The following is a 237818-nucleotide window of genomic DNA, read 5'->3' on the forward strand; positions in this document are numbered from 1 at the left end:
TTGTTTTTATGTTTAATTGCTGGATGAAAGATTCAATGGGCCATAGTACAAATATTCCATAATTGGCTAATTTTACTTTAATTTTGCAAGATCCCTATCAAGCATAACATTCTTGGCGAAATCAGGACCTCATTTATCAAGAGTCAGTTGTGCTGCACTTTTCCACACAAAGTATAAAGCTTCCCTTTGCCACCATATTCTGTGCTGACTCACCCAGGAGCAGAATGTGAACTTGTGCCTTAACAGAATGGAGGAGCAGGCACAATCAGTCAGAGTTGCAACTAATTATAGTGCTTTGAACTTATAGCTTCATCCCTTTGGCATCCATTAACATGACAGTCAATCGGTAAAAGCAGGTTCAATTCTTTCCTGTCCTCCTTCCTTCCAATATCCTTTCTCCTCCCTTCCTAACCATTTTTTCCCATTTTTTACCCCTACCTCTTTGATTCTATTTATGTACAATCCACTTTGAAGACTGATACTTAAGAATTCTTTGCCAAGCTCAAAGAAATGGGAGCAAATCTTAGCAAAAGTGCTATTAAGTACTGTCTGGTGCACCACTCAGTCTGCATTCTGGAAGCACTTCTTCAAACTTTTTAATCATGTACCTGTAAGAATAATCTCTTTTTTAAGCTTATCATTAAGCCACTTTGGCATTTTGTGATATTATGCAGTCGACTCTGTAAGGCTACATATTCTCTTAGCACATTACTTAGGAGTAAATCTATATAATTAAAAGCCTTGTTATTAGCTCATCCGTACAATCGTACCTTTCAGAAATGTCACGTATCAGAAACATCACACCTTAAACATGTAAGATCTCAGGACAATCCCCTTCTCTGAAATCATTGTTGAGGCGAGGGCACTCATGTGGCACTTTACAAGCTCGTGGCAAATCTAAGAAGATGACCCACTAATGTCCTTTAGGACCGGAACTGCCATCCTTACCTGGTCTGGCCTACATGTGACTCCAGACTCACAGCAATGTGGTTGACTCTAATTGACCTCAGAGTAATTAGGGATGGGCAATAAATGTTGGCCTAGCTAGTGACACCCTCATCCTATGAATGAATAAAAAAAATTACGAACCCTGTAAATTATCTATTGTTCTGGTCATTTCTTCAGAAAACTAGCTTTCTAAACTTTACCTTTGGTTCACCTTGAGTTCCTAATATACTATGTGCCAGGAAATTTCCCAGGACCTTCTCCCTATCTGCTGACATAACTGAAGCAGAATATCAGGAGGATCGCTGAAGGAAGATTGGAAGGGGCTGCAAATGGAAAGAGCACTCTTGGAATCTCCTGTTGACCATTTGAGTGGTAATTGACTGACCCAAGCCCCATGAAACTATTGCAGCATTTTTCTCCTCATGGGAATATGTTAGGCTTTATAATTTTGCCGACATTTTGGGAACTGTCCTGTTTTCTCTCCTAACTAACAGGATCTCTCCGCACTTCCCTCAGCTCAACCTCTTGGAAATTCATTAACCTCTTGAACTTCCCACAGCCCCAAATTTCAAATCTAACATGAGGGCTATTCAAATCAGTGAGGTTCCCGGGTCCACACCCCCATTTAAGACTTTAGTCAAAAGGTTCTTGTCAGTTTTTTTTTAAATTAAGAAGATTATGAATGGTAGCCAGTACTGATCTTTCACAAGTTCCCAACTCAATTGCCAACTGTTGTGAAATGTTTGTGGAGATGCACACATTAACCATTTTTCCTGCCAGTTTAATTACTCATTAAGAAGAGAGTACGCCAAATTATTGGCTTCCTGATTTATAATAATGATTCATTCCTACAATCCACAGGGATTGTGATTAGCAATTGAATCATTGGCTTGTACTCAGCGATCTGCACTAAGTCCCCAGTGCTTTGATTTTAAAAATCTCACCTTGCATTTAAAGTTCACCAGGCACCTCTCTCTGTAACCCTCTGAAGCCCTACATCCCTGTGTGATATCTGCCTTCTTATAACTTTGTCCTCTTAATCCAATTTGCCCCTCTTTTGGTGGCCATACATTCAAAATATTGGCCCTTATTTCTGGGACCCCTCCCAAAATCCTTCTGTCTTTTCGGATGTCTCCCCAACTAATATGCTCCTTTAAAACCCAGCTCTTTATACAAGCTTTTGGCCAACATTTCCCTCGTTAGCTCAGTGTCAGCTTTTGGCCCATGATGCATTTGTAAATCCTCTCAAGACTTTATTGGATTTAAGGATATACATAAATGCACATTACCGTTGTAGATGCAAGACAGCCAAAGAGTATAGAACTGTACTGTCTCCTTCAGAAAGAGCTGGAGACAGACTCTTATAAGAACAGCACTGTTACTCAGCAAGAGTGGTTAACTATCAACTATTAAGATTTCAACTTCTAGGCTAAGCCCAGCAGACACCTGCAAAACCAGACAAAATGCCGGAAATAGTTGCATCACCAATGTTTCCTAATCAGCTGGACAGCAGCCCAACATGAAGTGCCCAATTTCAAGCTGCAACAGATAGCACACAGGTAGTGAGCTGAGCCCATCCCATCCGTAGGCTGTAATGAAGCAGCGCCAAGGATAAAGGTTTGGTTAGAGATCTTTTAGGTAACTTGGGCATAGAAAGGTGTGCATTTATGTAGCACCTGTTGCCACGTCTCAAAGCAATACACAGCCAATGAAACACTTTTGAAGAATAGTCTCTGTCATAAAGCTGGAAACATAGCAGCTAATTTTGAGCTCGAAAAAGACTTGCAAACAGCAACAGATGTGGAGAGACAGACGGGTCTAGGAAAAGGATCCTGAGATTAAGGCTGATATTTTAACTGAATGGCCATCAAAAGTGGGCAAAGGAAATGGGATTGGGACCAGATAACCTGCATTTTGGATGTTGTTTGAGGGACACATTGGCTTTGATACCAGAGATAACACCCCTGTGAATCCTCAAAATGGTGCCCCAGGATGTTTTGTGGACAGACAGAGACTCTGTAGAGCATCCTGTCTGAAAGATGGAAACCAACTTGTTCATCACCAGTAATGTCCACCTCGATCATTTTACTGCAGTAGAATTGAACCCACTGTAAACCAGAAGTGAACGTGCTGCCAGCCAAGCCACCACTGAGACAAGACAGCAACATAATCTGCAGGTTAACAAAAATGAGGCAGACAAATTGTGAACTAGAAGTGACAATTAATGGCTCAACCGCCCAGGAATTGATTTTTTTTTAAAGATTGACTGACTCCTCATAAGAAGGATATTTCTACAGTCGTGGAAAAATGGGAGACCAGCATCTTCTAACAGAATACAAGGGCTTTTATGCTTGACTAGTTGAAAATATAAACTTCCCTCAAGCAAAAATAGTTCTTTGGACGCAGTCTAACTATTCTTGTCTATTCTCGTGAGCAGTTTAGCAAATTTCCATGGTTATGCAACAGAAGCAAGAAGGCATTCATAGGTATTAAGCCTATTTGATGAAGTAATATTGAAAAAGCATTTGTTTTAAAAAAAAATGAATTTCATTCAGTCAGTTGGCATGTTGTCAATAAATGTATAAAACATTAGTCATCCGGTATGTGTGATCATTTCTACCAGGTCCTGAGCCCAGATCTGTTATGTTTTCCTGGGTGTTCCAGCAGATTTTTATATTAATAGTGGGTGAGTCATCTTCATTTTACTTAACAGAAAAGTTCCAACCTGCACAGTAGGAATATTGATATTCCTGTCAAAGTCGCTGCAGAGAACGGGAGCAGTATAAACTTGATTTGCATCCAAATTGAAGATTTTCCCTCTGAAGAAAGATGGTGTACATTTGATGTTTGAATGTTCTAATTTAATCCACTTTATCGAATTCTTGAAATGTTCCCAGTTCATCTGCCTCATTGTCCCAACAGTGAAACTACTAAGGAATTAATATGCTGAGAATAAAAGGGAAACTTCCAGGAATGTGGATAGGGATACATCACAATTAAGGATATGCATGAAGGCAAGGACGTGGAAAGCAATGAGGAAATAATGCATTTTCTCTGTACCCTAAACTGGAATTTGCTCCTATAAAGCAGAAGGTGTCTATCACAGTTTCTCCTCACCAACTCCTCATATGCCTCATAATAACACATGAAGACACCAGACCCACAACATTGTAGTTGACTCTTAACTGCCCTCTGGGAAATTAGGAATGGGCAATAAGTGCTACCTGGTCAGTGATTCCCTCATCCTGCCAATAAATAAAAAATAATTTGAGAGGAAAATTGATAAGACTTACAAGATTACGGCAGGTTTAGATAAGATAGGACTATAGGGATAGAGCAGGGCAATGGAATTAATCGAATTGAGAGGCACCGTAGAATTCATGGGCCAAACGGCCTCCTTCTGTGTCATACTCTCTTGGACTTTTTCTTTAAACAGCATTAATGACAATGCATTGCTCTGTGACAATCTGGACCAGCAACAGATATCAGTAAGGTATCACAGTTTGTCCTCACCAACCTTAATGTGCCTCATAACAACAGAAATAAGAAGGAAAACAAAATCTTAAAATGAAACAAGCAATTTGCTTTTAGCACAAGACAATAATGATAAGGAGTAATAACTTGCTTTGATGCAGCATCTTACCACATTCTCAGGATATCTGAAACATTTCACAACCGATAAACTGCCTTCCTCAGCTGTTCTAATGAAAACCAATTTGGATGAATGAAGTCCTTCAGACATCAAATAAGAGAAATGAAAACCTCATCTAGCTTATGGCAATAATTAAGTTGGAAATGTTGGATGAGACCCTAATAGATCTTCTCACCTTTTTTTCAAATAATGCTGTACAGTATAGTTCTTATTGTTATATTGCAATAAAGGGACAGCCACCAATTGATATCTTAAGTAGTGTCCCTTCAGTTCCAAAGGAAAGCCAGATTGGAATTGAAATGTCAACTCTGTTTCTATCCCTACAGACAGCGTGTCTGCTGAATTTCTCCAGCAATTTCTCTAAAGCATCTGAGGTAGAGGCAAATTGACAAACTAGAGAGGGTATGGGTCTGGGTAAGAGTGACAAAATTCACCATTCTTAATGAACTGACTGAATTGAACCCTTAAAACATTTTGAGATCATCTCGAATAAAGATAATGCATAATCTGAAGCTAAGACGAATGAAGTTTTCAGCTAGTATTGGGTCGGTTGTTTTCCATATGGGCTGCTGAAGCTTTGCGTAAGGTTGTTTAGCAAGGAAATGAAGCAGACAGTACAAATAGAAATTGAAGAGAATTGCAGGATAGACAGATAATTCGTAAGAATGACTACATGAAATGTTAACTCATAGTCATAGAGTAATGGAACATTGAAACAGACCCTACAGTCCAACTTGTCCATGCTGGCCACACGTCCCAATCTGATCTTGCCCCATTTGCCAGCATTTGGCCCATATCCCTCTAACCTCTTCCAATTCACATATCCATCCAGATGCCTTTTAAGTGTTGTTATTGTACCAGTCTTCACCATTCCCTGTGGCAGTTCATTCCATACGCACACCACTGTCAAGGTATAAAAGTTGCCCCTTAGGTCCCTTTTAAATCTTTCCCCTCTCACCTTAAATGTATGCCCTCTAGTTTTGGACTCCCCCATCCTAGGAAAAAGATCTTGGCGATTCACCCTATCCATGCCCCTTACGATTTTATAAACCTCTACAAAGTCAGCCCTCAGCCTCTGGCGCTCTCGGGAAAATTGCCCCATCCTATTCAACCTCTCCCGAAAGTTCAAGACATCCAATCCTGGCAATATCTTTATAAATCTGTTCTGCACTCTCAAGTTTAACAACATCCTTCCTATAGAAGGGCAACTAGAATTGAATACAGTATTCCCAAAGTGGCCTCACCAATGTCCTGCACAACCATACATGACATCCCAACTCCAAACTCAATGTTCTAACCAACGAAGGCAAAGATGCTAAACATTTTCTTCACTACCCTGTCATCTTACTCGATTCCAGTCTTTTACTTTTCAATGTTCAATATATGTACAATACTTGTTTCTTTTTCCTAATCTTTGGTCTTGTTTGGCAATTTTATAATTAGTTTTCTCATTTCTGTGATCACTTTAGTAATGGTGAGGTGATTATATACCGGGAGAATCTGAGCCTAATCTTTGTTGTTTCAGTCCCATGTATGATAGTTTCTGTGGAACTCTGTCAATTGTTCCCCACACAAATACAATGAATCCAACATCACCGAAAACATCCGCAGCCGATCTGACAAACTATACCTGAGGATAGAACTGAAACTTCCAGTCTAAATCATAAAAAGGGACCTGAGTTGATTGAAAATCGCTGTGTGTTTATAGTATAACTGCTGTCAATGTCTGGCAGCTGCCTCAATCTAAAACAGCAGTGACAGCAGATTCAATAGCAACTTTCAAAAGGCAATTGGCTCCTTTTTACAAAGAATACATTTGCAGGGCTATGGAGAAAGAGCAGGAGAGTGAGACTCATGGGAAGGCCTTGCAAAGCACAGTGGTGCAATGGGGCAAATGACCCCCTTCTGTGCTGTGAGAGTCCATGTCGAGTGGAACACAGGGCCAAGGTCCCATGTGTCTTAAGTTTAGAACTTGAGCCAGTGATTGGGACTTATTTAGATTTTCAGAAGAATTTTAATAAGGTTGATAGGTAAAATTAAAGTTCATGGGATCAATGGTAATCTGCTGACATGGATTGAGAATTGGCTATCAGTTGGAAAACAGGGAGAAGATTGAATGGGGTAGTAAGAACTGCCGATGCTGGAGTCAGATATCACACAGTGTGGAGCTGGAGGAACACAGCAGGCCAGGCAGCATCAGAGGAGCAGGAAAGTTGATGTTTCGGGTCAGGACCCTTCTTCAGAAAAACCCACTAATCTCATTCTCCTGCTCTTTCTCCATCGCCTGCAAATGTATTCTTTGTAATAGAGGGGCCAATTTCCATTTCTGAAGAAGGGTCCCGACCTGAAACATCAACTTCCCTGCTCCTCTGATGCTAGCTGGCCTGCTGTGCTCCTCCAGCTCCACACCGTGTTATCAGAAGAATGAATGAATCATTCTTAGGTCAGCAGTTTGTAACTGGTGGAGCATCACAAGGATCAGTGCTTGGGGCCCATAATTTACATCAATGATTTGGACGTGGGGACTAAATATGGTATTTCCAAGTTTGCTGATGACACTAAACTAGCTGGGAAGATGGATTGTGAGGAGGATGCAAACAGCAGTCAAGGGGATTTCAACTGGCTGAGAGAGTGGGCAAGAACGTGACATTGAAAGATGTGAGGTTGCCTATGTTGGTTTGAAAACAAAGAAACAGAAATGCAGAGATTTGCTTAAATGTTGAGAGGTTGGCAAATGTTGAAGCCCAAAGGGACCTGTGTGTCCTTGTTCTGCAGTCACTGAAAGGTGGCAGGCACGCACAGCAAGGACTAGAAAAGCAGATGGAATGTTGGTTTTTATCACAAGACAATTTGAGTGTAGGAGTGAAAGAATCTTGCTGCAATTGTAAAACAAACCAAGTTGTAAACTGTGAAAGCAAACACTGACTTTTTTCAAAATGTATCACCATGTAGCGGCAATATAATTGATATGGTTTGTGATTTTCTATGTGTTAGCCCATGTATCACAAACCACAAAATTTAGGATATGGTGGAATCAAGCATTTTGAAGTTTCCTTATACCACCAGCTATTTACAACGCTATGACTTCTCACACTGGCACGCATTGCCTGCATTCTGAGTTTACTGCTGTTACTGTTGGCACATAATTGATGTCTGAACACACTACATGGACTCCGTGGCACAGACAGGGTGATCGAAGGTGAGGCGGGTGCCTTTATACTCGAACATCACATATTGTGTTGTCATTTAACACTGAAAGGTAAACGGCCTGTTTGGTCTGGAACCTGTGCCATAATACAACAATCATGTTTGAGTGTCAACTAACTGACATTGTTGTCAGTCAGCCATTCACATCTCTTGCTGATGCCAACTGGCCTGCTATCCCATCCTTCTCTAGGAAGGCAGTTCTCCAGCTGTGTGCCTCTGAGAACTATGTCTATAAACGCCAGTGTACGGGTACCAGCCAATTGAGCACAGGGCATTTTTCAAGTGGCCTGACCTGTCAGAAATCACACTGCCTTAGGTTCTCCTCTTTATCCACACCTGGCTCATTTGGGAAGCTATTGCTGCCAGCTACTGTGCCAGGTGGCCAAGAAACTGGCTAGCAACTAGCACAAAAGCTCAAGAGAACCTAAAGGGGAAATGAAGAGACAACTGTGGAGCGAAAAGGCTAAAATACATCTAACTTTTATTTGCTGTGACCTTTTCATGACCTCTTAGTTGTTTCCCATTGCCATAGCAACCATCTAGACAGGCATTCCGAACACAGTGTTGGAGCACATCAGAACTGAAATGTAGGCCTGACGTACAAAGTTAGAAGCTGCTAGTGAATGGGATTTTCCTGTTTTCCTCTTCCCATTACTTAAATCTGAGGGAGGGAGGGTGAGTTTGGGGGGGTGGTGCAGTGCGGTTGTTGGTGTTTTAGAGTTCTTCCCTGTATTGGATTCCTGACATGTACAGAAAAACCCAATTCTATGGAGAGCTGATTGCCCTGGCAGGAGGCCAGCCTGTCAGTCAGTATCAGACAGATCCTCTGTCATCCTTCTCCTTTGTCTTCGCAGGATTGTCACTGTTGGCGCCTCGGCAACAGCTCTAAGATTTTTCAGAGCCCCGCTCTGTCTGGTTGTTAGTCTGGGAGCAGAGCATCAAGTGCAAAGTCAGCGAGAGACTGCGAGTGGAATTTGATAAATTGTAGTCAGAGACAAGCAGTGCCATCCATACCTGCTGCTCCAGTTCCAGTACACACCTCAATTCACATCAAAGCGGAGCTGAGAAAAGCAAGGTGACAGCAAAATAAAAGCAGCTGATATTTAATTCATTTGGCATTTTACACAGGCTGTGGGTTCACCAGGAGGAGGAATCTCACACTCACATCTGCCATGATAGAATTGCAACCTGTGTGAAATAAAATCCTTTCAAACTTTAACTTATTAAAAAAAACAAGAGTATAGGCAACCTGCCAAGCCAACAATCTGAGTTCAGAAACTCAGGCTAGGATCCATTTCACCAGATCTCCATTCGAGTCTCACTGCTCAGGATGTTTCCAGACAGAGCCTTATAGATTGGTCTCACTTGCTGAAGCTCAATTTAAACGGCAACTTTAACGCTAATGTGATCCGATTTATTCCTTCTGGGATTTCTGGCTTTGTATGCTGGAAAATGTAGTGCATTCCGGTCTTCGCTGAACAGTGACTGGTAAAGTCTGGTGTTCTGCCAGTCTTCTAGGAGTTCACTCTCAAAGCTGCGTCTCCCATTGCTACCTACTAAATTCTGAATGTGTACATTCTGCGCCTGTTTGTTTAGGGTTGAGCTCATCCAAGGTGAAAGGCGGGTGCCGGGAAGGATGTGAAGCAGATCTGCCAGTACCAATAGCTGATGATGGTCTGTCTCTGCTAGCAATACCAACCACAGGGGGCTCCACCTCCGGTCATATTGAAGGTCGTCATTGGAACTCGGCTTTTTTGCCTCTATTACTGAAGTGGTAGTGTGCAGAAGGAGGCCATTCAGCCCGTTGCTCCTCTACCAGCTGCTCAAAGGAGCATCATTAGCCAATCACCGTGGGGAACTGCCTTCACTGAGTATGTACGGCAGTGCCATGCCACCTTGCCCAATAGCGCCTGTGACTCAAGATGGCAGCGGTGGAGTAGGCAGCGTTCAGACTCCTGTGCCCGGGCTTGTCCTCCTCACCTGCATTTTTCTTTTTCTCTTTTTCCTTCTACCCTTTCTTTTTTTTCCCTCAAATTTACCTGATAAACGGATCTCTTCGACAAGAGGCAGCTTCAATGGGCTCTGGAGCGGTGGTGGCATTTTCAGAGGCAGCATGGCTGCAGACACAGTCGGTCAGCCTGTGAAACCTGGAGCAGGTCCCTCACTTCCGTGTGGAGTAGGCCCCTGGCAGCGGATGGCATGGGATGGTGTAGCTCGGAGCGGGATATTGTCTGCAGTATGACATGGGCTGGTGTAGCCCAGAGTGGGACACTCTTTCTGTGGCATAGCGTGGGCTGGAAAGCTCGGAGCAGGACACTGGCAGTGGTATGCTGTAGCAATGGAGAGAGAAAAGTTGGACTCTCTTTAATATCTATTTTATTCTGCAAATGACACTTACGTACAAGCAACCGTACACTCTCTTCACTGTATATTGTATTGAGTGCATGTGACAATAAGCGATATCCACATTTTTCCATGGTTACCATATACAATAGGACAGTGCAGTGATGGTCACCTATAGCCTGAAACTTTACTGCAACAATTTACAGATATGTTATCAGATTAATGTAAGGAGAGAACCGCATGGAAATGCTCAGTCAACACGGTTCTTGTGGTAAATTACAACATCTCAATGGCAGCACCAAAGAGGGGATTAGGTTCTAGCCTAATACAACATTTCTTTGTAGATTCATTGAGAGTCGGTTTTAAAATTCTGTCAATGTCTGTCTTCCCCTGAATAGATGGGCATTGTAAAGGCCCAGTGACATCATTGGCAGTGCCACACTGTTTTAACCACTGCCCATGCCCAAACTGCCATACATTTGGATATTCCCTCCAGAAAGCACTGAGCTGATAATGGGGACCATTTCTTTGTATCCAAGGCAGAGATGGACTCTCAAACCCTTTCCCACTCCCCCGATTCAATGCCTTCTTGTCATTCTTATTGTGTTCAGGCACAAGACTTTCTTGGCCTCTTATCCTTTCTGACCCAAAAGTTCCTTTGTTTTGGGATGGGATAGTGGCTGGGAGATGTGTTGGCACCAAAACTCCAAAACACTTCCAGAATAATATGATTCTTAAGTGGGAAAACTGTAGGTTCCCCAGACGGCCAAATTCGGAAGGAGACAAATGGTCTTCTTCACTGAGGATTGTGCTGTGGCTTTGCAATGAGTGTTATCACTTCAAGATGGCCAAATCTTGAGGAAGGTTATTGTCATGGTACTACTCTTAGTGAGCTGCTGACCCTTTTGTCTGTTAACAACAAACAGCAAAGTGTAGGGCCAATTTTCCTGACCCCGTCCCCTAAGGAAATTCATCCCCCTTTACAATGCCCTGGGCCTTTTAGTAGTCCTGCTGAGGGGGAGACTACATCTTCTGCCCAAGTTACTTGTTGAAATTGTGGGAGCACAACTCCAAGCCCAGTTGTCTCACATTCCTTTGGATTAACCACCAAGCTCTTCAGATTTGGGAATCTTGATAAATATGGCTCTAGGTTTTCCTTCAATGAACCTCCCCTGGAGAAGGGGTGTGGGCACAAGCCATTTTTCAAGGCCAGGTGGTAGGTGGGTGAGTGTGGTGAAGGGCTAGATGGATTCAAAAGACGTCTCTACCAGCAGTGCCAATATCAGAGGGTGAGCCATGGTGAGCTGGTTTCCTCCTAATTCCCTGGCATAAGTCCTTACCATAAAAAATATGCCCCCTAGACTTGAAATCCCCCACCCTAGGGAACGTCACCTGCCATTCACCTTCCACCTAACCCTAACCCTATCTATATCCCTCATGATTTTATAAACCTTGACAAGGTCACTCCTCAACGTTCTGCACTCCAGGAAAAAAAGGGTCCCAGTCAATCCAGGCTCTCCTTATAACACAAACCCTCCATACCTGGCAACATCCTGGTAAATCTCTTCTGAACCCTCTCTAGTTTATTAATATAATTCCTGTAAGGGATTTCAAGACTAGGGGGCAGATTTTTAAGGTAAGAGTAAAAAGATTTAGAAAAGACACAAGGGGCAATTTTTGTAACACAGATCTCATGTGTGGCTTGAACATCCAGAGGAATTAGAACATAGAACATTACAGCACAGTACAGGCCCTTCGGCCCACGATGTTGTGCCAACCTGTCATACCGATCTCAAGCCCATCTAACCTACACTATTCCATGTACGTCCATATGCTTGGTGGATGTGGGTACAGTTACAACATTTAAAGAGCATTTCGATAAGTACATGGATAAGAAATGTTTGGAGGAATATGGGCCAAGCTTGGAATTATGGTTGGGGTGGACTGGTTGGACTGAAGGGTCTGTTTCCGTGCTATATGACTCTCTGACTGTGCCTCTAAGTTACAGGATGGCCAGTGAGTTCCAAAACAACAATCCCTTCCAGGGCCAACACACATTAGTCAAACAGCAAATAGCCAGAGGAGAGTGAAGAGAATCAACCATGAAATCTTCCTTGTGTTAAATATTGTGTTCCTTAACCATTTTTTTGTTCCACTTCAGCCACAGTGTCTGTTAATGCCTTTCTGTAGCCAGGCACCTCACGCTCATACAATTTGACGAGACAAAAATGTCCATCTTTCTGTGCTAATGTTTAAGAATGTAATGAATGCTGGCATCAGTTTGTTCGGTTAGATGGAGAGAGATTAACTGTAATCACGACAGAAAGCGGAAGACAGATGTGTTTTGTTAAAAGGGTACAATTGCTGGTTTTTTTAAAGAGCTTCTGCAAGAACTGAAAAACAAATCCTGTGACTTTCTCAAGAGGCACCAGCCTGTCTATCAACAAGAGGATTAGGAGGCAAATCCATTAAACTCACAAACATTTACTGGGATTAGCCTTCTGCACCATTTTTCACTTTCTGCCGCTTGGTTTCCTCACTGGCTTGTTGAATCTAAGCTTCTCCTCAATCAAAAGGTGCTAAAGTTAGTCAGGCCAGGCGCTGAGAAAAACTGAGTAAATATTTGACAATTAAGAAGATACAGGAGAATTGATGGTGGAGTGGGGAAATTGTGCTCCAGATTGCTCTGGGCTGATCCCATGCTAACTGATCTTGTTCAGTGAGAGTCTGCTTTTACAAAATCAACCCTGATTTTAACTCTTGGTCAGATTGTGGTGAGATTTGGTTACAGTCTAAAATTTACTCCTTGCAGCCTAACACTCCCAAAGTATTTAAACACAAGGATAGGTGGGCTTTTCATCACATTGGCTGCCTAGAGGAAACCATCCCCTTATGAGGTACAGTTTCATGACCCAGCTACAGTACAGAAAATGACCTGACTAGAGTAGTCAGTGTAAGCTCTGCTCTCTACTTATCCCTCAATCTCTCCACCAGGCTAACCCCATCGTTTCCCAGGGTGCTCAAAAATTTCTTTTCCTTCTTCATTCACTGCACCACCTGCTGGAAGGATCCACGGGACCAGCTGTCACTTTTACTTCCAATGCCTTTTCCTTGGGGCCTACACATTATTATCCACCCAGAGGAAAGAAGCAAAGACAGCATCCAAAATGAGTTGAAAATGCCTAGTCAGGATGAATAAGGCAAACACTTCAAAGCACAATCTCTAAGCTTGGAAATGCCTTGTCAAACCACTAATCACAAATGTACAGAGATCTTCATAAACCGAGACTCCACTGGGTGAGTGAACCTTTAAAGAATTCTTCCATTTGTGTCAATAAGGCCATTCCTGGGAAATTTCCCTTCCATTTAGCACAGTTAACATCATGGTCTCAAGAACATTGTGTTTTGAATGTATTCATTAAGCGCCTGGACTGATGGATGTATTTTCCTGACCTCAGTCAGTGACGGAGTTAATGTTCCATTTGGAATAGTTGCAGCAAGAATGGCTTGATTCTAACACTCTGCAAATGAATGGTTTTGTGTGCCTTGTGCTTAAATATTGCCGTTTGAGTCAATAAGTTAATTCCTGCAATTTTAACTCTATCCAACTACCTGTGGAGCAATAGAGGTTGGTGGGTGTGGGGGATTGCGATATTAAAAGAAAATGCCATTAAATTCAGGGTTATGATGTTGAAACTAAGAACATAGGTGCAGCAGAGCAGGTTAGCCAGCAATTCAAATGTTTTATTATTGGCAAAGCTTTCTTTTTAGCAGCGTGGTGGTGACATTAAACTTGACACCTATGTGTTGTTACTTTGAGAACTTACTTCTCATTAGTCATTCATACAATATTGGTGTCATTGGCTTGCCTAGCATTTGTTAGCCATCCCTGATGGCCCTTGAAAAGGTGTGAGCCACCTTCTTGAACTGCTGCAGTCCATGGACAGGGGTGAATGCTCACAGTGCTGTTAGGGACGGAGTTTGAAGACTTGACCCAGCAGCGCTGGAAGAACAGTGATCACATGCTGAGTTAGGATGTCGCGTGACTTGGAGAGTATTTGCAGGTTGTGGAGGTCGGTGTACTGCCATGGATTAGCTACCCTCACCCTCTAAGTGAAAGATGTCAATGGTTTGGAAGGTGTTACTGAGTGACCCTCTTTGTCCTGATACTCTCTTAATATCCACATGAAATACAATCATATAGAGTGAGCCATGTCAGTAACATGTAGTTTTGACATCAAGATCATAACCGATAAACCAGTTGCAGGTATGCATTTCCAAAAGGATTTAATTTGATAAATTTGCAGGTTATCACCGAGCCCCTACAGCTGAGTAATGCAAGTGACTGCAAGTTAGCCCATGAATCTTTGATCTTATAATTCGAGATGTAGGTATTGCTAGGTTTTCTTGCTGACTGGTACTAACTTGAACAATCCATAACAGGCTGAATGAATCAGGTTGTGTCTCCACCCAGATCCTCAGACAACGTGAAACTGGGCTGCCTGAACAAATCAAGTGGGTCTTACCCTCCAGCCTTGAAAGATTTCTTTGCATTAGTTGTATCCCGCACACCGTTAAAGAGGGTTAGTTAGCTCAGTCGGTTTGTTGATGCTGTGATGCCAACACCAGGGATTCAATTCCTGCACCTCATCCTTCTCAACCTCTCCCCTCACCTGATGCATGATGACTCTCAGGTTAAACCAGTTGTCTCTCTCTGATGTGAGAGTGGACCTATGGTCCAGTAGGGCAATGTTGAATTTCAGTTTACTTTTAGACCATTGGCATTAAAGAAGAAAGAGTTTATGCAGCCAGCAGATTCCAAAGAGGTGCCCATGTCCTTACATAGAGAAGAAGATAAAGATGTGATACCAGCTAATGGCAGATCATTCTGAATACGTGATCCCATTCCCATTACTTCTGTCTCCATGTCTATTTGGGAAACAAATTATCAGCAAATGTCCCAAAGATGTTGCAAAGTATATTTTTCTTAATTGCACCATTGTGTCCCTGTAACATTGTTTCAACATGTTGACCTTGATGATAGTGGAACGGGGAGATAGCCAGTTCCTAATCTCAAGTGTTTGCTGAGTGGAAGGAGCTTGAGCAGTGTAATTCCCAGTGGGGGTTCTAGGTTCAGCTATGGTGGACACCCTGTTTTTTGCCATAATGACAGCAATTTCAACTCTGCACAGAGTGGCTGCTGTGAATTAAATCATCATAGATTCATACAGCATGGAAACAGACCCATTGGTCCAAATCATCTGTGCCAACCAGTAATCCCAATCTGACTAGTCCTATTTGCCAGCATTTGACCCAAATCCCTTTATTCATATTCATATATTGATGAATTGGACACTATACAACAATCACCAGACAGGGATGTTCCCTCCCAATGGATGATCAACGCAGCGGTCAAGGACATTCAGCCTCAGATCTTTGGGTAAGCATCCCCCAAGGCGGACTTTGGGATACACAGCAACAGAGTCGCCCAGCAGAGGCTGATAGCCAAGTTTGCTACTCTCTCTCTCTCTCTCTCTCTCACACACACACACACACACACACACACACACACACACACACACAAACACACAAACACACACTCATTCTTACACACACACTCACTCACATAAACACAGTCTCTCTCTCTCACACACACACTCATTCACACAACACACTGACATAAACACTTTCTCTCTCTCACACACACACACTCATTCAAACACACACACACACTCACATAAACACTCACACGCACTCACTCACACACACACTCTCTCACACACACACACTCACACACACTCATTCATACACACACACTCACTCACACACATACACTCACCCACATAAATACATTCTCTCTCTCTCTCTCATACACACACTCACTTACATAAACATTCTCTCACCCACACACTCACTCACATAAACACTCTCTCACCCACACACTCACTCACATAAACATACTCTCCCTCACATAAACAGTCTCCCTCTCTCACACACACACACACACACATACACACACACATACACACACACATACACACACACACTCACATAAACATACTCTCTCTCACACATATACTCACTCACACACACTCATTCACATAAGCACACACTCTCTCTCACACGCATACTCTCTCACATACGCTCACACATAAGCACACACACACACACACACACACACACACACACACACACTCACATAAACACACTCTCTCACACACACACACTCACTCACTCACATAAACACTCTCTCACACACACACATTCACACACACAGTCTTTCTCCCCTCCACACATACACTCTGCCCCCTCGCACTTACAATCTCTCTCCCCCCCCCCACACACACACACGTGAATCTATGTGGTGAATTTATATTTGTAGATACATTTTACCTTGTTCAAAAAGCACACAATTTATAGACAGTCAGTTAATATGACATTTTATAACCAGTCTGACTCTAAACTAAAACACAAACAGATTCTAAATAAGGTCTCACGCCCAACACTGCATTGCCTGACCTAAAATGTCACCTCTTCTTGATAAAACCTTTAGTTCTCTCAGGGCCATGACTTGAAAGGAATTTGGAGATACACATGTACATATTAACCAATTAAAAACCTTCCAACTGATTGAAGATTGAACAGCATCTTAGGTTTGTTTAGTTTGTAAAGAGCTGAATTTTGCTATCACCCATAAAAGGCATGGATTTAATTTTAAGGTTATCTCTGTTCTGGCCTCTGCAAGAGAGAATAATTTTTTTCCATATGAGGCCATCCAATTTGTCACTTCAGTATGCCAAACCCAAAGGACAACGTTTACAGCAGTCAAAAATAAATGAGTTTAATTGCTGTGAGCACTGCCTGTAGAACATGAGACCAGGGAGACAAAAGCAGCAAACTAAAGAATCTAAAGACGAAACTGTATCCAAATATATAATTCATTTCATAGATGCCCCAAAGGTTGCTCATATTCATGTTCTCCCTTTTCAGTATCACACCCACCAAACAACCTTACAGCCCACACTTTGAATTTCAGCCAGACCCCATATACTGAGGTGGGACACCAAGCAAGGAGGAGTGCGGAATGTGATTCACATCTGACACATTGACATCCTTCAGTGTCATTCTACACTTTAAAAGTAGCCTCAATCAGGAGGTTGCTTACCCCTGCCGGGAGCATGCATATCGGTCCAGTTGCTGTTAGAATCCCTCAAGGACTTTCTTGCCATCTAAGCAGACTGCACAATTACAACTTGGAGAATGGCCGCCCTTCTCCAGAGTGGGATAATTTGCTGAAAGGGGTCGAGGCTGCTCCTGGGGTCACAGTGGATTTTATACCCCTCCCACCACATCAAGCCTAGGCAGGAGTACTCACACTAAAACCTCCTGAGGACCAGGAAAATAATTGCTGGGCACTGCAATGGATCCATGTGCTGGGTGCTGCTTACAAGGGGTTAATAAAAAACTTTCAAATTTAGCTCACCTTCTCTCAATCTCCCTGAGAGATTTCCCTCCCTGAAAGGCCAGTTGGAAAGACCAGTGAGATCCAGGTGCTGGGATACTGAAGCCTCACCTCTGAATTAAATTCTTTAGTATTTCCTTTAAACCCTTCCTTAACCAGATGCAGCCATTTCTTTCTGTATATCAAGATTTGAGCTAAAAACCAACAATTACAATACAATTTGTAGTTCCACACAACTTTTCCTAACTTTCCTTCTTTCAATCAATATTTTCTTTGTTTCTAAAGATGTGAGTCAAAGGCTTTCTATAATTTTTTTAAACCTTCTGACCCTTCCATGACCCTTTCGGGTTGTTGACACTGGTCCTTAAATACGTTCCATCTTATGCAGCAAATCTCACTGAATGGGACATGACTGTTACTGGCAAAATACAATGAAATTTTTAATCACAAGTTCCCTTTTCCAAGGTGTCATTCAACTGAACTTCCAGAGGTCAGCATTTGGATTTGCCAGATTGCAATCAATTTGACAAGATACAGATCTCCAAATCCATTCTGCGCTCCTTTTTTTTTCACTTTGTTAATGTCTAAATCATAATAAGAAAGACAGATCTCTAAGCTCAATGCATGTGCTGGGTTGGCCTTATGTTATTAAGCTTATCTACCCAAGGACTGTGCTGCATTAATCAATCTAATACTAAAAAAGTATGGGGCAAATCTCATTCAAGCTGGTAACAGTTATAAATGGAAATCTCAGGCAAGACTGAACTGTGAGACTTTTTTTTCTATGTCTGGTACTTACCAACCTGCAAACGTGAAGTTTTCTTTAGTTTCTTCGTAGGATAGGAAATCTTAGTGAGAAAGGTAACTGACCACTATTCAAACCTCTTCTGCAATGCAATTAAATTGTTACAAACACACCAAGCTATCTATAACAATGTGATTGACTAATAAGTAACAGCTAATGTTACATGATTGATGAAGCTCAGAAAAAGAGCAGTGTGTGTCATTGTATGGATAATCACTTTTCACAATGAAGGGGACGCTCACTCATGAGAAGATCCAGTGACTAGAATCTTCTTCTCTCAGAAAGCCATTAGACCACAAGATATAAAAACAGAATCAAGTCATTTTCTGTTCATTTGTGGCTGATATGTGTCTCAGCTCCATTCTTCTGCCTTTACCCTATAACCCTTGATTACCCTACCAATGAAGAACCTGTCTATGTTTGTCTTAAATACATTCAATTACTTGGCCTCCGTAGCCTTTTGCAGCAATGAGTTTCTCAAATCAACGACCCTCTGGTTGAAGAAATTCTTCAACTCCATTCTAAATGGTCATCCCCTCACTCTGAGGCTGTGCCCTCAAGTCCTAGTCTCTTCTACCAGTGGAAACGTCTTCTTCATATCTACTGTATCCAGGCGCCTCAGTTATACAGTCATAGAGCTATATAGCATGGAAACAGATGCATCAGTCCAACTTGTCCATGCCGACCAGCTATTCTAAATTAATCTAGTCCCGTTTGCCAGCATTTGGCCCATATCCCTCTAAACTCTTCCTATTCATGTACCCATCCAGATGCATTTTAAATGTTCTTATTGTACCAGTCTTCACCACTTCCTCTGGCAGCTCATTCCATACATGCACCAGTCTCTAAGTGAAAACTTTGCCCCTTATGTCCCTTTTAAATCTTTCTCCTCTCACCTTAAAACTATAGAACATAGTACAGGCCCTTCAGCCCACGACGTTGTGCCAACCTATTATCCTACCTTTAGATCAAACAATCCTGCATAACCTACGTATGCCGTCTTGTTTTGGACTCACCCACCCAAGGAAAAGACCTTGGCTATTCACCCCCATCCATGCCCCTTATGATTTTATAAACGTCCATAAGGACATCCCTCAGCCTTCAACGTTCCAGGGAAAATGTCTCCAGTCTATTCAGCCTCTCCTTATAACCTCAAACCCTTCAACCCTGGTAACGTTCTTCTAAATCTTTGCTGAGCCCTTTCAAGTTTCACAACATCCTTCCTATAGCAGGGAGACCAGAATTGCATGCAGTATTCCAAAAGTGGCCTAACCAATGTTCTGTATAGCCGTAATATGACCTCCCAATTCCTATACTCAATGCACTGACCAATAAGGTAAGCATACCAAACACCTTCTTCACTATCCTATCTACCTACAACTCCACTATCAAGGAAATATGAACTTGTATTCCGAGATTTCTTTGTTCAGCAACACTCCCCAGGACTTACCATTAAGTGTATTAGTCCTGCCCTGATTTGACTTTCCAAAATACAGCACCTCTCATTTATCCAAATTAAATTTCACTGCCTTGGCCCATTGGCCCATCTGATCAAGATCCTGTACTGTGAGGTAACCTTCTTCATTGTCCACTACACTTCCAATTTTGGTGTCATCTGCAAACTTACTACATTCACATCCAAATAATTTATATTAATGACGAAACAAAGTTTCAATCAGATACCTCCTTATCCTTCTAAACTCCATTGCAGTTCAGACCCAGAGTCCTCAACCCGTCCCCATATGACAAGCCCTTCACTGCCAGAATATTTCTTGTAAACTTCCTCTGGACCCCCCTCTAAAGCTGTCACTTTGTATCCACCACAAGGTTCTGGCTAATTAGGCGACTTCTCTGCTCTTGCTGCCTGCCTTTGGTGAATCTGAAGGGGGATTCAGATTGAGTACCAACTGTTTGGCCACATTATGAGGTACCATCAAAGGTCTGAGGTAGGACTTCAACTCAAACTTCTGGTCCAGAGGTAGGGACATATCCCACAGCTTTACAGAAGGTGGTTCACATGTGGAATGAAGTTCCTGAGGACATGGTAGGCGTGGGCACAATTACAATGTTTAAAAGACATGAGAAATGAGTGAGCTTTCATGAATGTAGACAGCCATAAGCCTAGACAGCCTAGAATAATGCAGTTATGAATGATTAAAGACTGATTTTAATACTGCATTTAACCACAATCTGTTCTCAAGGCTCAAGAGTGCCCCAAACATGCTAAGACTGAAGACAACAGCAAACCCCTCGCCAGTCAGAAGAGAAAGCAATTAACTGGTGAATGAGACAAACTGATCCAATTCATTATCTCTGATTGGGAAAGATGGCATTAATTTGTTTTGCACCTGGAAATTGGAAAGTTAATACCAAAATGATAATCACAAAAACCTCCCAAAAAGGGCAAATTAAAGTAAGTGCTCCAGTCAGTGACATTCAACCTATCAATGGCATGCTTGGCCTGGCCTAATCTGCATGGACACTATTCTGATGAGATCTAGTATTATGTTCTGTTCCTATCTGACCAGATCTGGTGCTACTCAACAGGGTCCAGTCCTGCCTACGGAGCTCTGATATTTCCAACCTGATCACAAATTATCTAACAAGGCATTTCAGTGCTACCCAACCAGGTCTAGTGGCATCCAGTGAGGCTGGGTATTACATACTCAGCTGTGGTACTGTTTAACCCATTAGTATAAAAAAAATCCTTTGCCTCAGTTGAATACATAATGCAATGCTTCAAATTAAGTAACAATGCCATGACAAATCCAACGTTTGGATTTAATTTCATGTTTTAACTTGATTCTGGGAAATTGAGCCTCTTATGCTTCATTAACATTCAGCCAGCAATAAAAGGTTGATGTCTTTGCATAGCTTTACACCTCCTAAAACAGGCTTAGTCCTGTCTAGTATCAACTGAGTGTAGAAAACCTTGACTGTATCATATTACAAAATGTTTTTATGTGACAGTGTGAGTTCCATTCTGTCTCATATCTGCTTATTATAAAAATATTATTTAGAGTCTAGAAATTGATGTTTATGGGTTCACAATGGGTTATTCAGATGATTTGGAGGACTGTTATTCATAGAGTCATAGATTTATACAACATGGAAACAAGACCTTCAGTCCAACCAGTCCATGCAGACCATATTTCCAAACCAAACTAGTCCCACCTGCCTGCACTTGGCCCATGTCCCTCCAAACCTTTCCTATTCATGAACTTATTCAAATATCTTTTAAATGTTGTAACTGTCCCCACATCCATCACTTCTTCTGGAAGTTCATCCCACAGACTAACCACTCTCTGGGTAAAAATGTTGCCCCTCATTATCCTTTTTAAATCTTTCTCCTCTTCTCTTAAAAATGTACCATTTAGTTTTGAACTCTCCCACCCAGGGAGAAGACCTTTGTCATTCATCCTATCTGTGCCCCTCTAAATTTTATAAACCTCAGTAAGGTAACCCCTCAACATCCCATGCTGCAGTGAGAAAAGCTCCCAGCCTTTCCAGTCTATTTTTATATCTCAAATTTCCATTCCTGGCAACACCCTGGTAAATCTTTTCTGAACTCTGTCTAGTTGAATAATATCCTCCTTATAACAGGGTGACAAGAACTGCACACAGTATTCTAGAAAAGGCATCACCAATCTCCTGGACAACCTCAACATGACGTCCCAACTCCTATACCCAAAGGTCTAAGCAATGAAGAAAAGCATGTTAAATGTCTTCTTAACCACTCTGTCTACCTGTGACACAAATTTCAAAGCATACTGTATCTGAACCTCTAGGTCTCTCTGTTTGACAACACTACCCAGGCCCTGACCATTAGGGCTCCGTCCTTGGGCCTCTACTGTTTGTAATTTTTATTAATGACTTGGACGAGGGAATTGAAGGATGGGTCAGCAAGTTTGCAGACGACACAAAGGTCGGAGGTGTCGTTGACAGTGTAGAGGGCTGTTGTAGGCTGCAGCGGGACATTGACAGGATGCAGAGATGGGCTGAGAGGTGGCAGATGGAGTTCAACCTGGATAAATGCGAGGTGATGCATTTTGGAAGGTCGAATTTGAAAGCTGAGTACAGGATTAAGGATAGGATTCTTGGCAGCGTGGAGGAACAGAGGGATCTTGGTGTGCACATACACAGATCCCTTAAAATGGCCACCCAAGTGGACAGGGTTGTTAAGAAAGCATATGGTGTTTTGGCTTTCATTAACAGGGGGATTGAGTTTAAGAGTCGTGAGATCTTGTTGCAGCTCTATAAAACTTTGGTTAGACCGCACTTGGAATACTGCGACCAGTTCTGGGCGCCCTATTATAGGAAAGATGTGGATGCTTTGGACAGGGTTCAGAGGAGGTTTACCAGGATGCTGCCTGCACTGGAGGGCTTATCTTACGAAGAGAGGTTGACTGAGCTCGGTCTCTTTTCATTGGAGAAAAGGAGGAGGAGAGGGGACCTAATTGAGGTATACAAGATAATGAGAGGCATAGATAGAGTTGATAGCCAGAGACTATTTCCCAGGGCAGAAATGGCTAGCACGAGGGGTCATAGTTTTAAGCTGGTTGGTGGAAAGTATAGAGGGGATGTCAGAGGCAGGTTCTTTACGCAGAGAGTTGTGAGAGCATGGAATGCGTTGCCAGCAGCAGTTGTGGAAGCAAGGTCATTGGGGTCATTTAAGAGACTGCTGGACATGTATATGGTCACAGAAATTTGAGGGTGCATACATGAGGATCAATGGTCGGCACAACATTGTGGGCTGAAGGGCCTGTTCTGTGCTGTACTGTTCTATGTTCTATGTTCTATGTTCTATTAATTGTACAAATCCTGTCCTTGTTTGTATTACCAAAGTGCAATTCCTCACATTTATCCAAATTAAACTCCATCCGCCAGTCCTCAACTCATTAGCCTTTTTGTATTCTCTTTGTAATCTTAGACAATCTTCTTCAATACATTACCACTTTTGGTGTTATTTGCAAAATTACTTATCATACTTTCTGCACTCTAATCCAAATCATTTGTGTAAATGATAAACAAAGGTGGACCCAGCACCGATCCCTGTGGAACCCCGTAGCCGCAGGCGTCCATTCCAAAAAAACAACCCTTCGCCATCACCCTCTGTCTCCTCCCTTAAAACCAATTTTGTATCCATTTGGAAAACTCACCCTGAATCCCATGAGATCTAACTTTACTAGTCTACTATGCAGAATCTTACCAAAGGCTTTACGAAAGTTCAAGTAAACAACATCTACTGCTCTGTCCTCATCAATCGTTTTTTCTTACTTCACTAAAATAAACTCACACAATGTTGTGAGGCTCAAAGCCATGCTGACTATTCCTAATCAATCTTTGCCTCTCTAAATGCATATAAATCCTATCTTTCAGAATCACTTCCAACAACTTACCCACCTCCAATATCAGACTCGCAGTTCTATTGTTCCCAGGCTTCCCCGTATAGCCTTTCTTAAACAATAGCACAACATTAGCCACCGTCCAGTCTTCCAGTATTTCACCTGCCTTCATAGATGCTTATTTCTTTATGTTTAGTATTTATTTTATTCCTTCTGGTTCTGCCAATATATTGCTGCTTTAGTTCTGCAGTTCGAACCGCTGCAGAGTTTCTCAACAGAATGGGCCAGACAATCACAATGAGGTCTTGATCTAACCTGCAGATTGGAGCCAGAGAAACAACGGCAGCAGCACTAGGGATGCAAAACTCTCTGATCCCTCAACTTACAAGCTGTAAAGAGCCAATGGTGAAGAATTTCCATGTGGATACTCTCCATTCACCCATTATAACTGCAAATACAAACTGGCCTGAAGAAACCTCTGGGAAACTGATACAGGCTTCTTGGGCTGAATGGCCTCTTTCTATGAATAATTTTACGATTCCAATTGTTGGTTTTAGCTATTCCTGCCAGTTCTGTAGGGGGTTCCACTAATGATCTGCTGGAATGTTGGCAGAACGTCAGAAACCTCCAGCCCATCCCACAGCGAAATTCTGACAGCAATCTTTTGTTCTCGGGACCTCTTTGCCAAGACTGCCATTTTAGTCCATCCCAGGACCCCTGTAGATCTGTTAGCTCTAGGTGATGTAGGATTGTGCTCTATTACAGATGTTGTGCTCATAGTAGGAGACTGACTGTGTGAAAACACAGAATGTGGAAATACTCACCAGACTGGGCTCCAATTGTTCGACCCTGCTCAGGCAGGCACTTGGGTTTAAATGACAACTGTGCCATGGATGCCCATATTTAAAGGAATCTCATTGGCTTCTGGTGGGTGCCCATGTCAGCTCCTCTGAAGAACAGATCAAAATAAATACCAATAGAAATTGGGAATTGATGAGAGAGATCCCAGGTTAGTTTAACTGCCTTACATCAGGTTTCCAGTCAGAAGGCTAAAATCCTTCCACTAATTTGAAAACAGTACTAATCTGTGGAAAAGCTGCCTTGCTTCTACAGGAGTGCTAGGTGCAGTAAATGCTGTTGGTGTCACTGTAATAAGTTGCTAACAGTCTGTTGTGGCCCTCTAAGTGCCCAGGTCAGTTGAAAGCAAGTGCCATCTGATGCTTTCTGATCAAATCTCAGATATTAGAAGCTACCTTCCCCTCAAGACCATAGACAAGGCGAAAGCTAAAGTATTTAAAGCTTCAGGAGCTGAACCAAGTGTGGAAATAGAGATTCTAAACCCTTCTTCTCCTCAAAGATCCATTTGCACGCGCTCAGCTTCTTATTGCATCTGATCAAAAACAAGGTAACTCCCTCGTGTTTTAACAGGATCTGTCCACTCACTGGGGCAGAGAAAGCATCCCACATGATTCAGTAATAGTTAGGGGACCCCACTCTAAACCACTACAACAAAAACACCGATGTGCATTTATCTGGAAACCTGTAAACAAAGAAAAATGTTTGCACTGTACTTCACAGAAGTGTAAGAAAAGAAAAGAGATGCCAAGTCAAAGAAGGGGATGGGGAAGCCCAATGTGTGGGCATTGAAAGAGGGTTGCGAAGACTAAGAATGGAACAGAGAGTCACAGGGGTGAGGGAAGGGAATAGATAGTTGGAGGCATGGCTACAAATGTTTCGATAAGACATAGATATGCAAATAGACCAGAGTTAAAGGATAAGGTTGCAGCATGGAACATAGATAGGGAGGGAGGTCATGAAGGCATTTAAATATGGAGGAGATCTTGAATTACATCACATGCTGTTTGCGCCTCACTGCAACCAAACTTCAGCCAGAACATTTCCATTCATTGGCTGGTGCCATGCCAGCAATTATTACCGCTGATTAATTCCCCTTGAGAATGTGGTGCTCAGGCTGGCGTTTCTAGCAATTAAGATATTCTACAAAGGTGAAAGGTGAAATATTAAAACTATTGAGGAGTTTATACAAAATATGTCTGTATAAAAGTTGTTTTTTTCTTAGCTTTTAAGTACATGTTATATATAGCAAGATATGAGAAGATACTGACAGTACAAGATAATTTGACCTGTATTAAACACCTCAATTGTTTAAATGTTAACTACTTTTTTGTTGTCCAATAAAATTTGTTAATTTGTTACCTGCTCTCTTTACAAATATGATCATTCCCTGACAAAAAAATTTAGACTTTGGGATTCAATTTTAAATGCTAAAAATGAATAAGTCCTATTGTTGCCCATTGCTGACTGCTCTGAGAAATTAGAGATAATGGGAACTGCAGATGCTGGAGAATCCAAGATAATAAAATGTGAGGCTGGATAAACACAGCAGGCCAAGCAGCATCTCAGGAGCACAAAAGCTGACGTTTCGGGCCTAGACCCTTCATCAGAGAGCTCTCTGATGAAGGGTCTAGGCCCAAAACATCAGCTTTTGTGCTCCTGAGATGCTGCTTGGCCTGCTGTGTTCATCCAGCTTCACACTTTGCTCTGAGAAATTACTTTTCTTTCCCATTTACTCTTTCCTGGGATGGAGGTGTCGCTGTCTGAGGCAGCATTCCTTGCCCAATCCTAATTGCCCCGGAGAAGGTGGTGGTGAGTTGCCTTTTTGAACCACTGCGGTGTTGATTCCCATTAACGCCAGGTTTGCAAAAGTTCCTTGAAGCCTCAGTCAGTCAAGTGCTGCCCTTGATGTCATGTGCCATCTCCTCACTTCTTCAGTTGAGCTGTTCTGTCCACGTTTAATCTGAGACTGTAATGAGCTCAGCATCAGCACTGGGCCTGCCAGAACTCAGTCTGAGCACCAGTGAGCAGATTATTGCTGAATTGGTAAGCTAACGTTCCAAATCCCTAGTGGTCTGATACAACTAAACAGCTTGCTTGGCCACTTCAGAAGGCAACGGAGGGTCAACTATTCTGGTTGGAGACTTGAACCAGATAGAGTATGGACAATGGGTGGCAAATAAGTATACAATATGGACAGCAAGGAAGACAGTGGTCCATCAAAGCTGCCTCTCAATTCATGATGGTAGTTGGAACATCATGATTAAATATGGTTCACCCTCCAATTCCAGCTCCAACTTTACTTGTTCTTGAAGTTTTTGTTTTTAAAGTGGATAGCATTTAATCTGAGAGAAACAGACATCTCCAAACCATACACAGTGCCAATATTTAGCAGGGGAATGGGAAATGTCTTGTCTAACACCTTGATCTCTGCTCCTGACTATCTGGAGAGGTGATAGCCTATTGGTATTATTGCTAGGCTCTTAATCCAGAGACCCAGGGAATGTTCTGGGGACCAAGGTTTGAATCCTCCCACAGCAGATAGTGGAATTTGAATTCAATACAAATCTGAAATTAATAGTCTAACGATGACCACAAAACCATTGCTGAATGTTAAAAAGAGAAGAAGCTGCCATCCTTACCTGGTCTGGCTTACATATGACTCCAGACACACAGTAATGTGGTTGACAATTAACTGCCCTCTGGGCACCTAGGGATGGGCAATAAATGCTAGCCTAGCCAGCGATGACTAAATCCTATGAATGAATAAATTAAACAAAAATTCATGGTAAACATTTGCTGATTCAAAATATTTCCTGGCGATCTTAATTTTTCAAAAAAGATTACCTGCTTAAGGAGGTGAAAATCTGTTTGAAATATAACCATTTCAGACAAATGATTTGTTGTAGGGTTTGGTACTTCAGTAAATAATTTTTTGACCCTTAGTACATTTTTTGTTAGTTTGAAACTTACAATTTGCAGAGATATTTCATTGCTTTCAATTAAATTGGAAGAAATATTCAGTTGCTCATTTCAATTTATCATTAAATTCATCATTTTCTTTATATTTTAAATATGCTTTGTCTTGATTACAGCAGATAATCAATTACTGCTGGAGTTTCAGGAGATGGATTGGTTTTAAAATTGCTGAATAACGAATCAAGGATTTAATTCTAAAATCGGAGACCATTCCAGTCAGGGAATTGGAAAGCCAATTTTGAATTGCTCACATTCCGTACAAATGTTATCATCTCCCCATCCTTCCTCATGTGGTGGTAGATGTGATCATACAATCATACAGTGCAGAGGAGTCCCTTCGGTCCATCAAGCCAAAAATATACGACTATGCACACAGGTCCCAATTTCCAGCACTAGGCTCTAGCTTTGAATGCTCTGACAAATGTTATGATCCTGCAAACAAGTTCCCTAGGAATCTGATATTCAAAATAATCCATTCTGTTCCATTTAAAATACTTTATGCTTTTCTGTTGTCTTCTTTTTAGTAAAACGATAAGTGAAATCACTGACATTTAATTTTTCAACAGGCCAACCATCCTTAGATTTAGACTTTATTGTCAAATGCACTCAAGTATAAAACTACAGGAGTTGAGTGAAAAGTTCTCAATGTTGCTACACATGGTGCCATCTTAGAAACAAGTACTTAGGTACAAAAACTTAAGAACAATGTAGAAAGAAATAAGGATCAAAGTTAAAAGTTAAACGTTACAGTATTAAGTTGAAAAATAAAAAATAAAGCCACAAGTTCAAACATTGCAGCCTTTCTTAAGTGCGCAGTCGTGCTGGGACCACACTGCCTACAAGGGCTCGATCTCTTCTGCTTTGGCATGCTTTCCTTGCATTATCTCCCCTGCTCTCATCTTCACTGCAGATATTAGGGGAGCCTCCAGCACTGTGTTGGGCTGGCTCATGTGCCGTCAGACCACCAAAGCACCGATCCAGGCATTGGTCTGTGCTGGGCTTGGGCCTTGCCTTTGGTCCGTGTGCTGGGTCAAGCCCCCAGCCGCTACCTCGCACTGGGCACCTGGCCGACTGCCAAATTCAACAAGCCTGAGAGCACCACTGCTGTTGCCTCTTTCCAGAAGGGTAAGTTAGTAGAAAACAAAACTAAAGAAGACTTGTACCCGAAAGTCACAAGTTCTCCGTCCAACTCCTTCAATCACCCACTTCATTTGAACTTTACAGTATGCTGCCCAAAACACTGACAGTGTGTGCAGCAGTGGTGTTTTGATGGAGCCCATTCTATCATTATGCCTGGAATTTGGCTTTCAAATCAATTTATACCCTTGGCTTAACCTGGGTTCCTAGGAATGCTGTGCGTACCAAGAAGAGTTTGTCTACAGAATCCTGGTGATACAAGATTACAGATGGAAATAGTGATCTGCCTCACCCTGGACCCAGTTGTCAGGTACTCTTTGACCCTTCAATACCTATAATTTTTCTTCTTTCAATTTAATTCAGCACTCTGCTCCCTCTCAACATAAATGATACCTTTCCTTCAATTTGGAGGCATCCCAAGTAACAACTGCGAGAAGCCAAAGAAGCCAATTCACTACTGAATGGTAATGATAGCTCATGGAAAATTTGTAACTTCAAATTACTCCATTTAAAAATCAGCTAACAAGCTCTGAGCCAGGCTTTAGATAGAAATTAAGGGCTCTGCTTTAATGAGACATAAAACAACACAGAGTTCAATTTAATAAAATGTGAGGCTGGATGAACACAGCAGGCCAAGCAGCATCTCAGGAGCACAAAAGCTGACGTTTCGGGCCTAGACCCTTCATCAGAGAGGGGGATGGGGAGAGGGAACTGGAATAAATAGGGAGAGAGGGGGAGGCGGACCGAAGATGGAGAGTAAAGAAGATAGGTGGAGAGAGTATAGGTGGGGAGGTAGGGAGGGGATAGGTCAGTCCAGGGAAGACGGACAGGTCAAGGAGGTGGGATGAGGTTAGTAGGTGGATGGGGGTGCGGCTTGGGGTGGGAGGAAGGGATGGGTGAGAGGAAGAACAGGTTAGGGAGGCAGAGACAGGTTGGACTGGTTTTGGGATGCAGTGGGTGGGGGGGAACCATCTAACAGAGTTCAATTTGTATGCTTGATCACATTATTGAGAAATAGATATTTTGTATAATCAAACCCTTTTATTATTTGTAGCTTTATTTTGGACATTGGAAATTTCATTTACAGAAAGGGATTTTGCAGTTGACAATAATTTCAGAACAAATTTGATGGATTTGTTGAAAGAAAAAGATTTTAAGAAGCTGCCACATTTTGTCTCGAACTTGCAATGATGTACTAAAAAAGTCTGATTGATTAAGATGGAGCAAAAGGATTGAAATTAATGCATACCAGTGAAGCTAAATGGGTTCAATGTGAATCAACCCCCATTTTACATGACCCTTAGTTTTCTATTCTACTGGAATCGAGCCTGTTTTGTATAAATGGACAAATTTCAACCCCCTTCCCACATCCACAGCCTACCAGTGATCATTGCAATTCCAGCTATAGTGCCATCTACTGGAATCGAAAGGTAGGGGGTACCAGGTCATTTTATCATGACATTTGTGTGGCAATGTTTACATAGGATTTTTCATTGCAACACGTGACAATTTTAATGCTGTAATGGCAAATACTTTATTATGGTGGTGGATTTAGGCTGTTGGGGATAATTGAAAAAGTTAAAAACTGTAATGAAAAGTTATATAGAGTCAGAAGTATGTCAATAAAAAAGGACAAAACTGTATAATTAAAACATTTTGTACAATTATAGAAGTTCGGGAATAAAGCAACTTTAAAATATATAACAGCATATTTAAACAACTTTATATATGTTGGTATAGTGCATATATATGTATGCAGAATAAATATATCTATCTATAATACATTAATAATATTGTACCTGCATGCACATCCATTATAAACTTTTATGTCAACAATTATAATGGAAAATGCTCATGTAAATTATCATGCAGTTATTATACATGTTTACTGCAATGGGTTTCAATTTTGCTTAGAACAGCTCATTAGTGTGTAACATAGAGAAATCCTTGCTCCCTGCTCTCAAATCAATTTGATTCCTCTCCATCCTAAATTGCCTTAGATTTGTAAATTAACTACACACAATTACTTTAAATTTCCCCTACTAGGCTTGGTCAGACTTCCACTGCAAATCTGATAGGGACCTTTCGGCAAACCAGGCTCCCTGAGTATTGCAGAATTGGGTATCAGGGTCTTTTGTTGCCAGGAGTTCCTAATTCAGTGACACAGAATAGATCTGACTTAATATTGGACACCTCAAAGACGTGAGCTATACTGGCCATCAGAACAGCCTGGATAAGGCTCACCAGCTCTGAAGTCTAGGTGAATAAAAATCAATAACTTGCATTTGTATTAAAACGTGCATTCACAGAACCTTTTATGACCTTAGAAAGTTCCAAAGAACTTTACGGTTAGTTAAGTACTTTTAAAATGGAGTCACGGTTGTAATGTAGGAAACCAAGCACCCAGTTTACACAGCAAGCTCCCACAAATAGCAACTTGATAGGAACAAAATAATCTGTTTGAATTATGCAGGTTGAAAAATCAACATTGTCCTCATCAGGAGGTGTCATGGGGCCCTTTACAGCCTGGGAACTTGGCTTAATATCTTGGGGAAAACGTTCAGAACTGTCAAAGATAGGTACACTTTTATAAGTCCCTAACACAGGGGGTGAAGGGGAATGGCATGGGCTAGTGGCACTAGTAGCGGGGAGGAAGCTGGCATGATGTTTGTCCCTCAGGGGTTAAGGGTGGTAATTCCAGCAGCACCAAGCAGTGGCCACAGGTCCGTCTTTAACAAAACCTGGGCTGCTTGTTGCATGCATTAAAAAAAGTCCCACTGTTGCTGCACAAATCCAACTTGGCCAGTGGTAGATGCCTCCCCAAACACTAGGAACTGAACTGATCGGGCCAATGATATAACATCGCAATATTAGGTAAAAGGATGGGATGCATATCTTTAGAAAAGGGCCTGAGTTATATTTGCACATCCTGTATTCCACTTTCAGCACATAGACAAGATATCCACTTTCTATTCAATACGTAAACATGGATAATTGAATTCTACTGTGCAAATAGCTACCTGCAGCTTTCTTAGTGAACTAATTGAGTCACCCAAAAGGCTTTTTCACCATTAAACAGTAGCTGAGATTTATATTGTCCAAATTAAAAGATTTAAAGCAAGTTTTAAAAGCTTGAGCTTTCTGATTAAAATTAGCCCTGACATTGCATTTTGTTCCCCACGATCTCTTTAATTAAAGTTTTGAGGTCTCAGACTGTTTCAAAAGCCTGCGCTACAACAATCTATTTTTATCTCCAGAAATTTAAGAGCTTTCTGGGTTGGTTGCAGAATTTCACAGTGTGCAATTAGTGGATCAACAGACACTGTGGCCTCATCCTGTAAGAATCTTGACTGTGCCTTTTTTTCCAAAAACACTTTGAAAGAAACAGGATGTGGGGGCATTGTGAGATTGTGTGGTGGTTGTGGGAGGCTGATGCTGGATTTGGAAGATGTGGAGCATGGCTACGGAATCTTCGAGCATTGGATGCCGTTTTTGAATGAGTTGAGTTTTGGGAGATGGTGCAAGAAGACCAGGAGCTGGGGTCTATATGAAATGAGGGCATTAGCAGACAGGAGTGGAATTTGAAAGATGAGATGATTTATCAAGCACCAGGACAGAACACAAACGACAGAGTTGACTTAAACACAAAGCAGCAGAGACTTAGAAACAGACAGTGAAGGGAACTTAGAAGCAAATGGAGATTTTGGGAACAAACAGAGAAAAGAAAAACTCAGAACTGGACCTATTAATGCAAATTACAGACAGGGCCTCTGAACTGAGGAGAACAGCCAGGATAGCAAGGTTTCTCTTTCCACTCCTTGTCTCAAAAACACATCAGATAATAATTGCTTGTAATTACCAGTTACCAATCCAGAAAAACAAGAAAGAAAAATTGTTCAATGACCTCCACACTCTGTACAAATGGAAACTTGGGGCAAGGTTAGCTCATAGTTGGAAGAACAAATGCTAAATGCTGTTCCCAGTTTGGCCCATTCGGAACTGGGACCCTGGGCCCAAAGCCAGCTCATGTCCAGAGGGGAAAATAAAGAACCAAAATGGTACCTGTTTTTCTAACTGGGAATTTGCAGGCATACTATTTGATGACTGAAGATAAGACTGAAGCCACTGTGCTTCGGGATGAGGCCAGTGCAAAGCTGACAATGAAATTTGAGGTGCATTTATAAACTGCAGTGTCAGCTCAAAGTTGTTCTACTGACAATGTCATTGCAGTGTTCAGGCAAAGCTGTCTCCTTTCACATTGAGATAGCAAGGTGTCGAGCTGGATGAACACAGCAGGCCAAGCAGCATCAGAGGAACAGGAAGGTTGATGTTTCAGGCATGGATCCTTGTTCAGAAATGAGCCTTTCAGAACCCCCTTCCCCTCCCTCACTTCTGAAGAAGGGTCTAGGCCGAGAACGTCAGCTTTCCTGCTCCTCTGATGATGCTTGGCCTGCTGCGTTCATCCAGCTCTACACCTTGCTATTTCAGATTCTCCAGCATCTGCAGTTCCCACTATCTCATTTCACATTGATATTGGAGCTACCATCTCAATACTACTTGAAACTGGCATCAGAGTTTAACATTGAGCATGACAGAGTGAGTATCAATATACCTCACTTTTAAGTCATGTCACACCTGACGTATACTCTGTAAGCTCCCATTACAGGGCCAACACTAAACCTGTTCATGTTATTGGGCTACGTGGCTCATTGCAGATTATCTCAAAGCAAAAGGATTTTTGCTGGAGCGGCAACACCAATTTGCTTACAAGAAATAAGTAAATCATTTTTCTCCTAGCAGGTCACTAGGAATCCTTTTTGGCACAAGATGTTTCAAATATTGCGTCAGAACCATATCCTGCAAACAGGCTTTCGCATGGCTCAAGGAAGAATTGAAAAATGGACTTTACATTACAATCAAGAGTGAGCTGCGAGGAGCGGCCAATCAAAATTAAAGTCCTGATTTTAAATAAACAATGAACAGAACTGCTTTAGATCATATGTCTACTGTACATCCCACAAGACCATCAGACAAAGGATCAGAAGTAGGCCATTCAGCCCATCAAGTCTGCTCTGCCACTCAATTAGGGAACAGCTGATCTGACAATTTTCAACACCACTCTCATGCCTTTCCCTCAAAAACCTTGATTCTCTTACTGATTGAAAATCTATCATGACCTTGAATATACTTAATGACGCAGCCTCAACAGCCCTCTGTGGTAAAGAATTTCACCAGTTCACTCCTCTCTGAGGAAAGAAGTTGCTCCTCATGTCTGTTTTGAAAGAGCAACCCTTTATTGTGAGATTACGACCCTGGTCTTTGACTCTCCTTCAAGGGGAAACAACCTTTTTGCATCTGGCCTTTCAAGAGCCCTATGTATATCTCAACAAGGCCATCCCTAATTCTTCTAAAGTCCAATGAGTGTGGACCCAACGTGCTCAAACTCTCTTATTAAGACAGTCCCTCCATTCCCAGGATCAGCCCAGTGAACATTCTCTGGACTGCCTCCAACACCAGTTTATCTTTCTTAGACAAGAAGCCCAAAGCTGTTCATGGTATTTGAGCTGTGGCCTGACTTGTGCCTTGGATAGTTTTAGCAAGCCTTCCCTACATTTATACTTCATTTGTTTTGAAATAAAGGCCAACATTTCATTTGCCTTTCCTATTACCTGCTGAACTTGGACCCTAGCTTTTTGAGACGTTTGCATGAGGATTCCCAAATCTTGCCATGCTATCGCTTTCTCCATTTAAGTAATATCCAGCACATATATTTTTCCTGACAAAGTGCATAGCCTCACATTTTCCCATTTTTTTTCTATCTGCCAAGTTTGTGCTTACATACTTAATCTGTCTATATCTCTCTTCAGACTGTCTGTGTCATCCTCAATACATGCCTTCCATCTATTTGTACTTCAGTCACAGACCTTGCTAAAGTACATTTACTTTCCTCAACAAGTCGCGGCCCCAGGACTGACCCCTGTAACAATGCACCAGTTACACCTGCCTGATTTTACACTCTAGTTGGCATTCACACTGAACTCTGTTTGGAAGCAGAAGAATGGCAAGACTGGGGCTTAGTAAGTGTGACAATATTTTGTGCCCGACACTCATTATTTAGTAGTGTCCTATGAGATTTCTCCCACTGAGTCAGAGGACATACTACTTTATAGTTATTAAATTTGTGTATGAGGTTGGTTCAATGCAGTAATCCCACCACCCTTTCCTTATTGGCTTGCTAGCTAGCAATCATTTTAAAAGCAAAATAAAAGTTGCAGAGCATCAAGTGGCAAAGAAATTTCACAGTAAGGAATGGCAGTTATTTCTGAAACAATGCTATTTATATCAATCACTAATCTACATTAAAAAAATACTGAAATAAAACCTTTGAGAATTCAATTGTAGCTTTCCAAGTATTTTTAAATCCAGGACGCTCTCCAAAATTCCAATAGTGAGGGGACTGCACCTCTTTTTTCAACTCCTGCTTATGTACAAGATTATATGTTAAGAAACTGCAAGTTTTACATGTTCAGAAATGCATTGAATTTAAAGCATAGAAATGATTTAACTGGTCTATATCAGTGTTAATGTGCAACATAAATCTAATAACAGCTCAAACAGCTGGGTGGTAACGTGATCCAAAAGTTTACAAAAAAAGTTAATGAAGGTTTTAGAAAGACCATTCAGTGGAGAACTGTTTATGCCATTTTTAATGTTTTATAAAATTTGATTGTAACCTTTAGAATGGACATTAGTAATTTCTGTTATTAAGAAAAAACTGTGGAATTTGTTTTCAACAAAAAATTTTCAGTAAATGTGATTTTTCAGCGATGATAATATGTCATTTAATTGTGTTTCCATTCAAGAGAGATGTCTTTTAATACTGGAATTCCTATTTGAGTACTGTGTCTTCCTATAGCATCACAGGTAACAGCTCCAGGTTGCTAAGTGTTCCATTGCAATTATTTATACAGCAAAGTTTCAATGGGATACACACATAACACAAGACCTTATATATATGCATAAGTACATGTAATATATCAAAATCTTGCTTCAACAAGCTTGAAATTACACCAGAGGGTCACAAGTCTAAATGTTGTGAGTAAAACTTGCTTAGAACTCCACTTCGAAAACTAGAAATTTGCCCCTGACAGCCTCTCAACTCTGTACAGTTACCCATCTTAAAGCTCATTTCAAATACCAACGTTTGTCATTAATCAAGTCCTCTTTAATCTGGACACTCGCAGTGTAAACCACAATGTTTTTGTTCAAGTCGCAGTGTGTAATGCAGGGTTCCTTGCTTCCTTTCCCAAGTGCAGTATAGAGTTCCCACACAACTGGTAAGCATTCTAGTGAATCCAGAGGTTATACCAGTGACCTAGTGTCCACTGAAACAGCTCAAAATTCCTAGGCAGCAACGAGCTAATAATAAAGCTGCAAAGTACTTTATCACTGAGCATACAATAACGCAGAACCAACATTCCAATATTACAATGATATTTAATCAATAAAATTAATATTATTTTGTTGCTAAAAGGAGCTTTTAAATACCATTAACAAGACAATAACAGCTTGAATGTGTATCTCCTGTTTAGCCCTTCTATGGTTGCGTCTGTAGGAAATTTAGGTACAATCACTTTAGCATTTTGCAATCCAATGTTGCAGAAGAAAATCTGCCACTGAGAGTGGCACTGCGTACTATTTTGGAAGTTCTAACCAAATATGGATTTCTCAAAGACTGATGAAAGAATTATGAGCCAGGATACAAAGGTAGCAATTGCTGAAGGTAAATCCCACCAGTCTTTCTTCATGTCAACAGTTACTTGAATTATTCCATCTCTGACTTTTTTTTATGACGAGCAGAATTCTAATGTTAAAGTTGGCATTAAAGTTAGTTTCTTCTAAAGAGAACATGACTTGCTATACACCAACGAATATCCCCATAAAATCCGATCCACTCTGGATAGAAATGGGTGCTCCTGCACTGTTGTCCACAAATATGGAGGTATACTGGCCAGCCTGAAAAACACAGAAGAAAAAAAATTATATAATCCAGCGTAAAGCACAACTTCCGTCATTTGCAAGTGGAAGCAATTTTTCTGACTAAAACGAAATTTCCTGTTTTCTTTAACTATTCATATTTTAACCACAGGTTAAATGATGCAAGCTTCAGTTAAGTAACATTTCTAATTAAAATGAAGGTAACTGAAAGTGAATGGTATCAAAAACACTAATGGAAGTACAGTTAGAGCACATCGTAATGTTATGCCTGCCTCAGAGACAATCTATGTTCTGAATTAATGAATTAGAACCTCAACCATATCTTCATTAATGATCTTGCAAGTTGCATAACCTGTATTGAACGTTTGCTGGTTATTGACACAAAGGGACAATGAGCTATGGTTTGAAATTAGCACAGATTGTTCTTTTTATGATATGTGTGAGCGTCAAGGCTATTTGGGATTCTGATCCCACACTTGCTGTCGGAGAACCTGCTTCACAGATCTTCATAAAGGCTGCTAATTCTGTCCCTGGATCATGGAAACAAAACACAAGCTCCCGAAAGTGGGCATTCATCTTCTAATAGTGCATCAATATTCTCTAAGCTACTCCGCAATAACGTACCACAAGCCCTTCATGTTTCACATCGGGCATCGGAGCTTGGCTGCAGTGAGTGAATTCCTCAGCTCTTGTAAAACCGGTAGAATTTTCCTAGTGGGAGTTGGTGCATTGAAAAATAAATCACTTTACAGAATAAGACATCAGTCACCAGCCTGCGTGGAAAATTGGCTCACATTGCAAACATCTCCAGTCCCTGCCAGAAATAACTTGAAGGCACAAAAAATACAGGGTCATGGTGACTTGCACTGCCACTGGCACTCCAATAGTAAATTCGTTCTGGAGTCCTTGATCTCCCACATGTCATATCACTGGCAAGGCCTTACAACTTTACCTTAGGATTTTAAGTAATGCTCCAGTAATTTGCAATTATACTCGATGGTGTCACGCTAACAAGCTCCCGATGGGACTCAAGCCTTTAACAATGACCAGCCTCTTGATGCAGATTTTATAGTTGGGTAGAACATTCCATGTAAAAATGCCTGGGACTTGCTAAATGCCTGATCATCTTTACCGAAATGGGCACAGCATGTACACTAACAGCAGCACCACTTATTTCCAGGTTTATAGTCAAGTATTCTTCAGTTCTCCTCCCGGAGATAAGTCCGGAGGAGATAGGTCCGATCCGCAATTCCATTATCTTCATCCGGATAGGGCAACGAGGTTCATCCCAAATTCACCCCAGTCACAACAGAGATTGAATCCCATGCTGTTGGCATAATCTGATCCATACCAGATGTCCAGCCAGTTGGAAGCCTAGACAAGTCTGTGTTGCTGGGCAACTTATGCTTTTCCAGTCATATTGTAGTTTGTAGCTATGGACAGAGGTTCCAATTTCTTTCCATCATGGCTGATCAGATACCCTCCTATCCTTACTAACTGCCACTGATGTAGGTTGGAAGAACTTACAAGTTGATCCTGAAGCTGGATGGCCACAGTGGGAATTTGATTTCCATGGTCATCAAGTCCTGGGGTGGGATATGAAGCCGAAGGCAGGAACTGCACCCACTTCACCACCAGAGTTTCAGAGTTCAGTCTTTTTCTCCATTTTCCAGTGACTGAGGTGAAGTCTTGAAACCTCAAATATGTACAGCAGCAAACTCTACAGTGAGGAAATTTATGGGGACAAGTCAAATCAAGGATTTCAACATTATAAACATTTAATTGAGACTGGATGATGGGAGCACCCAAAGCGGGAAGATTAACAAAGTTTGCCCCCCAGTGCAGTTTTCAGGGAAGCAATTGGAAGAATGCCCATGGTGTCAATGGGGGGCCTGGCCCAGTTGGCACAGTTGACCCCATCACCACAAGGGTGCGAGTGGGCTCGGAACAGAGGCAAGTGTGCCTGGGCAACCTATCAGCACCAACTTATTGCTATGTCAAGCCGTCTGACAAAACCCCAGGCTTGGATAAAAAATAGAATGTGAAGAAACAGTTTGGTATGATGAGGAGACTCCAGATAAGCAATGATCCAGGTTATTTTGTTCAGAGGACAGGAACAATCTCAGTATACTATCACACTAGAAGGAAGATGTGCCTCAAGTTGCACACTGAAACACAATGATACAGGAGATTTGTGGTAATTATGTGTACTGTGCTGTAATTGCACAGAAATCAGAAAGGCACAGATTTTTTAGACAGCTACAAAACACCACAATGTGTGATGGTCTAGTGTAAGAGGTCTTCATCTTAGTTTCTGTACATTCAGTCAGTCAGTTAATTAGCCAGTTAACCCTGTAGGTAATGTAGTTATAGTCCAAGTAAACATATGACCTGAACTGTATATGTAAGTCTAAGAATGTTACACTGTGTAGCTACTGAGAAAAGGGCTCATTACGTGATTTTTCTGATGGGGGCAGCAAACAATCATTCAGTTGGTGACAGCAACCATTTGCACAGAAGCTTTTCAGAAAGATTTGCGAGACAAACCAACCAGAGGTACTGAAGGTTGGGTGACCCTCACAGGTTAACAAAACTTACAGACCCTAAGTACAAACTTGAGAATTGGCACAATCAATAGTGCACCCAAACATAGCAAGGCCCTTGAATGGGCTGTCTGTCTACATGCTTGAAGGAAATGACTGGCCTTCAATAGTTTTGCAAGGCGTTTGGCTGAAAATCCCATTGGCAGAACAGTGCACTGCAACAAAAGCTCCTACAGCTACAGAGAGCCATGTATTTGCCTAAACAGAATGTCTTCAAGCTACAATACAGACTGTCTGCTACCCCACGTGTATCTGAAGGGATTGAGAAACCAAGATTTGATGATGTACCGAAGGCTGGTGAGCACATGTCTCACACTTCCAATCTCATGAAAAACATTAATGCCATCATACTTTCCAAAGTGTTTGCAAAATCTCAAATTATCCGTCCTCAGAAAACTGCTGACGCCTTTCATAACTGGCAAAAATTGAACTGTCAATGTACTTCCCCTCTGAATTCTGAAATGTACTCACAGACATGTGTAGCCGGGATAAAACTTACAAAAAACAAAACTTTCAGCACAAAACAATTCTCCAGTTCCATGTGCAAGACTAATAGCTCTGCAACAGACGTACAGTTAATCTGCCTGGATGTCACAGATGTTCTACACTGCAGATCCTGCTGAAGCACCAATTATGGATCTACCAACTTATCACAGTCAGACATCAGAGACACCCAACAGAAACAGTTCAAAAAACATCTGCAAAACTGAATATGAAAGCAGAACAGAAATTGTGCATAGCACGGTGGCTCAGTGGTCAACACTACTGCCTCACAATGCCAGGGACCCAGGTTTGATTCCTGCCTCGGGTGACTGTTTGTGTGAAGTTTAACACTATGTGTGTGTTTCCTCCCACAGTCTAAAGATGTACAGGTTTAGGTGACTGGTCATGCTATAGTGTCCAGGGATGTGCAGGCTGGGTGGGTTAACCAGGGGAAATGCAGGGTTATAAGAATGGGCTGGGTGTCTGGGTGGGATGCTCTTTGGACAGACAGTGCGGACTTGATGGGCCAAATGGCTTGCTTCGGCACTGAAGGGATTCAATGACTCACTTCACTTACTTTTGATTTAGAGGAGTTAAATCTCAGCTCTCTGCTGTGGACAGAAAAATGTGAGTTCAAGGGGAAACGGCTCATAAACTAAATCCAATCCTGAGAGTACCAGTTTTGAGATGAAGTCCCCTCAGCTCATGAAGAGGAAGAAAAGTGGGAAGGATTATAAGCCTTTACAAGTCTTATTTACAAGAGGACCTGGAGGAACTTGTATATGAAGTCAACCACGCTCAGCAAGAACAGCTATGGAAACATCACCTTGAGCTCAAAGCAGTGCTGGAGAAAATGAGACTGAAGCAAAAACAGCTGGAGTTACACAGCACACACACACACACACACACACACACACACACACACACACACACACACACACACACACACACACACACACACACACACACACACAGCAAACCATTAATGAGAACAGTCTTTCAGAAATAAAGACTGGCGATTATGCTCAAGCAGGACATACAGGTATAGGAAGTTAAACAATCACCGAAGCAACAAGTGGAAGAGGCCAAGGGTTCAAAGAAACCAAAAAGGAGTGACTGTATAGTTATTGGAGTAGGTTATGAAAGAGGAAATATACTGGGTCAAACAGAAGGCTAAAATATTTTGATAAAATTAGAAAAATCCAGGATGTTAGCTTCAAAATGAGCTTTAGGAACAAGACCAACCAGTAACTAATTTGGATGAAAACTTGGCTGTAATGTGTCAGAATGAGCAAGTTTTGGAACACCAAGACAGTCCATGAAAGAAACACTTAATAACACAAACAGGAATGACAGGCAACATCCTTGAGGGCTTTGGGCAATCAATGACATAGAATCGTAGTAACATACAAAATGGAAGCGGCCATTTTGCCCATCAAATCTGTGCCAACATATCCACGCTCATCCTACTCATCTCCAGATTGGATCAAATCAGCACTTACGTTACTGAGACTCGAAGGATCAATTACTATTGTAAATAGTTTCCTTTGGAGAGGATAACTAAATTTCTTTTTGCCCGTAAGACAGTTTGCCTTTGAGAACTCTATGTACTCTGCGAATACAATGTTGCAACTTTATAACTCAGTTTCGTAACTTGTACTGTTTTCCTGGATGTGCAACTGATTATTAGATCTCTAAGGTTTTAGAGTATTATCATTAAAATGACATAGGGCATCCAACTCCAGATAACTGTACTGCTTTCTGTGACAGGAAATTGGGGGCTGATTGCAATGTTCTATGTAGGCACTATTACTTGCCATTAACAAGGCTCATAATGGGCTTACTAGGCTGCTCACCTTATGTGGGTTGATGGCCTTGGTAAGCCCCAAACCTCCTTTTCTTCCAAAAAGGTCAACAACAGCAATGATCATTAGGAAACTGGCACGCTGCCTGGCACTGGTACAGTATTTCCGGGCCCTGTCCTACTCTGTTCAGGACCCTGGCACTGCCTAAGAATCCTGCCCCTTATTTTGAACATGAATTGGTGGGTGTTGCAGGCTGGGATAAGGGGTGTGATTTGGAAGGGAGATGCAGACAAAGCATTCATGAATAGCATTTTGAGTGATTTGATTATGTGTTGTATGACTCTATAAGTACCTTTTGCACAAATTCTATTTTATTTTGAGTACTTACTATTTCCATTTGTAACTTATTTTGGTAACAGGGCAATCTAAAAGTCAAAATGCAAGATGTAAACTGTTACCTAATGGACATGAAGTGTGCAAGACTGTATCGCTCATTACAACACTGACCAACGTTAAATTATGCAAGTTATTTTAGGGGAAGGCAGTGGTGTGGTGGTAATGTGGCCGGATAGTAATCCAGGCTGTTATTTTGAGGCTAAACAGAGAGTGCTGGAGAAACTCAACAAGTCTGGCAGCATCTAGAGAGAGAGAGAAACAGAGTCAACATTTTAAATCCAGTGACCCTCCGTCTCTCTCTGTAAATGCTGACAGACCTGCTGAGTTTCGACAATATGTTTTTGCTTGTCTTTCAGATTTCTGGCATTTGCAATTCTTTGCTTCTATTTGAAGGTTCTGAGGACATGGGTTCAAATCCCACTATGGATCATGAGGGGCATGGACAGGGTGAATAGCCAAGGTCTTTTCTCAGTGTGGGGGAGTCCAAAACTACGTTTAAGAGGGGAAAGATTTAAAAGGGAACTAGGGCACAACTTTTTCACACAGAGGGAGCTGCCGGAGGAAGTAGGGGAGGCTGGTACAATTACATTTAAAAGACGTCTAGATGGGTACATGAATAGGAAGAGTTTAGAGGGATATGGGCCAAATGCTGGTAAATGGGACTAGATTAATTTAGGATACCTGGTCAGCATGGACAAGTTGGACTGAAGGGTATGTTTCCATGCTGCACAGCTCTATGACTCTACGGCAGATTGAAATTTAAATTTAATAGAAATGTGAATTTGTTTTTTTGTAAAGTTAATGTAATGGTGAACATGTAACCACTGGGAAGTTTTTGTTTTTTGAAAATATCTTACCTGGTCTGGCTTTCATACAACTCCATATCTAAAACAACTGGTTGATTCTAAACTTCCCCCTGGGTAATTAGGGATGGGGAGATACACTTCATTGTGAGGGAGGCAGAAATATCCATTCTCTGTGGGTTGGAATGAAATGTGGGCATTCAGTCGCTGGCACAATGACACTGAATCCTGCTTCCTAACAGCAAGCAGCAGAAACCAAGTTGAAATTCCTTCACACGTCATGCACACTCATTAAAATGCCTCTCTCCCAAAATGAAGTGTTCCTCTGGAATTAAGTATGCAGCAAATGAGAGAGACGTGTCTTCAGGTTCATGGCTCAAACATGGCTTGCTGCAACTGAGGTGCCCCCCCCCCAACCCCACCCCCGGTAGTTGCAGCTTCCTCTTACATGGAGAGTTTTGTTAAGCTGTGAGCGAGAAGGCGTTGGTAGTTGAGTTCGGGAAATGGTTGGGAAAGGGGCTTAGCTGACTGAGGGAGCAACGATGTGCACATAGGGATCAGAGGGAGGAAGATGGATTGTAAAGGGAGGTCGGCAGTCCTGAAAGTTCAGGGTAACAGCAAAGCTTGAGGATATAAAGGGAGCATCAAGAATTTTCTTTTCCCTCATTCATTCACAGAGAATTTTGCTGGCCAGGACAGCATTTATTGCCCATCCCTAATTGCCCAGAGGCCAGTTATGAGTCAACCACATTGCTTTGGTCAGGTGAGGATGGCAGTTTCCTTCCCTTAAGGACATTAGTGAACCAAGAGAGGTTTTCCAACAATCAGCAACGGATTCATGGTCATCAATCAGCTCTTAATTCCAGGTATTTAATGAATTCAATTCCACCATCTGCCATGGCAGGATTTGAACCCAGGCCCTAGAACATTACCTGGTCTTTGGATTAACAGCCCAGCAATAATACCACTAGACCATCGCCTCCCCATTGAGAGAAAGGCTGGGTGAGGATAAGGATAGGGGTAGATTTAGTATGACTCATAACTCTCCTCCCACACTCTGAGTTCACACTCTGGTGCCAGAGTGTGATTAACTTCTAAGTATCAAAAGGGCGTCATGGTCGGATAGAGTTTGAGAAGCACTATTCTAATGACATAATTTAGAAATTGGGCTGGGGTGGGGAAGGCGGGGCACAGGAGGCAGGGCTTGGAGGTCCCAACAGTTTCATGTACAAAATCTCTTTAAAAGTCTAACATTGCTGAATACAGGAAGTGGATGTCTGTCTGGGTGCTCCTTTTCATGCCCCAACCTTTGACCCTGGAGCTGGCCATTTCCTGCTTGCCCCTGGTGCATGGTTGGCCAGGCTCCTTGGCTGAGACTAGCTGACTGGCATGACTTCAAGCAGAGGTGACATGCCATTTCCATTGCTGCCCTCAGGACCCTGCAAAGCAAGAGGAAGATTCTGCCCAACATATTTTTTAAGAATGTACTTAAATGGTCCAAAGACCCCATGAGGGCAGAATACTGGCGTGATGAGGTTCTTACTGCAAACCCAATTGCGAAGTTTTATATGTGGGACTGGGGTGGAAGAAGAGATCAGGTAGATCAGATTGCCTCTATTGGTTGATTCTCACAATGACATGTAAAAGCTCATCAACCCGTTACTGACCTGCATGGAACTGGTTGGACACTGAGTCACTTGTCAGAATGTTACAAAGTGTCTGCTACAAAGACGTGCAAAGAAACCTGCATCATGATACTGGGATGTGAGTGCCTGTTATAGTCTGCTTTCGTCTGACATCTCTGCTCCCTCCAGTTTTTGCAAAGGTCAAAATGCATATTGAAAATTATAGCAGCCTTTGTAGTCTCTCCTAGCACTTTCATCCCCACCTTCTTTTCATGCCTGAGAGGTGAAAAAATATTAATAAAATGTGTGTTAAAGTCAAAGGATACCTTAACCACGTTAGCAAATGCTCAGGATTTTGCAAAATTGCCAGAAAGCCTGACTTGACTGCAATGTTATCCCCTCAGAATACTCAGTGGACCTATTACAGGTGATGTGAAACAGGACTGGCTGAATGGTAAATCACAACCCTTTATGGATTCTCTAAACTGAGTGCCAGACTAATGCTCGTTCTATAAACTGTGTGGAAGCAATCCTTAGAAAGTGACGAGGAATACTAAGTTCTCTTCATTTCGCTGAGGATAACTGTCAAATTCCATTCAGTACTAAAGCTCATTTGCATTCCTTCAAGGTTACCGATGTTTCAGGATAAAAAATGCAGTCATTTCACAGCAGCTAACAGCTTCCAGCTCAATGTGAGCTGATTTACAGAGATTACTTGTCAAGGTCGAAACCACATATGATTTTACCATGATCATCATATGGGTTACAAGATCTGGAAATCTGATCAAGACAATGTACGTGTACTTTCCCCATCAGTGTTTTATGGGCCCTCAGTTAACACCATCATGTTTCAAAATTGTATTATGTCATTGTTTGATTTGTTGGTACTTGATTGGAAAATTTCTCAAGCAATCCAAAGCGAAGTAGGAGGTGGTGGTCTGGTGGTATTATCGCTGGACTGTTAATTCAGAGACCCAGCTGTTCTGGGAACCTGGATTTGAATCCTGCCATGGCAGATGGTGGAACTTGAATTCAGTTAAAAATTTGGAACTAAGAGTCAAATGATAACTGTGCTGGTTGTCAGAAAAGGCTATTTGGTTCCATAATATCTCTTAGGGAAGGGAACTGCCATCCTTACTGGGTCTGACCTACATAGGACTCCGGACACACAATGTGATCTGGGAAATTAGGGATGGACACTAAATCTAGAGGTACATAGGGTACTACTAGCCTAGCTAGAGATGCCATCATCCCATGAATGAATAATTTTTACAAACTTAAAGGATCCATGGCAAAGTGGATAAAAGGTGAATTTTCCACTGCAGTCATAAACTGTTCCCAGCTTTTCAAACAATTTTGAAAATTCAGACGCACAAATGTAACTACAATTACCTGGAGCAATTTTTTCATTTTCCAGCCTCTGTTGGCTAACTTTGCAGTCTTCAAATGCAAAATTCATAATTGTTGCAAACTTTCTTCTACCTTATTGTTTGACGCATTTGTCATTTCCAAATATGGATCTTGTGAGACTGCTGTCTCTCTCGGCCAGCAATTTAAATGGAAAATTTATTAACACAAATGAAATAAATTTGAACACTAGAGATAAGCAAAATCCAATTTCTGAAAATGCTTTTTGGGCTTAACTTTGAACCAGTGTAGTTAAAATAGTCATTATGAATTCGAAAAATTATGAGAAATTAACAACTGTGAAGGAGCAAAGAATCCTAAAATCATTAGAGAATTTGTGCAGAGGTACGTAAGGTAATCAGAATCTAACCAAATATTTGCTGTTTCCTGGCATGAAGGGATTGATTTATCTCGAACAGCTAAATAGGTTTAGAAGAACGAATCTTATTGAAACATACAAACTCCTGAGAAGGCTTGACAAAGTAGATATTGAAATGAGATTTCCATAATGGGGAGTCTCGAACTAGGGGATAGTTCAACAAATAAGGGGACACTCATTTAAAACTGAGATGTGAAGGAATGTCTTTTCTCAGTAAATGTCTGCAACTCTCTACTCCAGGAAGTTGCAGAGGCTAGATCAATGAAAGTATTTTAGAAGGACGTGAGGCTTTGAAATATCAGGAAGTTAAGGGATATGAACTAGCTGGTACAAAAGAAGAGTTGAAGTTTGAACAGATCACTTTGTTGAATGGAGATCAGACTTTGCGGCCTAATCCTATTTCTTATGTTTATGTCAGAGGACCTGAAATGCAAAGAGGAGAAATTTATGCCTCAGTTTCTGAAGGTCTTGGTCGGACACTGATTGGAATCAGTGTTCCATTTTGGCCATCACACTTCAGGAAGGGTTATACTGGCCTTGCACAGGGGCGGTGAGGCTGCTCAGAATTACTATAGGAATTAAAGGGTTTAAAAATGAGGTTGGATTCCATAAACCTGGCTCCTACTACCTGGACCTTCAAAAATTGAGAGGTTGCTCCAATTGACATGTCTAACATGATGGAAGAACACAGTTTGGGAACAGGAGAGTCTATGTCCCACAGTGGCAGAACAAGAGAGCACAATCTTAACATTGCAGCTAGGACTTTAAGGAAGTAAATTAGGAAATACTTTTTTCACACAAGTGTACAAGAAATCTGGAATTCTCTCCATGAAAGGTAGAACAATTAAAAATTTCAAAACCAAGATACCAAATTTTGGTTAGGGAGAAGTATTACAGGAATTGGCAGGCAAATTTAATTGAAGTACAGATCAGCCACAACCTAATTGACGCATGATTGAAGTTCATTCGGTTGACTGGCCTCTCCTGTTTTGTTGATCCATTTAAAAATATTCACACAACAAAGTATTTCTAATACTTAATTTCTGTTAATTATTCCACATATTGTACAGCTTCCCCAGTACCTCTTTCTACTATTGCCAATTTAAATGTGCTGCTGTGCAACATTTTCAAAAACCTTACTTTGTATAGTTTTTGTAAAATTTCTTGCCTTTATTCCTTAGGCTTCCTTGGACTGGTAGTCATACACATTTAACTAAACCAACAAAGAGATCTACATTGGTTCCCACTCACGACACCCCACAACACGGTACAACATTTGCATGGGAAGGTGGTTTAAACATTTCAGGGCATGCAGTGCTTAAACTTTCACATCAATTCAACCTTACTGTCCAGTGATTCATTACTGAAATAGCCTACCTCTTACGCTGAAATGGTCAAGAGGCCACGTTTTTTCACCTCGAAACAATCAGAAATATTTTTGCTGTGAATTTGAACCAGGCTTGAGGGAATGGAACCACTAAATTGTAGCATGTATAATCACTTCTGTGAAGCTCAGGGTGTTGCTGATGTCTACTAACCTGTAGCTGAAGGAGCCCGTGCACATAGACTGTGAATATTTTGCTGTTGCTCTCCAGCCCAACTATAACTTCAAGGGAACTGAAGGGAAACAGTGGGTAAAAAATGAAGTCAATATACAATTAAAAGTAGACAAAAACAGAAAGAAGTAGATCAGTACACACTTCCACTGACCTTAAAACATAAACAGATATACTGTTATTCGAGTTTTTAAAATATTTCATACATGTGGGGAGATCTAAAGAATAGAGAGAAAAGTGGCAAGGAAGTAATAGACAGTCTTTAAGAAATAACGGCAAGCATCTGTGCACAATATTATCTCCATTGCGTACTCACAAGGTCTATGCCCACAGGCCCTGGTATATGGACAATATTCAGATTTGGCCTGGCAAATAAGTTTCATGCTGTACAAGTGCCCGGCAATAACCTAAAGAGAGTTTAACCTGAAACAAAAACAGAAATTGTTGGAGAAATTCAGCAAGTCTGGCAGCATCTTTGGGGAGAAAACATTTTGACATTTTGAGTCCAATGACCCGTCTTCAGAACTCTGCTTTCTGATGAAGAGTCACTGGTCTTGAAATATGAACTCTGCTTTCTTCCTACAGATGCTGCCAGACCTGCCGAGTTTCTATGATAAGAGATAATGGGAACTGCAGATGCTGGAGAATCCAAGATAACAAAGTGTGGAGCTGGATGAACACAGCAGGCCAAGCAGCATCTCAGGAGCACAAAAGCTGACGTTTCGGGCCTAGACCCTTCATCAGAGAGGGGGATGGGGTGAGGGTTCTGGAATAATTAGGGAGAGAGGGGGAGGCGGACCGAAGATGGAGAGAAAAGAAGATAGGTGGAGAGGAGAGTATAGGTGGGGAGGTAGGGAGGGGATAGGCCAGTCCGGGGAGGACGGACAGGTCAAGGAGGTGGGATGAGGTTTGTAGGTAGGAGATGGAGGTGCGGCTTGGGGTGGGAGGAAGGGATGGGTGAGAGGAAGAACAGGTTAGGGAGGCAGAGTCAGGCTGGGCTAGTTTTGGGATGCAGTGGGGGGAGGGGATGAGCTGGGCTGGTTTTGGGATGCGGTGGGGGGAGGGGAGATTTTGAAGCTGGTGAAGTCCACATTGATACCATTGGGCTGCAGGGTTCCCAAGCGGAATATGAGTTGCTGTTCCTGCAGCCTTCGGGTAGCATCATTGTGGCCATGATGGACATGTCATCTAAAGAATGGGAGGGGGAGTGGAAATGGTTTGCGACTGAGAGGTGCAGTTGTTTATTGCGAACCAAGCGGAGGTGTTCTGCAAAGCGGTCCCCAAGACTCCGCTTGGTTTCCCCAATGTAGAGGTAGCCACACCGGGTACAATGGATACAATATACCACATTGACAGATGTGCAGGTGAACCTCTGCTTAATATGGAAAGTCATCTTGGGGCCTGGGTCTGGGGGGAGGGAGGAGGTGTGGGGGCAAGTGTAGCACTTCCTGCGGTTGCAGGGGAAGGTGCCGGGTGTGGTGGGGTTGGAGGGCAGTGTGGAGCGAACAAAGCAGTCATGGAGAGAGTAGTCTCTCCGGAAAGCAGACAGGGGTGGGATGGAAAAATGTCTTGGGTGGTGGAGTCGGATTGTAGATGGCGGAAGTGTCAGAAGATGATACGTTGTATCCGGAGGGTGGTGGGGTGGTGTGTGAGAACGAGGGGGATCCTCTTTCGGCGGTTGTGGCGGGGGCACGGTGTGAGTGATGTGTTGCGGGAAATGTAGGAGACGCGGTCAAGGGCGTTCTCGACCACTGTGGCAGGAAAGTTGCGGTCCTTGAAGAACTTGGACATCTGGGATGTGCAGGAGTGGAATGCCTCATCCTGGGAGCAGATGCGGTGGAGGTGGAGGAATTGGGAATGGAATTTTTGCAGGAGGGTGGGTGGGAGGAGGAGAATGCACCTCCTCCCACCCACCAGCTTCAAAATCTCCCCTTCCCCCACCGCATCCCAAAACCAGCCCAGTTCGTCCCCTCCCCCCACTGCATCACACAACCAGCCCAGCTCATCCCTTCCCCCCACTGCATCCCAAAACCAGCCCAGCCTGTCTCTGCCTCCCTAACCTGTTCTTCCTCTCACCCATCCCTTCCTCCCACCCCAAGCCGCACCTCCATTTTCTACCTACTAACCTCATCCCACTTCCTTGACCTGTCCATCTTCCCTGGACTGACATATCCCCTCTCTACCTCCCTACCTATACTCTCCTCTCCACCTATCTTCTTTTCTCTCCATCTTGGTCCGCCTCCCCCTCTCTCCCTATTTATTCCAGAACCCTCACCCCATCCCCCTCTCTGATGAAGGGTCTAGGCCCGAAACGACAGCTTTTGTGGACCTGAGATGCTGCTTGGCCTGCTGTGTTCGTCCAGCTCCACACTTTGTTATCTGCTGAGTTTCTATTTTGGTTTCAGATCTCTGGTGTCTACAGTTCTTTGTTTCACTTGAGAGAGTTTAACCCGCTCCTCTTGATATCCCAGTGGCATCACCATCACTGAATACCCCCACTATTAACACCTGGGGAGTGACCATTGAGCAGAAACTGAACTGCACCAACCATATAGATCCTGTGGCCACAGCAGTAGATCGGAGACTGGGAATTACGAAGCAAGTAATGCACCTCCTGACTCACCAATGCCTGTCCATCATCTACAAGGCATAAGTGTAATAGATCATGCTCCATTTGGCTGCATGAGTAAAATGGCACTGAAAAGGCTTGACACAGTTAAGGACAAATTGTTGGCACCGTATCCAACCCCTCCCGTACTGACACACAGTGCGTAGCAGAGACATGATACACTGCACTAAGGTATCTTTGCCAACACCTTCCAAGCCTTGACCTCTACCACCCAGAAGGTCAAAGGCAGCAGATACATGGGAATACCACCCCTCACAGGTTCCTGTTCAAGTCACACATGGAATATACTGCCATTCCTTCATTGTAATGGATGAAAATCTGGAATACACTTCCCAGCAGCACTCTGGGTGTCTCTGCTTGCCAACAGCAGTTCAAGGCTGTAGCTCAATGCCACCTTCTCTAAAACAATTAGGGATGGGCAACAAATGTTGCCTTAGCCAGCAAAGCCCACCACCTGGAATACAACATGTCAGTGTCTACAGATACAGTAAAGGTCAGATTCCTGTCTAGTTATATGTTAAACTTTTGATGTTTGAAACAAAAAAAAAGATTAATTCACGTTTTTAAGTGACCTGCTTCAGAGTTGTTCCCTACAAAATGCGAAAACTGAAGACAGACTTTTTTTCTGTGACCCGATTACCCAATAGGTAAGTGTGGTATTTTTGAAGAATTTTTGAGATTTTTTCTTGTGGGTCAAAGCAACCATTGGACTAAAGTTTTACCATTAGCTATTTATGAAGACAGAATAAAACAGGCATCTCATATTGGCTAGCATGCGTAGGTTGACTGCTGCTATTGTAGCATTTGGATAGAGACCCATCGAACAGGTCATGCATAGTGTTTGGTACAGGCTCATGAATTGAAACTATTCAATTTGAATAAAAGCATCTTGTGAGGCTGCCCACAGTTTCTCCCAGTTTAACAGATATATTTTCAGGGCAAATGTCATTTTGAATCCTGTGAATGGTTGGTCAGCAAACATTACTCAGAGAAGTACAGTTTTTTAAAAAAAATTCCTTTGTACTGGGATATCTTCAAAGAAAGTGGGAACTATAGACTGTACTGCGACTAAACAGCAAGAAGTCTCAAGTCATCAAGGGGACATCAACAATTCAGAAAACTCTGTGGTGAACACCCACATGTTGAAAGTTAGATTAATGATGAGGGTTCATTTCAAAGAAATGGCTTTGTTATTCGACATTTTGAGAGCAGTGAACTTGGGAATTGTTCTAAATATATGTCGCATATATCTTGCACCCTTCATTTCCTGTTAATTCTTCAGTGGATCTAAGCATAGTGTGCACACTCTACTGAGGCAATGTGTAATCTTCAACTTACTGCAGAGAATGAGGAGATTGCTTGACAGCACATGATATATTGTAGTTAGCCAGAGCGGAGTGTTGAGCATACAAAGTAAAGAATGTGGTAAGGAACAGCAATTAACACATTCAGAGAAAGTTAAACTGCTGATGCTGGAGTCAGTGTGGAGCTGCAGGCGCGCAGCAGGCCAGGCAGCATCAGAGGAGCAGGAAAGCTGACGTTTCGGGTCAGGATAATTCTTCCGAAATGGGGGAGAGGGAAGGGAGCTCCGAAATAAATAGAGAGGAGGGATGGGGCTGGGGAAGGTAGGTGGGATGGTGATAGGTGAGTGCAGGTAGGGGAGTGATGGGGATTGGTCAGTGGGGAGGAAGGGATGGATAGGTGGGAGAGTACACGGACAGGTCAAGGAGGCAGGGATGAGGAGGGATGGTCATGGGATGAGGCCGGAGGTGGGGAGATTTTGAAACTGCTAAAATCCACATTGAGTCCATTGGGCTGCAGGCTCCCAAGGTGAAACATGAGGTGCTGCTCCTCCAGTTTCCGGGTGGCGTAGTTGTGACACTGGAGGAGGCCCAGGATGGACATGTCGTCCGGGGAGTGGGAGGGGGAGTTGAACTGGTTCGCGACCGGAAGGTGTTGTCATTTGTCGTGAACCGAGCGCAGGTACTCTACAAAGCAGTCTCCGAGACTCTGCTTGGTCTCAGCGATGTAAAGGAGGTCACATCGGCAGCAGCGGAAGCAGTGGGCCACATTGACGGATGTGCAGGTGAACCTCTGTCTGATGTGGAAGGTTTGTTTGGTGGCTTGGATGGAGGGGAGGGGTGGTGTAGGGACAGGTGTAGCACTTCCTACAGTTGCAGGGAATGGTGCCGGGGGGTGGTGCGGTTAGTGGGGAGTATGCAGCGGACGAGGGAGTCACGGAGAAAGCGGTCTCTATGAAAGGCAGATAGGGGTGGGGAGGGAAATATCTCTTTGGCTTTGGGGTTGGATTGTAGGTGGTGGAAGTGGCGGATGATGATACATTGGATACGGAGCTTAGCGGTTGTTGTTTTTGGGCATTTGTGAGAGAATTGGCTGTAATATTTCCTCAACAGAGATTACACTTCAAGAGTAGCTCATTGGCTCCAAAGTCCTCTGGGATATCTGAAGGTCACTAAAAGGTATTGTATAAAAACACAACCTCACCTTTTCACTCTCTTAAAGCATGAGACAGAGCTGACAGAATGTGACTGATGAGTTAGATAGCTCGGACAAACTATTAGCCTCTTCTAACTGCTTAAAGACAATAGCTTGGGTATGGTATTGTGCCTGGTTTCCTCAGACTCTTCAGAAAAAGAGGAGGATTGAACAGAAAGAGACAAGACTTTCCATTACGTTTACAACATAATCTGAAAATGATTACGTACGAATTACTTTGGAGTACATGTGATGAAGGTGAACTAGGCAGCCATGTTACAAAAATGAGATGCCACAAGCAGCAAATAACCCCTTTTGGTGACAATCAAGGGAGAAATGTTCACAAGAATGCTCCCTGTGGGGTCACCTATTGCTACAGGAGTTTTATCATGTTCGACAAAACAGCAATGTTTAACATCAAGGCAGTGTTTAATGCAACTCTCCCTCACCACTCCAGGGACTTTGGCCTTGCTTATTGGGAGGGTTGATGGGAAATCACAGTACATTTGTTGTTCCTGTAACAAAATGGCAGGTCTTTTAGGTCTCAGTTTGACATGGTGGCTGTAGCTTTAACTCCAGTCACAATGCCAAGGGATGTTGAAGAACTAGCAGCAGTCAGATAGTTGCACCAGCCTGAGCCCAATACAAAGGTTTCAACTTTTTAACAATAGGGGGGGCTGATCTCCTCACTTACTTACACAAGGATTCAAGAGTGCTAAGAAATGGCCAGGAAATGTCCTTGGCAACCAGGATTAGGGAGAAACCCAAGGCCTTTTGTATGTATATTAGGAATAAGAGGGAAGCTAGGGAAAGGGTAAGTTCCCTTAAGGACGTAGGAGGGAATTTATGCAGGAAGCCGGGGAAGTGGGTAAGGTTCCTAGTGAGTCCTTCGCATCGGCATTCATCAAAGAGAAGAGCACAGAATACAATAAGTTCAGGGAGGGTATGTTAATATTCCAGGGCTTGTCGATATTGAGAAGGAGATGGTGTTGGGTGTCCTGAAAACATTAAGGTAGATAAGACCCCAGAGCCTGATGGAATCTATCCCAGGATACTGAGGGAGGCAAGGGAGGAGTTTGCTGGGGCCTTGACAGGCCATCTCTTTAGCCGCAGGCGAGGTCCCAGAAGTTTGGGGAATAGCCAACACTGTTCCTTTCTTTAAGATGGGCACTGGGATAAAGCAGGCTGGTGAGTCTTACATCAGTGGCAAGGAAAATACTGGAGAGAATTCTTAGCGACAGGATTTACTCACATTTGTAAAAGAACAGATTTATTAGGGACGGTCAGCATGGCTTTGTGTGGGAGAGGTCCTGTCTCACAAATTTGGTTGACTTTTATGAGGAAATGACAGATGATCGATGATGTTGGTGCAGTGGATATTGTCTACATGGGCTTTACCAAAGCATTTGACAAGGTCGCTCATGATAGAATAAAGTGCATGGGACCTACAGTAAATTGGTAAATTTAATACAAAATTGGCTTGGTCATAGAAGACTGAGGTAGTTGTGGAGGGGTGCTTTTCTGACTGGAGGTCTGCAACCAGTGTTTATCTACAAGGATCATTACTGGGACCTCTGTTGCTGGTAATATAAATAAATGATTTGGATGAAGATATAGGTGATCTGATTAGTAAGTATGCAGATGAGACAAGAACTCGTGAAGTTGTGTAGTGAGGAAGGATATCAAAGCATGCAGCAGGAAATAACACCATGGGTATGGTGTTGTTATAAATCAAATGGAAAGCTGGGCACAGCAGTGACAGATGGAGTTTACAAGTACGAGATGATGCATTTTGGGAGGTCAAACACAAGATGAAAATATTTAGTACATGGCAGGACCTTAGGAGGACTGAAGTACAGAGGGATCCTGGGGTGAACATCCGTTGTTCCCTGCATTTGGTAACACAAGTGGATAAGGAGGATAAGGTGGTAAAGAAGGCGTATGACATGTTTGCCTTCATCAGAATAAAAGTCAACAAGTCATGTTGTAGCTGTATAAAGCATTAGCTAGGCTGCATTTGGAGCACTGTGTTCAATTCTGGTTGCCACACTACAGGAAGGGTGTGGAGGCTTTGCAGATGGTGCAGAAGAGGTTTACCAGAATGTTGACTGGATTAGAGTGTATTCCCTATAAGGAGAGGTTGGACAAACTTGGATTGTTTTCACTGGACTGTCAGAGGCTGAGGAAGTATATGGAAGTATACATAGAAGTACATAAAATTATGAAGGGTCCAGACAGTTGGAGTCTTTTTTCCCAGGATGGAAATGTCACATACTAGGGGGTGTAGGTTTAACCTAAGAAGGGAAAAGTTTAACTGAGATGTGTGAGGAAAGATTTTACCCAGAGGGTTGTCAGTGCTTGGAATGTGCTGCCAGGGGAGATAGTAGAAGTAGATACAATAGCAACATTTAAGAGGCATTTAGACAGACACATGAATGGGCTGGGAATAGGTATGGACCATGTGCAGGCAAATAATATTCCTGTGCTATACTGTTCTCTGTACTGTGTCAGAACAAAAGCAAACTGCATTATTTGCTCAATTAGATGTACAACAGCCAGTCAATTTGGAATGTGTCAGCTATTCAAGTCTAGGAATTCCCATCAATTGCTTTGGGAAATATTTAAAGAGCTGGAGCTGTTGAATCTTGGAAGTTGGGTTCAGGGAAAGATTTCCCATTTGGGCCTGACAGTAATCTCATAGAAATATTTATCTATCAGAATCCCATGCCCTTTCAGTGGATCCTGTTCAGCCCTGGTTAACGGCTTGGAATTTCTGAGGGAAAAGTTGAAGCCAGAATGTGTTCCTGTAATGGTAGGAAATATTAGGGGAGAAGTGATGGAATAGTGGTTCAACGTTGTGTTGAAACAGTCAGATGACAGGATTCCACCACACAACTTATTTATGCCCTTATTTGTCTTATAAATTAGCGTAAAAATTTAAACTTAAAACAAGATCCAAGATTATGGTTGTTCTGAGGAAGGGTCACCGGACCCAAAACATTAACTCTGTTTTCTCCTTCACAGATGCTGCCAGACATGTTGAGCTTTTCCAGCAACTTCGTTTTTGTTCCAAAATTTTGGCATTTAGTGAAAGTGGGAAGGTTTAGGAATTGATGGAGTGGATTCTTGGGCACGTTAGTAATCAGTTAACTTAGATATCAAAACGACAAAGATACTTTCAAAATAAAAATTTGGGACTGTGTGATCTAACACCTGAAAGCTAATAAACCTAGAATAATGAGGCCAGGAAAGACCAAAATCAGGAGTTGTTACAAAGGAAGGAAATCTAATTTAAAGCGAAATACTGCGAATGCTGGAAGTCTGAAATAAAGTCAGAAAATGTTGGAAAAATTGGGCAGGTCTGACAATTATCTTGGGAGATGGTGGTGTGCTGAAGTGGCAGGCATCTGGAAGCTCAGGGTTTCTTTCACAGACAGAAAGTTTTTTACATGGTAAAAAGCAGTCGCCCAGTCTGTGCTTCGTCTCTCCGATGTACAGCAGACCACACTGTGAGCAGCAAATACAGGAGACTACATTGTGTGCACTTCACTCACTTCGACACCTCACCGTGTTCCCTGGCCAACATCGCTTGTCTCAGGCTTGCTACAGAGCTACAGCAAAGCTCAGCACAAGCTGAAAGAGCAGCACCTCATTTACTGCTTGGGAACCTTGCAGCCTTCGGGACTCACTTTTGCGTTTAATAATTTTCAGGCCTAAGCGCCTTCTCCCTTGTCCTTATCCCAACCTCAACCCATCAGGCCTTGTCATTACATGGGCTGCTACCACAACTGTCCCATTGTCAGTTACTTATGGTCTTCATTAGCAGCTAATGATTCTCCCACGCTGACCTTTACCCAATCCTTTGTCATTCCAACTGTTTCTCTTTCTCTCTGGGCACCATCGCCACCTATTGTTTACTCCTCCGCCACCTCCCCCCACCCCACCTTCAGCATATATATGAGCCTTTTCCTAGCTATGACCAATTCTGACGAAAGGTCACTGGACCTGAAATGTTAACTCTGCTTTCTCTCCACAGATGATGCCAGATCTGCTGAACTTCTCCAGCAATTTCTGATTTTGTTTCTGATATCCAGCATCCACATTCTTTTGTGCTTTTTTTGTTTAAGGACATTGTAAGGCCTGCTAGGATAAACAGAACTTTTCAATTTTACATTTTATATCCCTTCTGCCCCTGTGTATTGTGTTTAAATGTATACAAGTTCTGGCCATTAACTGAGCCTCAAGGGTTTATGCTTATAATCCAAGCTCCTAGAAATGAATATAAACAGTTGTAAAGAATCACTGACAAAAGAAGTAGGAGCAGGAGTAGATTGCTTGGCACCTCAAGCCTGCTCTATCAATCACTCCCAGCACTGGTCTTAACTCTACCTAGCACCCACTCCCTGTGTCCCTGACTTTCTTGAAAGAACAAAACTATCTCAGCTTCAATATATTCAGCAATGGGACATCCAGAAACTCCTGGAGTACAGAGTTCCAAAGATCATTGCCCTCTGAGGGAGGAAATTTCTCCTCCACTCAGTAATATACTCACCCACTCACTTCCAGATTCTCAAAGCCTGTTCACCATGGATAAGGCACAAGTCAGGAATGTGATGGAATACTCTTTTATTTGGGGGTGGCACGGTGGCTCAGTGGTTAATGCTGCTGTCTCACAGTGCCAGGTTTTCTGGTTCAATTCCACCCTCAGGTGACTCTCTGTGTGGTGTTCGCACATTCTCCCTGTGTCTGTGCAGGTTGGGTGGATTGCCCATAGTGTTCAGGAATGTGTGGGTTAGGTGAATTAGCCATGGTAAAGACCCCAAATGGGGTTATGGGTGGGAGGCTCTTTGAAGGGTCACTGCAGACTCAATGGGCTGAATGGTTTCCTTCTGCCTGATAGGGATTCTAATAAAACAGCATCCTCTTGTCCTGAGACTGTGTCCCTAGGTTACAACCATTCTATCAACAACAACCCCTCAGAACCTGCCATGTTAGGCTCCTTCAAAATCTTCAATAAGATCACTTCTCGTTCTTCTAAATTCCAGACAACACAGACCCAATTTAATCAGCTTCCCATCACAGGACGATCTGCCAGTTCTATACTTCCCCAACTGACCTTCTGGAAAACAGTGCCTTCAAAACCTGTCTCCTAATGTTCCTGTTACATTAAATACCTTCAGGAGAATGAATTTCATTCTGTTAGTCAATCTGTAAATATTGCAAAAGAAACCTTGCCAAGAACTAAGACAGTGCAGAAGCTAATAGCTGGCAGACTGTAATCGTACTGAGCTTGAGTCCTTACGTATTCCGTTGGCAGAGGGACTCGATGCAAATGAGCACTCGGACATTATCCCTTGGACGAAGCGGTCCTTTGCTCTTCATTTCACTGTGATCTAGGGTGGTGAGAAGGAACAATCCATGAACGATGAAGATCACTTCAAATTAGCTACAATATAAATAAGAAGATCCTTTGAATTTTTTTTAATGACAATGGAACAGCTCAGTAGCTCAATTTGAAGAACATGTTTTCTGCTCTTTTTCCATTTGCAAAGGAAGAAATCACAATATAAATAACATCCCTTGCTTGATCTAAACTAGTGGTGGGAGACTATGAGTCTCCTGCAATTATCTTTCATTAACATTGTCAACCAGATTCCATTAGATGCTGTCTCTATCCTGTAGACTAGCAGACTGCTCCAAGATCTCTATCAGTGTTCTTCAATGGTAGGGAATAAAAAAAGCAATGCAGGGGAGGGACTCACCCTCTGATCTTCTCTTTCCTTGAAGGAATTTGCCTTGTCTTTGCCTGATACCTGCTCGTGAGAGCCGAACAAGCCCTGAGGACCTGACTCACGCAGCATCTTAACTCAAGCACTTGTTCCCATTCACAGAAACAAATATCATTCAACCACTTGCTCTCTCAAAAGTCGATTTATTTCACCCCTTTATACTTTCCTACACTGTCTGCCTCTCTGGCTATCCATTCTAGATGTTCACTACTGTATGTCAGTCAAATCTTCACTGGAATTTGCAGCTTTCCTCTTCAGTCATTGTCCCCTGCTCTGGATCTTGAAGCAACCCAGGGGCTTTAAGTTCTTTGGTCTCTTAAGAACCTGGAATTCTAGAATGAAAGGGAATCAGTTACTTTCAACATTTATTGAGGGTTCTGACTTTGACTGCTCACATTGAATAAGCAGGTAACTGGGGCAAATGTGCAACAAAGCCCTACAGATAGTGGATAACAAGGTGTGGAACTGGATGAACACAGCAGGCCAAGCAGCATCAGAGGAGCAGGAAGGCTGACGTTTCGGGTCTGGACTCTTCTTCAGAAAATACAGAATTTTTCTGACAAAGGGTCCAGACCCGAAACGTCAGCCTTCCTGCTCCTCTGATGCTGCTTGGCCTGCTGTGTTCATCCAGCTCCACACCTTGTTATCTCAGATTCTCCAGCATCTGCAGTTCCTACTATCTCTACTGATAGTGGCACCAGTTCTAGTCGCCTTCATGAAACAACAGGCAGGCAACTGCACCATGAGCTCTGGCCCCTCAAAGATAAAGCATTAAGCAGTTTGAGAGTCAAGTTTCCAGACAGCATTCAATGATGCTGCCTCTCTGGGTAGCCTATTACATGTGTTTACGAATCATTGCATATCTCCCTTCATACGTTATAACTCTTAACACTTATCTGCCGTTCCCAGTTGGACAATTAAGCATGCAGAGAATGAAAAGCATCGCATTATTCTCAAAGCTACAGGCAGAGCAAATTCATCCCTGCATACCACTGGTGAGTCTTTTCTTTCGGAGTCTGAAATTTCTTCATATCATGCAGATATGTGACATGAAGGTTCAGGTTTGTTGCCGTATTCTGCTCTGCATCCAATCCTGAATCTCTTTGATTTTTCACAAAACTCCAAATGTGCTTCTATCCTCACATATACAGGATATCTATTCTAGGATATGTATTCTATCCCACTGACTATAAATATCAAGGTATGGTTGGTTTTCCATGCTGCCTCATGCGAAGCCACGCAATGAGCTATCCCTTAATCGGGGGTTACCCTTGGGCAGCTGTCAAGCTGGTTAGGGGTGATTGCTCCTGCTTATTCTCTCTCCCTTGCAATTCTCAATATTTTACCATGATCAGCGTAAGGGCTTAAGATTCTTTAGCAATTGGTTTGCTTGTTCCCCATTATTTGAATCTACTCAAACCCATTTCATGTCAACTACAAACTTGTTAAAAAGATATGTATTTTTCTCTCCAAGCAGTTTCCACTCAGGTTATGACATTCTCAGACAACTGTCCTAGTGCCCCCTGCTCATCATTGCAGCTCCTTTCACAACCATCCTTCTGGTTATGTTAATCAATCTGATTACATGCACCAAGAGCAGCTGGGACTTGAACATGGGTCTCCTGGTTCAGAGGTAGAGACACCAGCACTGTACCATGAGGTGCCCTATAAACAAGTTCCATCATCTGTCATGGTGGGATTCAAGCCCATGTCCCCAGAACACTGGTTACAGGCTCTGGATTATTGGCATTACCACTATGCTGCCACTCGCCCTTAAAGTATTTTGAAATTGTTACAGTTAGACATGTTGTGACATATTTCGAGCATATTTGGGACTTGAACTGGAACTTTTGTGCTGAGAGGTAGGGACCCCACCACTGTGCCACAAGAATTCTACAGCCAACCTTATGTCCTGTAGTCACTTCTCAATCCACTTTAGTCTCTGGACACACCTTTATTCTCACACACCAATCATCCCCGTCACAACGTGAAATGTTTGTAACATTGAAATAGTTGACAGCAAGGCCCACCATCCTCAGAGAATTCCAGTAAATTGCCAGACAACGCCTGAGTTTGTTTTGATGCTTCCTGGCCGATTGTTTCAACTCTTCATGCCATAGATCTCTCTGACAGCTCAATTCTAGTCTGATCGTTTGAAAGATTACAACTCTCGTAGTATCATAATCTAACTGAGTGTTCAACAACACGGCCAGACAAGTTAACAGTAAGTATTATTTTCTGGGAATGAACTATCTTATCCTACATCAGGTTTTGCAAGCGACAGTGAAGCACATCAGTGGATAAAAAGAATGACTTTATGATTTTGGGAATTTCAAACTGCCACTGAGCCTACTGCTTAACACTGTTGTGGGGAGATACAGCCCAAAGAACTTTAAATGATTTTTCTCTGTCAGCTGGCAGTCAGAAGAGATCCAGGGATTTGTAAGAAGTCTATGGGAGCCTTTTGCCTTGTAGGAAATGAACATTAGTGTTCAATGCTTCAGTTTATGTTAGGTGTAAGTGTAGAAGTGTCTTTGACAGGACAGGTAAAGGTTCCCATTGTGCAGGATGTGAGGCCTACTGAAGAGGATGTGACAATGATGCTGACTGGAGAAGACCAGTTATCAGTAAATCTGGGAAATACAATATGTCTAATATTTGGGAGGCTCTTCTTTAAGGAGTCACTCAGAAAATTCACACATTACATAATGTTACATTGTTCTGTTGGTTTAGCACCCAAGCACTCTTTCAGGTGAGGAGAAACAAGAATAAATCCCACCCCACACCCGGCAGCTTGATGGAGTTAGTAACCTGGTTTGCTCATCGATCATTTGTACTTCTTCTTCATTGCAGTACCAGACCTGCCCCTGACTCTGATCCATCCCAACTAAAAAAGTGAACAAGCACCCTCCTTCTATTGCCCACCATCTAGCTTCGTACCGACACTTGCTTGCACTACAACTCTACTCAGTACCATGATGTTGAGCTTTAACCAGTTCCTCCAGGGATGCTTGTAAGCCTCCTGCCTCATTGCAGTAGGATTCATTCTTTCCCAAGGGATGGCACCTTTAACAAAGCCAATATCAATCCGTATCAATCATCAATTTCCAGCACGCATCGTCAGATTTTGGGAATTGCCATTGTTTCCTTGGAAGCTGTCCACAGGAAAACCTTCCTGCTGTTTGGGTATTACGGTGGCTCAGTGGTTAGTGTTGCAGCCTCACAGCACCAGGGACCTAGGGTTCAACTGCACCTCGGGTAACTATCTGCATGGAGTTTTTACATTCTCCCTGTGTCTGCGCAGGTTTCCTCTGGGTGCTCTGGTTTCCTCTCACAGTCCAAAGATGTGTAGGTTAAGTAGATTAGTCGTGGGAAATGCAGGGATAGGGGTATGGGTCTGGGTGGGCTACTCTTTGGAGGGTTGGTGTGACTCAATGGCTGAATGGCGTGCTTCCATACTGGTAGGGATTCTGTTTCCTTTGTAGTTCACAGATCTCCTTTCTCTCTCATGGGGCTTTAACAGCCCTCTTTAATACTACTGCTGCACTCAGAGAACAATCCATCTTCCTCCTAACTACCTGGCTGAGATCAATAGAGAGTGCCCAATGTAACTTAACCCCTAAGTGAAGCTCTGGGGAGAGGATTCTTCTTGACCTTTTGTCATTTCCTGCCCAAAAGCAGATCTGAGCCACAACACCGTGACCTCCACCATGGGTAGGGGAAGGAGACAGGTCCCAAACTCATCCTGGCCAAGCAGGGTCCGTACCCAAGGGTCTGCAGTGTTGTGACAATGTTGACTTTTCCAGGCTGGCTGTTCGCTGGACCTCTGCTTAGTGCTGGTAGACTTTTCATTCCATCACATGGCTGACCTGGAATCTCACTTGCTCTTCCCATCTTCCTGTGGAGTGTGTTCCAAGGTTTGACAGATTGATACACATTGGCTGTGGTTATGGACTCACATTCCTTGGCCAACAAGTCTTGGAATGGGATTTGGACCCAAAGCTTCTGGCTCAGAGGCAGGGACATTACCCGCTCCATCACATGGCCTCCTCTCTGAAAGCATCAACAGCCCTGAAAATTCTGATGGTATCATACATTTCCTGGCAAACTGTTTATCTCTTTATCAGAGTTAAATTAGATGGTGCTTTGAACTGTATTCTATACAGCACATTGGCAGAATTTTATCAGTTAGCAGTAATATCTGGCTTTAATTCTTTACTCTGGTCCAATTGGTTGAATCAAGCTTTTCAAAAGCTTCACTTGATAATGGTTCAGACATAATCAACAAAGAACCAAGTACTAATAAGCGGCATCTTCAGAATTTCCTGAATCATGTCACATTCAGATGGATTACTCTTAAAGCAGAGTTACTGCTGTCACTACTTAAGGCAACTATATTTCTGTTTCCCTATTGAATATGCATCCAATGTGAAAATATCGAGCTCTGAGTGGCCACTTACCGATGTGTACATTGGCAGAAAACTGGTAGATGCCGGTTATTGGTGCTGTAAATCTCCCAGTCGACACATTCATTCCAGATCCTCTCAGGAATGCACCTTTTGCAAGTGGCTATAGTAAAACAAACATGTTTTTGTAAGGATGTTAAATGAAACCAATGCAAAAAATCATTGGCTCTAAATCACTGTACGTACACTGAAATAGCAGCAAATGCTTGGCACCTTCTGATGTCTGGTATTTTAATGAGATTTATTTGAAAATAGGTTAGTGGCTCTATTGTGGCTGGTAAAAGAATGTCATAAGAAATTATTAAGTAGCTTCTAATTTTGCCAACAGTAATTTCTAAGCTTTGCTCTACTTTGCTTGATATTTGCAGTTAAGCACAAATACATTTTTTATCCATCTGTAACTGCATCAAGATATAACAATATTTTCCATTTAATATCTTCTTGTTTTACACAAGCACTGCACCGCCCATTTAAATGGTGCAGCTACAAGGCCAAGTTGCAGGCTGGGAGTTGTGTCATGAGTAACTTATCTCGTAACCCCCAAAAGCCAGCCCACCATTTGCAAGGAGCAAGACAGGAGTGTGATAAACATCTCTCTACTTTCCCAGATGAGGAACTCTCGAAAAGTTCAACATCAAAGACAAAATAGTCTATGTGACAGGCATCCCATTCAGGCAACAGTGTGTACCACTTACAATATACACCGCAATAACTCACCAAGGCTCCTGTGACAGTACCTTCCAAACCAGCGATTGTTTTTGTCTCACGGTCAGTATATTTTACAAGTCTGCCTCATGATATCATCAATGTATCATGGGATGTGAGCTGAGGAATATAAAGCTCTCATATTCCACCTGGGGTGACGTGAACATGCTACTGGAAGCATGATGTTCCATTGCAATCTAACAGTTTATAGCCCAGACACTTGTGTGCCTGTGAATGTGATGTTTAATAGCTCCAATAAATGTCTGTTTGATTTGTCAATACCACAATATGCACACCAAGCTTATGTAATAGGAGATAACATAAGTATCACTGCATTGGGTAAAGTATCTTGTTGGAGACAAAATCGCATCATGGTTAGCAGCAGTGGCCATTTGTAAAGTAGACTCTTTGTGGTAGATATTGAAAAAACTAATTGAAGGCCAATGGGACAAGTGAAATCAAAGAACTTGGATAATCAACAGCATTAGTTTCTGTCAGTACAAATATCTGTATATCTCTGTAGATAGGTCTCTGACTTAGAGGACAGAGCTAATTTCTTTTTTGATTATAATATAAGTTCTTTCAAGATACAATACATTTCTAAGGGTGCTACGTGAAAATAAGCCTTAAGTTACAAGGCTGCAGATGTATTTGATGCTCTAGCTTTCTCTCTCTCATGGTACTGCTGGTCTGATTTAACAAAAAGCAGCAGTTAAATGGTCCTGGAACATAGCTCCAAAGCTCCATGATACAGATTTAAAACATTTAAAATGTGGTTTTCTATGAATCTTACTTCTGTCCAGACCTTGATCAATTCTGCCATTTTCGCTCTCCAAGTTGGCACAAAGATAGTAAAAGTCCATGTGATGTCATTACTCCTTATTTGGAGCAATTGCCACCTACAGGCAGAAGCCTGTAACTACAAGCATTCCAATCTCCAACAGCCTACAGATCTTGAAGCAAAACTTATAAAAGGACCAAGTCTAGAAGAACCATGGCTTTTATTTACACTGATAATAAAGTCAGGGACATATAGCTCAAGGAGGGCAGCACAATGCTTATAAGGCGGAATCATGGATAACAGAAACTTCCAAAGGAATTGAACAGTATCCTGCACTATTTTGACTAAATTACAATTTTTCAAACAATATACGCATTTCTAATTTAGAGATTAAGCAAAGGCTGATCAAGAAAAGAGCTCTGAAGTTCTTGCTTGGCATGGAGGGTTTTCACTTAATCAGCATATCTGGTCTTTCCATGGATATTCAGAAAGATCCATAAATGATCTATAAAGAGAAGCTTGAAGTAATCAATAACTTTAAGATTAACTGACTCCAACTCACATCATACAAACAGCACCCCCAAGAGCCTATTGATCAATTTATCAGAAGATGCCGCAGCAAATGGCATGATTCTGCCTTATCCTGTCACCTTATGCTTCCATCTACCCACGATCCCTCATACCTTCATGCCAATCTACTGCTCTCTATTTATCTTGCACAGCCTCTCTGGCTTCCATGCCAACTTATTTCACTGTAGCCACCCCACTTGCCTCTTGACAGCTGATATGCCAACTTAGTTCCAACTCATGCCAACTCATGCCTTCCAACTACCACCTTTTATACCATCTCCATGAAAACTCAGCCAATCTCCAGAATGGGCAGATCTCAGGGGCCATAAAAGACATAATAAATAAAGTTTAAATGTCTACTACAGTAGTCAATATTTTAACACAAAAACATTCACTATATTAAAACTCCTTCAACTACTTGACCTTTTATAAAAGCCAACACCTCATTGAGGTACTTAATAGTATTATTTAAAAAAAAACATTTGTATTAATAGCCCCACATCAAAGATATAATAATGATTTGGAGCTACAAGTCAAATGGTGAACTGACAGAGGCCACACTATGATAATGTTGGTTTGTGAAATCAGTCATACAGCATTAATGATCAGGCTTACCCTCAGGTTTATATCATAAAATAATGTAAATCAATAAGTACTTTTTTCTAATTTAAAGGGCAGGAAATCCGGACACCTTGACGGTTCCAATGGTATTTTAATGTCCAGAAACTGTCAATACATCTCTCATCAGGTCATTTTCACCTCTAATATAAGCTACCATATTTGTTTACATTGTTGTTAACAAGTAAACTGTATACAGATAGCATAATTAACATACCCACAGTACTCCATTATCAGGTATTGATAAGATTGGAGTGACTGGGCTTGTATACACTTGAGTTTAGAAGGATGAGAGGGGATCTGATTGAGATGTATAAGATTATTAAGGAATTGGACACTCTGGAAGCAGGAAGTATGTTTCCGCTGATGGGTGAGTCCAGAACCAGAGGACACAGTTTAAAAATAAGGGGTAGGCCATTTAGAACAGAGTTGAGGAAAAACGTCTTCACCCAGAGAGTGGTGGATATATGGAATGCTCTGCCCCAGAAGGCAGTGGAGGCCAACTCTCTGGACACTTTCAAGAAAGAGATGGATAGTAGAATCAAGGGTTATGGGGATAAGGCAGGAACAGGATACTGATTGTGGATGATCAGCCATGATCATAATGAATGGTGGTGCTGACTCGAAGGGCTGAATGGCCTACTCCTGCACCTATTGTCTATTGTATAATGAAAATGTATGATTTATATATAAATAGCATATTTTAGCATGCATGTTTCAAACTAGTGGCATATGGGTGCTGGTTCCTTTAAAAATAACAAGGCCAGATCGTCCTTCTGAAACTGTCGCATGTTAAAGAGCAGGTGACTGCAAGACTCTAGGAGTTTTTTTTGGAAGATACTTTATTTATACTGTGTGTTTACGACAGGGAGAAAACATTAGCTTGCTTTGGGTTTGCAATAATCAAGGATTGATTTTAGTTCAGAAAACTCAGAGATGATCAGAAATGGAAGCTTTTAGGGCAGTTTTGGAGGTGACCTAAGGGGATCAAAAGCAAATAATTTTCCCTCCTGGAAAGAAGGACAATTCTCAGAAAGCGTAATCACCTTAGAGCAAACGTTTAGCTTGTAAAACTCCCAGACCAGATGCATTTGGTTACAAATTGGCAGACCATAAAACACTGACGAAGTTTAATCTTTAAGTTTTATGAGTATTCCATTTAAGAGAATTACACAGCTCACAGGATAGAACTGGGAAGAGACAGTGAAGTCGAACCTAAAGATTAGATATAGAAGAGTAAGTAGAAGAATACCTCAATTTGGAACACTGTGGCTCTTGGTGAATAGATGAGACTTTGTTTTGCTCTGTGTTTTAAGATTGTTCCAATTGTGTTCTATATTTAGAAAGCAGTGTTTGTTTTTTTTCTTTTATGTGATTAAGATTTTCTTTACTGTTAAAGGAAATCTGCAGCCTTAATGGACTGTTTTAGTGAATGACTGCTATATTAAATAATTAAAGGTGCAGGACTTATCAAACCAGCTTTCATTCTGAGTTCTGACTTCATAGTATCCCTGCAGTGCAGATAGAGTGCATTCGGCCCATCAAGTTTTCACCAACCCTCCAAACAGCATCTCACCCTATCCCTGTAATCCCACATTTAATTTAGTTAATCCACTCAGCCTGCACATTCCTGAGCGCTATGGGCAATTTAACATGGCCATTCCATCTAACCTGCACATCTTTGGACTGTGGGAGGAAACCAGAGCACGGAAAATGTGTAAAACACACACACACACACACACACACACACACACACACACACACACACACACACACAGTCACCCAAAGCCAGAGTCGAACTTGGGTCCCTGGCACAGTGAGGCAGCAGTGGCCAGCACTGCCCAGGATTTGCCCAGTAGTACCATCTTCTGTCAAATAACATGGGTCTTTTGAAGCCACTCACCATTATATAAGCTGTGAATGTAGGAAGTCACCCTTCATCACTGTTACCTTCTCAGGTTAGCATTAGCTCGTGCTTCTATTCAAAGCAGAATGCAGTCTAACCACAATGTTGTGTGACCATTCTCTTCCCTCTTGCAGTCTCTTTGCAAAGTGCTTTAATGTCTTTGATTTGCTTACGGTTCAGCTTTCAACTCAATGCAGTTACAAATTACTGGCTTTTCCCTGAAGTTTACAGGATAGTTTAATTTTCTCTGTCAGCCTTGGTTCCAACGTGAATGATTCACAGAATGAATTGTTGTTTACATCTCCAAACTGTGGTCTTCCTTTTTCAATTAACAATTGAACCAGTTTCACAAACATCTGACAGCCAGATGAGCTGCAGCTAATGCAGCCATTTTACGATTAACTCTACCCTAACCCTGCATAGGCCAGAAAACATAGAAGGTCATTTCCCAGCAGAGGACCTCAACACCTGAAACTGCAAATGCTGCACAATATTTTCCAACTTCTGAAATAGCTGGTTCAAAAAGTGAGCACACTAATTTTCAACGTGCTTTAGTGAGGGAGATAATGCACCAGGAGAAAAGCTTAGATCAGGCCAAACAAAGACAATTATATTGACTGACTGGACAATGTTGTAAAGCTCCAGCAACCCATTGCTCAACTTTATGACAACCTAGAAAACTTCAAGAGGTCGGTTTGCTGTGTGCCTGCTGTGATTCAGCTGGTAGTGTTCTTGCTTCTGAGTCACAAAGTCCTGGATTCACCTCCCGTTCCAGGGCCTGAGCATAAAGATCAAGGCTGTTACCCCAATGCAGTACTGAGGGAATGCTACAGCTCTGGAGGAGTTGGCTTTTCAAAGAAGTATTGAACTAAGGCCCCTGACAAGTAGTTGAAAAATCTCCCATGGCATTGTATAGAACAGTACAGCACAGGAATTGGCCTTTCGGCCTATAATGTTGTGCCAAACGTGACACCAAATTAAACTAATCCCTTCTGCCCACCCTTAATCCATATCCCTCCATTCCTTGCACATTTTCTAAAAGTCCCTACTGTATTTGTCTCCACCACCCCCACCCCTGGCAGCGCTTTCCATGTTCCTAACATTCTTTGGATTAAAGATTTGCCCCTCATATCCTTTAAGCTTTCCGTGCTCACCTTAAATGCATGCACAGAGGAAGCAGATGGGAATTCTCCCTGGTGGCCTGTCTGATGTTTAATTCTCCATCAGAGGCAATGGGTGGTCATTATCACAATGGCGTGCGTGGAATCTTGTTGCGCAGGAACTAGCTACTGTATTTCCAAGAGCCCTTCACCAGTCTAACATTTCAATGGCTGATAAAGGTCCTTTGTAAATGGAAGCTTTTACTTTATTTTAGGAGTACGACTAAATAAGGATTGTGACATAAAAGTTAGAGACGGCAGTAACTTGATATGAGTCCCTTTAAAATTCTGTTACCAGCAAAATGGGCAATTGTTGATAACCACTTGTGCCTGTGCTATTATCTGTTCAACTTTGTGGATTTCAATTTTTCATCATTTCCTTCATGACTGAGACTCCACAGTGAGATGACACAGAAGGTCTGTTCCTAAAAAAATGCAACATATCTGCTGCATAACAATTTGCGATGTTTGTATGTTCCAGTTCCGCTTGGTTTCTGCCACTGCAATTCGATTCCAGTGAGGTTTCACTCCGTCACAACACAAGTCTGGCTAACAACACAATATCAACATCACCAAAGGGGAAAAAACACAGTAAAACTAGAGAAAACAATAAAATATAGCACAGAAAGAGGCCCTTTGGCCAACCAAGCCTGTGCCAATTCCTGATCCTTATTTCAACCTGCTACTTTACTGCCCATGCATGTTTTTTATCCCAAGAATGAGACAAATTGAAATGTCTCATGATATATACTTCAAGATGGATGCCCAGTATGACCAATACATTCCAAGTATTAAATAAAAACTGAAAGTAATGTGGATGCTGTAAATTGGAAACATAAACAGAAATTGCTGGAAAAATTCAGCAGGTCTGGCAGCATCTGTGGAGGGAAATCAGAGTTAACATTTCAGATCGAGTTCTGAGGAAGGGTCATTCGATCTGAAATGTTAACTCTGACTTCTCTTCATCGATGCTGACAGACCTGCTGAGCTTTTCCAGCAATTTGTTTTTATTGAATTCCAAATATTAATGGTTCATTTTTATTGCTTATTCCTTCTGAGCAATGACGTTAGAAGTCTCAGACATTGGCCCTGAATAAAACTTATTGAAAACATTTGTTCATTGGTTGGCATCTGTCTCTCTCCAGTCTCTGGTAGTGCATTCGCCTTAATCAGCTCATTTCCTTCATGACTGAGACTCCACAGTGAGATGACACAAAAGGTCTGTTCCTAAAAAAATGCAGCATATCTGCTGCATAACAATTTGCGATGTTTGTATGTTCCAGTTCCGCTTGGTTTCTGCCACTGCAATTCGATTCCAGTGAGGTTTCACTCCGTCACAACTGCTGGGCATCGTCAAAAAGTTAACATATTCTAACGCACTTTGCTTCACAAAGTGCCTACTGCTGAAAGCTGAAGAATGAAGCGGCTGTGTAGATGCAGCCTGAGGCAAAAATGTATTACTTCCCATCGTGGGCCTACCGCAGATTCACAGACAAAATTTCCTTCCTGTTAAGAAAGGTGTGGAAGGCCCCTGCATCTACAGAAAATCCAGCTACAAAGAATTCCCTACAGTGTGAAAGCAGGCTATTCAGCCCATATCAACCTGCTGAAGAGCATCGCATCCCAGACCCACTTCCCTACCCTATAACTCTGCATTTCCCATGGCTATTCCAGCTAACCTACACATCCCTGGACATTATAGGCAATTTAGCATGACTAATCCACCTAACCTGTCCATTCCTGTGGGCTGTGGGAGGAAACCAGAGTACCCAGAGGAAACCCACGCAGGCACAGGGAGAACGTGCAAACTCCACACAGACAGCCACCAGCAGTTGGAATTGAATCCAGGTGCCTGGTACTGTGAGGCAGCAGTGCTAACCACTGAGCCATGGTATTGCTCTCTATAAACATTGGGTGTAAACATTAGGTGTCATCTATAAATGTTGGGTGTAACAATCTATTAACAGTACTCAGACAAATGTTCAAATTAGTTTTCCCTTCATTAGCCTATTTCTTGTATGAAACAATATTATTTACCCCCAAGCTCTCCCAATTCTTTTGCTCCTCCACAAGCATCTCTTCTGATCACAATGTGATAACGTAATCATTCGCTCTGCCTACAATCGCACATTCACCAGGCCCTTCCGTGCTCTGTGTTCTGCTGTGACCTGATTGCGACTAGAGTGTACAGCTTTGCTAAGTGCTTTTGCACTGAAAGGTTTTACTTCTGCGCAGCTCCCTGCTAAGCCCCTTCTCGTGAGCACATCATCAAAAGCTGCCTCACAGCTCTGCACTACCCTATAGACAGCTACACACTAACTTACACCTACTTTTTCTGTTGTGTTCAGCTTTTCCTACAGAAATGGAGGTGACATCCAAGTCCTACCACTGCTGGACGAATTGCCGGGGATGAAAAATGCAGATGGAAGACTCAGCGATTTGCTGGTAGTAGATCTACAAGTGTTTGATTACTCCTGTTACCTTTTCTCCCTTCTCAAGCTACCAAACAGACTATGTGACAGCCTGTTGCTACACTGACCTGCCACTCATCTGCTATTGCTTCCCTTTAGCTTCATGTGCTAACAACTGTACATCTGCCCTGTGCAAAGGAAAGAAATCTCCAAAAATAATGGACCAACACCCACTCTGGCACTTGCAGAACATTAAACCTCAGCCCACATGCTATCATTACTGGGTGATGCACTCATCATAAGTGAACAGGACACAGATATACAGGGCAGCCCAGGGCACAGTTCGCTAGAAGGCAATCTCACATTCTATTTGTACTGAAGGATTTCACAAATGTGTGTTTGGGATGTCCAGCCTTTCTGTGGGCTAACCATTGGTAAATGCACAGCTGTCCGACCAAGGAGCTTCCGCAACTTGCAGGGGGTCCCTTAACAACTTGCATTCACTTCTACACGTGATATCGCCTTAAAGTCGAACAATAAGTGGAAACTTCCTCAGTGGGAAAACTGCAGTTTGGGAGTCCCTTGTAGCAGTCTCTGGAAGCAGTAGTGGCATCTTGAACGGATACTCATACTGGCACCACTCTGGGCATGTCTTTCGTCTTGGACAGGATGTGTAATCCATATGACTAGAGACGTGAGTACATCACAGATCTTCTCGAGTCTGCTTTCACTGCAGATCAGTGAAGTACTGAGTAGCAATCCCATGGCAGTGGATATCACATGATGGGAGTGCCACATACTGCACTGGCTCAAGACGACATGCTCAGCCCTTCAACCTAGCCTGTCCTGCTGCCATCACGCCAACTGTGCCAGACTGCACCGCCAATGGACTTAGTGGAATAATTAAATATAAAAGAAGAAAAATCTGCCTTGTTGTCCTAATTCTAACAATGTACAGTACAAGTAAGGTTTATCAAAATCATTAATTGCTGGAAAAGCTCAGCAGATCTGGCAACATCTGTGCCGAGAAATCAGAGTGAACACTTTGGATCGAGTCATTAACTCTGATTTCTCTCCACAGATGCTGCCAGACTTACTGAGCTTTTTCAGCAATCTGTTTTTGTTCCTGATTTACAGCATCCGCAGTTCTTTCGGAATATATTAATCAATATCATGACTGGTACTGAAAGCATACTGCTTAAAAATGTGTTTATTCTTGTTTGGTCAAGCTTGCAGTGTCTTTCTAAGCATCCAATTGGAGACTGGGTAGAAAATTATACATTACTTTACAAAAATCATATCACATTACATGTGCCTAGCATCAGAATGGTATAATTTTCTCGGCATCGTAATTGCTTTGACACATTTCTGTACTATTTACTAACGGCTGGAGATCAGCATGTCAATCCCTGGGGACAATAGAAGGCAGGTTCATACCAGACTTCCAGCAGATCCCATTACCTTGACCAACACAGTGTAATTGAGTTGCCTTTCACAGTGAAGTGCAATATGATCGAGTGAAACCCAGTTATTATCATACCATTTTATTTCATAATCTGCTCATTAACAACTTCAAAACGTGAAACCATTTAATCTTCCACTGCATACTTAGAATTCACTTTGATTTAGATTACAAAAGTTCCTCTTTAATGTGAAGACTTCTCTAAGTGATAACAAGTTAGCCAAGCAACAAACCTGATTACATGAAATCCTTTTCCATGTAACCATATGAATGCCCTGACATTAACTTCATTCATTGCCATGGGGATAGCTCAGATTATTGCTTTAATCCCTTAATTTGACAATACCTATATCTCTTCGGCAAAGACTTTCTCAATTCCCTATGTAGTTGTTCAAATTCCATTTCAACTCTTTCCCAAAACGCCACACATAGCCCAGGCTCGTAGACTGCCTTCCCTGAAGGACATTTGTAAAGCAGACGGGCTTGAAGAGCGACAAATGATAGCTGTTCACAGAGACTAGCTTTCAATTCCAGATTGTGAAATTCAATTCAAATCCCTTCACCTGCAGTGAAACCCCTCCCTCACCACATTGGATAGTCTGGAGATTGCATCACTACATCATCATCCTTCTGTCAACTCACCAATGTAGCATATCGCTGGTTTGTTTAAGGGTAAGATTGTGTTTTCTTACCCAATTAATATATCTGAATAGTTTCTTGGTCCATGGGATTTTATTTGAACTTTCTTGCATCTAGAACATTTAGTTCTTTGATTCCATGATATAAATGTATTGAAATATAAAATTCTAAAAGGGCAGTGCAGACTAGATACAGGCTGGATCTTTTCTTTGATTGGGAAGTCTAGGACCAGGGGACAGGGTCTCAGCATTCAGGGTTGGCCATTTAAGACTGAGGCAAGGAAAGCAATTCTTCACTCAAAGGGTACTGAAACTGCAGAATTCTCTACCACAGAAAGTCAAAGAGGCCTAGTCACTGAATATATTCATTAGAGAGATAGATACATTTTTAGATTAGAAAGGCATCAAGGACTATGGGGAGAAAGTGGGAATATGGCATTGAGATGAAGGGTTATCCTGAATGGTGCAGCCAGCTCGAAGGGCTGAATGGCCTATGTCTGCTCCAAGTTTCAATTCTTCTAAGCAATATCTAAATAATTGGCTTTAAGCTTTCTTACCGCCTGGAAGTTCTGAAGCTCTAAGAGGGTCCTCTTGTCCACAATAACTATCCCCTTCAGTTTGCAGTGAAAAGCTTCCTCTACTCTTTTGTATGGACGGATGTCTTCAAACGGGAGAGGAGGTGGTGGACTGAAACTAGGATGGATCTCTGTCAGAACAGCTGCCCGTCTCTCTGCTGCCTCTGAGAAGATAAGCAAAAATACTGAACTATGAATGTCGACAAAATTACCTGAACAGACCAAGAAGGAGTGTTGACTAAAGCACTGCATGATTTGTTTGATCCCCTGCCTGATCCTGGAGAGGTATGGCATTCACCACATCAACGTCCATGTTATAAAGTGGTTTCCAATGTTATTATTTTGATGCCACAAACAACAGAAAGGGATAATTAACAATTTCAAAACACAGATAACTATAATGGTGCAATGGTAGGATTGGATCTTGTCCTTTACTTGTCTCTGGGAGTGTGATAGGTTGGCATTTTGCTCTAGAGTTACATTATCACCAGTCACAACAAACTCAGTAAACACTCTGTTCATGGTAAAACCTCCTTTAACTCAAATGCCCTAGAGAAATACTATTATTGATTCGAAGTAAAACCCTTCCTCACCAAAAGCAAATGATCCAAAAGGTATGACTGTTGACGTTTGTTGACTGCGTTTGGTTTTAGACGGTTTGTAGGTTTGGTTTTGTTGCACTTAGTTCATTCAAGTGTTTTTTTCTTTAATCCTTGCAGAAGCAGGCCATTCAGCCCCTCAAGTCCATACGGTCCCTCTGAACAGCAGCTCACCCAGACTCACCACCACCACCCCCCGTCTTATCTCTGAGGCCTTGTTTTGTTCCCTCTTCATTTGTTGGCTGGAAAGGACCTGTGACCTGCAGTAAATCGAGTGGCCGAGGAAATCAGTGACCATGGGGTCCAGAGTTCCAGAGCTGGGGGAAGGTCCCAGAGAAGGAAAAGGCATACCAGGGAAAAAGGAAGCCAGGTTTTACGTCTCATCTCCAAAGGAGCATACAACAGCATAAGAAGTAGGAGCTGCAGTGGCCCACATAGCCCTGATTCCATTCAGCGATCACTGTGATTTGCTGAGAGACCAAGACTACCTGGTGCAGCCTTAAATTCAACTCTAGAACGCCTGGTAGAGGGTTCCACAGATGCAAAACTCGCCAAGCAAAGAACTTTCTCTTCATTTCAGTCCTGAACAACCAGTCTCTTAGTGTGGGACCATGCCCATGCGTTCTGCAGCTGGGGTCAATAATCCCTCAGTATCCAAGCTGTGGAATCCTTTCAGAATCTTGTGTGTTTCAATGAAATCACATCTCATTCTTCTAAACTCCAGCAGGTATAGGCCCAATTTACTCAGTATCTCAACATTGCAGGAGGCAGATAGATTTTTTAAAAATATCTGAGAGTCAAGGGATATGAGCAGCTGGCATAAAACAGGAGTTGAAGCCTGGGCCAGGTCAGCCATAATCTTTATAGAATAGTAGGCAGAATTAAGGGGCTGAATGGCCTACTCCTGTTTCTTATCTTCCTATATTCTTACGTAATCCTTTCATCCCTGGAACCAATTTAGTGAACATTCAATATCTTTTCTGAAATATAAACCAAAGCCTGGTTCAATATCCTGGGTAACATCTGGATAAAACTCTGTACAATTGTCGGAAGACTTCATTATTCCGGTCTTCACTTCACCTTGCAATAAAAGCAACCATACCATATGCCTTCCTATTGCCTGCTGTGTTAACTTTCCACACCCCTTGTGTGGTCTCTCTGAGCATTAATGTTCAGAAGTGTCTCTCAAATACCTACGTATTTGCATAACTTATGAAAATATAAATCTACAACTGTGAGTAGAAAAATGTTAAAAATACCTCAATACAGAGTTTATGAATTTAATTCTGTGTTATATATGCTGGTCTATTGATTGATTTCCCTTCAGAAAATGGCTGGAACATAAATAGAAGGTTCAATGGAGGAGTAAGCTAGTTCCCCTCATTTTCTGATCTTCCACTGAGATTTACCCACCCAGATACTCTCAGGCCCCAATCACGTTTTGGGGCTAAATGATTGTTTTATATACACAAATCAAATATATTATGAAAACACATACACACAAACACATCCATTGCATTACCGCTTCAATTCTTCCTTTTACAAAACTGCCTTTTACAAATCCATCCTGACTCGCCCCAATTAGCCTACATTGTTAAAGCTTTCGCTCTCTTCACCCTATATTTAGCTCCAAGTGAGACTAGACCAACTCTCTTAAAATTGCCTGGCTTACATCCTCTACCTTGGATGAAATCAGGTTAATATTAAACAAAAAAGATTTGCACCCTCCTGAGCTTTGGCACAAATCCTGCTTCCAAATTTTTATGAAAATTCAGTGCCTCAGGCATCTCCTCCTAAACCTACTTCCAAATCCTGGACTGTCATTCCAGTCCAGAGACTTCCACCTATAGGAAGGTGATAGTGTAATGGTAATGTCACTGGGCCAGCAACCCAGAACAGCAGGCTAATGTTCAGCGGGACTCTGTGGCAGATGGCAAGGGTTTAAGTTAATTTTTAAAAAAGTATCTAACCTTTAAACAAAAATCTGATGTAATGGCAACCATTGTCGATTGTAAAAACCAACCTGGTTGACTAATGTCCTTTAGGGGAGGAAACTGCCAACCTTACCTGGTCTGGCCTACATGTGACTCTGGGCCCACAGTAATGTGTGGTTGCCTTTTAACTGCCCTCTGAATTAACCTTCACAGCCAATCAGTGCCTCAGGCATCTCCTCCCAAACCTACTTCCAAATTCTGGATGGGCAACAAATGCTGACTTTGCAATGAGGCCCAAGTCGCACAAGAAGGACTGAAGAAGTTCTGAGCTGCCATCACTTGGTTCAACTTCATGAATTGTCTGACAGCTCCATTAGATTATTGCTTCCTTCCCTTCCTCGGCATCGAATGCTTTGGCAATGTGAGGCTCTCGGGCCAGCACAGCCAAGTGTCTAAATGCTGGTTGCGGTAGCAGCTTGAATTTGAATGCTACCCTTGACTATTAGTTCCACCCAGACACTTTAAAAGCCTTGCCACAAGATAGAGAGCAGCGGGACATGGGTGCAAACCTATAATTCTTTGTGGCCAGGTTTTGATTCCAGTTGCGGAGGTGCCAAATATGAAACTTGTGGTTTCCTTTCAGATGGGAAGAGTGAGTCACAGCAGCTGGGCAAACATTGTGCACATAGTAGAAAACAAGACAATATGCTGTAACTTGTTATTAAGAATAGAATTCCTTCTTAACCTGAATGGAAACCATAAAAAAGACTGTTCACCTCATCTACTGATGATACCGCAACTGTCACAAAACACCAGCTCAGTTTTCTGAAGTGTCATATTTGAAACAGTAACTTTATTTCTCCCTCCACAGATGCTGCTGGCCACTGCTGAGTACTTGCACCTCTCTCTGTTGTTATTCCAGCTTATCTCATGTAGGTTAATGGAACAATATACTTATTAAGGTGAGAGATTCCCTGACAGGTTAATGGAGCTGGGTTTTCAGTATTATGTACCATAGGACAACGAGAGGTCCAAGGAGACCAGGACTGATTCCTGACCCATGTTGCTTGAGAGTTATTTAGTTGCTATGAGGCTGAAGGGGGTGGTCATTACAATTGACCTGATAGATTTGATACATATATTCAAAGTCAGATATGATGGAGATATCCCATATCTGAACAGAGTGGGTTTGGTTGGACAGAGTTGGAAGCGTCAAGGATTTAAGATAATTGGCAAAAGAAACAATGGCAACATCTAGAAAGAAAAACTTTTGTCGCAGCAAGTGCTGTGAAAATGGAGTGCACTGCCTGAGTGTGTGGTGGAGGCAAATCCAATCATGGTCTTCAAAGAGAATTAAGACCATTATCACAAATGGAAAAAAACTGCAGGGCAATGGGGAAACAGCAGGGAGTGGCACCTGCTGGGTTACTCCTGCAGACGGCTGGTACAGACACGAAAGGCTGAATGTCCTCCTCTGCATTGTAACCACTTCATTGCCTTATGTGCCACTGGGCTAGAGAGGAGGAGAAACAAGCTGGAGGTTGCACTCTGGATTACGTCCAATCCGGGTGAGGGGACGGACAAAAGCTTTCTATTCATCCAAGAGCTTTTACCAGAATGGCACATCACCAAGTGTCCCAAATATTGTTGTTGCAGATATTGGGCAACTAGTTATGTGCCCACCGTTAATGCTGGACAATGCTGTTATTGATGCCACATCATGTGTAACCATTTAAATCTGAGACATGAACCTGTTGGGACGATGGCAATTAAACACAAAGTTAGTTACCTGTTCTGATCTCGATTCTTTTCCTGCCACCTGAACCTGCTGCTGCGTTTGACAAGCTGGTGAGGCAGTCACCTAAACTGGAGGGGAAGCCTCCTGATTTCCTGCTTACTGAGGTCCCATCATTCCAAATGGGAGCTGGGCAGGGAAGCCGCCATGATACCTACTTGGCTATGGTAGGTTGGTAGCTGGTGAAAGGATGAAGAGGCAATCCAGCAAACACAAGACTTTCCTCTGTGGGACCTGGAGAGAGCTGTGGCTCTCACTCACCCTGGGCTCCAGCACTTTTTGTCCAGCTGGACTCGAACATGAAAAAAACCCTCCTCACCAGGTACCAGGAGGCTGGCAGGCAGCCAAGGCACACAGAATCTTCTGTTGTTGACAGCTACCCTACATTGTGGTGGCACGGTGGCTCAGTGGTTAGCAGTGCTGCCTCACAGCGCCAGGGACCTGGGTTCGATTCCACCCTCGGAAGACTGTCTGTGCGGAGTTTGCACATTCCCCCCGTGTCTGAGTGGGTTTCCTCCGAGGGTCGTTCTGGACTTGTTGGGCCGAAGGGCCTGTTTCCACACTGTAGGAATTCTATGATTAGCTTCTCACCCAGGGAAGTGCTGTTGTTACATATAGCCCTGCGGTTAAAACCAGAGTAGGAGGGAAGTTTGGGGTGATATTTAGGAGAAGCTGACAGTCCCAGGCTCTGCCCATCATCAACAATGACGGAGATCAACTCAGGTAGGGCATCTGTCCTGTTTTTTCCTCATGGGGGCACAGAAATTTTGAATTCCTCTGACATTTAAACAAACAGGGAGTTCTTAGCACTCTGTTCCTATACAATATTGCAACTGAATAATCAGTAATGTGTACATCTTCATGTGTCATACCAGAGGCTGGGGGGGTAAGACAGACTATTGCTTATATGTCCAATAGTCAGTTTCACTGGCTTCACAGAAATCGACTAAGGGAAGGAGATTATCGAATGAATTTCCATCTCTGCAGTTTTATTGGTTTCCTTCTGTTGGCAATCCCTGTTCTAAGTGCCTGTAATGGACACTCCATAGCTTACCTCTTATCATATCTTTAAACTCGCGCAGCAGGAACTCTTGTGTCACTTCAGCTCCAGCTGGTCCAGGGGGTCCTGGGGGTCCTGGAGGTCCTGGTGGCCCAAAGAGGCTTGGCTTTGGAACAAAATGTAGAGAATCATCATTGGACAGTACTCCTGGCTCAGTGTGTGCAAACACCTCCTTACTCAAGTCCAAAGCAAACCAAGTGAGTATTCGCAAAAACAATGTAAGTGTCACACTGGTTTTGGGGTGAGTTTTTGGGGTAGGAAAGCCACAGGATCAGGCAGGGTGCTGATTTTATAACATTACCCTCCAGGAAGAGCAATGGAAACTAAAATTCAACATGGTGTAAAATTCAGCATTACATTTAAGCCCATCAGTCTGCCCCTGGGCATGTTAGGTTAAAAACTTTCCTGAGCCAATTTACAACGATAATCACTTTACATTCATCTTCACATAATGCCAGTTTGTTTTTGACGTCTTAATATGAGGAAACAGCATGATTATGCATCTCAAAAAGGATAGACTGGTTGTTTCTGCTCAGAGAAGAGTAAGTTTGATAGATGTGTTCAAATCATGAGCAGACTGGGCAGAATCAACGAGGAAGAGCTGGTACCCTTAATGCGAGTGACAAACACCAGCAGACCTGGCTTTAAGGTGAGTGACAGAAGCAACAATAGAAAGTACAAAGCATTTGTCTTTGTGCAGCAAATAATTACAATCTGTGATGGACTGTAGCTGACCAGAGTCAGCCTTAGCTTTCTAAAGGCAATGACATAATTATCTGAAGAGGAAAAAGTTGAAGGGCTACCAAGCAAGGGAAGAAGAGTGGGACTAGCCAAGTTGCTCTTGAGGAGAGCTGGTATGAACATGATGGGTCAAACAGCCACCTCTGTGTTGTATCTTCTATGGTCCTAACAACATAAGTATGAGATGTCTTATTTGCTCATTTTATGGAGGCAACATTTTACAAAATATAATCTTTCATGAGGTGCGGGCATTGTTGCTCGGCCAACGTTTACTGCCCGCGAAGAAGTGACCTGGAGAAAGGGGGTGAGCTGCCTTCTCGAACAGGTGCAGTCCTTGGGATGTAGGGACAGCTCCAGTACTGTCAGGAAGGAAGTTCCAGCATTTAACTCATTGGCAGAAAAGGAACAATGACATATTTCCCAGTCAGGGTGGTGGGTGGCTTGGAGGGGAGCTATCAGGTGGTGGTAGAACATACAGTACAGCACTACAGGGCCTTCGGTCCACGATGTTGTGCTGAACTTTTACCATAATCCTAAGGTCTTTCTAACCTCCACACCTACCTTAGGTGGTGGTGTTTCCTTGTGTCTGTTGCCCTTGTCCTTGTTGGTGGTGGAGGTAACAGGGCTTGGAAGACACTGTCAAAGGAGGCTTGCTGCATGCAGGGAACTAAAACAAATCCCAAATTTAATATGCGTTGAATTATCTCATCTCCCTAAAAGCTAAAGGACTGACAACTGAATCAGAGAATTTCTATGATGCAGGAGGCCATTCAGCCTATTGTGCTAATCAAGAAGAGCTACCCAGTCTCATCCCACCCTCTGGATTGTAGGTCATAACTCAGCAACCAGACATCCAAGTACTTTTTAAATGTGGCCAGAACCTCTGGCTACATGCTCCTCTCAGGCAATTCTCCTTGCATCCAATTCTCCAGTGCATCGTTCCTGGAAACGTGGTGAACGGAATCCCAAGCAGGTCTAACTAATGCTGGACGCAGTCCAACAAAACCGCAAATGAAAGCAAAGTGCCGTGGATGCTTCAGAATTCTGGAGAACAGTCATATCAGACATGAAATGTTAACTCTGTTTCTCCCCTGACAGATGCAGCCAGGCCTGCTGAGTTTCTGTGTGTTTCTAACAGAATCTCACTGCTGTTATATTTCTATGCCTTGATTAATTAAGGAAATCATGCTATATGCCTCCTTAACCAAGCTTATCAACATATTCCGATACCTTTTAGGAGCTTTGGACATACACTCAATGGTCTTTCTGACTCTGCGCTACTCAGTATGCTCAAACATTGTCAGTATTCCTACATCTTACTGGATCCTAAAATGCAATACCTCACAGTTCTCTGGCCTGATTCCCATTTCCCTCTTTTCCTATCGAATTCACCAGACCATTTGTATCTTCCTTCTCACTCCAAATGACTAATTGCTGCATCATCTGCAAACATTCCTTTCTCTCTAAGGGTTGTGAGTCTTTGGAATTCCCTTCCTCAAAAGTAGTGTGTGCAAGATCTTTAAACATTTTAAAGTCAGAGGTTAATCACTCAGGGGATGAAAACCTATCGGGGACATGCAGATGAGGTTAAAAATCAGATCAGCCATGATTTTATTGAATGGCACTGCAGACCCAAAGGCCAAGTAGCTTATTCTTGGCTCTTGTTCATATGTCCTTTACCATGCATGCTATGTGTGTCTAAATCATTACAATAAACTTGAAAAAGCAAGGGACCAAACACTGAGCCCAATCCAACTGACCAATTCCCTTGGATTGCACTGTTTGTCCAGGCTGCCAGGTGAGGCCTGCTCAAGTCAAAAGCCTTGCTAAAGTCCAAGTAAACTACGTCCACAGCACATGGATGTAAAAAGTTAAGTCGGCCAGGGTTCCCATGCACAACTGCTGTTAAACAATCCCTGCTAAATGTTGGGACATGTGGATATGGATTAAGCAGTGATATCATGCCAACACTCACTGTTACAGCCCATACACTGTGGGCAAGATACCTGATGTCCATGGCACCATGTCACCGTAGAGTCATTGCTTTGGGAGGCGTGAGGGATGCAAAAAGGCAAGTTTAAAGACAAAAGCAAATCATGAAAAATACCAATACTTTCTTCCGGTTGGCTTTGCATTTCTTGCTTTTCCTGACTCCATCTCGTTGCACAAATTTGATCCATGATGAATGTGGGTCCAGTGGACGATGCTCTTGATTTTCTGGGAGCTAGAAATAAACAAACAAATTATCTCTCCAGGCAGTGGGGTAGCCTGGATATGACAGTGGCCTACCAGCCATTTCCTCAGCTCGTGTTGTATTCCTCTCTGCTAAAAATAGTGTCAAGTAATCAAAACAGGAAACTGGGGGCCATCGCTTCGTATGTATTCACAGTGTCACTTCAGCTCAAAAGGTACTGTTCATAAATACTGTGCATCTATACAGTTTTCTGTTTACATGGCCATGTCATATATTATTCCTCTCTTCTCATGAAAGTTACCCCTGAGGTAAAGTTCCACAGACATTTGCTTCCTTTACCAACCACTCACTTTTTATGAATGAGCCAAAACAGCAACAGCCAACTTGCCTTTCTTAATTCATCACAAGTGTCACCAGAATTTATAGCCCGTCCCTGATTATTGTCGAGGAGGTGGTGGTGAGCTGCCTTCTTGAACCAGTGCAGACCCTGCGAGTAGTATGTGTGCTGTTAGGCAGAGTACCTGGGTCTGCAGTGGTCTGCAACATTTCCTCTAAGCTGCGTGGCCTTTCTAAGGATCCACATGTGCCCACACCTTCATTTCCACCTTCTCCAGCCACTGCTGCACACAGATCTCTGAGGACCACCCATCAGCTGCAGAAATTAGTGGTGACTGGATACGACTGGGGATCTGATGGGCTTTTGCAGAAGGCAGTTAATAACCAACCAACCTGAGGGAAAGACAGCAGGTTTCCTTCCCTCAAGCGCATCAGTGAACCGGGTGGATTTTTAGGAGAATTCAGTAGCTTTATGATCATCTGGCTTTTCCAGATTTGTTAATTGAAATTAAATTCCACAAGCTGCCATGGGTGGGATTTGAACGCAAAGCCCTCAAGCATTAACCCTGGCATCAGGACTGCTTGTCTAATACTATTACCATTATGCTATCATTATTGCTGTAAGCTATGTTCACACTCGTACATTTCACACATTGGGTTTCAGTATGGCAGTTAGGATCTGAGAGCTCCCATTTACAGGGGCTGTAGCTAACTGGACAGACCTTAGCTGACACCTCAGAGCAAATCTTTACCCTCTTAGTGCCAGTCCTCATCAATTTACTTCATCCTACTTCATCTAGATCCAGTGCCCAAAAGCTTTCAATGACCAGTTTCCTTTATCTACTTCCTTTAGAATGATTCCTCCGAACAAACAACAAAGAGTGGAAACTCTTCTAAAGTCTGTCTTGTTTTTGAATGACAATCTCCAATACGTCAGTAGTGAACAGCAAGTCAGGGTCTTTAAGCTGATGGTATATCAGTATTTTAAGCGTGCGTCAAAATCTTGTGTCCTCAGTGCAGTTGATCATGTTCTTTGCTGGCTGAAGGTTGAACCCTATATTAGCAAAACCTGAGTATACCTGAACAGCAGTGAACCCTCATAAATGTGGAGCCAGGAATTAATGACTGAAAAATGGTAAGTGGGAGGGAGAAAAGGGACATCAAGAAATAAGATCATAGGAATAGGAACTGGAGAAGGCCATTCAGCCCATCAAGGCTGCTCTGCCATTCAACAGGATAAAGACTCCTCACGTCCGTTTCCCTGCCCTTTCGCTGCAACCCTCAATTCCCTAACTGATCAAAGATCTATCTGTCTCAGCCTTAAATATCTTCAAGGACTCTGCCTTCTGCCACCCCTGCCACCCACCCCCCCACCCCGACACCCAGCTCTCTGTGGTAAGGAGTTCAAAAGGCTCACAACCCTCAAAGAGGAAATTCCCACTCATTGCAGTCTTGAATTAGCACCCTTTATTCTGAGATTACACCCTCTGGTCCTAGACTCGCCCATGAGGGGAAACATCCTCTCAGCGTTTGCCCTGTCAAGCCCCTTAAGAATCCTGCATGTTTCAATGAGATCACCTCTCCTTCTTCTAAACTCCAGTGAGTAGAGTCCCAACCTGTTTAATCTTTGCTCATAAGATAATCCCTCAATACAGGGGATCATCCTAATTAATCTTCTCTGAACCGCCTCCAACAAAATGATATCTTTCCTTAAATAAGGGGACTAAACCAGGCTTTTATCGGCAGAAGTGCATGCAGCTGAAAGATTTTAAGGGAAACACTGGCAAACTGGTGGCACATTGGCATTGGTGGGTTTGGTGCAGGTGGCATGGGGGATACCGACTCATGGTGGCAGCAGTGGCAACGGTGATATCTGGACATTTTCTTTCACTTCTGTTTCTGTTCCTTTAATTTCAGCTCTGGTTTTTAATTCTGACTACTGCATTCTAAGATGGTGCCGGGGAGTGGCGCCTGTGTGCACTTTTTGCTGTACTCTTGTACGCGTGAAAATAAATAAAAATCTAAAATCTAACTCATGTCGAGGAACTGTCATCTTCTAGAGATTATCAAGTGAGCGATCTTGTTTCCATTTGCAATAATTAGTTTTGCAAACAATATCAGAAGATTGAAATGAAAAATGATTTTATAAATTCACAGATCGCTGTAGAATGTAGCTCAATGAGGTAAAAGACATTGCCCAGAGCACTGAAGACAGGAGAAAGGGCAAAAGAAAGTCAAGTTCCAATGTATGGATAAAACCCCAAGCTTGTGCACTCCAGAAGCATGATGCTCCAAGTGCCCCAGCTAATGTCATTGCCAGACACCCATGCACTGGGGCTGAACGTTGGCACCTCAGGCACCTGGTGAAGAGGAACAACTCACATGGGTCGTCTCACCCTGCAACGAGGGTGCCACCTGTTGGCTGACCATGGACTGGCACTGGCGTCGGACGTCATGAAGAAGTCTATGTCCCATTCCTCCACCTTCCGGGCTGGAGGACAGGGTCTGGAGGGAAGAACCCTTGAGATGGAAAAATGGAGAAAATACAAAGGAATATAAATATAAAATAAAACAAAAGTTGTAAAACGAGAGAAAAAGAAGTGTCAGTTGCCAAGGTATAGGGGCGACTTACTTTTCAGAACCACCAATTCATAGACATGTAAAACCCCTCACGAGGATCCCAACTGCAGTCCAATAAAAGACTTGTTTTACAGCAGAACAGGCAGAGTTCTGACAGGCTGCACGCTGGTCAATGTTATTCCACTTTATTAAAAATGGTGTGAAGGTTCAATAACAATGTACAGAGGAGTCCAGGATCCTGTGTCTCTCTACAGTATAATGGGCCATGTGTCTTAATAACAAATACAGTAACATCACCAGGGTGCCTCAAAACTAACCAAGGATGGGACCTGGATATATTGTTCAGATGTTCCATGGCATTGTGCCAGCTAACCACACATTTTCCATCAACATTGAAGTCATTCAAAGAGCACGAAGGGTAAATGCCGTTGAGCTACATTGCTTGCTTCAAACAGCTGCAACAGCTCTTGGTGCATACAAACTGGGGGTCCCCCTCAATCCCAGTCTCCTGCTTCTCCTCAGCCACAAGAGCTTCTGAGGTGGTGAGCAGGAACATTCCCAGTCGCAGGGAGCACCCCGTCTTCTTTGCCTGTGGACAGCTGTCCTGGGGAAAAACAAGATTGACCACCTTGCGTGTGAGCTGTAGGAACGGGGCTGATCACGGGTGTGAAGGGAACAAGATTTTACACGGCATTGAAACTTTGCTTTGCTTGGTAGTTCTGGAGCTGAAAGTCTCAGTCCCTAACAGCGCACTGTTCAGCTGTTAAGCTGCTCTGGTCCCCAATTACCAGCTTTCAAACGGCTAACTGTCTGCTAACTGTCCATAGACTGCTCATGGCCTATTGACTTCTCACTGATAGTGGCAGGTAAGTTGAATGTGACAAACTCTGAAATATTTTGCAACATTTGACAGAAACAAAGGCAATAATAAGATAGTTTAAGCTTAAACAGAGCTGTAGGCCCTCAGGATGCTTGTAATAATAAAGACCCCTCTCTCAAATCCCTCACAAAACTGCTAGACTTTCTTTTCTGACCTAAAATAAGTTTTCTGAGTTCTTTGGAAGTATCTGTCTTGCCAACATTCTCCCTTTTGGCAAATAAATCAGCTCATTCATTTGTTTTAAGGCGAGCTTGTTTTCCTTTATTGCTGAAATGTGAGCATTTATTGCGTATCTCTAATGGTTATTGGGAAAGTGGAGGCTAGCTGTCCTGCTTGAACTGCTCCCATCTGCTCAGAGGGGTAGACTCACAGGGCTGTTTTGACTGAGCGTCTTGCCAGGCCATTCCAGAAGACAGTTCAGAGTCAGCCACATTGCTGCAGCTCGGGAAACACGTGGGACAGGATTTTTCAGATGGCACAATTTCCTATGCCCCTCCCCAAGAGCACGCCCATGGCCAATTGATCAGAACATCCCAACAGTTTCTAAAATGCTTCGAGGATTGCTAATTGGCCGGTGATGGGGCTTCACCCATCTTCACAATTGAGAGTAAGTCCTGATGGACAATCAACCTGGTCTCCACACCTTCTGTAATCCTAGCAGTGCCGGTGCTCAGAGCCGTGATTACAAACAGTCCCCAGAGCCCAGCCTCTCATGATGGACTGGGGAGGTGAGGCCCTGTCCAAGATTTAGCTGGGGAAAGGGAGCAAGTTTGATAGCGACATCAAGGGAGAAGAACAGTGAGGGTCATTTCCTTTGTACAGGCTGTGGCATCTGAACAAGATGCCACCAATACTGCCCCCCCACCCCCACCATCCCCCAAACCCTGAACAGATTTGTCAGCCGCAAACTTTAGGGCTGGCAGGAAATGACCCTTGAGGGCTTCAAGTGACTCAAGAGTGGCAGGCTGCCCTCAGCTTGACCTGCCCCATGGCGAATTGTGGGAAGGTCAGGTGCAGAAAGAAGGGCAGTAGAAAGGACACCCAGGGAATGTTACAGCGCCCCCTCATGTTCAAACTGCCATTGAGAAACAATAAGAACATGGATGTAAGTTTGCTCGCTGAGCTGGAAGATTCGTTTTCAGACGGGGTTGATCATGGGTGAGAAGGGAACAAGATATTATATATATGGCATACAAATTTTCCTTTTGCGCAGTCCACAAATGGAGGAGCAGTGCAGAGGACAAGACGTATTGTGTCCACTACCCAATGAAAACAATGGACAAACTGCAGATGGTCTACATTGCTGTGAGCACAAGGTGGCTTGAAATAGGGAAAAAAAAGCTTCTCACAATACCTGGCTACAAAGTATGGCTGCTTTTTTTTAAAAGAAAGTTTGACCTGCTCTGGAGCAGGTGGGACTTGAACTCAGGCCTTCTGGGCCAGAGGCAAGGACATTACCATGGCACAAGGGCTCCTGCCAGCTATGTGTAACTCGGCTGATGCTGATAGGACATCAATCTCGCTCTAGCATTGTGGAATCATGCTGTTCCGCTGGAATGGGAATGCAGTGCTACGACTATGTCTTCTCACTGGTTCTCGGTCTCCTTTACAGACCTGCTTTCTCTCAGACTAAGAAATTGTGTACTTCAAACAATAATTTCTCAGCTGAAGGGTGACCATTTGCAGTTTGTAATTCTGCTGCCCTTACCCAATCTGGTCTACTTGTGGACTCCAGACCCACAGCAATATGGTTGACTCTTAAGGCCAATAAATGCTGGCCTAAACAGTGCCACCCACATCTCATCAATGAGTTTTTAAAAAAAAACACAACACATTCTAGACTAAAAAAAGCTTCACTTTTTTTTCCCACACTAACTACACCGAGTCTGCGGACGGCATCCATATTTTTATGAACATTCTCTACTTCAGTTACAGGTTCTGAATTGTGCATTTAAAACTGAATATCACTGTGGGAAAGAAAACCTGTCTAGATTTAGTCAAAAATTTGAATCCTAAATAGCATTACTTTGAACTAACATTGAGGCATCAGATGTTGACCAATCCTGGTATATGTCTTTAATTTTTTTTTAAATTGCATAAATTTACAGTTTATACAATATTAAATGTCTCATCAATGTCCTTTACAAATTTGTACAAAATGAACACAAGACTATAGCAGTAAAATAAACTGGAATCATAGAAACCCCACACTGTGGATGCAAACCATCTGGCCCATCAAGTCCACGTGACCCTCCAAAGAGCATCCCACCCAGATCCACTCCACTATGCTAAAACCCTGCATTTCCCATGGCTAATCAATCTAGCCTGCACACCCCTGCACACTATGGGCAATTCAGCACAGCCAATCCACCTAACCTGCACATTACAGGCAATTCAGCACAGCCAATCCACCTAACCTGCACATTACAGGCAATTTAGCATGGCCAATCCACCTAACCTGCACATCTTTGGACTGTGGGAGGAAACCAGAGCACCTGGAGGGATGCCGCACAGACAAGAGGAGAATGTGCAAACTCTGCACAGTCACCCAAGGGTGGAATCAAAGCTGGGTCCTCAGCGCTGTGAGGCAGATGTGCTAACCACTGAGCTACTGTGCTGCACCTCAAAGGACAGTGATGTTTCCTCCTGAGTATCATTAGTGAATCAGATGTTGTTTCTTAAATCAACAATCTGGTAGTTTCATGAAGATTATTAATAAGACTTCATTTTAACTAACTGATTTAAAATCCCCTCATGCCAGTGTGGGATTTCAATGCAAATCTCCATAGTATAACCAGCTTTGCCTTTCAATTTCATAGAAACATGTGAATTAGTAGGAGTAGGCCATTCAGCCCTTCGAGCCTGCTCTGCCATACAATTAGATCATGGCTGATCATCCAACCTAATGCCCTGTTCCTGCTTCCACCCTGTACTCTTTAATTCCTTTAGCCCAAAGAAACTACGTCAACATTCAAACCAAGCTAAGTTCTTTCTCAGTGATAATGGGAACTGCAGATGCTGGAGAATCCAAGATAACAAAGTGTGGAGCTGGATGAACACAGCAGGCCAAGCAGCATCTCAGGAGCACAAAAGCTATGTGCTCCTGAGTTGCTGCTTGGCCTGCTGTGTTCATCCAGCACCACACTTTGTTATCTAAGTCCTTTCTCGCCTATTTTCCCAATTTTTTTTCCCCCATATGATGGCCTTCTCCAATGATGCTGTCTTAAGGATGAAACTAAATGATCACAGTCGAGAAGCCAAGATTAACCTCCAAAAGCACACACGCTCTCTCATGTGTGAGCTCAGACAGTATGCGGGCCATTCTCTCTCGAATGAGTCTCGTCTCCCAGCTATATGGAAAACACATGTCGTGTGAACAATTTTACATAATCCTCTTGATTACAGTGTCTTAATGTAAGCAATCCATCTCACATGGTGAGCAAGGAAACGACATAGCTCGAACCTCACAGCACATGTTCCCTCCTGTACAGAGAAGGTACAACATGCATTCCAATCGTGCTGCTGTTGTGGTTTTGACTCTTGTCGCCACGGAAACAGAATTCTCGTGCTTCAGGCAGTCTGCATGCTGCTGAAAGACTTACTACAATATTATTTCGTGTAAACCATTTGAAGGTTTTGCCTTATGAGATCAGAATGAGCTGCTAATAATAAATCACATCACTAGCACAGCGCTCGACTGCGAAAGGCTGTCAGCAAGTTCAGCACAAGATCTGTCAACGAGGCACCGTTCGAAATGCAACTGAACAAAAGCCCCTGCATCAGAATAAGTGAAATTGACAAAACACGCCATTTACATTCCGAACTCTGTCCCTTCCATAAGTAATAAATGCTATACAAAAGAATAATTTGATCATGCTCATCTTGTAAAATGGGTGGTAGCTGAGTTGTTTTTTGACTTATCCTTTGAGTCATAGAGTCATGGAGTTGTACAGCACGGAAACAGACCTTTCGCTCCAACTCACCCATGCCGACCAGGTATCCTAAATTAATCAAGTCTCCATTTGCCAACATTTGTCCCATTTCCCTCTAAAACCTTCCTATTCATGTACCCATCCAAATGCCTTTAAAATGTTGTAACTGTACCAGCCTCCACCACCACCTCTGGCAGCTCATTCCCTACAAGCACCGCCCTCTGCATGAACAAGTTGCCCCTTAGATCCCTTTTACATCTTTCCCCTCTCACCACAAACCTTTGCCCTCCAGTTTTGGACTCCCCTACCCTGGGGAAAAGACCTTGGCTATTCAGTCTAGCCATGCCCCTCATGACTTTATAAAGATCTGTAACTTCACCGCTCAGCCTCTGACACTTTAAGTAAGCAGTTAAGAACTGGGACCCAGGGAAGATAATTACACGGAGCTTGAACCTCTAAAAAAATTGATACAATGGCCTCTCTACCAAAGTCAATGGTCTACCACAATCCTGTCAGATCACACAGTGATGGCCCTGCCCTGTATAACGCACAAGCATTGGGAAGGTGTTGAAAGCGGTATGACCTGTTTGGATATGCAGGCAATAGGCACCAAGCATCTTTTTACAAGACACTAATCTTCTGCATGTTTTAACCCAGATGCCATCAGACACTTCTCAGAGGGGAATAAAATGCTCCACTGCCCTATAAACTGAGATTAAAGGATCTTTTCCCAAATGTCACATTGCTGATGAATTGATCTGACCCCCAACATCATCCACATTTTGAACAGGCTTTTGGGCTGAAGGATTTTGTATGGCAATGTATTGAGTTGCCACACTGTTACCACACCATACAGCAGCTATCTCATGAGAGACAGTCAACTGGTGGTGGCTTAACCTGAGGGTTAACAGGCCTCAGGTGAAGGGAGAGATGAAGAAGGACAGTCCTTCATGGTAACCTCAGCTGATGTGGGAATTGAACCCACACTTCACAAACCATCCAGCCAACTGAGCGAAACCAGCCCCCAGGATAATGCACAATGGGTGAGTGTTGGGACTGCTGTTGTTTATAAGACACATTCAAAATTCAGACTTACGGACAGCGATCACAAGGACAAAAACTGTGGACGATATCAAACCTAGTTGGAGAGGCATGGTATAGCCAACACTGAGGAAGATGCAACATAATCCAAGCAGGTATTAGAAAGTTTGTAGACTGAAAGTTTGTAGAAGTGGGAAACAGACTCTAACCATGTGGCGCACTCTGATAGGAATTGTTAAAACATCATCTACACCTTCAAAAAATTAGAAATCAAAAATTGCAGAATAGCAGGGGATTCTCGGGGACAAATCATTATAAGCAGCATTGAAATCAGCGAAGCAATTCATAAGCCAAAAAAAAAACCAACTTGGATTTATTTACGGATGCACAGAATTCAAGTTATATCAAACTTGTATAGGACTCTGGTCAGGCCACACATAGAAAATTCGTGCAGTTTGAGCCTCCGCTCTATAAAAACCATATTGAGGCACTGGAGGAAGTACAAATATCCGCTCTATTACGCCCATTCATACTGCCACATATTCAGCATGCTTCTCTCCCAAAAGACTCCTGATAAACTTTAACAACCTTTTCTTAGTTTGATTTTGGAAGTTAGCCAGATTGGTTTCTGTGCTTTGGCCACTTTCCCCCGCATTCACCAATAGATTGGCCCTTCCTCGATTAGAACTGTAATGTTCCCCTTACTTTTTATCTTGTGTGTAGAACTTGTGTTCAAAGTGGTCCATTTGAATGTAGACAGCAGAGAGATTATAGTTTCAAGCATCTTCCTTAATGATTTTTATTATCATTAAAATCTGTACATTGCTTTGCCCTCTTAGTGGTTTACATATTGTGCAGTTATCCTCTCTGGGAATGGTTTGCTCAGTTGGCAGGATGGCTGGTTTGCAATGTACAGTGATGCCAATTGTGTGGTTCTATTCCTGAACTGGTTGAGGTTACCATGAAGCTCCCACCTTCTTGACATACTTCCTTGCCTCAGGAATGATAACGCCCAGGTTCAGCACCATCAATTGTGTTGTCTCCCAAATAGGTGTGTGGTGGCTTTACTTGTCCTCTCAATTTTGCTCCACGTATCTGTCAGCTAACCTTTGTGGGCAGTAGGTTTTATCGCGTATTTATATCACCAAGGTTCTGCTGTCGTTCATCTCTGTCTTCCCAGAGTCAGTGAGTATGATCCTCTTTGTGTACTTTTGTATTATCAGCAAACTCTGGCATTTTATCCCATTGTCCACACACATGCACACACACTCTCTTACACACACGCACACACTCTCATACACACACACACACACACACACACACACACACACACACACACACACACACACACACACACACACACACACACACACAGGAGGTATTTAGCAAATTATGATGATGACTGTAAAAGCACTATCTGCCTTCTTCACAGCCTCCTGAGGTTCCCAGCATGCTAGTCATCAGTCAATTCATTTCACGCCACATAAAATCACATAAAATCAAATAGAAAAGAACAAAAGCGGTAGGAACAGGAGTGCACTATATAGACTTTTGAGCCCACCTGCCATTCAATAAGCTGCTACATTATCATGTTTCTGCCTTATCCCCATATCCTTTGACTCTGTTCATCTAAAAGCATCACCTGATCTCAGTCTCGAATGCACATGACAGAGCACCCAAGGTGGTCTAGGATACAGTATTCCAAAAGATTCGCACCTTTCTGGGTGAAGAAATATCCTAACTTGTCAACCCCTTATTCTGAGGCTGACCCCTAGTTCTAGACTAGCCCTCTAGCAGTTTTAGAATGAGATCAATCACCTCTCTTTCTTTAAAAGTCTTGACAATCCCGGTCCATTGTAGTCTGAAGTCAAGTGCATTGGAACACAGCACAGGCTGTGCTTCCCAGCTGTTATGCTCCATAACCAGTCATGCACCTAGTCAAGTTGTTCAAGTCTACTTCCAAAATGGGCATCTACGTGAAAATGTGAACAATACGGCAGACCTGGCTGAGACATCAAAAGAACAGTCAATGAAGAAAAAATTGAAGGGCCATCGAACTGTAACCGAGCAGCACGTATTCAATAGCAGGCTCATTGATCCTTAATTTGGGATCCGCCGGCATCACATGGCGATCTCATTACATCTAGCCACTGGTTGCAAGAGATGAAAAAAATCTTAACTATAGGCCCCAAATGTCTTGAGCTGCACTCTCTCTAATCTGACCATTCTTTATTTGGAGTGCTGGATGCCAGGATCAGATTTGAAAATTTTCTGATGAAGGGTCTAGGCCCAAAACATCAGCTTTCCTGCTCCTAAGATGCTGCTTGGCCTGCTGTGTTCATCCAGCTCCACAGTTTGCTATCTTGAAAATTTTCCTTCTGACTGGATTACTTTCCATCGCTTGTATGTCTTACTTTTATCCGAGGTTTACTCGTCATTGACATTTCTAATCAATGGACTCAGCAATGTTATGTCACCCTTCTGGAGTAGGTGGGACTTGAACCTGGAGGCTCAGAGGTCTGAGCCACAAGACTCCTTCCTTTTAAAACAAAGGACAATTTATAGATATTTCATTCGACCTGGTCAGGCAAGTAATGATCTAATTTGGAAACTGGTGGGATTTGAATCCAGGTCTTCCAGCCCAGAAGAATCCTACCATTGCTCCACAAAACACTTTGTACATCACAACACGCTTGGCAAAATGGTAAGCTACCAGCTTTGTTCTATTCAAGTTATTTTTTGTTATCCTCGATCATCTGTTGACATTTGTGCTTCCTAATTGGTTAGTGTCAGATTAGGAATTCTCCTGGATTGGTCCAGCTCTTCTTCAGCAGGTCAGTGCCCCATGATCAGTCCAAATGCACATGATAGCTGGTATTCCTGATGCCAGACCATGCAGCCTGTGCCGTCTTCCTTGGGCAGGTACAACTCTTATGACTTTCAGACAAGACCTTAGACACACAGCCACAGGATTAGTGGCCTAAAACATTCTAACCAAATTCAAAACACAGGATGGCATCCAAGCCAACTTGGTCACCAATGGGTGTTGACAATGCCATCACCTGACCCTCAGATGACTCACTCAATCTAAACTGATAGATTCATACCTTCACCAGAACCTGTGCCAATGGTAGTAACATTTTATGCATCCTCCTGCAATTATCAGGAACATTTCAGACTCTGTGCACATTTAGGAACATGTATTAACATAACTCTTCCCCGTTACCGAAAAATGTAACCAATGATAAAATCCACTTGGCTGCATCCTTGTGCATTCAGATGTTGGCAGCTGAGGAGAGGCAGTTAGCTGGAGAATTGCAACATTCAGGGATGATATTGTTCCAAAGCTTGCTACACTTGGGAGTGCTTCGGAATAAGGGTGGTGCTTGTTGTGACATTATCAATAGGTCACTCAAAACAGTTCAAGGATTACTGAAGAGTCCATTTTAGCCTGTTGGTCTGAAATGGTCAAAGCAGGCTGCTGACCAGTAGGGTACTCAGGCAGCTAGGGAAGAGACTTGAGGCAGCAGAGGTGCCATCGCTAGTAGTCACAAACAGGCAGGGCTAGGGAGAAGGCCTGAAGAACCTTGACAGCTGCAGAAGGCCAGTGGCTTTGCATTGGACAGCACTCTAAGAATGTGTCTCTTGTTAAAGTGTTATAGTCGGATTTGAGGAGTTGATGTCTTCCTGAAATCCCAGAAACCATTTCTGTAGCTAAGAGAGGAGATGGAAGAGCCGACTGTTGTACTGGCTCAGTGTAACTGAAAACTATTGTAACTCAGAGAAACCTTGGGGTAAGCTCAGCTGTCTGTGAAGGAAGTAGAACTGTGCCCATGAATGGAAATCCACTGGAACACAGTCCCCACAGCCAAAGTATGACCTCAGCTGATCGTACTAGTGGACAACAAAGATCTCAGAAGCCTGGCTTGATAGATCACATTTTCTTTAATTTTAGTTAACGTAACGGTCATTCATTGAAACTAAGCCACAAACAGATGCAGTGTTTCTTTAACAACAATACAGAAATTTAATATACAAAACTCAAAAAAAATCACCTAGGTACAGCACACAGTTAGAAAAGCCTTAAAATATTTATTAAAGACAACTTTTTAACCATTTTGCTAACACTACCACTTTACAGAGCTTCAAATCTAGAGAAATTAATCCCCTACATCAAATATATCAGTTCAACTTAGCTGATTCTCCCCAGGTTCTGCTATTTGAACGTGAAATCTTCAAACATGAATACTAACAAACACAGCACTTAGACTTTCTTAGCTTCTAACAACTAGGCCATAAATATTGTTTTAAAAAGTACCCCTTCAAACTATAAAAGTTATAAAAGCTAACCATGTGTACAATTTTTTAAAAAATTATCTACAGGATGAGGCTGTCACTGGCTCAGCAGCATTTACTGACTAGCGGGCAGTTAAGAGTGGGTCTGGAGTCACATGTAGGCCAGACCAGGTAAGGATGGCAGCTTCCTTCCCTCAAGGACACCAGTGAACCAGATGGGTTTTCCCCTAATAACGGACAATGGATTTACATTCATCATTAGATTTTTAATTCCAAATATTTATTGAATTCAAATTCCACCATCTGCCAATGGTAGAATTCGAACCCGGGCCCCCAAAACCTTTGCCAGGTCTCCGGATTAACAGACCAGCAATAATACCACCAGGCCATCACCTCCCTTGGTGAAAGCCCTGATAAATTTCTTCCAGCTCTGTAGTTTAAATTACGTTCAGAGAAACAGTTGCAATATGTTATACAACATCCTCAAACATTGCCAATGCCTTCAAAGAAATGAGTCACTTTTCTGCTGGGGGGTTAACCCGAAACATCAAGCTTTCCTGTTCCTCACATGCTGCTTGGCCTGCTGCGTTCATCCAGCTTCACACCGTGTTATCTCACTTTTCTGCAGCAATTGTTTTCTAGTCTTTTTTGTATATTAGCTGTGATATATTATTGAGAAGACTAAAATTTATCTCTTAAACATATACTATTTTACATTCTCCAAACTGTCTTAAAACCTTTCAATCCCGTTTTTCTCAGTTAATGTCAATCTATGATTATTCAGAACTAAAAACAGGTTACTGGCCTTCAATATAACAAAGTGTGGAGCTGGATGAACACAGCAGGCCAAGCAGCATCTCAGGAGCATAAAAGCTGACGTTTCATCAGAGAGGGGGCCTAGACCCTTCATCAGAGAGGGGGGATGGGGTGAGGGTTCTGGAATAAATAGGGAGAGAGGGGGAGGCGGACCGAAGATGGAGAGAAAAGAAAATAGGTGGAGAGGAGAGTATAGGTGGGGAGGTAGGGAGGGGATAGGTCAGTCCAGGGAAGACGGACAGGTCAAGGAGGTGGGATCAGGTTAGTAGGTAGGAAATGGAGGTGCAGCTTGAGGTGGGAGGAAGGGATGGGTGAGAGGAAGAACAGGTTAGGGAGGCAGAGACAGGCTGGGCTGGTTTTGGGATGCAGTGGGGGAAGGGGATGAGCTGGGCTGGTTGTGTGATACCACATTGGCAGATGTGCAGGTGAACCTCTGCTTAATGTGGAAAGTCATCTTGGGGCCTGGGATGGGGGTGAGGGAGGAGGTGTGGGAGCAAGTGCATCAGATATGATTATTCAGGTATCAGATCTTGTGGTGGGGGAGCATTTTGGTGATAGTGACCATAACTGCCTCACATTCTACATAGCTATGGAGAAGGAGAGGATTAGGCAAAATGGGGGGATATTTAATTGGGGAAGAGGAAACTATGATGCGATTAGACATGAGTTAGGAAGCATGGACTGGGAGCAATTGTTCCATGGTAAAGACACTATAGACATGTGGAGACTGTTTAAGGAACAGTTGTTGCGAGTGATGAATAAATATGTCCCTCTGAGACAGGCAAGAAGGGGTAAGATAAAGGAACCTTGGATGACGAGAGCGGTGGAGCTTCTCGTCAAAAGGAAGAAGGTAGCTTACATAAGGTGGAGGAAGCTAGGGTCAAGCTCAGCTCTAGAGGATTACAGGCAGGCGAGCAAAGAGCTCAAAAATGGTCTGAGAGCCAGGAGGGGGCACGAGAAAGGCTTGGCAGAACGAATTAGGGAAAACACCAAGACATTTTACACTTACGTGAGGAATAAGAGAATGGTCAAAGAAAGAGTAGGGCCAATCAGGGATAGTATAGGGAACTTGTGTGTGGAGTCTGAGGAGGTAGGGGAAGCCCTAAATGAGTTTTTTGCTTCTGTCTTTACGAAAGAAAAGAACTTTGTAGTGAATGAAACCTTTGAAGAGCAGGTGTGCATGCTGGAATGGATAGAGATAGAGGAAGCTGATGTGCTGAAAATTTTGTCAAACATTAAGATTGACAAGTCGCCAGGCTCGGACCAGATTTGTCCTCGGCTGCTTTGGGAAATGAGAAATGCAATTGCTTCGCCACTCATGAAGATCTTTGCATCCTCGCTCTCCACTGGAGTCGTACCTGAGGACTGGAGAGAGGCAAATGTAATTCCTCTCTTCAAGAAAGGAAATAGGGAAATCCCCGGCAATTACAGACCAGTAAGTCTCACGTCTGTTGTCTGCAAGGTGTTAGAAAGGATTCTGAGGGATAGGATTTATGACCATCTGGAAGAGCATGGCTTGATTAAATGCAGTCAACACGGCTTTGTGAGGGGCAGGTCATGCCTCACAAACCTTATCGAGTTCTTTGAGGATGTGACTAGAAAAGTTGATGAGAGTCAAGCTGTGGATGTGGTGTATATGGACTTCAGTAAGGCATTTGATAAGGTTCCCCATGGTAGGCTCATTCAGAAGGTCAGCCGGAATGGGATACAGGGGAACTTAGCTGTCTAGATACAGAATTGGCTGGCCAACAGAAGACAGCGAGTGGTAGTAGAAGGAAAATATTCTGCCTGGAAGTCAGTGGTGAGTAGTGTTCCACAGGGACCTGTCCTTGGGCCTCTACTATTTGTAATTTTTATTAATGACTTGGATGAGGGGATTGAAGGATGGGTCAGCAAGTTTGCAGACGACACAAAGGTTGGAGGTGTCGTTGACAGTATAGAGGGCTGTTGTAGGCTGCAGCGGGACATTGACAGGATGCAGAGATGGGCTGAGAGGTGGCAGATGGAGTTCAACCTGGATAAATGCGAGGTGATGCATTTTGGAAGGTCGAATTTGAAAGCTAAGTACAGGATTAAGGATAGGATTCTTGGCAGTGTGGAGGAACAGAGGGATCTTGGTGTGCAGATACATAGATCCCTTAAAATGGCCACCCAAGTGGACAGGGTTGTTAAGAAAGCATATGGTGTTTTGGCTTTCATTAACAGGGGGATTGAGTTTAAGAGTCGTGAGATCTTGTTGCAGCTCTATAAAACTTTGGTTAGACCACACTTGGAATACTGCGTCCAGTTCTGGTCGCCCTATTATAGGAAAGATGTGTATGCTTTGGAGAGGGTTCAGAGGAGGTTTACCAGGATGCTGCCTGGACTGGAGGGCTTACCTTATGAAGAGAGGTTGACTGAGCTCGGACTTTTTTCATTGGAGAAAAGGAGGAGGAGAGGGGACCTAATTGAGGTATACAAGATAATGAGAGGCATAGATAGAGTTGATAGCCAGAGACTATTTCCCAGGGCAGAAAAGGCTAACACGAGGGGTCATAGTTTTAAGCTGGTTGGAGGAAAGTATAGAGGGGATGTCAGAGGCGGGTTCTTTACACAGAGAGTTGTGAGAGCATGGAATGCGTTGCCAGCAGCAGTTGTGGAAGCAAGGTCATTGGGGTCATTTAAGAGACTGCTGGACATGCATATGGTCACAGAAATTTGAGGGTGCATACATGAGGATCAATGGTCGGCACAACATCGTGGGCTGAAGGGCCTGTTCTGTGCTGTACTGTTCTATGTTCTATGTTCTATCTAAGTGTAGCATTTCCTGCGGTTGCAGGGGAAGGTGCCAGGTGTGGTGGGGTTGGAGGGCAGTGTGGAGCAAACAAGGGATTCACGGAGAGAGTGGTCTCTCCGGAAGGCAGACAAGGGTGGGGATGGAAAAATGTCTTGGGTGGTGGGGTCAGATTGTAGATGGCGGAAGTGTCGGAGGATGATGCGTTGTATCCGGAGTTTGGTGGGGTGGCGTGTGAGAACGAGGGGGATCCTCTTGGGGCGATTGTGGCGGGGGCAGGGTGTGAGGGATGTGTTGCGGGAGGTGTGGGAGATGCAGTCAAGGGCGTTCTCGAACACTGTGGGGGGCAAGTTGCGGTCCTTGAAGAACTTGGACATCTGGGATGTGCGGGAGTGGAATGCCACATCCTGGGAGCAGATGCGGCGGAGGCAGAGGAATTGGGAATAGGGGATGGAATTTTTGCAGGAGGGTGGGTGGGAGGAGGTGTATTCTAGGTAGCTGTGGGAGTCGGTGGGCTTGAAATGGACATCAGTTTCTAGCTGGTTACCTGAGATGGAGACTGAGAGGTCTAGGAAGGTGAGGGATGTGTTGGAGATGGCCCAGGTGAACTTGAGGTTGGGGTGGAAGGTGTTGGTGAAGTGGATGAACTGTTCGAGCTCCTCTGGGGAGCAAGAGGCGGCGCCGATACAGTCATCAATGTACCGGAAGAAGAGGTGGGGTTTGGGGCCTGTGTAGGTGCGGAAGAGGGACTGTTCCACGTAACCTACAAAGAGGCAGGCAGAGCTGGGGCCCATGCGGGTGCCCATGGCCACCCCCTTAGTCTGTAGGAAGTGGGAGGAACTGAAAGAGAAGTTGTTGAGGGTGAGGACGAGTACTGACCTTCAATATTTACTCCACCCATTGTATACCACCCAGTATAAAAAATTTTCCATTTCCACTCCATCTTCTCTGACACACAGTGGATTTGGTCAGTATTCTGGAAAGGCTGTCAGACCTGATTACTTCATACAGGTTGATTGAGTTTTTTGAAGGAGTAATGAAGGGGAGTAATGAAGGGAGAGCAGCAAACATGATTGATATGGACTTCAGTAGGGCGTTTGACAAGTTTCCACGAACTAGCCCAGTTAGCAAGGTTTGATCACATGGAATACACAGAGAATTAGCTTTTTGTCATTTATATAAATGATTTGGATATGAACACAGGAGGTATGGTTAGTAAGTTTGTAGATGACACCAAAATTGGAGGTGTTAGAGGACAGCGAAGAAGGTTACCTCAGAGTACAAGAGAATCCTGATCAGATGAGCCAATGGGCTGAGGAGTGGCAGATGGAGTTTAATTCAGATAAATGTGAGGTGCTGCATTTTGGGAAGGCAAATCAGGTCATGACTCACACACTTAATGGTAAGGTCCTGGGGAGAGTTGCTGAACAAAGAGACCTTGGAGTGCAGGTTCATAGTCCCTTGAAAGTGAGGCACCAGGTAGAAGGGTAATGTTGAAGGCATTTGGTATGCTTGCCTTTATTTGTCATTGCATTGAGTACTGGAGTTGGGAGTCATGCTGTTGCTGTATGGGACATTGGTTAGGCCACTTTTGGAATACTGCGTGCAATTCTGGTGTCCCTGCTATAGGAAGGATGTTATGAAACTTGAAAAGGTTCAGAAAAGATTTATAAGGATGTTACCAGGGTTGGAGGATTTGGCTATAGAGAGAGGTTGAATAGGCGGGGGCTATTCTCCTTGGAGCGTCGGAAGCTAAGGGGTGACCTTATAGAGGTTCACAAAATCATGAGGGGCATGGATACGGTGAATCTCCAAGGTCTCATTCCTAGGGTAGTAGAATCCAAAACTAGAGGGCATAAATTTAAGATGAGAGGGGAAAGCTTTAACAAGGACCTGAGGGGTAACTTTCCACAGAGAGTGTGGTGCATGTGTGGAATGAGATGCCAGAGGAAGTGGTGGAGGCAGGTACAATTACAGCATTTAAAAGGCATGTGGATGCATACATGAATAGGAAGGCTTTAGAGAGATATGGCCTAAATGCTGGCAAATGGGACTAGATTAATTTAGACTATCTGGTTGGTAGAGACAAATTGGACTGAATTCCATGCTGTTTCCATGCTTTACAACTCTATGATTCTAAGTGAGGAATACACACCTGCCACTACTTTGAAATCTAAACTCTTAAACTATTTCTATTACTACACGTTACATATCTTACATCATAACAGCAACAGCACCTTTGCTGCTCAAAGTGCCCCCATCTCTGATTGGCCAGCAGTTCAAAAGTAATCATCTTCTACGTCAACTACCTCTGACAAAACAGACTAAACACTGATCGTTCAGAGACTTTTCAACTTTGAGTGACCCATTGAAAACATCACAAAATACCATGCCCTTCCTACTAGGGAGGAATGAATGTATCACTATGCTCCCTGAAGATTACAATTCATCAGCTAACATCATCTCCACAACTACCAAGTTCCAAATGCATCCAGATGCACAATGGCACTAAAATAATGGATTCTATCATAGGATTTATTGTTCTACAACAGGGGAAGATTTATATTAAGGGACAGTTTAAGAGCTGCCAATGCTGGAGTCAGAGATAACACAGTGTGGAGCTGGAGGAGCACAGCAGGTCAGGCAGCATCAGAGGAGCAGGAAAGTTGATGTTTTGGGTCAGGACTCTTCTTCAGAAAAATAAAGAGTCATATTAAGTTTCTGAATATTTTTATCAACATTTTATGAGACAAGTTTAAAATATTAATGGCATTAGTGCAAGGACGCATGGCATTTTAATCTCAGTGACAGTTTTTGTGATGGGATGAATGAATATTTGATAATTAGATTAGTTCAACTCCCAAGGGAGGAAATTACATACTCATGAACGTATACATGACCAGCACATGAGGACTCATTGATACAGGGTGTAATGGAGGGGATTTTCAACTGAGGTTAGATCTTTGAACATGAAGAATGGGATTCCTTATAAGGAAGACAATTTTTAAATGATTTTTTTATGATTCATGGTGCCTAATGTATTGGGGGGATGGCTTTGCTGTGCAGTCCATGTATGTGGAATCGTAGGAGATGGGGGAGATACTAAACAAGTATTTTGCATCAATGTTTACTGTGAAGAAGGATGTGGAAGTTATAGAATGTGGGGAAATAAACAGCGGCAATTTGAAAAATGTCCATATTACAGAGAAGGTGGTGCTGGACATCTTAAAATGTATAAAGGTGGATAAATCCCTGGGACCTGATCAGATGTACCCTAGAACGCCGCGGGAAGCGAGGGAAGCGATTGGTAGGCCCCTTGCTGAGATATCCGCATCTTCGATAACCACGTCAATGACTTCTTGAGGTGCCAGAAGACTGGAGGTTGGCTAACTTAGTGCTACTATTTAAGAAGGGTGGTAGGGAAAAGCCAGGGAACTATAGACCAGTGACCCTGACATCAGTGGTGGGCAAGTTGTTGGAGGGAATCCTGAGGGACAGCATTTACATGTATTTGGAAAGGCAAGGTCTGATTAAGGATAGTCAACATTGCTTTGTGTGTGCAAAATCAAGTCTCACTAACTTGATTTGAGTTTTTTGCAGAAGCACTGAAGAGGATTGGTGACGGCAGAGGGGTGGACGTGATCTGTATGGACTTCAGTAAGGCATTTGACAAGGTTCTTCATGGTAGACTGGTCAGCAAGGTTAGATCTCATGGTATTCAGGGAGAGCTAGCCGTTTGGATACAGAACTGGCTTGAAGGTAAAAGACAGAGGGCGGTGGTGGATGGTTGCTTTTCAGGCTGGAGGCCTGTGACCTGGGGTGTGCCACAAGTATCGGTGCTGGGTCTACTGCTTTCTGTCATTTCTATAAATGATTTGGATGTGAACAAAGTGGGTATAGTTAGTAAGTTTGCAGATGGCAACAAAATTTGGGGTGTAGTGGACAGCAAAAAAGTTTACCTCAGAGCATGCGATCTTGATCAGATGGGCCAACTGACTGAACAGTGGCAGATGGAGTTTAATTTAGATAAATATGAGGTAGTACATCTTGGAAAAGCAAATCAGGGCAGTCACTTAATGGTAAAGTCCTGGGGAGTGTTGTTGAACAGAAACCTTGGAGTGCAGGTTCATAGTTTCCTGAAAGTGGAGTCCAGGCAGATCGGAGAATGAAGAAGGTGTTTGGTATGCATGCCTTTAGAGGTCAAGGCATTGAGTATAGGAGTTGGGAGGTCATGTTGCAGCTATACAGGACATTGGTTAGGCCACTTTTGGAACACTGCATGTAATTCTGGCCTCCCTGCTATAGGAAGGTTGTTGTGAAACTTGAAAAGGATCAGAAAAGATTTACAAGGATGTTGTATCAGTGATAATGGGAACTGCAGATGCTGGAGAATCCAAGATAACAAGGTGTGGAGCTGGATGAACACAGAAGGCCAAGCAGCATCTCAGGAGCACAAAAGCTGACGTTTCAGGCCGAGACCCTTCATCAGAGAGGGGGATGGGGTGAGGGAACTGGAATAAATAGGGAGAGACGGGGAGGTGAACCTAAGATGGAGAGAAAACAAGATAGGTGGAGAGGAGAGTATAGGTGGGGACGTAGGGAGGGGATAGGTCAGTCCAGGGAAGATGGACAGGTCAAGGAGGTGGGATGAGGTTAGTAGGTAGGAAATGGAGGTGCAGCTTGAGGTGGGAGGAAGGGATGGGTGAGAGGAAGAACAGGTTAGGGAAGCAGAGACAGGCTGGGCTGGTTTTGGGATGCAGTGGGGGGGAGGGGACGAGCTGGGCTGGTTTTGGGATGCAGTGAGGGAAGGGGAGATTTTGAAGCTTGTGAAGTCCACATTGATACCATTGGGTGGAGGGTTCGCAAGCGGAATATGAGTTGCTGTTCTTGCAACCTCCGGGTGGCATCATTGTGGCACTGCAGGAGGCCCGTGATAGACATGTCATCTGAGGAATGGGAGGGGGAGTTGAAATAGTTCGCGACTGGGAGGTGCAGTTGTTTGTTGCAAACCGAGCATAGGTATTCTGCAAAGCGGTCCCCAAGCCTTCACTTGGTTTCCCCAATGTAGAGGAAGCCACATCGGGTACAATGGATACAATATACCACATTGGCAGATGTGCAGGTGAACATCTGCTTGATATGGAAGGTCATCTTGGGGCCTGGGATGGGGGTGAGGGAGGAGAAGTGGGGGCAAGTGTAGCACTTCCTGCGGTTGCAGGGGAAGGTGCCGGGTGTGGTGGGGTTAGAGGGGAGTGTGGAGCAGACAAGGGAGTCGCGCAGAGAGTGGTCTCTCCGGAAGGCAGACAAGGGTGGGGATGGAAAAATAGCTTGGGTGTTGGGGTCGGATTGTAGATGGCGGAAGTGTCGGAAGATGATACGTTGTATCCGGAGGTTGGTGGGGTGGTATGTGAGAACGAGGGGGATCCTCTTTGGGCGGTTGTGGTGGGAGCGGGGTGTGAGGGATGTGTTGCAGAAAATGCGGAAGACGCGGTCAAGGGCATTCTCGACCACTGCGGGGGGAAAGTTGTGGTCCTTGAAGAACGTGGACATCTGGGATGTGCGTGAGTCCAGCCCAGCTCGTCCCCTCCCGCTACTGCATCCCAAAACCAGCCCAGCCTGCCTCTGCTTCCCTAACCTGTTCTTCCTCTCACCCATCCCTTCCTCCCACCTCAAGCCACACCTCCATTTCCCACGTACCACCTCATTCTGCCTCCTTGACCTGTCCATCTTCCCTGGACTGACCTATCCCCTCCCTACCTCCTCACCTATACTCTCCTCTCCACCTATCTTGTTTTCTCTCCATCTTCGGTCCGCCTCCCCCTCTCTCCCTATTTATTCCAGTTCCTTCTCCCCATCCCCCTCTCTGATGAAGAGTCTAGGCCCGAAATGTCAGCTTTTGTGCTCCTGAGATGCTGCTTGGCCTGCTGTGTTCATCCAGCTCCACATTTTGTTATCTTTACAAGGATGTTGTTGGGGTTAGAGGGTTTAGGCTGGGGCTATTTTCCCTGGACCGTTGGAGGCTGAAGGGTGGCCTTGTAGAGGTTCATAAAATCATGAGGGGTATGGATAGGATAAATAATGTCTTTTCCCCAGGGTGGGGGAGTCCAAAACTAGCGGACATAGGTTTAAGGTGAGAGGGGAAAGATTTTAAAAGGACCTAAGGGGCACCTTTTTCTCACAGAGTGCATGAATGGAATGAGCTGCCAGAGGAGTGGTGGAGGCTGGTACAATTACACCATTTAAAAGGCACCTGGATGGGTATATGAATAGGAAGGGTTTAGAGGGATATGGGCCAAATGCTGGCAAATGGGTCTAGATTAATTTCGGATATCTGGTCGGCATGGATGAATTGGACCGAAGCATCTGTTTCCATGCTGTCCAGCTCGATGACTCTGCCTTGACTACATTTGCCCATCCTTAAATTACCCTGGAGAAGGTGGTGATGAGCTGCCTTTTTAAATGGCTGCAACTCTTATGGTGTTGAAAAAAATGCTGTTAGGAGGGAGTTCCAGCAGTCTGACTCAGGGATAGTGAAGGAACAGTGATATAATTATTCGTTAGGATCATATGCGCTGTGAAAGGGAAATGCAGGTTGTGATGTCCTTGTATAATAAAGTTTGTTTTGTTTGGTCAAAACCATGAAGTCCATAGGAAAGGACAGAAGATGTAGGTGGCTTTAATCTCTTTGTAAATACCTGAGTTCACAAACTTCATCGACTTTAAACAAAAATGTTACTGGTCTCTTGCCAAACTAACACACATTTGCGGTCTCATCAAGGCTCATAACAAACCGACATCGTTTTAATTAAGAAAAATGTTTACTTTGAGCAAAATATTGAGGCTAGGACTTATTGCAATTCTCGGTTTTTACTCCCTGAATCAACTACTTCTTTTGTACCAAGAAAAATGTTTATTTTGATTTCTGAACTAGTTAGGGAGGTAGAGCAAATAATAAGGGACACCTTGTACTGGCACACACAAATCAAACTGTCATTATTAATTCAGACTGAAAAACTGCTCCTGTCCTCACACACTCACTCCATACTGACATGCCACCATATACTTGCACAATTCTCCTGCACTACATACCTATCTCACACTGGCACATCCATCTAATACCGACACCACTACCTCACACCGACACCATTACTCCACACTCACACAACTACCTCGCACATGATATATTCATATAACATTACTCATATAATAGATGCAGAGAAGCAACAGGAAATAGAGATTTCACTAGATTATAATAATGATTTCCCATTAGTTCTTCAAAATAAGTTTAAAAGCAATAAGTATCACAAATGCTGATAACAGCCTTAATTTAAAACATCCATTAATCAGAAAAAGCTAGTTAAAGCTCAAACACTGCCTGGTGAAGACACCAGTTACTGAAGTAATCTAGATAAAGCACCCTCCATTTTTCCTGCTCCTGCAAAAGATTTTGTTCTATGTCAATCCCATTTTGATGTTCAGTGTTAGAGGTTGAATGGTTGTCTATTCAAATGTCAAGTTCTGGGAACAACAGCACACTTAGGGGGCAATGTAAGTTCAACAAAGAACAATGTCATTCACAGAACAATGTTCGAAACAAATTTGTACTTAATGGATAAGTAATTAAAAACAGGAATCTGTATCTTGTTCTCAAACCTGCCTCATTAACTCCTTTGTCATCTATGTGGACTTGACAGTGAACACAAATTAGGCGATCCACCTCAACCGATCTCCTTTCAAGTGGTCTTACCACATGAAACAAAACTTGAGTCATAGGGAACTTAGGGGTTATTACGAAGGAAGAAAGTATCCAATGATTGGCAAGTTACCAACATTTTACTGATGATCACTTTAAATGGTCCAGTTAATGACTCATCAAGTGGTGGAAACAATTTTTCCTAATTTACCATATCAATGTCATGTGAATTCCTAATTTCCAATCAGTACATGTTTATTAGAAAATAGTTCAATGTGCCATGGTTATTCCAGTCAGAAGAAAGAGTAGGAAGCTAACACAGAGGAGACAGATTGTTGCACTCTTGAGTCTTGGCTCATGACATCTCTGCACAGCAGCCTACAACAGCAATGAGCATCTACAATGAGATGCACAAAGCCAGCAGAATAATCCCTGGATTCACAATGGACATTATGAAGCAACATTGCCAATTCCTAGCTAGATACGAGAGCATACTTCAAGACATACTTACACCAAGGTCTCCAAGATCATCACTGCGTACCTCACAGATGTGACTTACAAAGTGGTAAAAGCATGGAGTAGATGGAGAACAAAGAATCTGTGCACAAGTGATAAACCAGACAACGGAAATACAGCAGATCAGCAAAATAATCTCATTGGGCTCATCTGTAAACAGCTGGAAACACATGAGAGTTTCTTCCAGAAGAAATGCTTGCTAAAATGCCTCATCCACCCAATAAGTGACCTGGGTCAAGCCACAAATTGTCTTAAATGCCAAACCGAAAGATGGTCAACCATTTGGCACCAGGCCAGGCATAGAACCACATGAGCAAGTTACTGAGCCAGCAGAGCAGCATTATTCACTAAAGCAGAAGAGACAGAGAGGTCCACTGGCTATAGGGGATTTCAGAAAGATGTGATGAGTAATAGTCGGCTATCTTAGACTTGAAACCAAAACAAAAGATAGAGCGATACTATGCTCATTTCTTGGAAACAAGTCAGTCTAAAGTCTTAGATATAAATACCAGGTTCTTAAATGTTCAGGTGTTATGGTTATCATAAAAACATAATCTGCAGTTGTTTATATGAATTATCATCCTGCAGCCACATGGTTTAGCTGTGGCAGCATGTTGAGAATGGTTAGCGTGCATAAATGCTGCTCTGGATGGTTCTAAAGTTACAAGCTTTATCTAATTCTGTTTGGCAATACATCTGTAAATGTCAGCTTCGCTTTGTCAAAAAAGTAGATAAAAACAGGATTTATTTCCAGATTCTTCTTTTCTTACAAGGTCATTGAAACAAAGGAGCTCCATGAACATGTGATTCACATTACGTGCAAACTCCTCACTTAATGATATGGTTTGAAACAACATGCTGTTGCTGAAGGACATGTGATGACTGGACTATTAATATTTACAGTACCATTTGACAGTACTTTGTCATCCCAACCCATTACCCCCTGCCAAGAAATTCTTTACATTCCAAGAGACCAGTGGAACTGTGAGAAGGGTGGAGAGTGGTCAAGTGAATTGTATGTTATAAAGCTTGGTTTACCTCTGTGCCACTGTTAGTTTAAATCACCATTTTCTGATTTCCTTCACAGCTCTTTGCCCTAATGCTGGACAAAACGGTGCAGCTAAATCTCTCCATCTCCAAAACAGCATTCAAATTTTGGTGTAGAACGTCTTCCACGTAGGCCCAGGGTCAGAAAGAGCCTTGCCTTGAGAACTGAAGTCAGAGATTAGGCCTGACCAAAGGCCTGAACACCTACAGGTGGCTGTTGGAGAATGGAGAAAATTCCCAGACCCAGGAGCTGGCTAACATTTTTTTTAAAAGGCTAAATTAGTCTTTTGTGGTTTGCTACCAAGGCACAATAGACTGTCTGATCTGAAGAGAGGTAGGCAACACAAGCTTCCACTCAAGTTGGAGGACACTCAATCACACAAACAGGAACCCATTGTCTTGCCTTGTTTCCTCCAGGATTGCTCCACATCCCAACTCCTCTAAGGCTCCAGGGTAAGAAACCAGTCAAACTGATCTGTGCCTTGGTTTTATCTGAATTCAGGGAAGTGAATGTTCCTCAGAGACATGCTTGGAAATACTGCCCCCGTAATTTAATCTGATTTTAAACAGAATTCTTTTTCATTCACACAGCAAGTAGTTAGGGCCTGGAATAAGCAGCTTAGAAGGTATTGAAGGCAGGTTCGATGAGCTATTTAAAAAGACATTGGATGATTATTTAAATGGAAAGGGTTACATGGAAAAAGCAGTAATTTGCATGATGTCAAAATGTTCAGAAAGACTGTCCAGAAATGATAGGCCAAATTGCCTCCGTATTTACCAGAACAATTCTGTAATTCTGAAATAGATACAAAGTAAAAATGCTAAAAACTCCTGATCTAAAATTATTGTGAGCTCTGTATCTGTGTTGCTTTGCTTCGTTGTGAAATTCCAAATAGCCCCAGAAGCTAGTGTGATCCAGTAACTGATCAAATGCTTTGTCCTGGAGTTACTTTTCTATGGAAGGATGTCTTCTCAGAAGCATGATATTGCGTGGCCTGTCTATTTATTTGCTCCTCAATAGATAAGTCACTATGTGAGAGAAGATTTGTGTTGTTCTGCTTTTCACTGGATTTGGGGTTTTGTCTTCCCACTGTCATCTCTGAACTGGTCTTCAAGGTGACAAATCGAGAGGTTCTTCAAATGTCATCCTTCAATCAATGCCAATCAAAACCCCTTATTTGGTATTCCCCATAGCTTTAGGAAATTATTACCAATTGCAATCTTTGGAATAGAGTTTCTGCTTTGTGTCAATGGGTAATTGCCCCAGCGGGTGAGAACTAATGCCTTTTACGTTGCGAATTTGGTGCAGTGGACTCTGCCGCCTTCCCCCTTGCTGTCTCTGTCCCAATTAAGTCCAGTGCAGAAAAGCAGTGGGAACAACCTTCCAGTGCCATTATCACCCAATCATCTCATCATTGCTGGTATTCACCCAGTGGCAGGCAGATGACTTACTACATGGGAAGCCTGAAAAGAGAACACAACTGGGGGCTGCAACTAGGCCTCTGGGGCTTCGTTGGGGGTTGGACGTGGGGGTGGGGTTCCATCAGTGCCTGACAAAGGACCAAGAATTTGAAACAGTAGCTAGCCTTAGAGTAGCTTACCCTCAGTCTTCAACTCCACTGCCCACTCAACTCCCCGCCCCTCAGTATGCTTCACATCTTGCTGGTTGGGGTGTACGTCAAGGTATTATTATTTTCTATTGCGACAAATGTAAAATCTTTCTTCATGGATAGAATCCCTTCCGTGTAGAAGCAGGCCATTCAGCCCATCGAGTCCACATCTACCCTCTGAAGAGCATCTCACCCCCCTATCCTTACACTTCCCATGGCTAACCCACCTAGCCTACATATCCCTGGCCACCATAGAAAATTCAGCATGCCAGTCTGCCTATCTTTGGACTGTGGGATGAAATCCACATAGACATGGGGAGAACATGCAAACTCCACACAGACAGTGACCTGAGGTTGGAATCAAGCCCAGGCTCCTAGCGCTGTGAGACAGCATTGCTAACCACTGAGCCACTACACTGACCATCTGCCAGTGTAAGCACAATGGTGCTTGTGGCTGTACCTGTTCCTTTCACTTTCCATTAAAAATATTCCTTGATGCATTCAAGAATGATAACCTGCCACAAAACCCCCTTCGCTGCTTCTGATTCCAGGCCCCTACCTGGCAGCACCATGAGGCAGCATCATGGTTCGCAACCTTCATTTGATTCAGAGATATATTTCTGACTTCATATCTCCACCAATACTGACACTGCCTATTCCGACCTGTGCAACATCACCCGACCCCACATCTGTCTCAGCTCATCTGGTGAGCACTCTCATCCATGACTTTGTCACTTCTGGGTTTGATTATCTCAATGATCTCCTGACTGGCCTCCCATCATCCACCATTCTTAAAATACGTTTCCCACTTCCTAAACCACACCAAGTTGGGGTGGCTCAGTGGTTAGCATTGCTGCCTCAGAGCGCTAAGGTCCCAGGTTCAAATCCACCCTTGGGTGGCTGTCTGCGTGGAGACTGCACATTCTCCCTGTGTCTGTATGGGTTCCCTCTGGTTTCCTCCCACAGTCCAGAGATGTGCAGGCTAGGTGGGTTAGCTGCAGGAAATGTAGGGTTACAGGGATAGGGTAGGGGGTGTGTCTGGATGGGATGCTCTTCAGAGACACTGTGTGGACTCAACAGGCTGAATGACTTGCTTCCACACTGTGGGGATTCTAAGCTCCATTCATCCATTGTCCCATTTTCACTGAGTTATATTGGCTTGCTATTATTCACAGCCTCATTTTTAGAATTCTCATTCTTTTCAAATTCTTTAATGGCTGTGCTCCTGGTTGCTCAGAGCCTAAGCTCTGGAATTCCTTCCCAACACCTCTCCAAAACTTTTCTTTCTGAGAAAACATGCCGTAAAATTTATCTCTTCAACCTCTGAAAAATATCTCCTTATGTAACTGAGAGTCAGATTTTGTTTGATAACAATCCTGCAGAAAGACTTGGGAGGGTTTACTGCCTTAAAATATAAATGCATGTTATAGTTTCATTAATCCAAATGAAAATGGTTTTATCACAGAAGACTAACATTTTAAATTAATCCACCCCCCACCCGTGAGAAACCTGACTTTAAATCACTGAGAATGACTTAAAAAGTGCTGTAATTAACCATTTAATACTTTTGCTGGTATGAACTAGTCAGTTCCTCAGTAAATTAATAATTTCTGGATGAGAAATCTATTTCAAACATGCCTGCCCTGACAAATACACTCACTGAAATCCTGCAATTATGATTTAGGAGTGAGTCAGTTTTGCGGATGGGACCTGGTTCAGATGGAAGTGAATTCTGAACCAGCGTAAATGTTTGAAGACAATATAAGTGTAGGTGGTTTGTGATAAAACTCACTTAGGTTTGAAATTCCTGATTTTTTTTTCTGTTCGAACGGCTGCTTCTGCCTGTGTGGAAATATATGATTCGGAACCACATGCTGACTGGAAACATTTTGGGCAGAGCCATACAACTTGCTTGTATCAGGTTAGTACAAGTTGGGAAAGGAAACGTACAGCAGAAGCTGTATCTGGATGAATAAAACAGCTTTTACTGGCTCTTTATAATGTTTTATCACCAATTTATGTTTTATATAAATATTTAGACATATGACCAGTTCAAATGTTTGTGGTCAGGCATTCTAATATGATTCTATAATGCAGAAAAGCCTCAAATCCAGAAATGATGTGGTCCGAGGCAATCTGGACTAGACAGCTTACAGTTCATCACTCAGGGAAACAAGGAGAAAATCAATCCCTTTATTCCCAATGAGTAAAAATGCCATGGCCCTCTCTCATGTAAAACTGTCACTTAACAGAATGTAGGTGCGTCCAGATTACATGCCTCAAGCAGTTTAACATCTTCAAAATCATGCTATTATTAAAAGAAGCTACACAGTATTGATGTATCTCAAAGATTTGTAATTTTGCATATTGAAGATTGTATTTTAGAAAGGAAACCTATGTTCCTGCTTTCATACCCTGCAAAAAAGTTACCATCCAGTACCTTTTGAAACACGACAAAGCATCCACATCCCTGAAAGTGGCACAAGAACATTGCAAAGGGAATTCTGACCCAGGCAGCACTGGCTGAGCCAGCTGTCATAAGCAACTTTTGATGTTCAGATCCACTGCAGTCAATGTCTACTCCTTACCTTTCTAGCCCTTACAATAATTGAAGAAATAAGAAAGAACATACAGTTTGTTGAGCTTCTTCCACCATTCAGTCCAACTAAGGCTTATCTTGAGCTTCAACTCCACCTTACCACCAGCTCCCCATATCCCTCGTTCTCCGACACAGCAAGAATCTGTCTATTTCGGCCATAAATGTATTCAACTATAGAGGATCCAGAACCCTCAGGGATTGGGAATGCAGCAGAGGCACAACTCCAGAAGTGAATTTTCTCTTCATTTCAATCTGAAATGATTGACCCCTTACCACGAGACGATGTTCTCAGTTTTAGATTATCTACTGAGGGGAAATAAAGTCTTAGCATCCACCCTTTCAAGCTTGTTTATAGTCTGGTTTTGCTGAGATCACCTCCTGTTCTTATAAACTCCAGAGAATATGGACCCAGTTCTTTTTCCCAAATTTTAATCAGCTTCTCATCACGGGGTAAAGCTGTCATCCCAGAGACCAATCTAACTGATCTTTGCTGAACTTCCTCTAGTGCAAGTATATCTTTCCTTAAAAAGAGACAAAAACTGCACACAATTCTCCAGGTGTGGTCTCACCAAAGCCATATACAAATGCAGCAAAGCTCCCTTATTCCTGTACTCCAATCCCTTTGCAATAAAGACTAACATGTCACTTACTTCCCCAATTGCTTGCTGCATCTGCACTAACTTTTCGTATTCTTTCTACAAGTACACAGATGCTCATAGAACATAGAACTGTACAGCACAGTACAGGCCCTTCAGCCCATGATGTTGTGCTGAACTTTTACCCTAAACTTAAGGTCTATCTAACCTCCACCTCCAACCTTATAGCATCATTCAAATGCCTATCTAATAGCAGCTGAAATGACCCTAACGAGGCCGACTCCACTACCCTCTCCGGCATGACTTCTTAAATAAAATTCTGCTGTGCTATTTTCATGACAAAAATGAATCATTGCGCACTTCTCCATGTTGTATTTTATCTGCCACCTTGGAGCTTACTCATGTAACCCATCTATATTGCTTTGCAGCCTCTTTTGAGTCCTCTTCCCAGCTTGCATCACCACCTGGCTTCATATCCCCAGCAAACGGGAATATATTTTTCTGTATCTCTTCATTAATAAAGATTTTAAATAGCTTCAATACTGATCCCTGCAGCACTCCATAGTCTGTATGCTTGAAAATGCTTCACATCTCTATTCTCCGCTCCCTGTATGCTCATAAAGACACTATTCATGCTGATGTATCAGCCCCAAATTCAGGAGAGCCTGTTTTGACTATTAATCTTTTCTGCAGGCACCTTATCATTTTGAAATCCAAGCACAGAACATCCACCAGTTCCACTTTGTTTCTCGCTGCATCCTTGGGAAACAAACCAATATATTTGTCCAACCAGATTTCACTTTTGTTAAACTTGTGCTAACCGTACTGTGCTTGACTACGTGCATGGGTCAGGCTTCTCTAAAGGTAGATTTCAGCACTTCCCTGACGAATGGGGCAAAGCATTTTTCTCTGTTCCCCCGTTCTCTCTAAGACAAAAATAACCTACATTCGCCTTGCTGATTAATCATTGGGCAGCTCCATCAAGTCAGATAGACACTCAGTTGTCCTTTATAACCGAGACCCTCTCCGGCCAGGGGACCGCACACCGTACTTTCTCTCAGTCGAGCACTTGCTGAGAGAAAGGGTCGGGGGCGGGGGGAGTTGTTTATGTTTGACACCTAAACCCAGTTGGTATTTGCATTTGCTTAATTTCTTCCTCTGTGAAGCTGGAATTATGCCTGTCTTTGATCGAGAAACTGGGGAGCCAGCACCGAGGATAGGGACATCGATGGGATCAGCGGTTCCCCCCACCCCCGCAACTCCCGGGAGAGGAAAAGGAAAGTAAGCGCCAAGCAGCCGGAGGAGGGAGCGGCGCCTGGGACTTACTCACCTCGTCGCTGTTGGTCTGCAGGGTGCTGTTGTAGGGCTCGGTGCGTTGGTTTATCCGCAGCGCTCTCTTGGCCACCGCCTGCCTGCAGAGGGCCAGCTGATGCCAAAGGAGGACAGTCACGATGACCAGCCTGCTGCCTCTCATCCTCCAAGCAAATCTGCCTCGGAAACAAGCTGAGCGTTTTTGTTTTTTTTGATGCGGGGGGGGGGGGAGGGGGATGGATAAAGAGACACAGTTCAGCAGCGAGCCCTCCTTACACGTGGGTGAAGAGGCGACATCAGATGAATCCTTTTCAGGTCCAAAAAGAAAAGAACACCCCCAGAGATGAGGAAGGGGTGGGGGGGTGGGAGATGATGGTCTCAGAGTGGAGGTGAAGTCTCTGGAGGGTCTGGATCACAGCTAGTCCCTTGTGTTCAGTGTCCAGTTGATTTCACATGGTGAGCGGCCGCTGCTGCTCTGGTCAGTCAGTCTCCCGCCAGTAAAAACACTGTCGCTTGCAATGTGTCCTCGCTTTCTGCTGGCTGCCGGCATCCAGTTAACCCATTGGGAGCACTGCCGTCCACTCACACAGCCGCTTTAGTGGCTCTCCCTCACTGCAGCACAACACAGGCAGGGAGGCTCGTCACCAACTACCCCGCTTCCCCTCACTTCATACACCTTCCAGCTCTGACCCAGAAGAAAAAATGAAGCCTGGCTGATGTGTAAAATGATAATCCGCCCAAAATGAAACTGACCACTGAGTGTCACGTTCTGGGGAATGACAAGCGCTCTCAAGACGTCTACACCTCAGAGAGGCTGCTGAGCTGTTCCCTCAGATGCCTTTCCTTCCCTTTAAGGAGGCGGCCGGGGAGCAGAGGTCAAATGAACGCGCTCACCACCCCCAAGCCTGCAGCCCAGTTGCATCCATTAATCCATTGTCAGTTCTCCAGGCTAACCGTTAGGGGGACGTGGTGGGGGGAAAAGGGTGAGCGTTTCCCTCCGGAGACGCAGCAGTTTCACAGTTTTTCTCACCACCTTCCCTGGGAGGGGGCTGTTTGGAACGGCGTGTGATTTTTCCATCTCTTTTGAATACCAGCGAATTAGCAAATCATCGCCGCGCTCGGGTCCTGCGGCGGATAAATATAATAATATTTCCCTCAATGTATTTGCATACAAAGGCGGCTGGCGGAGTATTCCCTCCAAACATCTTGCAAAGTTTTACAATTTTGCGAAGGTTGATCACGACACCGACTTTATTTTAACCATCAAATAGAGATTCTCCGTGACAAATTATTTTATAAGTAAAATTCCGGTTGTATCAAACATGCACTGATTAGCATATCCAAATATTGTGATATATGCTTTGAATTGGGACAGGCGATGCTTCAATTCTTAACATTTGTGGGAAATGAATTTATTTTAAATCTGACGGATTTTTAGTTATGTTACTAGCTTTCAATTTGTTGAGGCAGATTCCAAGTTTAATCCGAGACTCCTGTGGCTGTGTGTAAAGATATAGTGAAACTAATTAAAATATTTTTTCAAATTCATTATTACATCAAAAAACAAAAATACATAATTGACGTGAGTTATTTGCTGTCCATTGTGCCAACTGCATTTGTGTTGTAACCGATTGAGCACAATTCTTCAAATGCATTAATATTACATCCAAATTCGAAAATGCAGAATGGAAGAGTGTTAATTGTTGCCCATTGTGCCAATTACATTTGACAAACACAAAGACTTTAAGTGCGCTGGAACTCCCTGTACCTCGCAATGTGACTGCACTACCATAATGACATCTTGCAAGGTCGTTTTGCAGGTACCAGGATTCAGTGTCCATGGATTGAGGGGACATAGCCATGAGTTGTGTTGGAAGTGGAGTGTGCGGAGGGAATGAAACCACGTGCACAATGTGTTTTCACCACAATGTGTAACCTTACAATCCAGTCTCTTGTCGAAACCAATTATGTAGAGGAGACAGCTCAGTGTCTATGGTACTTAGAACCCCAGTCTCAACATCGAGAATGAGCAACTGAGTCAGGATAAGACAACTGGTCTCCTTCCCAGGTTTCAGCTACCTCCTTTCTCAGCATCCACAACCCACAACTGCTCCTTCCGACTGTTTAGCTGCGTTTTTAAATCAATTTATTTTTTAAATCAACCTATTCATGGAGGACTACACCAGCGACAATACCACTACACCACAATCTCCACATTACAGTCCTTTTGATCGATGCATCTTGTTTGCCCACTAACCCATTGACCTTCAATCCTGCTCTTGGCCGATTTCTTGTAAAATACTTCCCTTAAACCCATCGTTCCCTGTTCCCGCCACCAACCCCCGCAAACACCTACCCTAGTACTGATCAAAACCACAAAAGCTAAGCCGTGATTGTTCCAGTCCATCACCCGCCTCCCCACAACTCCTCCAAAGAGCTGTCTGACCAACAGTGTTGTGACATTTTTAGTTTTGATTTCATATTTCCAACATTTGCAGCGCATAGGTTTTGGATCGATAACCTGCACTGTAATGACATTGGTCAAACAATCCTGACGTAATGTAATTAAATGCGAAGGAGGATGTTTCTGTACCTTTGATCTTGGAGGATGTTCGGGAAAAGTGCCCCCAGCCTCTGAATAAAGACCTCTTGAAAGCGCCAACGACTAGTTTTATCACCTGTGTAGACTACACCAAAAGGCGCTATGTAAATGTACTGGCCATCTTGTGATCTAAGAGTCTAGGCCCGAAACGTCAGCTTTTGTGCTCCTGAGATGCTGCTTGGCCCGTTGTGTTCACCCAGCCCCACACTTTGCTGTTTCGGATTCTCCAGCATCCGCAGTTCCCATTAGCTCTATGTAAATATATTGTTATGTTCTCAAGTTCCAGAAGAACAAAAACGCCTTCAGACCGCAACCCCCCCCCCCCCTCCCCTCCACACACATAGGATTGGCCTCTGGACGGTGGGAATATTAAATTAATGGTATCAATGAGAATATTAGCGACGAACAAGTTTTACAATATTTCAACAACGACATGCAAATTATGAACTGTAGAATGGGACATGAGGCGTATTTCCCCGACGTCACCCCGAAAGTTTTAAAGCAGAAACTATCCCTGTCAAAGGCAGCGACAACATTGCAAGAGAGACAACCTGGGAATGTATATTTATTTCTCCTAACCCCTCGAAGATTTTTTACAAGACATTTTGGTGAATCTCAGTAGAATTCAGGCCTCCGTTTTACAGGCAGTAATTTGTATATATGTGTGTTGTATGGACGGCAATTCTCCAGAGACTGGCTCCCTGCAGCTCATTCATAAAGACAGGTGATACAAAGCACTCGAACGATAAACCCTTTACATTGATTGCTACCGCCCCATCGATATACCGCACATTATTGGCTGTCGACAATTTATTTAGATACTCTCTGCAATGGATGATTAAAAGATTAGGAAAGTAACTTGGGTCTGAAGGATCGTAGCGTCTGTTTATCGATTTAAAACTTTTTTTATTGCGAACGAAGATGACTGCGCTGCTTGTTTGTTGAAGAGACATCCTTTTGGAAACAAATAGGGGACCACGCGGTGGGAAGGGAGAAAGTTTAGCAAGCACTGCCATCTATAGGCTGAAACATAAATGCATTAGCAGTGTAGACGGCACATTGTGTGCAGATAACGCTGTAGCCAGAGCAATTATTACACTGCAAATAAAAAAATGTCAACAACTTGTACTGGATATATGTTAATCGAGTATGAAATGCACCAAGGTGAGAAAAAAAGTGATTGAAACAAAATATGCCATATCCACTGCTTTCCTTTTGCCTTCACATCTGGTGATTCCTTCAAAGGATTCAATTAAAACACTCAAACATGACCGTCACTTTGCAAGTCGATGTTAACCCATTGACGTATGGCTTTAATTTATTCATTAATGTTTTCTTTATTCGGTTTCCAGCAGGTTTTCTATTAAGTTGAGACTAACCTCTCTTTTTCTGAATAACTGTTTAGTGTTCAGTATGCTCCAGTATTTTGGTACAATTGTTACTTCTAAGAATTTATATTGTTAAAAGAAGTTAGTAGCTCTACAATTTCATTATGACCCTTTCTCAATATGTGGCATATGGTCAGCCCTGGAATAATAACTGATTGACACTTGGAGTCTCAATAATTAGTCCAGCACTGGAGAAGCCGATTACAGAGATATCGTAAGGAAAAATCTCTGCTGCCTCAGTACAAAGTATTCCCAAAGCAGGTTGGGTTAAAAACAAGGATTTTGTATGCTGGGAGTTTCTGTATTCCTGGCTACCAAATCTGCCCAGTACTTGCAGTCATACAGGGTAAGTTGAATGACATTTTGGGCCTCATATACCTATCTGGAGGGATTCTATCTGGAGGTCCAGACAGAGGTCTATGGCCAAGAAGCTCAGATAAGTGGTTGGCATCTCCTTCCCTCTCAGTCCCTTGCCAACACACATTTTTAAAAATCTAAATTGATTTGATTTATTTTTGTCACATATCTAAGTACAGTGAAAAGTTTTGTTTTGTGAGCAGTACAGGTAGATCATACTATGCAAAGTGCATAAGGGTAATAGAACAGCAAGGAATGCAATGTTACAGCTGCAGAGACGGTGCACAAAGAATGAGCTAACATTAAATTTGAAATTTGAGAGGTCCGTTCAGAAGAGCGGGGAAGAAGCTTTTCTTGAATCTGTTGGTATGTGTGTTTGAACTTTTGTATCTTCTGCCCCTCGGAAGAGGTTGGAAGTGATTAAAACCAAGATGGGAGGGATCTTTGATGATGTTTGATTATGTGTCACAGTTTCCAGCCTCAGTGTCGGTGCAGATGCCCACTGTTAGTTTGAAGGCCAGCAGGGAGCATTTAACAGAGGCCACTTCATCGTCACAGTCTCAACTGGTCAAATTACAAGGTCACGTGATTTTTCAGACAAGATCTTTAAAAGGTATTGGTTCTTTTGACAGTGCAGTCTACTATAATTGATGCATTTGAGTAATTACATCCAACAATTTGATCCATTTTACTGACTGATGTAGATCAGTACTATTCTACAAGCACTAAAGATGGCATAAATGCATTTGACAATGAAACAGTTGAGTGTTAAATGTCCAAAACATTGAAAATGGCCTTCTGTGTCCTGTTTTGTAGCACTTTTTGAGGAAAAGAAAAACTGAAATAACTCCACAAAAGGCCAGTATCCCATCACCAAGTCACCCTTTATTTACATGTGGAGAATCCTTGACACAGAACCAGCTCCATTAGAGCTAGCTGTCAGACAGAACAGCATCTCTGACACTCCAGTTTTTATCTGTCAGCCAGAGCTCCTTGATTGGATCTGTTAATCTGGTCCAATCAGGAAATTTGTTTTATAATGTCCACTTGGCTGATCATACATCCATCCCCCTATCAGTCCGAGGACATAGCCTGGTTCTTTTTTTTTGTAGCTCCTCCTGGGGCATTTTGGCACTGGTCAGGTTCCTCCAACTGCACTTTTAATAGATGCTCAGTAATTCACTCTTGCACCCAGAGCTTCTCAGAAGAAATTCTTTCTCTCCTTCAGGTGGCAAAGCCATCAAGTTGGCAACATCCACTGTGTCCATCTGAGGTACAGAGGCATCTTCAATGCTTGACGAAGAGGGAGAACCAATGGGTTCAGGAAGAGACAGAAAGGCTGTTGAGGGGCCAGACATGCCTCTTACACATGCAGGGCCATTCCCATGGTTCCTACACCAAACATCATCCCCTGAAGTAAACTGTCCCTTTGCTTAGCAGATTGTAGTATCTGGCATTGGCGTTCCTGATGCTATTTCAACCTCCCCACGAGATCCGGGGAGACCTACAATCAAATCTGTGCCAGGTCAGTCTGGTATCTGGTGAAGCTGTATGCTGCTTCTTTAAGCCGGCCATCAAAGTTTAGACCGCTGTTCCTGCCAGAGTATTGGATGATGGATGTTATGGGCCTGTCCTCACATGTTGAATACCATTCGACTTTGGGAAGTACTCAAATTCCCTTCTGGTAAATGATGGCCCATTATCTGTGACCAACACATCTGGGAGCCCATGTATTACAAAAGATGTGCGCAGCTTTTCTATCATCACCCCCATGTTTGACAAATGAACTCTTATGTATATCCAGCCACTTTGAGTGGGCATCCACAATGATTAAGAGCATTGAGCCCATGAAAGACCTGCATAGTCAATGTGTGACCAAGTCTGTTGTCTACTCAGCCATTCCCATGAATGTGGGGAGCTACTGGTGGTAATTTTTGTCCTTGTTGGCACTCTGGGCACTGCCCCACCAACGCGGCTATGTCTGCATCCAATCCTGGCCACCAGACTTAACTTCTCACCAGCATCTTCATTTTGGAGTCCCCTGGATGACCCTGGTAGAGTTCAGACAGTATCTGGCAGTGACCTTTGCTTGGAATTATCACTCTTGCCAACGTGCACCCCCCCTCCACCGCCCCAACAATAATATGCCGTCGTTTACTATGATTTGGTCTCTGTGGATCCAGAAAGGTTTCAGTTCTGGTTGTGATGGCCTTTTGGTTTCCCCTGAAGCCAGCTTTTTTGGTTTTGCCAGGACCAGATCTTTCTGCATCCAGAGTCTGATATGGCCAGCTATGATCGGAAGTGGGTCTGGAAAATTTATGGACTCTTCTAGTGCAGCACTACCAGTGGTGTATCTGCTCAATGCATCCACATTTGCCACTTGGCCTCCCGGATGGTGTTCCAATTATTAATCATATGCACTTAGTACTAGAGCCCACTGCTGAAATCCAACTGAAGCAATAGGCTGCATTGCCTTGTCTTCTTTAAGTAGGCCTAGCAGGAGTTTGTTGTCTATTATTATTACAATTTTACTTCCATGAATGTATTTGAGGAGCTTCCTGACTCCAGGTAGGATCACCAAACCTTCTTTTTCTATCTGGGTGTATTTACACGCTGCAATAGGCGAAGCCCTAGACACTATGGAGCGTTCCTCTCCATAGGCCACCAAGGAGCTGTTACTATCCCAATGCCACACAGGGAGGCATCACACGTCAACACCAGATCTTGCTTGGGATCAAAGTGGGCCAGTATCTTAGAGGATGATGGCAGTTTCTTCACTTCCCTGAAAGCTATGACTTGGCACTTGCAAGGCTGACCCTTTTTTAAGAGTTGATGCAAAGATGCCAGGATGGAAGCCAGGTTATGTATGAACTTTTCCACAATAATTCACTGGCCCAAGGAAAGACGTAAGCTCCACTACAGACATAGTAGATAGGGTACCTTTGATTGCCCTCACTTTATCTTCCAACCCAGTCTTGTTGACTCTGTAACCCAAGTAGGTCACTTGGTGTGCCTGGAACACAGATTTTTCCCTTCTATAGTGTACACCTGCCTGGGAGAAATGTTTAAGGACTATACTTCAAGCTCTCTAAGTGTCCCTCATTCATCTGCCCTGTTACTAGCTCACCATCTAGATAAGTGACAATCTGGAATAGACCTTGTAAAATGTTCTCCATCGTCCGCTGGAAAATTGCTCAAGCTGACAATACCTCTAATGGCAGTTTTGTGTATTGGTACAAACTCCTTGGGCTATTAATTGCAGCATATTTCTGGGAATCCTTATCTAACTGCAATTGTGAATATGCATGGCTCATATGCAGCTTCATGAAGGGCTGCCTCTCATATAAATCCTCTGCTGGGTATTTATCCTGCTGCGAACCTGCTGTTTACCATTTGTTTAACATCCCCACAAAGGCAATCAAACTGGATGAGCTTCCCAAGTGATTCATAGAATCATAGAGGTCTAGAGCATGGAAACAGGCCCTTTGGCCCAATATGCCTGTGCCACACAATTAGACAAGTCCCTTTTGTCTGCATTTCATTCATATCCCTCCATCCCCATCCTGTCCATGTACAAGTCTAAAAGTTTCTTTAAAATGAAGAAATTGTACTTGTTTCCATCACTACCGCTCGAATCACGTTCCAGACACTCACCACCCTTTGTGTGAAAAAATGCCACTCTGGACCCTTGTGTATCTCTCCCTTCTCACCTTAAACCTATGCCCTCTAGTTTTAGACTCCCCTACCCTGGGGAAAAGCTGTTGGCTATCTACCTTACCTATGCCTCTCATGATTTTATAGACCTCTATAAGGCTACCTCTCAGTCTCCTACGCTCCAGGGAAAAAAGTCCCAGCCTATCCAACCTCTCCTTATAACTCAAGCCTTCCAGTCCAAGTAGTATCCTTGTAAATCTTTTCTGCACTCTTTCTAGTTTAATCATTTCCTTTCTGTGTAACCAGACTGCAAGGAGTGCTTCAAATGGGGCCTCACCAACATCTTGTACAGCTGCAACAAGCAGTCCCAACTCCGATATTCAATGCACTGCTATTTTTTCAATTGTACAATAAGCCTGTGTTTCTTATTATTTATTATTATTCCCTGTGTCAATATATAAAGCTATGTTCAATTTTGTCATAAACATATTGTTGTTTGTGTCGTAACCTTATGCTCAAATGTGTAAGTATTCTGCTAATTTTTTCTTAAAGAAAAGAACCATAGAATTCGAGATAATGGGAACTGCAGATGCTGGAGAATTCCAAGATAATAAAATGTGAGGCTGGATGAACACAGCAGGCCAAGCAGCATCTCAGAAGCACAAAAGCTGACGTTTCGGGCCTAGACCCACCATAGAATTACTGACATTAATTGGTATGATGGGTGCTGCCCATTCTGCAAACTGGACTGGCTAGGTGACTCCTTCGCTTTCCAGCTTACTGACTTCTGCTTCTACTTCTGCCCAGAAGGCAAATGGCCCTTGTAGAATTGTGGAATTGCTTCCTGGTCAATCTGCAAGGTTGTCTTCACTCCTTTGGTAGTCCCTAGACCTTCTTGAAAAGTATCTGGCCATTTAATTAGGACTTCACTCAGGTAGCCATTTTCTGACCAAAAAGTGTTGAACCTATTTAGATGAATCTTTCTCAACCATTTTCATCCCATGAAAGTTCAGGCCCAAGTCTTTCACTACATTGAGTGGGAAGTAAACTAGCTGCTTCTCAATAGAGACTGGAACCAAAGTTGTACACTTACTCTGTAGGGGCTCCCTTCAATAGGTTCTCAGCCTGGCCGAGGTCTTGCACAAACATACAGGCTGGAGTCCAGAGCAAATTTTGTTAAAGACTGATTCTGCGATCACTGAAAAAAATCATGCCTTTAGGTTGAGGCTTGGCTCAATTTTGGCGTTTTGGTGTGGGTTGACCTAAAGTCCCTCTGTTCAGGATATTTCCTAAGTGAGACTCTGCGATTGCTTTCATTCAAATTGTGTTCCCCAAGCTTAGTTGGCCTAGTGAGGATGTCCAATTCCATTGGCATACCCTGTAACTCATATACTCCACTTGCCTCATTTTCTAGTGACAAAGCCAGTTGTAGTGCCCGATTGAAGTCTAGTTGGGCTTCAGATAGTGGATGCTTTTGCATGGTTACATCATTAATCCCACATACCAAACGGTGTCTCAGCATTTCATTAATGGTTAATCCAAAGTGACATGCCTCTGCCAGGCGTCTTTACCTTGTCAAAAATCCTAACAAAGCTTCCCCGGTTCCCGAATTGCCAAGTAAAACCAATAACATCTCAGAATTAGAGGAGCCTAGGGATCATAATAATAAATCTGTCAACTCCTTAAAGTTTTTAGTATCTGTTGCTTCAGGAACTTTAGGCTCCTAATAACTGAGAAAACTGCGGCTCCACCAGCTGTCAGGTGAATTGCTCGTTGTTTTTCATCTGCTCCAATGTCATTTGCTTAGAGAAAATAACACATTCTTTCCAATTACTGGGCTCAGTCTTTGACAGTAGGGTTGAACAAGTCAAGCTTCCCAAGTAATAGCATGATGCCAGAAATGCTTACCCTAACTCATAGATGACTATTGCAAGTGATTTTCTTCAGGAGCATGCTTTTCTCTCATTGTCACTGAAATAACTCCACAGAGGCCAGTATCCTGTCACCAAGTCACCCTTTATTTACAAGTGGAGAGCCCTTGACACTGATCCATCTCCCACAGAGCCAGCTCTCGGAGTGAACAGGATGCCTGACATTTCTGTTCTTATCTGTCAACCACGGCTCCCTGATTGGACCAGATTAACATCCCATATTCTATGGGGTTCACTTGGCTGACATCATGACAACCACTACAGAAACAGAAGGAACGCTGACCGGGAATTTCCTCAGAGTGCTATCTGCGCTCCCTTTCCATGATCCTAATGAAGATTTGGCACTGGAGCAGCAGCAATTCCCAGAAAATTCCCAGCCCGTGTGTTCTGTAAAGTAGTGGATCAATAGATGGTGGTAGCTCATGATAGTGTCATCATAAACGATGTCTGCTTTGAGAAAGGTTGCTTTACCAATGGCCCATTCCCTTGTTCCAGAATTTCCCATGTTCTTCAATCTGTAAAAAGTGGTTTATCAAATGTTCCTAAAATAGCTGCAGTCGGTTGCCTATTCTCAAAATCTTGGTTTCTGACTGATGCGGAGGATATTGTAGGTATTAAGGCCTGGTGCATCAAAACCAGGAGATAGGCCTTTCCTGTTAAACGGAAAAAAATTAAACAGTTGTCCATCTTGAGCTTCAAGTGACACTGAAGCTGTGCTAAATTTCAAGACACAAGGGTATTCTTTTTCAAATACAATTTGAAATACCCTTTCTTCTAAATAACAGAGTTTGATCGTTCGATACCTCTCAGGAATCAAGCTTTCAATATGAGGGCCAAACTGTTGCATTACTAACACTCCATTCTTCTCCTTCTTAATCTCATAAAAGGTCAAGTTTGCAAATGTGTAGTGACCAACATAAGGCTTAGGGTGAGGAGGCGGAGAAAGAACTCTTTTGCTTTGTCGAAATGCAGACTCCATTGCAGGTATTAAATAATCATAAACTCTCATAGTCAAGTCCTTCTCTTGAGGCCGAGAGCCTGACATCAAAATAACAAATCCTAATTTGAGTTTCGGAATCAGGGAGAATGTGGCTGAGTAACCATCCAAATCGCCCTCTTTTTTAATGATGTCATATCCAAACAGTTCGTCGATTTCCCACGGCGTTCCTGTTCTGCTGGCAAAGTAATCCTTAGAACACCTGAAGACTGGAGTGAGCATCATTTTTATGGTGTCAGGCTCAAGAAGATTTCGGTGAACAGCTCCCAAAAGCACCATGGCTAGTTTGGCCAGGTCCGCAGTCGTGGAATACATTTGGCCAGAGGGTCTGTACCAACCAAGGTCATAGAGCTGTGCTGGCTGACCATTGCTGTAAACACCAACTGCTAGCTTAGAACGGACTGAGTGTGTAAACTCAAATCCAGTGTGCTCCATTCCTAGTTTAGTTAAAATATTCTCAGTAATCCAGCGTTGATACTCTGATCCAGCGACTTGATTGGCTAGAATGTGAGCCAGGAGGGAAAATGCCAAATTACTGTAATGGCATCTGAGAAAGATAGAATAGTAAGTGTCAATCACTTTTTACAACACTTGTTATGATTGCTTTTGTGCATTTCCTTCCTTAAATAAACACATTAAATAACACCAATATTTTCATTCTTTTTATCTCAAGGCTGAGATAGATTTATAACCTGGAAAGGAAGCAAGGGCTATGGGACAAAGTCAGGAAAATGAAATTGAGGATTATCAGGTCAACCTTGACCTCATTGAATGGCACTGCAGATTCAGTGGGTCGAATCACCTACTTCTGGTCCCAAGTCTTATGGCTTTATGCAGCAGCTTTTTACCCTCAATGTAGCCTATGTTTTAGATTAGATTAGATTGCCTACAGTATGGAAACAGGCCGTTCAGCCCAACAAGTCCGCAATGCCCCTTGAAGCATCCCACCCAGACCCATCCCCCTATAACCCGCACACCCCTGAACACTACAGACAATTTAGCATGGCCGATCCACCTAGCCTGCACATCTTTGGACTGTGGGGGGAAACCGGAGCACCCGGAGGAAACCCACGCAGACACTGGGAGAATGTGCAAACTCCACACAGGCAGTCGCCCGAGGCTGGAATCGAACCTGGGTCCCTGGCACTGTGAGGCTGCAGTGCTAACCACTGCCGCATACATGTCTGCATACACTTCCTGCCATAAGTTCCAAGTGCCTTTTTTGTCATCCTAGAATTCTAAATTCACATTTAGGATGTAAGTTGCTCATGTAAATTGGCGGTGGATAATTTGGCTACTAGATCTCCCTAATTTTCTTAAGTTGTTTCCAACGATATTTATTCATCAGTAATAAATGAATGGGTCTCCAAACCTCTGCTGCAAATAGGGCAGAATGGGGCACTTAGCCACTGACTAACTCATGGCTGGAACCATCAAAATGCCAAAGTCAAATAATTTAAATATTTTGAGGTACACAAAGGCACAACAATGGCCCCAAAGAGAGGGGAGTGGGGACAGAAAGTCCAAATGGGATCAAAACAGAGAGAAGCAGAGGAGGGTCAGTGTGGATTTGGTGGGCCAAATGGCCTGTTTTCACACTGTAAGGATTCTGTGATTCTATGTCACTCCTTGTGCTGAAGACACTGATGAAAAATGGTCCTGGCAAGCATGGGGGAGACAACAGAGCTCATTGTGAACTGCTTCCCTGACACAGAAAATACCTATGGTCTCATTATTATCCTACAGAAGACAGAAATGTTGTATCCACCAAGGCCCTGAGGAAATTAAATCCATCATCGATCAGTGTTAACAGCAGCGACCTCAATGCAGCAGAACAATTGAGGGTTAATTGGCTAGCTTTATCATAAGCAACACCATTGTCAATGAAGACAATCAAATTTCCAAGGCCAACATCACCTTTGCTGCTTCACAGAACATGTCTGGTGAGTCATTCACTGTGCTTCTCACCCAGAATTCAAATACACAGAGCAATTGTCATTCTGACTCTTTTTGTACAGAAAACAAATGACACTGCTGGGGAACCTCCATCAACACTCTCTCCTTGTGAATGCCAGATGGCAGGACTACAAACAAACAATGAAGTGCTCAACAAAGCCAATCTGCCTGACATTGAACACTTCTCCTTTAGCACTGCATTGTCCACATACTGTTCACTCATCACCTTAAAGGGCTGACTAACACACCAGCCATTTCTCATCAGTGATCTGAGTAGCACCTTCACTGAGACATCTCTCTCAATCTACTTTGTTCTTTTCACTTTGTATTTTCCCCTTGAATTTTGATGTTGATTGCATGTATTGAATTAGGTTTTGGCTCAGTCACGTGTATTCCACACTGCTTACATTCTTGTTTCAGGAGTCACCTGACAAAGGAGCAGCGCTTCGGTAAGCTTGAGTTTTCAAATAAACCTGTTGGACTATAACCTGGTGTCATGTGACTTCTGACCTTGTCCACCCCAGTGCAACACTGGCACGTCCACATTATTTCAGGAGATAATTGCCCGTTTTTCTAGAGTAAAGCTTGGCAAGGCACAGAGAGAAGAGGCTAGGGGTTATAGATCCCTCCTGAGGAGGAGAACTCTTTGCTTCCAGGGAGATGCTGGAGGACTGACAAGCTCTGGGTCCTGTACTTGCTGCCTCTTTTACTTGCTCATTGATAAGAGCAGAGCCAGAGTTCTTAACAAGCTGATTCTTGGTTATTCATTTTGCTGTGAGAAACATTTTTCTACTTTATCTGGCAATGTTTTTAACCTAAAATCTTGAACATGCATTGAAGATGCAAGGCAGCGAAAATCAGTGAAGCAAAAAGAGATGAACTCGAATGGAAAGCACAGGCACTTCACTCAACTTCTGGATACATCACTAAACTGTCATCCAGTTCATCATTTGTTCTCTCACTGGAAATCATTGACTCTAAGAAAAACGCCCAGAGGTAAGGAAACATTTTAAGTGGAGGTTTTGCACTTACAATACATTGGGAATACATGCAATGGTGGAATGTCCTTTCAACATAAATACAATGACAGCTGGATATTTGGTCTTGAGAAATTGTTTGGAGACCATGACAGTGAGTGGCTTTCAAGATATTCCAGGTATGGTCACTCAGAGTTTGTAGGATCTCACTGCAGCTGTAAGGCTAAAGAGTCTTTACAACAGTGGGTAATGACTGCTGATGAAGTGATCTTCCTTGTTCAATTTTCAGAACAGAATGAATTGATACAGTCACTTCAGTGCTCTTAACTGCCCAAGGCTGCAGTTGTAATGCTGCAGGAGTGCGGCACAAATGTGAATGTAGTCCAGCTTGAACAGAAAGACAGAGCTATGTGCAGAAATACCAATGTTCACAGCCCAAAAAGCTAAGTTAGCTAAGCTAAATCCAAACCCTGAACCTAACTTTGAGAAGTTGGTTTTCGACTTTCTTACTGATTCAGCAGTGAGATAACACTAGTTAGGAACCCTGCACATCATGGTAGCATAGCCTAGCACTCATACCCCTACAATTACATTGTAAAATTTGACCTGCTAAGTAAACAAATGCATTAAATTCTGCAACCAGTTCCCGATCTGTTTCTGCTAATATTAAGACCTTTACTACAGGAGTGATCTCACATCATTGCTCAGGTGCTGCTCTATTACAGTAAGTTGAGTCTTTGCACATTATGTTAAATGGTGGAGTAACTCCCAGTCAAATTTAGAAAGTTTCTTCAGACAAATGTACATCTGCTTTCACTCAATTTGTCTCAGATGTCAGTTAGTTGCAACATTTATCCATTAGTGCAGCATAACTCCTGCCTGAAATACAACCCCCACTATAAAACCATAACACACCTTCCATCTCACACTCATGGGATATTTGTCTGTCAAGCATAATCACACTGGAGTCTTGCAGATTAGTTATAGCGACAGTGAAATCCCAATCAAGTATACTTTCAGGCAGTTTTCCTACAGTTGCTTTTGATGGAAACCAGATTAAAACTGCACTTGTTATTCCGTGGAGATGAGTGATGTATCTTACGGTATGAATTAAGGCAGGTTGACATACTGTGCTACTTTCATGAAAAGATTAATCAACTGTTGGCATTGGTTAAAGAAAAATTGGAATATTTAACTAGAGAAGGGTGGTTCATGAGATTTATTTCTTAAAAGTAATCAAGGAACAGCCATAAGTTTTAATTGGTCATCAATTTTTTAAAATATTCATTCACGGAATGAGGGTGTTGCTCGCTGTGCCAACATTTATTTCCCAACCATAATTGCCCAGAGAGTCAACCACATTGCTGTGGGTCTGAAGTCACATGCAGGCCAGACCGGGTAAGGATGGCAGATTCCTTCTCCAAATGACATTGGTGAACTAAATCAGTTTTTCCCAACAATGGATTCATGGTCATCATTCGACTTTTAAGCCTAGAATTTTTAAAATTTCATTCAAATTCACCATCCGCCATGGCAGGTTCAAACCCAGGTCTCCACAATACTATCTCGGCCTGTGGATTAACAAATCAGTGATAATACCACCAGGCTGATGCTTCCCCTGTACTTGTTTGCAAAATTTAAAATTTTGCATGATGTTTTTGTTAAAAGATGCTACAAAAGCTGAATTCAAACCTTGTACCAGGGTCCGCGATGAGTAAATCATCCCGTAGAAGATTCAGTGCCATCTCAGTGTTTCCATTCCAGAGCAGGCTTGTTGATCTGAGCCGCCTAGGTAACCCTGTAAATTATTCCATATAGGAGTTAAAGATTTTTTGAAACCAAATCCAACAACCTCTTTGGAGCGACCTCAAATGAAATGCCATCGAAACCTCTAGCTCCACTAAAGCACGATCAAGACTTCAAAGGATTTGAAAAAATGACCTGTTCAGAAACTAATTACATGAGAAAACAAACTTGACCTTTGTAATTTTTTTTTGGTCAGGGAATGTGGGCATCGCTGGCTGGCTGGCATTTATTGCCCCTCACTAGTTGCCCTTGAGAAGGTGGTGGTGACCTGCCTTCTTGAACTGCTGCAGTCCAATGTTGTTAGGGAGGATATTCCAGGATTTTATCCCAATGATACTGAAGGAATAGTGATATATTTCCAAGTCAGGATGGTGTGTGGCCTTATAATATTTTGTTGTGCAATACTATTCAAATCCTTTGAGATACTTAGTTCACTGAGCAAGCATATAGCAAATTTGAATGCGTAGGGTAGCACATTTCTCAGGGAGAGAGTCCCTGAACATGACAGAGAATGTGCAGGTGGTGGTGCTCCTATGTTCTTGGGATGTGATCGTTGCCGGCAATGTGAGCATTTATTGCCCATTACTAATTGCCCATGGGACGGTAGGAGGAGCCAGCTTCTTGAGCTGCTGCAGTTGGTATGACATAGGCACATCCACAGTCATTGATTTTGTAATAATATGGTATAGATAAGTGACCATTTCAGAGGGTACTGTGATGGAAGGTGTGTGATTTACATGTATATAAATATCGTTTCTTCAGCTTGTATTTGAAAGTGAGGTGCTGATTATTTTCATGAAAGGATTCTTTTCAAAGACTACGTCACACAGTCCTTCTGATACAGGAGCCTAATCCAGTATTTGTCAGAGAGATGGTGACTGAGAACCCCTGCAGTGTTCATGGACTTTTTTTAATATACTGTAACGATTTACAACAGGTTGAACAGACATTGAAAGCAGTTAGCTTGTTTCCAGTACAAAATAATCACGGATTGATTTTTGATAAACCAGAGATTAAAAGGTTTTGGACAGTCATAAGGAGACCCAAAAATGGTCAGAAGCAAATGCAATTTCTCTCCTAGACGGGAGATTTTCAGAGCAGTTAAGCCAATAAAGTTTAGTGTGTGCAACTTCCAGATTAGGAATGTTTGGTTCGAAATCTTTGTGTCATTAAAAACTGATAAATTTTAACTTCTCCGAGTTTTAAGTACTCATGTAAGAGACTTCACAGTTCACAGGTCAAAAACCGAACAGAATCGAAACTGAAAGAACTGCGGACGCTGTATAAATCAGAAACAAAACAAATTGCAGGAAAAGTTCATCAGGTCTGGCAGCATCTGTGAAGAGAAATCAGAATGAGGAAAGGTCACCGGACCTGAAACATTTACACCAATTTCTCTTCACAGATGCTGCCAGACCCGCTGAGCTTTTCCAGCAATTTCTGTTTTTGTTACTGAACAGAATCAATTAAGTAGAATTTAAATACTCGAATAGGGGGTCAATATCTTTAGCATGGTAATGGATAGTTTTGGCAAACAGCCTGAAACTTGGTTTTGGTGTGTGTTTTATAAACTTTCTAACTATATTTTATATTTAGATAGCTTGGGTTTTACATATCTGATAGAGTCATGCAGCTCGGAAACAGGCCCTATGGTCCAACTCATCCATGCTGACCAGGTTTCTTAAACTAGCCCCAGTTGCCTGCATTTGGCCCATATCCCTCTAAACTTTTCCTACCTATGTATCTGTCCAAATGTATTTTGAATATTGTAATTGAACTTGCCTCTACCTCTTCCTCTGGCAGCATGTCACATATGCGCACCATCCTCTGCATGAAAAAGTTGCCCCACAGGTCCCTTTTAATTCTTCCCCCTCTCACTTTAAAATAAACTTCAATTCTTAAAAGAAATTCAATAGTCTCATGTGATCATGTTGAGTGATTGACCACTGCATTAAGTAAAGTTAAAAAAAACTATCAGCTGGATTTCATTCTGAGAGCTAACTCGTCTAGTAATACTAGCAGCTGGGATCACAACAGTACTTCAGTGTCAAGCACATTTCCTTACGTCATTAAATATTAAACCAAATTTACTTGACAAATTCATTGTCTTGCACTGACTATGTCAGAGTTAGAGATGGCCATACACCTTTACTGAAGCCTGTTTTTAATTTGTCATCTTTTTGACATTATGTCAGCCTTGTGAGCTTAGCTGAGATTTATCTTGGCAGAGGATAATTCTTTATTTTCATGTTTGGCAATACTAATTATTTCAGATACTTAGTTCACTGAGCAAGAATGGTCCATTGGTAGCACACTTCAGAGGATGAGAATCCCTCAACATTACGGAGAATTTCCAATAAATGTCCCTGGCATGTAAAACTAGATACAAATATGTGTATAAGCTTATAATTGGCTTAGGTGTGCTTGTTCTTTGGCATATTCTATGCTAATTTTATTATTTGATGTAAAATTGCTTCTATTAAAATTTAACAAGACGATATTTACTATGTCAGCAAAATTTTGTTCAGCTGACTTTGTAAAATACTTCCCTCACCTGACAGCTGGCTGGCCATTCTTCTCAATGTCACAGATGATAGTTTTGCAGCAGTTTCCCCTCGCTCGAGAAATACCAGGCCATCTGCTTCATATTTACTTTCCAAGTGTTTTGAATTTCCCAGTGGGTTTTTAACTGTGAAGTTTCGGACATATTTTGTTAATGGATCATCCAGAGATGCAATTTTTCCTTCCTGCCAGAGTTTGTACAGCATGATAGCAGGGAAGATCTTGGAAATACTTGCAATCCTGAAACGAAAGGAATTTCTTTTGAGATTTCCAGTCGTTTTGTGAGCACAAAGTTTTACAAGTTAAGTCAAAACTGAAACAAAAAACTGCGGACGCTGTAAATCAGAAACAAAAACAGCAATTGCTGGAAAAGTTCAGCAGGTCTGGCAGCATCTGTGGGGAGAAATCACTCGACTTGAAATGTTGACTCTGATTTCTCTCCACTGATCCTGCGAGACGTGCTGAGCTCCTCCTCTGCTTTTTTTTCAAGTTTTACATATTGACTGGTATTATATAGGAATCCCATCATATTTTACAATAGTTTGCATAAGAAGTACAAAATTTATTTTATCTTTTGACAAGTAGGTAAGAAATTTGCTTCTAATTTTGGCTGCCTCCTATCTAGTTGCTGGGGCCTGAACACTTGTGTTATGATATAGGGCTCATTCACATAACTGCTTCAGACTGCAAAGTTCCTGGTCAAATAAATCTTCCAGAATCACTTAGAGAGTTAGATTCTTGAAAATACTTGACTGAAACTATTAGCTCCATTATAGATCTTCATTCTAGTCATATCACCAAATACCTTCCAGCTCAGAAATTCCGTGACAAGTTGCCATTGGTTTCATTTTAAAATAGTTCTACAATGGTGAAATGATTGGAGACAGACTGATAACACACCACCTTCCGCAAACATTTCACAGAAAACAATGTAAAAACTTGTCATCAAGTGACAGTTCACTCTTACCATGGACTTGTTCCATTAGACAATCTGCCGAACACTTGGAGCATCACATTTAAAAGAAGGCAAGAAAATAACTTGCGTTTAAACAGTCACTTCTATTACCCATGATGTCCCAAAGCATCTGGTAGTCGATTAGATACTTTTTTAAAGTTCTGGGAAGCGCAGCAGCCAAACAACACCCAGCAAATTGTGACAAACAACAATGAAAAGACGATCTGTTGCATTTGGTTGTTGAATAATGTTGGCCAGGAGAGTTCCGCTGCTCTCCTTCAAATTTGTACATGCCCACTCACTTGAGAAGGCAGACAAAGCCTTGACTTCATGTTTGATCCAAAGATTAACTCTTCAGCATTGAAATCTCAGTGTGGATTATGTGCTCAAATGGATCTTAATTTCCCAGCTTCTCTCTCAGATGGACGTAAAAAAACGTTGATTCAAAGGTGACCACGGAGCTCCCCTGGAGTCCTGGGCAGCACTAAAATGCTTAATTGACTTTATTGAGTTGTACCAGAAAGCTGTGATTGAATATAAACACAAGTTGTTTCCTTTTGTAATAGTCACAATGTTTTAAAATCATTGACTGCATGTGGAATGTTTTGAGACAATTTTGATAAATATAAGTGTTTTACAGATGTGGTCCTTTATTCCTTTCAAATGAACGCAAAGTACACCAGCCACTCCAAGGTTTTAGTGAGCTGCTTTGATTGTCGCTGCAAAATCTAACTAGTACCATACTATAACTTTTTGGAATGATGATGTAATTGAAGCCAACGTTTTCAGACTGTTCAACTTCATTTACCAGTAGCAGGAGACAGAATGACACTGCCTTCTGTGGAATAAGGGTTGTGAGTGGCAATTGGAGCACCTTAAAGAATAATATTGCACATTGCTGTGTGAGTTGGGATACATAACAGCCTGAAAATGCACCAGGTGGGGAAAGCAGGTCCTGTCAATGGAAGCCATGGAAAAGAAAAGAGGAAAATGAAAAGAAAGCACGAAAAGCTCTACCATATTCACATTAAGGAACACTGGCATTAGGCCACTCAGGCCATCGAATCTATGTTTATTCTCAATAGAATAATCCAGTCAATCCCATTCCCCCATGTCTGGAAATTGTATTTCTTTCAAGTGCCCATCCAATTTCCTTTTGAAATCATCTCCACTTCCACCACACTCATAGGTAAAAGGATGCAGCTTGTCATAATGATCAGCATAAAAAAGTTCTTCCTCACATCACCCTTCCCCTGCATCTCTTGCCCATAAATCTTAAAACTGTGCCCCTTCATCTTCGCACCAGCAACTAATGGGAACATCCTTTCTTGACCTCATCTAAACCTGTGATAATCTTGTACACTTCTTTCAGATTGCTCCTCAACCTCTTTTCTTTCAATGAGAACATTTCTTAACAAATTCTGCACAGGGGGAATCAAATACTAAAAATTGAAATGGAAGGAGATGTTGAGTGAGGTTGCTCAGGGATATTTGTTAGGATTTTCTTTCTGGTGTACTGAAATAACCTGGGTGTAATAGATCACTTCACATCAGTAAAATTCAAATATGACCCCAATCCAGGGTTTATTGTCATCTCAAGAGCTCTTCCAAGTATGAACCTCGCTGATCAATTGCAAAGCAAATTCAATACATTTAGATACAGCAAGTGTATGGACTACTTAGGTAAAAATGATCCGCTCGGTGCAAAGTTGCAACAGAAGTAAAGGGAGGACACATATGGTTTAGAGGCGATGACCAAGTATTGTATCCAAGCAAAGTGAGGAAGGACAGACAACGCAGAATACGGTGATTGTTGGGATGATGGTTCTTCAATTTCAAGAAGAGACGGCATAAAGAGGCCATTAGGAGTCACACTTTAGTCCTAGCCAAATACACAAATCATATACTTAACAAAATAGAGAAAATAAATCTATACAATAAGATACAATAGGGCCATGGGATAAGAGGGCACAGTGTCAGAATTCTAAAGGCCAGGTTTTGCATTGGCATCTGGGATTGCACATATAATGCATTGATATGAGGGATTGTCAGGAAGGATCAAACATAGCAATTAGTTCATGTAAGATGCAGCTTGTGCTGAAACAGGAAGAATGCTATGTTATTATATTGGAAACCAATGGACTGAAGGGCCTCCAGAATATAAACTGATCTGGTGATTTGTGAAATAAAATCCCTGGTAAATAAATGTCAGCTACAGGTAACAGCAACTTAGACAAACAACATGGAATTATTGACAAAATCATTTCCTGTGGGAACTAAGATTGATCTCACATGCAAGATAGGATTTAGAAAGTTACCTGTAAGCAGTGTATTCATTTGGTGGAGGTGAAAACTCATCAGATGCATTTTTTTTCCCAAAATTTCCAGTCCACAGCACAGTATCGTTAAATATTACAATGGCTGAAATGGATGGTAAGTTCCTTGCATGTATTTGATGACGTAGCAGAAAGTCAACCTATAAAAGACAGTCATTGCCTATCTGAGTTTCATTTCTAATCTTCAAAGACAAAGAGAAATATAACTATCATAAGGATATATAATGAGAAGTGTGATAATTCCTGAGTGAATAGGGTAGACAGAAACTTTGTGCTTGTTTGAGTGAATTTGCAGCTACTTTGCACACCTCATCTAGTATCATTACCATCGAAATCAAAATTTATTATAAGCAAGATGTTCGCGAAATTTATCTTTTACTATTTCAAAGACTTATGTCATATCTTCCCTCAGTCTTCTGGCCTCCTGGACACTTTTCTCTGAATGCTTGGTTTCAAGAGATGATTTATGAATTTTCCCCAAACCTTTTTATTTATCAGCCTTTGCCAATAGAGACATTTTGATGTTAATTCAATTGCAAAGTTCCATTAAACTAACTGAAATCAAGATCCTTTCATACTACACTTATATTTGCTCTTATCTGCATTATCCAGATTAACATTCACTTGCTATATCTAAGCCTGGTTACATGATAAATCTTGTGTCTTACTTGTAATCCATTTGCATAACTTCATGTCTTTGGCAATATAACAGCGATATTACAGTTCCATATCATTCACAAACAGCCCCACTGTGTGCTCCCTTAAACATATGAGCCAAGCAAAAGCACATTTGGCAGACTTTGTGTAATTTTGTGAGCTTGAATAATATGAAGAATTGGTCTAGATTCTTTGCACCAACAACTAACCTTTTCTGGAATCTGGAGTCAATCTGGATTATGCCTGTGTGGAGGTTAAATAAGCAGCCAAATATCATTTCAGTCTTTGTAGAGCTTCAAATTAAAGCTAAAATCATTTTCAGCCTTTACCAAAGGTTATACAGCAAAGGTTGGGGGTTGAGGAGAACAACCACCAGCCAAAAATGAAGGGAAAACAAACTTTACATGTAGACGTGTTAATAAGTCAATGGTCATGTGTGTAGTGAGTAGTGCATAACATGCCCTCTTGTTTTGTGGCTAGTAAGATGGTGCTGCTGTGATATATGATCAATGGAGGGAGAATCACTCTTTTTGGGAATACAGGTCGGCCATCTCAAAGGACAGTGGTGAAAATTTACTCTGGCTGTAGGTAATGGCCAGATCTAACCACCTGTACAATACACAACTGAACTTGGATGCTAACGTTATGTCATTCATGCGCTAAAGCAGTAAATCAGTCTGCACTGTAGTTTTCTGCAATCTTTCCCCACTTAAGTAATATTCAGCTCTTCTTTTCTTCCTGCCAAAGTTAACTTCACAATTCTCACATTATATTTCATCTGCCAAGTTTTTGCCCAGTCATTTAATCTGTTACCCCACTGTAGACTCCTTGTGTCATCCTCTCCACTTGCATTCCTGCCTGTTTTTGTGTCATCTGCAAACCTGATGATAGTACGTTCACTTCATTAATCCTTGTCAGTAATGTATATTGTCAATAATTGTGGCCTCAGCACTGATCCTAATGGCACTTCAGTAGTTACAGGTTATCATTGTCAAAATACCCCCTTGTAGCAACTCCCTGTCTTCTATCAGTTACCCAATGCTCTGTTCAAGCCAATGGATACTCTTAAAGGCCACACTGCCAAATCACTGACCCAAGACCATCCAAAGTGGAGAAGGAGTTTCCAGAAAGGCATTGAACACCTCGAGACTTGCTGTTGTGAAAAAGTGAAAGCCAGGCGAAACAGCATAAGGATCGTGCTGCCACTCCAACACCCCACCCATCCCATCCCATGACCACCTTCTACCCCAAGTGTGGCAGGGTCTGTGGAAACCGCATTGATCTGTACAGCCACCTGCTGACTCAGCCTGAGAGTGGAAGAGTCATTCTCGTCTACAAGGAACTGCCAATGATGTTGATCTCTAACACACCATGAGCTCTTATCTTATTAAGTAACCTTACCTGTGGTATCTCATCAAATGCCTTCTAGAAAATATATTACGTGTGATGGCTCCCCTTTATCTTCCCTGCCGGTTACATGTTCAAAGAACTGTAATAAAATTGTCAGGCGTGATTCCCTTTCATGAAGCCATGCTAACTCTGCATGGTTATATCATGTGTTTTTAAATGCTCTCCCAGTACATCCTTCACAATCGACTCAAACATTTTCCCAATGACGGAGGTGAAGCTAACTGGCCTACAGTTATTTGTTTTTTTTTGTCTTGCTCCCTGTTTGAATAACAGTGTCACACTGGCAATTGTCGAATCTTCCAGCACCCTTCCCAGAATCTAAGGATTTTTGGAAGATTATTACCAGTGCATCCACTATCTCTGCAGTTGATTCTAAAATGCCATGATACAAAACTTGAAGTCCGTCGGTGCACATTGTAATTTATGGGTTAGCACCAGAATAAACATGACAATGAAAGCTCCTGGATCACTCTAAAAGCCCAACTGTTTAATTTCCCTCAGCTTTACATTCAATCTTGGTGACCTGAAGGAACTACAGATGTTGTTAGAAATGTTGCTATGTTAGTGGCGTTCTTAGAACAAATTGGATTTTAAAAAAAACTTGTTTGCCTAACAGTCTTGCTTGCAGAGTAATGTGCTGATTCATGTCATTAGTGCCCATCACACGATCGTAATTCTGGTCGGTGTCCATATTAAAGTAATTGACAAAAAGATTATTCTCAAAACAACAATTTCAAATTCAACTTTTTATAATTCTGAGGCTTTGAGTGAAAAAAGAGTAATTCAACTCTTGCAACATTTAAGAAATCGCCATCTCGTTAAAACTACACTTCCAAGGAGTAAAAGTCTGTCTTGATCAGAACTTCATCCCAAATTCAAGGTTTTCGAAATGCTTTTAACAAGAGACTCTCCAATATTTTAGTTACTAACCTTGTTGAGAGCTTCTTTTAGAATTGGCATTGGATGTACCAGTGGTACAGGCTTGGGATGCCTGGGACACATCTGAACTGGTTTAGGCTCTTTAGACAAAGGAAATTCATCTGAAACAAACAGGAAAGTGGCACCAGTGAGGAAGGTTTATTTGGAAGGCCCAGATTCTAGAAAACTTGGTAATAAAGTGTGAAGCTGGATGAACACAGCAGGCCAAGCAGCATCTCAGGAGCACAAAAGCTGAAGTTTCGGGCCTAGGCCCTCTGATGAATGGTCTAGGCCCGAAACGTCAGCTTTTGTGCTCCTGAGATGCTGCTTGGCCTGCTGTGTTCATCCAGCTTCACACTTTATTATCTTGGATTCTCCAGCATCTGCAGTTCCCATTATCACTTCTAGAAAACATTGTTAGCTGAATATGACACCGCATTGGTAAAGAAGCAGATGAAGCTGGGGTCACGGATAATTGCAGGTAGGAAATTGGTACCCAAAATAATACCCAGTTGGCATTGTGCTGGTCAGCAGATGCGCCATCAATAGCACTCTCACTTCTGAGGTAGAAGGTTTGGGGTCACTGACCCATTCCATTGAGTTCAGAACACAAATGCAAGCTGATATTCTGTAAGAAAATAAAATATAGGAGCAGAAATAGTCTATTAGGCCTATCAAGTCTGCTCTGTCATTCGATCATGGCTAATATGAGGGTTCCTCAATCCCATTCTCCTGTTTTCTCCCCGTAGCCTTTGAACACCTTAATAATCAAGACCTAGCTATCTCTGTCCTAAATACAGTCAATAACGTAGCCTCCAAAGCCTTCTTTAGCAATGAACTCCACAGATTAATCACACCCCGGTTGAAGAAATTCCTCCTCATCTCAGTCATTTCACTCTGAGGCTGTGCCCTTGGGTTCTAGTCTCTCCTACTGGTGGAAACATCTTCTCCATGCACATTCTACCCAGGCCTCAGTTTTCTGTAAATTTCAATCAGATGCCCTTGTCCTTCTAAACACCATTGAGCACAGACCTGGAGTCCAACACCACTCCTCACACGACAAACCCTTCATCTCTGGGATCATTCTTGTAAACCTCCTTTGGACCCCCTCCAGGGCCAGCACATCCTTCCTTAGATACGGGGCCCGAAACTACCCACAATATTTCAAACGTTGTCTGAGCAGAGCTTAATACAGCCTCAGCAGTACGTCTTTGCTCTTGTAACCTAGTTGTTTTGAAATGAACGCTCACGCAACATTTACATTTCCAAATGCCAACTGAACCTGCACGTTAACATTAATAGAATCCTGATACAGGACTCCCAAATTGCTTTGTACTTCAGCTTTCTGAAGCCTTTCCCCATTTAGAAAATAGGTTACGTCTCTATTTTCCCTACCGAAGTGTATAATCTCACACTTACTCACATTGTATTCCAACTGCCACTTCTTTGCCTACTTTCCTAGCCTATCCAAGTTCTTCTGTAGCCTCCCCACTTCCTCAACACTACCGGTCCCTTCACCTATCTTTGTGTCATCTACAGACCTAGCAACAATGTTCTCAGTTCCTTCATCCAGATGTACAGTGTGAATGGTTGTGGTCCCAGCACTGACCTCTGATGAACTCCACTAGTCACTAGCTGCCATCCTGAAAAAGACTCCTTTTTATCTCAACTCTCTGCCTTCTGCCAGTCAGCTAATCCTCTTCCATGCCTGTTCATTGCCCCTAACAGCATGGTTTTTATCTAATTTGGCAGCTTCCTGTAATGGCATCTTGTCAAAGGCATTTTGGAAATATAAATAGATCATGTCCACCAGTTCTCCTTTGTCTAACTTTCTCATTACCTCCTCTAACAGATTTTTCAGGCGTGACATCCCCTTTTAAGAAGCTGCACTAACTCCACCCTATTTTACCATGCACTTCCAACTATTCCGCAATCTCATCCTTAATAATGGTCCCTAAAGTCTTACAACTGACTGAGGTCAGGCTAGTTGGCCTTTCATTTTCTATCTTCTGCCTCTCTCTCTTCTTAAACAGGGAGGTTACATTAGCCATTTTCCAGTCCTCTGGGACCTTGTCTGACTCCCGTGATTGCTAAAAGATCACTGCCAAAGCCTCTACAATCTCCTCAGCTACCTCCTTTAGAACTCCAAGGTGTAATCCATCTGGTGCAGGTGATTCATCTACCTTCAGACCTTTCAGCCTCCCCAGCACCTCCTCCTTAGTGTCACCAGTATAGTTCTGGTGGAATCTCTGCATTAGTGAGGCCACAACTAGAGCACTGGTAAAAGATCCCACAGCACTATTTCAGAGAGGAGCAGGAAAGTTGATTGAGGATAAATCCTCCTTGGGGTTCAGGCCGATATTTATCCTCAATCAACTTCATCAGAGCAACAGTAGGCTACTGAACCTGCTCCACAATTCTAGGTCATGAATGATCATCTTCCTCAATGCCATATTCCTGTGCTATATTGATGTTATCAGTAATGAGAAATCCATCATTCTCTCTGTTGGAGACTCCTGTTGACTGTGCTTGCACAGTCCTCAGGTGTAGAGAATTCCAAAAATTCACCACTCTCTGAACAAAGAAATTTTCCCTCACCTTAGTCCTAAATAGTTTGCTTTCTATTTCTGAGGTTGTGTGTCCTGGTTCTGGATTCCATAGCCCATGGAAACATCCTTGCTACATCTGCTGGACCCTTTTATAAATTGTCTACATTTCTAAAACTGATTAGATGTTTATTGTTCTTTGTGGGAGCTTGGTTGCCCACATTACAACAACGATCACATTTCAAAATCGGTTCCTAGGCAGTAAAGTCACCCTGGGGTGAGAAAGGTACTAACATGAAGTCTTTTTGCTTTCTAACAACACTAATGACAACAATGAACCTCAGTTCCAAGTCATTTAAAAAATTGGTTTCACTCACTCATGTCTTTCTTTGGAAGTTTGTACTGCCACACGAAACAGCAAGTCATGGTGATAGAGACAGCTATAAAGAAAACCATACCGAGATGTGGCCATTTCAAATCCATAGCGATACCTTTCTTCAACAGTGAAGTGCCCAGCAGTGGACTCCTGCGAAACAAAAGCACAGATTATAAACATGTTCTACTGTGTCCTCAATCATTGATTACTACATTGCTACTATTTCTAAATTCTAAAGGAAATTCTTATCAAATCTGAAAGGGTATTTGCTTTGCAGAACTAATTACTACTGTTGAGTTAAAAAGTTCACAGCAGTCTGTGGTCTCACTGCAAAAACAGAACAACAGCAAAGACTGCCTGACATTACAGAGAAACAGAATCCACAAGGGTCAGTGTGTTATAAGCCATTGACATGCAATGATCCAGTGTATGACAGACAAAGGTTGTCATGTCAGCCTCTATTTAAGTTGGATATCCATTCACATATTTGGTGCATTGCACAACTGCAACCCATTCTTCTGCAATTGAAAGGAGCATTTCCCACTGCAGTGAATAAAGGGCAATTCCTTCAGGTAACACAATGTGAAGCTGGATGACCACAGCAGGCCAAGCAGCATCAGAGGAGCAGGAAAGCTGACGTTTCAGGTCAGGACCCTTCTTCAGGGTAAATAAGCCTGAAGGCAAACCAGGGCAGCATAGGTTAATGTTGTCCCTTCCTTAAGAAGAAGGGTCCCGACCTGAAATGTCAGCTTTCCTGCTCCTCTGATGCTACTTGGCCTGCTGTGTTCATCCAGCTTCACACCATGTTGTCTCAGATTCTCCAGCACTGGCAGTTCCTACTATCGCTGGAACAATTCTTTCCGGTAGTGGGTTTTAGATAGTCATGTTCCTCTGGGTAAAAAATTCCCTTAAATTCCCTCTAAACCATGCACCCTGATTATTGACCCCACTACTAAAGGAAACAGTTTCACTTTATCTGTGTCAAAGAACAAAGAACAAAGAAAATTGTGTCCTTCAGAACTCTATCATATCAATCATATCCAAACCCCCACTCAACCTTCTCTGCTCTGAGGAAAATAACCCCAGCCTCTGGTCTCTTTCCATAGCTGAATCACTCAGCCCAGGCAGAATCCTGATCAATGTCTTCAGGACCCTCTTTAATGTAATCACATCTTTTCTATGATGTGGCAGTCAGAACTGCACACAGTGCTCTAGTTGTGGCCTCACTAATGCTACATACAACTCCATTATAGCCTCCTCATTCTTAAATTTAGTGCCTGATTAATAAAGGGAAGTATCCCATATGCCTTCTTAACTATCTTATTAACCCTGCTTGCTACATTCAAGGACCTGTGGAAAGGTACATCAAAATCCCTATGATTCGTCTTACCTTTCAGTGTGTACTCCATTACCCTGTTAGTTCTCACAAAATTCATCACCTTACACTTTTCAGGAGCCATATAGAGTTGTTAGAAAAAGCAGTGAGCCTGAGGAGTGGGAACAGTTTAGAATTCAGCAATAGAGAATCAAGAGGTTAATTAAGAGGGAAGGAACAGAGTACGATAGTAAATTGCAAGGAACATAAAAGTGGATTGCAAGAGCTTCTATACGTATGTAAAAAGGAAAAAAGCTTGGTGAAGACAAACATAGTCTCCCTACAGACTGAACTGGGAGAATTGTTGGAAGCAAACATGGAGTGGCACAATAATCAAACAAAGACATTAGTTTTGACTTCACAGAAATCACAAATAATTTTCCAAAAATGCTAGGGAAGGAAGCATTTTCCTTGGAGAAAATATATTGAAGGAGTTTAGTACAAGTTAAAAAAAAGGTGCTGGAGAAACTATTGGGATTAAAATGTGATAAATCCTCAATGTCTGATAATTCACATCCCAAGGAATTAAAAGAGGAAGCTGTGGAAACAATAGATACATTGTTTGTCAACTTCCAAAATTCTGCAGATCCTGGAACAGTTGAAGGCAGACTAGAGTATGGCGAATATAAGCAAACAATTTAAGAAAGGAGTAAGGAAGAAAATCAAAGTGGTTAGCTTAACATCAGTAGTACTGAAAATGTAACAATCTATTGTAAAGGATGCAATAACAGGTCATTAGGAGAATACCAATGGGATGACACAAAGTCTGCATGGATTGATGACAGGGAAATCATGTTTGACACACATACTGGGGTTTGAAGAGGCTACAACCAGTATAGATGAAGAAGGACAAAGTGGATGTGGTGTATTGGGATTTTCAGAAACTATTTGATAAAGTCCTACATAAGTGTATAAAATCAAATATAATGGCAAGGAATTGAGAATTGCTTAGCAGACAGGAAACATTAATAGTAATGAATGGGCCTTACTGAGACTGGAAGGTTGTGACTAGTGGGGTATTGCACAGGGCCCCAGATATTCACAATAAATATCAATGATTCGGACGAGGGAATCAAATATAATATTTTTAAGTCTTAATTTTTAAGATGATACAAAATTAAACAGGATTGTGAGTGGTGAGGTGGCTGTAAAGAAACATCAAGATGACGTAACAAGCTGAGTGAGCAGAAATAAGCCTAACTCTAACTCTATTGAGAATGATCATAATGAGGACAAGTGTGAAGCTGTCCACTTCAGTAGGAAAAGCTGAATGGAAGATTATTATTTAAATTGTAAAGGCAAAATAGTGAGGATGCAGGAAATCTGAAATAAAGACGGAAAATGCTGGAGAAACTCACCAAGCCTGGCAGCATCTGCGGAGAGAGGAACACAATTAGCGATTCGTGTACAATATGACTCTCCTTCAGAATGAAAATGAGTTTGAAAATGGTGGCTTTTAAATGCAGTAAAGGCTCAATAGTCTAATTCCTGGATGGCAAGTTTGTTGTATGCGCAGAGATTGGGTTGACTAGACATATGTTCACTGGAGTTTAAAAGAATGAGAAGGATTTTATGGAAACTCAAAATTCTCATCAGGATAGACAGATTGAATGCAGGAATGATATCTCCCCCAACCAGGACAATGGGTTATATTCTCAGGATGTGTGGTCTGTTCTGTGCTGAATGACTATATGACTCTATGTGTAGTGTGCAATTTCAGTCTGGGCTGAGAAGAAATTTCTTCATTTAGCGGATAGTGAACCTGTGGAATTCTCTACCCTAGAAGGCAGCAGAGGCCATGTCAATATATTTAAGAAAGAAATAATTGGATTTCTCAAGGCTAAAAGTGTCAAGGGATATAGGGCAGTGTAAGGCACTGAGATAGAAGATCAGCCGTGATCATGTTGAATGTCAGAGCAGACTTGAAGGGGTCAAATGGACAGCATGTGTTGCTTTTATCGATGTTCCCATGTTTCTATTATGAGACAGGGTGGCTTTTTGGTTAGTGCTGTTGCCTCACAGCACAAGGGACCTGGGATGGATTCCAGCTGTCAGTGACCGTCTGTGTGGAGTTTGCATGTTCTCCCCCTGTCTACATGGGTTTTGTCCGGGTGCTCTGGTGTCCTCCCACAGTCCAAAGCTATGCATGGTAGGTGGATTGGCGACGCTAAATTGCCCACTGTGTCTAGCAATGTATAGGTGAGGTAGATTAGCCATGGGAAACGCAGAGCTGTAGGGATAGGGTTGGGCCTAGGTGAGATGCTCTTCAGAGGGTCAGTGTGGACTTGATGGGCCAAATGGCCTGCTTCCATACTGTAGGGATTTATAATGCTTTCGTGATACTGATTGTGGGATTGATATTCCAGGACTCTGCTTCTATTGCCTTTGGAGGAAGAGGGTTCCAAAAATCTCATGTCCCTCTGATGAGAGTTAATTTTTTTTGCTCTTCCCTATCTTAAATAGGCACCTTCTTACTTTTAAACAGTGGCCCCCAGTTCTGGAGTCTCCCACAAGTAGTAACATCTTCTCCGCATTTATCTTTTCAAGGCCTCTCAAGATTTTCTATGTTCCAATCAAGTCCTCTTTTGCTCTTTTAAACTCCTGTGCGTACAGGCCTGGCCTGTCCAACCTTTCCTCATAAGACAACCCACCCATTTCAGATATCAGTCTAGCAAACTCTTTCTGAACTGCTTCCAATGCATTGATGTCTTTCTTTAAAGAAGATCAGCATTGTGCGCAGAACTCCAGATATTGTCTCACCAATGTGCTGTGTAACTCAAACATAATCTCCCCAATTTTGTATACAATTTTCCTCAAAATAAAATTCTATTAGCTTTCCTAATTACTGTACCTGCGCACTAACTATTTGCCATTCATACACCAGGATTCCCAGATTCCAATGCAGAATATTGAATGCTCTCACCATTTCAAAATTTTTATTCTTCCTGCCAAAATGGACCATTGCATATTTCCCTATATTATACTTAATTTGCCAGATTTGTAGCTTGCATTCATCCTTATCACAACTTACTTTCCTGTCCTTGTATTCACAAATTTTGCAACCATAGTTTTGATTCTTTCCTCCAAATCATTTACCAATGATGAGTCTCCAGCCCCAGTTGAAGTGGCACATCGCTCACTGCATCTTACACACACGAAAAATGCTTTCTTTTACCTGTTAGCCAGCCAATTTTCAATCCATGTCAATGCTATCCCTACATCATGAGCTTTTATTTTTCCTCAAAAAACACAAGTATATATTTTCTGCAATAACTGCAGACAAAACTATGATGGTTTAATTACCAGAATATTTATCTCTTCACCCCACCCAAAACTATGCAGAGTGCTAAGGAGATGCGCAATGCCCTTGAAGGAAATTGAAGCTCGTCCAGGTAATTGCCCTACCATGATAATGTCATGCCATATCTACCTGTGGTCCAAGATGATCTTAGTCCCAACCAGGAACATGGTCAGCTCTTGCTTGAAGGAATTCCAGAAATATACAGGCACCACAAACCAAATAACCTGCACTTGAGGTGCACTGTTCACTGGGAATAGATCTACCCCTAACTTCTAACCTAGTTCCGGTCTGAACTGACTTAAAATTATGATTCTCGGTCCGTCTTAACCATCTCATTGGAACAAATTGTCTGATTGAACATGATCTTTCTCCCCTAATTGTCTTAAATGTAGAGGTGATTCAGCCAATAGATTTATGCTTCTCTAAAGAGCACAGTCACAGCTTTTTTTAAAAAAAATTATCATCTGGCTAAGATGCTTCAAACTGGGAATTAATGTTGTGGCCCTCTCGGTATCAATATGTCTGATAATCCTGCATTCATTTAACTTCAGATGAACAGTTCCTGCTGAGTGCTAAGAACAGATTCTATCAAACTTTGCCCTACACAAGACCAAGCTTCAGCACTAAAATTTTTAACTGTTTACATTATGAAAATACAACATTAATGGTAATACCATTCATTTCATCTTACTTGATTATTAATAAGCTAAGATGAAGGGAAAAGTACAAAGCACAGGTCATCGGATAAAAGCAAAATGAGGTAAAAGGTGCTCAAAATTATAAATATTAGGGCTATAAATAAACCTACTGTACACATTGGATAAAAAAAATCAAGCATTCACTCAGCTCTGCCAACATATGGCTCATGCAGAGGACTTGTGGCTTACACATGTTGCAAAACGTGTCTGCTTTATTTCTCCCTTCCACACCAACAGTAAAGCAGCTGATTCTGTACTGGATAGCAGGGCAGTCTATGCTTTGGATTAATGAATCATGTGAATATTTTATGCCCAGCTCTAAAAGAAATGCTTAAAAGCATGCACATTCATCAGCCATTCATTGTTATTTTGTAGTTCTATAATTCAGTGTAATCACATTCAACTACATTCCTTATCAATGCTTACTACATCTTTTATTCTCATATTCAAACAACTAGCTTCCAATACGTCAAACTGATGCATTTTTAAAGTATTAACTCACTAAGAAAATAACATTTATTTTTAACCTATTTCTCCCTGCTTCTATTAACGGGAACTCACCCACTGTTGTGTTTTACTCGGTGACAAGGCGAAGTTATCTTCAATAAAATGTCGTTGAATTGAGATTTATATCACAGGGTATTTGTAATGAAAGATTGTAAGTGCATTGACTCTGGCAGTTTCAGATCATGGTGAATTATCAACGCACTGTTATCTCAATTCCTCCTCTTCTGACGTCATAATCCCTGGGTTTATGTCTTAAACCTACAAGTAGGAAGCAAAATCTTTAATCCTCCCATTTAATTCACTTTTGCCTGATATGTACATATCCCTAGAGGGGGGAAAATCTCTAATGTGCTGCTTTATTATTATTACAATCATGTATTATCTGAAATCATGTATTTTGTCTGTGGCTTCAACTAGTATTAGAAATGAACAGATAATCCTGCTGTCTTCCTGAGTGTACAGGCTGCGAGCTATCAATGCAAGAACATTACAAATATAACAACTCTGGAATATTTTGATTTTATTCAAAAGTTATCATTTACACAAGTTTTGAATACAAGATACCAAGGGCAGTCAGACTTCTAAAAGGAGAAAGTGCTGGGGAGCTTTAAAAGAAAGTCACAACCAGACAAAACACACATCAGTAATCCCCTATTCCTCTGCCTCCGCCGCATCTGCTCCCAGGATGAGGCATTCCACTCCGCACATCCCAGATGTCCACGATCTTCAAGGATCGCAACTTTCCCCCCACAGTGGTCGAGAACGCCCTTGACTGCGTCTCCCGCATTTCCCACAACACATCCCTCACACCCTGCCCCCGCCACAACCGCCGAAAGAGGATCCCCCTCGTTCTCACACACCACCCCACCAATCTCAGGATACAACGCATCATCCTCCGACACTTCCGCCATCTACAATCCGACCCCACCACCCAAGACATTTTTCCATCCCCACCCTTGTCTGCCTTCCGGAGAGACCGCTCTCTCTGTGACTCCCTTGTCCGCTCCACACTCTCCTCCAACCCCACCACACCCGGCACCTTCCCCTGCAACCGCAGGAAGTGCTACACTTGCCCCCACACCTCCTCCCTTGCACCCATCCCAGGCCCCAAGATGACCTTCCATATCAAGCAGATATTCACCTGCACATCTGCCAATGTGGTATATTGTATCCATTGCACCCGGTGTGGCTTCCTCTACATTGGGGAAACCAAGCGGAGGCTTGGGGACCGCTTTGCAGAACACCTTCGCTCGGTTCGCAACAAACTACACCTCCTAGTCGCGAATCATTTCAACTCCCTCTCCCAATCCTCAGACGACATGTCCATCATAGGCCTCCTGCAGTGTCACAATGATGCCACCCACTGGTTGCAAGAACAGCAACTCATATTCCGCTTGCGAACCCTGCAGCCCAATGGTATCAATGTGGACTTCACAAGCTTCAAAATCCCCCCTTCCACCACTGCATCCCAAAACTAGCCCAGTTCGTCCCCTCCCCCCACTGCATCCCAAAACCAGCCCAGCCTGTCTCCTTGACCTGTCCGTCCTCCCCGGACTGACCTATCCCCTCCCTACCTCCCCACCTATACTCTCCTCTCCACCTATCTTCTTTTCTCTCCATCTTCGGTCCGCCTCCCCCTCTCTCCCTAATTATTCCAGAACCCTCACCCCATCCCCCTCTCTGATGAAGGGTCTAGGCCCGAAACGTCAGCTTTTGTGCTCCTGAGATGCTGCTTGGCCTGCTGTGTTCATCCAGCTCCACATTTCATTATCTTGGATTCTCCAGCATCTGCAGTTCCCATTATCACTAAAACACACATCAGAGTGGAATATAATAAAAATGCCTTCAAAAAAGAAAAAATATCAGGTATGCACTATGTAACATAAACTGGGCTTCATTTTTATAAACCACAAAATGGGCTTTAAATGAATTACAAGTAATACTTAAAAATGAGATTGAAAGACAAAATTAGAAAATTGGTGTTTAACAAAGATTTTTTAAGAAAAGAAGTTTAAGCACCAGAATGGGTTTTAATCTTGCCGGTCCTCCCTTGGTTGAACCCCTAACTCTGTGAAGTCTCCCCCATAAACTGGAAAGGGAAACATATCAGCATGTTGCTTGCAAAATAGCCTAGCAAGGCATTAGTTTAGAGATGAGCAATAAATAATGCCTTGCCACCAATGCCCAAATCCTACAATGGAATAAAAAGTTCTTTGTCTGAAATGTTTCTTAGAGCTAGCCCTTAAATGATGGCCCGACCAGCCACACTCACTTCTGATGAATAAATTTAAGAAAACAATGTTGTGGTATTCTGAGATAATAGGAACTGCAGATGCTGGAGAATCCAAGATAACAAAGTGTGAAGCTGGATGAACACAGCAGGCCAAGCAGCATCTCAGGAGCACTCCTGAGATGCTGCTTGGCCTGCTGTGTTCATCCAGCTTCGCACATTGTTATTGTGGTATTCTGTTGAATTGCACAAGGCACAATAACTAATGTGAATTCTGATATGACGTACAAATTGAGACATAAACTAATCCAGTTATTAACAGCTGCATATCTCCGGCCCAAGTATTCTTTCTTTTGCCTTGCTAGTAATGTGACTGGGACCAAATTGCAAATGATTAGTGCACTGGCTTGGCAGATTGGGATAAGTCGTCTGCAGGATTTTTACTTCAGACCATATGATGTGTTCAAATGGGTTACATTTGTGTGATTAAATTGGCCCACTTAATAACCATTAGTTGAATTCTGCAGGAACCTAACTTGCCACAAGATTGCACAGGGATTTTTGAGAGCTCATTATTTAGGGAAAGGTGATCATTAACTGATCAGATTGAATGTAAGCAGCCCTTACAAATCACAATGTCTGCCAATGCTCAAAAGCTAATTAAAAAGACCACAAAACAGCTTACTAACGTCCAAATTTTGCTTTGTGTCTAATATTGATAACATTTGGCTAATTTACTAATCCTGGTAATGGTAACTCTATTTACACATGCCTGTGCAAACTGCAAAAAATGAAAACGTTCTTTTTTTTTACACGCATGAGAAAGGAGGAGGTATATTAAGGTCATGGATTTTTAAGTATTAATGTGTCTCAGTGTCAGTTTGTGGAACATAATTTAATTTGATGCTGCAGTCCACATTGTGGCCATTTAGACGGGATGATCAACCTATTCAAAGAGATCCAAAGGCATTACTTGAAGTTCTTCATGCATTGATAAACAGGTACTGAAAATGTAACAGCAGCACATGGCCTCAAAGAATGCTACAAAGTCTTAAGTATGGTGTTGAAGTAGTCATGCAAAGTAACTAGTTTACTACTCCAAGTTACAGTGCCATTTACAGGTAAGAGAAAATTTCCAAAGCGTTCTAATATTGTTATCACAAAATATTTTTACTGCATCATCTCTATAAGATAGCGTGAGGGACAGACGATGGGTGAAATTGACAATACATGCAAAATTAAAATTTCTATTACACTGCCACCTGCAGGTACAATAGTTACTTTGATACTAAAGTCCAATTGGAAGAAAATAGTCATGAAAATGTGATGCAATGCAATGCCTCACTTTTGTTTGCATTTGAAAAAGGCCAATGTCATGGCTAAAAATCCTACAAAACAACGTAAATCATTCATACAAAAACATATGCAGCCATATTTTGCAATTGCACACAGAATGGATGATAAATATTCAGATCCATTATTACCTGGCTCCCATACCCAAACAATGACTGATTGACCACAGTGATCTCTGTCGTAATACCTCGACTGGGTTCTTGAATTATTTCAGTCAGAACTTTAGTTGGTGTCTACAAATGGGCCCAACGTCACTGGGTTGGGCCAAAGGCAAAAATCAGGAAGAATACCAGCTCATGTCTCATGAATCTATGGGTAAGTGCATGTGTGAAAATCAAAGAAGGGCAGAATCGGACTCAAACTTTGCACACACGTGGCTCCATTTACAATGGTCAAATGAGACATTCTAGCTATTACTGCATTCAATAAATGATCATCAAAAGAGAGAGAACAAATTAAAAGATCAAGCACCAGAATGGGTTTTAATAGGAGGTATTGTTTTGCCGGTCCTCCCTTGATTGAACCCCTAACTCTGTGAAGTCTCCTCCATGAACTGGAAAGGGAAACATCAGCAATGCTGCATGCAAAGTGGCCTAGCAAGCCACTAGCTTAGGTATGGGCAATAAATAATGCCTTGCCAGGAAGTTCTTTGTCTGAAATGTTTCTTAGAGCTAGCCCTTGAACGATGGCCCAACCAGCCACACTTACTTCTGATGAATAAATTTAAGAAAACAATGTTGCAGTTTTATGTGTCTCTATATATCAATGCCCCAAAGCATCTTACAGCCAAGGAACTCAGTAACAATTATAGTCATTGCACTGCAGGCAAACAGTCAAACTGCACACAAAGTTCCAAGCAGCAACAAGTTACTAAATAATCTGCCAATAATCTTAGTGAAGGATTAACATCAACTAAGGCAATGTGTAACGTACAGCTTTTCTAATAGTACCAGTGGATCTTACGCATCCAGAGAGAAAACTGGCCTTCACTTCACACATCCTCCAAGATAGAATAAAGCAGTTGCAGCAGAGTACACGCTGACTTAGCAAGAGAACGCAGCAATCACGTGTGTGAGAAAAAATGAAAAGCACTTTCAAGTATGGTAACTAATTGCACGTGAGAAGAAAGAGATTGAAAACATGTGTAAGAGCTTCAGCTGGAACATATTCTGTGCTCAACCCGCATTGCAACAGACTGCAAGTTTTGCAGTTATACAGTAGTAGCTTCCAAAACAATGATTCAAATCTCCTTACAGACAATTCTGCACAGTAGTGAGGTCATTGTTGTAATGCAGGAAAAGTAACAGCCAATTTGGGTATAGTGAAGTCCTACATAACTAACAAATGAAAACTACCATATCATTTTTTGAAAACTAATCTGCGGAATGACGATAAATATTGTCAGGATGCTGCAGAGAACTGCTGTGTTGCAAGAAATAGTGCCACAGGTTCTTTTGCATCCACTTGAAAGACCCAAGGTTTTGCATCTCACTGGAAAGCAAGCAGCTGCATTAGCACAGCATTGCCAATACTGTTTTGGATGCCAGTCTAGATATAGTGCTCAAACTTCCGTAGTATGACCTGCACCAACCACCTTCTGACTTAGGGCAGTACAACCACTGAGTCACGGATAAAGGACAGGTTCAGTTTACAATAACTTGTGGCGCTCGATCAATGCCAATGTAGAAAAATGAATTACAGCTGTTTTTTCCTCTACTTTTGTGGCGCAATCTGTCAAGATATAGGAAACCAAGTTCGATCAATGCAATTCGAGCAATTGGACCATTTATAGTCACTCTTAAAAAAAAAACTACAGCCTAGAAAGACAAATAGGTAAATGCCTGAAGCTCAACTGAAGCAATACGCTTGATGGGACTGTGAAAAATCAATCTTTACTTCACAATCTAATCTATGCTCACAAAATCAAAATAGCTGAAATTACTTATGAATTACTAACCAGACAACTATAATCTGAACGAGACCGGAGTGAAATTTCCTGAGGGATAGAGTGGGAAGCCTGTACAGATATAACAGAGAAACAAAATTCACCAAGCAGCAGAACAAAAGTTTAAATTATTCTGGATTACATACTAGGTCCTCTGTTAATCTGTGAAAGGGTCTATTGTTTTTCTGGTGCCGTTATAATCATCAAACATCCTTGCATAAGATGATCAGAGTAACTATGGCTAAATCCTTTTTAAAATTGAACAAAACCCCAGCTGCTGCTTAATTTTTTATTTAACTTTAATCTTAAAATTAAACCTCAATTCCACCACCTCTTTTAAAGATCTTTTAATCTTTCATAGTGTCCGTCCAAAATGTATAATTACACATTTCTTTGCATTGAATTGTTGAGTCAGTTTATGAATCTATGTTCTCCTGCAATCTCCTTCATTTCCCATACCCATATTCCGCTAGTCCAGAAGCCATCCGAGTGTCCCAGCAGTTTGCTTCTTGAATGGACTCAGAAGGATAGCAATGTTAATGAGGTGGTGGTGGATTGGAGGAAAATCCAGTAGAAAAAGGGATTACCTGAATTTCTAGTTTCATTTGTGAGAAAGAATTTATTTATTTTAGAAACAAACAGATCAGAACATAAAACTAAACAGGTACTGAAATCAACTTTCTTTAAAAAAAATTCAAAATAGATCTCTCTGGGCAACTTCATCAATGGTTTCCAGATGATATAGTTTACATTAAATTGAAAACCTTAACTCACACTTTAAGGAATAGGGGTTTTTAAAAAAAACCTTTTCCAAATTTTAAAATAATGCTGTGGATGAGGCAGAGAGGCCTTGCAAAATTATAACTTTAATGCTCGTCAGTTTAATGAATTTGCATTGTTTGTCCATTCAGTTTTCAGTAATTCCAAAATACAAAGTCACCAACACATTCTCAATTCCAATACAGCTTTCCAGAAACACTTTCCAAAGGCTTGACAAATATTTTGTACATTATAAAGTAGAACTATAGAAACGTAAATGAACAACAAACAATTCCCTACTCAATACTTTCAGAATAAAACTGTGGGGACTTTACATTTATGGTACTATCAGTCTCTTCTAGAAAACAGGTGACAAATTTGAACAGTTCTTAGTTTTTTCTTTCAAAGACATTAAAGACAAGCAATGATATTACTATATCCTGTAAATTTTATTGATAGTCAATTTACAAAGCAGTCATTGCTATTACACACAACACGCTCATTTCAGATGAACAGCCAAGTGGGACAGGTATAACTACATCCGGAAAGGTACTTTAATTTAGCAAAACGACAGTGTCTTCAGTCAAGTGAAAATGTAATCTGACTTCTATTGCTTGTTAGAAAGGACATTTAACAGAATTCCAAATACGCTATTTTAATGTTTAATGCCACCCTAAAATTAGGATGAGGCATTGCAAAGACCTTCTTAAATCACCAATTTGCAATTGTGTATATTGCGAAGTCGATCAGACTTTGCACATGGGTTTTTTTGGAAAAAGTATTGCAAAATTCTAAAGATACTGTGTAAAAGGAAAGGCAAACTTAACATCTTCCAGAAATAACTGGTTAAGCAGCAAATTATTGTCCATTAAAGTACTGTTTCCAACAATACAAGTGGGGCATTGAGCATCTTTTCTTTTCACAAATCTCATTTATAAATTATGGTTTCTGTAACTGTTTTGCCAAAGAGATACCCATAAACCTAATGAGGAAAAGCCTGTAATCAGTTTGTTGGAATGTGCACAAGGTCTTGATTTCTCTGGCGGTCACTTATATTACACTGGACGACCAATATCGTACCCTCACCCTTTCAATTTTGCTAAAGCAAAAAAAAACACTTTTTAAAAAGTACTTTTAAAGTCCACTCTCAGTTTTATCCTGTTTAGCATTTAATTTTTGCATTTTGCTTTTATTTCAGAAATGCTTCCAATATATTCTAAGTACAACAGTAATATAAATACTTTAAAAAGTCATTTATGTTGGGGGTATAGATTTTTAATCATTGTGAAGTAAACAATTAAAATCTGAAAATGCAAAACACTCCCCTTTTAGAAATAGCACAAGTTTCAGATTCACCATAATTAAGAAGCATAATATTGGTCATCCATTGTAAAATATGTACGACCAGTATAGTAAATCCGAACCCTTGCATATTCTTAAACCATTTGTTAGCTCCATTGATCCGTACATCTGTGAAAGAAAACCATAGGCTCTAATTGGTCACTTTTGTACATATACAAATGTAATTTTAATTCACTCCAGCGCACAGTCTTAATCTTGCCCTTCTGCAACGTTTCCCCAAAAAGGAGTCCGATTTGTTTGCAAGGTTGCAGTGATTTGGTCTGTTCAGCAGCTTTATTCTTGTGCTATGCTTCGTAACACATACTTCACTGTATAAGCAAAGGCTGCAAAACCAACAATGACAAATAAGTTTGCTAAGGCTCCTCCTAGGAGTCCATGGTTTCGGTTGGCCTGCTGAAGGCCTTGGTGGTTGGCAGCTGGTAGCACTGCATGGCCGTTAAGAAGTGGCATACCATTTTGGTGCACTTCACCATCGGGGATAACATCTGGCAGAGGCAGGGCCTGAGCCCTGTTACTTAGTTCTTCTTGTGCTCGTTGTTTTTCCTTTATTTCCTAGAGATAAGAGAAAGTAAAACTAATGTCATTGAATTCATTTTGCTTTGAACCTCTTTGTCGCTTCTCCTTTTCATGTGTTAAATTCATCATGAGTATACCTCTTTGCAAAACACTGACCCCTTGCAATGGTAATAAAAATGACTGATGGTAGAGAGGATAAGACCCATATAGATCCCTTAATTTTACCAAATATGAATCTCACATGAGCAAAGAGAAAACAACTGCAAATTTATGATTGCAAGGTCACAAAAAACAAACTCAACCATTTTTAACATTACATCCGGACAACTTATTAATTTCTATGTTGCTGCCTGCACTTAACTTCTTTAATAAAAACTAAATTGTTTAAAAAAAACTTCAACCACTTTCCTATTGTCACCTGCGCAGACTAGATCCTGAGCGTCAAACATTCTACTATATCAGACTCCTCTGTATTGTGGCAGAATCCAGATTGACTGAGAGCACTGTCAAAGACTGTGCCCCATAAGTCAGGATCACAAATTTAACTGCAATGATCTCCAGATCTTCTTGCCAGTCAACAAGTACCACTCGTCCTATTAATCTACCCCCATTCTTTTGATTTCAACTTGTGTTCTAAAAACTCCTTGGCATCTATTCACTAAATGAAACCTGATACAACCTTTCCAGTAAACCGAAGAATTTCAATGCTTCTAAATCTGGTTTCATTGATTTTCATAATTTTCACTACTTAATTCGATACCAAAGAAAACAAAATTCTTTTTGAACTATTGGCCAGCTTGGGCAACACATTCAACACGTTGGCCAGCCTGAAAGTGTATGAACACTTACCTCTACTAAGTCTGGGAAGAGTTCACAGAACACTTTATCCTTTAGATTAAAAGCGCTGCTTTGGACAGCAAGTTGCCTTTTCTGTAAGAAAAGATGAGATTCAATGTATCAGTGTTACTTTGCACTTATTCAAGGATCAGGATAAACTGCCACAAGACAATTTTAATTTGTCAGTTAAAATAAAACGTTACTGAATTTATAAAGAAAAATCACAAGTAACTTTTCAAAGACTGTAGTAAAGTATTTGACCAAAAATTCAGTTTAAAGCATTATTCGGTGCAAGTTAATATCTATTAAACATAAATGATTGGTGCTTTCAAGATTCTGACGGTATTGTCCTAATAGATTAATAGCACAAATAAAAACAAGCCATGACCATTTGATCATACATTAAATCGAGTCCTAATGGGACAATCCCTCACCTAAACGAGTAGCCAGACACTTAATACAAAACAAAATTGCAACTCTCAACACTAGTTTCCAACAATGAGCTCTACCTTAACTTTCCCAAATGAGCACATTTTCAGCCCACAACCTAATCCGCACACATTCTTTTGGGCCTCAAATTCCCCCAAACTTTAACGACATCAGACAATTTCATGACCAGGACACCACAAACTCCCAGGAGCACATGAATCCTTTTTTTGCCAGCAAACTGTTTTGAGTCTGCATTCCAACCTCAGTGTTAGCCTGTCATTTTCGTGTCTTGCTGTGGGTACTAAGCAGGATTTTGACTCAAGATCATTCAGTAGCTCCTCTTCAATTCATCCTCTGTCTCTATGTTACAAGTCACTATCTTCCCCTTCTTCCCAGACGTCTAATCCTACCTGACCTAAAATATCAAAGATGACTATGACATATGTGAAATTAATATTATTTAGCATTCAACTTTTGGGGCCATTTGAGAACATGCAATGGAAACTGCGTTCTCAAATAAACAAACCTCCGAGTACATCAAGACTAATACACAGCAAACAGAGGACATTCCAAACATGGCAGCTGAACAGACAATAATAATAGCAGGTAATCCAACGTTACTCCTTATCCAAATTTCCAGATAAATCACGCTGAAATAACACACAGCTGAAAAGTTGAACAGGGCAGTTTTGTGGACACCTTACAATAATTAGACTTAAATCAAGCTCTTAAAACTAAAAAGATATGCATGAGAAACAAACTTTGTGAAAATCTGGAAACTTCACTACATAAAGTGGTCCTAAACACCGGCCCTAAAATATGCCAATGCACAATTAGATCAAATACTTTTTGTGCCCAGTGAAACAACTGAGAGATACATTCCAATGCCCAGCTTCAAGAGCATTAATTTCCCCTTACATTTAAAAGAAAATAGAAATTAAGGGTCTTGCATGGCTGCAAGGCTCCTGTGGTTTGTGTCATTTGCCAACACGTGACCAAGGGGTAAGGGTGTCTTTTTTATTTTAAAAATAGTCCCCTAATTTCCTGCAGGTTCTATGACGCTAATTGGACATACAAACACTAAATAGTTCATCACACCAAGATTATTCTGACCTTGTTACCACCATTCAGGTAAATATTTTTTAAAATCTGGCATATCATCCCAAACAATGCGCACAGCAGAGCCTGTAGCTGAAACAGATATCAATCTTGAAGTAGCAAGGTATTTGTTTATTCAAAATCCTGATCCTCACTCATATATAGGGTGTTTTCAGACTGTTTTATTTCTGATAGTAGATATTTTACCCACCATTGTTACTACACGGTTACACTGGTGGCCAGATAACACAACTTGATTGGTGCATTCTTTTGAACATAAGGAGCAGGAGAAAGACATTTGGTCTGCCAAGTCTCTCTGCCATTAAATAAGATCCTGGCTGATCTTTTCGTGGACCCAGCTCCACTGACCTGACCACTCACCGTAACCCTTAACTCCTTTAGTGTTCAAAAATGTATCTTAGCCTCAACTACTTTACTGGGCAGGGAATTCCACAGATTCACAACACTTTGGGTGACGATGTTCCTCTTCAACTCTGTCCTAAATCTGCACCCCTTACTTTGAGGCTATAAACCCCAGTTCTAGTTTCACCCACCAGCGAAAACAACCTCCTTGCTTCTATCTTATCTATTCCCTTCATAATTTTATAACATTTTTATACGATCCCCCCTTATTCTTCTAAATTCTATGAGTATAGGCTGTCTACTCAATGTCCCCTCATAAGCCAACCCTCTCAATTCTGGAGTCAACGTCGTGAACCCCCTCTGTACCCTCCTTTATGCCAGTACATCCTTTCTCAAGTACGGAGACCAAAAGTATACACAGTACGATGGGTGCGGCCTCACCAGCACCCTACATAGCCACAGTATAACCTTCCTGTTTTTAAACTCCATCCCTCTAGCAATGAAGCACAATATTCCCATTTGCCTTCTTAATTACTGCGGCATCTGCAAACCTCCTTGTGATTCAAGCACAAGATCTCCCAGGTCCCTCTGCATAGCAGCACAATGCAATTTTTCACCATTTAAATAATAGTTCATTTTGCTGTAATTCCTAACAAAATGGATGACCTCACATTTACAACATCATACTTCATTTGCCAGACCCTGGCCCATTCACTCAATCTATTTAAATTCTTCTGCAGACTTTCAGATATCCACTGAGTTCAGAAGTGTTTGCTCATTTCCAACAAAGCATCTTAAACAGAAAGACACTTTGGAAAGAGGTGATCTAAGCAAAAATAATGAAAATGCAACTCGAGCCCAGAAATTAGGAAAATAGACATTTCACTCCACTAAAAATGCATAACGTTGCTTTAAAAAGGTAAAGACTATTATTTCATCCGCCTTTACTGTACTAACTATTAGCTTGTGACTTAATGGACTCAAACAGGGCTGGAACCGCTGATAATAGGATGCTTTTATGGTGTTATTAGAGCTGAGGATACTTTGACATTAACTGGCAGTTGAGGGAATTGCATTTTGAAAATTCAGAGGATCATAAATGGAGATTTTTCAAAAATCACTGACAGTTAAGCATCAATTAGCACCAGAGTGCAGTTGATAACTAGCCAAAATCAAATGTGTTTGCAATTTCAAAAATTGTTATTGTAATCATTTTTGCCCCTAATGTTCTAGTGCCAGAATACTTAAGCAACTTTTGATGAAAGTCAGAGCTTGAATTAGAGTAGGCTATCTGGCTCCTAGAGAACCTGCAATGTCTCTTCTCTGTTTTGATTGATACAGGATACAACACAAGCGACAAAATTGCTTTGTAGCATTCATGGCTTTGCTGTGAGAGCCGGAGGTCTATTCTTTGACAAGCCATCAATGGAGACAATTGTGAATCTATTAAATCATAAAAACTAGCAAAATCTTCAGTGTATTCAATAGCCACAATAAGCCCCCTGCTGTAAAACTTGCAACAGGTTGTCCATCTTCAGGCCGTGTGATGCTAGCAGCCAAACATTTTGAAAGGCTTGTGACAAAATGAATAGATTTTAAAAGCAAGCTACATCAGCAGCTGCATCACAGCAATGAACGTACCAAAAATTAAATTATTCTAAAACCAGACACTTCAAAATTATTAACTTTTGCAAATAAAAAGAGAAAAAATTAACAGCTATGATTAAATGTGTTAAAACACAAAAACTGAAGATCAGTTTGTTTTCCTATTGTACTGACAAAAGAACAAACAGGTCCCCTATATAAAAATCCAATATTTTCAGGATGTGACCCTAAATATGTATGCAAAAAAACAGAAATATGGTTAATGAAATTTCTGCAATGTACCAAACTCTAGGAGCACCTGAGGGCTCTCTATCCACTTTCATGTCAGCCCAATACATTTGGCATTCAAGTCTGGTAGACTGATTAGTAATGATAAAATGAACAAAGAACATATTTTTATGTAACAGCATAAATTTATACACTGTCTTTAACGTTATAAATATCCCAAGATGCTTTAGATGAGCATTATGAAACAAAGGTTGACACTGCACCACATTAGCAGACTTTAAGCTACAGGATCAAAAGCTTGGTAAAAATGATCAGTATAAATATCATTTTAAAGTAGGAATGTTAAGTGAAGAGACTGAGATAAAAGGAAGGAATTCCACAATTTAGGACCTAGACAGCCACACACAATCACTAAAATCAGAAATGGCAGAAATGTAGAGATCTACTGGTTCTGAGGAAGGGTCATCGAACCCGAAATGTTCACTCTGATTTTTCCTTCACAGATGCTGCCAGACCTGCTGAGCTTTTCCAGCAACTTTGTTTTTGTGGTGGTAGAGATCTACTGGATTGGGGCTGGGTTAGTGGGAATGACAGTGGGGATTTGTAGAGAGGGCAAAAAGAATTTGAAAACAAGGATGGAAAGTTTAAAGTTAACACAGTTTGACCAGAAGCAAAAAGCTAAACAGGGAGCACGGGGTGATTGGTAAGTGGGACTGGATGTGAATGTGAACATAGCAAGAGTTTCAAACAAGTTTAAAATAGGACAGAATGTACATTAAGCATAAAATAAGATAATGATTACACAGACCTAGAAAACAAGGAGAAGACAAAGTCGTAGTTCATTTCTATTGAACAGCATTCTCCTCTGTCTGCAGAGTGTTATGCTCAATACAAAGAAATTGAAATTAGAGGCAGACAATTCTTAGTTCCAAAGATTTGGCGTCTATAAGAAAGGGGAGAAGTGGAAGAGAATAAAAATATAATTTGGAAGGCAGCAACATCATTCTGTTCAAACCTCAAAAAATCTATAGCATGATAGCAAAGAGATCTTCTTTAGTAATTAATGGAAGTAACTCACTGTATATTCAGAAGTTTCGATGCTACCCAATGTAGGCCCTTTCTCTACCATGAAGCTAAGAAGACCAGTCAGGATTGTAGAGACAGACCAGGCTGGGTTCCAGGTATCTGGATGAAAATCAGTGATTGAAAGGCATAACCTGCAAGGTAAAGACGTTTACTGTAATTAAGGTTGTTTTTCTCAACAGGATTTATATCATTTCTCAAATTTCTTAGCCTACAGATAGACAACTATGAGGTAGGAAATCACATTTTCACACACTGTATTTTAGACAACTTATCCAAAGTCTACTCTTCTTTGGGACTCCACCTACAGAGATATTATTTTTAAGGCAAACATCAAGAACACAGCTGAATGTCAGCCTGTGAGTTCCCACATAGTGACATCAGATGGAGCTTCAGAGAACGAGCGATATTATTCTGGACAGGGAGACCAGGGAACAGTACTTCAGCACTTTCTAGTGGTCAGCTACAGAATCAACAAAATTATGGAAAATCAGATTCCACGCTTTTTGTTAATCACGAGTGTACTAGTTTTTGAGGAAGGAATAGAATGGAAAACGAAGACCAAAAATGTGGAAAATAAATAATAAGTGCATAATTTTTAGCAATTCCTTGTTCCACAACGGAGATTCTTCATTCAAGACTTCAACTAATGTTACAAGTGTTAAAAGCATGGGCATTTAAATAGGATATTGCTGAAAAGGTTTCAAGTAATTTGCAGTTTATGGTAAACTTGTGTTACCATAACTTAAAATGTGTGTTTTTGGGAATTCAGGCAAAAACGCTAGAGTTCATATACCCTTGGTAAAATATGTCAACATCCTAAATATAAATCTGCATTGCATGTGTTAAAAAGAAATGTTATCTAACAATTACACAAATCACCATCCAAAATCTGTTTCTGTATCATCTCAGGTTTTAACTTTGATTACAACATTCAAAAACTATGATGGTTGCAAATGCTGACTAAAAACATTGACAATCACAACACAAAAATACTGAATTGTCAATGTTGAAATGAGCTATATACAAGCAATACTCTGAAAATAGCAAGTGAAGCCATATAAGAATGGATTTGGGTGCAAAAAGTAAAATGGGAAACCATGAAATCTCAACATATCAAAATGCAAATATGGACAAGAGATTATGAGATTACTGGTGGATTTGGAAAAAAAACAAGCCTTTCACAAATCATTTTTTTGAAAATGGAATTACTATTTGATCTCTAACTTTTGTAACAAATATAGGGTATACTATGCAGAATTTACAGCAGGAAGCCTACTGCTGGTCATTTTCTTAAAACAAAAATCAACAGGTTAATCACAAGTGGTAACATGCATATACTACCAAAAGAAAAACTCACTTATATTGATCAAAAGTGAGTGCAATGTTTCTTGATTAAAGCTTTTACAAGGTGTAAATATTTGACGGTTAGATTTGTTTTTAAAGAAAACACAGACTGGTTTTACAAAAACTCAGTTAAACCGAAAGCATTAAGCTGGCACAAGCCCCTCCTTTAAATTTATTTCAAAATAATAAAATGTTTTGAGACTTTGACGATGCTCAAACATTGGACCCATCTGACAGGTAAAACTCATGCCAACATTTTTTTTTCCTCTAAATTTGTTCATGGGACATGGACATCTCTGGCAAGGCCAGCAAATTGCCTATCCCTAATTGTCCTCAAGCACTTAGTGGCAAGTAGCCTCCATGAGTAACTGCATTTGATCTGCTGTGGGTGCCTAAGCCCCCAAGAATTTGTGTTGTGGCATAAGGAATTTCTAAAGGTTATGTTAATTAAAATTATGCAATATTTATTTCTTCCTCAGAAGACATGTATACTTTTGTTCAAAGAGCTTTGAGGCTGATTCTAGAGAACTTTGCTATTTCTATATAGCAAGTCACTAGGAGATGCTGAATTGCCACTCACTTGGCTCACTATTGGTCAATTGTTGCTGTACAGTAAGCTACTGAAAAGTGAACTGTGTAACAGCAAATTGCAATGACTTGCCTTCTTCATAGGAGGAAGGTGATCCACACTTCACAGCTTGCAATAGATTCAGTGAAATTAGGAACATTGTTAGGAATTGACTGGGGCTCAAATCAATCTAATTTCAAACATTAAATGGAACATTATTTTTTATATACGACTATTGTAGTGAGCCATCTGATACAAACTTTTAATCGGATACCATCTGCTAGATTTTTTTTTCCAATTCTTGGCATGTGGGCACCAATGGCTGGCCCAGTATGTACTGCCCTCGAGAAAGAAGTGAAGTCTTCATGAACTGCTGCAGTCCATTTCAGTTAGGTAGACAATATCGTTCAGGCAGTTCCAGGATTTTGACCCAACGTCACTGAAGCAACAGTGATATCTTTCCAAGACAGGATGGCTAGGAGAGAAATTTGCAGGTGGTAGTGCTCCCATGTATCTATTCTCCTTGTCGTTTTAGATGTAAATTTAAAACATGTTATCTAAGAAGCCTTAGTGAATTTCTGCACTGCATTTTGTACTCGGTACAAACTGCTACTGAGGGAATGTTTGTGTACATGATGCAAATCATACAGGTGGCTTTGTCCTGGATGGTGTCAAGGAAGTGGGGAGTACTGCATCACACATCCGACTTGTGCCTTGTAGATGGCTGACAAGCTTTAGGGAATCAGAAGTGAGTTACTTTCTACAGGATACCTAATCTCTTACTTGTTCTTGTAGCCACAGTCTATATACATATGGCGAGGCCGTTTCAGTGTCTAGTCAATGAGAAGCCCTAGGATGTTGAATCCACTTGTATAGAAATATAATTGACTCACATTTCTGGCTCCTATATCACTTGAGCCAAATATGTTACTTTAGTTAGAAACAGTAATATTGTTAAAACCAAGTAGTATTGTATACCAGGCATGAGAAGATAATTAATCGTTCATGAGCCTTCGGTCTAACAGACAGGGAGTAAACCCATCACTTCTTGTCAGGAATTTACCTTGCTTCACAAACCCATAAAAAGTAAATAATTGGAAAACCATACTCTGATAAGACTGCATGGCTTTAAAATGCATGTGATGCGTCCTGTCTGTTTGAGAACGTGAATGACACAACCTTACGGTGATTTAATTTACATTTCCAAATGAAAGACAGGTTAATTTTGGATCCAAAATAAACTATGTTTGATGAACCTCTTCTTCGCCAAACATCGATAAGCTGGAACTAGTTGGGCACAATGTGTTTTCAACATTAAAGATTTTCCTTGTGGATGTATTACAGCTAACGAGCATTATTAATGGTTTCAATGGAGTTAATTTCCATTATTGGAGATAAATTATTTATCACAATCTGGTAAAGAATGTTATTTGCTTTAGCTCCTGCTTGATTTTCTCCTTTATTAACCTGACTTCCAGCTTATAGCCTAGGAAATACAGCCCATCACAACACCTGCAAATTCCCTTTTGTTAGTCAGAAAGGAGATTTTTTTTAATTCATTCACGGAATGTGAGTTGGAATGTTACCCTGGAGAAGGTGGCGATGAGCTGTCTTTGTGAACTGCTGAAGTCCATGTGGGGTAGATATGTTGTTAATACACAATGATGTAAAGGGTAGAGTTCCAGGATTTTGATCCAGCTGTGAAGACCTATGATACTGCTGTGCAACACTGGCGAAAGGAGTGATTGCTCAAAATAATGAATGGGTTGCCAATTAAGGCGATTGTTTTTTTTCTAGATGGTGTTGAGCTCATGTGTTGCTGGAGCTACATCCATCCAGGCAAATGGAGAGTATTCCATCATAATCCTGACTTGTACCTTGCGTATGCTGGATAGGTTGTAATGAATTAGAGTTGATTAGCCTGGAGAAAATGAAACTGAGCACGTGAGTAGATTAATGCATGTGGCATTCAATAGCACCCCTTCCATCACTTCATTGGTCATTAAGAGTAAACAGATGGGGTGGTAATTGGTTGGGATGGATTTGTCCTGCATTTTGGCAATTTTGGACATTGTCGTCAGGTAGATACTAATGTTATTGCAATACTGGAACAGCTTGGCTCAGGTTGTGGCAAGTCTGGAGCACAACTCTTCAGTATTATTGGCGAAATGTTGTCAGTGTCTATTGATTTTGCAAAATCCAGTGCCTTCAGCTATTTCTTATGCAGTGAATTGAACTGGTTGAAGACAGTGATGCTGGGGACATCTGGCAGAGGCATTTTTGTAGCTTTCCAAATACCCTCTCAGGAGAAAAAGGGGTTTCTTGGGAGTACAAACATTATGCAATATTTGATACTTTCCAGAAGAATTATGGCTTTTGTTGACTGCGTGGACAGTACCTGGAAATGTCTGAATTATATCATTAACAGCAGAAATTATTGTAATGAAAACAAAATGTTTAGAAAGGCACTGTGATCTACTGGTGATTCAAAACAACGTTAAAAAGCTTCACTGTTTAAAAAATTTAGCCTTTGGAGCGTCTGAACTTGCACCAACCTTAAAACCATTATTTGAATTGGGAATTATTGATCTTTCATGACTCCACTAGACTAGAATGTCAACACAGCTATGTACCAGAAACTGGAAACACGAAGTGTATTTTTTAATATAAACACAGGAAATTTCAAAGCCATACAATGTGAATAACCAAAGGTGAAATATGAAATGAAGAATAGATAATAATCTTCAATAATGCTGTACAGCATGCTTATAGCTACACTTTGATACTATTAAGGAAAGTTCCAAATTATTTACAAGGTATCTTACCTTGTATTGCATTTGAATCTTCCATTTGGTGTTATCATATATATACTAGGGGGCTTAAAAGGAAATTCTCTGGGGAAAACTAACTTCCCATGATAAAGACCACCTAGATTTAAAGAGAAAGCAAAAGCACGATTAAAATCTGTGTATGTTTCATTTCAATATATTCTGTAACTGAAACTTTCAACATTATTTATTTCATCATGAATTTGGCCATGCCAAAAATGGAGCATAAGAGAGTTCTAACACAAAAGCAAAATATCACAGATACTGGTAATTAGAAAAAATGCTGGAAAAACCCAGCAGGTCAGGCAGCATCCCTGAGGAAAGAAACTGAATAACGGAGAAATAATTAATTTAGCTGAAACACTAGTTTGATTTTGCTCTTCTCCCAAATGCTGACAAACTTCACAGTATTTTCAATATTTTGTTTTAGTACCATAAAAAGATGCACATGGCTAAATGAACAGCCGGTAGAGTCAATGATACATTAGTTTCACAATTTGACCGAGGTTATTGCATTCCAATTTAACGTTATGCACCACACCAGACCCTTTCCACATATTTTAAGGTGGTAGCCTAGACCCTAACTTTTTCTTATTTTAAAGGCAAATGTAAAGTGCTGTGATCCAGATGCAATTCAACTGGTCAAACTACTCGACATTAAGCAAAACACAATTTATTCAAACAATATAGTTACAATACCACAAAAGAAGGAAGAACTTAAAATAACTTAACTCCATTTGAAAACTTAAAATAATAAACACAGAAACTATTAGTAATTAACCATTCCTTAACCATAACCATAGTAACAACCCATAAACACATCCTGTGGAAGAAAGGCAAATTCCTAAAACAGATTTTGTCTCACATGCAATCCAGCAGCCAACGAAGTAAACATCCAGCTTTTGGCTGTAATCAAGAGAGAGAGAAAAATTGCTTCCACTTCTTCAAGCCCACAACAGCAACTGCCTAAAGCTAAAAAAAAATAAACGTCCTGGTCCAAGAGCTGGCCATACCCATCCAGGCTGCTTCTATTTTTCTAACATTAACAAAAAAGATGCACACAAGCTGTTTATGCTACCAGACTGCTCAGCACCTCTCATTCAATCTCTATCTTAAAAGAAACCAGGACAAAATACACATCTTAAAGTCTTAGCCTTGTTACAATAAAGTTAGCAAAGCAGGCTCAGAAAATGATTGAAACATACATTTTGGTTGGTTTTTTGCAGTTTATGAAAACAGTTTTTTCCAATTAAAGTAGTAAAGCAAATCACTTCTGTTTTACCCCAGCTCTTGAAATAGCTCGTGGAGCTATCCATTCTCACAAACAATATCATGATCCCCATTTGGTATTTTCAATGGAGACAAAGTGTATTTTAAATATTACTTGCCACCGAGCATTCATCAGGATCAACATCAGCAGAAACTAATTATGATTCATTCTGCCTTTAAACATATTAGCCAACACCAGCTTCACTGGTATCCACCAGTAATTTGGGCATACATATTCATGATAATTCTTTTACAGAATCGTAGAATCCCTAGTGGAAGCAGGCCATTTGGCCCTTCAAGTCCACACCAACCTTACAAACAGCATCCCACCCAGATCCATTCCCCTACCCTATTCCTGTAGCCCTGCAATCCCCTATACCTAACCTACACATCCTTTAAAACCACAGGCAATTTAGCATGGCCAATCCACCTAGCCTGCACATCTTTGGGTTGTGGGAGGAAGCCAGAGCATCCAGGGGAAAGCCACGAGGAGAACGTGCAAACTCCATACAGACATTCGCTCGAGGTTGGAATTGAACTCAAGTACCTGGCGTTGTGAGACTGCAGTGCTAAGCACTGAGCCACCAATATAACAGGGACTTCATTTGTCTCATAAACGAATATTTAACAAAAGTAATTAGTATGAGGATAACACAAAATCTGAATCTCGTTCATTGTATGGACTACAATCTGAATAAATTCTCTTTTGGTCAGTCCACTTATGACCCATAAAAATCTTAATCCACTGGTGTGGTTAGCCTCTAGAAATATCTATTTGTCTAGCTGCAGGAATGCTTTCACTCTTCCAAGTCTACAAGTAAACAGCCAACATTTAAATCCAATTCTCAAAATGTAAGTTGTAGGTAGTATGTCTGTAATATTTGTTGAGATGAAGCTTTATATACTTTTTTTGCAGGGGTTGCAGAGAACAGGCATCAGCAAGAAAAAAATTAGCTGACAGGTTCAGACTTACAGCACAGACATTAATTACACCCTTTTTTGTTTTTAAATAAAATCGAACTTGAAAATTACTTCCACCTACTTCCTTCTCAGGGTAGTTGCCCACATCCTCTAGGTTTCACGTAGGCCTCTGCATTTGCCTACTTACCTCTTGTGCACACCCTCTGAGCAGGCCTACTCACTGCCTATCCTCTGCTGCTTAACATAGGATGTACACCCATCTTCAAATACAAACAAATATCTCAGTTTTTATAAATTACAGAAACTTTATGGGCACATACTTTTATAGTCTTTCACCAAACTTTCTGATTCAAAGCAAGAGAACATAGAATATAACTAGGAACAGCAGTAGGCAACTCAGCCCCTCAACCATGCTCCACCATTTAATACAATCATGGTTCATTACATTTCACCCTCAATTCCACTTTCCTGCCCATTCCCCATAACCTTTAATCTGTTACTGATTGAAAATCTGTCCATCACCTCCTTAAATTTATTCAGCATTCACTACACTGAGGTAATGAATTCCACAGATTCAGAACCCTGAGAAAAGTAATGCCTTTTTATTTCTGTTTTTAATAGAAATAGGTATGCATTATTCCATCTTTTACCAGCAGTGCAGCAGAATTTCCATTAAACATTAAAACAAAGGTCTTGATGTTCTGATATTATTCTTCAATAGCACATCGATTCATTAATGGAAACAGAAAAGCATCATTACTGTGACAATATTTTTTGCCCATACCATAAATGTTCAGAAAAGTTTTGATAATAGGAAACTGCCCAACACACAAGTTTTATATTGCCTTTGATAGCCAGAGGATAAGAAATTAAATGATAACGCATAAAATTTTGAAACAGAACCATTAAGAAATCTAAAATACTGCCATCACAGCCAAATCATGAAACACAAAATAAATGCACCCCTTGAATAAAAGATATATTCTGCAGGCTCTGGAGCAGTTTATTATATAATGATAAAAAGGACTAATAAATGTGAGACAAACAGAACAACATTAATATATCAGCCGATTTTCAGATCTGAACATACATCAATGTCAATACATACCCTCATAAGGTGTTTTCTCGGGGCCTCGTACCACATAATGCCTAGTAGGAAACATTAAGCATTGTTAAGGAAACCATATTTTTTCATATTCTACATCCAGAATAAGATAATTCTATGACTAAATTTAGCACAGATAAGGTGTTTTGCAATCTAGCACTACAGTAACTTTGCTCCATTCTGGTACAATTCCACGCACTGTTTCAGCAACAGTTGTGACTTATAAGCATTGATTTGAAATCTTTGACCAGCATTTTACACCTAAATATGAAATGTTTAGTAGACCGTTAGTGGTGAAGAATCAAAACAGAGTAAAACTTCTCAAAGAGCATTGCTATATCGATTATACGCTAGCGGATATAGGGTTACAATAAGACAATTGTTACACTTTGACCTGTTAAGATACTATATTCTGGTAACCTTATAGAAAATTGAAGGGCTTGGCTGCAAATCATAGCGTATAGGTAGCAATAAGAGAAATCTGACATGGGGCACTGCAGGTTTTTTTAAAAGAATAATTAAAAATTAATTTTAAGTTTCACAAAAGCACCACAGATTACTGGCGGCTAGGACTTTCCAATATCATTTCTGCTGTCAAACCAATTACATTAAAAATACAACGCAAATACAATAAAAATAAAAATTACCTTTAAAACTGAAAGTTGCAGCTTTTAACTTCTGCCACAGTGAGGTGGTGCAGAGATTTGGTCAGTGACGTCCGACATATTAGTCTTGTCACCCAAATATGGCTAATTTAAACCATTAACCAAAGGTTAGCATGAGACAACACCAACATAGTGATCTCAATGCTCCTTTTCAGAGTGAGTGAAAGAGAGAAAAACTTGCCAATGGAAAACTGTACATTCCATTTGATAATACTTACTATGCATAAATTCAAATTTTGTACAATTGCATATCATCATTCAGAAGGAATATACTTAGCAGGTTGTGCATAAACTGAATTGAAGCATGTGATAAATCAAGCTGTTTCTATTGGACAATACAAATTTCAGGTTAACAACTGACCTCAAGTTTAACAAACAATTTATGATGCATTAGGGTTCTGTATTTTTTTTTCCAATTGATCACAAGATAAAAAACATTCACAACATGAAACTATTTTGTACAGGTTAAAGTATTACACAATTATTCTGATTCTTATAAATAGAATAGTGGACATAACTCAATTTATATTGCATACACCTGGCTGCATTGCTTACAAGATTTGGCTGCTCTTTCAGCTACACTGGTAAAGTCACAATGATGGTTTCTGGTAAGAAATACAGCTTATGGAGCTCTACATGCAATACATAAAATCATAAATGATTAGTATTCTAATATAATTTTTTACATTGGATCCTCTTTGATGTGGAAGTAGCCTCTTTGAAAATAGCACAACAAACAAAACATTCACACCGTTTGCATCTTGGTAAACAAAAAAGATGGCCGCATGGGAGTTGTGTTTCATCACTGGAATTTCCCACTGTTTCCATCAGCTCACATCAGCCTAACCTCACACCAGCACACATTTATAAAATATGCCTACAAAAAATTGTTTAGAAATCCCTCAAGGGGCCAGCATATTGTCTGATTCCAAGACTGGTGATGCCTGTCATTTTTTTGCCTAACATTAATTAGTTGTATGCAATCTCACCCACATTCAAGCAAAAGATCTTGAAGCAAGCTAGTTGGCAGTCACCCTAATAAATTAGCACGAATTGGGATTTAGCAGCTCAAAAATTGGGCAACCAGGAAGCACTGTCATCATCAACTGCTCAGAACTTTACAACAACCTGAACCCTCTGAATTTACAACATCTCATACTCTGCCAACACTGTTATCACTGATAAACCTATTTAAATGAAGGGCATTGAGATGAACATCTAGCAACAGCACCAGGCAAAACAAGAACATTAAAACTAAGGTATCAGTTTTATTCTGAACTTATCTAAAGTGACAGAAAGTAGAATAGTAGGTCAAAGATTATTGAAACAGCATTTTGTTCAATTTGATTGGTTCAGGTTCTACCTAGTTACAGTTTGAATCTGTTGCAGCCAAAACAGATTTGGAATTTATTTTTAGGAATGAGAGTGGTTTTGTTTAATTATTTATTTTGTTCAGGGCCTACAGTTACAGGGCCAATTTCCTTTCACTACTTTATATAAAACTGGAACAAAGTAAGGAAAGTGTGTCATAAAAATCCATATTTAGACAGTGTTGGCATCAGTGAGACAAAGTGCAGCTTGACTGCACCACTTCACAAGGAAGATTTAAATATCGCAGAAGAATAATTGAAAATCAAACACAAAACTTTAAAAATCAAAAGCTACGACAATTAGCTATAGATGAAATTGGAAACAAAATAAAACACAGAAGGCTAGATAACAAAGTGTGGAGCTGGATGAACACAGCAGGCCAAGCAGCATCTTAGGAGCAGAAAAGCTGACATTTCGGGCCTAGACCCTGCATCTGAAGAAGGGTTCAGTCCCGAAACGTCAGCTTTTGTGCTCCTAAGATGCTGCTTGGCCTGCTGTGTTCATCCAGCTCCACACTTTGTTATCTCGGATTGTCCAGCATCTGCAGTTCCCATTATCTGAAAACACAGAAGGCTCATCAGTTTGGACACTCAGCATTTTCAACCAATGTAAAGAAGCAATTAACCATGTTTAACAATAAAACAGAACGACCTGAGACACATGAAGTCAACAGCAAACCAAGCAGTGCTTTAGACAGACCTCACCTTCCATGGTATGCCTACTTGGTGTCCTTCAAACATTGGGTGTGCTCAAGAGAAAAGCTGTATGTCGCTAGCCAGGTTTTGAGAGATTTTCAAAAATTGGAGAAAATTTTGCTATTCATTCTTTGAATAAATAGGATAAAAGAACCAAAGAACAAAGAAAATTATAGCACAGGAACAGGTCCTTCATCCCTCCAAGCCTGAGCTGATCCAGATCCTCTACCTAAACCTGTTGCTTATTTTCCAAGGATCTGTATCCTTCTGCTCCCTGCCCATTCATGTATCTGTATAGTAGCATCTTAAATGAGGCTATCATGCCCACATCTACCACCTCCGCTGGCAATGTGTTGCAGGCACCCACCACCCTCTGCGTAAAGAACTTTACACGCATATCTCCCTTAAACTTTTCCTCTCCCACCTTGAAATCATGACCCGTAGTAATCGAGTCCCCCACTCTGGGAAAAAGCTTCTTGCTATCCACCCTGTCTATACCTCTCATAATTTTGCAGACCTCATTCAGATCCCCCCTCAACCTCTGTCTTTCTAATGTAAATAATCCTAATCTACTCAACCTCTGTTCATAGCTAGCGCCCTCCACACGAGCCAACATCCTGGTGAACCTCCGCTGCACCCTTTCCAAAGCATTGACATCTTTTTGGTAATGTGGCGACCTGAACTGTACACAGTATTCCAAATATGATCCAACCAAAGCCCTACACAGCTGTAGTTAACTGTAGTTACTTTCAGTAACAGTTACTGATAGCATATGGAAAGAACTCCGGGATAGAATGGTGGAGTGACAAACCACAAATGAATTCAGTCTCAACTGGATGTAGCACGATTGCAATGTAGTGTGGTCTTGAGACATTTCATAACCAATGTAAAGCAAGATTGGCTGAATCAGCTTCTTTTTAACCACTATGATGCTGAAATATGACGTACTGAATTTATTAATGCTATTTATATTTACCATTCAAGAATATTAGATGGGAGAGGTTCAGCACAGATATAAGGCACTGGGTCTTTCTTTATTCGAAGATAGTCCTGTTTCAGTCTCTGTGTTGCTGTTGTTGGAGCTCGCTTGTTACTGTTGTTGCTCATCTAAAGTTAGACAAAAACAAGCAATCATCTCACTCAACAGTTTAAAGGGGTTTCAGCTTTTATTTTGTATCATTAAATACAGTGCAAAATAAATTAAAACAACACAGCATAAGCCATTTGTTCAAGGAACACATACATTTCCACAGAAAGTGACTGTGGTGGTCTTCAGTACAAATTGACAAGATAGGTTTATAAAGTTTTACGTGATACTTTGCTACAGTTCAAAACTTCTTTGGATATGAAACACCTTGAGACACCTTGAAGGCAATGATAAGATTATGCCATAAACGTTGTAAGTTATATAAATGCAAGTTCCTTCCAGCTAATACATGCAGCAAGAGTAATCTGAATATTGCTACACTGGAGATTCTGTTCAACTCCCAACTCTTGAAGTTGCCATTCACAGGACCAGAAATACGTTTCTTTCATGTCAGTCATATAGTAAGTGATGGGGAGAACGGAAACAAAGTTAACGACATGGACTCATGAACTGGGCAAATACTTGACCAATTAAATTTCTCATGTTAAGAAAGGAATGATATGTTTTGGTGGGAATAACAGGGAAAGGAAATATAAATGCATGGTACATGTCAAATAGGGCTCAAGAACAAGAGGGCACGGACATGGTAGTGGTGCTTGATGTGTGTACATACACAAATCTGAGAAGGTACCAGGCCATTGTTGAGAACAGTGTAATGGCACAATGGATTCATGGCTTTATTAGTAACATAAGCAGAGATTATAAAAGCAATGAAGCTATTCTAAGCTTTTATTAAACACTGGTTATCCTCAGCTGGAGTAGTGTTCAACTCTCGTCACTGCACTTTTGAGGACATCAGAGCCTAGAAGAAGGTGCAGTAGAGATTTAGTAGGAATAGGGAAACTTCATTTACATTGGCAGCCAGGGAAGCTGGGATTGTTGTCCTCAGGAGGCTAAGGGTAGATTTCATAGGCTTTCAAAGTCATGAATACGTTTGAAGATAGTAAATCAAGAGAAACTGGTGCAGTAGTCGAAGGGTCAATATCCAGAGGAAATCGTTTAAAGGTAGCAGATAAAAGAGCCATGGGGAAGATGAGAAGGCATAAGAACAAGAATTCAGTGAAGAGCTGTGATCTGGAATGCATTGCTTGACAAGGTAATTGGAAACAGGTGCAGTAATAACTTTCAAGAGGGAACCAGATTAATATTTGGAAGATTTTTTTTCTTAAAACGGGGCCACGGGGAAAAAAAAGCTGGGGAGTAGTATAAACTGACAGATTGCAACAACCAACAAAGGGCCAAATGCTGTGCTGCATCATTCTTTGCAAATACCACTCTAATACAAATGGTCACAATAACCAATACCTTCAAAAAAACTATTGTTTTCAGCCATGGTATTAACCTGCACTTTATGCTCTCAATAGTTTTAATCTCCCTCCAAGGCCCAAGGGAGACCTCAAAACTCTTAACTGTGGCCAAACCACTGTCTATGTAGTTTCATTACCATCTTCCATTCACTGGCTTTTAAATTATATCTGGCAAAGTCTGAGCATTCTGCTCACTTATCTACGTCTTCCGCAAATGTTATCGTATTGCCCTCATTGTTTGCAACCATTTTACTTTGGGTTATCACCAAATTCCAATGTTTCCTGTGTGCAAATCTAAATCTTCCAAGAACTCAGGGAACAAAATGTTAGTGAAAGCTGACCCCAGAACACAAATTCCACACAAGCTTCAAATCAAGTAATACGTTAAAACTAATGCTTTGTTTACAATACTCCTGCACACTCTGGTACTTCATCCAAATGCCTTCTCAAAACCTATAACCAATACATCAGCTACATCTGCATTACAAGTCCAAGTGACCACATTTTCAAAAACATTTGTCAAACATAATTTGTCTTAATATATTCGTGTTGGCAGCTCTTAGTTAATTAATACATTTGTACACCCTAAGTAATTTTATTTGAAAGAATGGATTCTAAGTGTGTTCTCACACTTGATTAATTCAACTGGCTCGTCAATAATTACCTGGTTTATCCTCCTCCCTCTTCTTGAGCAGAGGTGTTACATTGGTTACCCTTCAGGCCATGGCACAATTTGCATATCTAAGGAAAATTGAAAAATTGCAATCAGAACCTCTGCTATCGCCTCTCTGATTTCCAACAACAGCTGTGGGTCTGTGTCAGAGCCCAGAGACTCGCCCAGCTTGTGGTCTGCTAACTTCTGAAGAAGATGATTCTCTGTTCACTCTGGTTCCCCTGACCTTATAGGTTACAAATGAATAAAAACCTGGCACCAAACATTTCACAGGTCTCCAATCTTCCAACAGCTTTCAAAACTGGATTTCACTCTTGCTCCTTATGCAGTCCTCCTCTAATTATTCTTACAATTTTTAAATATGACTATAGGTGGCTTTCGTTAACTTCCTGTTACCTGCTAATCTGGCTCATGTTTTTTATTACTCCTCTTAATCTCCTCCCTTTAGTGCATTCCCTAATTACTTTTTAATAGTCAGCCCTCCCTCTTAGGTTTAGTTTTAATTTATCTTTCCATTGAACTCCATCTCTTGTGTTTGCCTTAAATTTGTTCCTTAGGTGAAAATTTCCCACCTCTGATCAGATATCTTGTTTGCTAACTTTTCCATCAAATTAAATTGAGCCAGATTAGGTTTAATCTCATCAAGTTTGCCCTATCTTGGGATGTCATAGTTTTGCGATTTTATTCTAAACCTAGGCGTACTGTGATTAATTCCCAAGTGGTCTCCGACTCTCCAAAGAGAGTTATTTATCCAAATCTAGTTTCTTAAATCAGCAGTGCTTCGCTCCTCGGTCTTGAAACATATTGATTTAGAAAGTGCTTTTGGATGCCGTTTATTGAATACTCTTCACTTTGGGCAGCCTATTGGGAACATTAACAGAAATGCAGTTTAAGAAAGGCAGAACTAGGAGCTGAACGCTCCTGGTTAGGTAATATTCAAGATGGACCTATTTCAGTAGTAAGAACAGGGCCAACAGAAAAGATCATGCAAAACTTGAACCTATTTGGTTAGTTTAGGTAACTTTTATTCTCTTGCATGCTTATTGTATACAGTGTGAAAGGCTACAGCACGTTATTGACAAATTAGAGAAAACAAACAAGGTTATAACAAGTGAATATAATTATCCAAAGGCAAAATGAAGAGCAGTAAAAAAGTCAAAGGAGTCAGGTTTCTATAATGTGTCCTGGACTCCTTTCAAGATCAGAGATAGTAGGAACTGCCAATGCTGGAGAATCTGAGATAACAAGGTGTAGAGCTGGATGAACACAGCAGTTCAAGCAGCATCAGGGGAGCAGAAAGCTGACATTTCGGTCTAGACCCTTCTTCAGAAATGGGGAGGCGAAGGGGATTCTGAAATAAACAGGGAGAGAGGGGGAGATGGATAGAAGATGGATAAAGGAGACGATAGGTGAAGAGGAGACAGACAGGTCAAAGAGACGGGGGTGGAGCCAGTAAAGGTGAATGTAGGAATGAAGTTGGGGGAATAGGTCAGTCCAGGGAGGATGGACAAGTCAAGGGAGCGGGATGAGGCTGGTAGAAAGGAGATGGGGCTGGGACTTGAGGTGGGAGGAGGGGATTGGAGGAAGGAATTGGAGGAAGGACAGGTTAAGGAGGCGGGGGGCAAGCTGGGCTCATTATGGGATGTGGTTGGGGCAGGAAGATTTTGAAGTTCGTGAAGTCCACATTGATACCATTGGGCTGCAGGGTTCCCAAGCAAAATATGAGGTGCTGTTCCTGCAACCTTCGGGCAGCATCGTTGTGGCACTATGGTATCCAGGATGATCTTCCAAGGAGTGGGAGGGCGGAGGTGAAATGGCTTGCGACTGGGAGGTGCAGTTGTTTGTTGTGAGCTGAGCGTAGGTGTTCGACAAAGTGGTCCCCAAGCTTCCGCTTGGTTTCCCCAATGTAGAGGAGGCCACATCAGGAACAGCGGATACAGTTTACCACGTTAGCAGACGTGCAGGTGAACATCTGTTTGATGTGGCAGGTCTTCTTGGGGCATGGGATGGGGGTGTCAGGGGAGGTATAGGGGCAGGTGTAGCACTTCCTGCGGTTGCAGGGAAAAGTGTCAGGGGTAGTGGGGAGCGTGGAGTGGACGAGGGAGTCATGGAGACAGCGGTCCCTCCAGAAAGCAGATGAGGGTGGGGAGGGGAAATTGTCTTTGATAGTGGGGTCAAATTGCAGTTGGCAGAAGTGCCGGAGGATCACGTGTTGGATCTAGATGTTGCTGGGGTGGTATCTGAGGACGAGGGGGATGCTGTTTTGGTTGTTATTGCAGGGAAGGGGACTGCTTTGTGGAACAACTATGCTCGGGTCGCAACAAACAACTGCACCTCCCAGTCACGAACCATTTCAACTCCCCCTCCCTAGAAGACATGTCCATCCTGGGCCTCCTGCAGTGTCACAATGACGCCACCCGAAGGTTGCAGGAACAGCACCTCATATTCCACTTGGGAATCCTGCAGCCCAATGGTATCACTATGGACTTCACGAACTTCAAAATCTCCCCTCCCCCAACCGTATCCCAAAACCAGCCCAGCTTGCCCTGCCTTCTTAACCTGTCCTTCCTCCCACCTATCCCGTCTTCCCACCTCCTACCTACCAGCCTCATCCCACCCCCTTGACCTGTCCGTCCTCCCAGGACTGACATATTCTCCCCTCCCCCCCCAACTTCATTCCCACATTCACCTTTACTGGTTCCACCCCCACCTCTTTGACCCGTCCATCTCCTCTCCATCTATCTTCTCCTCTATCCATCTTCTATCTGCCTCCCCTCTCCCTATTTATTTCAGAATCCTCTTCCCCACCCCCATTTCTGAAGGATCTAGACCCGAAACGTCAGCTTTCCTGCTCGGCCTGCTGTGTTCATCCAGCTGTACACCTTGTTATCTCTGCTTTCAAGATCAGTTGAGTTTTAACCCCAACAGTTTAGGAAATAATTTGGAGTCAGTTAGGAACAAGGGTCAATTTCATTTGGAAACTGTAGCCAGCACATATTACAAAATGGGGTAAAGGAACATGTCAACAAGGTATAAACCCCAATAAACTGGAAAGTTAACAACTAAAACTCTGTACAAAAAGAGTGGGAACCCTACTTCTGGAAATTGCCCCCAGTGCAAAAGGTTGTTGCAACAGAAACTGGAGCTCCTTTGATGAGGAAATTTGATTTGAATTAAAAACATGTACATGGTCAATCTGGAGCTAGGAAAAGAAAATCTAGAATACTTGAAAACACAAGAGGAATGCAAAAAAAATGACTAGAAAGGTGAAAAGAAAATATGAAAACAGGTAGGACTGAGCAACAAAATGGCAATTTTGGGAGAACACCAAGTAAAATAATAGTCAAAAAAGCATTTCATTAACCACAAAGAATTGGGTGACAATACTAACTGAGTACTTTAGTTTCCAGATAGTAATGTGCAAATGGGAATTAAAAGAGCCAAGAGAAGACATTAGAATAATCAATGAAGGTAAATAAAATAGTACTAAAAAGAATCCTAACAAAGAGGAAGCATTTCTTACCCAGATCACTTGGATCTTAGAATACTGAGGGCAGTCAGAAACAGATCACAAACTCAAACATTACTCAACATGGATGTGTTGCCATGGGTCTGGATAGATTGACCTTCATCAAAAATGGATACACAGTTCAAGTGCAGGGGTACTTTGGTGTAGTGATAATGTCACTCAACTGGTCATCCAGTTGCTCAGACTAATGCCCGGGGCAATGGTTCAAATTCCAGCATGGCAGCCAGTGGAAATTAAATTCAATAAAAATACCCGGAACATCAAGTTAGTCATCAGTAATATTGACCATGAAACCATTGATTCTCATTAAACCATGGCTTCTGGCCTGTTTGCATACTCAGCAGTACAAATATTCCATCTATGAATACTACAGAGTCTAACCAGACACTTGACTGAAGTCACATGCTTTCTTGTTAGATATACTTCTTAGGGATAAAAGGATCAAAAAGTAGCGGTATTTCTCCTAGAACATGATAGATGCATTCTCGTGACATTGTGCTATAGAAAATCACCACAGAAAATTGCCCTAGAGGGAATTCGCTATAGAAAAGCACTATACTGGACAGTAGAAAATTTGCGATATCCAAACAGCATCCACTATTCTTCAACTGCGTTAATGAAACACGCGTTTATAACAGAAATACCTGTATGGGGAGAAAGCAGGAAGAGGGTACTGAATTGTCATGCTCATTTTGATCGGTGGTGCAGGCTCAAAGATTGAATGGCCTATTGCTTCTTCTATTTTCTACATTTATATGTAAACCACATGGCTTTCTAAGGTCCTTTAGGGAAGGAAATCTGCTGTCCATGCCTGGACTGGCCTGCATGTGATTGTGGACTCTTAACTGCCCCCTCAAATCAAAGCAAGGCACTCAAGGGCAGTTAGGGGTGGGCAATGTGTGCATCCCATGAAAGAATAAAGAGAAAAAAAACTACAGATCAGAAATTGGTAAGATTCTAGGTGTCAAAATACAAATAATTAAACTATGTCTTTCTGGATAAATGTTAAAGACAACAGTACACATTTGGAAACAAAGAAGAACCAAAAGAACTGCAGATGCTGTAAATCAGGAACAAAAACAAAATTGCTGGAAAAGCTCAGCAGATATGGCAACATTTGTGGAGGAGAAAAATAGAGTTAACGTTTCAGTTCCGGTGACTGAGGAAGGGTCACCAGACCCGAAACGTTAACTCTTTTTTTTCTCCTCCACAGATGCTGCCAGATCCGCTGAACTTTTCCAGAAACTTTGTTTGGAAACAAAGAGCTGTGTTTGACTGATCTGCTGCTTTTAAAAATTGTGCGATCATAAAAGAAAATGCACAGTATGGTTAATACGGTTAATTTCCCAGACAGGGTCAGTTGGAACAGTGGTGTTCCTGAAGGTTCAATAGGAATAATACTCTTCTTTCAAGGATCCACGGATCTCATGTAGGAGTCTGAATATCCCAGTATTTGCAAATGATACAAAAACAGGTTAACTGCTGAGAAGACTGAGCAATTAATAGCTGATTAGTAAACTGAACACATTTTAAAAATTTCATTCGGGAACGTGGGCATTGCTGGCTAGGACTGCATTTATTGACCATCTCCAATTTCCAAGAATGTGGTTAAGAGTCAACCACATTGCTCTGGGTCTGGAGTCACGTGTAGGCCAGACCAGGTAACAACAGCAAACTCTGTTCACTGACGGACATTAATGAACCAGAATTTATCCCCCCTGACATTAGACCTTTAATCCCAGATTTTTATTGAATTCACATTGTGCATTTGCCATGGTAAGATTTGACCCCTGGTCTCTGGATTAATTGTCTAGTGATAATACCACGAGGCCACCACCTCCCCCTTAAGGACGAAACTTAATGCAGACAGCGACAACTACTGTAATTTGGCAAGTTATTAACACACACTAAATGACTAAAAGACCAAGAGATTCAGATACACATACATTTAAAAGTGTAACAAGGATAGAAGAGAACAGAAGTAACAGCAGTAGATAATTCAGCCTCTTCAGCCTTCTCCACCACTCAATACAACTACGATTGGACCTGCTGCCTCAACGCCACTCTTCTGCCGCCCCATCTCTCGATTTCAAAAAACTATCACGCCTGTAAATCTTTTGAAACACAACCACAAACCACAAAACTTAAAGAAATGAAAATTATGTTTTTTCATTTCAATTTTCCATTTGCACTAAGTGTAAGAAAAAAACCAGGTCAGGCATCTGTGGAGAAACAAACAGCTAATATTTTGAGTCCAATATGATTTTTCTTCTAATAACCTTTGGAACTTCAGAGTTTCAAAGAAGAAACATAAACGTGGTTTCTCTTGCCACAGATATTGCCGGACCTATTGAATTTCTCCAGCACATTTAGTTTTAATTTTGGAGCACCCACAATTATTAGAGGCAGAAGATTCACAATGTTTTCAGCTAAGAAATTTCTCCATACCTCAATCCTAAATATTTGCCTCTTTATCTAAGGTATTGATCCCAATGCTCTTCATTCTCCAGTCAAGTCTCATCAGAATCTTGAACCTTGCAACGAAATGTTTGCTTTCCATCCAAATAACATTGACCCAGTTTACTCAGCCTCTTAATTTGGTACAATACTCTCATGCTAGAGATGAATTTCATGAGCCTCTGCTATACTGTCTCCAGTATGAGTACATCCTTCCTCAAAAGTAGAGACCAAAACTGCACACAATATTCCAGGTGTGATCTCACCAAAGCCCTAAACAATTGTAGCAACGCTTCCTTATTCTCATGCTGTAAGCCCCTTGCATTAAAGGACAGCATATTATTTCTCTAACTGCTTGCTGCGGCTGTTGCTAATTTTACATTATTTGCACAAGTATATCAAAATCCCTCTGAACATCAATATTTACAGCTTCACTGCTTGAAAGAAACTTCTGCTTTTCTAGTCTACAACCAATGTGAATAACTCACATTAATACACCATCTGCCTGTTCACTTAGCACCCTGTCTATATACATTTGCAGCGTCTTTTCTGGTCTGAGAGCGGCAGGGATACTGGTTGTATAAAGAGGCAGTTTTCAGCCAGTGAAATGTCTAAAGGCCAAACCCAAGCTACACAATGCCAGCCAAAACTTCATGGTGACATTTGTCTTGTTGTGTGTAGGGCTACGACGCGCATGAAGAGGTTGCTGGGTACTAGAAAAACATGTTTTCGAAAGAATTTTTCATGTTTCATTATGCTAAAATCTTAACAATTCTGAGCAGCCTATCTGAACAGGTTAGTAGCGAATGGTTCTCAGCAATTTGATTGGTACTGAATCCGTCCTAGCCCAAATCATAAAATGTGAACCATGTGTCGATGTAAAAATTCAGTCAGGTCTAAGTGAACAAATTTTAAGTATTTGGAAGATTGCTTACTTGAGGGAAATCATTTTTCTTACACATCACTGAAGCACAATTGCCTTATTAGGAGAGTAGAATGAACATGTAAACACGAGGGAAATCATTTTTCTTACACATCACTGAAACACAATTGCCTTATTAGAGAGTAGAATGAACATGTAAACACAAGATAAATGCACAAATGAGGCATAGCAACATTGGAGGTATTTCATTCGATTATTTACAACAATAATGGTGAAGACAGGGCTGCCTAAGCAAACAAGGCTGATTGTTTACTCTGATAACCAGAGGCAGCAGGTATGTCAGAACTGTAACAGGCAAGCTCAAACAAGCCATGCTCTGCAAACAAAATCGAAAGTTACCTTGAGCAATGCTTACAGATTTGTTTATTCCCTTCAAGACAAAATATCTTGAATTCAACCCCAAGCCATTTCTCTTCAATGAATGAGGCACATGGCTCTTCTTATATACTGGGCAACACATTAACAAACTTAGTTGCCCTTCCTTCAAATCTGCATCATAGAGCCCAGAAGTGTCCAGTACACAAGATGGAGCAGAATCAGCGATTTGTACATTTCCAGCTCCTGGACTTGTGCTTGCTCCTTCTTTCTACACAGACCAAGGTGGCACTTACCCCTCATTACCACCATAACACATTGCACTGGTGTTCAACAAGGTTCTCCCTTAAGATCCACAACTCTTTCCCCACATCATTTCCTGCAGAATGCATCAGATTCTGTTGCTTGCCCAGTCCTTTTCATCAACACCCAAGTTTGATAACTACAAATTGGTCCAAAATACAATTTCCAACTGAACATTATACACCAGAAAGAAGGCCCAGCAACAAATCACAGGATCCAGTGTTCCAGTCTAGTATCATCGCCTTGACAAGCACCTGTCTTAGCCAAAACCTTACCTACATCCAGGATATGCTATGATTCTAGCACCTTAAGTTTGTGTAAAAATCTTGATTATGGGTCTGTGTGAGAAACTCTTAGGTATTTACCAGCAATAATTTAGGTCACAGTACAATCGCCATTGAGAAAGGCGGCTGTGGGTTCAAGTCCCCTTCACAGGATTCAAGCACTGAGGTCCAGGCTGACATTCTGTGTAGTATTAAGGAAATGCTGCACTGTGGGACAAGCCACCTTTCTCTTAGCTGTTAAAACACTGAGACATGGTCTTCTCCCCACAGTGGACATTAATGATTCCATGATGTCATTTTGAAGAGCAGGAGAAATATCTCCAACATCCTGGCCAACATCTATCACAACGAATATCACAAAAATAAATGACCTTGCTACTGCTTTTCATGCAACCTTGTCGTGCACAAATTAGCTGCCTCATGTCCTACATTAGAGGCGTAGGGTCATCACCACCAAGAGCACCTTTTAGCTACTAAATCACACCAGTTAACAAGTACTTATCTACTCTAATCCATTTCTCAGTCCTTGGACCATAGCCTTGTATGCTATGGCACTTCAAATGATCATCCAAATACTTCTTAAATATGTAGCGGTTCTGTCTTTACCATTCTTTCAAGCAGTAAGCTCCAGATACCCAGCATCTGTTGGTTGAAAAAGATTCTTCCTTAAATGCTCTCTGAATCTCCTGCCCCTTACCTTAAATCTAAGCCACATGGGTTATGGATTCTTCCAAGGGGAAAGGTTTCTTCCAATTTTTGATCCTCGATTTTGCATACCATAGTCAGGCTTGGTATTGTATTCTGAGGAGTGATCTATCTAGTCTTCATAGGTTAAACACACCTGTTCAAGGAAAATGCTGATGCATCTCTTCTGCACCTCTCTAGGGTAATGACCAGAACTGCACACAACGTTCTAGTTGGGGTCTAACTATTATTTTAACCACCTCCAAAATCAACCTCTTTGCTCTTGTATTCAATACCTTGACTAACAGAGGCAAGTGCTTCATCATGTTATCCATCTATCACACTGCCTTCAAGGAAGTGTGGACATGCACAGCAAGATCCCTCTGTATTTCTTAGCATCCTAAGAATCGTGTACTCCCTTGTCATTAGTCCTTCCGAACCACATCAACTCGCATTTGTTTTCGATGAAATTTGACATGCAGTTGTTGCGTCCAACTGACCAGCCCATCCAAATCGCCCTGTAGTTAATTAAGGTTTTCCTTATTGACATTTGTCACATCTCCAAATTTTGTACGTTCTGTGAACTTACTGATGAAACTTCTTACACTCATGACTAGAATATTAAGGTACAAATGAACCAAACACTGCTGTACATTGTTAGATGCAAAGCTTCTAATCATGAAAACAACCTCCAACCGTCTCCTTTTTCTTCATTCACAAGATGAAGTTGTTGCTGGCCAGCAGCATTTATCTCCCATCTCTAATGGCCCCCCTCCAGAGGGCAGTTAAGGGCCAACCACATTGCTGTGGGTCTGGAATCACATGCCGGCTAGACCAGGTAAGGATGGCAGTTTCCTTCCCTAAAGGACCTGCAACCATTTAGCTAATTCTTGAACAATTTACCCTGGATTCCATGGGCTTTACTCCCTTGAGCAGTCTCCCATATGAGAGCCTTACCGAAATCCACGTCAGCCACATCCAATGCACTACCTTAATCCATACATCTAGTAATTTCCTCAAAAACTGGGTCAAACCTGTCAGACATTATCATTCCCTGCCAAAGCCATGCTGACAATCCTTGACTGACCCTTGCCTCTCCAAAGAGCTTACGTCCCTGGGGAGTTCTCTTCCAGTAGTTCCTCTACCATTGATGGTAGACTCACTGACCTTTAGCTTTCTCCTTTATACGTATCGCCTTTCTCCAACAATGGTACCCACATAAGCTATCCTTCAGTCAAACACAGGAAAAACTGGAGAAACTCAGCAGGTCTGGCAGCATCTGTGGAGAGAAAAAAGGAGAGAGATCTTGAGAAGTGAGCGGTTTTCTCTCCACAAATGCTGCACAACCTGCTGAGTACGCCCGGCAATTTAAGAGACTGTCCCCTCCGAAGGACCTCAAAAGTGAAGGGAGCTGGCAGGTCAGGTTTCAGAAATTCACGGAATGGTCAAGGAGGTTCTCAACGAGCAGCCACAGCGGGTAAGGATCATGGATGGGGCTGAGATTTGACTGGTTTCTTTTTTCCACATCCATTGGGAGTTCCCGGTGTCATGACGATTCCTTCAGAGATCACACTCCCGCACTCTCAGTGACAGCCGGAGAGGATGGAGCCAGTGGGGACGGGCTACGGGGGGGTGATGGTGGTTAGGCCCGGTACCGGGCCACCTCGGGCCTTACTCCCTCCCCTCATCCCCCGCAGGCCCTCGGCATTTACCTCGACATGAAATCCAGTTCCAGCGCCTTCCGAACGGGATCCTGGCCGAGCAGCTACACCGTGGATCGCCGCTCCTTTCCCCCAAGAAAATGAACCGAATCCCAGCACCGCGGTGAAGCGACGGCGGCGCTAATATGGCGGCCACGGGCCCGGCCTGGTGCAGCAGCAAAACCCGTCCGGGCGCCCGGCTCGGCCGCTTCTCCCTGGCGGCACCTACCGGATCTACATCATGTGCACACACTCCCCCTGGCGGCACCTCCCGAATCTGCACCGCCTGCTCTCTCACTGTCACTCACACTCCCTCTGGCGGCAGCTCCCAGATCCACACTATGTGCTCGCTCCACCTTGCTTCCAGTTTCACAGCACCTTAGGTCACTCATTCACCCTAGCTGCAATTCCCACTCTCACAGCAGTAGCTGTAACATGCGGATGGAAACGTCAGGGGTAGCACGGTGGCTCAGTGGATAGAACTGCAGCCTCACAGCACCAGGGACGATTCCAGCCTCGGGCTGGAGTTTGCACATTCTCCCCGTGTCTGCGTGGTTTCCTCCCACAGCCCAAAGTTGTGCCATGCTAAATACTAAATTGCATGTAGTGTTCAGGGAGGTGTGGGTGGGATGGCTCTTCAAGGGGGAGTGTGGACTTGTTGGCCCAAAGGGCCTGTTTCCACACTGTAGGGAGTCTAATCTAAAAGCATCCAGTTCACCTCCAAACTAAGCTGACCCCAACAGACATAACAAAGTGTGGAGCTTTGAACATGGGTTAGCGTTTGAACATGAACACAGCAGGCCCAGCAGCATCCTGGGAGCACAAAAACTGACGTTTCAGGCCTCTGCACCCTTCATCAGAACAGATATGTATTGGTTGACAATGTTTGTCAGTTTCATTGCTCACTCTGCACTCGCTCAGCAGGTTTCTGCTGATCTCTTCAATCTCACTTGACAAGAAACTCAGTCCCTAAACATTGTTAAAAAACTTCCCTATCAACCCACTAGATAATGCTGATAAAGCGTCACCAGACTCAAAATGCTGACTGTGATTTCTGTGGATAGGCCTGCTGAGTTTCTCCAGCAACTTGTGTTTTTGTTTCCAACCTACAGCATCCACGGTCCTTTCACTTTAACCCACTGGATAGGCCAAGTTGTTTCAATTAGAGCGGAGAAGGATGAAGGATGTCTGAAGTATTGAGGGGGATAGTTGGGAAGAAACCATTTCCCTTAACGGAGAGTCCCTAACCAGGAAGCAGCGTTTTAAGGTAAGGAGCAGGTTTGGAGGGTATCTGAGGAAAATATTTTTTTACCTGCATGGTTGTGGATGTCTGGAGCTCAATGCCTGAAACTCAATGCCTGAAAGGATAGGAATCCTCAAGACATTTAAGAACTATTTCAATGAGCAGTTGAAACACCATGCACCAAGACTATGGGCCAGACGCAGAGAAATGCATTTAGAACAGATGGATGTTTGATAACCAGCGTAGACATGATGGGCCAAAGGGTCTCGTTCTATGCTGTAAAGCTGTATCACCTGTCAGTCGAATACTCCTCATATATGCTGAAAGTGAGAGTCGAATACATTTAGCACTTTGCATAGCATGGCAGTCACTATTTACAGGGATACCCAACACTGGGTTAGCTGCATCAGCTCCAGAGGAAGTGGTGGTCTAGTGGTAACGGCACTAGATGAGTAATCCTGCATCCTAGACTCAACCCATAGACATAAGGGTTCATAATCCCACCACAACAGATGGTGAAAATTAAATCGAAGCTAGCCAAATGATGACTTGATTGATTTTCTAGTACCCTTTATGGAAAGAAATTTGACATTGTCTGGCCTACTTATGACTCCAGTTCCACACTAATGTGTTTGACTCCTCGGTACCCTCTGAAATGACCTGGCAGGCCCCTCAGTTCAAGGGCTCCCCCAATGATACCTTCATCCCATGAACGACTAAAGAGAAAACTCAGCCTTCCACAAACTACGGCAGCAAGTGTTTGCCAACAGACACTCTCCATAAATTGACATCAGCTCCCAAATTCCCTCACGTTCACGGCAAGGTGTTTTTGAGTTGCTTTTCTGATCTGTAAATGCACTCACTGCTCTGAAATGTGCAGCCCAGACAATGGCATAATTCAGGGCACCACTCCAATTAGCAAAGCCCTCAAACTCAAAACGCTGGGCTGCATCGGATTTTCACTTCAGCACTGACAAGTCTCAAACATCCATGCCCCATGTGGGAGACGAGCGTGTAACAGATGAATAAGGGTGTGACATAAATTAAGTAAAAGCAAACCCAGAGTAGCAACCCATTCTTGGGACAACCAAATGAATCTCACCTTCTCCCTTTCCCAGGGCAGCCAAACAAAGGCCTTTCTACACTGGGTTGTGCATGGGAAGTGGGACTAGCCAAATTACTCTTGCTAGGTGCTAGCTCAGACACAATGGCTGAAAGATCTCCTGTGCTCTAACCATTCTGATTCTTTTATGATTTCGCACACAGTGATCATGGCAACAGATAAGTATCATGTTCTGGGTAAACATTAGGCTTATTTTCTGGTTTTTTTTCTACCTGAGCTTCTGGTTGAAGTTTGGGTTGGAATAAGCTGTGTGGCCCTTCGGGTCTGCTCCACCATTCACTATGATTATGGCCGATAATCTAACTCATAATATCTGTTCCTGCTTTCCCACTGTATCCTTTGATCTCTTTGGCCCCAAACTCCTCCTTGAACTCACAACTCTTGGCCTTAACTGCTTTCTGTGGTAGTGAATTCTACAGGCTTGTCACTGGGTGAGGAAATTTCTCACCTCAAGGCTAATTGGTTTACTCATTATCCTTACACTGTGACTTCTGGACTCCCTCACCATCAAGAACATCCTTCCTTCATCTACCCTATCTAATCCCAATAGAATTTTATAGGATTCTATGAGATCCCCCTCATTCTTCTGAATTCTGGTGAATATAATCCTGAAAATTGGAGGTGTAGAGGACAGCGAAGGTTACCTCCAGGTACAAAGGACCTTAAATCAGATGGGCCAATGGGCTGAGGAGTGGCAGATGAAGTTTAATTTAGATGTACTGTATTTTGAAAAGGTAAATCAGTGCAGGATTTATACACTTAATAGGAAGGTCCTGGGGAGTGTCGCTGAACAAAGAGACCTTGGAATCCAGGTTCATAGTTCCCTGAAAGTGGAGTCACAGGTAGATAGGACAGTGAAGAGGCATTTGGCACGCTTGCGTTTATTGGACAGTGTTGAGTACAGGAGGTCACATTGTGGCTGTCCAGGACATTGGTGAGGCAACTTTTGGAATAGAGTGTTCAATTCTGGTCATTCTGCAATAGGAAGAATGCTATGAAACTTGAAAGGGTTCAGAAAAGATTTCGGAGGATGTTCCCAGGGTTGGAGAGTTTGAGATATAGGGACAGGCTGAATAGGCTGGGGATATTTTCCCTGGAGTATTGGTGACCGAGGGATGACCTTTTCGAGGTTTATAAAATCATGAGGGACATGGATAGGGTAAACACACAAGGTGGGGGAGTCCAAAACTAGAGGGCTTAGGTTAAGGTGAGAAGGGAAAGATTTAAAGACTGCCCAAGAGGTAACTTTTTCATGAAGAGGGTGGTTTGTGTATGGAATGAGCTGTCAGAAGAGATGGTGGAGGTGGATATAATTACAATATTTAAAAAGCACCAGGATGGGTACATGAACAGGACTGATATAGAAGGATATGGGCTAAACGCTGGCAAATGGGTCTAGATTTATTTACAATACCTGGTCAGTACAGATGAGTTGGACCAAAGGGTCTGTTTCCAATCTGTATGACTATGATCCAACCTCTCCTCAGTTTGGTAAACCTTCACTGCACTCCCTCTATAGCAAAAACATCCTTCCTCAGATAACAGACCAAAACTGCACACAATACTCCAGAAGTGGGCTCACCAAGGTCCTGTATAATGGCACTGAAACATCCCTGCTTCTGAATTCCTTCAATAGATAATCCAGAAACTCCACTCCACTGCAATCCTTTTGACACACATCTCAAGTCTCAATGGACCAGTCTAGAGGCATGATGTGGTCACTAGTGGACATGAATCTCAAACATCTGTGCTATTATGTGTTTGTGAGCCTTCCGGTTCCAAATACAAGCTGACTCGGTAGCTCAGATATCCAGATAGAAACCTTCATCTCGGGCTTCCATCCAGGACAGCAACATACCTCAATACTGTAGAGATAAGCTTCAGGAACCGAACTCAGGATCTGTGACTCTTCTCTGTGGATTGTGTGATCTGTGTGTATTGAGCAACCATTGGTTCTTGACACTTACCTCGCAGCCAGGCAAATCTTTCATGAGTGAATCATTTGAAATTTCAAACCGCATTCCCTCTTAGCAGGACAGAGGTTTAGAACATCATTGCTAAGTTGAAAGCAAGAGGTATTTTCCATAGGCTTGGGGACTTCAAAACTAGGGGGTGTAACTTTGGGGTGAGAGGAGCAAGATTTAATAGGGACATGAGAGGCAATCTTTCATACACAGGATGGTTTGTACATGGAATGACCTGCCAGAGGAGGTGGTAGATGCAGGTGTACAGTTACAATATTTAAGAGACACAAAAACAAATTGCTGAAAAGCTCAGGACTGGCAACCCTTCCTCAGAATATTTAAAAGGCATTTGGACAGGTACATGGATGGGAGGAAGGTTTTGGGGGATATGGGGCAAATGGGACTAGTTCAATTTGGGAAACTGGGTTGGCACAGACAAGTTGAACCAAAGAACATAAGAACCAGGAGCAGCAGTAGGCTACCTGGCCCTTTGAGCCTGTTCCACCATTAATAAGTTCATGGCTGATCTTTTCATGGCCTCAGTTCCAGTTACCCACCATCTCACCATAACCTTTACAAGCGTCTGTTTCCATGCTGTACGACAATTATGAAGAAGGAACAAGAACGGAGATATGGGTAGAGGTGGTGAGGGATACAGAAACAGCAAAACTTTCACGGAGTGGAGCAGAAGAGAAAGTAGGCAGAGAGGAGGCTAAACAAAAGCAAACAATGGAATAGGAAAGCTGAGGGAACGAGACAGAGGTGCTAACAGAGGGCAGACATAGACGGAGAGAACGGACAGAGATCAGTGCAAGATTGGACACAGGCCCATGGGGAGGGGGTGGGGAGGCAGGAGAAGATGCACATTCACTTAGTGAAGAGGGAGAATCTGATTTTTGTTTTGTTTAGAACATGCAATACTTCTAGCAATTTCAAAAAAATTCTTGCTGTCAATCTCTGCAAATTTCAGTGATCAAACTGTGTCCAGGCTGACTAAACAAAAAAAAAGGTCCAATTTACTCACATCATCCAGTTTCTTTGTCCCATAACCCACATTTTACCTCTTCACGTACTGGTTACATTTCTGAAGCGTCCCAGGGAATTTGCTTCCAGAGGAATGGTATCCCAACTGAACGACCGTCTGTTTAAAAGAAAATCCAATTTCCACTCTTCCTTCAATGGTTTCAGATTTGTGACCACAGTTGAGGGCTGACTTCCTGGATGGTCAGCAGCTGTAATTGTTGGAGTTACTTGGAGTTAGCCCGACTTAAGACTGCCAGGTCACAGCTCTCTTCAAGAAATAATGTCCTAGCCAACATAACTTTGAAGGAAAATATCCAACTACAACAGGCCTCATGTCCACAGACATTCTCGCACTACTGAAGCATTTTAACTCAGTTACACTGATGCTTTACGAGAGGCATTATGTAAAAGATGCATTGAGTTTGATAGACCAGGAGTGTGTCACACATCATAAAAGGACAGCCAGTGAGTAAATGTAGCATAACAATTTACAGTTTGGGTTAAGTTGTAAACAGTATTGGAAAGGAACAACGAGGTTGTGGGGGGGGGGGGGGGGGGGGGCGGTTTCTTAGACAAGGATATTTACAATCTGACAAATAGGGTTCTGATGAAATCCCCCACTTGCTGTACTATGGTTACATAGCTGCATATTCACTCATTCCACAGCAGGAGAAAAATCACCCCTTCAACCCCACTCACTTGGAATTGGCCACATTCCTCAGGAGGATTTCCAAGTCTTCACTCTCCAGCCAGTATGCCTAGCTCTGTTCGAGCCTCCTCTCCCTCACCCAACAAACTGCTGCATTTCAATATAAAAACTTTATTCAAAGAATTCCGCACATAATTATCAATCACTAGAGTCAAGCCCATAAAGTGACTGAAAATCTTGAGAGAGACAAGCGTCTGTCATAAATGTTCTGTTCAAGTGGCAGCAAAGTCAGTCATGGTGAGAAGTATTTGCAGAAAGTATTCACTTTCCTTCCTTAGTTTGAATGTACAATGCGAGAAAATATACCATTGGGCTCTCGGCCATCACCCAGTGCATCGTGGAAGCCTTCTTCCCTCCTTCGCTTGGCCAGTGCTGCCAGGGATTTGAACGTCTTTGGTTCATATATGGCCAAATCTGAAAGGACTTTCCTGTTTAATTCCACCTGACACTATTAAACATAAAAACAAGCATTTTAGTGGCAGAAAAGCAACCTGCACAATTTTCAAAAGTCCCCTTTTGCTTTTAAGTCTCAGGCTATAAATAGTAAAATAGCACGGCCAGCACGGTGGCTCAGTGGTTAGCACCGCAGTCTCACGGCACCAGGGACCCAGGTTCAATTCCACCCACAGGGTGTTTGGAGTTTGCACATTCTCCTTGTGTCTGCATAGGTTTCGTCCGGGTGCTCCAGTTTCCTCCCACAGTCCAGGCTAGGTGGGTTGGCTATGCTAAATTGCCCAGAGTGCCCAGGGATGTTTAGGTTAGGTGGGTTAGACAAGGGAAATGCAGGGTTGGAGGAATGGGTCTAGGTGGGATGCTCTTCAGAGGGGTGGTGTGGACTGAATAGCCTGGATCCACACGATAGAGTTTCTATGATTTCTGTAAATACTGGGAAGTATTGGCAATATATAGTAAAGTTGCCATAGAGCTGCTCTCTCATTAAAGAGAGACAGTTGATGTAGTTTAACCCACATGTCACCATGCTTCTGGAGGGGACAGGTTGCAAAGGAGGGTTCTCCATGGTAACCATAGCTGGGTGTGGGAATTTGTTGATTTAGCCACACTAGCTAAACCCGCTCAGTGCACTGTGACACTCAATTCAAAAATACACAGAAAAGGCCCACATCAAGCATGGTCAAACACCAACTCTATTTTGCTGCTAATCTTGGAAAACTGCCAATGGTTTTGGTCCTTGACACTTGACTGCACTACGTTCAAACTGCACCTCTGTTTCAGCAAGCATGAGGCAGACTATGCTCTGGGCCTTCAGGACATTTTCTGTCAATGACACCTTGGCAATATTTATGTCTGCCTGTATCAACTCCTTGCTGTAGTCCTGCTCAGCGTGCCCCACAATGCGTCCGTCTCAGAGAGTGAGCAGCTCATGTCAATGCTCTCGAAAGAACACTAGATACACAATAAGAAACTGAATGGATTGATTTGTGGTTCTGATCTTAACCGTTATTTCTAAGCTGTAACTGGGAATTCCTTCTAAGCATATCGCCCAAGACTTTACAAAGCTATGAAGTCAATGCCATTCAGTGAGATCTGTTTTGTTTAAAGTTAATACACAAGATGGAACAAAATAAGTGATAGCTCCCTGGTCTGCTGTTTACTTTAGCCTTCCTGCACTTTACATAGCAGAAAGATGAGCCACATACAAGACTTCCTACCTTCATGTTGCCCATGTATCCTGAAGCTCTTCAAAAGGAAGTAAATTATTTTATTTGGAAGCAGAAAGCCTCTTGCTCTCCAAACCATAGTTGCTGGCAGTGAGCACTCAGCAAGATCCCAAAGCAGCAAACTGGGTTAATGATTGATTGATCTGTTTCAGTAAGGATTTTCTTCTCAGGGTAACTGTTGACCAAGGCACTGGGAGAACTTCCACATTGTTGTTCAGTTCTGTCAGTTGGGGTTGTCTGACACTGTGGGGAAGAGACAGTGCCTCTGACATGTCCTCGGTTGATGTGGCAGCTAGATTGTGTGTTCCAGGCCTGAATGGGCCTAGACTCCACAAGGTGCTTGCTCCCAACGAAACAAACGTAATGTTCCGCTCAAGAGACTCCTCTACGGCTTGAATGAAATTTAAACCATTTATCCTTGGAATTTGACAAAGTCAGTCAAGTTCATTAAAATGTTTAAACATGCAACCTCACCTTAACCAGGTTACTGATCAAAATAGGGTACTTCAGTCCGTGCTCCCGTGATGCAGCTGCTATCCTGTTTATCCAAAGCTGAAAACAGAACAAAACATTTTTCGAGAACTCCTTTGAACAGTGCCCCTTCCTATTGATTCAGGGTGTTTACGGCATGTACCTTTTGAATGGAAATCAGCTCATTCAATCATCTTCCTAGTCTGTAAAAACTGAAAACAAAAAACTGTGGATGCTGGAAATCAGAAACAAGAACGGAAATTGCTGGAAAAGCTCAGCAGGTCTGGCGGCATCTATGGAGAGAAGTTAGAATTAACGTTTTGGGTCCAGTGACTCTTCCTCGGAATATATGCTGTCAGACCTGGTGAGCTTTTCCAGCAACTTCATGTTTTGTCTCTTCCTATTTGAGTTTGTTCTGATGATTTAAAATACATCATCCACTTCACACTGGTTTGGGTTCACTTAAGATGCAGTTCTCATGCAGTAAGTAATTCAGGTTTGTATTTACATTAGAATGGGACAGCCTTGTGCAACAGGTGGGCTACAGCAGCTGGGGATGGGCAACAGATGCAAGCCCACTTCCTACTAACCTCTACTCACCAGCCCTCTTAAAACAGACACGCAATAACCAGGAACAATGCTTAACAGCTACCTGCTGAGGACAGGTGAGGCAGACTAGGGAGGGGACAACTAACTGCAATTAACCATGGAAGGGAAGGATGGTATCAAATAGAAAGGGAAAAATAAGGTGGCAAAGGTAAGTTGTACGCAAGAGGTTTCAGAAAGTTGTAAAAATAACCAAAACATAACAAAAAGAAAATACACTGACAACAAACTAGCAAGTAATATAGAAACTAACAGTAAGAATTTCTATAAATTTATAAAAAGGATGATAGAGACCAAAGCAGACCTAAGTCCTTTAAACAATGAGGCTGGGAAAATAATAATGGGAAACCACGAAATGGCAAAGCAGTTGAATAAGTACTTTGCATCAGTCTTCACAGGGTGGACATTAATAGCACTCGAAAATTACTTAATAATCATGGAGCTAAATGTGGAAGGAGGGGCAGGAAGAGGAGGAGGAAATAACTACGTTATCATGAGAGAAATAAAAAGACTCAGGCAGAAAAAAAAAGGATGAAAGCCCAATAACACCCCTGGCCCTGATGGGTTACATCCTACAACTTTAAAAAGTTAACAAAGATATTGAGTGCGCTCTGGTAATCTTCCAAGAATCTTTAGATTTGGGAAAATCCCAGACAATTGGGAAACTGCCACAGTAATACCCTTATTACAGGGATAGAGAGAAAAATCAGGAGGCTATAGGTCAATGAGCTTACCATCTGTCACTGGGAAAGCGTTAAGTGTCTACAATAAAGGATACAAAATGAAATTAAACAGAGTCAGCATGGTTTCGTGAAGGGGAAATCACACCAGACACATTTATTGCAGCTATTTCAGGAGACAGAAAGAAGTTTAGGTAAAAGTGATCCAGTAGATGTTATAGAGTCATAGAATTGTACAGCACTGAAACAGATCCTTTGATCCAACCCGTCCATGCTGGCCAAATATCTTAGATAAATTTAGTTCCATTTGCCAGCTTTTGGCCCATATCTCTCTAAACCCTTCCCATTCATCTACGTATCCAAATGACTTTTAAATGTAGTTGTACCAGCCTCTAACACTTTCTTTGATGGCTCATTCCATACATGTACTATCCTCGGCATGAAAAAGTTACACTGCATCCACTGTACCCGGTGCGGCTTCCTCTACATTGGGGAAACCAAGCGGAGGCTTGGGGACCGCTTTGCAGAACACCTCCGCTCGGTTCGCAATAAACAACTGCATCTCCCAGTCACAAACCATTTCCACTCCCCCTCCCATTCTTTAGATGACATGTCCATCGTGGGCCTCCTGCAGTGCCACAATGATGCCACCCGAAGGTTGCAGGAACAGCAACTCATATTCCGCCAGGGAACCCTGCAGCCTAATGGTATTAATTTGGACTTCACCAGCTTCAAAGTCTCCCCTTCCCCCTCCGCATCCCAAAACCAGCCCAGTTCTTCCCCTCCCCCCACTGCACCACACAATCAGCCCAGCTCTTCCCCCCCACCCACTGCATCCCAAAACCAGTCCAATCTGTCTCTGCCTCCCTAACCTGTTCTTCCTCTCACCCATCCCTTCCTCCCACCCCAAGCCGCACCTCCATCTCCGACCTACTAACCTCATCTCACCTCCTTGACCGGTCCGTCTTCCCTGGACTGATCTATCCCCTCCCTACCTCCCCACCTATACTCTCCTCTCCACCTATCTTCTTTTCTCTCCATCTTCGGTCCGCCTCCCCCTCTCTATTTATTCCAGAACCCTCACCCCATCCCCCTCTCTGATGAAGGGTCTAGGCCCGAAACGTCAGCTTTTGTGTTCCTGAGATGCTGCTGGGCCTGCTGTGTTCATCCAGCCTCACATTTCATTACAATAGGAATTGAGACAGGTTAAAGAAGTGGGCAAAAACTTGGCAGATGGAGAATAACGTGGGAAAATGTGACTTTACACACTTTAGCAAGAAGACCAGAAGAAATGAATATTATTTAAACAGAGAAAGACTGCAGAAAGCTGTAGCACAAAGGGATTTGTGCGGTCACTGTGCATGAATCACAAAAGCTAGCAGCCAAGTTCAGTGGGTTCGAGGAAAGCAAATGGAATGCTGGCTTTAAGAGTATAAAAGGTAGACCGGTCTTACTACAACTTTATTACACATCCAGGATACTGCAAACAGTTTTTGTCCTTTTATCGAAGGAAAGATTCAAGGCAATCCAGGGAAAGTTCATGAGGTTGATTCCAGGTGTGGAAGGAGTTTCTGATGGAGGAGAGATTGAGTAGGTTGGGCTTAGACTCATTGGAATTTTAAAAACATTAGAAAAGAGCTTATTGATAAAGGACTTTTACGGGACTTGATGAGAGATGCAGAGAGATTATTTTCCCTTAGAGCAGAGGGGAGAGAGAGTCTAGAATCGGAGGGCATCATCTCAAAGTTAGGGGTAACTCATTTAAGAAAGAGATAAAGAGGACTTACTTCTTTTTCAGAGGGTAATAAATCTGTGGAATTCTTCACTGCGGAGGGTTTGTTAAGGCTGGGTTGTTAAAGTATAGTCAAGGCTGAGACTGTCTTATTAATTAGAAATTAGTCTATCACAGGTAACAGGGCATACACATAAAGTGGAGTTGATAATTCTCAGATCAGCCATGATCTCATCGAATGATGGAGCAGAAACCGGCAGGCGGGATGGCCTACTTCTGTTCTTTACACTTTTAATGGTGGGCAGTCATTTCCATTAGCTCTCCATGGTAACTGTTTTATGAAGAAGGTACAATGTGTGAATGAGTTTGTGCCATGTTGTTTTGAAGGTCTACCTACTCACATAGCCACTGTATGTGGATGCAACCCTTGATCAAGGTCCTAAAACTAATTTAATCCTAAATCAAGAGAAATACATTTAAGAATGGCTGTTTGACCAGAAGCCTCACAGTTCATCATGTGCCCATTCAAGCCGCTTCCTGACTGTAATTACTGTGTTGTCCCAATCGTACAGATAAGACCATAAGACACAGGAGTGGAAGTAAGGCCATTCAGCCCTTCAAATCCACTCCGCCATTTAAATCATGGCTGATGGGCATTTCAACACCACTTCCCTGCACTCTCCCCATAACCCTTGATTCCTTCTGAGATCAAGAATTTGTCGATCTCTGCCTTGAAGGCATCCAACCTCCCGGCCTCCACGGCACTCTGCGGCAATGAATTCCACAAGCCCACCACTCTCTGGCTGAAGAAATGTCGTCTCATTTCAGTTTTAAATTTACCCCCTCTAATTTTAAGGCTGACTTCAAACCTCAAACTCGTCCGGGACAGTCCTGCCCCTTGCAGACTGTGACCTTGACTGGGAGTTAGGCATCTTGCCCAGTTCAACTACCCAATCTTTAGGAGACCCACACCGGTTAATACCGCCCTAAGTGGCCTGTCAGGGTTCCCTCGAATGCCTAAGCCCAGTATGTGCGGACACCTCTGGGCTATCCCGCCTGCCGGTTTACCGTCCTCATGTTCCGCTTCTTGAGTCTCCTGGCCTTGGTGGAGTACAGGAAAGCTCTCCGCACCGCCCGCAAAGCAAGGCTGTAACATCGGTTCTTCCTGCCGCGGAAATGCTGCGAAAACAAAAAGACGACTCTCATGAAAATCGGGTCCCGGTGACACAGAAAAGGCCCAACACAGCCAAAGGCATTCGTAAAGCGGTCTCAGGTCCCGAACTGCAATCCGGTTCCCTCATCCACCCACTAGGCCAGGCTCCAATGTAGTTCTCGTTGGCCCCTCTCACCCGGGCATGTTGTAGCACCTCCTGGACCCGCCAGTAGCGGTCGGGACCTCGGCTCCGGATCCAGCGGGACAACGACAGGAAAACCATGGGCAGCCCCGATACTCTTCCCTCTTCACCAAGCTCGGCCTCCTCCGGAACACCGGGCGCCTTCCAAGTCGGCAGTGGGCGGGACCTGGGCTCCTGTCTCCAACCCGCGGCCTGTTTAAGACCGCGTTACACGTTCAGAATGCGGTGCGTCTGTTTTAGAATGTAGTGTGACTCTGTCAGAACGTTGTGTAACGCTCTCAGAACACAGTGCGTCTGTTTTAGAATGTGGTGTATCTATTTTAGAACGTTGTGCGTCGCCCTTAGAAGACTGTATTTGTTTTAGAATGCAGTGTATCTCACTTAGAACACGGTGTATCTGTTTTAGAATATAGTGTATCTCCCTTAGAATGTACAGTTTAAAAACTTAATTACAGTCCTCTTGATATTTTAACAAAGTCAGTTGTTTCAGTAGAGTTCCAGATCCCTGTTTAAGCTCTCCTGGGGCCTTGAAAACCTTCTGGCCATATTGATGTTCTGCTTTGGAACCTGCACTAACCCCCTGTTGCAAGTTGATCCACTACAGCTACAACACTGGCGTTTCCCCACAATGTGAAAAATCGCCTGACTATGTTCCACTCACAAAAGGTAAGTCAAATCCAGCCTGAGAATTACCACCTCCATCGATTCTCCGTCTTCAACCAAGTGCTGGGAGGTGTCATTGACAGTGCTTGTTAAGCTGCATTTGCTTTTCTCCTCAGTAATGCTGAGTTTGTATTCCACCAGGTCCGCTGGCTCCTGACCTCATTAGAGCCTTGGCTCAAGATGAAGAAAAGAGCTCAATTCTGGAAGAGAGTTGAGAAGGATGGCCCTTGATGTCAAGACAACATTTCACTGAGTGTGACATCAAGGAGCTCCGGCGTAACTGGGGTCAGTGGGAATCGGGAAGAAGCTTTCTGCTGGTTGGAGTCATACCTACCAGAAAGGAAGATAGTTGTGATTGTTGGAGGTCAATCATCTCAGCTCCAAAACTTCTCTTCAGGAGTCCCTTAGGCTTGACTCCTTGACTCAAACCGTCTCAGCTGTTTGATCAATGACCTTACTTCCATTGTAAGGTTAGAAATGGGGTTGCTGATTGTGCAGTCATGAATGTTCGGCACTGTTCATAAGTTCCCAGATATTGAGGTAGTCTGTGTTCGTATCCATCGAGGCCTGGATAATATCCATGCTTGGGACAATAATAAGTAGTAAACATCAGGGCAGAAGCGCTTCAGCGGAGGCTGCATGGTGCTGGTGGTGTTGTCTGGCGGGGAGAAGGATTGTTTCCATGAAGACCGGTCAGCTTGGCGAGCCAACTAATAACTCCAGTGGCTTTTTGTCATTTACATACAGGATTTGGATGTGAATATAGCGGGTATGGTCACTAAGTTTGTAGATGACACCAAAACTGGAGGTGCAATTGACAGTGAAGACGGTCACCTCAGAGTACAATCGGATGTCGATCAGGTGGGCCAATGGGCCGAGGAGTGGCAGATGGAGTTTAATTTAGATAAATGTGAGGTGCTGCATTTTGGGAAGGCGAATCAGGGTAGGACCTATACACTTAACACAAGGTCCTGGGGAGTGTTGCTGAACAAAGGCACCTTGGAGTGCAAGTTCATTGTACCTTGAAAGTGGAGTCGGAGGTAGATAGAATAGTGAAGAAAAGGCGCTTTGTATGCTTGTCTTTATTGGTCAGTGCATTGAGTTTGGGAGTTGGAAGGTCATGTTGTGGCTGTACAGGACATTGGTTAGGCCACTTTTGGAATACAGTGTGCAATTCTAGTCTCCCTGCTATAGGAAGGATGTTGTGAAACTTGAAAAGGTTCAGAAAAGATTTACAAAGACGTTACTGGGGTTGGACGATTTGAGCAATAGGGAGAGGCTGAATAGACTGGGGCTATTTTCCCTGGAGCTTCAGAGAGTGAGGGGTGAATGTTATTGAGGTTTATAAAATAATGAGGGTCATGGATAGGGTAAATAGACAAGATCCTATCCCTGGGGTGAGGAGTCTGACACCGCAGAGTATAGATTTAGGATGAGAGGGGAAAGATTTGAAAGGGACCCCAATCTTTTTCACACAGAGGGTGGTGTGTGTAGGAAATGAGCTGTTGGAGGAAGTGGTGGAGGCTGGTACAATAACAACATTTAAAAGGCATCTGATTGGTTATATAAATAGGAAGTATTTGGAGGGACACAGCAGGCCAAGCAGCATCTCAGGAGCACAAAAGCTGACGTTTCGGGCCTAGACCCTTCATCAGAGAGGGGGATGGGGAGAGGGAACTGGAATAAATAGGGAGAGAGGGGGAGGCGGACCGAAGATGGAGAGTAAAGAAGATAGGTGGAGAGAGTATAGGTGGGGAGGTAGGGAGGGGATAGGTCAGTCCAGGGAAGACGGACCGGTCAAGGAGGTGGGATGAGGTTAGTAGGTAGCTGGGGGTGCGGCTTGGGGTGGGAGGAAGCGATGGGTGAGAGGAAGAACTGGTTAGGGAGGCAGAGACAGGTTGGACTGGTTTTGGGATGCAGTGGGTGGGGGGGAAGAGCTGGGCTGGTTGTGTGGTGCAGTGGGGGGAGGGGACGAACTGGGCAGGTTTAGGGATGCAGTAGGGGAAGGGGAGATTTTGAAACTGGTGAAGTCCACATTGATACCATATGGCTGCAGGGTTCCCAGGCGGAATATGAGTTGCTGTTCCTGCAACCTTCGGGTGGCATCATTGTGGCAGTGCAGGAGGCCCAAGGTGGACATGTCATCTAGAGAATGGGAGGGGGAGTGGAAATGGTTTGCGACTGGCAGGTGCAGTTGTTTGTTGCGAACTGAGCGGAGGTGTTCTGCAAAGCGGTCCCCAAGCCTCCGCTTGGTTTCCCCAATGTAGAGGAAGCCGCACCGGGTACAGTGGATGCAGTATACCACATGCTATGCCTGCCTCTTTGTAGGTTACGTGGAACAGTCCCTCTTCCGCACCTACACAGGCCCCAAACCCCACCTCTTCCTCCGGTAAAACATTGATGACTGTATCGGCGCCGCCTCTTGCTCCCCAGAGGAGCTCGAACAGCTCATCCACTTCACCAACACCTTCCACCCCAACCTTCAGTTCACCTGGACCATCTCCAGCACATCCCTCACCTTCCTGGACCTCTCAGTCTCAATCTCAGGCAACCAGCTTGTAACTGATGTCCATTTCAAGCCCACCGACTCCCACAGCTACCTAGAATACACCTCCTCCCACCCACCCTCCTGCAAAAATTCTATCCCCTATTCCCAATTCCTCCGCCTCCGCCGCATCTGCTCCCACGATAAGACATTCCACTCCCGCACATCCCAGATGTCCAAGTTCTTTAAGGACCGCAACTTTCCCCCCACAGTGATCGAGAACGCCCTTGACCGCGTCTCCCGCATTTCCCGCAACACATCCCTCACACCCCGCCCCCGCCACAACCGCCCTAAGAGGATCCCCCTCATTCTCACACACCACCCTACTAACCTCCGGATACAACGCATCATCCTCCGATACTTCCGCCATTTACAATCCGACCCCACCACCCAAGACATTTTTCCATCCCCTCCCCTGTCTGCTTTCCGGAGAGACCACTCTCTCCGTGACTCCCTTGTTCGCTCCACACTGCCCTCCAACCCCACCACACCCGGCACCTTCCCCTGCAACCGCAGGAAATGCTACACTTGTCCCCACACCTCCTCCCTCACCCCTATCCCAGGCCCCAAGATGACATTCCACATTAAGCAGAGGTTCACCTGCACATCTGCCAATGTGGTATACTGCATCCACTGTACCCGGTGCGGCTTCCTCTACATTGGGGAAACCAAGCGGAGGCTTGGGGACCGCTTTGCAGAACACCTCCGCTTAGTTCGCAACAAACAACTGCACCTCCCAGTCGCAAACCATTTCCACTCCCCCTCCCATTCTCTAGGTGACATGTCCATCATGGGCCTCCTGCACTGCCACAATGATGCCACCCGAAGGTTGCAGGAACAGCAACTCATATTCCGCCAGGGAACCCTGCAGCCATATGGTATCAATGTGGACTTCACCAGTTTCAAAATCTCCCCTTCCCCTACTGCATCCCTAAACCAGCCCAGTTCGTCCCCTCCCCCCACTGCACCACACAACCAGCCCAGCTCTTCCCCCCCCACCCACTGCATCCCAAAACCAGTCCAACCTGTCTCTGCCTCCCTAACCGGTTCTTCCTCTCACCCATCCCTTCCTCCCACCCCAAGCTGCACCTCCATCTCCGACCTACTAACCTCATCCCACCTCCTTGACCTGTCCGTCTTCCCTGGACTGACCTATCCCCTCCCTACCTGCCCACCTACACTCTCTCCACCTATCTTCTTTACTCTCCATCTTCGGTCCGCCTCCCCCTCTCTCCCTATTTATTCCAGTTCCCTCTCCCCATCCCCCTCTCTGATGAAGGGTCTAGGCCCGAAACGTCAGCTTTTGTGCTCCTGAGATGCTGCTTGGCCTGCTGTGTTCATCCAGCCTCACATTTTATTATCTTGGAATTCTCCAGCATCTGCAGTTCCCATTATCTCTGATAGTATTTGGAGGGATATGGACCAATTGCTGACAAATGGGACTAGATTAATTTAGGATATCTGGTCAGCATAGACGAGTTGGACCGAAGTGTCTGTTTCTGTGTTATGCAGCTCTGTCTCTGACTGTATCACTACACAAGTGACAGGCAATTACTGTCTTCAACAAGAGAGAATCTAACCGTCTCCTCTTGACATTCAGTGGCATTACAATTGCTGAATCCTCCATTTTTAACATCCTGGAGGTTACCTTTGATTACTAACCAAACTGGACCAGCCACATAAATGTTGTGGCTACAACAACAGGTCAGGAGCTGGGAAGTTTAAGGCATATAACTCATCTCCTGAATCTTTAACGTTCACAATGTACAAGACAGAGTTCAAGAGCAGATGAGGGCAGCTGTAACAACACGCAAGGAGATTGACACCATCCAGGACAATGCAGCCTGCTCGACTGGCATCACATTTACCAACTTTAACATTCACTTCCTCCACCATCAGCACCAAGTGGCAGCTGTGTGTACCATTGCTAAGGTGCACTGCAAGAACTCACCTTGACTTCTTTGACAGCACCTTCCAACTCGTGACCTCTACCACCCAGAAGAACAAGGGAAGCACCACCACTTGCAAATTCCCCTCCACTGTTGTGTTAAAATCCTGGAACTCCCTTCCCACTTGTACTGTTGATATACTTACGTCTTAAGAACTGCAATGGTTCAAGAAGGAAGTCCACTACCACCTTCTCCAGGGCAATAGATAATGGTCTGGCCAGCCATGCCTACTTTCCTGAAAGAATTTTTAAAAATGGGTGTGCTTCCTTTTTAAAATAAAAGCTAAAAATCTCTCTGTGTAATAAGCAGAGTGACCAACTCTTGAATTAAATGAGGAGACAAGTTGGTTTGGAAATGGACGGCAGAACAAAAACAGTGCCATCTGTCAGTTTGGAAGCAGACCTCCCAAGATGCTGCTTTGGGAAGACCTGACCGGCAACATCAGAGAAAAAGCCAAAATGTGGAATGGTCCCAGAAAATCTGGTACAGTTAGTTGTTCAGCCTGTAGTTTCAGTTCCCGCTCTCTAAATTTTACATTAAACATGTATTTGTTGTCTTGATCTTAACTGGCTCAAAAATCCCCAAACTGTTGCTAGTTCCTAACTTATAGAAGTAAGCCTTTCAACTTAACTTCTGCCTGTTGCATCTTGCCATGAGTTTGCCACCCTTCCTGACTCTATCCCTCATGCCTCTCTGGACTCTCCTGCTTGCCACCTTTGTCACCCCTCCCCCTCTCTGTGGTCCCACTTGTCTCTCCTCCTGTTGTCCCTCCTAACTTTGCCTTTGCTACTGCTCTTCACTCTCCCCCTCACTGTTCCGTCCATTTGCTGATTCTCCCCTTCACTGACTCTCCCAAGTCTCCCACTTACAGCCTCTCCTCCTGAGATGTCAGTGCTTCTCTCGTTCTGGCCTCTTCTGCAAACCTCACTCCCCACCCCCCAGTATTAGTGGCTGTATTTTCAGCTGCTAATATCTTAAGCTCTGGAACTCCATCACTAAAGTTTTCTGCTTTAAGTCTACCTTTTTGACCAAGCTACCAAAATGTCTCTACATGTAGCTCCTGCAAAGTTCTTGGAGATGTTTTACATGTGCACAGGAAATACAAGTTGTTGTTATTAAGCCAACACTGTTACAACTATCAAGTGATCATTCATTTTAGAAAATATGTATTGGTCACAGTAAACCTAAAGTCATACACATATTCATACCCATAAATTACACATTTTTAAATCTAGATGTATATAAAATATTTAGATCTTTTGGATGTGAGTTTGTTCGCTGAGCTGGAAGGTTAGTTTTCAGACGTTTCGTCACTATTCTAGGTAACAGCATCAGTGAGCCTCCGACGAAGCGCTGGTGTTATGTCCCGCTTTCTGTTTATCTGGTTAGGTTTCCTTGGGTTGGTGATGTCATTTCCTGTTCTTTTTCTCAGGGGATGGTAGATTGGCTCCAAATCAATGTGTTTGTTGATCGAGTTCCGGTTGGAATGCCATGCTTCTAGGAATTCTCGTGCGTGTCTCTGTTTGGCTTGTCCTAGGATGGATGTGTTGTCCCAATCAAAGTGGTATCCTTCCTCATCTGTATGTAAGGATACGAGTGATAGTGGGTCATGTCGTTTTGTGGCTAGTTGATGTTCATGTATCCTGGTGGCTAGCTTTCTGCCTGTTTGTCCAATGTAGTGTTTGTCACAGTTCTTGCAAGGTATTTTGTAGATGACATTCGTTTTATTTGTTGTCTGTATAGGGTCTTTTAAGTTCATTAGCTGCTGTTTTAGTGTGTTGGTGGGTTTGTGGGCTACCCTGATGCCAAGGGGTCCGAGTAGTCTGGCAGTCATTTCAGAAATGTCTTTGATGTAGGGGAGAGTGGTTACGGTTTCTGAGCCCGTTTTGTCTGTTTGTTTGGGTTTGTTGCTGAGAAATCGGCGGACTGTGTCCATAGGGTACCCATTCTTTTTGAATACGCTGTATAGGTGATTTTCAAACTGGCAGAAAGCTAGCCACCAGGATACATGAACATCAACTAGCCACAAAACGACATGACCCACTATCACTCGTATCCTTACATACAGATAAGGAAGGACACCACTTTGATTGGGACAACACATCCATCCTAGGACAAGCCAAACAGAGACATGTACGAGAATTCCTAGAAGCATGGCATTCCAAACGGAACTCCATCAACAAACACATTGATTTGGAGCCAATCTACCATCCTCTGAGAAAAAGAACAGGAAATGACATCACCAACCCAAGGAAACCTAACCAGATAAATAGAAAGCGGGACATAACACCAGCGCTTCGTTGGAGGCTCACTGATGATGTTACCTAGAATGGTGATGAAACGTCTGAAAACTAACCTTCCAGCTCAGCGAGCAAACTCACATCCAGAACCTCAACCTGAGCTACAAATCTTCTCAAAACTCATTTAGATCTTTCTTGATCCTTTGCACCATCCAAAGCACACAACTTAGTTTTGAAATCCTATTTTGTACTGGAGCTGTAAATAATGGCTTGTCTTAATCTTCCTGTCATAATTTCTCTACGATTAGATATTTAAGTCTTTTACATGTTGAATTCCATTGAAACTTCAACTGTGAAATCAAAGTGAGAAGGCTTCATATCAGCTTAGTTTTACTCTCAGTTAGTTTGGTGCTGAAAACCTTATCTATGTTATCTGTACCTTTCACTATTTCAACACACTCCTGGCTGGTCACATTGAACCCTCTTGAAAATTTGAGAACACCTAAATCTCTTTTGCCCTTGTAGCAAACCCCATTTCCCCTGGTGCTCGCTGACCTACATTGGTCAAACAATGTCTTGATTTGAAATTTCTGTACGGCCTTGCACCCCTCCCTCCAAATAAGGTCTCTATAATCTCTAACCCCACAAATTTCCAGGATATCTATGCTCCTGTAGTTCTGGCCTAACGTTTATTCCCAATTACAATTGCTCTACTATTGGTGCAGTCCTTTCATTGTCTTGGTCCTGATCTCAGGAATATCTTCTCCACACCTCCCTGTCCCACTCTCCTTTTTAAAGACATTAAATAAAACCTCTGTCTTTCACCAAGCTTTTTATGCTGTCTCTTTAAGTTGCTGGCTGTCATTGTTCTCGCGCTCCTGCGAAGCACCTTGGGACATTTCATTATCTTAAAAGTGTCATATAAATATGAATAAAAACAAAAACAGAAGTTGCTGGAGAAACTGTGTCCAATGACCTTTCATCAAATCAATATAAATATAAGTTATTGTAGGAAGTATAAGAGCCAATAGTGAAATCAATTCAAATTCTGCAGGTACTTGGTACTGCCTGACTGGAAAGGTACAAGAATACAAATACACAGTCAACTCCAAGAAAACGTTTTACAATTTTATTCATTACTCAATGTAAGGAATAGAGTGATCTGGCATTTTAGTTATTGTTATAAACCCCTGACCTGACCTAGAAAATAAGCAGCCCCTTGAATGTTGCTCCCCAGTTCATAACACAAAAAATAAACAGCCTGCTGCACTAAATAAGCTTTCCCACAAAAAGAACATGAATGAAAACCTTGGAATTACTTTCATGTTCCTGCATCACTTCTGGTTCCTCTCAGTATAAACTGTCTTCTCAAATGCAGTGAGTTCCAAGTGTGCGAGGGTTAATGTTCACTGCTACACTAATGAGGGAACTTTACACAACATTTTTTTGTGTGTATGTTAGTTTCTACAGGCAATCTCCAGGCTTGGTTTGTCGCTGGGAGCTGGGGTCATGAAGGAGAAAGAGTAATGATTGTTTTAGTGTGGTCTTTCTACATTTCCAAAGGCTATTTTAAAATGGCTGCCAAAACCCCATCCAGCGTGACAAGTGTGGAGTAGGAAATGGACTTTGAAAGCAAGTGATGAAGTAACACAACATTTAAGTTCTTCATTTGGTTGGAAGGAAGAGAGTGCTGCCTTGTTTGCTGCACTGCAAGATACTACAGCAGTTTGACTGGCAAGATATAACTCCAAACCTAATGCATTTGTACACAGCTGAATTAATAACAGATACGGAAGTCAACACACCCTACAATTTAATTTACAAGATTCATGGCCTTTTTAGACACATTACAAAGTGTTTGCTGGCTGTGTATTTACTGCCAATATCAATTACACAAGCTTGTAGTTCTTTCATTGCTGACCATATATCTCCACAAGGCATGTAGTGTGACTAATGTAAAATCAGATGATGTGGCACACTTTACACCTAAATTCTTATTTCACATATGAACTTGTTGTAAAACAAGTGGATTGGCCATGCTGAACTGCCCTGTAGTGTGGGAGATGGGCAAGTCAGGTGGGTTAGCCATGGGAAATGCAGCGTTACAGGGATGGGGTGGCTCTAGTTACAGTGTCCTTTGGTGTGTCAATGTGGACTCGATGGGCTGAATGTCCTGTTCTGCATTGTGGGGATTCTGTGATTCTAACTCACTGCCTCCGAGGTGGGCATTGGAAGCAGAGACAATGATATCAAAAAGAAATCAGAGGAAATGGTCTTGATGATCCAAATGGCCTCTGTCTGTTCCATTATGACTCGATGTGAAGATGCTTCTGCTGACACCAACAGTGGGGTCAGACCTCAGTTGTAAGAAGGATGTATCTCAGAGGCTGCTCCACATGAGTTTGAGGGAACAGCACTAGGTAAGTTGAAGGAGAAGGGTGAGAAGGAACAGGGTGCAGAAGAGGTGAATGCACCTGCATTTTGACATCAAGCAAGTTCAGAAACACAACGGTGGCATTGACACTCGACAGGGAAGGAACATCCCATTCCTTCTTCAAGAGAAAGGATCCTTCAGCAGATAACAGCTCAAGTGGAAGTCATTTTAATCATCTAGACTCTGAGAAGCCCTCACTCGTGCCAAAAATCATCAGACCGCCCTGCTTTCTTCCAATGAGCTCATCACAAACTTTACTCTGTCGCAATGGTGCCTAGTTGCATTGGGGTGAGACTCCATTCAATGGTGAGTGTGGACTATTTAGGACAAGGTGTGTTGCACTGAGGAATGTGATACAAGGGCCAGTGGTGTAGAAGCTATGTAGCTGTACACGATGGTGCATTACACAAGGTGTCTGTATTCAATCTATGCTACTGAGGACTACACAGGGAAGAGTATGATTGCGTACAAGGTATAGCATTGTACACAGTACAATGGATTTTTAAAGGGGTACAGAGTGTGACGTTTTTAGTATAAAACCAGAAGCTAGTTATCATTTTTGCATTTCAGAAATGGTTTTTCTAAATAAGCCAAAAGACTTTTCCAAGGCATGTGCTGATGCTGCAGTGAGAGGAGTTTCATCCCATTGATTAGTGGCGTCCATATTGGCCCCTTTGCTTAGCAGGAGGTGGATGGTCTGCTCATGCCCCTTCTCAGTGGCCAGGTGGAGTGGAGTTTTCTGCAGCCAGCCCCGGGCTTCAATGTCAGCTCCATGGTTTATTAGATATTCTACAACTGTAGTGTCACCTCTCTCTGCTGCTCGGTGAAGCGCTGTCATCTTCAAGCTGTCTCGGATGTCCACACTGATCCCTCGTTGTGTCAGCACTTCCATTATTTGGAGATGACCCCTCACTGCTGCAGCTTGAAGAGCAGAAACTCTATTACTGTCTGCAGCTCCACGTGCAAGTAAGTCTGTGATTACCTACAGGAAACAAAGAACAACGCATTATGCTCTAAGTAGTGTCTGTGCTGAACTTTATAGAGAAGTGCTATATATAATAAAGCACAAAATGAGGCTTTACTAGTCCATTTTGGCTCCCTGCAATTAGTCTCACTCATCCCTTCCACAACAGCTCCTCCACCACCCTATCTTAATCCAAATTTTTCTGCAATTGCTTAGCCATGCCCTTTTGGAAATTTCAGTTGTACCTGACTTCACCTGGGGCAGCGGTAGAAATTATGGATCTGGTATTCTCCTGGCCTGGACACCTGACCCAGCTCGACAGTAAGGCCCAGCCCCCATCTGAGCCTAGCAGGTCCTCCTGAAGCCGAGGGCCTGTACATGCCCTTCCCACTAACACCCTCCTGCCCTGGTCCCTGTCTTAACCATTCTCTCTGGTTGTTCAGGTCCCTAAAGCTTTGTCTGCACATCCATCCAATGAGTGCAAAAAAAAAACAATGATGTCAGATGTTAATATCTGATGTAGAAGTAGGACTGGGAATGTGTGGGAATTAGGAGCAGGTGTGGGCTAGTCAGGTTGTAGTCTCAATTCCACTTTCCTGTCTGCCTTGTCTAGCAAAAACCTAATCCTTCAAATTGAAATTCAATGACCCTGCCTTTCCTGCTAACTGCAGTTGAAAATTTGGCAAACTAACAACTCTCAAAAAGCATCCAATCTCCTCATCTTTGTGTTAAGAGGGAAACCCCTTATGTTTAGTGTCTTCTAATACAGATCTCCTACAAAGAGGAAGCATCCTCTGTCATTTCCCTCAGATTGCCCCATATTCACCTAAACTGCAATGGGAGTACGCTCAACATGTTCAATGTTTCTTCATAAGAGAAGCCTTTCATCCCAGGAATGAGTAAAGGGAATCATCTTTGATCTGCATCTAATACAGCTGTATCTCTCATGAATAAGGAGAACAAAACTATAGATAACAAAGTGTGGAGCTGGATGAACACAGCAGGCCAAGCAGCATCTCAGGAGCACAAAAGCTGACGTTTCGGGCCTAGACCCTTCTCTAGGCCCGAAACGTCAGCTTTTGTGCTCCTGAGATGCTGCTTGGCCTGCTGTGTTCATCCAGCTTCACACTTTATTAGCTGCCCATCTGAACCATTTTTTCCAATGTTAACTCAATGCGGCATTGGAAGCACTGAGCATGCAAATTAAATGAGCATTCAGGCTGGATGCCGGGGGATTGTATCATCACACTTCTGGACTATATTCTCATCGTGCGAGTCAATTTCCATAAATGTATCATTTTCAGGCATGAATAATAGCTTTCAAACCCTGAAGGTATCTCTGACAGACCTGAATATGCAAAAATAAAACAAAGAACCACAGATGCTGAAGTTCCGAAACAAAAACAGAAAATTGCTGGAGAAATTCAGCAAATCTGCCAGTGGAGAGGAAGCAGAGTCAATGTTTCAAGTCCAGTGACCCTTCATCAGAATTACCAACACATTCCCACTCCCAACTTTCCAAAGAAGTCTGTTCATAAAATTAAAGGTTGTCAGGGGTGGGGGGGTGTGCAGTGGGAGCAAGGTGTAGAATGTGGCACATTTTAGCCCTTTACTGATATATAAACTATGGATGAGCTTGGCTGTAGTAATTTTAAGAAATTGTGTTTTTGCTTGAGTGCCAAACAGAAACAGAAGCTTATGTGCAATCTGGTTCTACCAATGCATTGTGATCATGGCTGTGATATATTGTTGGTCATGTTAACACTAGAACTGTTCCTACCTCCTGATGGCCATTAGCAGCAGCAATTGATAATGCAGTCCTTCCCACAGCATCTTCAGCATTGACCAAGGCTCTGTTGTCCAGCAGCAATTGAATAATTTCACTGTTTCCAACTTCCACTGCCAGATGCAAAGCTGTCATGTTGTCACTTGTTGTATAATTGACTGAAGCTCCTTTCGAAAGTAGAAATTCTACTATGTGGGCTTGGTTGCTCACAGCTGCCCAGTGCAATGGAGTCCAGCGTCTTGCATCAGACATGTCTTGGCTGGCACCGTAGCTCAAGAGTTGCTGCAGGGTCATTATGTGCCCGCTTGCAGCTGCACAATGCAATGGTGTCAGCCCAGAGCTGGTATGTGCACTTGTCAAAGCTCCCCGATGCAGCAGGTACTCAGCAATCTGGCTGTGCCCATTCCACGCGGCTCGATGAAGAGCAGTCCAGCCATGTCTGTCTGTGGCATCGATTGGTGCTCCCCGGTGAACAAGAAACTTAACCAGTGCCAGACAGCCACTAAACGCTGCATGATGTAGAGCAGTCCACCCATATTCATCCCTGCGAGTGATAAGATGACAATGTCAGAGCAGCTAAGTGCTTAACTCTTCCCACACAATGTGTGCAAACTGCATGTCATGGATTCTGCCCAGCCTTGTTCATTTTCTGAGAAAAGCTCCAGAAAATACCCCCTTCTAAATTACCAAAATTAAACATATTCTATTGTGCCAGAGATAATGGGAACTGCAGATGCTGGAGATTCCAAGATAATAAAATGTGAGGCTGGATGAACACAGCAGGCCAAGCAGCATCTCAGGAGCACCTGTGCTCCTGAGATGCTGCTTGGCCTGCTGTGTTCATCCAGCCTCACATTTTATTACCATATTCTATTGTGCAACCATTCTCTAACATACCAGAATACAACCAGGGACGGGGAAAGATCACTTGATTATCGACCACCATCAATCCACTCCCCAATTTATACTATCACCTGAGATTTTAAAAAAAACTCTGGCAGACTTGGAAGAGAAAGTTCCTCGATGTGCCAAGGCTCTGAATGGGGCTCAAAACTCAATGTATTTGAACTTTGCAACGCTGAGCCTCTTCTGCTGTGCAGTATTTGATTCCTTTGAATGCTCTTATATGATGGAACCTCTTGAGTTCAGAAGAGGCAGCCAAATTGGCTGAAGTTTGGAGTCAAGGAAATTCTCAAACTCCTCATACCTGAAGAAGTGAAAGAAGATTGATGAAGAATGTTCATTGCCCAGGAGATTAGCTTAGGGTATCCAGGAGAATTTTGAAACCATCAAAGGATTTGAAGGAGAACCATTGGTCGCTTGGTGCCCAGGCAGCAGTGTGTAAACTACCTACAACACTACTCTACTGACTCCTATGGTATGTACATAATGCCATTTCACAATGACCCTCTGGGTCAGTGCATTTTCGCAGCAATAACTGGCTGCCTACCTGCCATCTATTGGTGCACCACGCTGTAACAGTGTCTTCACAATGCTGCTGTTGCCACTATAAACTGCCTGGTGGAGATCAGTCCATTTGCCCTGTTTTATGCCTCCTGTCATATCATGTTCCACCTCACTGACTGCTTCACTGTCATCCACCAGTCTCCGAAACAATTCCATTGTCATCCCAGGGATGTCCTCCTCCTGTCCAGAGTCAGTGAGCTTAACAAACCATTCAAAACTGGAAAATACAAAGAAAACAATATTTTGAATGTTTTGAGGGGTAATGTCTGTACATGTATGATTTTTAAAAAATGACACAGTATAATTGGAATAGGAAAGGGATAGGAAAAGGAGCTGCATATTGATTTGCCTTGATTTATTTTAGTCACATGTACCCGAGTACAGTGAAAAGTTTTGTTTTGCGAGCAGTACAAGCAGATCATAGCAAACAAGGACATACAGATCATAGGGAGCTTAGACAGTGAGGCATACAATGTTACAGCTGCACACGAGGTGCCCTAGGCAAGATCAATATTAGCAAGATCAACAGTAGTTTAAGTTACAGGGGTCCATTCAGCGTTTGAACTTGAGAGATGGAATTGGTGTGGGATGTGGCATTTTCAATATTTGTCCTTCGTAAAACCTTTTTAGAAATTTGGGACAGGTGCAGAATATATCATAGTTCCTACAATTTGTGCTTTCCTATCCTCAGCTCAAGCATGCCTGAGTGTTCTTGATATCCAGCATTGAGAAAGCTGTTGGAGGATTCACAAAACAAAACGCAAAAGCTGAGAAATGTCACAACTTGTTAAAGGTCTCACAAATCAGCACAATCAACTCTTCATTGCGGAGGCCAGTCATACCATGGCCAGGATAACAAAGTGTGGAGCTGGATGAACACAGCAGGCCAAGCAGCATCTCAGGAGCACAAAAGCTGACGTTTCGGGCCTAGACCCTTCATCATTTGTTGATGAAGGGTCTAGGCCTGAAACGTCAGCTTTTGTGCTCCTGAGATGCTGCTTGGCCAGCTGTGTTCATCCAGCTTCACACTTTGTTATCTCGGATTCTCCAGCATCTGCAGTTCCCATTATCACTGATACCATGGCCAGGAGCCTGTTAACAATTCTTAAGATATAGCCAAACCTACAAAGAGGTAGCAAGAACTATCCTGCCTTACTACTTCACTGACACTTGCAAAAAGCAGGGGTTACATTTACGGCAACATTTCTTTGCATGCGCTCACTTTCCTGTTATTTCCTTTTTTTTAAAGGAGACAAGAACAGCAGGAGATGGGAACCAAAGAACAGAAAGTCTTCGCCAGCAGGTCATACAAAGGACATTTTGAAGACAAGAAAGTTTAGAACTATTAGAGGAAAAGTGGAGGTTATACGTCCAAGATTCTCACAGGATTTGACCTAGTAGATGCAGAAAGATTATTTTCCCCTGTGGGAAAGCCCTACAACCAGAGGACAGAAGGGGTCACACATTTAAGATACAGATGAGGAGGAATTTCTTCTTCAATCTTTGGAATGATTTATTGCAGAGGGCTGTCGGGGCTAGATTATTAAAGTGATATTAGGGCTGAGGTAGTCAGGCCTTTCATCAGCGAGGGAGTCATTGGTTATATGGAGAAGACCGGGAAGTGGAGTTGAGGATTATTGGATCAGCCGTGACCTCATTGAATACTGCAGCAGACTTGATGGGCCAATTGGCCTATTGTGCTCCTATATATTATGGTCTCTTAGGGGGAGGCAGAGAGGCCCATCCCAATGTGCATCATTTTTGTTTCATTGATGAGATGCAAAAACCTTGACAAAATACCAGCCATTTACCTGCACAACCACAATGTGCTGCTGATGAAAAATTACCCCTATGTCTAATTTACCAGCCTGAAGCAGAGTCACTGCAAATGCTAACTCTGTTTTCTCCCCACAGCTTCTGCCAGATCTGCTGAGTTTCACCAGCAATTTCTGTTTTTGTTTCTGATCTCCAGAATCAACAGCTATTGTTTTAGAAATAGTATGAACTGCAGATGCTGGAGAATCTGAGATAACAGGGTGTAGAGCTGGATGAGTACAGCAGCAAAGCAGCATCAGAGGAGCAGGAAGGCTGGTGTTTCGGGCCTTGACCCCTCTTCAGAACCCTTCCTGCTCCTCTGATGCTGCTTGGCCTGCTGTATTTATCCAGCTTTGCACCGTGTTATCTCAGGTATTTGTTTTATTCTAACTTATTGTTGGTGTTTTGTTTCTAACATTGTCTTGACTCATTATAATATCCAGCTCTGAACTCTGCTCTGAAACATAATGGCCTGGATGATTTTTATGTGAATTACTGAAGGAAACATTATTGAATCAAGCATCTCACTATTGGCCAATAGCTTGACTATCATTTGAGTGAAGTGCATCTGCAAGTTGCTAAAACAAAGTCTTTAAACACATGACTTCCATTCTGATTAATGTAAAGGAAGAAATTTTAAATATCATTGACTTTTTCAATTTGTGAAGCAATTTTTCTCGAAGAATGTCATGTAAGTACAAAACATCGTGAAGGAATCATGTGCTTATAATGTAAGAACGATACCTGATGATGAATACATTAAAAATCATCAATATATTCTGTTCCTTTTAGGTTCAGTCATGAGGTGTGAAGACCAGCCCTCCTTGGTGTGTCTGCAGCACTATTCTGTCAGGGTGTACAACAAGCACTCGTTGTTTGCAATGGGTCAATAGAGTCATAGCGTCACACAGCATGGAAACAGACCCTTCGATCCAACCAGTCCATGCCGGCTGTAATCCCAACTAAACTAGTCTCACCTACAGCTCCTGGTCCATTTCCTACAAACCTTTCCTATTTATGTACTTATCTAAGTGTCTTTTAAACATTGTAACTAAACCTGCATCCACCCCTTCCTCAGGAAGTTCGTTCCATGTGATGCCTTTTTAAAATCTCTCTCCTCACCTTAAAAGTATGGCCCTAGTCTTGAAATCCCCCAACCTAGGGAAAAGGCACCTCTCATTAACTCTATCTATACCTCTCATGAGTTTACACCTCTATTATGTCAACCTTCCACCGCCTACGCTCCGGCGGAAAAAGTCCCAGCCTATCCAGCCTCTCTTTATAACTCAAACCTTCCATACCCGGCAACGTCCGGCAACATTTGCTTCACAAATTGAAAAAGTCAATGATATTTAATTTCTTCCTTTACATTAATCAGAATGGAAGTCCTGTGTTAAAAGACTTTGTTTTAGCAACTTGCAGATGCACTTCACTCAAATGATAGTCGAGCTAATGGTCAATAGTGAGGTGTTTGATTCAATAACGTTTCCTTCAGTAATTCACATAAAAATCATCCAGGCCATTATGTTTCAGAGCAGAGTTCAGGGCTGGTAAGTCTCTTCTGAACCTTCTCCAGCTTAATAATATCCTTCCTATATTAACAGTAAGACAAACTTCATCAAGAAATCGGTCTTGTGATTAGTTTATAGTCATTGAATCTTTTTTAAAGTTGATTCAAGAGATGTGGCCTTTGCAGGCTGGGTCAGCATTTTGTTGCTGCTCCTTAATAGTTCCTGAGAAGGTACTGTTGGAATGTGAGAGTGTAAATGGGGACGAATTTTTGCCAGAATTGAAAAAGCAGCTCAATACTGTTCAAGGAACAAACGATAGAGACTGGGAAAGTGGCTATTGGGTAGTTCCTTTGAGACATGAAGCTAATTCAGTTCAATGCAATTCAATATAAAGAAAACATTCCTAATTTCTCCTGGTATTGCACATGGAGACCAAAGGATTCCCCGGATAACTGCATGGATATAATTCAGTTCTCGTTTTAAAATGGCTGTGATAGTGGGAATCCTTTAAAAACTAGAGGAACAGCAGCAGCAGTCACATGTAAAGGGATGTCAGCATGTTGTACGTGGCCAAACGAGGAATCCAAGAGGTAAGATGGCTGTTTGACGGTGGCCCACCTTGTCCGTGGGGTCTTCCGGCCCAGACATTGAGTGATCGTGAGCAGCTGTGCAGGCAGAGTTTGGTTTACAAACAGTGGAGATGTCTGAGGAGAGCCACAGGCCTCCAGCCCAGTTGATGTTGCGATGCCTTTGACATTCAAAGTTGCAGCAATCTGCATCCACTGGGGTTGGCTCATTGCAGGCTGCAGCTGGAGGCAGAGCTAACCGCGGGGCACACTCCCATGAAGCAGATTCGAGATTTACTCATTGTCAGGGCTAAATATTTCATCAGATTCCACATTCTCTTTTCATGTCTACATCCTGCAGCAGTCTGACATAGGCCCTCTCTTGGACATGGAACCACATATTTCCTGTCCACTGCTATCAGACAGGCTAGACCTGCTCGTTAAACTTAATGTCAAGGGAAACAAGGGAAGCCAGGAGATAACACAGTGTGGAGCTGAAGGAAGAAGAAAAGGGGCTTGTAGTTGTGGCTGAGTGGCTAAGCTGATGGATTCGAAATCCATTTGGGTTTCCCCATGCAGGTTTGAATCCTGCTGACTTCATTTCTGCAGCGTGCAGGTTTTAAACAACTTTGTGTTGGGTGATTTGTCACTCAAGCTCACAGCTAAGGGGTTTGTAGGTAAGCCGGAAGGCTAAATAAGGTAGTCAATGAGTGGTTCTTGAGGGAGCTGAACCTATACTGGTCCCCTAGTTCCCTACAGCAGAAAACTCCATAAGATTGATTCAAGAAAGGGACACTGTGCGAAACTGCCCAGAGTTTAGTTCTTAAAACACCTTTTGTTTTAAGGACAAACTGGCAGAAAGCTAGCCACCAGGGTACATGAACATCAACTAGCCACAAAACGACATGACCCACTATCACTCGTATCCTTACATACAGATGAGGAAGGACACCACTTTGATTGGGACAAAACATCCATCCTAGGAAAAGCCAAACAGAGACATGCACGAGAATTCCTAGAAGCATGGCATTCCAACCGGAACTCCATCAACAAACACATTGGCTCCAAATCAATCTACCATCCCCTGAGAAAAAGAACAGGAAATGACATCACCAACCCAAGGAAACCTAACCAGATAAATAGAAAGCGGGACATAACACCAGCGCCTCGTCGGAGGCTCACTGATGATGTTACCTAGAATGGTGACGAAACGTCTGAAAACTAATCTTCCAGCTCAGCGAGCAAACTCACATCCAGAACCTCAACCTGAGCTACAAATCTTCTCAAAACTCGCTAACACCTTTTGTGTTTTGCGATGGGGATCTTACGCTAATATGAATTACATGGTGTGGGGAGGCTTGTTTGTTGGGCTGAATGGCCTATTTTTCAGCCATAATGGAAACAGCAAGCAGTTGAAGCATCCCAACAATAAAATGGTGTTGGACAGCAGCCAGAAACTGCAGCCGTTCCCACAGTGATTGATCCAATCATATCACAGAAGGTGCTTTTATTCTGAAATATGTTAAACTTCAATAATTGACTTGCACTCCTGTTTTTGATGAAATAGCATTTCCCACGGGTGTTTAACCTTGAACATTCTTTTTTGATTAAAATTTCATCAAACAAATAAAATAGACACTGTGGTGGCCTCCTACACTGTAATATGTTTTCTGGCATAGCTACAAATAGTCTCCTGCTGATTCCCCACTGCAGGAAGAAAGGGAACTTTCCAAATTCAGGAACCAATGGCTAAATTCACTAACCAGCAGAAAACATCTGGTCACACTCTCCTTCGCTCAATGTTGAGACTTTTGAGGACCATTTCTCTTGGTCTCTTGCAGCTGCTTACTGAGCTAAATTGCCTGGATGCTTTATTTGCATTAAATTGGCGTCTATGGGTCGATACAGGCTAACTGCATTGACTTAATCTATAGAGAGAAAAGATTTAGTAATTTGTGGGAGTGACACTGTAAGAAGCTCCACACGATGTTTGACAGCACAACCTCACGGTTTACAGTTGTAATGTCAGGACAGGGCAAGAGCTTAGGAGAATGGTTCCATTAACCCTTTCTCACTCTCCATCTCATTGACCAGGATTGAAAACTTCATGATATGGTACTTCTGTGGGAAGTGTTGGTCTAGTAGTAAACTCACTAGATTAGCAATCTCAAGCCTCAGGATAATGTTCCAGGGACATGGGTTTGGGCAGATGATGATATTTGAATTCAATAAGCATCTAGAGATTTTTTAAAAAGTTAGTCTAATAACAAGTGGAGCTGGAGATTCACTGCAGGCCAGGCAGCATCAGAGGAGCAGGAAAGTTGACGTTTTGGGTCGGGACCTTTCTTTTTTTTTCCGAAGAAGATTCCTGACCCGAAACATCAACTTTCCTGCTCCTCTGATGCTGCCTGGCCTGCTGTGTTCCTCCAGCTCTACACTGTGTTATCTCTGACTGCAGGTGCTGAAAACTAGATATTGCTGGGAAAACTCAACAGATCTGGCAGCATCTGTGGTAAGAAAGCAGAGTTAACATTTTGGGTCCAGTGATCCATCTGTTCTGAGGAAGTGTACTGGACCTGAAACATTAACTCTGCTTTCTCTCCACAGATGCTGCCAAACCTGCAGAGTAGTTCCAGTAATTTCTGGTTTTGTATCTTGTTTACTAATGTCCTTTAGAACATAGAACATAGAACAATACAGCGCAGAAAAGGGCCTTCGGCCCTTAATGTTGCGTCAACCTGTGAACTAATCTAAGCCCATTCGCCTACACTATCCCATCATCATCCATATGCTTATCCAAGGACTGTTTAAATGTCCCTAATGTGGCTGAGTTAACTACATTGGCAGGCAGGGCATTCCACCCCCTTACCACTCTCTGAGTAAAGAACCTGCCTCTGACATCAGTCTTAAATCTATCACCCCTCAATTTGTAGCTATGCCCCCTTGTACAAGCTGAAGTCATCATCCTTGGAAAAAGACTCTCACTGTCCACCCTATCTAATCGTCTGATCATCTTGTACGCCTCTATTAAATCCCCTCTTACCCTTCTTCTCTTCAAGGAGAACAGACCCAAGTCCCTCAGCCTTTCCTCATAAGACCTTTGCTCCACACCAGGCAACATCCTCGTAAATCTCCTCTGCACATTTTCCAATGCTTCCACATCCTTCCTGCAATGGGGTGAAGGGGAAAGGAAATCTGCCAGACTTACAGAGTCCGGCCGACATGTGACTCCAGCCACACACAGCAATGTGATTGACTCTCAAGTGCCCTCCAGAATTTAGTAATGGACAATAAACGCTGCTTTAGCCAGTGATGCCCATGAACAACCTTTACAAAACTGGGATAACAAGGTGTAGAGCTGGATGAACACAGCAGGCCCTGGGTCTAGGACCGAAACATCAGCCTTCCTGCTCCCTGATGCTGCTTGGCCTGCTGTGCCCATCCAGCTTGACACCTTGTTATCTCAGATTCTCCAGTATCTGCAGTTCCTACTACCCTTTTACAAAACTGGCGCAGTTCTGCAGTCACCCCATGCTGACTTCATCAAAGTGGATCTACTGCAGCACCAAATAACTCAACAGTTATTTTCGCAGGAGTCTATATTTCAATAAAGTGAAATTAGTTGAAGAATGTAATTGCAATTTAGTAATATCTTGGTCGGGGAGGGGGCGCGGCGGGGAAAACACATTCAGCTGCAGTACTGCTAAATAGCAGCAGATGGCAGTGCTGACTGTTTTACAGTCTCTACTCCTACTTCACAGGAGAATTACCAAACAAAACCTGGCAGTTCTTGGAACATGATGAGACACCTTTGGTTAGCATTTAGCAGAACCTGGCTTCCAAATTCTTGACCCTTGTGTTTTCGCATTTTCCTTTCCTCCTTTTTCTGGGATCCCAGTTTCTGCTGTTTCTAAAAGTACTCACCATTTGTTTTGGAAATCCCCTGTTCCTGCTTCTTATTAAAACATTCTTACTGGCTTTGACAAATCTATATGCTTCTTGCGAATTTTTAGTTGAGATTCCTCGATCCCATTTTTCAAATCCTGTCTGCCCTGCTGTTCATTGCAGCCAGTTCATCACCGTTTCCACTGGATTCCTTCACCATATCCAGGATCTCCAGGAGATGGAAGGAAAAGACAGATAGATAGAAGGAAGACAGATGAATGATCTAAAAAGTGAGATGGGATTAAAGAAAGACGGTAAAGTACGGGCCAAGGATAGGAAGAAAAGTAAAGAAAAAATGTAACAAGTGTGACGGATGAAAGTGGAGTAGTGTCAGACTTACCAAAAGCAAAGAGATAACAAAGTGTGAAGCTGGAATGAACACAGCAGGCCAAGCAGCATCCCTTCTTCAGAAGAAGGGTTCTGAAGTAGGGTCTAGGCCTGAAACGTCAGCTTTCCTGCCCCTAAAATGCTGCTTGACCTGCTGTGTTCATCCATGAACCATTGTCTGATCATTGCCTTGGTCTGACCTGACTCAGAGACACAGAAGTGAGGATATTCCTTTGCATGGATTGCTATGGTTCCCCTACAGATGACATCAGTTGCCCAATGGTTCCCTGCATATTGTGAAGGAACTAACCTACCAGCTCCAGGAGTCAGCTATATAATACAACCCTGAATTCTTCACAGCTAACACAAGAGAAACAACACCCTGGATCAGCTGCCTGACCTACTGGAATAACATTCATTTCATGATTTGAAGACTGCACCAGAAGAAAGTTATACTGTTAACCCTGTTTCTCTCTTTGCTGAGTTTATCCAACACTTTCTGGTTTAATTTCAGGTCCCCGGCTTTTGCACAGTACCTTGTCTTTGCATGAAAAGAATGACCCCGAAGGGCTCAGGGACACACTTGATACTTCACCCAATGTAAACCTGCACTCCACAAATCACAGCCTCTGCTGGTGTCTCTTGTCTGATCACAGGCTCACCCTTGTGTCCCATCTCAGCGATGACAGTCGCTGTTGACCTGAGCCCGTCTCTGGTCCCACTTCAAGTAGCGTACGGATGGCGTATTGAGGGACGGCGTTGTGATCAGCGTTTCTTGCTTTTCTGTAATTAACTCTAAAATATGTGTGCTTGACATATTTCTTGTATAACATTTACTAGGAATTTATAATCCATCTGAAGGAGCATCTCAGCCAAAGAATCCAGCCCATCATACTTTCTCAATCACCAGAGCCAGCATGATTTTACACTGGAGGCTGCTCAACCTATTTCCATTTACTTAGCCAATGCCACACCACCCTGCGAAGGAAAACGCCATCTGCCCAACTCCACCCCACTGATCATGAATGAATCTTCGGTTTTTACCTGCATTACCAATTCCCAGCATTGCTCCTAAACTGCTTACTACTCTTGGGTCCCTGCCAGCACCCTGTGTTTGCCTAATGTTTCCTATTTAATGCCTGTAACTCTCTCTATAGAGACCCTATACCAGTGTGCTCAGCTTCCCACTAATTGCTCAGGTCAGAACGCTGGGATAATGTGAGCACAGACACGTTTGTTTTGACCTACAGGCAAAGATAGTTATCTGAATCAACATGGGCAGGGGGGGGCCTGAACCTGGGACTGCCGGACCAGACGTAATCACTGTAGCCCATGCACACGTTTGTCAGTATCTTTAATTAACCTGTTCAGTTGTATTATGACACATGCCTGGAGCAGGTGGAACTTGAACCTGGGCCTCCTGGCTCAGAGACTGAGAGACTACCACAACACCATAAAATTATACTATTTCTAAGCAAGTCTGATTGTAGATCAGCAACAATGTCTTAGACAGCTTCTGACCTGTCCTGACTTAAACCTGGACTGTTGAGCGTACCACAGACAATACATATTAAATATTACAGAAGGACCAGATTCATACAGAGGGAAATAAGGCACTGTAGCATTCTATTTCAGCTTTCTTTGTTTTGCCACTGTGTACACCACATGTCAAACACCCACTTCTGCATCCAACATGCAGCATCTTCCTCTTGCCTGCGATTAATTTTATCTGGCACTGTTCTATTTATGGATTCTATCAAACCTATTTTCTAGCTCTTTGGCTGCTTCCTCAGACCATAAAAGCAGATTAAAAAACTGTTTCATTATTTCGCCTCCACCTTAACACTGTTACTGACCAGCATTGAGTTTTAATTTTTTCTGCTAATACACTGTTCACAAAGGCCACTTGAAAGTTCTCGTAAGCTAACTGTATTTCTCATCTAATTGGAATGCTTTGAGTGAGGATTGTTAACACAATTAACATGGAACAAACATTGTGGTGCAATGGTAGTGTCCCTCCTCTGACCCAGGAGGCCTGGCTCCAGATCCAACTGCTCCGGAGGTGTGTAATAACATCTCTGAACAGGCTGATTGGACAATATCTAGAACAAACAATTTGGGTCTGGTCAAATCTAGACAATAACATATCTACCACCTAATGACAGCAGAAAGATAACGTGCTGAATGGTTTCCTTCTGGCTGTTCCTATTCTGTGATCCTCTGTGACAACATCCATAAATCCACTCATGATACTAAGTGTCCCTGTTCACTGCTCCCTTTCTCTGTAAACAAACAGAACTGTAGATGAAAGAAGTTATGTTCAATTATAACAGAGAATTAAACAAGAACAGTTACATCACATTGTCTATACAGTTGAAAACAGAGATTGATACAGCATTTGCTATAGTACACTTTATAAACAGGTGGAATAAAGAATTTTAGTGTCTCCTAAACCACATTGTAAATACAAATGTAGCGAAATGAACTAAGCTGACCTCTTTATCATAATTACCTGATAAATGATACAAAGAACTATCTTATCAGTTTCAAATGAATTCCTTCCAACAGTGATTAGTTATAAACAATGGGCTGAATGGTTCCTTTTGCATTGCAATAATTCCTGTGCTTGGATTATATTTATGATGGATCATTATGATTTTATTCACTGTACTTATTGATGCTGCCCACTGACTTGGCTGTGTCTTACCTGCTGGATGCTGATGTGTGTGGAACTCCATCATTGTATTGAAGATACTTTCAGTAGAAATCCAATCACGTTTGGAATTCAGAATTTGCAAACAATTCAGCTCGCCTGGTATGACACAGTGGCGACTCTCTCTCTCTCTCTCGGCCCCTTCTCTCTCTCTATCTCTGCCTCTAATATTGAATCATGTTAGAGGATAAAGTTGATTTGAGAATTGTGACAACACAGAACCTAATCTCAAGACAGAAATAACAGATTAAATTGCCACTTACATTCAGCACAAGACAAATACGTGTAATAAGCGAATTCAGCTATCTAATATTGCAGATCAAGTCAATATAAAATCACGCAGACATCCTTCTTACCTTACAACTTATTTTTAAATCAGACATTATTTCTTTGGATCGTTCTAGTTCCCACAGACGCTCTTTGATAGCTCCTCACTTACACCCTCCAGTGACTGCAGCTCATTTCTAAACCTGGGCTGCCCACACCCTCTCCTTTGCCTGCCCATCACCTCTGTCCTTCACTAACCATCATCCTGTGAAATACCATCCAGTATTTCAATTGGTCTGTACCTCAATTAAAGAAAATTAAATCAAACAAATGATAGATTTTTACAAAACAGTGATCAAACTACAGTTAGGTTGATAAATGTTGCACAAAACATACATTAAATCAACAGAGAAGCTATTGTGGGAAGTACATTCACCAGGGTGATGTGATGACTGAGAAACTATAGTTAACAGGACAGTTTTGTGGTGTTATTGCACTGAATGGAGAACAGGAGATTTAGTTCAGATTTTTTTTAAGAGTTTTGATCAATAAAGATGATTTCCTCAGGGTGGGGATTCAGGCACAAGACTATCATTTGAAAGTAGGAGTGTGAGGAGAGAGATTACAAAACACATCTTTAGGCAGTCAGTTGTTTGAGTATGAAATGCTGAGCTGCTGGGATTGGTTTGTTTGAGTATGAAATGCTGAGCTGCTGGGATTGATTTGTTTGAGTATGAAATGCTGAGCTGCTGGGATTGGTTTGTTTGAGTATGAAATGCTGAGCTGCCGGGATTGGTTTGTTTGAGTATGAAATGCTGAGCTGCTGGGATTGGTTTGTTTGCGTATGAAATGCTGAGCTGCTGGGATTGGTTCCAGCACTGCCTCATTTGTTAAGAGATTTTTTTTCTGTTAGGGATGTGGGCAACTGTGTTTCAGAAGAGTTGACATCCTTCAGAAGAGGCAGATAGAACAGCCACCATCTTACTGAATGGTGGGGAGGTCTCAAAAGGGCCGAGTCTATCTCCTCACTTGTGTGATAGTACGCCAGCTTAATCCTTACATTACTGGGCTAATGCTATATTGAGATGTCAGTTCAAATCCCACCACAGACATTTGGAGTCATAGCCTTGTACAGCACAGAAACAGACCCTATGGGTCAACTTGTCTGTGCTGATGAGATATTCTAAATAAATCTAGTCCCATTTGCCAGCATTTAACCCATATCCCTGTAAACCCCTCCTATTCATGTACCCATCCAGATGCCCTTTAAATGTTGTAATTGTACCAGCCCCCACCACTTCCTCTGGCAGCTCATTCCATACACGCACCACCCATGCCTAAAAACGTTACCCCTTGGATTCCTTCTAAATCTTTCCCATCTCACCTTAAACCTATGCCCTCTAGTGAACTCTCCCACCCCAGGGTAAAGACCTTGGCTATTCACCCCATCCACGCCCCCTCGTGATTTTATAAACCTCTATAACGTCACCCTTAGCCTCCAACACTCCAGGGAAAATAGTCCCAGTCTATTGAATGCAGAGCTGGGCTGAGAAATGGCAGATGGAGTTCAACCTGGATAAATGCAAAGTGATGCATTTTGGAAGGTCGAACTTAATTGCTGAATATAGGATTAAAGGCAGGATTCTCGGCAGTGTGGAGGAACAGCGGGATCTTGGTGTTCAAGTGCATAGCTCCCTCAAAGTTGCCACCCAAGTGGATAAGGTTGTTAAGAAAGCATATGGTGTTTTGGCTTTCATTAACAGGGGGATCGAGTTTAAGTGCCGCGAGGTTATGCTGCAGCTCTACAAAACCCTGGTGAGACCACACTTGGGATATTGTGTCCAGTTCTGGTCGCCCTATTATAGGAAAGATGTGGAGGCTTTGGAGAGGGTGCAAAGAAGGTTTACCAGGATGCTGCCTGGACTGGAGGGCTCCTCTTACGAGGAGAGGTTGACTGAGCTCGGACTTTTCTCTCTGGAGAGGAGGAGGAAGAGAGGTTACCTGATCGAGGTGTACAAGGTAATGAGAGGCATGGATAGAGTCGATAGCCAGAGACTTTCCCCCAGGGCAGGATTGACTGCCACGAGGGGTCATTGTTTTAAGGTGTTAGGAGGAAGGTATAGAGGAGACGTCAGAGGGAGGTTCTTCACGCAGAGAGTTGAGAGCGCATGGAATAGTTTACCAGTGGTAGTCGTGGAAGCAGAGTCATTAGTGACATTTAAGCGACTGCTGGACATGCACATGGACAGCAGTGAATTGAGGGGAATGTAGGCTAGGTTATTTTATTTTTGGATTAGGGTTATTCCACGGCACAACATGGTGGGCCGAAGGGCCTGTACCGTGCTGTACTTTTCTATGTTCTATGTTCTAATCACCCTCTCCCTGCAGCTCAAACCCTCCAACCCTGACAACATCCTTGTACATCTATTCTGAACCCTTTCAAGTTTCACAACATCCTTCCTACAGCTGGGAGCCCAGAATTGCACGCAATAATCCAACTGTGGTCCAACCAATGTCCTGTACAGCTGCAACATGACTTCCCATCTCTTATACTCAATGCACTTTAAATTCACTTAACGGAATAATAGTGATACAAAAAGCTGGTTTCTGTAGTTGTGAACGTGAGACAGCTGGATTATTATTAAAAACAAACCTGGTGTGGCTGTAGATAAGGAAATGTGCTGCCGTTCCTTCCATCTGTCATTATTTGTTTATGTGAATGTGGTTAACACATTCGGCAATATTCCGGCCGGTGGATGACTAATAATCATCCTTACAGGTAACACCCCCACCCTGCAATTGAATTAGGAAATGTTTCATTGCCCATTTGTAGGTGTGTTGAGAAAATGCTTCTCTGAATCATTGCAATCCTTGTAGAAGGTCATTCTTGCTGTGGAGTCAGGTAAGGAATTCCAGGATCCTGGCCCAGCAACAATGGGGAATGGTCCAAGATGGTGGGTGACCCGGAGGTGAAAGTGCTTACAAACATTGCTGCTCTCGGTATCTTTTCATCGTTCTTTCATTAGGCTGTGGGCATTACCACAAACTCAGCATCACAAATTGAACAGAGCAGCTTGCTCAAAAGTTAAGAGTCAACCACATTTCGAAACTAACATGGAGCCTAGACCTGGATGAGGAGGGCAGATTTCCCTCCCTAAAGGACAAGAGTTACCCAGATGAGTTTTGTTGATGGTTTCGTATGTTGCAGAGACAAGCTTTTGATTCCAAATTTATTAATTGAATTTGAATTTCATCAGTTGCCCTGTAGAATTTGAATATTTGTTCCCAAAGCATTAGCCTGTTCATTATGGCTCCAGTGTTATTCTCACTACCTTACCATCTTCCTCATCCTTGTCGATAGGACAGTGCATCCATCAGATTGGACGTACTGTACCCAACATGCAATAACCAGGAAGGAAGATCTGGTTTTAGGGCCCAATGGGAAGACAACAATCAAGCTCTGCACTGGGTGGTGCTTTATTTCTTAGGGGCTGTTACAGCTTTAACACTTGAAGCAAAGCAAGGTTCAAGGGTTGCTCTGGCATGGACCAGCATAAACACAATGGGCCAAATGGCCTCATAAAAGGTAGAGACACAGAACATGTCCCGCACCCAGACTGCTATCTTTCCTCCCATCATGTTCACACAGTCTGAGATAACTCCCTAGGGATGACACATCAGTTTGTAGAGCATTTCTCTCTTTGAAACTTCCTTGTCCCCTCATCAGGGGTGACATTCAGGGTTCTCTCTCCAAAAGACACTGACTTTTCATTTGCAGTCAACTTTTGACTTCTTCTTTAAAAATGTCAATTTAAAAGTCGAATATATTTGTAAATACTTTGGGGTTCTTTTGTCATAACATTGTTGCTACAACAATCCGATAACTAACATCAAGAGCCCTACCCACAAAAACAATGTGCGAAGGAATCCTCAAAGGCCCTGTTAATTGTTGTACAAAAACATTGTCAACTGTCATTTTTACCTGATGGAAAGTCACAGAGTCATAGAGTCCTTCGGCATGGAGAGAGGTCCTTCGTCCCAAATTGGTCTGTGTTGACCAAAATGTCCATCCATGCCAAGCCCATTTCCCTGGACTAAACCTTTCATCTAACCCTCCATCTAAACCTTTCCTATCCTTGTATTTGTCCAAATGCCTTTTAAATGTTGTTAAAGTGCCTGCCTCAACCACTTCTGCTGGCAGCTCATTCCATGTGCGTACCACTCTCTGTGTAAAAATGTTGCCCCTCAGGTTCCCATTTATTCTTCCCCCCTTACCTTAAACCGGTGCCCTGTAGTCCTCAATTCCCCAACCCTTGGAAGAAGACTGAGTGTATTCACTTATCCATGCCTCTCATAATCTTATACACTCCTATAAGATCACCCCTCAGTCTACTATGATCTAAAGAAAAAGGTCCTAGCTTGTCCAACCTCTTCCTATAACTCAGTCCCTTGAGTCCTGACAATATCCTCCTAAATTTCTTCTGCACTCTTTCCAGTTTAATAACACCCTTCCTGGAGTAAGGTGACTTAAACTGAATACAGTACTCCAAATCCAGCCTCACCAGTGTCATGTACAACCACATCATAACTTCCCAATGTCTATACTCAATGGCCTGACTGATAAAAGCCACCTTCACTGCCCTGTCACTCCACTTTCAGAGAACCGTGCACCTGAACTCCAAGGCCCCTTTGTTCCACTATATACCCTAAGGCCCTACCATTCACCATGAAACTCCTGTCTGGATTTGACTTTCCAAAATGCATCACCTCACATGTTTCTATATTAAACTCCATTTGCCATTTCTCGGCCCACTTCCCCAGCTGCAATTTCTATCACTGTCCGCGATACCACCTATTTTAGTGTCATCTGCAATCATACTAATCATGCCTTTCACATTCTCATCAAAATCATCAATGTAGATAACAAACAGTATTGGGCCCAGCACCACTCCCTGAGGCATGTAACTAGTTACAGGTCTCCAGTCAGACAAGCATCCTTCCAATATTACCCACTGCTTCCTACTATCAAGCCAATTGTGTATCCAATTTGCCAGATCTCCCTGGATTCAATGTATCTAACCTTTCAGAACAGTCTACCATGTGGAAACTTATCAAAGGCCTCATTGACTCCATCTACTGCCCTGCCCTCATCAACCTTCCAGGTCACTTCATCAAAGAACTCTAACAAATTTATGAGGTATGATCTCCCACGCATTAAGCCACACTGATTACTCCTAATCAAACCCTGTCTTTCCAAATGCATGTAAGTCTTATCCCTCAGAATCTTCTCCAGTAACTTACCTACCACAGATGTTAGGCTTCCTGATCTATAATTCCCAGGCTTTTCTTTGCAGCCCTTCTTGAATAAGAGCGCAGCATTTACTCCCCTCCAGTCTTCCTGGACCTCACCCGTGGCTAACGATGATGCAAATATATCAGCCAGGCCCTCACAATTTTGTCTCTAGCCTCTTGTAGGGTTCTTCATATATCTGTTCAGAACCTGGAAAATAATCCACCTTCCTGCATTCAAATACTTCCACACCTCCTGTACTCTGATATGGCCTGTCCCCAAGATGTTGCTACTAACTTCCCCAAGTTCCCAAGTCTTTGTGTCTTTCTCCAAGGTATGCACAAAGGCGAAATATTCATTGAGGATCTTGCCTATCTCTTGTGGTTCCACACATAACATGTCCAATTAGGCCCTTGAGGGGTCCTATTCTCTCTCCAGTTATTCTTTTCTGTTAATTCTCTTTGGATTTACTCTAATCTTCTCAGCCAAAGCTATCTCATTCCCCCTTTTCGCCCTCCTGATTTCCTTCTTCAGTAAACCCCTGTATTCTCTATTTACCTCCAGGGATTCATTTAATCCCAGTTGTCTGCTCCTGAGCCAATGTGTCCTTCTTTCTCCTGGTCAAAGCCTCAATATCTCTTGTCATCCAGGGTTCCCTACTCCAGCCAATCTTGCCCTTCACCCTCAGAGGAATATAAAGACCTTGCACTCCAGCTATCACACTTTTAAAGGCCTTCCACTTGTTCCTTTGCCTTCAAACAAACTACTCCAACTGACTCCTGCAAGCTCCTGTCTAATTCCATCAAAATTCACCTTGCCCCAATAGAACTTAAACCTGTGGACCAATTTTGTCTTTTTCCACAACTATTTTAAAATTACTAGAACTACGGTCACTGGTCCCAAAGTGCTCCCCCACTGTCACATCAGTCACCTGTCCTGCCCTATTTCCCAAGAGTAGGGAGAGTTTTGCCCCTTCCCAAGTAGCACCCTCTATATACTGCTTGAGGAAACTTTCCTGAACACATTTAACAAATTCCACCCCATCTAAGCCCTTAACACAATGGCAGTCCCAGTCTGTGTTAGGAAAATTAAAACCCCCCAAGACGACAAACGAATTGCTTCTGCAAGCTTCCCCAGTATCCTTGCATATTTGTTCCTCTAATTCCCATTCACTATTTGGGGGCCTATAGTACACCCCTAATAATATCACAATCCCTTCTTAGTTCCACCCACAAAACTGGATGATCCCCCTCAGTTATTTCATCACTGACTACTGCTGTGATACTCCCCTGCATCAAAAATGCAACACCCCTTCCGCTCTTTCCTTAACCTCTGTCCCACCTAAAGCACTTGCAACCTGGTATGTTAAGCTGCCAGTCCTGTCCCTTCCTTAGCCATGTTTCTGTAACGGCTGTAATATCCCAGCCCCGTGTACCTATCTACGCCCTGAGTTCACTGACCTTACCTGTCAGCTGTCTTGCATTGAAATAGATGCAATTTAATCCGACAGGCATTCCTTGCACCCTGCCATGTTCCAGCCTGGCCTGTCTCTTACAACTTACTATTGTTGTATCTCCTTCAGCCTCGCACTTGCCTCCCTGCTGTTGAAGGTCTCACCCCCTGCCAATCTAGTTTAAATCCTCCCTTGTAGCACTAGCAAATCTGTCCGCCAAGATATTGTCCTGCTCCAGTTCAAGTGCAACCTCTCGAATGGGTCACCCCTGCCCTAGAAAAGATCCCAATGAGGAGGGGACGCAGTGGCCCAGTGGTATTATCACTGAACTGTTAATCCAGCGACCCAGGTAGCGTTCTGGGGACCCAGGTTCGAATCCCACCATGGCAGATGGTGGAATTTGAATTCAATAAAATATCTGGAATTAAGAATCTAATGATGACCATCAATCCAATGTTGATTGTTGGAAAAACCCATCTAACCCATTTAATGCCCTTTAGGGAAGGAAGCTGCCATAACAGTCAACACGGCTTTGTGAGGGGTAGGTCATGCCTTACAAACCTTATCGAGTTTTTTGAGGATGTGACTAGTAAGGTTGATGAGGGTCGAGCTGTGGATGTGGTGTATATGGACTTCAGTAAGGCATTTGATAAGGTTCCCCATGGAAGGCTCATTCAGAAGGTCAGGAGGAATGGGATACAGGGGAACTTAGCTGCTTGGATACAGAATTGGCTGGCCAACAGAAGACAGCGTGTGGTAGTAGAAGGAAAATATTCTGCCTGGAAGTCAGTGGTGAGTGGGGTTCCACAGGGCTCTGTCCTTGGGCCTCTACTGTTTGTAATTTTTATTAATGACTTGGACGAGGGAATTGAAGGATGGGTCAGCAAGTTTGCAGACGACACAAAGGTCGGAGGTGTCGTTGACAGTGTAGAGGGCTGTTGTAGGCTGCAGCGGGACATTGACAGGATGCAGAGATGGGCTGAGAGGTGGCAGATGGAGTTCAACCTGGATAAATGCGAGGTGATGCATTTTGGAAGGTCGAATTTGAAAGCTGAGTACAGGATTAAGGATAGGATTCTTGGCAGCGTGGAGGAACAGAGGGATCTTGGTGTGCAGATACATAGATCCCTTAAAATGGCCACCCAAGTGGACAGGGTTGTTAAGAAAGCATATGGTGTTTTGGCTTCATTAACAGGGGGATTGAGTTTAAGAGTCGTGAGATCTTGTTGCAGCTCTATAAAACTTTGGTTAGACTGCACTTGGAATACTGCGTCCAGTTCTGGGCGCCCTATTATAGGAAAGATGTGGATGCTTTGGAGAGGGTTCAGAGGAGGTTTACCAGGATGCTGCCTGGACTGGAGGGCTTATCTTATGAAGAGAGGTTGACTGAGCTCGGTCTCTTTTCATTGGAGAAAAGGAGGAGGAGAGGGGACCTAATTGAGGTATACAAGATAATGAGAGGCATAGATAGAGTCGATAGCCAGAGACTATTTCCCAGGGCAGAAATGGCTAGCACGAGGGGTCATAGTTTTAAGCTGGTTGGTGGAAAGTATAGAGGGGATGTCAGAGGCAGGTTCTTTACGCAGAGAGTTGTGAGAGCATGGAATGCGTTGCCAGCAGCAGTTGTGGAAGCAAGGTCATTGGGGTCATTTAAGAGACTGCTGGACATGCATATGGTCACAGAAATTTGAGGGTGCATCCATGAGGATCAATGGTCGGCACAACATTGTGGGCTGAAGGGCCTGTTCTGTGCTGTACTGTTCTATGTTCTATGTTCTATGTTCTATCCTTACCTGGTCTGGCCTACATGTGACTCCAGACCCACAGCAATGTGGTTGACTCTAAGCTGCCCACTGGACAATTAGGGATGGGCGATAAATGCTGCCTGGTCATTGACTCCCTCATCCCGTGAATGAATAGAAGAAAGAATCTCAATTGCTGCTCCCTGCACAATTGGTTAGCCACAGATTCATCTGCCACATTCTCCTGTTCTTACCCTCACTAGCATATGGCACTGGAAGTGATCCAGAGATCACCATCATCAAAATCCTGGTTTTAAATTTTTTTTTTCCTAGCTCTCTATAACCAGTCCGCAGGACCTCCCCGCTATTTCAACCATGTCATTTGTGCCAATGTGCACAATGACTTCAGGCTGCTCACCTTCCCCCTTGAGAATCTCCTGCAGCCGTTCCATGACATCCCAGACCCTGGCACCTGGGAAGCAACACACCATCCTGGATTCCTGTCTGCGGCCACAGAATCTTCTGTCTGTCCCCCTAACTATCAAGTTTCCGATCACTAAGGCCCTGTTTAACTTTACCCTTTCCCACTGTACCCCAGAGCCAGTTGTACTGCCACTGACCTGGCTACTACTGCCCTCCCCTCATTCTCCCAGCAGTATCCAAAATGGTATACCTGTTTTCGAGGGGAACAGCCAGCAGGGGATTCCTGCACTCTCTGCCTACTCCCTTTGTATTTCCTGGGGTCACCCAGCCATTCTCTGCCTGCATCTTAGGTGTGGCCACCTCACTAAAACTCTAATCAACGATGTGCTCAGCATCTCGGATGATTCTGAGTGTATCCAGTTCCAGCTCCAGTTCCCTAACACGGTTTCCCAGGAGCTGCAGCTGGGTGCACTTCCCATAGGTGTAGTCATCAGGGATGATGGAAGTCTCCCTGGGCTCCACATCCTGTAGTAGGAACGTGCCACTCTCCTAACCACCAGCTCAACTGCTCTAAGGTTAATTGGAAAGTAAAAAGGACTTTACCAGAGCTCACACATACATTTTGCTGAGCGGCTGCTTGCTGAAGCCTATTGTGTCAATGGCTTACTTCTCACTCCGACAAATTAGCACATCTCTATCATTCCTTTTTTAAGTTAGACGAGGAGGGAAATACTACATTGATGTTATTTTTGGGGCTTAGGTAGTCTTTGAAATCAGGCCCACAATGATCTGCTCTTTAGTGGAGGTGACTGCTTCCAGACTCTAATGTATGCACCAGAGCGATTCCTCTCCCTTGCTGTTGCGCTCTGCTGGACCTCATCTGGTGATTGTAGTTAGGGTATGTTCATTTTGATAAAGATTGTTTCCCTGATGTGGGCAAACAGCTCCAATATTTACTGAGAACTCAGCAGCTTTGTTCAGTTAGCATTTTTCTGCTTTACTGCTTTGTGGCTTTTTTTGATAACCTGCTAAAGGAAGGAAATAATTAAACTGGGGAGGGTTCAGGAAAGGTTTACCAGTATGTTACCTGAACTGGAGAGTTTGAGTTATAAGGAGAGCTTGGGACTTTTTTCACTCGAGTGTAGCAGATTAAGGAGTGAACTTATAGAGATTTATAAAATCATGAGGGGTGTTATATGGCAAATAACAAATAGCTACCTAGGGTGGGAGGAGTTCAAAACTAGAGGGTATATTTTTAAGGTGAGAGGAAAAAGATATAAAAGGGACCTGAGGGACAACCTTTTCACACAGATGGTGGTTTGTGTGTGGAATGAACTGGCAGAGGAAGTTGTAGATGCGGGTACAGTTCCAACATTTAAAAGACATTTAAAAGACACTTGGATAAGTACATGAATAGGAGAGGTTTAGAGGATATTGGCCAGATGCAGGCAAGTTGGACTAGTTTAGTTTGGGAAACTTGGTCAGCATGAATGAGTAGAACTAAAGGGTCTGTTTTCATGCTGTATAACTCCATGAGTCTTTAACTCAAAAGTCAGGACAACAACATCTGATATTTGTTCTGACACAAATAGATGCTTCAGAATCAGCTGAAGATGTTCTAATTAGTCTTCACATGGCATCGACCCTGGCTACACGGGAAGTATCTAAAGAATTTGCAAAATCAAGACAGAAGCTGCAGCATTGGTGGGTGGGCTTCATATCAGGGCTTCACCACTATCTTAACCAGATGGAAATTGTAGCTCCTCCTTTAACTATAATCTTTAAAAAAAAAACTAGTGGTAAATCTTTCAAGGATTTGTGTTCTGATGCTGAGCTCAATCCTAGACAGCCTAACGTCTGCCAGCTCTCCTGCCTCAGAGAACTGAGCTGGTAAGACCTGTTGATGTAAACTATTTCTGCCTCTGTTACACTGTCGAAGCAAGATATCTGCTTTGAGTCCATGTGATGAACTCTGTAGGTTTGTGAGCTTGTAGCCACTGCTGGTGTGGGCTAGATTCCATATTGGCCATCGTAGAGGTGCCACCTCTGGCTGTCATTGGGCAAATACCGTCTGAGCCTGCAGAACCACCACCAGCCCCTCTGACAATGCGCAGAGGGTCTTTCCACTGCACAAACATGCTGGTTAGGACACAGCTTGAGTTTTGTGTCTTGTGCTGATCACCATATTACAGGAAGGATATTACTTTAGAGAGAGCCAGTGCTTGAAAATTGCAGGTATGAGGCATGATTGGATAATCTCGGGTTGCTTTGCCTAGTGTAGATGGGGCTAAAAGATAACCCAGTCAAGGAGAAGTTCAAATAGAGTTGACGCAGAAGATATGTTTCCCCTAGCAGAGAGATCAATTACCAGGGGATACAGATTTAACAGAAGCTCAGCATCTGCCAAGGGAGAATCAGGGTTAATGTTTCCAGTCTAGTATGACTCTTCTTAGGAACTGGAGTGATGTGAAAAGGTGATGGGATCAATGTTGTTAGAAAGGGCTGGGATAGGGTGGGGAAGGTAGGCAAGTCAGAGAAAAGGTTAAGGGAAGTTGTTCTGTGATACCTTTCATGTCCACATGGCAAAGAGAGTGGAAATGGTTGTAGAGAAGACAAGCCATTGATTCAGAAACTAATAACAGAATAAAGAGGAGCTGTGGCTGGAAACAAATCTCTGAAAAGCAAGATTCAGGCACTGGTGGGTGGATGGAATGAGAGTTGAATTAACCAGAAATTATTAAAGTGGAGGATAGCTCACAGCCTGAATTATTTGAACTCATTGCTGAGTCCTGAAGGACTGCTTAGCAGAAATGGAAGTGCTGCTCCTCCAGCTTGTATCTTCTGGCCTGGTCTCCTCTGGGAGTTGTTGTCCATGTGTTTAGGAGTGGTCTAGCCATGCCTTTGGGTGTCTTGTCTGATGTGCCCAGTGATGTGAAGCTTGGAGTAGAGCAGCAACCTTTCCACCACAGCCTGGGTGTAAACAGGGGTTGTGTGAGCAGTCAGATGCAATGTCAACAGTATGGGATAGGCAGAGTTAAATAAAGTCACCATCATCACATGCTGCCAACACATCCAGTCATGAATGGTAGTGGACAATTCAACAAAGAATAGGAGGACCAGCTTCCAGATATGTCCTATTTCTCAATGGTGGAACAGACAAGGCTGAATCATTTGTGACCAATGTCACCTAGAAATGCTGAGTAGAATCATAGAATTCCTTCAGTGTAGAAACAGATCATTTGGGCCATTGAGTCTGCACCAGCCCTCTGCCAAGCATTCCACCCAGACCCCATCTCATCTCCCTAACCCCACATAGGGTTATTGGCTAACCCACCTGACTGAAAATCCCTGAACACTGTGGGGCATTTTTGCTTTTAGAATTGCCAATCCAACTACCTGCACAACTTTGGTCTGTGGGAGGAAACCCACGCAGACAGGGAAGAATGTGTAAACTCCACACACACAGTCACCAGAGGCCGGAATCGAACCGGGTTCCCTAGTGCTGTGAGGCAGCAGTGCTAACCACTGAGCCACCGTGCCCACACATTGTGCCCATTTCTACAATGGCCCAATTCAGCCTCCCCCTGAGTTCCCCAGCTTCATGGATTGACCCAGTCTTCAGCCAGTTCAATTCACTCCACATAATATCAAGAAGCAGCTGAAAACACTAGGCACTACAAAGGCCATGAGCCCTGTCAGCATGCCTGCATTTGTACAGAAGACTTGTGCTCCAGAACTAGCCATGCCCCTATTCAAGTTATTACAGGACAGCTGCAACACTGTCTTTATCTGACAATCTGGAAAATTTCACAAGTATGTTCTATGCACAAAATGCAAGACTATTTCTACCCAACCAATTACACCCCCATCAGTCTACTCTTGATCATCAACAAAGTAATGGAAGGGACCATTGACAGTGCTATTAAGTGGCACTCAGACAATAATTAGCTGCTCACTATCACTCAGGTTAGGTTCTGTCAGCGTCACAGCTTCTGACCTCTTTACATCTTTAGTTCCAAATAGACAGAAGAGCCAAACTCGGGAGATGAGTTGGGAGTAACATCAAGGCAGCATTGTGGCATTGAGAAGCCCAGGCAAAACTGGAGTTGTGTATGAAACGAAAACTCTTTGCCGGTTGGAGTCATTCCCAATGTAAAGGAGGATGGAACATCACTCAGTTGGGGAACATCACTGCAGGAGTTCCTCAGGGTAGTGTCTTCAGTCCAACCATCTCTAGCTACTTCATCAATTTTCTTCCCTCCATCATAGGGGACAACATGGGGACATCAAAGATGATTGTTCCAAGATCAGTGCAATTCAGTACTCCCAAGATACTGAAGTAGCTTGTGTCCGAATAAGATAAGACCTGGAAGAACATTTTTTTGGGTTGATACAAGTGGCAAGTAATATTCGTAGGAAATGATCATCCTCAAGAAGAGAGAATCTAACCACTTTCCCTTGAAATTTAATGCATTCCCATCACTGTATCCTCTATTCTCATTGGGAGTTACCATTGATCAGAAGCTGAACTGGACCAGACATAGAAATTCAGAAATCATAAGAGCAAGTAGGAGACTGGGAATTTTGAGATGAGTAATTCATCTTCTGGCTCCTAAAGACTGTCCACTACCCACAAGGCACATGCCCAGAGTGTGAAGGGACACTATCCACATGTCTGGATGAATACAGCTCCAAACAACACACAAGAAGTTTGGTTTAATCCAGGTTATGACAATCCACCTGATTGGCACTCCATCCACCATGATGTGCTAAGTGGTCTGCAGTAAATCTGTGAGATCTATCTTTCTTTATTGCGAGATAACATGTCAATCATTGTTTATATTGACCACAGTTTGCCTGTTAATTCCCATTTAATTGTTGTTGACTTGTGTTTGATTATCAAAGCAAAAGTCATAAAAGATGAAATGATCTCCTAATTTTTTTCTTTGGAGTTGTTCAGTGAATTCATTCTTTTGGTTAGCTTGTTTCCATGGGGATCGTAGTTATCAGGACACAGCGTTTATGGGTTCCAGCAAGGATTTGGCATTCCCAAGGTACTTATGTCTTAACCATGCTTCCATTGGCGCCACTGAGAGAACGCCTCGGAATGGCCATGGACTTTTCAGGTCAATAAGTAGTGGAAAAGATCAACAATCTTCCAAAGTCAGGTCATAAGGTCCAAGAACGAATGTATTATCTCTTTCTTCGGAGATAGTAACCATGGGAACAGCCGGACTCATTGTATATTGTCTCTAATGGTACTTGACATAATGATAGAAAGGAGTAAAAATGGAAGATCAAATTTTCAATCAGTGTTTACAAGCACTCAGAGAAATTTTCTTCATAAATCTAAAATGTCGACACAAATTAAAACGCAAATTGATGTTCTTACCAGTTTCATGACAAAATCTTGCAGAAAAATATGGTGAAATCTGTTTTTCACATGTTTGAGCTATTGTTGTTGATGGCCGCAGTAATAAAAAGCCATCACTTCTGAAAGGCCTCTATTTTTAGATAATTTAGAATATGCTGAAATTATCACCTTTTAGCAACAGCAATTTA

General features: G+C 42.5%; 5 protein-coding genes across 12 annotated transcripts; all 5 read right to left on the minus strand.

The window, feature by feature from the left end:
• Positions 1-33190: 33190 nt before the first annotated feature.
• On the minus strand, positions 33191-115379 carry c1qtnf12 (C1q and TNF related 12). 3 transcript variants are annotated; one of them, XM_048561869.2, is made up of 9 exons: positions 114363-115379; positions 85036-85173; positions 82237-82347; positions 79377-79488; positions 73977-74158; positions 63163-63271; positions 58216-58306; positions 47771-47849; positions 33191-36749 (listed from the first exon to the last, which is right to left on the minus strand). In XM_048561869.2, exons 1-9 carry the CDS (start codon positions 114504-114506, stop codon positions 36651-36653), a joined length of 1065 nt encoding a protein of 354 aa, XP_048417826.1. In that variant the 5' UTR covers positions 114507-115379; the 3' UTR covers positions 33191-36650. The 3 variants fall into 3 exon arrangements, with proteins under 3 accessions (XP_048417826.1, XP_048417825.1, XP_048417827.1); XM_048561868.2 differs by having other exon boundaries at positions 82231-82347; XM_048561870.2 differs by lacking the exon at positions 85036-85173 and having other exon boundaries at positions 82231-82347.
• An 8962-nt stretch (positions 115380-124341) lies between these two features.
• Positions 124342-147822, minus strand: LOC125466758 (putative beta-lactamase-like 1). Of its 3 annotated transcripts, XM_048561731.2 has the most exons (9): positions 147707-147770; positions 144505-144519; positions 143162-143258; positions 141773-141921; positions 138862-138971; positions 135847-136004; positions 132566-132813; positions 129898-130003; positions 124342-125819 (listed from the first exon to the last, which is right to left on the minus strand). In XM_048561731.2, exons 4-9 carry the CDS (start codon positions 141876-141878, stop codon positions 124847-124849), a joined length of 1701 nt encoding a protein of 566 aa, XP_048417688.1. In that variant the 5' UTR covers positions 141879-141921; positions 143162-143258; positions 144505-144519; positions 147707-147770; the 3' UTR covers positions 124342-124846. The 3 variants fall into 3 exon arrangements, with proteins under 3 accessions (XP_048417688.1, XP_048417690.1, XP_048417689.1); XM_048561733.2 differs by lacking the exon at positions 144505-144519 and having other exon boundaries at positions 147707-147791; XM_048561732.2 differs by lacking the exons at positions 143162-143258; positions 144505-144519 and having other exon boundaries at positions 147707-147822.
• Positions 147823-154369: 6547 nt separating this feature from the next.
• Positions 154370-185804, minus strand: ube2j2 (ubiquitin-conjugating enzyme E2, J2 (UBC6 homolog, yeast)). Of its 4 annotated transcripts, none has more exons than XM_048561387.1 (8): positions 185584-185804; positions 175348-175424; positions 173206-173336; positions 169502-169542; positions 166201-166303; positions 161456-161594; positions 156667-156747; positions 154370-155853 (listed from the first exon to the last, which is right to left on the minus strand). In XM_048561387.1, exons 3-8 carry the CDS (start codon positions 173334-173336, stop codon positions 155575-155577), a joined length of 774 nt encoding a protein of 257 aa, XP_048417344.1. In that variant the 5' UTR covers positions 175348-175424; positions 185584-185804; the 3' UTR covers positions 154370-155574. The 4 variants fall into 4 exon arrangements, with proteins under 4 accessions (XP_048417344.1, XP_059511562.1, XP_048417343.1 ...); XM_059655579.1 differs by lacking the exon at positions 185584-185804 and adding an exon at positions 185039-185134; XM_048561386.1 differs by lacking the exon at positions 175348-175424.
• Positions 185805-191728: 5924 nt separating this feature from the next.
• mrpl20 (mitochondrial ribosomal protein L20) lies at positions 191729-198370 on the minus strand. The gene is made up of 4 exons (XM_048561391.2): positions 198151-198370; positions 197870-197980; positions 193787-193864; positions 191729-192081 (listed from the first exon to the last, which is right to left on the minus strand). The coding sequence occupies exons 1-4, from the start codon at positions 198235-198237 to the stop codon at positions 191908-191910; spliced, it is 450 nt and encodes a 149-aa protein (XP_048417348.1). The 5' UTR covers positions 198238-198370; the 3' UTR covers positions 191729-191907.
• Positions 198371-207584: 9214 nt separating this feature from the next.
• LOC125466761 (ankyrin repeat domain-containing protein 65-like) lies at positions 207585-211031 on the minus strand. Its single transcript, XM_048561741.2, has 2 exons — positions 210732-211031; positions 207585-208969 (listed from the first exon to the last, which is right to left on the minus strand). Exons 1-2 carry the CDS (start codon positions 211029-211031, stop codon positions 208541-208543), a joined length of 729 nt encoding a protein of 242 aa, XP_048417698.2. The 3' UTR covers positions 207585-208540.
• Between the last annotated feature and the right edge of the window lie 26787 nt (positions 211032-237818).

This window comes from Stegostoma tigrinum, chromosome 28, assembly GCF_030684315.1.
Source record: "Stegostoma tigrinum isolate sSteTig4 chromosome 28, sSteTig4.hap1, whole genome shotgun sequence".
Lineage (NCBI taxonomy): Eukaryota > Metazoa > Chordata > Chondrichthyes > Orectolobiformes > Stegostomatidae > Stegostoma > Stegostoma tigrinum.

Coding starts and splice junctions, on each gene's coding strand:
- c1qtnf12 (XM_048561868.2), bottom strand. CDS start 114,506: ATGAGAGGCAGCAGGCTGGTCATCGTGACTGTCCTCCTTTGGCATCAG. Junction 79,489..82,230: donor CCAACCGGAAGAAAGTATTG/GTATTTTTCATG, acceptor TTTGTTCCAAAG/CCAAGCCTCTTTGGGCCACC. Junction 63,272..73,976: donor AGCTTCAGAACTTCCAGGCG/GTAAGAAAGCTT, acceptor GTTTTACTATAG/CCACTTGCAAAAGGTGCATT.
- mrpl20 (XM_048561391.2), bottom strand. CDS start 198,237: ATGGTTTTCCTGTCGTTGTCCCGCTGGATCCGGAGCCGAGGTCCCGAC. Junction 193,865..197,869: donor AGAAGCGGAACATGAGGACG/GTAAACCGGCAG, acceptor TTCTGTTTTCAG/CTTTGGATAAACAGGATAGC. Junction 192,082..193,786: donor TGATCAGTAACCTGGTTAAG/GTGAGGTTGCAT, acceptor TATGTTTAATAG/TGTCAGGTGGAATTAAACAG.
- ube2j2 (XM_048561386.1), bottom strand. CDS start 173,336: ATGAGCAACAACAGTAACAAGCGAGCTCCAACAACAGCAACACAGAGA. Junction 169,543..173,205: donor CCATCTAATATTCTTGAATG/GTAAATATAAAT, acceptor GTTTCCTACTAG/GCATTATGTGGTACGAGGCC. Junction 166,304..169,501: donor CGAGAAAACACCTTATGAGG/GTATGTATTGAC, acceptor CTTTAAATCTAG/GTGGTCTTTATCATGGGAAG.
- LOC125466761 (XM_048561741.2), bottom strand. CDS start 211,031: ATGACCCTGCAGCAACTCTTGAGCTACGGTGCCAGCCAAGACATGTCT. Junction 208,970..210,731: donor CTGCTAATGGCCATCAGGAG/GTAGGAACAGTT, acceptor TGTTTCCTGTAG/GTAATCACAGACTTACTTGC.
- LOC125466758 (XM_048561732.2), bottom strand. CDS start 141,878: ATGGATTTGAAATGGCCACATCTCGGTATGGTTTTCTTTATAGCTGTC. Junction 136,005..138,861: donor TAAAAGAAGCTCTCAACAAG/GTTAGTAACTAA, acceptor TGTCTTTTATAG/GTTGACTTTCTGCTACGTCA. Junction 132,814..135,846: donor AATGAATACACTGCTTACAG/GTAACTTTCTAA, acceptor CTTTCGTTTCAG/GATTGCAAGTATTTCCAAGA.